At 48.6% G+C, this 255,022-nt stretch overlaps 11 protein-coding genes, 1 long non-coding RNA gene and 3 pseudogenes across 32 annotated transcripts; 7 read left to right on the forward strand and 8 right to left on the reverse strand.

Annotated features, from left to right (window-relative positions):
• Nucleotides 1-2,196: 2,196 nt before the first annotated feature.
• On the reverse strand, nucleotides 2,197-4,547 carry FTL (ferritin light chain). The gene is made up of 4 exons (XM_053606491.1): nucleotides 4,220-4,547; nucleotides 3,914-4,060; nucleotides 3,438-3,563; nucleotides 2,197-2,497 (listed from the first exon to the last, which is right to left on the reverse strand). Exons 1-4 carry the CDS (start codon nucleotides 4,319-4,321, stop codon nucleotides 2,345-2,347), a joined length of 528 nt encoding a protein of 175 aa, XP_053462466.1. The 5' UTR covers nucleotides 4,322-4,547; the 3' UTR covers nucleotides 2,197-2,344.
• A 5,297-nt stretch (nucleotides 4,548-9,844) lies between these two features.
• BAX (BCL2 associated X, apoptosis regulator) lies at nucleotides 9,845-15,414 on the reverse strand. The gene is made up of 6 exons (XM_053606489.1): nucleotides 15,309-15,414; nucleotides 14,673-14,724; nucleotides 14,439-14,585; nucleotides 13,953-14,088; nucleotides 10,491-10,595; nucleotides 9,845-10,108 (listed from the first exon to the last, which is right to left on the reverse strand). The coding sequence occupies exons 1-6, from the start codon at nucleotides 15,340-15,342 to the stop codon at nucleotides 10,004-10,006; spliced, it is 579 nt and encodes a 192-aa protein (XP_053462464.1). The 5' UTR covers nucleotides 15,343-15,414; the 3' UTR covers nucleotides 9,845-10,003.
• A 5,119-nt stretch (nucleotides 15,415-20,533) lies between these two features.
• LOC128596773 (trans-1,2-dihydrobenzene-1,2-diol dehydrogenase) lies at nucleotides 20,534-40,649 on the reverse strand. 2 transcript variants are annotated; one of them, XM_053606485.1, is made up of 8 exons: nucleotides 40,522-40,649; nucleotides 39,990-40,128; nucleotides 37,989-38,152; nucleotides 31,821-32,073; nucleotides 27,421-27,545; nucleotides 26,495-26,645; nucleotides 26,201-26,265; nucleotides 20,534-20,579 (listed from the first exon to the last, which is right to left on the reverse strand). In XM_053606485.1, exons 3-8 carry the CDS (start codon nucleotides 37,992-37,994, stop codon nucleotides 20,541-20,543), a joined length of 639 nt encoding a protein of 212 aa, XP_053462460.1. In that variant the 5' UTR covers nucleotides 37,995-38,152; nucleotides 39,990-40,128; nucleotides 40,522-40,649; the 3' UTR covers nucleotides 20,534-20,540. The 2 variants fall into 2 exon arrangements, with proteins under 2 accessions (XP_053462460.1, XP_053462459.1); XM_053606484.1 differs by lacking the exon at nucleotides 20,534-20,579 and having other exon boundaries at nucleotides 26,137-26,265.
• Nucleotides 40,650-63,920: 23,271 nt separating this feature from the next.
• Nucleotides 63,921-98,442, reverse strand: NUCB1 (nucleobindin 1). Of its 4 annotated transcripts, none has more exons than XM_053606463.1 (13): nucleotides 98,339-98,442; nucleotides 97,786-97,934; nucleotides 92,825-92,932; nucleotides 88,953-89,085; nucleotides 80,583-80,686; nucleotides 72,822-73,007; nucleotides 72,188-72,278; nucleotides 66,974-67,032; nucleotides 66,713-66,805; nucleotides 66,548-66,640; nucleotides 66,051-66,221; nucleotides 65,499-65,595; nucleotides 63,921-65,379 (listed from the first exon to the last, which is right to left on the reverse strand). In XM_053606463.1, exons 2-13 carry the CDS (start codon nucleotides 97,921-97,923, stop codon nucleotides 65,276-65,278), a joined length of 1,377 nt encoding a protein of 458 aa, XP_053462438.1. In that variant the 5' UTR covers nucleotides 97,924-97,934; nucleotides 98,339-98,442; the 3' UTR covers nucleotides 63,921-65,275. The 4 variants fall into 4 exon arrangements, with proteins under 4 accessions (XP_053462438.1, XP_053462437.1, XP_053462435.1 ...); XM_053606462.1 differs by lacking the exon at nucleotides 98,339-98,442 and adding an exon at nucleotides 98,233-98,329; XM_053606460.1 differs by lacking the exon at nucleotides 98,339-98,442 and adding an exon at nucleotides 98,209-98,232.
• Nucleotides 98,443-98,891: 449 nt separating this feature from the next.
• TULP2 (TUB like protein 2) lies at nucleotides 98,892-110,592 on the forward strand. Its single transcript, XM_053606495.1, has 13 exons — nucleotides 98,892-99,130; nucleotides 99,385-99,417; nucleotides 99,856-99,907; nucleotides 100,358-100,484; nucleotides 102,088-102,225; nucleotides 102,463-102,579; nucleotides 105,106-105,221; nucleotides 106,291-106,602; nucleotides 107,765-107,877; nucleotides 108,953-109,067; nucleotides 109,142-109,240; nucleotides 109,738-109,909; nucleotides 110,459-110,592. The coding sequence occupies exons 2-13, from the start codon at nucleotides 99,386-99,388 to the stop codon at nucleotides 110,590-110,592; spliced, it is 1,527 nt and encodes a 508-aa protein (XP_053462470.1). The 5' UTR covers nucleotides 98,892-99,130; nucleotide 99,385.
• Nucleotides 110,593-113,411: 2,819 nt separating this feature from the next.
• Nucleotides 113,412-117,060, reverse strand: PPP1R15A (protein phosphatase 1 regulatory subunit 15A). Its single transcript, XM_053606442.1, has 3 exons — nucleotides 116,809-117,060; nucleotides 114,226-116,079; nucleotides 113,412-113,828 (listed from the first exon to the last, which is right to left on the reverse strand). The coding sequence occupies exons 2-3, from the start codon at nucleotides 116,068-116,070 to the stop codon at nucleotides 113,541-113,543; spliced, it is 2,133 nt and encodes a 710-aa protein (XP_053462417.1). The 5' UTR covers nucleotides 116,071-116,079; nucleotides 116,809-117,060; the 3' UTR covers nucleotides 113,412-113,540.
• Nucleotides 117,061-118,964: 1,904 nt separating this feature from the next.
• Nucleotides 118,965-152,337, forward strand: PLEKHA4 (pleckstrin homology domain containing A4). Of its 6 annotated transcripts, none has more exons than XM_053606436.1 (20): nucleotides 118,965-119,445; nucleotides 119,896-119,985; nucleotides 121,885-121,992; nucleotides 123,468-123,540; nucleotides 123,654-123,754; nucleotides 124,400-124,509; nucleotides 126,242-126,457; nucleotides 126,739-127,018; nucleotides 127,491-127,565; nucleotides 131,601-131,648; nucleotides 131,777-131,857; nucleotides 132,029-132,178; nucleotides 133,241-133,339; nucleotides 140,340-140,480; nucleotides 143,487-143,586; nucleotides 143,660-143,736; nucleotides 149,660-149,821; nucleotides 150,697-150,755; nucleotides 151,446-151,561; nucleotides 151,905-152,337. In XM_053606436.1, the coding sequence occupies exons 2-20, from the start codon at nucleotides 119,902-119,904 to the stop codon at nucleotides 152,162-152,164; spliced, it is 2,340 nt and encodes a 779-aa protein (XP_053462411.1). In that variant the 5' UTR covers nucleotides 118,965-119,445; nucleotides 119,896-119,901; the 3' UTR covers nucleotides 152,165-152,337. The 6 variants fall into 6 exon arrangements, with proteins under 6 accessions (XP_053462411.1, XP_053462410.1, XP_053462413.1 ...); XM_053606435.1 differs by having other exon boundaries at nucleotides 118,965-119,398; XM_053606438.1 differs by lacking the exon at nucleotides 133,241-133,339 and having other exon boundaries at nucleotides 118,965-119,398.
• LOC128596772 (small nuclear ribonucleoprotein-associated protein B-like) lies at nucleotides 133,353-134,652 on the reverse strand (annotated as a pseudogene).
• A 122-nt stretch (nucleotides 152,338-152,459) lies between the features above and the next one.
• Nucleotides 152,460-177,866, forward strand: HSD17B14 (hydroxysteroid 17-beta dehydrogenase 14). Its single transcript, XM_053606482.1, has 9 exons — nucleotides 152,460-152,825; nucleotides 153,813-153,851; nucleotides 153,971-154,053; nucleotides 156,931-156,997; nucleotides 160,322-160,413; nucleotides 176,713-176,817; nucleotides 177,140-177,207; nucleotides 177,323-177,419; nucleotides 177,521-177,866. Exons 1-9 carry the CDS (start codon nucleotides 152,678-152,680, stop codon nucleotides 177,692-177,694), a joined length of 873 nt encoding a protein of 290 aa, XP_053462457.1. The 5' UTR covers nucleotides 152,460-152,677; the 3' UTR covers nucleotides 177,695-177,866.
• Nucleotides 152,836-153,799, forward strand: LOC128596780 (40S ribosomal protein S13-like; annotated as a pseudogene). Its single transcript, XR_008383139.1, has one exon. The product of XR_008383139.1 is annotated as a 40S ribosomal protein S13-like (transcript).
• A 54-nt stretch (nucleotides 177,867-177,920) lies between the features above and the next one.
• On the forward strand, nucleotides 177,921-199,983 carry BCAT2 (branched chain amino acid transaminase 2). Of its 7 annotated transcripts, XM_053606477.1 has the most exons (12): nucleotides 177,921-178,053; nucleotides 178,175-178,211; nucleotides 185,197-185,271; nucleotides 185,487-185,690; nucleotides 195,095-195,205; nucleotides 195,289-195,408; nucleotides 195,502-195,665; nucleotides 198,119-198,261; nucleotides 198,409-198,494; nucleotides 198,694-198,834; nucleotides 198,908-198,982; nucleotides 199,557-199,983. In XM_053606477.1, the coding sequence occupies exons 4-12, from the start codon at nucleotides 185,508-185,510 to the stop codon at nucleotides 199,593-199,595; spliced, it is 1,062 nt and encodes a 353-aa protein (XP_053462452.1). In that variant the 5' UTR covers nucleotides 177,921-178,053; nucleotides 178,175-178,211; nucleotides 185,197-185,271; nucleotides 185,487-185,507; the 3' UTR covers nucleotides 199,596-199,983. The 7 variants fall into 7 exon arrangements, with proteins under 7 accessions (XP_053462452.1, XP_053462450.1, XP_053462447.1 ...); XM_053606475.1 differs by having other exon boundaries at nucleotides 185,197-185,690; XM_053606472.1 differs by lacking the exons at nucleotides 177,921-178,053; nucleotides 178,175-178,211 and adding an exon at nucleotides 179,820-179,869.
• LOC128596783 (uncharacterized) lies at nucleotides 177,952-185,189 on the reverse strand. Of its 2 annotated transcripts, none has more exons than XR_008383141.1 (4): nucleotides 184,813-185,189; nucleotides 183,081-183,150; nucleotides 179,537-180,500; nucleotides 177,952-178,079 (listed from the first exon to the last, which is right to left on the reverse strand). It is a non-coding gene; the product is annotated as an uncharacterized LOC128596783 (long non-coding RNA). The 2 variants fall into 2 exon arrangements; XR_008383140.1 differs by lacking the exon at nucleotides 177,952-178,079 and adding an exon at nucleotides 178,136-178,328.
• A 5,385-nt stretch (nucleotides 199,984-205,368) lies between the features above and the next one.
• On the forward strand, nucleotides 205,369-205,967 carry LOC128596565 (nicotinamide riboside kinase 2-like; annotated as a pseudogene).
• Nucleotides 205,968-243,465: 37,498 nt separating this feature from the next.
• FGF21 (fibroblast growth factor 21) lies at nucleotides 243,466-245,546 on the reverse strand. Its single transcript, XM_053606486.1, has 3 exons — nucleotides 244,660-245,546; nucleotides 244,439-244,542; nucleotides 243,466-243,854 (listed from the first exon to the last, which is right to left on the reverse strand). Exons 1-3 carry the CDS (start codon nucleotides 244,898-244,900, stop codon nucleotides 243,564-243,566), a joined length of 636 nt encoding a protein of 211 aa, XP_053462461.1. The 5' UTR covers nucleotides 244,901-245,546; the 3' UTR covers nucleotides 243,466-243,563.
• A 191-nt stretch (nucleotides 245,547-245,737) lies between these two features.
• FUT1 (fucosyltransferase 1 (H blood group)) lies at nucleotides 245,738-253,220 on the forward strand. Of its 4 annotated transcripts, none has more exons than XM_053606468.1 (3): nucleotides 245,739-246,997; nucleotides 247,598-247,694; nucleotides 248,046-249,149. In XM_053606468.1, exon 3 carries the CDS (start codon nucleotides 248,048-248,050, stop codon nucleotides 249,125-249,127), a length of 1,080 nt encoding a protein of 359 aa, XP_053462443.1. In that variant the 5' UTR covers nucleotides 245,739-246,997; nucleotides 247,598-247,694; nucleotides 248,046-248,047; the 3' UTR covers nucleotides 249,128-249,149. The 4 variants fall into 4 exon arrangements, with proteins under 4 accessions (XP_053462444.1, XP_053462443.1, XP_053462441.1 ...); XM_053606466.1 differs by lacking the exon at nucleotides 245,739-246,997 and adding an exon at nucleotides 247,006-247,297 and having other exon boundaries at nucleotides 247,416-247,694; nucleotides 248,046-253,220; XM_053606469.1 differs by lacking the exon at nucleotides 247,598-247,694 and having other exon boundaries at nucleotides 245,738-246,997.
• Nucleotides 253,221-255,022: the final 1,802 nt, after the last annotated feature.

The raw sequence follows: 255,022 nt of genomic DNA on the forward strand, positions 1-255,022 counted from the left end.
CTCCCAAGCTCAAACAATCCTCCTGCCTTGGCCTCCCAGAGTTAGGATTACAAGGATGAGCCACCCCACCTGGCCATACATGTAGCTACTTAAATGCAGTTTACAGTGGCCACATGTGATTTCCCAGCTACTTATTGAACATCATAGATGGACAGCATTGGTTTAAGGTGTGTTTCCAGGATGCTGTGGCCTCTGTCATTGATCTCTGAATGGCTTTATTATTTTTTATTTATTTTTTGAGACAGAGTGTCACTATGTGGCGCTGGGTAGAGTGCTGTGATACCACAGCTCACAGCAACCTCCAACTCTTGGGCTTAAGTGATTCTCTTGCCTCAGCCTCCCAAGTAGCTGGGACTATAGGCAACTGCCACAACGCCCAGCTATTTTTTGGTTGTAGTTGTCATTGGCAGGCCCAGGCTGGATTCAAACCCGCCAGTTCAGGTGTATGTGGCTGGCGCCTTAGCCACAGGGACCAAGTCTGAATGGCTCTATTTTCAGGAAAAATCTTTTTCCTTTAAGTTTGAATCGTTACTGGGCCACAGGTGCATCTCTGAACCAATTCCCTCCTCTGCGGATAAAAGAGCTCTTGATTGTTTGGCCGTGAAGGCATGATACAAAATGTGATGAGAGAAGGGCACAATGCTGAGCAGGCAAAAATAATAGACACCCAGCAGCCACTTCAAAGATTCCTCTTCTAAGCTGGGTGCCGTGGCACACTCCTGTAATCCTAGCACTCTGGGAGGCCAAGGCCTATAAATTGCCTGAGCTCACAGGTTGGAGACCAGCCGGAGTAAGAGAAAGACCTCATCTCTAAAAAATAGCAGGGTGAGCAAGAACAAGAACCCATCTGTAAAAAAATGGGTGGGCGTTGTGGTGGGTGCCTATAGTCCTAGCTACTTGGGGGGCTGAGTCAGGAAAATCGCTCAAGCCCAAGAGTTGGAGGTTGCTGTGAGCTATAATGCGATAGCACTCTGCCGGGGGTGGACAAAGTGAGACTGTCTCTAAGAAACAATTCCTCGGGCGGCGTCTGTGGCTCAGCGCCAGCCCCATATACCGAGGGTGGTGGGTTCAAACCCAGCCCCTGCCAAACTGCAAAAAAATAGCCGGGCATTGTGGCGGGCGCCTGTAGTCCCAGCTGCTCTGGAGGCTGAGGCAAGAGAATCACGTTACGCCCAAGAGCTGGAGGTTGATGTGAGCCATGTGACGCCAAGGCACTCTACCGAGGGCAGTAAAGTGAGACTCCCTAACAAAAAAAATTCCTCTACCATACAAGGAAGGGGGAGGGTCAGAGTTGACATAGCAGTTTTGTACCTTGGACTCAGCAGCTGCCTTGTTCTAAGGCCTCTTTAAACTTCAGTTCCCACTTGGAAAACTTGATTCTAAATTTCACATCCTGTTTCTGCACTAAGCCCCAAGCCCCTAGTTCAGCACTTCTCAGTCGTCATGTGCTCCTGGCTACTTATATCTATGTGGTAATTCCAACCTGTGCCCTGCATTGGGATTACCACGTGGGCCATGATCTCTAGCGGGTTGGACCTGGGCGTGAAACCTGTTTGCCATCCGAATTGCACAGCATCAGTTTCAATTTGTCAATACCAAGCGGCTAATAGTTTTACTGGTCTCCCAGAATTGAAGCAGGGACTGCTTTCAGAGTTGGCACACAACCTGGCCCCATAATCACTCAGACTATTTCTGGCTATTGAAACCTAACAGTGTATTTCCAGCCACCAATCCGTGGTCTTATCTTCTGGAAGGGGCAGTTAACAGCCAGGCAAGCAGAGCACCCTCCAATTCACACTCTAGAGGGGAAGAGCTTGCCTTAGAACATGTAAGAAAATGGGAGATTTGGGGGGAGGGGGGTGTGGCGCTGGCCCCATATACAGAGGGTGGTGGGTTCAAACACAGCTCTGGCCAAACTGCAACAAAAAATAACAGAGCGTTGTGGCGGACACTTTTAGTCCCAGCTACTCAGGAGGCTGAGACAAGAGAATCGCCTAAGCCCATGAGTTGGGAAGTTACTGTGAGCTGTGTGATGCCATGGCACTCTACCGAGGGCAATAAAGTGAGACTTTCCCTACAAAAAGAAAATGGGAGCTGGGGCCCACTCTTTCTCTGCCATCCCAGCTCAGCTAGAATCCTTGTGAAAATAGATCGCAATTATTGTTTCACACCACATACACAATCACTGATTAGGTGCACAAAGCTTTATTTCCATTTGGTCCAAGGCTTGGGAAAAGCCTGTAAGGTGTTTAAAAAGCTGCCTTGTGGCTGGAGGAGGCGGCTCTGGCAGAAGCCCTGATGGTTTGAAAAGGGCTCCTCAGAGGTCACTGGTCTCCACAGGCTCTTAGTCGTGCTTGAGAGTGAGCCTTTCGAAGAGATACTCGCCCAGCCCAGCCTGGGGGCCAGCCAGACTGTGGAGGTTGGTCAGGTGGTCGCCCATCTTCTTGAGGAGTTTCACTTCCTCATCTAGGAAGTGACTCTCCAGGAAGTCACAGAGCTGTAAAAAAATTGAAATCCAAATCTTGGAGTGGTGCCTGTACCTCAGTAGGTAGGGCGCCAGCCACACACAATGGTTTGAATCCGGCCTGGGCCAGCTAAAGCACAAAAAAAAATAGCCAGGCATTGTGGCAGGCACCTGTAGTCCCAGCTACTTGGTGGGCTAAGGCAAAAGAATCGTTTAAGGGGCAGCGCCTGTGGCTCAGTGGGTAGGGCACCGGAGTGGTGGGTTTAAACCCAGCCCCAGCCAAACTACAACAAAAAAATAGCTGGGCGTTGTGGCAGGCGCCTGTAGTCCCAGCTACTCAGGAGGCTGAGACAAGAGAATCGCCTAAGCCCAAGAGTTGTGGAGGTTGCTGTTAGCTGTGTGATGCCGCGGAACTAACTGTACCAAGGACGATAAAGTGAAACTAGGTCTCTTAAAAAAAAAAAAAAAAAAAAAGGGCGGTGCCTGTGGCTCAGTGAGTAGGGCGCCGGCCCCATATGCCGAGGGTGGCGGGTTCGGACCCAGCCCCGGCCAAACTGCAACAAAAAAATAGCCGGGCGTTGTGGCGGGCGCCTGTAGTCCCAGCTGCTCGGGAGGCTGAGGCAAGAGAATCGCGTAAGCCCAAGAGTTAGAGGTTGCTGTGAGCCGTGTAACGCCACGGCACTCTACCCGAGGGCCGTACAGTGAGACTCTGTCTCTACAAAAAAAAAAAAAGAATCGCTTAAGCCCTAACGTTTGAGGTTACTGTGAGCTGTGATGTCACAGCACTCTGAGGGCAACATAGTTAGACTGTCTCAAAAAAAAAAAAAAAAAATCCAAATCTTGGAAAAGAGGGAGGCAAAAGCTGCCACTTACTACAGGACAGATGTGGAAGGAGATTGAGAAGGAAATGTGCCAAGAACGAACCGAGGGTGCTAAGTATGGATGATTAGCCACGGAAGTTGTGGGTACTCACATGAGGGTCTGTGCGGGCAGAACCCAGGGCATGAAGATCCAAAAGAGCCTGGTTCAGGCTCTTCTCCAGGGCTAAGGCGGCTTCCATTGCGTCCAGGGTTGTACCCCATTCATCTTGAGATGGCTTCTATACATTAGATAGAAAGCTCAGAGCACACATCCTGCAAAGGGCTAAAACTACATTTCCCAGCAGCAGTCGTGACTCAGGAGCCTAGCCTTTAAACACCAGTGTGTGAAGTCGTGTTTACTACTGTCCTCCACTCCCATTCCCCATCTCCTACAACTACACGTCCCAGAAAAACAGTTTGGACATTTGCAACCAAGGGGCACTACACGCAACTCCATTTCTAGCCATAATAACCCGTCACAGGAACAACTCAATCTCCCAGAAGCCTACTCGACATCTAAGCAGTTTAGGTTAGCCTAGCGCGCACGAACTGATGTGAGATGTAGTACGCTACTCTCACACTATTTTACCTGCACGTCCAGGAAGAGAGCGCGGCCGCCACGCTGGTTTTGCATCTTCAAGAGACGCTCAGAGCCCTCGCGCTTCTCCTCCGCCAACTCGCGGAAGAAGTGGCCCACGCCTTTGAGAGCCACATCGTCGCGGTCAAAATAGTAGCCCTGCGGGAATAGATGGAGGGAACAATGGTTAGCGCGAGGCGAGGCCAGGCATACAGGCTCCGCCCGGATTGCCCGACCAAACAAAGAATGCTGGCGCGTGCGCAGAGGCTGGGAGATACTGTAGGGGAAACCTGGCCCGCGGGCGTCCGGGGAACTCACCAGAGAGAGGTAGGTGTAGGAGGCCCGCAGATGCAAGTTGACCAGGCGGTTGACGGCAGCCTCCACATCGGTGGAATAATTCTGACGAATCTGGGAGCTCATGGTTGATCGGTAATAAGGAACTAACCACAAAAAAACGGTGTTAGCTGGCTCAAGAGGCAGGAGATGGCAGTGAAGAAGGTCCCAGAGATTGCAAGTGGAAAAGAATGAGACTGGAAAATTGCCGAAGGCTGGAAAAAAGGGAGTCCCCGGGTCTGTTCCGTTCAAACACTGCTGAAGCAAGACACAGATCCAAGGGACCACCTCACGCGCCGCGAGAGGCTGGAACACGGGCGGTTTCTTTTATAGCAAACCGGATGCGTGGAGGCGGGACGCGCAAGGCGAGCAGCTGGCCAATTAGAGGTGGGGGGGAGGACGGGCCCCGGACCAATCCACTGCAGACTGGAGCCTCAACCCCCACCCCGAGGTGGAGAAGTCACGCGCCTGTTGCTCGAGGCTGTTGAGAAATGAGGAACGGGGGCGGGGGGCCTTTGGACGGATTTTAGAATGTGGAAGGATTGATTCTTAGTGTCGGGGACGCGGGGGTCTCTCTAGGAGGCTAGAAATTTATAAGAGTATTGAGACCTTGTGAGGTAATGCCCTGGGGACCTGGGGGTGTCTCAAGAAAGTAAATCAAATTACAGGGTTGTAGATTCTGAGGAAACGGATTTTCTGGAGCCTTGGGTATGAGGCGAGTTTGGAGAGGGCTACCAGTCGCCTGGGATTTGTTCTCCGAGATAAGGTGTCTCTGGATCTTTAAGTTTGAAGAGCTGTGAGATGGTATTGAAAGCACAGGGAGTGAGAATAAGATGGAGTTGGGCTATGGTCAAGGCGGTACAGCTGGTTTAGGTCCTGCCTCACCTTCACCCCATATCCCTTTTTTGTTTTTGTTTTAGAGACAGAGTCTCACTTTGTCAATCTCGGTAGAGTGCTTGGCGTCACAGCTCACAGCAACCTCCAACGCCTGAGGCGATTCTTTTACCTCAGCCTCCCGAGGAGCCCGCCACAATGCCTGGCTATTTTTGTGTTGTTGTTGTTGTGGAGACAGAGTCTCACTTTATCGCCCTCGGTAGAGTGCGGTGGCGTCACACAGCTCACAGCAACCTCCAACTCCTAGGCTTAGGCGATGCTCTTGCCTCAGCCTCCCAAGTAGCAGGGACTACAGGCGCCCCCAACAACACCTGGCTACTTTTTGGTTGTAGTTGTTGTTTGGCGGGCCGGGCTGGATTCGAACCCACCAGCTCTGGTGTATGTGGCTGGTGCCTTAGCCACTCGAGCTACAGGCCCCAAACCAGGAGATTAATTTTTAAATTGGAATGTTGTAATTGGTCGCTGAATTAAGCTGATTATTATTTAAAATAAGAGTTAATTGGGCGGCACCTGTGGCTCAAAGTGGTAGGGTGCCGATCCCATATGCCGAAGGTGGCAGGTTCAAACTCAGCCCCGGCCAAAACCCACAAAAAAAAAAAAAAATAAGAGTTAATTCAGGGCGGCGCCTGCGGCTCAGTGAGCAGGGCGCCGGCCCCATATGCAGAGGGTGGTGGGTTCAAACCCAGCCCCAGCCGGGCGTTGTGGCAGGCGCCTGTAGTCCCAGCTGCTGGGGAGGCTGAGGCAGGAGAATCGCCTAAGCCCAGGAGTTGCAGGTTGCTGTGAGCTGTGTGATGCCACAGCACTCTACTGAGGGTAATAAAGTGAAACTCTGTCTCTACAAAAAAAAAAAAAGAGTTAATTCAGTCTTTGCTTTGAGCTTTTATGTATAAAACAAAACAGTCTTAAAGAGGCTATTCTCACTGTTCTGCAGAATAACCTGTCTTCTGACCCCTAAGGTTTGGTCACTATTCCTGTCTCTGAATATTGGCTGATGGTAAACAGGCGGCCAGAACCTCTTTGTCCAGTTTTTCTAGAACCAGGGTAGACTCTTTGGGCAACTGGAGCAGTGGGCTTTACACAGAGATGGGGTTTAATGATAGAGAATCCATTTTTTTTTTTTTTAATTCCTTCCCGGGGAAATCTTTAGGACCTTGAGATCATCTGAAGATGGAAAGGATAGTTTTTCTGGAGCCTTGGAGTTCATGGGGTGGGGATTGTTTGGGAGCATTTTAAGAGGTAAGCCTTGTGGGACCTTGGATAGCTCTTTGAAGTCTCCAAAGATTGGGAGATACCTTGGATCTTTGTGAGGGGCCCAATATTTTTGGATGGGGAAGCGATGAGGAAGAATGAAATGAGCAGTGTTTTTCAGCCTTATCACAGCACACTTAAGCCTATAGGTAAACTTCTGCAGCACACTTAAATTATGTTGATCAAAAAAAGAGTAAAAGAAAATAATACACTTCTTGTGCTTTGAACTTCTTTCAAAAATAATTATCTTTGGGGCAGTGCCTATGGCTGAAGGAGTAAGGCGCCGGCCCCATATACTGGAGGTGGCGGGTTCAAACCCAACCAAAAAAACAACAAAAACTGAAATCAAACAAACAACAAAAAAAAAAAATTTAAAACAAAATGAAAATAATTATCTTTTAAAAATTTCACTGCCCACTAAGATCCTCTCATGGCACACTGGTTGAAAATCACTAATCTAGGGCAGCGCCTGTGGCTCAAAGGAGTAGGGCGCCGGCCCCATATGCTGGAGGTGGCAGATTCAAACCCAGCCCCAGCCAAAAACTGCAAAAAAAAAAAAAAAAAAAAGTGAAAATACCCTATGTCTAATAAACTATGAAAACATAAAAAAAAGAAAATCACTAATCTAGGGCGGTGCCTGTGACTCAGTGAGTAGTGCATTGGCCCCATATACCAAGGGTGGCAGGTTCAAACCCAGCCCAGGCCAAACTGCAACAAAAAATAGCTGGGCATTGTGGTGGGTGCCTGTAGTCCCAGCTACTTAGGAGGCTGAGGCAAGAGAATTGCCTAAGCCCAAGAGCTGGACACTACAACACTCTACCAAGGGCGACAAAATAAGATTCTGTCTCTAAAAAAAATAAAAAGAAAATCACTAATCTAGAGCTTAGAGTTCTCTGGGGGCTGTTTAGGTTTAGGAGGCAAATCCAGAGATTCAGAGAACCTCCCAGTCCCAAAAAGAAAGAGACTCTGGGAATTCTCCTTGCCTTCAAGCTCACAAAGTGAAGTCCTGGGTGGTGGGGAAACAAAGACTGTTTGTTTGTTTGATTTCTGGGGAACATAAGATTTTTGTAGAGACAGAGTCTCACTTTATAGCCCTTGGTAGAGTGCCATGGCATCACACAGCTCCCAGCAACCTCCAACTCCTGGTCTTAAGCGATTCTCTTGCCTCAGCCTCCCGAGTAGCTGGGACTACAGGCGCCCGCCACAATGCCCAGCTATTTTTTGGTTGCAGTTCAGCCAGCGCCGGGTTTGAACCCGCCACCCTCGGTATATGAGACTAGCACCTTACCGACTGAGCCACAGGCGCCGCGCAACATGCATTTTTTTTTTTGTTTTTTGAGACAGAGCCTCAAGCTGTCACCCTGGGTAGAGTGCCGTAGCATCACAGCTCACAGCAACCTCCAACTCCTGGGCTCAAGCGATTCTCCTGCCTCCGCCTCCCAAGTAGCTGGGACTACAGGCATCTGCCACAACGCCCGGCTGTTTTTTAGTTGCAGCAATCATTGTTGTTTGGCAGTCCGGGCTGGATTCCAACCCGCCAGCTCAGGTGTATGTGGCTGGCACCTTAGCTGCTTGAGCCACGGGCACCAAGCCGGAATTAACTTCTTTAGTAGGTTTGGTCTCCGGGATTTAAAGAATGAACCCACGAACCACAGATCAGTGGTAAGACAGGATTTATTATACATTTTATTATTATTGTTGTTTGGCGGGCTTGGGCTAGATTCGAACCTGCCATCTCAGGTGGATGTGGCTGGTGCCTTAGCTGCTTCAGCCACAGGCGCCAAGCCCAGCATGCATTTTTAAAGCGGGCCAGGTCCATGTTGATGTCTGGCTCAATATGTCAAGACGGAGCTGGCTCAAATCAGGACCCTGCCCTCAAGGAGCACCCCAATCATGGCAAGGAAGGAAGACTTGACAATGACAAGACCCTTCCTCTAAGGGCCCTAAAGGAAGCAGCTCACTTAAATGGGGGAGGGAGCTGAAGCCACTGGGGTGTCAGGCAAGAGATGAAGATCTGCTGCCCAGGCAGCCCAGGTCAGTTGGTCCCGGAACAAGGAAATCTGCAGCCAGGGACCAGGCTGTTATTTGGGGTCCTTGATGAAAGTCCCAGCCAGCTCCAAGGCAGCAGTTGTGCTGAGTCACGATGAGCTCAGCACAGGAAGGGGCTTGGAGAGGGAGGGGGTGGGGTGGCTGGCTGACCTCATCCCTCTGGGCACTGGAACCCTCTGACTCCTTTTGGTGAGACCTTTAGAACAAGGCCTAAGACCCAAGTCAGGCTGCTCCAGCAAGATGCTACCGGCTGTGCTTTGTCTCTGGGTTTTACTATCTCTTGAGTTCCTGTTTTCTCTGAGATCCTGCCTGTGGCCATATTGTCCCCTTTGTGGGTGCTGGATCAGACTCCCCACGTTGCCTTTCTGCTCCTGTATCTGTCTTATGACTTTGTGCCTCTGGGGAGTCAATGGGGGAGGGGAGGCTGCCTGGGGCACCCAGTTGATTGTGGGGTCATGGTTACTCATTCACCAAATTTTATATCTCAGCCTGAAGACCTTTAGCCTCAGAGAGGCCCCACTGTGAGAGAGGGGACTAGGAAGGGCACACAGGTGGCAGGAGAGTTGGGACTGAGATAAAGATGACTGAAGAAGGAAACCTGGGGGATAACCAAGAGGGAGATACCTTGAGAGGAGACAAGAGACTCAGAACTGGGGACAAGGATAAGGATACTCTGTGACCTTCCAGTTGTCATTTTCTGTGCTCTCCTTGTCTTTTGACTCGTCTAAATTCACTGGGCCTTTCCCTGGGATCAGCATTTTTCCCAGGCCTGCTCCCCCTAACCCCCACCCCCAGTCCTGGGCCATTCCACTGGCCCCTCTTCCCCTGAGCCTCCTGACCTCCAATAACATCCCCACATGGCTCCAAAGGCCTCTCCCCCTTTCCTCCATTCTCCAGCCCGGTAAACATCTTGTTTCCTGGGAGTGTAGCTTCTAGCTCGGGTCCCCTCAGCCTGGCAGGCCTGCTCTCCATGTTCTTTCCCACCAGACTCCCACCCACCTTATGCTCAGACTGTGCCCAGTGCTGCCCCCACCTGCCCACAGAAGTGACAGCTAGTTGGCATCTGTGCCCAGTAGGCGCCTAGAGGCAGGGCTAGGGCTAACTCATCACTAAGCCCACACTCAGCTCTGGACTGGACACTGCCATTAAAAAGTTATCTCAGGGCGGCGCCTGTGGCTCAAGGAGTAGGGCGCTGGTCCCATATACCGGAGGTGGCAGGTTCAAACCCAGCCCCAGCCAAAAACCAAAAAAAAAAAAAAAAAGTGTAGCAGGAGGAGACAGAGGTTCAGCATTGCAGGAGTAGACAGAATTTCAAGTCTGTACACAGCCATGTCTGGGCAAGCGGACAATGGCTTGGTGTGGGTGGGGAAGCCAGGCCAGGTCCGGGGTGGCTCAGTGACTGAAGACTCTGAAGTGCGGCCCGAAGGAGGTTTATTACCCCCCTCTCAAGACCACTCTTCCCCACCCCCCCAATAATTACAAAAGTAAGAAAAATGCCCATGTCCCTCAATCCCCACCCCTCCCAGAAAAATGCCATAATTTATGCAGAAAAAACAGTCCAAGGTAGTGGGGTGGGCCTCAGCCCATCTTCTTCCAGATGGTGAGCGAGGCAGTAAGCACTCCAGCCACAAAGATGGTCACTGTCTGCCACGTAGGGGTTCCAAAGTAGGAAAGGAGGCCGTCCTAGGGACAGGGACATTAGTTACTTCAGGAATTTGGCCAGGGGTCAACACTTGAGGGATCAGGGAGGCACAAGGCAGGAGTTGGGGCAAGGGCCTAAGATTAATTGGTAGTAAAGAGTTGGGGTAAATAGGGTTATCAATGAACTTGAGGGATTCCAGAGGAAGTTGAGGCACCCAGGGAGGGTAGAATGCACTAATCAAGTCAGGGATCACAGGAAGGTTAGAGGTCATCAGGTATCACATGAACCTGGTTGATCAGACAAGGAAACACAGACCGCACCTGATCATCTGAAAATGGGGAGGGGGCACCACTGTGATGCAAGAAAGCCCAGGGTCCCAGAGGAGTGGCAGGGATAGGGTGGGGATGGGTTTTGGGGTCTCACCCAACCACCCTGGTCTTGGATCCAGCCCAGCAGTCGCTCTCGGAGGAAGTCCAACGTCCAGCCCATGATAGTTCTGATCAGCTCAGGGACCTTCGTGCACAGGGCCTACGGGAGTGGGGTAGGCATCAGAGACAGCCTGTACCCATTGCCTGGTGATAGTGGCTTCAAGCCTTTTCTCTCAGTTCTTTGCCTCAACTTCCAGTTTCTTTTCCATCCAGTCAAGAGTCAGCAGCAAAAACTGTAAACTAGATCACATCACTGTCAATTGCCCCGCTCAGGAGCCTTCTGTGGCTCCCAGTGCCCCCAGGAGAAAGACCTAGAGGCACAGCACAGCCCACAGGCCCCTGCCTGAAGGCTCTGACCTGACCTCATTCTACCTCTCCAGGCCTCCTTAACCTTCTTCCATTTTTTTATTTCCACCACACCCTTCCCTGCCTCAGAACCTTTGTACACATCAATCATTCTGCCTAAATAGGTCTCAACCAAGCAAATTCTCACCTCACAAAGCTCAGATCAAATGTCATCTCCCTGACCTGGGCAATCTCCCCTGCCCAGACCTACGAACTGCTTTCCCAATGGTCCCCACAGCGCCCCCTTCCCAGCCATATCTAGGTGCTTCCTGTGTAGCCCTACCATAACCCTGACTGCCACCCACCTCACCTCTGATATTCGAGCCCTTCCTAGGTCAATCTTGAAAAAACATCAAGAAATAGCCTTCTTCACCTATGCTGCCACCACCAAGATCCAGGCCTGTCACTTTTTTTTTTTTGCAGTTTATGGCTGAGGCTGGGCTTGAACCTGCCACCTTTGGCATATGGAGCTGGTGCCTTACTCCTTTGAGCCACAGGCACCGCCCCAGGCCTGTCACCTTTTATCAAGTCTATTACGGACACCACCTCACCAGTGCCTCTGCCTTTTCCCTGTGCCCCATAATCCCTTTTTCACCCACAAAGGCCAGGATCAATTGGATACCCCTCCCCCAATACTGTATCATGAGGATCTTCATAAAGAAAAGTCAAAAGAATTTCAGTTAAGGGGTGGTGCCTGTGGCTTAAAGGAATAGGGTGCCAGCCCTATATGCTTGAGATGGTGGGTTCAAACCCAGCCTTGGCCAAAAACCGCAAAAAAAAAAAAAAGTTTCAGTTAATACCCTTGTAGCCCACAACCTGAATTCTACAATTATCATTTTGCTATACAAACAGTCCCCAACTTCTGATAGTTTGACTTAATGAGTTTTTGAGTTTACATCAATTTAGCAGAATATTAAATGCATTTATAACTTATGGTATTTTCGATGATGGGTAAGTCAACTTCTGGTGCCAAGTTAGGAACATTTATAGTATATAGTTTATAGTATAAACTTACTAGAATAATCGCTTAAACAAATTTATAAACCAGGTCATCTCAGTCCCTTATTTAAAACCAGCCAATTGGGCCGGACAAGTGGTTCATGCCTATAATCCCAGCACTTTGGGAGGCCGACATGGGTGGCTCACCTGAGCTCAGCAATTCTGAGACCAGCATGAGCAACAGTGAGAGAGACCCTGTCTCTACTAAAATACAGGAAAAAAAAAAAAAAAAAAAACCCACTAGCTGGGTTTGTAACAGAAACCTGGAGTCCTAGCTACTTGAGAGGCTGAAGCAAGCGGATCTCTTGAGCCCAGGAATTTGATGTTGCTGTGAGCTATGCTGTTATAGCACTCTACTCAGGCTGAGGCAAGCGGATCTCTTGAGCCCAGGAATTTGAGATTGCTGTGAGCTATGCTGCCACAGCTATGTGTCAAAAAAAAAAATAAAACCCCCTCCCCAGCCAATCTTTACTGTCTCACTCAAGTAAAGCTAAAGACTTAACAGTGGCCCCTAAGACCCCTTACAATCTGCCCCTGCCCACCTCTGCCCCGTTTCCCAGCCCCCACTTCTCACTCTCAACCCACCAAGCTCCTCAGTCCTACCTCAGGACACGCTGTTTCCTCCCTGAGATGCCTCTCCCCCAATATTATATAGCACTGCATCCTTTTTCCTTTTTGAGACCAAGTCTCACTCTGTTGCCCTGGGTAGAGTACCATAGCAGCATAGCTCACAGCAACCTCAAATTCTTGGGCTGGAGCGATCTTCTTGCCTTAGTCTCCTGAGTGCCCACCACAATGCTGGCTAATTTTCTATTTTTATTTATTTATTTATTTATTTTTTTGTAGAGACAGAGTCTCACATACCACCCTCAGGTAGAGTGCCGTGGCATCACACAGCTCACAGCAACCTCTAACTCTTGGGCTTACACGATTCTCTTGCCTCAGCCTCCCGAGCAGCTGGGACTACAGGCGCCTGCCACAACGCCCGGCTATTTTTTTGTTGCAATTTGGCCGGGGCTGGGTTTGAACCCGCCACCCTCGGCATATGGGGCCGGCGCCCTACTCACTGAGCCACAGGCGCCGCCTAATTTTCTATTTTTAGTAGCAGCTCAGGCTGGTCTGGAACTCCTGAGCTCAAGCAATCCGCCCACCTCAGCCTCCCAGTGCTAAGATTATGGGAGTGAACCACTGCGTCCAGCAAACTGCATCCTTCTTGTCCTTATAGTTTTCCCTTTAAAGTTACCTGCTATGGGTGGCACCTGTGGCTCAGTGAGTAGGGCGCTAGCACCATATACCGAGGATGGTGGGTTCGAACCCAGCCCCAGCCAAACTGCAACAAAAAAATAGCTAGGCGTTGTGGCAGGTGCCTGTAGTCCCAGATACATGGAAGGCTGAGGCAAGAGAATAATTGCCTAAGCCCAAGAGCTGGAGGTTACCGTGAGCTGTGATGCCACAGCACTCTACCAAGGGCGACAAAGTGAGACTCTATCTCAAAAAAAAAAAAAAAAAAAGGGCAGTGACTATGGTTCGGTGGGTAGGGTGCCGTCTCCATATACCAAGGGTGGTGGGTTCAAAACCCAGCCCAGGCCAAACTGAAGCAAAAAAATAGCTGGGCATTGTTGTGGGCGCCTGTAGTCCCAGCTACTCGGGAGACTGAGGCAGGAAAATCACCTAAGCCCAGGAGTTGGAGATTGCTGTAAGGTGTGTGATGCCACGGCACCCTACCGAGGGTGAGAAAGTGAGATTCTGTCTCTACCAAATAAATAAATAAATAAATAAATAAATAAATAAAGTCATCTGCTCTTAGATGCCCTTTCTGACTCCTGTGCTCCAGGAAACATAGGCCTGTTTCACTTGGAGGCAGCACTTTTTCAATGTGAGCTCTACAAGAGCAGGGACCTAGCCTGCTTGGTTCAGTGCTGCATACCCTTGGCACATAGTTGGCACAATAAATATTTGTTGAATGAATAAATGAAGGAACAGACATCCAGTTCACAGCTGTCTCTTCAGTCCCTCTGTGGTCACTGGGCCACTGCAGGACTTGATCCCATGATTCCCAGGTTCTCACAAGTCTGGAGGACCATCCCTGGGCTCACTGCTTGCAGCCGCCCACCTTGAGCACCAGTTTGCTGGCAAAGTAGAAGAGGGCCACAACCCGGCCCCAGTTGAAGTTGCCATCAGAAAACATCTCAGCTGCCACTCGGAAAAAAACCTCACGGGGGGAGTCTGTGTCCACAGCAGCAATCATCCTGCAGGAAAGAGGAGAACCAATGCTGGGGAGGGAGAATCAGGCAGAGGGTGGACATTCTGGCATCTACCTCAAACATAAGGAAACTGAGGTCAAGCCAGGCTGCAATGAAAAGCAATGTGGGATAAAATGGGATAAAATGAAATTGAGTACTTCTAAGGAGGAAAGAAAATGACTCCTTGAAGGAGGGTTTCAAGATCCTGGGGAAGGGGAAGGCTGGGAGTCCAGAATGGTTAAGCTAAGATGTGGGACTCAGACTCCTAGCTCCTAGGGGAGGAGATCAGTGTGCGGCTGGGATGCCTGTGTCTAAAGGAGACCAGTGTCTGGACTTCCGGGTGTGGGGGGGCGCACCTCTGCAGCTCCATGTTACTGTCCAGTTCATCCCCGATGCGTTTGAGACACTCGCTTAGCTTCTTGGTGGAGGCATCCTGGGGCGTCGGCTCCAGGGCCAGCTCAGGTGTCTCCCCCCCCATTCGCCCTGCTCGATCCTGGATGAAACTAGAATGGGAATGGAGTGGGGGTGCAGAATCAGAATGGGGTGTCACTCCTCAAATCCATTCCACAATAATCAGACCTCAAACTCACCCCTGAAGCAAAAGGGCCCCTGTCTTCATGATCTGTTCAGAGCTGGTGGGCCCTAGAGGAGAAAGGAAGGGAAGAGGTACCTGGACTATAGGGTTCTAGGGGGTCAGGAGACTGTAGAAGCTCATGGTCCCTGAGGGAGGACAGAGCTGGGGGCTCTGGACTCCTGGGTCCCTGGTAGATAAAGTGACTGTAGACCCAAGCAAATGAGTCCCTGATGGGAAAAAGGCCAGGAGCCTGGGTCTCTATCCTATATTCTTCGGGGAGGTAGGTTGGGGAACACTTAATGCATCAGAGACCCCTGGCCTGAGGGGGCAGAGACGAGACCCGCCCTTCCCACCAGGGCCAGAGGCAGGAAGTGGTGCAGGCGACAAGCCCGGGCCTGCCCGGGGGCTTGGATCCTGAGATCTTCAGGTTCTCGGGGGTCCGAGAGTGCCAGGTAGGCAAGGATCGGGGCACGGAGGCCAGAGAGCCAGGAACCTCCGAGGAAGGAGGGAGCTGGAGGCTGGCAGCGCCTGACCCGGGAGTTTCTGCCCCGGAGAGCTTGGAGATCGCACAGCCCCAGGCCGGCAGGACGGATCCTGGGACCGGCCGGCGAGGGGGCTCGCCCGCCTCCCGCCCGCCTGCCTCCTGCCTCACCCCCGCCTCTGGGCTGCTCCCCGGACCCGTCCATCACCGCCGCTCCCGCCGCCGCCTCTCGCCGGCTCCGCGCGGGCGGCCGCAGCGCGCCCCCGGTCACGTGAGCGCCCCCTGAACGTGCGTCCCTCACGTGGCCGCCCCGCAAAATGGCGGCCGCGGACTACTGCCCCGCAAGGCCACCGGGTCACGTGACAGGGGCTCTCTCCCTCTCCAGGGACTGTTGGCCTCCGTCCCAAGACTGCCAGATCAGCGCCTCCCTCTAAGTGCCCCCCATCCCACCACCGTTTAATCACAGTTATATCCTTCATTCATTCGTTCATTCATTCTTGCCCAATTTCAGAAGTTTGGGGAAGGAGTTCAGCCCTTCCTAGCGCAGAAGGAATAGCAACTGCAAAGGCTCAGAGCCCCAAGATACTGTACAGTACGTTTTAGATGACTAAGCCTGAGAGTGTTTATGTGTCTCAGTCAAAATAGAACGTATGTGAAGTTCAAAAAGTGGCAGAAACTAATCTGTGGTTATAGAACGGCAGGATATGGACAGAGTGAGGTTCCTGGGATACTCCAAATATGCCATATCTTAATCTGAGTGGTGGTTGTATGGTTATACACAATTTTTTTTTTTTTTTATAGAGACAGAGTCTCACTTTATGGCCCTCGGTAGAGTGCCTTGGCGTCACACAGCTCACAGCAACCTCCAACTCTTGGGCTTCAGCAATTCTCTTGCCTCAGCCTCCCGAGCAGCTGGGACTACAGGCACCCGCCACAACGCCCGGCTATTTTTTTGTTGCAGTTTGGCCGGGGCTGGGTTTGAACCCGCCACCCTCTGCATATGGGGCCGGCGCCCTACTCACTGAGCCACAGGTGCCGCCCTATACACAATTTTTTAATTCATTGAGTTGTCTACATAAGATTTGTGCAACTTTATGTAAATTATTCTATCTCACGTTACAAAGGAAATAATAGTAAGTAGCTAGGGTCAGATGATAAAGGATTTGAGCACATCAGAGAAGGGGTTTGATCTACAATCCTGAGAATAGCTGTAATTTTTGAGCAGGCAAAGGGTGGAGTCAGACCTGGGTGTCTCCTCAGTTAAAGGAGCTTTCATTTGCTGGTGGGGTGACTCACTGCCTGTAATCCCAGCATTCTGGGAGGCTGAGACAGGAAGATCCCTTGAGCTCTGAAGTTCAAAACTATCCTGAGCAGGGTGGCACCTGTGGCTCAGTGAGTAGGGGGCCGGCCTCATATACCCAGGGTGACACGGGTTCCACCTGCCCCGGCCAAACTGCAATAAAAAAATAGACAGGCATTGTGGCCGGCGCCTGTAGTCCCAGCTACTAAGGCGGCTCAGGCAAGAGAATGGCCTAAGCCCAAGAGCTGGAGGTTTCTGTGAGCTGTGACGCCACTGCATTCTACCGAGGGTGACAAAGTGAGACTGTCTCTAAAACAAACAAACAAACAAACAAAAACATCCTGAGCAAGAGCGAAACCCCATCTCAACTAAAAATAGAAAAAAAACAGCTGACATTGTGGCCCATCTAGTCCTAAGTACTTAGGAGACTGAAGCAGGAGGACCGCTTGAACCTAGGAATTTGAGGTTGGGGCACTCTAGCCTGGGCAACAACAGAGTCAGACTCTGTCTTAAAAAAAGAAAGAAAGAAAAGAAAAGAAAAAAGAAAAAGAGCTCTCATGGTGTTACCCGAATTCTTTCTTCAGTAGGTCCTTGGTCTTGGGGATTCAAAGAATGAATCCACGGACCACAGATCAGCAATAAGGTAGGATTTTATTTTTTTATTTATTTATTTTTTTATTTTTGTAGAGACAGAGTCTCACTTTATGGTCCTCGGTAGAGTGCCGTGGCCTCACACAGCTCACAGCAACCTCCAACTCCTGGGCTTAAGCTATTCTCTTGCCTCAGCCTCCAGAGTTGCTGGGACTACAGGCGCCCGCCACAACACCCGGCTATTTTTAGATTGCAGTTTTATTAGACAAAAAGGAATATAGAAGAAGTAAAAAGCACCACAGCTTCTAGCAAAGGGGAATACACAAGTTGGAATTCTCTCATATGGGTCCTTTGTCTAGGAGTATATTCACATTTTGGCCAGGAGTTCGTAGGTGGAAAAACACCTTTTCAAAGTTAATGAATATATTAACAAATGAATGAATGCAGCCTCTCCACTGGGGCAAGGTTAGTAGGTCTTTGCTGTTTTTGTCTCAGGGAAGGGATTAGGGTGGGTGCTTCCTTAGTCTAGGTGGAACCATTGAGCCTGTTTCAGGCTCCTTTGTTCAAGATCTAACTAGAGCCCAGAGGATGTGGCCTGGAAAGGGCAACCTGTTTGTGCTAGAGAATGGGGGGCCCTATCCAGCCCTGAATGGGGAAACCCTGTATCAATAGCCCCTAGGATTTATAACACTTCTCTTATAGCTGTAATTAATTAACTAATCCCCAGCAATGTTTTAATTTGATGTTAGTCTTTTCTTTTTGAGACAGTGCCTCAAGCTGTCACCCTGGGTAGAGTGCCGTAGCATCACAGCTCACAGTAACCTCCCATCTCCTGGGCTCAAGCGATTCTCCTGCCTCCGCCTCCCAAGTAGCTGGGACTACAGGCGCCCGCCACAATGTCCGGCTATTTTTTGGTTGCAGCTGTATTGTTGTCTGGTGGGGAGGGCTGGATTTGAACCCACCAGCTCAGGTGTATGTGGCTGGCACCTTAGCTGCTTAAGCCACAGGTGCCGAGTCTTTTTTTTGGAGACAGAGTCTCACTGTGTCACCCTTGGTAGAGTGCTGTGGCTCTCAGCAACCTCAAACTCTTGGGCTTAAGCTATTCTCTTGCCTCAGCCTCCCAGGCAACTGGGACTACAGGTGCCCACCACAACGCCCAGCTATTTTTGTTATTGTTGTAATTGTTGTTTAGCAGGCCCAGGCCAGGTTCCAACCCACCAGCCTGGGTACACGTGGCTGGCGCCCTAACCACTAAGCTACGGGAGCCAAGTCGGATGTTGGTCTTTTTTATCTACCTAAAATTTCCACAAGGGTTGAAATTGTGCTAATTTATCCGCAGTTCTTTTAGAAACTACAGCACTACCTGATTCATGGTTTCTGTTAAAATGTATTATTTAAGAAATGGGCGCGGTAGCTCATGTCTATAATCCCAGCATGTTAGAAACCAAGGCCAGAGAATCATTCAAGACCAAGAGTTTGAGACCAGCCTAAGCAACATAGCAAGATCTATCTCTACAAAAAAATTATTTATTTTTATTTTTTTTGAGACAGAGCCTTAAGCTGTTGCCCTGGGTAGTAGTGTCGTGGCATCACAGCTCACAGCAACCTCTAACTCCTGGGCTCAAGCGATTCTCCTTCCTCTGCCTTCCAAGGAGCTGGGACTACCGGCGCCCACCACAATGCCCAGCTGTTTTTTGGTTGCAGCCATCATTGTTGTTTGGCAGGCCGGGCTGGATTCGAACCTGCCAGCTCAGATGTATGTGGCTGGTGCCTTAGCTGCTTGAGCCACAGGCTCCAAGACTATTTTATTTTTTAGAGACAGAGTCTCACTTTGTTGCCCTCAGTAGAGTACCGTGGCGTCACAGCTCACAGCAACCTCCAACTCCTGGGCCCAGGCGATTCTCTTGCCTCAGCCTCCTGAGTAGCTGGGACCACAGGCGCCTGCCACAACACCCGGCTATTTTTTGTTGCAGTTTGGCTGGGGCCGAGTTCAAACCCACCACCCTCGGTATATGGGGCCAGCAGCCTACTCACTGAGCCACAGGCGCCACCTTACAAAAAAATTTAAAAATTACCCAGGCATGGTGGTGCGCCTGCAGTTCCAGCTACTTGGGAATGTAAGGTGAGAGTATCTTTTGAGCCCAGGAGTTTGAGGCTACAGTGAGCTATGATTGTGCCATTGCACTCCAGCTAGGGCAACAGAGTGAGAGCCTGTCTCAAAAAAAAAAAAAAAAAGAAAAAAGACATGTTTGAGTGTTAGGGAACATATAGAAGAAAGGCTCAGAGAAGACTTCTAGAAGGAGATAGTTGGCCAGCCGAGGTGGCTCACACCTGTAATCCTAGCACTCTGTCTGGGAGACTGAGGTGGGTGGATTGCCTGAGCTCATAGGTTTGGGACTAGCTGAGCAAGATCAAGACCCCGTCTCTAAAAATAGCCAGGTATTGGGGTGGGTGCCTATAATCCCAGGTCCTTGGGAGGCTGAGGCAAGACAACAGCTTGACCCCAACAGTTGGAGGTTGCTGTGAGCTGTGATGCCACAGCATGAAAGAGGATAGATAGGGTGGCACCTATGGCTCAAAGGAGTAGGGTGCCAGCCCCATATACCAGAGGTGGTGGGTTCAAACCCAGTGCTGGCCAAAATAAAGAAGATAGATAGGGGGCGGCGCCTGTGGCTCAGTCGGTAAGGCGCCGGCCCCATATACCAAGGGTGGTGGGTTCAAACCCGGCCCCGGCTGAACTGCAACCAAAAAATAGCTGGGCGTTGTGGTGGGCGCCTGTAGTCCCAGCTACTCGGGAGGCTGAGGCAAGAGAATCACTTGAGCCCAGGAGTTGGAGGTTGCTGTGAGCTGTGTGAGGCCACGGCACTCTACCGAGGGCCATAAAGTAAGACTCTGTCTCTACAAAAAAAAAAAAAAAGAAGAAGATAGATAGTAGAATGCACAAATCTTCCTTCTCTCCCTGCCCTTGCCATGGCCTGATGAAGTATGGCATGAAGAGGCCCCCCTCCTTGTTTCCACTCACCCTCTGTGTACTATACCCCACTATGAGAAGGGGTATCTGTGTCTTCAACCTGAGTCCCAGGATAAAAGATAGTAGAATTAGATCTGAACCCAATTCCAAATGAGCCCATAGGGGAGAAATTAATGTTTATTGTTAGGAGCCACTGAGATTTCTTGGGCTGTATGTTATGCAGCATTGCCCTAGAAAAACCTGATAGTTACAGCTCAGTGTCCAGATAGTGTGAGAGAAGAAGGTAGATGTATGGCAAACAGATCTTAGAGTGCCTTAATGTGACACTGAAGACAACCAGGAACATGGCATTTCAAGATCATAGATGTCACGGACCATCAGCCTAACACCACCAGAAACATAGTCTGATAAAGTCAGGTTTATTGACCCAGTGCAACGATGGAGGTCTCATACCGACCAGAAAGGAAAAGGCAAGAAAAGAGGATAAGGTAGAGTTTAGGTGACAACTAAATAATAGGCTCAAAGCGAAGCTCTGTCAATATCAGGTCTGGACCATGAAGTGGAACCAAGGTCTTGTATCCTTGGGAAAAAGAAGAATGTAGATTGGAATGTAGTGTCCAGAAACCTTTTATTTATTTATTTATTTATTTATTTATTTATTTTGAGACAGAGCCTCAAGCCATCGCCCTGGGTAGAGTACTGTGGCATCACAGTTCACAGCAACCTCTAACTCCTGGGCTCAAGCGATTCTCCTGCCTCTGCCTCTCAAGTAGCTGAGACTACAGGCGCCTGCACAACGCCCGGCTGTTTGTTTTTTTTTTTTTTGATTGCAGCCATCATTGTTGTTTGGCGGGCCCAGGCTGGGTTCGAACCCGCGAGCACAGGTGTATGTGGCTGGCACCTTAGTCGCTTAAGCCACAGGCGTGGAGCCAATGTCCAGAAACCTTTTATCTGAAGCTGACAATGGGGTGGAAATCAAGGCTCCTACTCTGTATCAAGTGACTTAGAACCTTCAAGCAAGAGTTGGATGTTTTCATTTTTCCTGATATAATTTCCAAGAGTTTATGATTTCAGAGAACAAAAGTTTTTCAATGAGTAAGAAAGCATGTCCTTGAAAGAAATGGCATTTCCTGTTAACTTCGCGGCTGGCTTTATCTGCCTCTGTTATTCCAGCCCAATCAGTTAGCCTGCCCCCAGTTACAGAGAAGGGAAAAAGGGGGCTTTTAATGCAGCTACAGACCTTTAAGTAGAGCCCTTTGGTTAGCTGGGTGTTGTGGCGGGCACCTGTAATCCCAGCTACTTGGGAGGCTGAGGCAAGAGAATTGCCTAAGCCCAAGAGCTGGAGGTTGCTGTGAGCTGTGATGCCATAGCACTCTACCCAGGGCTATAGCTTGAGGCTCTGTCTCAAAAAAAAAAAATAGAGCCCTTTGTTGGGGGGTGTGTGTGTGTGGCTTTTTAGCTAATTCATAAACTAGGCATGTTGGTGTCCCTGTCTGTAGCCCTAGCCACTCAGGAGACTGAGACAGGAGTATCCTTTGAGCCTAGGAGTTAATAAATGCCCTGAGCTACAATCTCACCATTGCACTCTAGCCCCAGCAACAGGGCCAGACCTTGTCTTAAACAAAATAAAACAAAACTGGCTTGGCACCTGTGGCTCAAGTAGCTAAGGCACCAGCCGCATACACCTGAGCTGGCATGTTCGAATACAGTCTGGGCCCACCAAACAACAATGATGGCTGCAACCAAAAAATAGCCGGGCGTTGTGGTGAGAGCCTGTAGTCCCAGCTACTAGGGGAGGCTGAGGCAAGAAAATCACTTTAGCCCAAGAGTTTGAGGTTGCTGTGACGCCACAGCACTCTACTGAGGGTGACAAAGTGAGACTCTGTCTCAAAAAAAAGAAAGACAAAAAAGAAAAACCAGGCGGTGCCTGTGGCTCAGTGGGTAGGGCGCCGGCCCCATATGCCGAGGGTGGTGGTTTCAAACCCGGCCCTGGCCAAAACTGCAACAAAAAAAATAGCCAGGCGTTGTGGCCATTGTCTGTAGTCCCAGCTGCTCGGGAGGCTGAGGCAAGAGAATCGCCTAAGCCCAGGAGTTGGAGGTTACTGTGAGCTGTGTGATGCCACAGCACTCTACTGAGGGCGATGAAGTGAGACTCTGTCTCTACAAAAAAAGAAAAAAGAAAAAGAAAAACTAGCTGGACATTGATGCAGGTGCCTATAGTTCTAGCTACTTGGGAGGCTGAAGCAAGAGAAGTTCGAGGCTGTAGTGAACTATGATTGTGCCACTGCACTCTAGCCTGGAAAACAGAGTGAGACTCTGTCTCAAAAGGGAAAAAAAAGAAAGAAGATAAAAATATGTAGACTGAGTAAAACAGATGGCCCTCCCTAATGTGGGCAGCTTCATTCACTCAGCCAAAGGCTTGAATAAAACTGAAAGGCTGGGTGGCACCTGTGGCTCAGTGAGTAGGGCGCCAGCCCCATATACTTAGGGTGGTGGGTTCAAACCCCGCCCTAGTTCATTGCAACAAAAAAATAGCCGGGCCTTATGGCGGGCGCCTGTAGTCCCAGCTACTCGGGAGGCTGAGGCAAGAGAATCGCTTAAGCCCAAGAGTTTGGGGTTGGTGTGAGCTGTGACACCACAGCACTCTACCGAGGGCAACATAGTGAGACTATGTCTCAAAAATGAAAAAAAAAAATAATAAGATTTCAAGGTGAGGAACAGGAGAACTAGGGAACAGGGAGAGGGGAGAAGGGTGGGGTCTGGGAGGTTACAGTGTGTGGCACACCCTTTGGGGGTGGGACACAATTATAATAGAGACTTTACCATAGTAAAGTAATGCAAATAGGGTAACCTAATTCTTTGTACCCTCAATGAATCTAAAATAATAAATAAAAAAATAATAATTCATATATTGAAACCTAACCCCCAAGGTATTAAGTGGTGGGACTTTGGGGAGGTGATTAGATCAGATAAGTGTAAGGTGTACAGCCCTTATGAATGGGATTTGTGCATGTATTCTTTTTTTTTTCTTTTTTTGAGACAGAGTCTCACTTTGTCACCCTCAGTACAATATTGTGGCGTCATAGCTCACAGTGACCTCAAACTCTTGGGTTCAAGAGATCCTCTTGCCTCAGCCTCCCTAGCAGTTGGGACTACAGGCACCTACCACAATGCCTGGCTATTTTTAGAGATGGTGGGTCTCACTCTAGTTCAGGCTGGTCTCGAACTCCTGAGCTCTGGCAATCTACCCACCTTGGCCTCCCAAAGTACTAGGATTACAGGCGAGAGCCACTGTGCCCTTATCTTTTTTTTTTTTTTTTGTAGAGACAGAGTCTCACTTTATGGCCCTTGGTAGAGTGCCGTGGCCTCACACAGCTCACAGCAACCTCCAACTCCTGGGCTTAAGTGATTCTCTTGCCTCAGCCTCCCGAGTAGCTGGGACTACAGGCGCCCACCACAACGCCCGGCTATTTTTTGGTTGCAGTTCAGCCGGGGCCGGGTTTGAACCCGCCACCCTCCGTATATGGGGCCGGCGCCTTACTGACTGAGCCACGGCACTCTACCCGAGGGCGGTACAGTGAGACTCTGTCTCTACAAAAAAAAAAAGGATTGAGAGACCCCTTTGCTTTTTCTGCCAGATGCAGATGCAAAAGCAAGGGGCCATCTTTGAAGCACAGAGTGTGCATTCAGGAGACACTGAATTTGCTGACACTTTGATCGTGAACTTACTTTCCAGCCTCTAGTACTGTCAACAATAAATGTATACTATAATATTTATGAATATCTAGTCTAAGGTATTTTGTTATAATGGCTTAAATGGGCCAAGACCACATCTCATTTAATGTTCCCCAGAGGGTAGTATTTATTTATTTATTTAGAGACAGTCTCATTCTGTCACTGGCTAGAGTGCCATAACAGAAGCACTAGCACAAAGAAGCTTCCAACTCCTGTGCTCAAGTAATCCTCCTGCCTCAGTCTCCTGAGTAGCACCCACTACCATGTCCAGCTAATTTTTCTATCTATCTATCTATAGGTATATATTTTATTAAATCATAGCTGTGTACATTGATATGATCATGGGCCATCATACACTAGTTTCATAGACCGTTTGACACATTTTTATCTTTTTTTTTTTTGAGACAGAGTTTCACTTTATGGCTCTCGGTAGAGTGCCATGGCATCACACAGCTCACAGCAACCTCCAACTCGTGGGCTTATGCGATTCTCTTGCCTCAGCCTCCCGAGCAGCTGGGACTACAGGCGCCCGCCACAACGCCAGGCTATTTTTTTGTTGTAGTTCGGCCGGGGCCGGGTTTGAACCCGCCACCCTCGGTATATGGGGCCAGCGCCTTACCGACTGAGCCACAGGTGCTGCCCAACACATTTTTATCTCAATGGTTAACATAGCCTTCCTAGCATTTTCTTAATTATTGTGCTAAGACATTTACATTCCACATTTACTAAGTTTCGCATATACCGTTGTAAGATGGGGCAGCACCTGTGGCTCAAAGGAGTAGGGCGGTGGCCCCATATGCCAGAGGTGGTGGTTTCAAACCCAGTCCTGGCCAGAAACTGAAAAAAACAAAAAAAAAAAAGATAATTTTTCTATTTTTAATAGAGATGGGGGTTTCACCCTTGCTCAGGCTGGTCTCAAACTCCTCAGCTCAAGAGATCTTCCAGCCTCAGCCTCCCAGAGTTTGGGATTACAAGTATGAGCTGCTGTACCTGGCCTCACCATAGGGTAGTGACTACTTGCCTCTCCCCTTCTCTAATGATCAAAGACCGAAAGAGGCTTGGGGAGAGTGTAGCCCAGGACACTGCCCACACACCAGTCTCTTCCAAAGATCACACGCGCCATCTAGCTCTAGTTCCCAGACCTGCACTTAATCTGTGCCTGCAATCTTTAATGAAACTAATGCCAAGAAAAATAAAAGAAATGGAGAAAGACAGAGCCTTGGCCTGATAACCAGCCTTGCCCTCAAGACTTTAGTTACCATGCATTCCATTTCTGTCTAGACTACTTTGAGTTGCATTTCTGACACTTTCTGAAGGAAAAGCCTAACTGATATAACTGAATTTGAGGAGAGGCAGTTATACGTGGGCAAAGCAATAAGAACAAAACTGGGTGGCCTTCAGGAACCCAGAAAGACCAAGATTTCTAAGAACAGAAATCAGGCTTTTTTGCAAAAATCACTCCACAACAATGAGGGTCAAATCCAGAAAAGCCATGACAGGGGAACCATGGATCTGCTCATATGTCTGCTCCAGGAACTTATGGGAAATGTAGTCCTGACAGTGCCTCCCCACATCACATCTCCCATCTTTCCAACTTCTTTTTGAAATTTTCTTTTCCTTTTTTACTCTTATATTTTAAAATTGAGATGGAGTCTTGCTATGTTGCCTAGGCTGGCCTCCAACTCCTAGGCTCAGGAAATCCTCCTGCCTCAGCCTCCCAAGTAGCTGGGCTATAGGCGCATGACATAGTACCAGAGTCAAATTATTTTCTAGTGACCCTCTGATGGTGAGCCCTCCAGCTCCTGCCAGACTACCACTGTGAAGATCTAAGGTATCTATAGGCATGGCGCCTGTAGCTCAGTGGCTAGGGGGCCAGCCACATACACTGGAGCTGGTGGGTATGAACCCAGCCCAGGCCTGCCAAACAACAATGACAACTACAACAAAAGTAGTCAGGGATTGTGGTGGGCGCCTGTACTCCCAGCTACTTGGGTGGCTGAGGCAAGAGAATCGCTTAAGCCCAAGAGTTCGAGATGGCTATGAGCTGTGGCACCACTGCACTCTAACCAGAGCGACATAGTGAGACTCTGTCTCAAAAAAAAAAAAAAAAAAGGTATCTAGGGCGGTGCCTGTGGCTCAGTCGGTAGGGCGCCAGCCCCATATACCGAGGGTGGTGGGTTCAAACCCGGCCCCAGCCAAACTTCAGCCAAAAAATAGCCGGGTGTTGTGGCGGGCGCCTGTGGTCCCAGCTACTCGGGAGGCTGAGGCAAGAGAATCGCTTAAGCCCAGGAGTTGGAGGTTGCTGTGAGCTGTGTGAGGCCACGGCACTCTACTGAGGGCCATAAAGTGAGACTCTGTCTCTACAAAAAAAAAAAAAAAGGTATCTATAGAAACCATTTCTTTATTTATTCAGGAAATACATCAGTATTTGTCTTGGAGGAAGGTGACTCCAAGGGCCTTCCTCACCTCTTCAAGGATGTCAGCCAAGAGCTCACTTTCTGCCAGAGGAATCACAGGACTTTCCTTCAGGCCTGAGGGGAGAGTGCAATTAGGGACCCCTTCCTACCCACATAACAGAGGCCAAAAACCTACAATTCCCAGAATCCTATGTGGCACACTAATTCATGGGGGGGAGGTACATGTTCCCAGGGGATCCTGGGAGATGTAGTTCTAAACAGCTGGTTAACGGTATGAACAGAAGACCAAAGTCCCCCTAGGCCTGCCTCCCCCCCAAACCCTCCATGTCCTCCACATTCTTACCCTTGCACAGACAATCCCGGACATGCTTGGCCTCATAACTCATGCCTATCCCATTTGTAAAATTGCACTCTTTCGGGCCTGGGGGCAGTGGGAACTCCTTATGTTGCCCTTGCACCACCAGCTCTGTTGGGCACCAGCAGGGATCAAGGATCTGGGGAGAGAGAAGAATTGTCTCTGCTGTCCCCACTCTGAACGTGATGTTCAGTGCTTCCCTTTGGCGTTGTTCCTGCCTGTCCCAGGGAGGTTTGGGCCCTCCCTGACACCTGGTCCCTAGGGGGTTCTACATTAGCAATACCATTGTCTGTCTGTCTTCCCAGGAGCAAACCTCTCTTCTGATGCTAAGGACAAGGTGCTGTTTAGGCCTAGTGAAGAGGGTTATCTTTGTGTCTTTGTGAATCCTGTTTTGTTCAGATAATCCAGCACCTTCTTCTTCACTAGGAGACCTTCTTTAGCCCTACAGCCTTGGGAAACCTAAATTGTTCTCATCCCCAAGTCTAGGGCAAAATGGAAAGTCCCTGAATCCTCATGGTAAATGAAGCCTGAATGAGGCCCAAATCATCTGCACTCTGGCTGCTAAGAACAGTACTTTTTTCTAACAACAGTGTCCCAGAAAGCCCAGTTAAGCTGACCTTTCACCTCCAGATCCCAGCCTGGAAGCAATTCCAAAGATCACAACTGCCCACTAAGCATGGTTTATGATAACTGGCTTCTCCTCAGGCATAAGGATTCTGGACAGATCAATAGGTTCACCCTTGGGAAGGAGCCCAGAGGGCTAAACCCCATTTCAAGATTTGTTTGGGAGGATGAAATCTTCAGAATGGTGTGAAAAATGGCTGGTTCAGTTCATACATAGCTCTAATGGTCACAACTGACCCCTCCATTGCCAAGGGGCGCAATTACCAGCCGCTGGGCCTGTTGCATCTCACCTGGGCCATGCCCTTGGTACTGATCACAAGGGCGGTGTTGGAGAGCTGGGCAGTGATGCTGCAGGTGAAGCTACCATGGACCCCTCCTGGGTATTGCAGCAGCACAGAGACAGTGTCGTCCACACCTGGTGGGAAGTCATGGTTCAGGGTAGCACGGTGTTTCTGGGGTGAGACTGCAAAGGCCTCAATCCTACCTGTGGGACCTGGGTGAGAACCCTTCCTCTTAAATAGCAATGAGAAAAAACGAAGTGCTACAACATGGATGAACCTAGAAAATACCACGCTAAGTGAGAAATCCAGACTCAAAAAGCCATATATTGTCCATGTATGATTCCATTTCTTTCTTTCTTTTTTTTTTTTTTTTTGTTTTTTTAGAGGCAGAGTCTCACTTTGTCGCCTTCGGTAGAGTGCCATGGCGTCATGTCTCATGGCAACCTTGAACTCGAAGGCTTAGGCGATTCTCTTGCCTCAGCCTCCTGAGTAGCTGGGACTCCAGGTGCCCACCAGAATGCCTGGCTATTTTTTTTATTGCAGTTTGGCTGGGTTGGGTTCAAACCTGCCACCCTTGGTTTATGTGGCCAGAGCCCTACCCACTGAGCCTCAGGCGCCCCCCATATGATTCCATTTCAATGAAATGTCCCAAACTGGCAAATCCATAGAGTCAGAAAGACTAGTTAGTGGTTGCTTAGGGTTGGGTGAGGGAGGAGGAGAGAACTGCTGAGTTATAGTTAAAGGTGTGTTATTTTGTTTTTTAATAAAGAAAAAAAAAATGTTCTCGGGAGGCTGAGGCAAGAGAATCACCTAAGCCCGAGAGCTGGAGGTTGCTGTGAGCTGTGATGTCACAGTACTCTACTGAGGGCAAGGAAGTGAGACTCTGTCTCTAAAAAAAAAAAAAAAAGAAAAAGAAATGTTCTAAACTAGCTCAGTTCCTGTAGCTCAGTGGCTAGGGCACCAGCCACATACACTGGAGCTGTCGGGTTCGAATCCAGCCCAGGGCCTGCCAAACAACAATGACAACTGCAACCAAAAAATAGCAGGTGTTGTAGCAGATGCCTGGAATCCTAACTACTTGGGAGGCTGAGGCAAGAGAATCGCTTAACCCCAAGAGTTGGAGGTTGTTGTGAGCTGTGACACTATGGCACTCTACCCAGGGCAACATAGACTCTGTCTCAAAAAAAAAAAAAGTTCTAAACTTAAATCTTAAAAAAAAAAAATCATTCTAAAATTCTAAAATCAATAGTGGGGCCAGGCGTGGTGGCTCATGCTTGTAATCCTAGCTCTCTGGGAGGCCGAGGCGGGTGGATTGCTTGAGCCCAAGAGTTTGAGGTTGCTGTAAGCTGACACCCTGGCATTCTACTGAGGGTAACAAAGTGAGACACTATCTCAAAAAAATTATATATGATAAAGTGAGACTGTCTCTAAAAAATATATATATACATAATACATAATTTATGTATATAGACATAAATGTATACATATACATATATATAAATAAAATCTATTGTGAAGCTGGACGCAGTGGCTTACACCCATAATCCTTGCACTTTGGGAGGCTGAGGTGGGGATCGCTTGACAGGATTTTGAGACCAGCCTGAGCAGGAGTAAGACTCCATCTCTACTACCCTGTTTTCCCGAAAATAAGACATCCTCCGAAAATAAGACCTACTTACAGGAAAGATAAGACATCCCCTGAAAATAAGACCTAGTGCATCTTTGGGAGCACACCCTAAAATAAGACACTGTCTTATTTTTGGGGAAACAGGGTACAAATAAAAAAACTAGGCTCACTATAGCTCCGTGAGTGGGGCACCAGCCATGTACACCCAGGCTGGCGGGTTCGAGCCCAGCCCGGGCCTGCTAAACAACAATGACAACTGTAACAAAAAAATAGTCAGGTGTTGTGGCAGGCACTTGCAGTCCCAGCTACTTGAGAGGCTGAGACAAGAGAATCATTTATGCCCAGGAGTTTGAGGTTGGTGTGAGCTGTGACACCACGCACTCTACCAAAGGTGACATAGTGAGACTCTGTCTCAAAAAAAGAAAAAAGAAAAACTAGCCAGGTGTGGTGGCAGTGCCTGTAGTACCATGTGAGGAGGCAAAAGTATCACTTGACCCCAAGAGTTTGAAGTTGCTGTGAGTGATGATGATGCCACAGACTCTACCCAGGGCGATAGAGTAAGACTGTCTCAAAAAAGTAAAATAAAATAAAATAAAATAAAATAAAGTAAAATAAAATAAATTGTGGTGACTAATGTATACTAAAAGCCATCACATTAATTATACACTGTATTTATTTATTTATACCCTTTACCTTTTTTTTTTTTGAGACAGAGTCTAACTATGTCATACTCGGTTGAGTGCCGTGGTGTTACAGTTCACAGCAACCTCCAACTGTTGGGCTTAAGCGACTCTCTTGACTCAGCCTCCCAAGTAGCTGGGACTACAAGCACCTGCCACAATGCCCGGCTATTTTTTTGTTGTAGTTGTCATTGTTTGGCAGGCCCAAACCCATCAGCCCCAGTGTACTTATATGTGTCCGGCACCCTAGCTGCTGAGCTGGAGATGCCCTAGCCTCCTTTACTTTTCTTTAAAAATCTGCTATGGACTTTAATGAATGAATTGTATGGTATGTGAATTATATCTCAGAAAAACTCAAAATAAATGAATCAGAAGGCCAGGCACAGTGGCTCAGGCCTGTAATCCCAGCTCTTGGGAGGCCAAGATGGGTGGATTGCCTGAATTCACAGGTTCGAGACTAGCCTGAGCAAGAGCGAGACCCTGTCTCAAAAAAAGATAGCTGGGGGTGGCGCCTGTGGCTCAAGGAGTAGGGAGACGGTCCCATATGCCAGAGGTGGTGGGTTCAAACCCAGCCCTGGCCAAAAAAAAAAAAAAAAAAAAAAAAGATAGCTGGGCATTGTGGAGGGTGCCTGTAGTCCCAGCTACTCGGGAGGCTGAAGCAAGAGAATCACTTGCTTCAAAAGCCCAAAAACCTAAGCCCAAGAGTTTGAGATTGCTGTGAGCTGTAACGCTATGGCACTCTACCGAGGGTGACATAGTGAGCCTCTGTCTCAAAAAACAAACAAACAAAAAAAAACGAATCAACAAATACATGCTATGGAAAGGCTACCTCATCTTTCTGAGTCTCAGTTTCTTCCTCTGTACAACCTTGTTTCATGGGTACATAAATGAATTGATCACCATCTGGGGTAGTTTTTTTTTTTTTTTTAATTGAGACAGAGCCTCACTTTGTTACCCTTGGTAGAGTGCAATGGTTTCATAACTCATAGCAACCTCAAACTCTTGGACTCAAGCAATTCTCTTGCCTCAGCCTCCTTACTAGCTGGGCCTATAGGCTCCCACCACAAGGCCTGGCTATTTTTTTTTGTTTGTTTTTTTAGCAGGCCCAGGCCAGGTTCGAACCTACCAGCCCTGGAGCATGTGGCTGGTGCCCTAACCACTGAGCTATGGGCACCCAGCCAGGGGGGTAGTTTGTTATGCAGCAAGGGATCACTGAGACAACTTCAAAAATAATAATTATGGTCGGGCACGGTGTCGCATCCATGGTAATCCCAGCACTTGGGAGGCTGAGGTGGGTAGATTGAGCTCACAAGTTTGAGACTAGCCTGAGTCAGAGCGAGCCCTCATCTCTAAAAATAGCTGGGCATGTGGCTGGCAGCTGCAGTCCCAGCTACTTGGGAGGCTGAGGCAAGAGAATCACATAAGCCCAGGAGTTTGAGGTTGCTGTGAGCAATGACACCATGGCACTCTACCAAGGGTGACAAAGTGAGACTCTGTCTCAAAAATAATAATAATAGACTTGGCGCCTATGGCTCAAACGGCTAAGGTGCCAGCCACATACACCAGAGCTGATGGGTTTGAATCCAGCCTGGGCCCTTCAAACAATAATGACGGCTGCAACTGAAAAATAGCCAGGCGTTGTGGTGGGCACCTGTAGTCCCAGCTACTTGGGAGGCAGAGGCAGGAGACTTGCTTGAGCCCAGAAGTTGGAGGTTGCTGTGAGCTGTGATGCCACGGCACTTTACCTAGTGTGACAGCTTGAGGCTCTGGTCTCAAAATAAATAAATAAATAATCATTTATATTTATTAACTGCTTTCCATTTGCCTCAAAATTACTTCATTAACTCCCATGACAACCCTATAATTGACATTTACCAATAATATAATTAGGCCTCAAAGCTTTTGAGCCTCTTGGCCTAAGATCACACAGCAAAGTCCCAGTACAGAGCCTGCCTGCACTCTTTTCTGATCCTCTTTGACTTTATGGGAAATTCCTCTAGTTGTCTCATCTGATTATTGTGGGCTAGAAGACCTATTCCCAACTCATTGTTCTCAGGGAGCAATAGTCACTCCTATTGCCATCAACCAGTCCATAGAGGTACCTGTTTCATGGCGCCTTCCCATGGCTGAAATCTTCTCTGGCTTCTGTCCACCAAAGACCATGGAGATAAACTGGAGGCAGTAGATCCCAATGTCCAGCAGGCCTCGACCAGCCTGGGCCCAGTCTACAGGCCAGGGTACGTGAGTGAGGTCCTTCCCAAATTCTGCCCGAGCCACCCGGAGGTCTCCCAGAGTTCCCTGGGCCAAAACAGACCTCAGAGCCTCTGAGGCAGGAAAAAAGCATGTCCAGATGGCCTGTAGACCACAAGGGAAAAAAGGCAGGACACATAAGTGAAGGAAAGGAATTAGGGTCCAGGAATTAACCAACCAGTTCTTCTCCCTTCTAGGGTCTACAGACCCCCCCTCAAAAAAATATACATATATATATATTTTATATATATGTATATATTTTTTTTCAACAAAAGAGTCTCACTTTTTTTCCGAGGCTGGAGCTATGGTCCCAGTCTTGAGAGGGTACCCACAGCTCTCCCGTCTGCAAACACATCCTGTCAGTCCCCAAGTTGTGTCCTTCCCATCCCTGACTGTCCTGGACCTTGTACTTTCTCATCTAAACCATTTCCCCAATCTTCCCGCTTTATGGGTGGAACTGTGTCTATACCCTCCACCTGGCAATTAGTAAGCTGAAACCTTAACTCCCTGGTATCTCCAAAAGTGACTGTATTTGCTTTGTTTATTTCAGATTAATATGAGGGTACAAACAATTAGGTTACAACGTTTGCATTTGTTAGGTAAAGTCCCTTTTGCAGTCCCATCCTGCACTAAGGAGGTGTGCCATATACCATTACATTGTACCAATTAGGTGGGAGGACACCAATCCTCCTCTTTCCTCCCTTTGTCTTCCCACCTCCCAAGGTGACTGTATTTGGAGACATGCTATTTACAGAGATAATAATGTTAAAACGAGGTCATTAGGTCAGGCTCTAATCTTTTTTTTTTTCAATTTAATTTATTTTTTATATTTCTTCTTTATTTTATTTATTTATTTATTTATTTTTTGAGACAGAGCCTCAAGCTGTCACCCTGGGTAGAGTGCCATAGCATCACAGCTCACAGCAACCTCCAACTCCTGGGCTCAAGCGAGTCTCCTGCCTCTGCCTCCCAAGTAGCTGGGACTACAGGCGCCTGCCACACGCTCGGCTATTTTTTGGTTGCAGCCATGGTTGTTTGGCGGGTCCGGGCTGGATTCGAACTCGCCAATTCAGGTGTATGTGGCTGGCGCCTTAGCAGCTTGAGCCACAGGTGCTAGCCCTTTTTTTTTTTTTTTTAGAGACAGAGTCTCTCTTTGTCGCCCTTAGTAGAATGCTGTGGCATCACGGCTTACAGCAACCTCTAGCTCTTGGGCTTAGGGGATTCTCTTGCCTTAGACTCCTGAGTAGCTGGGACTACAGGCGTCCAGCTATATTTTTGTTGCAGTTTGGCGGGGGCTGGGTTCGAACCTGCCAGCCTGGGTATATGGGGCTGTCGCCCTACTCGCTGAGCTACAGGCGCCACCCAGGCTCTAATCTTTATAAGAGGAAATTAAGACAAAGACACCCAACAGGGAAGACCAGATGAAGAGATAGGGAGAAGATGGCTATCTGCAAGTCAAGGAGAGAAGCCTCTGAAGAAATCAATCCTACTGATAACTTGATCTCAGACTTCTGGCCTTCTGTATTGCAAGAAAATGTATTTCTGTTGCTTAAGCCACCCAGTCTGTAGCACTTTGTTATGTCAGCTCTAGCCAACTAATTCACCCAGTCTTCCACATTGCCCCAAAGGGGTCTTTGCTTCTCTTAGCTCTGACCCTATCTCACCCCATGCTCAATACCCTTTTATGGGGCCAGGTGTAGTAGCTCATGCACTTTGGGAGGCTAAGGCAGGAGGATCACTTGAGCCCAGGAGTTCAAGACCAGCCTGGGCAACATATCAACACCCCTCCTGTACATAAAATAAGAAAAATAAGCTGGGCATAGTGGTATGCACCACAACCTAAGCTAGTCAGGAGACTGAGGCAGGAAGATCGCTCCAGCCCTTCAAGACCCTGTCTCAATAAAAAAGGCCAGTCCCAGTGGCTTGCAGCTGTAATCCAAGCACTCTGGGAGGCCGAGGCCAGAGGATCCCTTGAGCTCAGGAGTTTGAGACCAGCCTGAAGAAAATTGAGACCCTACCTTTGCTAACAATAGAAAAACTAGCCAGGCACTGCAGCAGGTGCCTCTAGACCCAACTACTCAGGTGGCTGAGGCAAGGGGATTGCTTGAGCACAACAGTTTGAGGTTGTAAGCTATGATGCCACAACTCTGGCACAGAGTGAGATTCAATCTCAACTAAAAAAAGGAAAAAAAAGGCTTGGCACAGTGGCTCCCACCTGTAATCCTAGCACTCTGGGAGGCAGGAGGGCAGAGGCGGGAAGATTGAGCTCAGGAGATGGAGACTAGCTTGAACAAGAGTGAGAACTCATCTCTACTAAAAATAGAAAAATTAGCCAGGGCAGGTGAGGTGACCCACCCCTGTAATCCTAGCACTCTTTGAGGCTGAAGTGGGTAAATTGCCTGAGGTCAGGAGTTTGAGACCAGCTTGACCAAGAGCAAGACTCTGTCTCTACTAAAAATAGATAAATTAGCCGGGTGTTGTGGTGGGTGCCTGTAGTCCCAGCTTCTCAGGAGACTGAGGCAAGAGGATCACTTGAGCCCAAGAGTTTGAGGTGGCTGTGAGTGATGATGCCACAGTATTCTACCCAGGGCGACCAAATGAGGTTCTGCCCCCACCCCAAGAAAAAAAAAAGAAGAAAAGAAAAAAGGGCTGTGCCTGTGGCTCAAGAAGTAGGGCACCAGCCCCATATACCCGGGGTGGTGGGTTCAAGCCTGGCCCCGGCCAAAACTGCAAAAAAAAAAGAAAAAAAGAAAAAGAAAAAAATAATTAGCCAGGGATTGTGGTGGGCACCTATAGTCCCAGCTACTTGGGAGGTTGAGACAGGAGGGTTGCTTAAGCCCAGGAATTTGAGGTTGTTGTGAGCTAGGCTGACACCACTGTAGTCTAGCGTGGGGCAACAGAGTGAGACTCTGTCTCAAAAAAAAAAAAAAAGGAAGAATCTTCTATGTCTCTCTATTGCTCAATATGAGCTCCCACGTATTGGGTATGTATTATGTACTATGTGCATGCTTTGCATAATAAACCCACCCACCCTTCCAGGTGGCTATCGTTGTATCCATTTTACTGATAAGAAAACTGAGGCTCAGGTGAGTCAAATTACTTATCAAAGGTCCTACAGCTAGAAAGTAGAGCAGTGATTTTCAACTGGTATGCCATGACACACTGGTGTGCTGTGAGAAGATCTTAGGTGTGCTGCAAAAACATTTAAAGATTATTGGCTTGGCGCCTGTAGCACAGTGGTTACTGTGCCAGCCACATGCACTGAAGGTTGTGGGTTCAAACCGAGGCCAGGCCAGCTAAACAACGATGACAACTGCAACAAAAAAATAGCCACAGCGCCTGTGGCTCAGTTAGTAGGGTGCTGGCCCCATATACCGAGGGTGGTGGGTTGGAACCCAGACCCAGCCGGGCGTTGTGGTGGGCGCCTGTAGTCCCAGCTACCCGGGAGGCTAAGGCAAGAGAATTGCCTAAGCCCAAGAGCTGGAGGTTGCTGTGAGCTGTGATGCCAAAGCACTCTACTGAGAGCAACAAAGTAAGACTCTGTCTCTGAAAAAAAATTTAAAAAAATATAGGGGCGGTGCCTGTGGCTCAAAGGAGTAGGGCACCAGCCCCATATACCGGAGGTGGTGGGTTCAAACCCGGCCCCAGCCAAAAACTGCAAAAAAAAAAAATCTAGATAGCCAGGTGTTGTGGCCGGTGCCTATAGTCCCAGCTACTTGGGAGGCTGAGGCAAGAGAATCGCTTAAGCCCAAGAGTCTGAGGTTGCTGTGAGCTGTGGCACTATGGCACTCTACCAAGGGGGAGGTGGTGAGACAGCTCAAAAAAAAGTTTTTTTTTTTTTAGAGAGAGTCTCACTAGCCGGGCGTTGTGGCGGGCACCTGTAGTCCCAGCTACTCGGGAGGCTGAGGCAGGAGAATCGCCTAAGCCCAGGAGTTGGAGGTTGCTGTGAGCTGTGTGACACGACGGCACTCTACCGAGGGCAATAAAGTGAAACTCTGACTCTACAAAAAAAAAAAAAAAAAAAAGAGTCTGTCTCAAAAAACCCCAAAAAATTAGAGAGAGTCTCACTTTATCGCTGGGATTATAGGCGCCCAGCTGGGTTTTTCCATTTTGTTTTTAGGAGTCAGGGTCTCACTCTCACTCAGGCAAGTCTCGAACTCCTGAGACTTGCCAGTGAGCCACAAGTGCTGCCCTATCATCATCATCATCATCATTATTATTATTATTATTTGAGACAGAGTCTCAAACTGTCACCCTGGGTAGAGTGCTGTGGCATCACAATGACAACTGCAATAATAAACAAAAAGCTGGCACGGTGGCTCACGCCTGTAATTCTAGCCCTGTGGGAGGCTGAGGAGGGAGAATTGCTTGAGCTCAGGAGTTCAATACTTGTCTGAGTGAGAGTGAGACCCTGACTCCTAAAAACAAAATGGAAAAACCCAGCAGGATGCCCGCAGCCCGAGTCTGAGGTTGCAATGAGCTATGACGCCATTGCACTCTGCTCAGGGAATAGGGTGGGAATCTGTCTCAACAACAACAACAACAACAAAAATATTATTAATTAAATTATTTTTGAAAAAAGTTCAAAGCACAGTAAGTATATTTTTTTACTCTTTTTTTATCAACATAATTTAAGCATGTCATTGAAGTTTAACTATAGGTTCAAGTGTGACATGAGATAAAAAAAAGTCTCAAATTACTGAAGGAAAGAATTGGCATCTAGAATTCTCTGACTCCAAAGCCCGATATCTTGACCTATTCAAGGTCAAGTTCATACTAAACACTTGAAATCCGCCCATTCTTGTTTTCTTTAAAACTTAACTCTGCTTTTCCCCTCTCACTCTATTTTCTTGTCCTTTAAAGCTCAGGTCAGCCCCTACTTGCCAGAAACCTCCTTGACCATCACCCACAATGGTTGGGCCACTGAATTCCAGAACAGACAGGGACCATGCCCACTACAGTCCACATAAGTGGGCATTGGGATCTTGAGCTCCCTCAAAACTGAGCCTGTGTCTCATATGTCATACGTTCCCAGTTCCTAGTATATAATCAATCAGGCACACATGAGGTGATAATAAAAATGAGGAAGTGATAAACTCTCAGAATTTTGACACTGACAAGGCACAGTGAGAACCAGAAGGCACAGGGTGACAACATTAAGTCTTGACTATCCACTTGTTGGGCAGATAGAACTTTGCAGACTGGGAGGCTCAGCAATCTTGGACATATAATAGCTAGATAGGACAAAAGGAAGTACATGGTAGCCATTGCTATTACTGGCAGAATCTACAGCAAGTTATTTAAGAACTATAGTACGTAGCCGGGCGTTGTGGCGGGCGCCTGTAGTCCCAGCTACTCTGGAGGCTGAGGCAAGAGAATCGCCTAAGCCCAGGAGTTGGAGGTTGCTGTGAGCTGTGTGAGGCCACAGCACTCTACTGAGGGCCATAAAGTGAAACTCTGTCTCTACAAAAAAAAAAAAAAAAAGAACTATAGTACACCCTAGCATGGAAATAGCTTCTAGGTGCCATTTGCTGGCCATCTTAACTGCTGGTACTGTCCATTTTCACTTGGTGGCTATTTTAGTTGGTGGCAATAGCCTTGACCCCAGAGGTAGGGGTCTGATAAGGGCAAAAGAAAGGCTGCTTAAGCTATTTGATGTTGAGAGTGATTGGGAGTTCCATGAATCTTCTGACCTCTCTCCCTGGAAAGCCACCCAAACTATGCCCAGTGCCACTTTCACTATTAGCATCTTTTTCTTAAAGGTTTACAAAGGATCCAAGAACTCAAGCAAATCTTGCCATGTTTGCTAAGGGCCAAAAGCAATGGCTCCTCTATAATAGATGTTGCCAGCAGATTCAAGTACATGCTGGCAAATGCACTGACCACTGGTTTATTTTTCTGCCCTGTTGAATGTTGACAAACATTTTTTTTGTGTTCCTTACAAAATGTCCACCAGCAACTATGTTTAGTCATGGCAAGCCAGGCCATGTTGGATGTTGGAAAGGTGCCTCCACCCTCACCTCCATAAGGAAGAGGCCTCAGGATCGGGCCTCGGCAACCATCTCATGCACTTCTGCGGCGGTCATGCCCATGGGCTTCTCACACAGGACAGCCTTGCCTGCTGCCAGGGACAGCAGCACCACCACCTTGTGCTGGGGGTGCTGGGTGCCAATGTAGGCCACCTCTAAGGTGGGAAGAAGGACATCAAAGGTCAGCAGCCACGCCCACCTCAGCCGGCTGGGACCTGCCCACAACTGAGAAGCCCCCCGCCCCAATTTAGAGGTCTTGCCCCCAACATCCTGGTGTCCCATTATACCAGAGTCTCTGTTAGGAAGCAGCTATAGCCTATAACCATTCTCTACCATCTCTCTATTTTCTTTTTTTTTTTTTCGTAGAGACAGAGTCTCACTGTACCGCCCTTGGTAGAGTGCCATGGCGTCACACAGCTCACAGCAACCTCTAACTCTTGGGCTTACGTGATTCTCTTGCCTCAGCCTCCCGAGTAGCTGGGACTACAGGCCCCCGCCACAACGCCCGGCTATTTTTTGGTTGCAGTTTGCCGGGGCCAGGTTTGAACCCACCACCCTCGGCATGTGGGGCCGGCGCCCTACTCACTGAGCCACAGGCGCCGCCCCACTTCTCTATTTTCTTCTGATTATTTCCAGTCCTCTGAAGTGATTATAAGCACCGAATCCTCACAAAACCCAGAGGTAGATTCTAGTATTTTGTTTTGCAAATGAAGAAACTGAGAATGGCTAGCAGAAGACAAAAATGAGGACTCAGTTGTCCACGGCAGTCCTGCCTCTGAGTCCAGGCCACTGGAGAACGCAGACACCCCAGACACAGGATGTATTAAAACCCTTACCAGACTCACTGGCAATCACTAGAAATGCAAGCCTCAGTAGGGTGCTGTGGCTCATGCCTGTAATCCCAGCACTCCAGGAGGACAAGGCCGGAGGATCACAGCTCAGGAGTTCAAGACCAGCGTGAGCAAGATCAAGACTCCCATCTTTACTAAAAATAGAAGTATTAGGCCATAGGTGGCACCTGTAGCTCAAGGAGTACGGTGCTGGCCCCATATACCTGGGGTGGCGGGTTTGAGCCCGGCCTCAGCCAAAACTGAAAAAAAAAAAAAAAAAAAAAGGCGGCACCTGTGCCTCAGTGGGTAGGGCAACCGCCCCATATACCAAGGGTGGCCAGTTTGAACCTGGCCCGGGCCAAACAGCAACAAAAAACAGCCAGGTGTTGTGGTGAGCACCTGTAGTCCCAGCTACTTGGGAGGCTGAGGCAAGAGAATCGCCTAAGCCCAGAAGGTTGCTGTGACCTGTGATGCCACAGCACTCTACCCAGGGCGATAGCTTGAGACTGTGAAAAAAAAAAAAAAAAAAAGAAAGAAAGAAAGAAAGAAAGAGAAAGAAAGAAAAGAAAGAAAGAAAGAAAGAAAGAAAGAAAGAAAGAAAGAAAGAAAGAAAGAAAGAAAGAAAGAAAGAAAGAAAGAAAGAAAGAAAAGAAAGAAAGAGAAAATAAATAAATAAATATTAGGCCAGGCAAGGTGGCTCACATCTGTAATCCCAGCACTCTGGGAGGACAAGGGGTGGGGGTCGCTGCAGTTCATGAGTTCTAGACCAATCTGAGCAAGAGCCAGACCCTGTCTCCTCTAAAAATAGAAAAACTAGCTGGGAGATCTGGTGGACACTTGTAGTTCCAGCTGCTCAGGAGAGTGAGGCATAAGGATCGCTTGTGCCCAGGAATTTGAAGTTGCTATAAACTAGGCTGATGCCACGGCACTCGAACCTGGGCGACAGAGTAATTCTGTCTCAAACACACACACACACATACACACTCACACACTAGACAGCCTGTCCAGATCAAGCCTATTGCTACTGCTGCGCCCAAGATCTTTCCAGAAGCCCAAAGGGATTGGCTTTTCCCGCGGAGCCTTGCATCTCTCATGGGGCAGTCAGGGGGCAGCGCCAGGGTTTGGGGACCCAGCACCCCAACCGCCCTCGCCACTCACCCACGTTCGGGTCTTTGGCCAGCTCCTCATAGGAGCCGTAAGCCTTGGGGTTGTGGTGTTTACGTGCAAACTCCTTCGCTCGGCTGAGATCGCCGGCCGCCACCGCCACCGCCTGGAGGGTCGCCCGGGTCAGACTTAAGGGGCTGGGGAAGGCATGGAAGAAAGGTGGATGGGAGGAAGTCTCGGGAGAGAGGTTGGAGGTAAGGAGAGATTACATCCACCAGAAGGGCAGAAGGGGAGCTGTGGTCTTGAGGGGAAGAGGTGGCAGGGACTGGAGACTGGGCATGACAGATCTGGGGAAAGCGATTATTATTAAATCCCCTAATACCCTAACACCTAAATTATTTCTCTTCACAGTAGCTCTGATCAAGACACTTCCGAACCTCAAGGAACTCAGATTTAGGGGGTAGAGGTAGAGAAGGAGTGAGTACGGAAACAGACGTTTCACCTCCACCGCTTTGGGGACCCAGACGTCCGGGACCCGAAAATCCCTCATCTCTCACACCCAGGATCCCCGGCCAACGCCCCTTGCCCACCTCCTGCAGACTGCAAAGGGAGAGCGGACCTAATGCTCGGAGCGAAGCAGCATTCGCAGCACAGCCGTGAAGTCGCTGGAGAATAGGCCGACTGACACGATACCCCAGCGGAGCGCCATCGTCGCAACCAAGAGCCTCAAAAGCTTCGGGGTCTATGGGTGCAAATAAAAGACCTGACGCCCCGCCCACTGTTCCCATATTCCACGCCCATCACTTCTATACTTCTTCTCCATTGGCCGCCAGTCCCTAAGGAACGGATGAGGTCATTCAGTTCCAGCACCCCCATTGGAAGAGGGCACCTTTAAGCTCCTAGCGCTATACCCGGACCACAGTTTTCCAAGGTGGCTTCTGCAGACTTGTATCTGCGAGACCTAAGTTGCAGGGCTGGAGGGCGAGGGCGAGGGCCAGGAAGTTGTTTATTGGCAACTCTAAGAATAAAGTGAAGCCTGGGCAGCGCCTGTGGCTCAACGGAGTAGGGCGCCAGCCCCATATGCCGGAGGTGGTGGGTTCAAACCCAACTGGCTCACGGCTGTAATCCTCCCACTCTGGGAGGCTGAGGCAGGTGGATTGCTTGAGGTCGCGAGTTTATGACCAGTCTGAGCAAGCAAGACCCCCGTCTGTCTCTACTAAAAATAGAAAAACTGGGGTGGCGCCTGTGGTTCTGTGAGTAGGGCGCCGGCCCCATATACCAAGGATGGTGGGTTCAAACCTGGGCCTGGCCAAAATGCAACTAACTAACTAAATAAATAAATAAAAGAAAAACTGGACTCTGTCTCAAAAAAAATAATAAATGAATAAATAAAAATAATAATAATAATAAAATAGAAAAACTGAGGCAAGAGGATCACTTGAGCCCAAGAGTTGGAAATTGCTGTGAGCTATGACGCCATTGGCACTCTACCCAGCGCAACAGCTTGAGACTTTTATCTCAAAAACAGTCAAAAGAAAAAAGAAAAGTTAGCTATAATGCCCTGCCCTTTGGGCTTTGTTGTCACCTTGCCCTCTTCTCACCTTATCACACACCTTTAGAAGTTAGAATTTGTCCGGGCTCTGCGCCTGTGGCTCAAGTGGCTAGGGCGCCAGCCACATACACCTGAGCTGGTGGGTTCAAATCCAGCCCAGGCCCGCCAAACAACAATGATGGCTGCAACCAAAAAAAAAAAAAAAATAGCTGGGAGTTATGGCGGGCGCCTATAGTCCCAGCTGCTTGGGAGGCGGAGGCAGGAGAATCGTTTGAGCCCAGGAGTTGGAGGTTGCTGTGAGCTGTGATGTCACAGCACTCTACCCAGGGCAACAGCTTGAGGCTCTGTCTCAAAAAAAAAAAAAAAAGAAGTTAGAAGTTGTTGGGGGAGAGTGAGAAAAGGATATTAATAGCAAGACAATGATAATAATTATTATTGTTATTATTATTATTTTTTTTTAGAGACAGAGTCTCATTTGTTGCCCTCGGTAGAATGTCGTGGCATCACAGCTCACAGGCATCACAGCTCACAGCAACCTTCAGCTCTTGGGCTTAGGTGATTCTCTTGCCTCAGCCACCCGAGTAGCTGGGACTACAGGCGCCCGCCACAACGCCCAGCTATTTTTTTGTTGCAGTTTGGCCAGGGCTGGGTTTGAACCCGCCACCCTCGGTATATAGGGCCAGCGCCCTACTCACTGAGCCACAGGCGCCGCCAGACAATGATAATTATTAATGTTTATAGAATAGACAAGACCCTGGCTCCACTCCCCTCCCTTTCTCCCTCCCTCCCTTCCTTCCTTTCTTCCCTCCTTCCTTCCCTCTCTCCCTCTTCAGTTTTTGGCCAGGGCCAGGTTTGAACCTGCCACCTCTGGCATATGGGGCTGGCACCCTACTCCTTTGAGCCCCAGGTGCTCTTTCTTTCTCTCTCTCCTTCTTTCCTTCCCTTCCTTTCTTCCTTTTCTTCTTTCCTTTTCTTTTCTTCCTCTATGTTGCCGGTTACAGTGCAGTGGCATCACAGCTCACAGCAACCTCAAACTCTTGGGCTTAAGTGATTCTCTTCTCAGCCTCCAGGCGTCTGCCACAACACCCGGCTATTTTTTGGTTGTAGTTGTCATTGTTGTTTGGCAGGCCGCCTGGGTTCGAACCTGCCAACTTTGATGTATGTGGCTGGTGCCCTAGCCACTGAGCTACAGGTGCCAAGCCTCTTTCCTTTTTCTTTCACAGAGTCTGGCTGTGTCACCCTGGGTAGAGTGCCATACCTCACAGCAACCTCAAACTCCAGGGCTCAACCTCCCAAGTAGCTGGGAGTACAGGCACCCGCCACTGCACCTGACTAGTATTTCTATTTTTAGTAGAGATGGGGGATCTCACTCTTGCTCAGGCTGATCTTGAACTCCTGAGCTCCAGCAATCCACTCGCCTCAGCCTCTCAGAGTGCTAGGATTGCAGGCTTGAGCCACCACGCCCAGCCCTCATGCTTAGTTTCTCACTGCAAACCTGGGAACTCTCTATTGCCTCCAGCTCACAGAGGGGGAAACTGAGACTTCCCAGAAACTTTGTCACTTTTTTGAGGTCTCACACTCCATTTCAAATTCTTCCTGACACCCTCTTGACTTTATTGCTTTGGGGAAGGGGTTGCCTTCTGTAAACCAAAAGGAGATCGTAAGCCCTCCAGCCAACTGAATGGCCCTCCTCTTGGTCAAGGGAACCCCTGAAAAACCTTAAAGCTTGAGTTGCTGGTGTGGGGATAAGGGAGATCTATAACCTGTAAGCCAACCCCAACCAGATATCCTGCTTTGGGGGCTAAACCAATGTAGCTGTCCATATATTGATTATGACTTGAGATGTAGTTCCTGCCCCCCAGAATGTTTATAAAGTAACACAACCACAGTGAGAACACTTGATCAAGGCTTTGTGGGCCATAATTGTACATATTTGGTTCAGAATAAACCTCTTTAAATTATTTTACAGAGTTTGAGTTCTTTTCTGTTGATACTTATCTGGGCCTCACTTTTCTTTTCCTTTTGTTTTTTAACTTTATTTATACTTCAGATTAATATGAATACAATCATTAGGTTATGTAATTTACACAAAAAGTCAGAGTTGTAGCAGTGTCCTGTACCCAGGGAGTGTGCCATGTATCCATGCATTGTACCTATTGGGTAGGAAGCTACTGCCCCCTTCCTGCCTTCTTGAATTTAACTGAGATTTTCTCTATCATGGGTCTGTAATTAGTAATTTCCTAGTTTCAAATTATTATTGAGTATATGTGATACTTATTTTTCCAGCTTGTGATACTTTACTTAGGAGAATGTTCTTCAAATCTATCTAGGTCACAAAGGATACAAAAATTCCATTTTTAATGGCCAAATAGTATTCCATGGAGTACATATACCACAGCTTATTAATCCATTCATGTGTTGATGGGCACTTGCGTTGTTTCCACATCTTTGTGATTGTGAATGGAGCAGCTATGAATATTCTAGTGCAAATGTCTCTGTGATAAAATATCTTTTCTCACAGAGAAAGACATTAGTTCTTAGTTCTTTGAGGAATCTATGTACTTTTTTTTTTTGCAGTTTTGGCCGGGCTTGAACCCGCCACCCCCAGTATATGGGGCCGGTGCCCTACTCCTTGAACCACAGGCACCACCCAACGTACTTCTTTTCATAGAGGCCGTGCTGGCTTGCAGTCCCACCAAAAGTGCATGAGTGTTCCCTTCTCTCTAAACCCACATGGGCAGCTATCGCTTTAGTATCTTGTGATGTAGACCATTCTCTCTGGGGTTAGATGATACCGCAAAGTGATTTTGATTTGCAATTTCTCTGATCATTAGGGACGATGAGCATTTTTTCATTCCTTTACTGGCCTTTCTTCTGTCCATATGAGAAAAGTTTCTGTTCATGCCTCTTGCCCCAGTTTTTAATATCTTCCCCCCATTCTGAAGGTTGTCTTTTTATTTATTTTTTATTTTTAGAGACAGAGTCTCACTTTATTGCCCACGGTAGTGTGCCGTGGCATCACACAGCTCACAGCAACCTCCAGCTTTTTGGGCTTAGGTGATTCTTCTCTTGCCTCAGCCTCCCGAGTAGCCGGGACTATAGACGACTACCACAACGCCTGGCTATTTTTGTTGTTGTTGTTGCAGTTTGGCAAGGGCTGGGTTTGAACCCACCACCCTTGGTATATGGGGCCGGTGTCCTACTCACTGAGCCACAGGCGCGGCCCCTGGTTGTCTTTTTAATTTGTGGACTATATCCTCAGCTGTGCAAAAACTTTTAAGTTGATCAGGTCCCATTTATTTATTTTTGTTGTTGCTACAATTGCCAGTGGGTCATCATCTTTATAAATTCTTTCCCTAGGTTGATAAGATTAAGAGTTCTGCCTGTAGTCCCAGCTACTCGGGAGGCTGAGGCAAGAGAATCGCTTAAGCCCAGGAATTGGAGGTTGCTGTGAGCTGTGTGAGGCCACGGCACTCTACCGAGGGCCATAAAGTGAGACTCTGTCTCTACAAAAAAAAACACACACACACACAAAAAAGAGTTCTTTCCACCCTATCCTCTAGGAGTTCTTTTCACATTATCTTCTGTCAGGGACCACCCTCAACATGCAGTGGGTTTATTTCCTAGTGGCCTGGGGGTGAGAGGAGACCGGAAAATTATTAATAGGAGTTATAGAATATTAATATAGAGAAATAATAGACACAGACAAAGAGATAGTTTTTTTTTTTTTTTGGCCAGGGCTGGGTTCGAATCCTCGTCATATGGGACCGGCGCTCCACCCCTTTGAGCCACAGGTGCCACCTTCTTAAGAACAACAGTTTTCTTTCTTTCTTTTTTTCTTTTTTTTCTTTGTGGTTTTTGGCCGGGGCTGGGTTTGAACCCATCACCTCCGGCATATGGGACCAGCGCCCTACTCCTTGAGCCACAGGCACCGCCCCAAAGAGGTAGTTTTAAGAACAGCGGGGCTCGGGAAGTGGCACACACTTCCTCATGAGGCTTCCAGTATGCTGTGCTGAGTATCAGGCTAGCTCTGTATTTAGTTCATACATCAGTGTTATGGTAATAAATCTCGTGAAAGCAAGGCAAACAATCCCGTCATGGTTCTTGCTGCACTCATATTCCTATTAACTAGATTAAGTCTACAGCTGATAATGCTAATTGCATGGATTTGTTTGTTACTTTTTAACTGCTTCAAAGTATTATGGTCTTAATGTAAACAAAGTCTTGATAAAGGCGCCTGTGGCTCAGTCCGTAGGGCGCCGGCCCCATATGCCGAGGGTGGCGGGTTCAAACCTGGCCCCGGCCAAACTGCAATCAAAAATTAGCCGGGCGTTGTGGCAGGCGCCTGTAGTCCCAGCTACTCGGGAGGCTGAGGCAAGAGAATCGCTTAAGCCCAGGAGTTGGAGGTTGCTGTGAGCTGTGTGATGCCACGGCACTCTACCGAGGGCCATAAAGTAAGACTCTGTCTCTACAAAAAAAAGAAGCCATTCAGAGGCCAACTCAAGGACCAAATCCTACCTGACCCACAGTCGCACACCACAGATGTGATGTTTTATTACTTTGACAACTTTGTGTCCAAACAGACTCCTCTGGCCCAATCAAGGTGACAGAAGAAAAGAGATCTTTCTTCTCCTTATCTGGTCTGGAGCAAGACTTCCTGAGTTGGACAAAGTTTAAATAATTTACATTCTTGGCTGGGCGCCTGTGGCTCAATCGGCTAAGGTGCCAGCCATATACACCTGAGCTAGAGGGTTCGAATCCAGCCTGGGTCCGCCAAACAATGATGGCTGCAACCAAAAAATAGCCAGGCATTGTGGCGGGCACCTATAGTCCCAGCTACTTGGGAGGCAGAGGCAGGAGAGTCGCTTGAGCCCAGGAGTTGGAGGTTGCTGTGAGCTATGATACCATAGCACTCTACTCAGGGTGACAGCTTGAGACCTCTGTCTCAAAAAAAAAAAAAAGAATTTACATTCTTAACTCCCAAAAACCACTCCCAGGGCACAGCCTTGACCTGGCAGAAAGCAGCTTCGAGGCCTCCAGCCAGCTGCTGCTCTGAAGCTGCGAGGGGAGGGGAGATATACAAACACCAGGCTGCAGAAATATTAAAGTGACTTTGTGTTCAAAGCCAGAAAAATGGGTCTGAACGGATTCCCCACAACTGTCTCCCATTGTCTAGACCTTGTTCCCTATTCCTAATGATATTTCTAATCTATGAACAATTAGTAATTGAATATTGGTTTCAAACTTATAAAATCATTTTTACTAGTAATGTAAGCACATCAAGATATGACTCCTCTCTTAAGTAATCCCACATGCACTCTTCAATCTTCTAGGGTTTTTATAGTTTCATGTCTTAGATTTAGATCTTTTATCCATCATGAGTTAATTTTTGTAAGTGGTAAGAGGTGTGGGTCAAGTTTAATTCTTTTCCATGAATGGGCCTCACTTTTCTATTCTGGAAACTGAGGTCACGATAGCATCCACCTACCTGGGTTATTACGAAGATTAACTGAACTCTGTGATCTACCAGGTAAAATGCAGTTCCCAGCTGGCCAGCCAACTTCACCCACAGTAGAATATTAGTCAGTTTCTCTTACCTCCTAGACCAGTAACTTTTTTTTTTTTTAATATTTTATTAACTGTCTGATGGTATTTTTTTTTTTTTTTTAATTTTGGCCGGGGCTAGGTTTGAACCCGCCACCTCTGGCATATGGGACCGGCACCCTACTCCTTGAGCCACAGGTGCCGCCCCTAACTTTTTTTTTTTTTTTTTTTTTTTTGAGACACAGTCTCACTTTGTCTCCCTTGGTAGAGTTCTGTGGCATCATAACTCATAGCAACCTCAAACTCTTGGGCTGAAGTGATTCCCCTTGCCTCAGCCTCCCCCTTAGCTAGGACTACAGGCACCTGCCACAATGCCTGGCTATTTTTTTTTTTTTTAATTGGTTTTTGCTTTTTTTTTTTTTTTTTTGTAGAGACAGAGTCTCACTGTACCGCCCTCGGTAGAGTGCCGTGGCTTCACACAGCTCACAGCAACCTCTAACTATTGGGCTTACGCAATTCTCTTGCCTCAGCCTCCCAGGCAGCTGGGACTACAGGCGCCCGCCACAACGCCCGGCTATTTTTTTGTTGCAGTTTGGCCGGGGCTGGGTTTGAACCCACCACCCTCGGTATATGGGGCCGGCGCCCTACTCACATGCCTGGCTATTTTTAGAGACAGAGTCTCACTCTGGCTCAGGCTAGTCTCAAATTCATGAGCTCAGGCGATCCACTTGCCTCAGCCTCCCAGAGTGCTAGGATTACATGCATGAGCCACTGTGCCTGGCTTTGAAACAGAGGCTTACTCTGTCACCCTAGGTAGAGTGCCATGGCATCATCATAGCTCACAGCAACCTCAAACTCCTGGGCTCAAGTGACCCTCCTGCCTCAGCCTCCCACCACAACACTTGGATATTTTTTTTGCTTTTTGTATAGATGAGGTCTCACTTTGTTGTCCAAGCCGGTCTCAAACTTCTGGGCTCAAGTGATCCTCCCCACTTGGCCTCCCAAAGTGTCAGGAATAATACTGTGAGCCATAACACCGGCTCATAGAAGCTTTACCTGTAAAAGCTCAAGCTGGAATGTCTTTTAACCTTCCATTGGATAAACAGACTGGTATACAGAAACAATGAAATACTATTCGGCAATAATAAGGAATGAACTATTGATACAAGCAACACCTTGGATGGATAGCAAAAAAACTGTGCTTGGCCCAGCAAGGTGGGAGAATTGTTTGAGCTCAGGACCAGCCTAAACAGCAGAGAGACCTCCATCTTTACAAAAAATAGAAAAATTGGGATGGGGGAGGTGGCTCAAGTCTGTAATCTTAGAACTCAGGGAGGCTGGGGCAGGTGGATTGCTTGAGCTTAGAAGTTGGAGAACAGCCTGAGCAAGAGTGAGACCCTGTCTCTACCAAAAATAGAAAAAACCTAGGATAGCATTGTAGCAGGTGCCAATACTCCCAGCTACTCAGGAGTCTGAGGCAAGAGAATTGCTTAAGCTCTAGAGTTTGAGGTTCCTGTGAGCTATGACACCATGGCACTCTACCCAAGGTGACAGAGTGAGACTCCATCTCAAAAAAAAAAAAGAAAGAAAAGAAAAGAAATTATGCAGGCATGGTGGCAGGCACCTGTAGTCCTAGCTACTCAGGAAGCTGAGGCGGGAGTATTGCTTGAACCTAGGAGTTTGAGGTAACTGTGAGCTATGATCATAACTCAATACTCAACACCAGGGGGACAGAGTGAGACTCTGTCTCAAAAAAAGAAACCAGGCCAGCCCAGGACAGGGAATAGAATTTAGAGATGGGTTTGATTATTACAGAGAACCCCCATGGGAGTTTTTGTGTGGTGGTGAGAGCAGTTCTGCTTCCTGATGTGTTGATAAATACTCAAATCTTCACATTTGAAAAACCTTTATACAACTACAAACCGAAACTCTCAAAAGTGCATATAAATCCATGTAAAGGCTGGTGAAGCCTAAATGAGTGAGGTCTGTACTTGATTAAACAGTACTGCAACAACATCACTTCCTGGCTTTTGACCATGTGCTCTGGTTACATAAGATTATTTCATTATTGGTGGGAGCAATAGGTACCTGGGAACGGTCTGGTCTGTGCTGTTTTTGAAACTTCTTGTGAGTCTTAAACTATTTGAGAATAAAAAGTAACTATTAAAAATCAATGGCCTAGGGCGGCGCCTGTGGCTCAGTCAGTAGGGCGCCGGCCCCATATATCGAGGGTGGCGGGTTCGAACCCGGCCCCAGGCCAAACTGCAACCAAAAAAATAGCCGGGCGTTGTGGCGGGTGCCTGTAGTCCCAGCTACTCGGGAGGCTGAGGCAAGAGAATCGCTTAAGCCCGGGAGTTGGAGGTTGCTGTGAGCTGTGTGAGGCCACGGGGCACTCTACCGAGGGCCATAAAGTGAGACTCTGTCTCTACAAAAAAAAAAATCGATGGCCTAGAGTTCATGTACCTAGAAAAATGACTTTCCTATTGCAATATCCAGTAAAATGCTATTTCTATCCTGGGTAGAAGATAAATACCCTTGAGAAACTCACATCTGTGCAGGAGAAACCATGAGGAAGAGCATTTATTGTTGTGATCAGTGCAATAGCTTAAAATTGGGAAGTATTTTGACCATCGGTAAAATAAACTGTGGCAATTCGGAACAACAGGATATCCCATAGCAATGAAAATGGGTGAACTAAGAGCACACTCTGTTGATGTGGAATCTCAACAATGTAAACTTCACTGAAAAAAAATCAGATGCCATCACAGGAAATCACAGTCCATTCCAAGAAACTTTAGAAACTTGCAAAAGAGGGATATGTGTTTGGGTTTGTTTTTTTTTTTTGAAACAGAGTCTCACTATGTTGCCCTGTGTAGAGTGCTGTAGTATCACAGCTCACAGCAACCTCAAACTCTGGGCTTAAGAGATTCTCTTGGGTGGCGCCTGTGGCTCAGCGGGTAGGGCGCCGGACCCATATACCGAGGGTGGCGGGTTCAAACCCGGCCCCGGCCAAACTGCAACAACAACAACAAAAAAAAGAGCAGGGCATTGTGGCGGGCGCCTGTGGTCCCAGCTACTTGGGAGACTGAGGCAGGAGAATCGCCTGGGCCCTGGAGTTGGAGGTTGCTGTGAGCTGTGTGACGTTATGGCACTCTACCAAGGGCGATAAGGTGAGACTCTGTCTCTACAAAAAAAAAAAAAAAGAGATTCTCTTGCCTCAGCCTCTCGAGTAACTGGCACTATAGGCGCCCACCACAATGTCTGGCTATTTTTTGGTTGTACTTGTCCTTGTTTGGCAGGCCCAGGCTGGATGCGAACCAGCCAGCTCTGCTGTTGTGGCTGGCACCCTAGCTGCTGAACTACAGGAGCCTAGCCAGATATGGGCTGTTTCTGGGTGCATTCCTGCTTCATAAAGAACTGGAAGCACTGACAGAAGGAAAAACCCCAAACCGAGGAGAGTAGGGATTTTTGGTCTTGTTTTGTTTTGAAGACAGTCTGGCTGTGTTGCCCAGGCTAGTGCACCATGACATCAGCCTAGCTCACAGCAACCTCTAACTCCTGGGCTCAAGTGAGCTTCCTGCCTCAGCCTCCCGAGTAGCTGGGACTGCAGGCATGCAGAACCACATCTGGCTAGTTTTTCTATTTTTAGTAGAGATGGGGTCTTGCTCTTGATCAGGCTGGTCCCAACTCCAAGCTCAAGGGATCTGCCTACCTTGGCCTCCCAGACTGCTATGATTATAAGTGTGAGACACTGCGCCCAGCCAATACTGATTTTCTTTTCATTATTTTTTACGTGTGTAAAGATGGGGTCTCGCTATATTGTGCAGGCTGGTCTCCAACTTTTTGCATTTTGGCTGCCCAAAGTGCTGGGATGACAAGCATGAGCCACTGCACTTGGCCAACACCTTGATTTTAACCAAAGAAGACCTCTAGAACCATAAGAGAATAAAAATAAATCAGCGTTTGGAACCATTAACCTTAAGATATTTGGCTACACGGTGGCGCCTGTGGCTCAAAGGAGTGGGGCGCCGGCCCCATATGCCAGAGGTGGTGGATTCAAACCCAGCCCTGGCCAAAAACTGCAAAAAAAAAAGAGAGAGAGAGATTAAAAGCCCCAAAATGATCCTGGCCAAAAAGTTGAGCAGAAGCCTAAACACTTGTAAAAAAAAAAAAAAAAGATATTTGGCTATAGCAGCACACAGCAGGCTAATACACTGCTCTAGACCATCGTGTCAGCTGCCATAATGACGCAGACACCAGGCAGTGCGGGGGTCAGAAGGGTGCCCCTAGCACAGCCCTCCCCCAGAGGCTCAGGGAAGTTCTGGGCAGATTAGATGACCATGGAGCTGCATCTTAAAAGGTTTCTTTTTTTTTTTTTTTTTTTTTTTTTTGTGGTTTTTGGCCGGGGCTGGGTTTGAACCTGCCACCTCCAGCATATGGGACCGGTGCCCTACTCCTTGAGCCACAGGCACCACCCTCTTAAAAGGTTTCAATGGTGTTTTTTTTGGCAGAGAAGGAGAGCTGGCCTTCCAAGCAGTGGAAGCATATACTACAAAGCAGACTACATTTAGAAGAGGCTAGAGCCCAGGGAGTGGGGATGGGGAAGAGGATTACACATGAGAAGTAAACAGAGCCAGGTCAACTGGGCCATTTGTTTAGGGCCAATGAGTTGGTGAGCCATAGGGCACAGAGGAGGTGAGAAAAGGGTCATATGCAAGTATTAGAAAAATACCTGTGAAATTAAAGGTCACACAGAAGCTGTCAACCATGCCAGGGGTAGGTGGCAGTGTGCCAGGAATATTGTATAGAGTTTATTCATTAATTCATTTGTCTACCAGAATTCTTTGACTGTAAATTCAGTGCCAAAAGGAACATTGTGGGATGATCAAGGGCAAAAAAGGAAGCTTTGGATCCAGTCTGCCTGGGTTCAAATCCCAGCTCTGCCCCTTCTCTCTATGGGGACGTAAGCTGGTGCCTCCCTTGTGTCATTGGCTCATGTGTAAAATTGTGGGTTGTTGTGAGGATAAAATGAATTGTTATATATAACAGTTCCTGTGCTCGGGATGGCACCTGGCACATGCCAAACACTGGGGAAGTGTCAGCCACTGTGCATTAGTGTGTATCAGTTTTCTGTCACTCCTGTAAGAAACTCCCACAGCCAGTAGCAGGTAGGAGTGGTGGTGATACTCTGGGAATTCTGGTTGCCATGGGGGAGGAGGGGAGACATTGAGAAGATAATGAGAGCTGGGAGGCTGGGGCAGGAAAGGAGGAGGAGTGAGCTGGGACTAGGCCTGGGGCAGAGAGTCAGGGAGGAGGAGGAGGAGGTCTGAGTTGTGACTGGGAAGAGGAATGGCTAGGAGGGGCAGTGAAAATCCAGTTTGGAATCCCAAAAGGCTGGAGCATCTGGGTCTTGGGACTGACCACCAGGAGAGCAAGCAGTTGGGGAGCCAGAGGAAAGACAAGTCCAAGGGGGGAGGCGAGGCCTTTAGTGCCCTGAGGTCCAGATAGAGCTGAACTGTTTTAGCGCATGAGGAGGTGATGGGGCCCTAGCAGGGGAGGCTGCTTGGAATGTAGCTCTGGGGAGCCCTGGGTGAGAAGGGGCTCAGCCCAGGGCTCTGACAGTGAGGAAGGCCCAGAGGGGGGGGGGGTGGGGGTTGGGGAGAGAAGGGCATAGAGCTTTCTAGCAGATGAAGTGTCAGAGGAGGGAGGTGAGAGGTCAGTGACCCAGAGAAGCATAAAGACAGTATGACCTCCCCTGGCTACTGTAGCAAATGACCACACACTTACTGGCTTAAAACAACACACTTGTATTCTCTTACAGTTCTGGAGGTCAGAAGCCCACAGTGGGTCTCCTGGGGGCTAAAATCAAAATCTCTGCAGATCTGGTGGGGGAGGAGTTTGCGTCCTTGCCTTCTCTGGCTTCTAAAGGGCACCTGTTTTCTTGGCTGTGGCCCCATCTCACTCCGACCTTCTGTTGTCATGTCACCTTCTTTTACTCTTCTCCCCTTGCCTCCCTCTCCTAGAGACCCTTGTGCTTACATAGGGCCCAACTGGACATTGCAGGTTTATCTTAATCATAGCTGCAAAGTCCCCTTTGCCACCTAAGGTCGCATATCCACAGGTTCTACAGATTAGAATGTAGAAGTCTTTGGAAAGTCATTTTTCTGTCAACCACAGACGGGGGGTCTTTAAAATGTAGGTTTTATTATTAGTCACGCATGGTGAGACCAACAGATCAGGAGAAAATTACCACTGAAAAGACAGTTTGGTGCTTACAGTTACAAGGGGGGGCAGGGACCAGAGGGAGAGACCGGGAGGACACTGCGGGCAGACCCTTGCCACTGTTTCCACCACCAGAGTGCACTGGGACAGGGTCAGCAGGTGATGACTGGCTCACTCAGGTCATTACAGCAGTCCCTGGGAGTGCAGGCTGTCCTGAGGTGTCTGGTACCTGGCCTTGAGGTGATTAGGGGACATTGGAAAAGCCTCTGATAAGGGAGGTATTTGGGAGTGTGGGCTCAAATTGATTGGTTCTCATGTAACGGCTTGCTAGCCCTGGGACAGGCAGTCTCTGCAGTGTCTGCCAAGTCCCAGATGTCAAAACATTGGAAACATACTGCTAATTCAGAGGGAGACAGAGACCCAGAATAGGGGTGAAGGCAGAGTCTGAACCCCTGGGACATGTGAGGCTCTGGGTCCCCAATTCCTGGTTTCTGTCTCTTCTCTTCTCTTCTCTGAGACTCCCCAGTCCTCTCTCAGTGCACCCCAAGCTGCTTTCTGGTTCCCTTGGAAAATGGTGGGAATTGAGCCTTGGTGACCCAATCTGGAAAATGGGCATAAAATTGGAGCAGCAACATTATGGGTTTCTTCTTCTTCTTTTTTTTTTGGCCAGAGCTGGGTTTGAACCCACCACCTCCGGCATATGGGACCGGCGCCCTACTCCTTGAGCCACAGGCACTGCCCATTCTTTTTTTTTTTTTTTTTGAGACAGAGCCTCAAGCTGTCGCCCTGGGTAGCGACAGCTACCAGCAGCTCACAGCTCACAGCAACCTCCAACTCCTGGGCTCAAGTGATTCTCCTGCCTCAGCCTCCCAAGTAGCTGGGACTACAAACGCCCACCACAATGCCTGTCTAGTTTTTGGTTGCAGTCGTCATTGTTGTTTGGCGGACCTGGGCTGGATTAGAACCCGCCAGCGCAGCTGTTTGTGGCTGGTGTCTTATCCGCTTTAGCCACAGGCACCGAGCCGACCACATGTGTTTTGTTGTTTTGTTTTTGTTTTATTGTTTTTGTGACTGAGTCTCACTCAGTTGCCCTGGGGTAGCCTCATAGCTCACAGCCACCTGAAATTCTTGGGCTCAAGCCATCCTCTTGCCTCAGCCTCCCAAGTAGTTGATACTACAGGTACCTGCCACAGCACCTGGCTAGATTTTCTGTTTTTAGTAGTCTCTCTTTGCTCAGGATGATTTCCAGTTACTGAGCTCAGACAATCCACCCACCTCAGCCTCGTAGAATGCTAGGATCACAGCTGTAAACCACCCCACCCGGCCTTTTAAAAAAAAATCTGTTCTAGGGCGGTGCCTGTGGCTCAGTTGGTAAGGCCCCGGCCCCATATACCGAGGGTGGTGGGTTCAAACCCGGCCCCGGCCAAACTGCAACCAAAAAAATAGCCGGGCATTGTGTCAGGCGCCTATAGTCCCAGCTACTCGGGAGGCTGAGGCAAGAGAATTGCCTAAGCCCAGAAGTTGGAGGTTGCTGTGAGCTGTGTGAGGCCACGGCACTCTACTGAGGGCCATAAAGTAAGATTCTATCTCTACAAAAAAAAGAAAAATAATAATAATAAAAAAAAAATAAATCTGTTCTGCCCCTTTCTGCTTCATAATGAATGTTCTGGGCTCTTCTAGCATGACTTATTTCTCTTCTATTTATATTTATAAAATCCCAGTATTTGGCAACAAATCTGCTTTTCAGAGATGTCTCAGCCAGACAAGGGGAAGAGAATGTTCCCTCTTCCCCACAAAGGTGCAGAGAACAGCAGAATATACCCGTCCCAAACCTGACTCTGAATTCAGTCTCAGAGATTGCCAAAAGGAAGCCTGAAAGTCCTATAGCTGTGTGACCTTGGACAAGTTACTTAAGGACCATGCCTCAGTTTTCTCTTATTTAAAAATGGGACAAATAGGACCAGGCACAGTGGCTCACGCCTGTAATCCCGGCACTTGGAAGGCCAAGGAAAGTGGATTGCCTCAGCTCAGGAATTCGAGACCAACCTGAGCAAGAGCGAGATCCCATTTTAAAAAAATAGCCAGGCAAGGGCAGCGCCTGTGGCTCAAAGGAGTAGGGTGCCAGCCCCATATGCCAGAGGTGGCAGGTTCAAACTCAGCCCCAGCCAAAAACTGCAAAAAAAGAAAGAAAAAGAAAAAATGGCTGGGCGTTGTGGTGGGCACCTTAAGTACCAGCTACTAGAGAGGCTGATGCAAGAGAATCACTTGAGCCCAAGAGTTTGAGGTTGCTGTGAGCTCTACGGAGGGTGACAAAGTCAGACTATGTTTCAGAAAACATTAGAATACAATTTAAAATCGGACTAATAAAGCCAGGCGTGGTGGCTCATGCTTGTAATCCTAGTATTCTGGGAGGCTGAGGCGGGTCGATTGCAGAGGTCAGGAGTTTAAGACCAGCCTGAGCAAGAGTGAGACCTCCATCTCTGCTAAAAATGGAAGAAACTTGCCAGGCCTTTTGGACGGCGCCTGTAATCTCAGCTATTCAGGAGAATGAGGCAAGAGGATTGTTCAACCTCAAGAGTTTGGGGTTGCTGTGAGCTATCACATGAGGACACTCTGCCCAGCGTGACAGAGTGATCCTCTATCTCAAAAAAAAAAAAAAAAAAGAAGAAGAAAGAAAGAAAGGAAAGGAAAGGAAAAGAAAAATTAGCCAGGCATGGTGGCAGGCATCTGTAGTCCCAGCTACTCAGGAGGCTGAGGCAGGAGGATCGCTTGAACCCAGAAGTTTGAGGTTTCTGTGAGCTATGATGCAGAAATAGTATTAAAAATTGCCTGGAAAAAAAAGAATTGCCTGGGGGCTGAGCGCGGTGGCTGATACCTATAATCCCAGCACTTGGGAGACCAACGCAGGTAGATTGCCTGAGCTCACAAGTTCGAGACCAGCCTGAGCTTGAGCCAGCCTTCTACTCTAAAAATAACCAGGTGTTGTGGTGGGTACCTGTAGTCCCTGTGGTGGGTACCTGTAATCAGATTTGTATCTTCCAGAAATGTCATCAAGCCACACACAGTAAAGATGGTTCCAGTCCAAGACCTGATTCTATCCTGAACCCCTGCATCACTCTCCCTCCAAAGAAACCCTAACTGCCTGCTCCTATAATCACCCAACTCAGCAGGAAGCAGTTAGATGGAGTCTTCGTCCCTTTTCCCTAACAGCAGTTAGAGTTTCTACTCGGAGAGGGAGAGTTGATACAGGACAAGTGGCATCCCAGTCAGCTCGTGGAGCTGGGTGGTGCAGACCTGTTGCCTCTGCCTTGGTGATTTGGTGCAGTGGCAGCAAACAGAGGAACCAGCTGGCTGGAGGGTGGGCAGGGGGTCCCCATTTCCTAGGCCTGGGAATAAAAGGGATTGTAGCCACTCCTTGTGACTCAGACATGTTGTTCCAGACATGTCTCAGACAGGCTAAATGTAACTACCAAGCCCTGCTAAATGTAGCTACCGAGGGCCCCATGCCACTATATATACCCCTAGACAGAGAGTCTACAGACAGACAGAGAGGGAGAGAGAGCACTTTTCTCTTTCTGACAAGAGCTCTGGCACTTCTGTATTCCTTTTTGCAAATAAATCCTGTCTTACCACTGATCTGCAGTCCGTGGATTCATTCTTCGAATCACCGAGACCAAGAACCTACTGAAGAGCAAAATTCCAGTATCACTATGACGCCATGTAGTCTAGCAAGGGTAACAAAATGAGACTCTATCTCAAATAAATAAATAAATAAATAAATAAAAGAAAAACTAGCCATGCATGGTGGTAAGCCCCTATTGTCCCAGCTACTCAGGAGGCTAAGGCAGGAGGATGGCTTGAACTCAGGAGTTTCCAGGTTACTGTGAGCTATGATCACAACTCAATACTCAACTCCAGGGTGACAGAGTGAGACTCTTGTCTCAAAAAAGGAAACCAGACCAGCCCAGGACAAGGATTCGAATTAGGGATGGGTTTGATTATTACAGAGAACCCCCCGTGGGAGTTTTTGTACAGTGGTGAGAGCAGTTCTGCTTCCTGATGTGTTGATAAATACTCAAATCTTCACGTTTGAAAAACCTTTATACAACTATAAACCGAAACTCTCAAAAGTGCATATAAATCCATGTAAAAGCTGGTGAAGCCTGAATGAGTGAGGTCTGTACTTGATTAAACAGTACTGCAACAACATCACTTCCTGGCTTTTGACCATGTGCTCTGGTTACATAAGATTATTTGGTTATTGGTGAGAGCAGGTGTGGGTACCTGGGAACAGTCTGTGCTATTTTTGAAACTTCTTGTGAGTCTTTTTTTTTTTTGTAGAGACAGTCTTACTTTACCGCCCTGGGTAGAGTGCCATGATGTCACAGGACTCATAGCAACCTCCAGCTCTTGGGCTTCCGCAATTCTCCTGCCTCAGCCTCCTGAGCAGCTGGGACTACAGGCACCTGCCACAACGCCTGGCTATTTTTTTGTTGCAGTTTTTTTGTTGCATTTCGGCTGGGGCTGGGTTTGAACCCGCCACCCTTGGTATATGGGGCCGGCGCCCTACTCACTGAGCCACAGGCGCCACCCTTCTTGTGAGTCTTAAACTATTTGAGAATAAAAAGTAACTATTAAAACTGTGGCTCCTGGAGTAGGCACCGGCCCCATATACCAGGGGTAGTGGGTTCAAGCCCAGCCCCAGCCAAAACTGCAAAAAAAAAAAAAAAAAAAACTCGATGGCCTGGCATTTATGTACCTAGAAAAATGACTTTCCTATTGCAATATCCAGTAAAATGCTATTTCTATCCTGGGTAGAAAATATATATCCTTGAGAAACTCTCACATCTATGTAGGAGAAACCATGAGGAAGAGCATTTATTGTTGTGATCAGTGCAATAGCTTAAAATTGGGAAGTATTTTGACCATCGGTAAAATAAACTGTGGCAATTCGGAACAACAGGATATCCCATAGCAATGAAAATGGGTGAACTGGGTGGCGCCCGTGGCTCAAGGAGTAGGGCGCCGGTCCCATATGCCAGAGGTGATAGGTTCAAACCCAGCCCCGGCCAAAAAAATCACACACAAAAAAAGAAAATGGGTGAACTAAGAGCACACTGTGTTGATGTGGAATCTTTTTTTTTTTTTTGTAGAGATAGAGTCTCACTGTACCACCCTCAGGTAGAGTGCCGTGGCGTCACACCGCTCACAGCAACCTCTAACTCTTGGGGTTACGCGATTCTCCTGCCTCAGCCTCCCGAGCAGCTGGGACTACAGGCGCCCACCACAACGCCCGGCTATGATATGGAATTTTTTTTTTTTTTTTTTTTTTGTAGAGACAGAGTCTCACTTTATGGCCCTCAGTAGAGTGCCATGGCATCACACAGCTCACAGCAACCTCCAACTCCTGGGCTTAAGGCGATTCTCTTGCCTCAGCCTCCTGAGCAGCTGGGACTACAGGCGCCCGCCACAACGCCCGGCTATTTTTTGGTTGCAGTTTGGCCGGGGCCGGGTTTGAACCCACCACCCTCGGTATATGGGGCTGGCGCCTTACCGACTGAGCCATAGCGCCGCCCCTATGATATGGAATCTTAACAACGTAAACTTCACTGAAAAAAATCAGATGCCAGGCGGCACCTGTGGCTCAAAGGAGTAGGACGCCGGCCTCATATGCCAGAGGTGGTGGGTTCAAACCCAGCCCCGGCCAAAAAACTGCAAAAAAAAAAAAAATCATATGCCACCACAGGGCATCACAGTGCCAAAAAGAACATTGCAGGATGATCAAGCACAAAATAGGAAGCTTTGGATCCAGTCTGCCTGGTTCAAATCCCAGCTCTGCCACTTACTCTGTGGGGCCGTGAACAGGTGTCACCCTTGTGTCATTGGCTCATGTGTAAAATCATGGCTATGATGGCAATTACCCTTAGGGGTTGTTGTGAGGATAAAATGAATTGTTATTTATAACAGGTCCTGTGCTCGGGATGGTACCTGGCACATGCCAGGCACCGGGGAAGTGTTAGCCACTGTGCATTAATGTGTATCAGTTTTCTGTCACTCCTGTAAGAAACTCCCACAGCCAGTAGCAGGTAGGGGTGGTGGTGATACTCTGGGAATTCTGGTTGCCATGGGGGAGGAGGGAAGACATTGAGAAGATAATGATCTTGAAGAGAATGACACAGACAATGTCTGGGTAAAAGTAGAAATTGAGAGCTGAGACTGGGGCAGGAAAGAAGGAGGGGTGAGCTGGGATTGATACAGGACAAGTGGCATCCCAGCCAGCTTGTGAAACTGGGGGACACGGACTAGCTGCATCCACCTTGGTGATATTGCTGTGGTGGCAGCAAGCAGCAGAACCAGCAGGTTGAAGGGTGGGCAGGGGGCCCCATTTCTCAGGCCTGGTAATAAAAGGGATTGTAGCCATTCATTTGAGTTCCAGACATGACCCAGACATGTGCCAGACAGGATGTCCCTGACATGCTAAATGTAACTACTAAGCCCCACTAAATGTAACTACAGAGGGCCAGACATGTCCCAGACAGTTGTTCCAGACATGATCTGATGACCCAGACACGTTAAATGAAACACCAAGCCCTGCTAAATGTAACTATTGAGGGCAGGGCGCCTGAGACTATAGATACCCCTAGACAAAGAGCCTAGAGATAGAGAGAGAGAGCTTTTCTCTCTTGACTTGGGTTTTCTCTCTCTGCCAGGAGCTCTGGTGCTTCTGTATTCTTTTCTGTAAATAAATCCTGTCTTACCACTGATCTGTGGTCCACAGATTCATGCTTCGATTCACTGATTCACCGAGACCAAGAACCTACTGAAAAGCGAAATTTTGGTATCAGGATCAGCCCTGGGGCAGAGAGAGTCAGGGAGGAGGAGGAGGTCTAAGTTGTGACTGGGAAGAGGAGTGGCTAGGAGGGGCAGTGAAAATCCAGTTTGGAATCTCAAAAGGCTGGAGCATCTGGGTCTTGGGAGAGCAAGCAGTTGGGGAGCCAGAGGAAAGACAAGTCCAAGGGGGGAGGCGAGGCCTTTAGTGCCCTAAGGTCCTGCCAGAGCTGAACTGGTTTTAGCTCATGAGGAGGTGATGGGGCCCTAGCAGGGGAGGCTGCTTGGAATGTGGCTCTGGGGAGCCCTGGGTGAGAAGGGGCTCAGCCCAGGGCTCTGACAGTGAGGAAGGCCCAGAGAGGGGGTGGGGTGGGGATTGGGGACAGAAGGGCATAGAGCTTTCTAGCAGATGAAGTGTCATAGGAGGGAGGTGGGAGGTCAGTGACCCAGTGAAGCATAAAGAGTGTATGACTTCCCCTGGCTGCTATACCAAATGACTACACACTTACTGGCTTAAAACCACACACTTGGGCTGGGCATGGTTGCTCATGCCTATAATATCAGCACTCTGGGAGGCAGAGGTAGCTGGATTGTCTTGTACTCATTTGCTACCTGGAAGAAAAACTCGGACCCCACTTTAGGTATAAATCAGATGGTGATTTATTATACTTGCACAGGTGGGTCGCCGCCCCAAAGGGCAAATGGCCCCAAAGTGAGGAGCAGGTTGACTTTTATATCATTTTTGTGCCGTGCTGGCAGGCAAGCTGGCAAGCACAGAAGCAGAACGAGGCCGGTTAGTTAGCTCAGAGGGTAGCTCGGGGCGGGGTTACAGTCAGGGGGGCTGGTTGGCTCAGGGGGTTACATCATGGCAGCTGGCATGGGGACAAACTCGGCTTGGGAAATTTTGCTTGAGTAAGCTTTCCACCATTATTTAGCCATTGCTAGGGGGTTGGGGGTAAGTTCTACCATTGTTTTACCTGTAGCTAGGAGTTTTTTGGAAACTCAGGGAACTTCCTTGTTCTGAAACCTGTTCTCAGAATTAACCCAAGGGGGGGTATGAGACGTGTAGGGACTCAGGCTGAGATAGTTAGAGGCCTTTAAGGGTCTTTCTGCTGGGTATCATAATTGCTTTAGCTCTGAGTTCACGACCAGCCTGAGCTAGAGCAAGACCCCATTTCTAAAAAATAGCTGGGCGTTGTGGCGTGTGCCTGTAGTCCCAGCTACTCTGAAGACGGAGGCAAGTGAATCGCTGGACCCCAGGAGTTTGAGGTTGCTGTGAGCTATGATGCCAAAGCACTCTACCCAGGGTGACAAAGTAAGACTCTCTCTCAAAAAACAAACAAACAGGGTGGCATCTGTGGCTCAAAGGGGTGGGGTGCCAGCCCCATATGCTGGAGGTGGGTTCAAACCCAGCCCTGGCCAAAAACTGCAAAACAAACAAAACAAAAACAACACACTTGTATTTTTTTTGTTGTTGTTGTTGTTGCAGTTTTTGGCTGGGGCCGGGTTTGAACTGGCCACCTCCGGCACATAGGGCCACTGCCCCACCCCTTTGAGCCACAGGAGCTGCCCCCCACACTTGTATTTTCTTATACCTCTGGAGAGCAGAAGCCCAAAATGGGTCTCATGGGGGCTAAAATCAAAATGTCAGAGGCCGGGTATGCTGGCTCAAGTCTGTAATCCTGGCACTCTGGAGGCCGACGCGAGTGCATTGCTGGAGCTCAGGATTTCAAGAGCAGCCTGAGCCACAGGGAGAACCTGTCTCTACTAAAAAAAATACCCAGGTGTTGTGGCAGGTGCCTGTAGTCCCAGCTACTCGGGAGGCTGAGGCAAGAGAGTTGCTTGAGCCCAGGAGTTTGAGGTTGCTGTGAGCTATGATGCCAAAGCACTCTACTCAGCGTGACAAAGTGAGACTCTCTCAAAAACGAACAAACGAATGAATAAGCCAGGTGTTGTGGCCGGCACCTGTAGTCCCAGCTACTTGTGATCTGAGACAAGAGGATCTCTTGAACCCAAGAGTCTGAAGTCACTGTGAGCTATTATGATGCCATGACGCTCAACCCCAGGCAACAAAGTTTGACTCTGTCTCAAAAAAAAATAAAAATTCTGTTGATTTATGACTGGAATGAAAGGTCAGGCAGGGTGGGTAGGGGTCACCCCCTTTCTTGCCAGGAAGTGGGGCTACTCTTCTGCATGAGGGGCTGTGAACTTGACAAATACAGTACCACCACCCCTCATCCCTGCTTCTCTGGGAACTTGGAGTCTGTCAGAGGAAACAGAGTAAGCAAGTGAACATACTTACAAATGAAAAATAGCAGATTGTGGAAAGAACTCCAGGGGGCAAGAATGGGTCCCGTTAGACATGGAGATCAAGGACAGGTTCACAGAGATGCTCATTGTATAAATGTGTCCAAATAATAACAGTAATGGCAGCTACCGCTTGCTGACTTCAAACTTTAGGACAGGGACCAGGCCATACCCTTGGTGGAGTGGCATGGCATCACAGCTCACAGCAACCTCCAGCTCTTGGGCTTAGGAAATTCTCTTGCCTCAGCCTCCCGAGTAGCTGGAACTACAGGCACCCGCCACAACGCCTGGCTATTTTTTTGTTGCAGTGTGGCCGGGGCCGGGTTTGAACCTTCCACCCTCGGTATATGGAGCCAGCACCCTACTCACCGAGCAACAGGCGCCGCCCTGTTTTTGGTTTTTTTAAATGTCTGTTGTATCCCTTTCTGCTTCATGATGAATGTTCTGGACTTTTTTTTTTTTTTTTTGTGGTTTTTGGCCAGGGCTGGGTTTGAACCCACTACCTCCAGCATATGGGACCTTGAGCCACAGGCGCCACCCGAATGTTCTGGACTCTTATAGCATGACTTATTTCTCTTCAACTTGTATTAATAAAATCCCAGTATTTGGCATCAAATCTGCTTTTCAGAGATGTCTTAGCCAGACAAGGGGAAGAGAATGTTCACTCTTCCCCACAATGGTGCAGAGAAAAGCAGAATACTTGTCCCAAACCTGTCCCTGAATTCAGTCTCAGAGATTACCAAAAGGAAGCCTTAAAATGCTATAGCTGTATGACCTTGGACAAGTCACTTAAGTAAGCCGTGCCTCAGTTTCCTCTTCTTTAAAATGGGACAAATACGGCCAGGCATGTTGGCTCACGCCTGTAGTCCCAGAACTTGGCAGGCCAAAGCAGGTGGATTGCCTGAGCTCACAAATTCAAAACCAACCTGAGCAAGAGCGAGATCCTGTCTTTAAAAAATAGCCCGGTGTTGTGGCCGGTACCTGTAGTCCCAGCTACTTGGGAGGCTGAGGCAAGAGAATCGCTCGAGCCCAAGAATTTGAGGTTGCTGTGAGCTGTGACACCACAGCACTCTACTGAGGGCAACATAGTGAGACTCTCTCAAAAAATAAAAAAAAAATTAAAAAATAAGCATGAAAAATTAAAAAAGTTGCCTGGGCCACAGGAAGCGCTAAAATAGGTTTAACATTATTATTATTTGTAGTAGACAATCACGTATCAATCTGGCAGGCATATTTAAATTGGCATCCTTGTTTCATGAGGGTTACCATAATTGCCTCTTTTCTTTTTTTTTTGTAGAGACAGAGTCTCACTTTATGGCCCTTGGTAGAGTGCTGTGGCATCACACAGCTCACAGCAACCTCCAGCTCCTGGGCTTAAGCGATTCTCTTGCCTCAGCCTCCCAAGTAGCTGGGACTACAGGCGCCCGCCACAGCACCTGGCTATTTTTTTGTTGTTGTTGCAATTTGGCCGGGGCTGGGTTTGAACCCGCCACCCTTGGCATATGGGGCCGGCGCCCTACTCACTGAGCCACAGGCGCCGCCTGCCTGTTTTCTTTAAGTCAAAAGATTTTTGGGTCCTGGGTGGTCCTGGTGGCTCAAAGGATAGGGTGCTGGATTTGAACCTGCCAGCTCTGCTCTATGTGGCTGGCGCCCTAGCTGCTTGAGCTATAGGCGCCAAGCTAAGATGGAGGTTTAAGGACAGACTTTCTCCACTTATGACAATGCTTCGGGCAGGATGTGGCCTCTCCCTTTGCAGGGTGCTAGTGCAGACATATGACTCCTGTGGCAGCTGCAGCCACTTTGGGACCATGAGGCAGCATATGGCCACCATGCCTCCCTGATATCCCTGAAGACATCCTGTCTTAGAACTTCTTGTTTTGGGTGATAACACATTATTTTTATTGTTTAAGCCCAGGTTAGGGTTTTCTGTCCTTGTGGCTAAAGCGCTCTTGAGTTAAGGCAGTGCACTTGTCAGAGCAGACAGAAGCAACCAGGACTGAACCCCTCAGAGGTGATACTTGAATTGAACCTTAAAAGATGAAGACTTTAGCAGGTGACATGGAGATGGGGTTTCAGAGGGAACAGACATGACAATGGAGGCAAGTATTTTTTCCAGACAGTATATTTGGTTGGAACCAGAGCACAGAGAATGACACGGAACAACGTGATATGAGGCCAGAAAGGTGGTGGGGCCACCTTTCAGGGCCTCCTACATGAGGCTGAGGGCCAGGACCTGGTCCTGGGGCAGCGGGGTCAGCTCTGGGACCCTTCTGTGAGGGGAAGGGACTAGGGGCTGAGAAGCAGGGGAGGAGCTGGTGATGAGGTGGCTGGAAGCCAAGGCCTCAGGAAAATTCAGGCTCCCAAGGAGCTGACCAGCTATGCTGATGATGCCCTGGCCCTCAGCATCCAGCTGTGGAGAAGACAATATCTTTGAGGCATCACTGGTCTTGCAAAAGGTATGAGAAGGTCTCGAGGGATCACCCCAAAGCCCCATAAATCAACAGAAGCTGGGCCCCGTGCAGCAGGCAGGATTCCAGCCACTGTGAGGACATAGAAAGCAGGAGCGGCCACAACCTGGGCAGCTGCGGCCAACCTATCCAGGAAGGCAGGGACAGATTCTCTTGGGGGGGACGAAGGTGCTTCCCTAAATTAAATGGATCCAGACACAAGAGAAGGCAAGCCCTTTGGAGGGGGACAGAGGAATTGACCATACACTTGGAGGCTGTGAAAGCTGAGATAAGCAGATATGGGGCCTGGCAGCAAGCTACCCTATCCCCCTGCCAATAGGAGGCCACAAATTTTGCTGGCCCCAGGGAAGGCTGATTGTGACCATCATTCAGCTCCCATCATCTGCCTTGATAGGAATCTGGAGGGCTGGGATCTCTGAAGGGTCACAGGTGCTGGGGCACCTCAGGGGGCTGCTGTTCAAGAATCTTCTTTTCTGAAGCCTCCACATCCTTCTGGTCACCAGCTGGAGCTGGGACAGGTGCATCATCTGGAAATGGAGGGAGGGAATGGTGGCCCTAGAAATTGAGCCCCCTACTCCTCCCTCAGATCCAGGGGTCTGGGCCCCCAGACCATCCTCTCATCCTCTCTGGGCTTAGGAGCCAGTACCTGTGTCTGGGTGGAACTTGAGCTGTCCCTCAGGGTTGGAGGCCGGGGCATTCTGGCCCTGCTGCTGCTGCTTCCTCTGCTCCATGTGCAGAACAGCCTGTGGGAGATGCAGGGATGGCACAGACAAGAGGGTGTGACACTGGAGTTCAAGATGCTCAGGCCTCAGTCCCTAAACTGAGACTCCAGAGCAATCTGCTAAGGGGTCAAGGGCCAATCCCTTCTCTATGGGCCTCAGTTTCTCCTCTAATTGAGGTGGGAGGGAGACCCACTTCTCTCTTCCATCATGGTTTGGGTCCTGTTCGAGGACAGAGAAGCCCTCACTGGATCCCCAATGAGTCACCCCTTCTCCCTGGTCCCACTTACAGCCCTTATCCAACATGGCAGCCACAGAGCTGCCAGGCATGGGAATTGTCTGCCCTTGAAGATGGTGGCAATCACCTAAGGTTCTACCAGTGATTAACATGGCAGCCACAGCCTTCCCAGCCTCTGGACACCCATGTAGACGAGGACAAGAGCCACCAGAGGCTTAGAGGATGGGACCAGCTCCCCTACCTGCTGCAGTTCTCTCTTCTGGGCCTCCAGGCGACCCTGGGACCGCCCAAGAGCCTCTGTCTCCTGGCTGAGGCGCTGCGCCTTGGCATTCAGCTCTGCCTCTCGGATGGCCAGCTCCTCCTCAAAACGCCTTAGTTCTTCCTCAGTGTAGGCAGGGTGCATCTCCACTGTCTGCAGGGGCAGGGGCCGGGGCTGTCAGTGGGGTCACTCAGCCTTGGCCCACCCTCTCATGTTGCAGAAGGCTCTGCTACTAGAGGAGTTTACAGAAGGCGGGGAGGCCAGGGCCATGTGTGCGGGTGATGAGACATGAGGGGGAGGTGGGGAAGGGGATAAAGACCTAGAAACAGGGGAGAACAGAGACCTAGAGAGCAGGGGACAGAGACCCAGGGGAAGCCAGAGGCCCAGAGAGAGAGAGAGAGAAGTGACCAGAGACTCTGAAACAAGATTAGGGCTGGGAGAGAGAGATTCAGAAACCAGAGTAACCCCCCTGACCTCACCTCCCAGCCTTCACCAGTATCCCCAAACTCCTTCCTCTGGGTGGATGTGAGGAACTCCTCCAGGGTCACAAGGCGGTCCTGGTTGGTGTCCACCTGGGGAGCCAGATAAGGGTAAGTGACGGAGCTGGGCCCCCCTCTCCCACTGGCCTGGGAGTCCCCCCTCACATTCTTCATCACGTGCTCCCGCATGCGCAGACGCTCCTCCTCCATCTCCCGCATGTCATCATCCTCGTTCTTTGGGTCATATACCTTCTCCAGCTGCAGGCAGGCAGAGGAAGGAAGCACTGAGTGGTCAGGACCATCTCATTCCCAGGTTATCCCCATAGATGCACAACTGGGGGGATTGAAAGAAACTGAGAGGATCCCTGTGGGGACACGTGAAGAATCCGGTGTCCCTCCTATGTTAAAGGCTTCCAGGATGCTCACCTCCTTGGTGAAGAGGGCCTCTAGTTCCTGCTCATCCAGGACACCATCGCTGTTGATATCTGAGGAAGGAAACAGGGCATTCAAGGGACTGAGGGCAGGGTGAGTGAGGTCCCTGATAAAAGGACTGTGGGCTGATGTGGGGCCTGATAGGGGGCGAGTGACTACGGGTGTCCAGCAGTGGCACCCAGCCATTCTCTGGTTATCAGGGTCCTGAGAATGGAACAGATAAAGGTTAGGTATCAATGGGCCCATTGTCTCTAGCAGCCTGTGTTGGTCCAGGGGTTTCAGGGACTCTGCCTCCCAAAGAACTAGGCCAGCCCCAACTCCAGTTACCAGGGGGAACCTTTCCTGCCCATTCAGCTCTCACAGCTGCAGAGCTTCCAGCTCTGTGGGCCATATGCAATGTCCTCACCTCCATGTTTCCTCCCTCTGCTCATTCAGATCAGCACCAACCTTGTCTCTACCAAGGAGGCCAAGAACCCTGATCTTGTTAACCCAATGGTTAATTTTCAGCCTGCATCTTAGTTGACTTTGTGCCCTTGGCTTCCAGAACATTCTGTATTCTGTCTTCTCTGGCTGCTCCTTGGTCTCCTCTGCCAGCTCTGCCTCTTCCTAACCTCTACATGCTGGTGCACCCCAGGGCTCAGTCCTGGGGGCCTTTTCTTGTCCTAACTTTTGTATCTGTGCTATCTAATATGGTAGCTACTAGCCACATGGCTGTTTACATTTAACTTGATTAAGCATAAATAAGATTTAAAATTCTTTTTTTTTTTTTTTTGTAGAGACAGAGTCTCACTTTATGGCCCTCGGTAGAGTGCCATGGCATCACACAGCTCACAGCAACCTCCAACTCCTGGGCTTAAGCGATTCTCTTGCCTCAGCCTCCCGAGTAGCTGGGACTACAGGCGCCCGCCACAATGCCCGGCTATTTTTTTTTTTTTTTTTGGTTGCAGTTCAGCCGGGCCGGGTTTGAACCCGCCACCCTCAGTATATGGGGCCGGTGCCTTACCGACTGAGCCACAGGCGCCGCCCAAGATTTAAAATCCAGTTTATCAGTCCCATATGTGGCTAGTGGCTGCCATATTGGACAACACAAATATGGGACATCTTTCATCACTGCAGAGATTTTGTTGGCCAGCACTTTTCTAGATGGGCTCCTCTGGTTTCTCAGCCTCCACATCTGAATATACAACTGTCTACTCTCCATCTCCTCACAGATGTCTAACAGTCATCTCTAATTTAACATGATCAGACCCAGCTCCTGCATCTTCCCTGCCAAACATGATCCTCTCGTCTTAGAGGAAGGTAACTCCATCCTTCCACTTGCTGGGGACAAATGCCTTGGAGTGACACTTGACCTTCTCATTCCCTTAGAACCCTTGTCCAATCTAACCTTCAGGATGATTCCAGAATCCAACCACTTCTCTGTATTTCCTGTGGTCAAGCCACCAACATCTTTCGCCTTTTCAGCAGGCTCCTGGAGGTGGCCCTTGCCCTACAGTCTGCCCTGAACACAGCACCCAGATGGATTCTGCCAACCCTTAAGACAGACAGTGTCAGACCTCTGCTCAAAGTCCTTTGTGGTGTTCTATCACAGACGGAATAAAACCCCTATTCCTTATACTAGCTATAGGGCCCCAAGTGGCTGCTGCTACCTGCCCAGCCATCTCTGCTACCTTTCTTTCCCTAGTGCACTCTGCTCTAGCAACCCCAGAATCCTCCCTCTCCCAAGTCCTTCCCTAAGTGTGCTTACTGTTTTCTCCATCTAGAACATTATTCTCCCAAATATCTGCTAGGCTCAGCCCCTCACCTCACTGAGGTCTCTGCCCAAATGTCTTTTCTTTCCAGAGCTGTGCTATCCAATGAAGCAGCAACTAGCCACATGGGGCAACTGAGGCCAAAATTAATGTCAAGTATAATGAAAAATTCAGTTCCCCAACATTACTCCAAGTGAAACAAGACAATCACAAAGAAGACAAATATATGATTTCACTTATATGAAGTCCCTAGAGTAATCAAAATCAGAGAGATAGGAAATAGAATGGAGGTTGCCAAAGGCTAGGGGGAGGGAAAAATAGAGACTTGTTTAATGGATCAGTGTTTCAGTTGTGCAAGATAAAAAGAGTTCTGGAGATTGGTTGCACAACAGTGTAAATATACTTAACACTACTGGATTGTAAATTTAAAAATGATTAAAGGTGGACTTGGTGGTGTGCACCTATAATCCCAGCTACTTGGAAGGAGGATCCCTTGAGCCCAGGAGCTCAAGACCAGCCTGGACAACGTAACAAGACCATGTCACACACATGTGCATGCACGCACTACTGGATCTACAATAAAGTAGTGATAAGTATATTTACAAGCTTAAGATGGTAAGTTTTATGTTCTGTGTAGCTGAGCATAACTAAAAACTCTTTTAAAATAAAAAACTTCATTTATCTAGGCTGGGTGCGGTGGCTCACGCCTATAATCCTAACACTCTGGGAGGCTGAGGTGGGAGGACTGCTTGAGCTCAAGAGTTTGAGACCAACTTAAGCAAGAGCCACACAGCTCTACTAAAAAAAAAAAAAAAAAAATAGGTAAAATAGCTGAGCATTGTGGTGGATGCCTATAGTCCCAGCTACTCAGGAGGCTGAGGCAAGAGGATTGCTTGAGCTCAGGAATATGAAGTTGCTGTGAGCTATGAGGCCATGGCACTCTAGCCTGGGCAACAGAGTAAAACTGTCAAAAAACCCAAAACCAACCAAACAAAAAAAACACACACACACAGTGGCGCCTGTGGTTCAGTGGGTAGGGCGTCGGCACCATATACAGAGGGTGGTGGGTTCAAACCCGGCCCCAGCTGAATTGCAACAACAACAACAACAACAACAAAAATTAAAAAATAAAAAACATACACACACACACCATTTAATTTACCAAAAAAAAAAAAAAAAAAAAATAGTCGGGCTTTTTGGTGGGCGCCTGTAGTCCCAGCTCCTTGGGAGGCTGAGGCAAGAGGAACACTTGAGCCCAAGAGTTTGAGGTTGTAGTGAGCTGTGATGCCACAGCACTCTACCAAGGGTGACATAATGTCTCAAAAAAGAAAAAAATTTAGGGTGGCGCCTGTGGCTCAGAATGCCATATGCTGGAAGTGGCGGGTTCAAGCCCAGCCCCGGCCAAAAACTACAAAAAAAAAAAAAAAAAGAAAAGAAAAAAATTTAGTTCCTCAGCCATATAAACCACATTTTAGGAGCTCAACAGCTGCATGGGGCTTGTGGCTACTGGACAGGATAGCACAGACATAGAACATTTCCATCCCTGTAGAATGTTCTGTTTGATCAGTTTTGGTTTAGGAAAACCTTTCCCGATCATGCTACCTAAATTGCTGCTCTGGACCCTCAATCCAGTGTCTTCTTTTCCATGGTACATATCACTACCTGAGACTCTACTATAGAATCTTCTTCATTGATCCTAAGATGTATGTTTTTTTCTCTTCTGTATTTTAATCATTCCTGAAATTGACATGCATCTTATCATCAATAGTGTGTCAAATTAATTTAGCAATTTATGTAAAATACTAGTATATCTCCCATTCAATGGTCTCCTAAGAGTCGCTAAAACACAGTATGACAATTTTTTTTTTTTTTTTGAGACAAGAGTCTCACTTTGTTATCCTTGGTAGAGTGCCCTGGTGTCAAGCTCACAGCAACCTCAAACTCTTGGGCTTAAGCAATTCTCTTGCCTCATCCTCCCATGTACCCAAGTAGCTGGGACTACAGGTGCCTACCACAACACCTGGATATTTTGAGAGACGGGGTCTCGTTCTTGCACTTACAATTATTTTTTTTTTTGCAGTTTGGTCAGGGCTAGGTTTGAACCCGCCACCCTCGGTATATGGGGCCAGCGTCCTACTCACTGAGCCACAGGTGCCACCCGGGGTCTCACTCTTGCTTAGGCTGATCTTGAACTCAGGAGCTCAGGCAAGCTACCCATCTCAGCCCCCCAGAGTGCTGGGATTACAGGCGTGTGCCTGGCCTAAAACATAGTATGATCTGTTTGCTTCAGCTGTGGCTCTGAGGGGAGTTGCTCTGTTTTGTCCATAGTTATATCCACAGGGTCTTGACAAAGTGGTCCTCAACTACCAAGTATAGAACATAAATGTCTTTTTTTTTGTAGAGACAGAGTCTCACTTTATGGCCCTTGGTAGAGTGCCGTGGCCTCACACAGCTCACAGCAACCTCCAACTCCTGGGCTTAAGCGATTCTCTTGCTTCAGCCTCCCGAATAGCTGGGACTACAGGCGCCCGCCACAACGCCCGGCTATTTTTTGGTTGCAGTTTGGCCGGGGCCGGGTTTGAACCCCCCACCCTCAGTATATGGGGCCGGCACCCCACCGACTGAGCCACAGGCGCCGCCCAGAACATAAATGTCTTAACACACTAATTAAGTAAATGAGGTGAAAGCTATATTAATTATTTTGATGTAACCATTCCAAATGGTATAAAAAAAAAATCAATACGGGGCGGTGCCTGTGGCTCAAGGAGTAGGGCGCTGGTTCCATATGCCAGAGGTGGCGGGTTCAAACCCAGCCCCGGCCAAAAACCACAAAAAAAAAAAAAATCAATACATTGTACCCCACAAAAGCATAAATATATTCATGTTCTATGTGTATATGACTTAATAAAAGGAAAAAAAAATAAAGTAGTCCTCAGAGGGAGCTTAGTAAACATTTGCAGAATGAATCAATCCGGATTTGCTGAGCTCTGCTGATAGGTTGCAGCTTCTGGGTCAGGGTCCTCAGCATACCCTAGGTGGCCTGGCAACCCCAGATCACACTCCCAGGCAGGAAGGGATTAATTAAAGGGGATGTGTCTCTGATCCCACACACAGAGGGGCATTCCAGGCATCTAGAGGCCTGGTTACTAGAGAGTGACCCGCCCTTAGCTAGTGGTTCCCAGAAGTTCTAGGCTGCTTAGGAGGGGAACCCAGGCCTACCCAAGCCTGGTTTGCTGTTAGTGGACACCAGCTGGTCTGTAGAACTGACAGAACCCATTCTTCCATGAAGACTTCAAGTTTAGCAATAGGGAGGGGCAGGGCCTTCTGGTCAAACAGGGAAGATGAGCTCAGGTCTCTTGGGCTTAACTAAGCCCTACAAAGGTGGGCACACTCTTCTTAGCATTCAGGCCCCAGAAAGGTCACAGCCTTAGGGTGGAAGACTCCCTCTCCCCCTTACCATGCAGTATGAAGAAGGTCTTGGGGTTAAACCTGTTGGGGTCCAATCCATCTAGCTCCTCCCACACCTCCTTCAACTGGGCTTGGCTGCCCTGTGGAAAGGAGAGTCCAGAACTTATGAGCAAGAAGTCTAGATGCCACGGAATAAAGCCAGAGAACACTTTACCCTCAACAAACAAATATCACCCCCAAAGGAAACTAAGAAAACTATAAATCCCAGCAGCCCCTGAGGCACTGTGGTATAATAACAAGGACATAGGGACTTTTTGCCCCAGGGGCTCCTGGGAGTTAAAGTTCTTTTTTTTTGAGAGTCTCACTATGTCACCATCAGTAGAGTGATGTGGTATCATAGCTCACAGCAACCTCAAACTCTTGGGCTCAAGCGTTCTCTTGTCTCAGCCTCCCAAGTATAGCAGGGACTATAGTTACCTGCCACAACGCCTGGCTATGTTTAGAGACAGGGTCTTGATCTTGCTCAAACTGGTCTCAAACCCATGAGCTTAGGCAATCCACCTGCCTCAGCCTCCTAGAGTGCTAGGATTACAGGCATGAGCCACTGTGCCCTCTTCAACCACTTTCTTGTGTTGCTGGACATACATGGTAGGGAGTGGGTGGGCACAAATGGGGGTCCTTACAGGCACATTGACTTTGGGGTGCTCTCGGTGCCGGCGCTGTTGCTCTTCCAGCTTCCTCTCTGCCTCCTTTCGCTGCTCTTCTCCCAGCGACTCCAGGTAACGGCGTCTCTCGTGCTCCTTGAGCATCTCATAGCGTTTGAACTCTTCGTGATGGGCTGCATCGTACTGGGCAAGGTCACGGGTGGCCTAGGGAAAGACAGGCGGTCTCTATGCTCAGCCCCTAATTTTAATATCTAATTTTTTTTTTTTTTTTGAGACAGAGTCTCACTATGTCACCCTCAGTATAGTGCTGTGGTGTCATAGCTAACAGCAGCCTCAAACTCTTGGGCTCAAGCAATTCTCTTGCCTCAGCCTCCCAAGTAGCTGGAACTACAGGCGCCCGCCACAATACCCCACTATTTTTTTGTTGTAGTTGTCATTGTTGTTTGGCATGTTCGGGCCTGGTTCAAACCCTCCAGCCTGGGTGTACGTGGCATGCCCCAGCTACTGAGCTACAGGTGCTGAACCAAATTTTAGTACCTAAATGGCTGGCCTTTAGCCCTGCAGTTGGCAAGGGGAATCCTCAGCCTCATTCTATCCTAAGTCTCATGTCCTGGTTTCATTTTCTTGGTCCCTGAGATGGCTCTTGCCCCATAACACACCTTCTTTTCTTTGTTTGTTCAAAAGGACTTATGATGGTTACACAACAGCAGCTTTGACCCACCTCTTCCAAGTCCTCCACAATCCAAGATCTTGGAATAAGTAAATAAGGAACCACAGATGAGATGAACTTAACATGGAAAGCAGTAGAGCTAGATAGTCGAGAACATGCTGTTTCTAAATATTCTACCCAGGTTTCAAACCCAGGCTCTGCCGCGTGCTCAGATCTCATTAGCTGTGTGATCCTGGCCAAGTTACCCAGCCTCTCTGTGTCTCCGTTTCTACCTCCATAAAATGGAGCTAACAAAACAGTACTGGAGGCTTGGCGCCCGTAGTATGGTGGTTATGGTGTCGGCCACATACACCGAGGCTGGCGGGTTCTAACCCTGCCCGGGCCAGCTAAACAATAATGACAACTGCAACAAAAAAATAGCTGGGTACTGTGGCAGGCACCTGTAGTCCTAGCTACTTGGGAGGCTGAGGCGAGAGAATCGCTCAAGTCCAAGAGTTTGAGGTTGCTGTGAGCTATGACACCACGGCACTCTACCGAGAATGGCATAGTGAGACTATCTCAATCCCCCTACCCCCCGGTACTGTATTGAATAGTGCCCCTTCCCCCCCAAATTCACATCCACCCAGAATCTTAGAATGTGGTCTTATTTGGAAACAGGGTATCTTCAGATATAATTAATTTTGGGGTTTTTTTTTGAGAAAGAGTCTCACTTTGCTGTTCTTGGTAGAGTGCTGTAGCATCATAACTCACAGTAACCTCCAACTGTTGGGCTCAAGCAATCCTCTTATCTCAGCCTCCCAAGTGGCTGGAACTATAGGCACCCACCACAATGCCCAGCTATTTTTTAAAGACAGGGTTTCACTCTTGCTCAGGCTGATTTCAAACTCCTGACATACAGCAATTCATCCGTCTCAAACTCACAGACTGCTAGGATTGCAGGCATGAGCTACTGTGCCTGGCCAGATGTAATTAGTTAAGGTGATGGTACTACTGGATTAGGGTTGGGATCGAAATCTAGTGACAGAATCTCTATAAGACAGCTACTGAGAAGACACAGGCAAATGGGGAAAACACCATGTGATGACAGAGGCAAGGATTGTAGTGCTACATCTACAGGTCAAGCTATACCAAGGCCTGCTGGCTATCATCAGAAGTCAGGGGAAAGTCAGGGAACAGAGAGACCTTCCCTATGAGCCTACAGAAGAAAGTCACCCTGCTTACACTTTGATTTTGCACTTTGGCCTCCAGAACTATGAAATGATAAATTTCTGGGTTTTGTGTTGTTTTTTTTTTTTTTTTTTTGAGACAAACGCTCACTCAGCAACCTCAAACTCTTGGACTCAGGCAATCCCCTTATCTCAGCGTCCCGAGTAGCTGAGACTACAGGTGCCCATCACAACGCCTGGCCAGTTTTTCTATTTTTAGTAGAGATGGTCTTGCTTTTGCTCAAGCTGGTCTCGAACTCGTGAAGTCAAGCAACCCACCCGCCTCGGCCTCCCAGAGTCCTAGGATTGTAGGAGTGAGCCAACACCTTAGGCCAAATTTCTGTTGTTTTCAGCCAAGTCTGTGTTGAACTGTTACAAGCAGCCACAAGAAACTAACGCACCCAGTGAGACTCTTGTTAACTTCTAATTTCTTTCTTTCTTTTTTTGACAAGTTTTGGCCGGGGCCAGGTTTAAACCCACCACCTCCCGTATATGGGGCCGGCACCCTACTCCTTTGAGCTACAGGCGCCACCCTCTTGTAAATTTCTAATGTGCAGAGCTATAGGGCAGTAAATTTGTGCTGTTTAAGCCACAGTTTGTGAGAATGAGCAAGAAAGGAACACAGCGACCATGTGGGAAACACACCCAGGAGTGGACCCTCAACCTGCGTAACTGCACCCCAGAGGACAGTCATCAGCTTCTGAAGACATTTCTGATGGGTGCAATGTGAAAGGTCTATGGGGATCTGGGGGATGGAGGCCAGAGAGCATCCAAACGTTGTGCAATGCATAAGATGGCCCCCAAAGAATCATGTAGCCCTAGCTAAGCGTTTTTAAACAGTGCCAAGTTGAGGCATCCTGCTATAAAGGACAGAAGCAGAGGCAGGGGTGCCTATGAGACAGGATGGGGGCTGGAAATAAATGGACAGTTTATGGAATGTTCTAGAACAGGGGTCCTCAAACTGTGGCCCGCTGAGGACATTTACTCGGCCCGCCAGGTGTTTTTATTGCTGCTGCCTGTCCTGCTTAGCAGCCAACTCATCTGGGGCCTGCAGTGCACATGTGTGGAATGTGAGCCAAACTCTCCGACTCCCCTGCATTTATATTCTGATTGCTATTCAGCTGTGTATGATGTTGTATGTTGTGTGCTGTGTAAGCCCTGGTTCACACTGTTGCAATCTCTGAGCAGTGCGAGTTCAGCCATATGCTTGTATGGCTGAACTTGCATTAGATTCGGAAGAAAAAAGGCATATGTGCCTTTTTTTTCCTGCAGTGGAATCTGATCGCATGGGTCTTCTCACCCATGCGATCAGATTCCTGTGCGAGTTCACAGATGGCAGTGCGGCTTGCACAGGGTAGTGTGAACTGGAAAGGTGGTGGAGGAACCGGCTCTGTAATCATGCCGGTTCCCACACCGCACCAGTGTGAGCCTGAGGTAAAAGCGGAGTTCCACCAATATAGGCACTGGCAAGGCTGAAATGATGTGGACTGGCAAGGCTGCATTGATGGACACTGATCAGACTGCATTGATGGGCAGTGCAGTCTACATTTCTCTGTGTGGGCAAAGTTATTGCTGGTACATTGTTTTTGTAGCGCTGTATATATATATTAGTATTTTATTAATAGCAATTTGGAATCCCTAGGAAACAATGATATCAAGAAAGATAAAAATTGAGTTGCAGTGTAGGATATTCAAAAAATAGTGGACTTATGATTACTTTTTCATGCAGTACAAGGAAAGAGCTGTGTGTTTGTCTTTTTTTTTTTTTGTAGAGGCAGAGTCTCACTTTGTGGCCCTCGGTAGAGTGCCGTGGCATCACACAGCTCACAGCAACCTCCAACTCCTGGGCTTAAGCGATTCTCTTGCCTCAGCCTCCCGAGTAGCTGGGACTACAGGCGCCCGCCACAACGCCCGGCTATTTTTTGGTTGCAGTTTGTCCGGGGCCGGGTTTGAACCCGCCACCCTCGGTATATGGGGCTGGCGCCCTACCGACTGAGCCACAGGCGCCGCCCAAGAGCTGTGTGTTTGATATGCCAGAATATAGTGTCTGTGTTCAAAGAATACAATTTGCGTCGACACTATCAAACTCAACATAAAGATAAATATGATTGTTTGGTCGGAGAAGCAAGAAAAGATAAAATATTAAAACTGAAAAATACATTGACAACTCAGCAAAACCCTTTTGTGAAGCAGAAGCAGCTAAATATTTCATCACTGCGAGCAATTTTTCAAGTTGCCAAGCCAATAGCGTGCACTGGCAGACCATTTGTGGAGGGAGAATTTGTTAAAGAATGCCTTCTGGGTGGCGCCTGTAGCTCAGTGAGTAGGGTGCCGGCCCCATATACCGAGGGTGGCGGGTTCAAACCCAGCCCCGGCTGAACTGCAACCAAAAAATAGCCGGGCGTTGTGGCGGGCGCCTGTAGTCCCAGCTGCTCGGGAGGCTGAGGCAGGAGAATCGAGGAAGCCCAAGAGCTAGAGGTTGCTGTGAGTCCTGTGATGTCATGGTACTCTACCAAGGGCGGTAAAGTGAGACTCTGTCTCTACAAAAAAAAAAAAAAAAAGAATGCCTTCTTTCTGTTGCCAAAGAAATGTGTCCAGATAAGGTCAATTTATTTAGTACAGTGAGTCTTTCAGGACCTACAATTACACAAAGGATTGAAGAAATGGGAGACAATTTGCATCAGCATTTGCAAAACTCGGCAAAAAAACTTTCCTATTTTTCCTTGGCACTCGACGAAAGTATTGATGTTTGTGATTCTGCACAACTTCTAATTTTTATTTGTGGGACGAATGACTATTTTGAAGTCACAGAAGAACTTGCTGCACTGCAAAGCATCAAAGGAACAACTACAGGACAGGTTGTCTATGAAAAGGTTTGCCAAATTGTGAATGGTTTGGAGCTGGACTGGGCTAAACTAGCCAGTGTGACAACAGATGCTGCTCCTGGCATGGTGGGGTCTATGAAAGGAGTAATTGCTCGCATTAACCAAGAGATGGACAAACATAACCATTCTCATCCAATAGCCATACACTGCCTCATCCACCAACAAGCGTTGTGTAGTAAATCACTGAAGTGGGACTCTGTTGTGAAAATTGTGGTATCTTGTGTTAACTTCATTAGAGGTAATTCACTAAACCACAATTTCAGGAATTTCTGTCTGAGCTAAATGTTGCCTATGAAGATGTTCTATACCATACACAAGTCCGTTGGCTGTGTTGAGGGAGAGTTTTGAAACATTTCTATGACTTACTTCCAAAGATTACAGCTTTTCTGCTTTCAAAAAACAAAGAAGTACCAGAGTTCAATGATGCAGAATGGAAATGGCATCTTGCCTTTCTGTCAGATGTAACAGAGCTACTCAATAGTTTCAATGTACAACTTCAAGGAAAGGGGAAGCTCATCTGTGATATGCAATCACATGTGAAAGCACTTGAAGTAAAATTAGGCCTCCTCATCAAACAAGTGAAGGAGGAAAATTTCTGCCGTCTCCCCACAACTCAAAATCTGTTAGTGGAAAAACCATTGGTATCATTCCCCAAAAAAACATGTGTGGATTCACTGGAAAAGTTGCAAAAGAAGTTCCAGTTTAGATTTAAAGAGCTTCATCTCTATGAACAGGACATACAGCTTTTCCATAACCCATTTTCTATTGACATTGAAAATGTGGATACAGGGGCGGTGCCTGTGGCTCAGTGGGGAGGGCGCCGGCCCCATATGCCGAGGGTGGCGGGTTCGAGCCCAGCCCCGGCCAAACTGAAACCAAAAAATAGCTGGGCATTGTGGCGGGCGCCTGTAGTCCCAGCTGCTTGGGAGGCTGAGGCAAGAGAATCGCGTAAGCCCAAGAGTTAGAGGTTGCTGTGAGCCATGTGACGCCACGGCACTCTACTCGAGGGCGGTACAGTGAGACTCTGTCTCTACAAAAAAAAAAAAAAAAGAAAACGTGGATACAATTTACCAAATGGAACTGGCTGAACTGCAGAATTGTGACTCTCTGAAAGATGCATTCAAGTCAAGCAGCTTTCCTAATTTCCATGCATCTCTCCCCTCTGACACATACCCTAATCTCTAGACCATGCGCTCAAAATGGCAACCATCCTTGGCAGCACTTATGTCTGTGAACAGACTTTTTCCAGAATAAAACATCTGAAATCTCCAACCAGATCTAGACTAACTGATGCACACTTGCATCACTTGTTACGACTAGCAGTGACAAATATGGAACCAGACATTGACCATCTCATTAGCCAAAAGCAGGCCCATAGTTCCCATTGAAATACTGGTAAGTTTGTTGATTTAACTTTACTTGTTCTTCGTTTTAAATATTGTATTTGTTCCCATTTTGTTTTTCTACTTCAAAATAAGTTATGTGCAGTGTGCATAGGAATTTGTTCATAGTTTTTTTTTTTTTTTTTTTTTTTGTAGAGACAGAGTCTCACTGTACCGCCCTCGGGTAGAGTGCCGTGGCGTCACACGGCTCACAGCAACCTCTTAACTCCTGGGCTTACGCGACTCTCTTGCCTCAGCCTCCCGAGCAGCTGGGACTACAGGCGCCCGTCACAACGCCCGGCTATTTTTTGGTTGCAGTTTGGCCGAGGCTGGGCTTGAACCCGCCACCCTCGGCATATGGGGCTGGCGCCCTACTCACTGAGCCACAGGCGCCGCCCCATAGTTTTTTTTTTTTTTAAACTATAGTCTGGCCCTCCAACAGTCTGAGGGACAGTGAACTTTACCCCTGTTTAAAAAGTTTGAGGACCTCTGTTCTAGAAATAGGCAGCAAAAAGCATTTGTCACGGACTGAGGGGTTGTGCTCAAAGAAATGGCTGCTGTGCTATTATCCTCAGAGCCACTAGATGGAGCTCCAGTGGAAGTAGAAAAGCGGGTCCAGGTGGGCTGGAGAGCATCAAAGGGCAGGTCAAACTTAAGGGCACTGTATTAGCTCTACTGTCACCGTAAAAAATTTTCACAAATTAATGGCTTAAAGCGACACAAATTTATCATCCTACAGTAGTTTTATTAGCTTGAAATCAAAGTGCTGGCAGGAACGTGTTCCCTCCTACTGGAGACTAAAGGGAGAATCCCTTTCTTTACCTTCTCTAGCTTCTAGAGCTGAATTCTGTGGCTCATGGTCCCTTCCCCCATCTTCAGAGCCAGCATCATGGCATCTGGCTTCAGCTGTCACACTGCTTTCTGTTTCTATCATCAAATGTCCCTCTGCGTCCCTCTTACAAGAATCCTTGGGGCGCGCCTGTAGGGTAGGGCGCCAGCCATACACACAAAGGCTGGAAGGTTCAAACCTGGCCCAGGCCAGCTAAACAACAATGACAACTGCAACAAAAAAAGTAGCAGGGCATTGTGGTGGGCGCCTGTAGTCCCAGCTACTTGGGAGGCTGAGGCAAGAAAATTGCTTGAGCTCAAGAATTCGAGGTTGCTGTGAGCTGTGACTCTACAGCACTCTACCAACAGTGACACAGTGAGACTCTGTCTCAAAAAAAAAAAAAAAGAACCCTTGGGGTTATACTTAGGGCCCACCTAGGATCACCTACCTGGCTCAAGATCCTTAATTTTATTATGCCTTGTCATGTCAGGGAACATATTCACAGGTTCCAGGATTAAGGTGTGGCTACCTTTGGGAGGCCATTATTCAGCTCACCAAGGGGACACAGAGGGGACGACCCCTAAATCATGTGGGAATGATAAAGCCAAGGAGGTCCTCAAGCCAGGTCTGAGTCAAAGCTCATCCTGCCTACACCTCCTGCTTTCCTATAAGGAATCCTGGGAGGGCCCTCTGCTGGCCTCAGAGAACACTACCCAGTGGGGTGAGCCCTTCACATCCAGGCCTCCATTCCCGTCTCCCCTCTGCAAAGCTTCCCTCAAACCTCTGCCTATCTGCCCCCTCCCGTTACCGTCTGGATCAGCAGCTCCAGGTCTCGGGCCTCAAATGTGTGCTGATTCTGAGGGTCCAGGTGTTCAAACTGTTTCAGGAGATTCAGGTGATCCACTTGTACATCTGGATAGGAAGAGCCAACAACACAACTTACATTATGTTCTCTTTCAAAATCCCTATCTTGGGCCAGATGTGCTCTAAAGAAGGCACAAAGGGCACTGGGGAAGCCCAGAGGGCATCCTGACTGAACCTGGGGCATATCAGAGAGGTCTCCAGGAGGAAGTGATCCCACAACTGAGCCTGATGCTTAACATAATAATAATAACCACAATAATAGGCTCGGTGCCCATAGCTCAGTGGTAACGGCACCAGCCACACACACCAGGGCTAGTGGGTTCGAACCCACCGAGGGCCTGCTAAACAACAATGACAACTACAACAACAACAAACAAAAAATAGCCAGGTGTTGTGGCAGGTGCCTGTAGTCCCAGCTACTTGGGAGGCTGAGGCAAGAGAATCCCTTAAGCCCAAGAGTTTCAGGTTGCTGTGAGCTGTGACGCCATGACACTCTACCGAGGGCGACATAGTAAGACTCTGTCTCAAAAAAAAGAAAGAAAGAAAAATCACAATAACAATTAACATGTACAGAGCACTTTTTTTTTTTTTTAGAGACAGAGTCTCACTTTACCGCCCTCAGTAAAGTGCCATGATGCCACAGGACTCACAGCAACCTCCAGTGCTTGGGCTTACGCGATTCTCTTGCCTCAGCCTCCACAGCAGCTGGGACTACAGGTGCCCGCCACAACGCCCGGCTATTTTTTTGTTGCAGTTCGGCTGGGGCTTGGTTTGAACCTGCCACCCTTGGTATATGGGGCCGGCACCCTACTCACTGAGCCACAGGCGCCACCCAGCACTTTTTTTTAGGGCAGACCCTGCTCTAAACTCTTTAACTACATTAATCCATTTGCTTTTTACAGAAATCAGACAACATGGATGCTATGATCATCCCGTTTTATGGATGTGAAATCTGAGGCCCATGACTTGATTCAGTCATCATCTAGGAAGTAGCACAGCAAGGATGAGAACCAGCCTTAGACTCTAGAACACATGACACTCACCCACTACTCCTGGGGTTGAAATGTGTGCCCCCAAGTTCATATGATGAAGTCCTATCCCCAGGACCTCAGAATGTGACCTTATTTGGTGACAGGGGTCCTTACAGAGGTGATCAAATTAAAATGAGGTCATGACCATGAGTCTTAATCCAACTTGACTAGTGTCCCTGTAAAAAGGGGAAATTTTTTTTTTTACTTTTTTTTTGGAGACAAAGTCTCCAGCTATTGCTCTGGGTAGAGTGCCATGGCATCATAGCTCACAGCAACCCCCAACTCTGGGGCTCAAGCAGTCCTCTTCCCTAAGTTTTTCTATTTTTAGTAGAGATGGGGTCTCGCTTTTGCTCAGCCTAGTCTCCAACTCATGAACTCAAGCAATCCACCCACCTTAGCCTCCCTGAGTGCTAGGATTACAGGTGTGAGCCACGGAGCCCAGCCTAAAGAAGGGAAATTTGGACACAAATACACAGAGAGAAGACGGCCATCTACAAGAGAGGCCTAGATCACAGCCTTCCCTCATGGCCCCTGGAAGGAACCTGCCCTGTTGACACCATGACTTGGGACTCAGGCCTCCAGAACTGTGAGACTCTACATTTCTGCCACCCAACCTGTGGTACTTTGAGCCACCCAGCCTGTGGTACTTTGCAATGGAAGCCCTAGCAAAGTAAAGTGATCTCTCTTGGATGGGAATTTCCAAGAAGTCAGGAAGGGGTAGGGTTTCCAGGCGGAAAAGCAGAGAACACCCAGAGTGACTCAGACCTTTCCCAGCCCTCCAGTGGCCCTTTGTCAGGTGGAGAGAAAGACACACAGGCAGTAGGAAATAGGTGACCCTTGTGACAGTGGGCCTGGCTGAGCACAGGGGAGGGGCAGGTGTTTGGGAGATAGGCACAGATAGAATCTCAAATTCATTATTCATTCAGGGGGCGAGTGCTGAGCCCCTGCTCTAGGCTGACCCTATGCCCGGCAGTATGGATGCAGCTTGAACCAGACAGTGACAGATATTGCCCCCTGGAGCACCCAGTCTAGAAAGATAGAGTACAGGTGGTGCCTGTGGCTCAAGCGGCTAAGGCGCCAGCCACATACACCTGAGTTGGCGGGTTCAAATGCAGCCTGGGCCCACCAAACAACAATGACGGCTGCAACCAAAAAATAGCTGGGCATTGTGGTGGGCGCCTGTAGTCCCAGCTACTTGGGAGGCGGAGGCAGGAGACTCGCCTGAGACCAGGAGTTTGAGGTTGCTGTGAGCTGTGATGCCACAGCACTGTATGCAGGGCGACAGCTTGAGGCTCTGTCCCAAAAAAAAAAAAAAAAAGAAAGAAAGAAAGAGTACAGGCGACCAAGGGATGAACAAAGGACCACAAGGGACACAAACAAATAGTGTCTCCTTCATGTACGACAGCCAGGACCAACCTCTCTGAGAAGGCAACCTCTGAGCTGAGACATAAGCTTGGTTAGCCGTGCAAAGAGAAAGAACCTCACTCTCTGGCAGAGGGGAACAAATGGACAAAGGTCACAGGATATGAACAACGTGCTCCAGTCCTGCAATCTCTAAAAATGCTGATGCAAGAGGGTTGGGCCCAGCTGGGCATGGTGGCTCATGCCTATAATTCTAGCACCCTGGGAGGCCAAGGTGGGTAGATTACTTGAGCTCAAGAGTTAAAGACCAGCCTGAGCAAGAGCAAGACCCCATCTCTAAAAAAATAGCCAGGTGTTGTGGCAGGCACCTGCAGTACCAGCTACTTAGGAGGCTGAGGCAAGAAGATCATTTGAGCCCAGGAGTTGGAGGTTGCTGTGAGCTATGATGCCACAGCACTCTACCAAGGGCAACATAGTTAGACACTGTCTCCAAAAAAAAAAGGCAGCTCAGTGTGTAAGGGTGCCAGCCATATACACTGGGGCTGGTGGGTTTAAACCTGGCAGGAGCCTGAAAGACAATGACATTGGGCGGCGCCTGTGGCTCAGGCATCAGCCCCATATACCGAGGGTGGAGGGTTCAAACTTAGCCAGGGCCAAACTGCAACAACAACAAAAAATAGCTAGGTGTTGTGGCAGGTGCCTGTAGTCCCAGCTACTTGGGAGGCTGAGACAAGAGAATCGGCTAGGCCCAAGAGCGGGAGGTTGCTGTGAGCTGTGATGCACTAGCATTCTACTATGGGTGACAAAGTGAGACTCTGTCTCTAAAAAAAAACCAACAATGACAACTGCAACAAAACAAAATAGCCAGGCACCTGTAGCCTGTAGTCCCAGCTACTTGGGAGGCTGAGGCAAGTCTCACTTAAACCCAAGAGTCTGAGTGTGAGCTGTGACACCGCGGCACCCTACCCCAGGGGACAGCTTGAGACTCTGTCTTGGGCCAGTGGCACACAGGGGAAAGAGGGTGTGGTGAGGCTGGTCCAACTGCCAAGCAGCAGTGAGGAGAATGAACTTGAGCCCAAAGGTGCTAGGGAGCCCCAGAAAGGCTTTGAGTGGAGGGACAGGGCTTGAACTTGATGTTGTGGTGGTTGAATAATGGTCCCCACAAAGACACACATGTTCTAATCCCTGGAACATGTGAATTTGTAACCTTACATGGCAAAAGATGTGATCAAATTAAGGATCCAGAAATGGGGAGATGATCCTGGATTACAGGGGCCCCCTAAATATCACCACAAGGGTCCTTATAAGAAGGCGGCAAAAGGAAATTTGGCTGTTGTAGAAGAAGGCACTATAATGACGGGAGAAAATAGCCTGCTGATGGCTTTGAATGGAGGAAGGGGCCCCCAAGCCAAGGACAGGACAGGTTCTCCCCAGTCTCCAGTGGAGCATGGCTCAGATCACACCTTGATTTTTACCCAGTGAAACAAATTTTGGACTTTTTTCTTTCTTGAGACAGAGCCTCACTCTGATGCCCTGGGTAGAGTGTTGTAGTGTCATAGCTCACAGCAACCTCAAACTTCTGGGCTTCAAGAGATCCTCTTGCCTCAGCCTCCTGAGTAGCTGGGAGCTTAGGCGCCCACTACTACACCTGGCTAGTTTTTCTACTTTTAGTAGAGACAAGGTCTCACTTTGCTTAGGCTGGTCTCAAACTCCTGAGCTCAAGCAATCCAGCTGCCTCAGCCTCCCAGAATCTGAGGATTATAGGCATGAGCCATCAGGCCTGGCCCAGATTTCGGACTTCTGGCCTCCAGAGCTATAAGACTATAAATGTGTATTGTTTTAAGTCACCAAGTGCAAAGATCTGAGGTGTATTGGGGGGGTTGCTCCAAGATTCATATGCTGAAGATTCAGCCCCAGTGTGATGGTATTAGGAGGTGGGCCTTTGCAGGGTGATTAGATCATGAGGGTGGAGGCCTTATGACATTATCACCTCTTATAAAAGATTTGTTTTACCCCTCCCCCATATGAGGGGACATAGAAGGTACCACCTGTGAGGAATGGGCCCTCACCAGACACCAGATCTGCCAGCACCTTGATCTTAGACTTCTTCCCCTCCCGCACTGTGAGAAATAAATTTCTACTGTTTCTTTTTTTTAATTTCTGCTGTTTCTAAATTACCCAATCTGTGGTATTTTGTTATAGCAGCCCAAATGGACCAAGATGCCTCACTGTACTCTGCTACCGGGCACAGGAAACTAACAGACATCAGCTGGTTCCCAAAGGCAGGGGTAAGGGAATTAGACCAAAGGGAGAGAGGCAGAGGTCAGGGGAGCCCAGGCAGGGACAATGGCAGCTGGACCTGGGTGGCAGTCGAAGAGAGAAATGGTCAGATTCTGGATGCATTTTGACAACAACTGATGTGCAACAACCACAAAAACTGGTACAGAAAAACAGCTAATACACATGAGAGATTTTTCTTCTTAGTGAGGAGAAAACATCTAATTTACCAGAGATTGAGAATGTAATCACTGCAACAGTGTATGGCAGAACACTGGGGAAATTTTGAGACCACCTTATAAACCCAGCACCCAGTACACAGTCAGATTTCACATACGTCTGGTCAGTGGGTAAATGGAGTCAGAAAGACGGGAAAACAAAGTCCAGCTGAACTGTTCTCCCCGGCCCATTCATTGGTACTCAGCCTCATGGGGTGTGAAGAGATTAAAGGAGAAGAGAGGCAGGTGAATCTTAAGAAATGAGGTGAATCGGCTGGGCGCCTGTGGCTCAAGTGGCTAGGGTGCCAGCCACATACACCGGAGCTAGTGGGCTTGAATCCAGCCTCGGCCCGTAAAAAAACAATGACAACTACAACCAAAAAATAGCCGGGCGTTGTGGCAGGTGCCTGTAGTCCCAGCTAGTTGGGAGGCTGAGGCAAGAGAATTGCTTAAGCCCAAGAGTTTGAGGTTGCTGTAAGCTGTGATGCCACAGCACTCTACCCAGGGCGACAGCTCGAGACTCTATCTCAAAAAAAAAAAAAAAAAAAGAGGCAAATCTTTTTTGTTTGTTTGTTTGTTTTTTTTTGGCCGGGGCTAGGTTTGAACCCGCCACCTCCGGCATATGGGACCGGTGCCCTACTCCTTGAGCCACAGGCGCCGCCCGGAGGGCTGAGGATTTTTTTTTTTTTTTGTAGAGACAGAGTCTCACTTTATGGCCCTCAGTAGAGTGCCGTGGCCTCACACAGCTCACAGCAACCTCCAACTCCTGGGCTTAAGCGATTCTCCTGCCTCAGCCTCCCGAGCAGCTGGGACTATAGGCGCCCGCCACAATGCCCGGCTATTTTTTTTGGTTGCAGCTTGTCCGGGGCCGGGTTTGAACCCGCCACCCTGGGTATATGGGGCCGGCGCCTTACCGACTGAGCCACAGGCGCCGCCCAAAAGAGGCAAATCTTAAAGGAATGAATCTTAGCACTGGGATGAGATCTGTCCCAGCAGATACTAGACCATACCACAAAGCTACTACAATGATTAAAGTAATATGTTAGCTACCTGTTTGTAGCTAACAGGTACAAACAACTAAGGTGTCCATCAACTGATGAATGGATAAACCAATGGACACATCCACTCAATGGAACATTATTCAGCCATAACAAGGAAGGAAGCACACAGTGCCAACATGCTAAGACTACATATGCAGGGTTTCATTTATATGAAATATCCAGGCAAAGTAACTCAATTAATGCTTGTCAGAGAAGGGGGAAGGGAATATAGGTAGTCAGGGTTGCAGTTTTCTTTTGGTGGTAATGAAAATTGACTTTGATAATATTTACATGTACCTTGAACATCTAAAAGTCACTGAATTGTATTCTTTAAATGGACAAATTGCAGGGGAAGTGAATTACATTTCAACACACTTCAGCAAACCATTTATAGGAACAAGATAGAGCCTGAGAAATAGAAATAGGATGGGATCTTAGAATCTAAACCTGCCCAATCTCTCTTTTTCCTACCACATTTTCAAAAAACCTCTTCTGTTCCCCTTAAGCTTATAATTAGACTATAAATATAGTCTCAGATATAAATGCTAAAAAATTAGAATCATTCTAATGGGGGAAAACAGAAATTGGCTAGGCAAGGAAAAATATAGTGTACCCTGATAAACTTCCTGATTTTGATCATTGTGCTGTGGTTATGCAAGAGTATGTCATTGTTCTCAGGAAAATCACACTGGAAAATATAGGGGAGAGGGGACATGGTGTCTGTGATGACTTCCCAGATGTGAATGACACAGTAAATGAAGCAATGTGAACAATCAGAGAATCTGGGTAAAGGGTATTTGGAGTTCAAATTACTCTTGCAACTTTAAAGTTCTATCAAAATTTAAAGTTCTGGCGGTGCCTATAGCCACATACACTGAGGCTGGCAGGTTCAAATCCAGCCAGGGCCAGCTAAAACAATGACAAGTGCAACAACAACAACAACAAAAATGGCCCGGTGTTTTTGGGAGGCTGAGGTAAGAGAATCGCTTAAGCCCAAGAGTCCCAAGTAGTTGGGACTATAGCCACCCACCACAATGCCTGGCTAGTTTTTTGTTATTATTGTCATTGTTGTTTTAGCAGACTCTGACCAGGTTTGAACCCACCAGCCCTAGTGCATGTGGCCAGCGCCCTAACCACGGAGCTATGGGCGCCAAGCCCATGACCATGATCTTTAAAAATAAAAAATGAAGGGCAGCCCTGTGGCTCAGTGAGTAGGGCGCCGGCCCCATATACTGAGGGTGGTGGGTTCAAACTCAGCCCTAGCCAAACTGCAACAAAAAAATAGCCTGGCGTTGTGGTGGACGCCTGTAGTCCCAGCTGCTCGGGAGGCTGAGGCAGGAGACTCACGTAAGCCCAAGAGCTGGAGGTTGCTGTGAGTCCTGTGATGTCATGGCACTCTACTGAAGGTGGTAAAGTGAGACTCTGTCTCTACAAAAAAAAAAAAAAAAGGCCAGGTGGCTCTTATGGCTCAATGAATAGTGCGCCGGCCCCATATAAAGAGGGTGTCACTCACATTCGAATCTGGCCCCGGCCAAACTGCAACAACAACAAAAAAAGAAAATGAAAAGGCCAGCTTGGCACCTGTAGCTCAGTAGCTAGAGTGCTAGCCACATACACCAGAGGTAGCAGGTTCGAACCCGGCCCGGGCCTGCCAAACAACGATGACAACTACAACAAGAAAATAGCCGAGCATTGTGGCAGGTGCCTGTAGTCCCAGCTACAGGGAGTAGCTGAGGCAAGAGAATCGCTTAAGTCCAAGAGTTGGAGGTTGCTGTGAGCTGTGACATCATGACACTCTAACTAGGGCGACATACTGAAACTCTGTCTCACAAAAAAGAAAAAAAATAAATAAAAAGGCCAGGTGTCGGAGGTTGCTGTGAGCTGTGTGAGGCCACGGCACTCTACCGAGGGCCATAAAGTGAGACTCTGTCTCTACAAAAAAAAAAAAAAAGGCCAGGCGTGGTGGCTCACGTCTATAATCCTAGCACTCTAAGAGGCTGAGGCGGGTGGATTGCCTGAGCTTAGGAGTTCGAGACCAGCCTGAGCAAGAGCAAGATCCCTTCTCTAAAAATAACCAGACGCTGTGAAGGGTGCCTGTAGTCCCAGCTATTTGGGAGGCTGAGGCAAGAGGAGTGCTTGAGACCAAGAGTTTGTGGTTGCTGTGAGCTATAATGTCACAGTACCCTACTAAGGGCAACAAAGTAAGACTCTGTCTCAAAGAAAAAAAAAAAAGGAAACAATACAAACAGAGTCAGAGTCATGTTAGTCCTCAACTGTGCTAGGAAGAAAACTCCATGGGTACTGTACAATGGGGAGAGTGAGGCCCCAGCACAAAACCATGGGAAGGTCAGCCGCCACTCCCCCACCATATCCTGCCCCTGCTTACTGGGCTCCTGCTCGGCATCTATCTTGGCCTTGAGCAGCATCCTCAGCCGTGACACCTCCTGTCGCTTGAGCTCATCCAGTTTGGTGCGGACATGGTGGCTGACGAAGTCCAGCTCTCGGCTCAACTTCCCGCTCTGCCAAAAGAGACACACACTAGCCAGAATGGGTGCTGGGAGGGGTGCTAGGCAGCTTCATCTTGTGTTCTGTATTCTCTAGTGTTTTCTATGAATGTTCTGATGCCCTGGCTTTTCACTTCTTCCCTGCCTACCACCCCACTGGTTCCATTGAACCCCCAGGAAGGACACTGTCTCAGACCCCTAGGTGGCATCTGAGGCCTGCCCACTTCAGCAACCCCATCTCCTAGCACTCACCAAATCACACTTGTTCTCCGCAATGCTAACTGGGCATGAGCTCCCAAGTGTAGGAGGCTGTTTCCTACATCAGGGCCTTTGCACGTACTGTTCTCACACCTGGGATGTTCTCCAGCCTCCTCTTTCAAGCCTAACCAGATCCTCACTGACCCTCAAAACTCAAAGCAGATGGCACCCCCTTAGGAAGAATCCCAAGACCACCTTCACCTCAACTGTCTCTCTCACACACACATAGTGCTAATATGGTGCCTGCTCTGAGCTACCTCTATCATCACTTTGGATTATGCCTGTTCCTCAATCAGAGCTGACCCTTCCTCTCTCCTGATCATAGTCCCTCATGGCTCCCCAGTGTCCCTAAGAGAGTCCCTCAGCTCAGCATATAAGGCAAGGCCAAGGGTGAAACTTGGCACCCACCCACCATTCGACCCCAGTGTCCCTCTCTTTATATCAGTCAAAGGAACTGACGGCCAACAGCTAAATGTACTAGAATGCTTCTCTGAAATGTTCCCTCTACTTCAACTTTGATGCCATGGACACCCCCACTCATGATTCAAACCTCACTCAAGGTACCCTTTCCACAGAAGCCCTCTCTGACTTGTCAGTCTAACCTGGTCCCTTTCTGGGGCCTTCGAGCACCCTCTACTACCTCTGTTATTGCTCAGGTGCTTTGCCGGCAGTCACTCAAGATTCACATCCTTCTCTGCAGCCTATGGGGGGTGCAGCCTGTGCAGAAGCTACAGGGCAAGGTGACCAAAGTGACAGTCATAATATCAACAACCAGCCAAGCACCTACTAAGTCCATCCTCTAATCTTGCCCACAACCTCATTTTTTTTTTTTTTTTTTGTAGAGACAGAGTCTTACTTTATGGCCCTCGGTAGAGTGCCGTGGCGTCACACATCTCACAGCAACCTCCAATTCCTGGGCTTAGGTGATTCTCCTGCCTCAGCCTCCCGAGCAGCTGGGACTACAGGCGCCCGCCACAATGCCCGGCTATTTTTTGGTTGCAGTTTGGCCGGGGCTGGGTTTGAACCCACCACCCTCGGTATATGGGGCCGGCGCCCTGCTCACTGAGCCACAGGCGCCACCCCCACAACCTCATTTTATAGAAGAAACAACTGAAGCCCAGGAAGAGAAGCCACCTGCCCAAGGTCCTCAGACCCCATGGGAGGCAGTTTCCAGTCTGATGACCAAGTTGGGGTCAGGTTTCCCCAAAGCGGAGTCCTGGGGCCTAGGTCCAAATCCCAACCCTGGCACCACTTCGCAGAGACCCAACACACCCTTTTCCTGCTCTGGACCTTAAAACAGACTGTTATTACTGCCACCAACAACTGACATTTATTGCAACCTTATGCTGGGCTGGGCCAAGCATGTGAAGTATGGACTGTCTCTGACCCACAACCACCCCCCACAACAGGAAGACTGTTATGTTAGCCTGTCCATTTGCAGAGAGGGAAACCAAGGCACAGGGAAGTGCAGCTACTTGCCCAGAACAGCATTAAGATACAGCTGAGATTGGAACCTGGCACTGACCCACTCCACAACCTGCCTCTCTAATTTGCCTCTCTGCTTCTTCTTGTTTTTTTTTTTTTTTTCCAGACAGAGTCTCACACTGTCATCTGGGTAGAGTGCCATGGAGTCTTAGCTCACAGCAATCTCAAACTCTTGGGCACAGGTGATCCTCTTGCCTCAGCCTCCTGAGTAACTGAAACTACAGGCACCCACCACAATGCCTAGCATTGTTTTTTTAGAGACAGGGTCTTGCTCTGGCTCTGGCTAGTCTCAAACTCCTGAGCTCAGGCAATCCACCCACCTTGGCTTCCCAGAGTGCTAGGATTACAGGTATGAGCCACCGAGCCCGCTGCCTCTCTGCTTCTGATATCAGTTCCCAGGGATGTGATGTTGGGCAAGCTGAGTGGCCTCCTGGCCCTCAGTTTCCCCATCTGAGCAATGGGTGGGGCTGGATTCAGTGGATCTGCCTATCCAGCATCAGGGGCTAGGAGGACAGGAACTGACAGGAGCTACAGGAACGTCAGGTCCTCCAGGAGGACTGGGGCCTCCTGCTGACTAGGCCCAGAACCCAGGGACTCTCCTACGCTGAGATGCTTAGAGAACCTGGGGCTGGCACATCAAAGAGCTCCTTCAGGTGGGACATTCCAATACACACTTCAATGAGGTTGGGGACTCCCTACATTTCTGAGTGGAGGCTGGATGAGGGGAAAGGTGGGGTACTGGGGTTCTGGGTTCAGCTGCGCCAGAGTGAGTCCTATACCCATAGGAAGGACACACACAGGAAGGACATAGGGCCTCAATGTCCTCCTCTGTGAAAGGGGGACAACCAGCCAGGTGCAGTGGCTCACACACATATGTAATCCTAGCACTCTGGGAGGCTGAGGTGGGTGGACTGCTTGAGTTCAGGAGTTTGAGACCAGCCTGAGCAAGAGCGAGAGCCCATCTCTAAAACAAAACTAGCCAGGTATTGTGGCAGGTACCTGTAGTCCCAGCTACTCAGGAAGCCGACACAAGAGGATCACTTGAGCCCAAGAGTTTGAGGTTGCTGTGAGTTATGCCACAGCACCCTACAGAGGGCAACAAAATGAGACTTTGTCTCAAAAAAAAAAAAAAAAAAAAGAAAAAGAAAGGGGGACAACCATGGCACCTCTAGAGACCTAGCTTGAGAGTTAACAGTCATGCCAGTGATACCAGTGCCTGCCATATTTTGAACTCTTTCTCATAGAAGGAACTGCACTAAGGACTCCCTTGTATCAGCCATCACAGAACAGTAAGGGCTGCTGCCATATACTGCGAAACCCTTTATATGTCCTCCCTCTGATAATCCAAACCTGAGCCCCATAAAGCAGATTATGACATTTATTTTACATATGGGGAAACTGAGGCCCAGCCTGGCAAGGTCCCATGGGTGGTAAGTGGCAGAGCTGAGAATGGAAATTGGCTGCCTCACTTGGTGTCTCACTACAGTCTGTGGTCCCCAAATCCTTTCCCAGATACGTGACCCGAAGAAGTAACATCTCTGTGAGTCTCATTTTGGTTTATTTATTTATTTTATTTTTTTTTTTTCTGAGACAGAGTCTTACTCCGTCACCCTGGGTACAGTGCCAAGGTATCATCATAGCTCATAGCAACCTCAAACTCATGGATTCAAGTGATCCCCTTGCCTCTGCCTCCTGAGTAGCTAGGACTATAGGTGCCTACCACAACACCTGGCTAGTCTTTCTATTTTTAATAGAGATGGAGGTCTCATTCTTGCTCAAGCTGATCTCGAACTCTAATGCTCAGGTGATCCACCCATCTCACCTCCCAAAGTGCTAGAATTATAGGGATGAGCCACTGCACCCAGCCTCCCTGAGTCTCACTTTGGTGACTGGGAACATGGGTAGGGCTGGAGCCACATCACAGCCCCACCCACATCCAGCAGACCTGGTACTTTCCCAAACCCTGTCCTTTACCCATTCACATAACTTCCCCCTGTTGCCCAGTCCTCACCTTGATGTCTTCCGCATTGGCAGACTGCAGCTTCTCCCGAAAGTGTCCATCTGTCTCCAGCACATTGATGACCTCCTGGAGGTACCGGTGGTAGTATAGGCCTGTATCCTAGGGCAACAAGGAGTGTGTACATAGCAGCCCCAGCCTCCTTTCCTACCTTCAGCTTCTTCTCACAGGCAGGACAAAAGCCCTGCTCCCCTGGGTATCTGCTGAGGGATCCAGGCACCCTCTCCTGGAGCAGGCGGCCTGCTTCACAGGACAAAGGTGCAAGAGCCAGGAGATTGCAGTTCAAAATTCATCTATAATGCAACCCCAGGCAAACTGTCAGTGCAGTTGTCACCTCTTCCCACATCTGTAACCAAGTGAAATTAAAATCATACAGATAAATACCCAGCCCAACATCAGCCACAGTGTGAATACAACTTCCACATAGCTTCATTCATTCACTCATTCAACAAACATTTACTGGCTTCTATCATATGCAGGTCACTATTCAAAGGGACACAGTAAGGAAAGACCCGGCCTTCTGGTCCTACCCTGTTGCCACTTATGGCTGGGTGGCACTTTGCTCTCCCTGTGACTTGTTCTGTTTATAAAATGGGCACAAAGTGGGGGCAAGACACGATTGTAAGAGGGTCTTTACCTAACAAATGCAATCAGTGTAACCTGGTTTCTTGTACCCTCAATGAATCCCCCACAATAAATTAAAAAAAAATGGGCACAAAGTATATGCAATAAACTGCCTGGCACAATGGTAAGGCTACAGATGATTCTCAACTTACTACAGCTATTATTACATACACTGAAAAGTACACAGTCAGTGCTTAATAAATGGTAGCAGCCTTATCATTACTATTACTTGTCCTGCATCACCCAGCTATGCCCTTATGGGTGTATTAGTTGCCTATTGTTGCTGTAACAAAGTATCACGAACTTAATAGTGGGCAGCGCCTATGGCTCAGTGGGTAGGGTGCTACCCCATATACTGAGGGTGGCGGGTTCGAACCTGGCCCTGGCCAAACTGCAACAAAACATAGCTGGGTGTTGTGGTGGGCGCCTGTGGTCCCAGCTACTCAGGAGGTTGAGGCAGGAGTTGGAGGTTGCTGTGAGGTGTGTGAAGCCACGGCACCCTACCTAGGATGATAAAGGGAGACTAAACAAAACAAACAAAAAAACAACAATAAATGTAACAGCAACACGAATTTATCCTTTCAGAATTCTAGAGGTCAGAAATCCAAAATGGCAGCCAGACACAGTGGCACATGCCTGTAAACTAGCACTCTAAAAGGCCAGGTGGGTGGGTTGCTTGAGCTCAGGAGTTGGAAACTAGCTTGAGCAAGATCGAGACCTCTCTTTACTAAAACCAGAAAAACCAGCCATGTGGTGGCAAGCACTTGTAGTCCCAGCTACTCGGGAGGCTGAGGCAGGAAGATCTCTTGGGCCCAAAGTTTGAGGTTGTAGTGAGCTATGACACCTCAGCACTCTAGCCAGGAGCAATAGAGTGAGAGTCTGTCTCAAAGAAAGAAAAAAGGAAGTCCCAAATGGGTCTGCAAGCTGTGCTCTTTCTGGAGGCTCCAGGGAGAAACTGTTTTCTGACCTTTTAGGCTTCTAGACACAACCTGCATTCCTTAGCTGTGGCCCTGCTTCACTTTGACCTTTGTTTCTTTTGTCACATCTATCTCCTTCTCTGACTGATCATTCTGCTTCCCTCTAATAAAGACCCTGTGATTATACTGGGATCACCTGGAAAACCCAGGGTCACCTCCCCATCTCAAGATCTTTAGGGGAGGCGCCTGTGGCTCAGTGGGTAGGGCACCGGCCCCATATACCGAGGTTGGTGGGTTCAAACCTGGCCCCGGCCAAACTGCAACAAAAAAAAAATAGCCAGGTGTTGTGGTGGGCGCAGGAGGCTGAGGCAAGAGAATCGCCTAAGCCCAAGAGTTGAAGGTTGCTGTGAGCTGTGTGACGCCACGGCACTCTACTGAGGGCGATAAAGTGAGGGTCAGTCTCTACAAAAAAAAAAAAAGATCTTTAATCACAGCTGCAAAATTCCTTTTGCCATCTAAGGTAGTATTTCCACAGATGGGGATTAGAGTGTGGACACATTTTGGAACATTATCTAGCCAAGCATTGCTGACTAGAATCCTAAATCTGCCACTTACTGGCCATGTGACTTTGGTAGGAACATCAAGATGCCCAGTTAATTTAGATTTCAGAAAAATGACAAATAACTTTTTTTTTTTTTGGAGACAGTGTCTCACTTTGTTGCCTTTGGTAGAGTGCTGTGGCGTCATAGCTCACAGCAACCTTGAACTCTTGGGCTTAAGTGATTCTTTTTTTTTTTTAAGAGACAAATTCTCACTTTGTGGCTTTCAGTAAAGTGCCATGGTGTCACAGCTCACAGCAACCTCCAGCTCATGGGCTTAGGCGATTCTCTTGCCTCAGCCTCCCCAGTAGCTGGGACTACAGGTGCCCGCCACAACGCATGGCTATTTTTTGTTGCAGTTTGGCTGGGGCCAGGTTCGAACTCACTACCCTTGGTTTATGGGGCTGGCACCCTACTCACTGAGCCACAGGTACTGCCCGGTTTAAGTGTTTCTCTTGCCTCAGTCTCCCAAGTAGCTGTGACTGCAGGCACCCATCACAACACCCGGCTATTTTTAGAGATGTGGTCTTGCTTTGGCTCTGGCTCAGGCTGCTCTCGAACTCCCAAGCTTCAACAATACACCCTCCTCAGCCTCCCAACAAATAACTTTTAATATATGTGGCACGGGGGGCACTTATACTAATAATTATCTGTTATTTAATATTCAGATTTAACTGGATATCTTAAATTTTTATTTGTTAACAGTCCTAGATTTGGGGTGACTTGCTAAAAAAAAAATTGTCTGTGCCTCAGTTTACCCATCTGGAAATAAGGTTAATGAGTCCTCACTGCAAAGGGCTGTTGTGAGAATTAAGTGAATTAACATTTTAGAATATTTGACACAGTGTCATACCTGGTACTTAGCAGGGGCTGTGAATGTTGTTATGATTGTTGTTGTTATTGATGTTTATAATCTGTGCTTCTTATTAGCTTTAGAATAAAGAATGCATTCTCAGGCTGGGCACAGTGGCTTATACCTATAATCCTAATACTCAAGGAGGCTGAGGTGGGTGGATTGCCTGAGCTCACAAGTTCCAGACCAGCCTAGAGTGATATCTCATCTCTAAAAACAGCTGGGCGTTGTGGCAGGTGCCTATAGTCCCAGCTACTTGGGAGGCTGTAGCAAGAGAATCACTTGAGCCCACGAGTTTGAGTTTGCTGTAAGCTATGACGCCACTGTACTCTACTGGGGGCAACCAAGTGAGACTCTGTCTCAAAAAAGAAAAAAAAAAAAGAATGCATTCTCCACCAAGATCTGCAGGATCTCAGGTGATCTTTTGCCCATCTGCCCCTCACTCTCTCTGCTCCAGCCACATTGGCTTCTGTGAAGTCCCTTGAAACACTCTACTGTCATAGCTGGGTGTTGTGGTGGGCGCCTGTGGTCCCAGCTACTTAGGAGGCTGAGGCAAGAGAATTGCCTAAGCCCAAGAGCTGGAGGTTGCTGTGAGTGGTGATGCCACAGCACTCTACCAAGGGCAACAAGGTGAGACTGTCTCTAAAAAAATAAATAAATAAAAAATAAACAAAACAACAACAACCTACTATCTCCAACCACAGCCTTTGCCCAGGCTGACTATCACCTCTGGTGTTCACTCTCTAGAGCTCTGCCCTTTGTCTTCATCTCTCAGCCAAGCACCCAGCAAGCTGGGCTAGTTCACAAGGGCATCGGACTTATGTGTGGCTATGTCTCAGCAACTAGCAACTGTGCCTGGTTCATAGAAAATGCTCAAAAGTGTGGAATGAATGAAGGGGAAGAGGATTCAATGGTGCCCATCTCTGCAACAATTTCACAGAGCAGAGGCCTAACTTTTTGGGTGGGGACCAGGAGCATGGAACGATCTGTCCCAGAAGGTAATGGCCAGCCCATCCCTACTAGGAGATATGGGAAGAAGGCACAAATCAGGGCACTGGCTTTGAGGCTGTCTTAAGTTCCAAATCCTCTAAGACCAAAGGTTTCAGAGAGTTCCATAAACATTTTGGAATTAATAAACAGTTTCCATGCCCTCCATGAAGTAAGAATACCCTCAGTTAACTAACATCTATGAGTCATGTTACTACTGGGCAGGGTATTTTTTTTTTTCAGACTCCTTCTTGGTGGGGGTTGGGAGGGTGGGGGGAGGAAGGATGGAGAGTGCTCAGTGCCCATAGCACAGTGGTTATGGTGCCAGCCACATACACCCAGGCTGGTGGGCCCAAATCTGGCCCAGGCCAGCTAAACAACAATGACAGCTGCAACAACAACAGCAAAACAACAACAACAATAAAAAAAAAAAAACTAGCCGGGTATTGTAGCGGGTGCCTGTAGTCCCAGTTACTTGGGAGGCTGAGGCAAGAAAATCACTTAAGATAAGAATCACCTAAGCCCAAGAGCTGGAGGTTGCTGTGAGCTGTGTGACGCCATGGTACTCTACTGTGGGTAACAAAGTGAAACTCTATCTCTTAAAAAAAAAAAAAAAAGAAAAGAAAATCGCTTAAGCCCAAGAATTTGAGGTTGCTGCTAGCTGTGACACCACCACTCTACCCAGGGGGCAACAGCTTGAGACTCTGTCTCAAAAAAACAAAAAACAAAAAACAAAAAAACAAAAAAAAAACCCGACAGAGACTACAGGTGGGGAGTGATACAAATTTTCCACTCCTCAAAGTCATGGATCCCCAATTTTTCACTCTCAGTACTGCAAAGAAAGGCAGGCAAATGACAAGCCACAACCGTAGGGCCAGGAAGTCACTGGAGCATCCTCCCAAGGGCCACAGAGGTCCGCAGGAATTGTAGTACCACTCTGAACATCTGGCTGGAGAGCAAGGCAGGGCCACTCACGGGGCTCTCGGTCGCGGGGTTCTCTTCCCTGTTGGGTGCCCCCCGCTCCAGGGGAACGGCCAGCACAGAGTGCAGCAGAGACAGCAGCAGCAGCAGGAGAGGTGACAGGAGGGCTTCACGAGGTCCAGAGGGAGGCATGGCGGCGTGGTCTGTGAGGGGCGGAGAAGTGAATAAAGGTAAAGTCTGTCCCAACCCTCTTTCTCCCCTGGACTCATAAGTCTGGACCCCCAGCTCCGACCCCACTTGCAAGAACCAAAGCACCAGGCATTTCGTTACCCGGGACTAAAGATCCCAGGACTCCAGCCTTCTCTTCCTCCAACACAGGAGTCGGAGCCAGGAATACTGGCTTCTAACACCCTAGTCCCTCAGACTCAGCAATCCAGGACCTCATCCCCCACCTCCCTCAGACCCGAGAGTCCAGACCCCTGTATCTTCTTTTTACAGGACCTAGAAGCGCAGGCATCCCAGCTCATCCTCTTCCTGAACCCAGTCTTCCAGCCCCCTGACCCCCATCCTTTCCAGGACTCAACGGTCTGGAACCCGGGCCCCTCACCTCTACTTCCCCGCAGAGGGCGTTTATTCCGGCAAGGACCTCCGGTGCGTTTCTGGTGATTTCCCCCTTAGATCACGCCCACTTTCCCACAGCGGGCCCGCCCCAGGTTTTGATTGGTCCACGCTAGCTCTGGGTCCTTTCGTCAGCGCATAACCGCCCCGCCCCTTACTGAAGTCGCTCGCTTTTTCTGGAAAGCCCAGCCTCTCAACGCCGCATTTCCTGCTTTTTAGGCAAAAGTGGGCGGAGACTTTCAAGGAGTTGTAGTTCTGCGAGGGAACGTGAGTCAACTTCCGCAGGCAGCGTGGCTCCTTCGTCCCGTGGGAGTTGTAGTTTTTCCATTTGTTTTCTCCTGAGTGCCTGCAAGTTACAGCTCAGTAACAATTGGCAAAACCCACCTCATAAGTTTCTTATAAGCGAGATGTGTAGAGAGAGACTGCGAGGCGGCCTCTCTCGGGTCCCTTTAAGGAACACCCACGTGTCACTCCAATTCAGAATCCCCGGAGCAGGGTTGCCTGGCTGCAGCCGGCCAGAAGTCATTGCTTTGTTGGAAGTGGAGCTTGGGGGCCAGGAGGGAGGGGACTAGGGCAGGTCCCATTAGGAATCCCCCTCCCTCCAAGCCCTCTTTTTTTCCCCCTATTTGCTAGAGACCCAGAGATTAGGTCCCAGTTTTCAAAGGAGGGGTAAAGTATGGTTGGAGATTGGCCAGAGAGGCAAGGCCCAGAGGCGTCAATGTGAGCAGCCTCTCCAGGGCACAAGGCACAGAGAAAAAGGAGTCTCCAGGATCTCAAGCAGGTGGGCGCTGGGATTGGGTATTTGGGGCCACAGTTTTGAGTTCTGTTGCCAGAGAGTTAGGTATCTGGGAGACGGAGAACTGAGCTTCTGGGCCTGGTAATGAGGAAAACTGGAAACAGGCTATTGAGCCCCAACAGGAGTGGATGTTGGGATTTAGGTTAACCTGGGTCCAGAAGAAAATGTAAAGCTTAGGGTCAGGTGAGTCCATTGGGATGTTGGTTCTGGATCCTGACTCCTGGTTTTTGCTTCTCCAGAATGTCTCAGGAGAATGACAGATGGAAGACAGAGTGAGTGGGGAAACAGATGCACAGGGGTGGGGCGTGGAGGTGGAAGGGGGTACTTAAACTTGATTATGCCCCCAGGCACTCAGCTCTGGTCTCATAACCCTGTTTGCAGGTTCAGCACCATCAACTTTGTGGAAAGGATAGGGGACCTGAACTCCTGTGTCCTAAGGAGAGGGGGCTAGGGTTAACACTGAATGAGGAGGGTCTGGGGGCCCCAACTCCCGAGTCCTGAGACAGGAGAGCCCTGTCATCTCTGATTCCTGGCTTCTGGATGGTCTGGTGCTGAAAGAGCTGCACAATAGATGGGGCAGGCTCGGGTTCTGCATTTTCTATCACTTCTCATGAGCTCAGAACCCAAGTTGGACAGGGGAAAGGAGGGTGAAAGGAGGGATTCTTGGGCAACCAGTGCTGGCTGTCACCATATGCCTGCATCTCTCTCAGGATCTTGGTGGATGAGCTTGCTGCCATGAGGCTGCAGAAGCTGGATCAGCAGGTACTATGCGTGGGAATCTTGCCCCACCCCCCACCCCCCTTCTATCTTCTAGACCTCCCCCAGAAGCCCCATCCCTGGGCCTTGCTCTGGGATTCCCAGTCCCTCCTGGCATTTTCTGGACCTCAAGTTCTTCAGTCAGGAAATGAGAAAATAACACATCAGGATTTAAAGAAGCAAATAAACGCTGGTGATGAGACTCCAGAATTTCTAAAGAACAAGAGTTGTAGAGAGCAGGACTCTTAGGTCCTGGGGAAGGAGGGAGTTGGATGCAGAGACTCTTGGATCTGAGGGAGGAGGAGCTGACAGACTGGGGGCCTAAACACCCAGGACCCAGTGGAGAAATGGGTTCATGAACTCCCACCTATGCAGGGTTTTGCTCCACGCCCCACCTCACTCGTGTCTTCCCTTCTGGGTCTTGGTTCCTACACCCCACTTCTCCGGCTCCCACAGAGGCGGCTGTTTGAGAAGAAGCAACGACGGAAGCGCCAAGAACCTCTCATGGTTCAGGCCAATCCTGATGCTTCCCTGAGGCTCCGGCGACTGCAGCGGCCGGAGAAGTGCCTTCTGGGTGACAGCGGTCAGCAAAGGCTCCCAGGGCCCTTCGGGGTCGTGGGTCTGGAGCGCGGTCTGTGGGAGCGGGAGGATGAGGCCTAGTGGAGTCAGAGGGTTGGAACGTAGTGAAGCCCTGGGGCGGGGACTTGGTAGTAGATGGGGCTGACCCTGGTCGAACCCTTGAAGAGTTTGAGGGTGGGGGCCGTGGACCTGTGCGGGTTCAGGGGCGGGGCTGGTGAGAGTGCTGAATTTGGAGACCGGGGAGGCGGGGCCGGAGAAAATCTGTGATCAGACTTGGCGGAGCTCGGAGGTGGAACCTGGGAGATCTGGAGTCCGCCCAGATGTTGCGGAGGCAGGGTCTAGGGGGTCCGGGGGCCAGGCCAGAGAGAGCCGGGGCGGGGCTTGAGTGATGGAGAAGAGGATGGCTCGGGATTGTTAAAATCCCACAACAGGGCTGTGCGCGGTGGCTCACGCCTGTAATCCTGGCACTCAGGGAGGCTGATTTGGCCTACTGCCTGAGCTCCTGGGTTAGAGACCAGCCTGAGCAAGAGTAACACCCGGTCTCTAAAAGTAGCCAGTCGTTGTGGCGGGCACCTGTAGGCCCAGCTACTTGGGAAGCTGAGGCAAGAGAATCACTTGAGCCTAAGACTTTGAGGTTGCTGTGAGCTATGACGCCAGAGCACTCTACCGACGGCGACAAACCGAGATTCTGTCTCAAAAAAATTTTTTTAATAATAAAATTAAATACATTTTAAAAATAAAGGCTTGGCGATCATAGCACAGTGGTTATGAAGCCAATCACATATACAGACGGTGGTGGGTTTGAACCTGGCCCGGGCCAAGTTAAACAAAAAATAGCTGGGCGTTGTGGTGGGCGCCTGTAGTCCCAGCTACTTGGGAGGCTGAGGCAAGAGAATCGCTTAAGCCCAAGAGTTGGAGGTTGCTGTGAGCTGTGATGCTACGGTACTCTACCAAGGATGGCTTCAGACTCTGTCTCAAAAAAGAAAAAAAAAAATCAATCGGGCAGCGCCTGTGGCTCAGTGGGTAAGGGTGGCAGATTCGAACCCAGTCGTGCCAAACAGCAACAAAAAAACTAGCCTGGCATTGTGGCCAGCGCCTGTAGTCCCAACTACTCCGGAGGCTGAGGCAAGAAAATTGCTTAAGCCCAGGAGCTGGAGGTTGCTGTGAGCTGTAACGCCACAGCACTCTACCCAGCGTGATAAAGTGAGACTCCTAAAAAAAAAAAAAAAAAAGAAGAAGAAAAAGAAAAAATTCGACTTGTCTGGTGGTGTGCTCTTTGAGAGACTCCTTTAAAAAATATTCCACGACAATTTAACGGGAGAAGGTCCTGGATCCGTGGCACACACCTGGAATCGCAGGTACTCTGGAGGCTGAAGTGGGACGATCATTTCAGCCTAGGAGTTGGAGACCAGCTGAGCAATATAGTGAGAGAAAAAAAAAAAAACAACCTTGGTGGCAGAGCTTTAGAATGGGAATTGGATTTGGGGTGAGTCTTGGGGGTGTGGGTCAGTGAATTAAGGATGACATCTGGGAATGCAGTGAGAGGGAGGATCTCCTTCATGGAGGACCAGAATTTGTTTTAATGGGATTCACACACCTTCTCCCAGGCCTTGGGAACCCTTTCCTCCAGAAGAACGTGCCAGAGGCACATCTGCGTTGTGGTGCCCACAGTGTCCTGGGTACCGTGAGCTGTGGTGGAGATGGCTGCGGTGAGCACGGCCGCCTGATGTTGCCGACAGAAGCAGGTATCTTGAGTCCTTGGAGTGCTTATATCCCAGAACTGCTCCCACCAGAACCCAGGAATTTGGGACCTCAATCTTTGCTTTCCAAAGGACTTAAGAGTCCTCCTTCCTCACAGGAGAGATTTCAGGTCTTGAGCTGCCCCCTGCTGCAACACTCTAGGATCTGAGTCTCCTCCCTCTTTCCTTCTCCAGTGTTTAGGACTCCTGTTCTCCAGTCCCTCTCCTTATCCTGGCTTGTAGACAGTTCTGATTCGGAGTTGGAGGAAGTCTGGGTGGAGGATGTTTTCATCTCTCCTCCACCTGAAAAAGAGCCTCGGGGAACTCGACGCAGGGGTTGGTCTGCCAACCAAGGACCTGGTGATTTTGGGGGAATTCAGGGTGAAAGCTGGTCCCCTTGTCCATGCCACAAACCTTCCCCTTTTAATGGTAATAACTTTATTTAATTATAATTCACATATATAATTTACTCATTTAAAGTTTACAATGCCATGGGTCTTAACCTTTGCAGATACCAAAATCCTCAGATGCTCAAACCCATGATGTAAAATAGCATAGCGTTTGCTTATAACCTATTCACCTACTCCCATATACTTTCAATCATCGCTTGCCAGGTGCAGTGGCTTGGTTCTGTAGTCCCAGTGACTCAGGCAGGAGGAGGCTGAGGCAGAGAGGATCACTTGAACCCAGAATTTGAAGTTTGAAGTGAGCTGTGATCAGGCCACTCCACTCCAGCCTGGGCCACATAGTGAGACCCCCTTCTCTAAAAATATAAACCATTTCTAGATTCCTTATGATACCTAATGCAATGTAAATGGTTGTTATACTCAATTTTTTTCTTATTCCAACAATCAATAATGCAATGTTTTTTTAAATCTGTATTATTTTATATAGTCTTTTTTTATTTTTTATTGAGATAGAGTCTCACATCGCTTCTTGGCCTTTTGGCTAAAATCAAGTGTGGAGATAGAGTCTCATTTTGTCACCCTCAGTAGAGGGCCATGGCATCATTGCTAACAGTAACTTCAAACTCTTGGGCTCAAGTGATTCTCTTGCCTCAGCCTCCCAAGTAGCTGGGACTACTATTTTTTTAGTACCAGGACTACTGGTACCTGCTATTTTTTTCTTTTTGTTTTTTTTTTTTTAGCAGGTCTGGCCAGGTTTGAACCCACCAGCCCCAGAGCATGTGGTCAGTGCCCTAACCACTGAGCTACGGGTGCCCAGCCTGTCTTATTATTTTTTAAATGATTCTCTCCCAAATATTTTTGGTCAGTGGATGGTTGATCAGGCCTGTATTAATAGAATTGTGTGACTATCACCACAATTTTAGAACATTTTTGCCTCCCCCAAAAGAAACCCTGAATCATTTAGCTGTTGCCTCCTTTCTATTCTCCCTGCCCCTATACCCTGGCAACCACTAATCTAAGTTATGTCTTTCTAGATTCACCTATTCTGGACTTTTCCTATGAATGGACTCATACAATATTTGGTCTTTTGAGTTTGGCTTCTTTCACTTAGCAAATTTTTTTGGTTTTGTTTTGTTTTGTTTTTGCAGTTTTTGGCTGGGGCTGGGTTCAAACCCACCTCTGGCATATGGGGTCGGTGCCCCACTCCTTTGAGTCAGAGGCGCTGCCCAACTTAGCAAGTTTTTTTTTGTGTGTGTGTGTGTGTGTGTGTGTGTGTAAAACAGAATCTCAAGCTGTTGCCCTGGGTAGAGTGCTATGGCATTATCATAGCTCACAGCAACCTCCAACTCTTAGACTCAAGTGATCCTCTTGCCTCAGTTTTTTCTTTTTTTTAGTAGAGAACAGGTTTTTGCTCAGGCTGATCTCAAACTCATGAGCTCAAGCAATCCACTGCCTCAGCCTCCCAGAGTGTTAGGATTACAGGTGTGAGCCACCACACCTGTCACTTAGCAAGTTTTTTTTTTTTTTTTTTTTTTCAGTTTTGGCTGGGGCCAGGCTCAAACTTGCCACCCCCGGTATATGGGGCCGGCGCCCTACTCCTTGAGCCACAGGCGCTGCCCTACTTAGCAAGTTTTTAAAGGTTCATCCATGAATTACCAGTACTTTATTCCTTTTTATTCTCTTTAAAATTCCATTATGGTAAAAATTTTTTTTATTCTCATGACCTGGCTAATGATTTCAATGACAGAATTCTTTTTTTTGTGTGTGTGTGTGTGTGTGTGTGTGTGTGTGTGGTTTTTTGGCCGGGGCTGGGTTTGAACCCGCCACCTCTGACATATGGGACTGGCGCCCTACTCCCTGAGCCACAGGCGCTGCCCTTCTTTTTTTTTTTTTTTTAATTAATTTATTTTTTTTTTGTAGAGACAGAGTCTCACTGTACCGCCCTTGGGTAGAGTGCCATGACGTCACACGGCTCACAGCAACCTCTAACTCTTGGGCTTACGCCATTCTCTTGCCTCAGCCTCCCGAGCAGCTGGGACAGGCACCCACCACAATGCCCGGCTATTTTTTGGTTGCAGTTTGGCTGGGGCTGGGTTTGAATCCGCCACCCTCGGCATATGGGGCTGGCGCCCTACTCACTGAGCCACAGGCGCCACCCAGTGACAGAATTCTTAATCACTCCAAATTCCACCTCCCCCTTCTTAGTTCCCTAGTCTCTTCTTTGCTGTCTATGAGACAAAGAAAAAGGCAAACTAACCCCTCCCTGTTTTTAGGCCCAAGGAAGTCAGAAACTCCTCACCCCTTGTAGACTCCCATGCATTTGGGGAGAAGGAGGATCTGGCAGGTGAGGGCACTGAGTAACGATTTGGGACTGAGTTCTAGCCTTCCCTAGCTAGCACTGATAACTTTGTCAATTTTGTCCCAAACCCCTGTGACCCAGGTGTCTTGAGCTCTGTTCCGGTCTTCTTCTACTACTCAGGGGCCAGTGTGGAGGAGGAGAATAAATCCCAGGATGTTGCAGATGAATGTGAGGTGCCCTACCTGGAACCAAACCCTGGAATGGATGGTGACCTGGGACCTGGAAACTCCCATCAGGTGGAAGGAGGCACACCTAGTCAGAATGTAGGAAGAATAGGGCCAGCCTAGGACCTCGGGGGTTGGGGTGGGTGGAGTGGGACTAAAATTCTGCAGCCCAGACAGAGATTGTCTTTTCGTGGTGTACAGAACCACCTGCAAGCCTGTTGTGATTGGGCTAGCAGAAGCTCTGTGTGAGTGTAATTTATCAAATAGGGATTTGAATTGATGTGGGCATGACCATTAAAATGTAGCTCATAACTGGGCATGGTGGCTCATGCCTGTAGTCCTCATTGTTTGGGAGACCGAGACAGGAGGATTGCTTGAGCTCAGGAGTTATAGACTGGCTTAAACTGAGTGAGACCCTATCTCTACTAAAAATAGTAATATTAGCTGGGTGTCATGGTGGGCACCTGTAGTCCCAGCTACTCAGGAGGCTGAGGCCAGAGGTTCACTTGAACCCAGAAGGCTGAGGTTGCTGTGAGCTAGGCTGATGCCACAGCACTCTAGCCCAGGCAACAGAGTGAGACTCTGTGTCAATAAATAAATAAAATTAAAATATAGCCGATGATCTTAGGGGGAGCAGAGCATTGACAGGGAAGAGCCAATAAGCACTCACATTGGTGGTCATGAAAGTAGATAGTTTCACCTCGGGTAGATCTGGGCTGTCTTGTATTACCTAGACTAAATCAACACTGCTTGGACGAATGGGCAGCGTTCTCAAAGGAATTCTCCAATCAGTAGGTGGAGTGGGTGTGGCTGCAGAGGAAAAGTGAATAGAACTTGCCAATCAACAGACGATGGGGTGGATTTCTCCCTAGTCAGGAATCTCAGCCCACCTGCACTCTGGGTGGAATAAAACCACTTTATCACAAAACGAAACAAAACAGACGATGACTTGTCTGGCTGGGCTAACTGAGATGTTTGAACAATAAGCTGAAAATATGGGCGGGGGAGGGTGTAACCATGCACTGCATGGCCACTTAGTAGTTGGTAAGGCTGGGGCTGTAACCTCAACTTTGTTTTTTTTTAATTTTTAATCTGGTTTTATGTGAATGTCCCTCAACTTTGAATTTGGTGCATGGGTTAGGTGGAAGACCTGGAAGAGAAGAAAGAGGAGTTGGAGTTTACGGAGATGAATGCCCTAGCAACAACCAACCAGGAGACGTCCAAGGCCCTGGAGGGCTTTGTTGATATTGGTAGCAGCAATGTGGACAGCTTGACTTACCTGGCACCCAGTTTCCCATGCTTACAGCGAAGCGAGGACATGGAGGCATATGTGTTGCAGCCAGTGATCCGAGGCATCACGTTGCAGTGCCGCATTAGTCGTGACAAGCATGGATTAGAAAAAACCATGTTCCCCTCCTACTATCTCTACATGGAGGCAGGCAATGGCCGGAAGGTGCGGTCCAATCCATTTGGGCCCCCCGCTCCACAACCTTATAGAACTAGGATCTGTCAACTGCAATGTCAAGTTCAGCCCTTACCAGAACTAGAATCCTTTCCTTACAGAGCCCAGTAGCACTAGCCTTACCCATCCCATAACCAAGCCCTGTGCACTCTAGTTGGGCCTGTCTTTCTCAAAGTCAGGCCATACCCTCTCAGGGTCCAAAAGCCCACCTACTACATCTCCTGGAGGTGGATTGCTGGTCCTTTCTTTGTGGACCAAAAGAAAGACCAAGCTAGCCTTATTGAGCCTTCTTTGCTATTAGGCTCCAGGGAATCCTGGGATAAGCCCTGCCCCCAGGAATCAAGCCTCTTCCCTTTATGGATTTTCCATTCCATAGCCCAGCCACTTTCCTCTCAGTGTGGCCTCCTCTCCTCAGGGTACTTTCTCCCTGAGAACGAGACTTTTTCCCTACACAGAGCCAGGCCCACTTTTCTCAGATGAAACACCTACCAAAGTTTTAGCCAGGCGAGGTGGCTCATACCTGTAATCCTAGCACTCTGGGAGGCTAAGATGCGCGGATTGCTTGAACTCATAAGTTTGAGACCAGCCTAAGCAAGAGCAAGACCTTATCTCTACCCAAAATAGAAAAAATTACCTGAGCATTTTGGCGGGTGTCAGTAGTCCCAGCTACTTGGGAAGCTGAGGCAGGACGATTACTTGAGCTCAAGGGAGTTTGAGGTTGCTGTGAGTTATGATGATGTCATGGCACTCAATCCTAGGGCAACAGAGTAAGACTCTGTCTCAAAAAAAAAAAAAAAAAAGAGAAAGAAAGAAAGATCTACCAAAATCTTGCTGTAATGTTGCAAGTGAAGCTCTTCCCCATTCTCCAACTCCAGGCTGTGCTCATTAGTCAGGCTTGCTCCTGTGTGGACCAAACTCCAGCCCCAACCCATTGGCAGAAAGAATGCAGGGGAGATATTAAGATGGGAAGCTCTGCTTGAGAATAGCCAATAGCTTCCTTCAGTTAGAACCACATCTCCCAGCAACCCTTGGGATGCTTGTTGTGCCCTCACCTGCTTTTTGGTTATGGGACATTGCGTTTTCTTATCTTTAGACTCCTAACTGGAGCCAGATGCCAGAAATCCATTCTGATGTGCTGTCCTCCCATCCACAGCACTTCCTACTGGCTGGGCGAAAGAGAAAAAGGAGCAAAACCTCGAATTACGTCATCTCCGTGGACCCCACAGACCTATCTCGGGATGGGTACAACTTTGTGGGCAAAGTCAGGTGATGTGTGGTGAGAAACAGGTAGCAAGGAGCATGTAGGCGGGGCAGACAGAGACAAGTGGACTACATTTCCCAGCAAGCCGCAGAGCATAAGTCCCACCTTCTCTGGGGCCTGATGGGTTTTATAGTTCATCAGGTTGTATGCCCAGGTGGTTGAGAGTAGAAGCCCTGAAAGCTTTGGTACACAGGCTGGCATTTAAGACATTTGTCTTCTTGGCCAGGACAGAGTGGCTCACACCTGTTATCTTAGCATTTTAGGAGACCAAGGCAGAAGGATCACTTGAGCTCAAGAGTTCAAGACCAGGCTCCGCGCCTGTGCCTCAAGCAGCTAAGGCGCCAGCCACATACACCTGAGCTGGCGGGTTCAAATCCAGGCCAGGCCCACCAAACAACAATGACGGCTGCAACCAAAAAATAGCTAGGCCTTGTGGCGGGTGCCTGTAGTCCCAGCTGCTTGGGAGGTGGAGGCAGGAGAATCACTTAAGCCCAGGAGTTGGAGGTTGCTGTGAGCTGGGATGCCATAGCACTCTACCCAGGGTGACAGCTTGAGGCTCTGTCTCAAAAAAAAGGAGTTCAAGACCAGCCTGAGCAAGAGTGAGACCCCATCTCAACCAAAAACAGAAAAAATTAGCTGGGTGTTGTGGTGCACACCTGTAGTCCCAGCTACTCAGGAGGCTGAGCCAGGATTGTGTAACTTTGAGAGTTGCTGTGAACTAGGCTTATGCCACGGCACTCATGTCTGGGCAAGAGGCTAGAAGACATTTGACTTCTTGAGAAGCATGGAGCTGAGACTTCTAAGTTCTTGTGGGAGAAAAGGGGCCTGGGATTGTTGAGTTCTTGCGCTCTAGACAGAAGAGGGTCCCTGAAAGGCTGATGTAAGTGGCTAACATACACAGCTCACTAAAGAAATGGCAGGGTGGGCAGGAGGGTGTTCCAGGCCATAGATACAGGGAATATGATTCTTACCATGAGAATTGATGAGAACAGTCAATGAGATGACTTGGGAAAGCACTTAATGTACAGCCAAAGAGTAACACTTATTATCATTATTCTATCCACTCCCCTCCTGGAGCAGATCCAATGTCTTGGGCACCAAGTTCACCATCTTTAACAACGGGGTGAATCCCTCCAGAAAGAATTTCTTCCAGGATACTGCACAGATCAGACAGGAGCTGGGAGTTGTGTGTTATGTGAGTGTCCTAGGGATGAGAGGGCAGGATAGTGGGAAGAAGGAGCAAGGCCAACTGGAATATAATACTCTCAGGAGACCAACGTTTTCGGATTGCGGGGCCCTCGGAAAATGACTGTGATTATCCCAGCAGTAGACAGCCAAAACCAGAGAATCATTTTCCAGCCACTAAATGTGAGTCCTCAAGGTCAGAAAACTCTGGGTCAATGAAGGAGGAGGGGCTGGGGCCTGTCCTCCTAGGTCCCAGGGGAGAAGGGGACCTGTGAGTTAAGGTCTTGTGTGAAGCTTAGAGGGCTCTGTCAGACTTCTGTGACACAAGGAGTAAGGACTAGAGACTCACAAATTCTGTGTCCCAAAGATGAAAAGCTGGTTGGTGGCTGGGCGCAGTGGCTCACTCCTGTAATCCTAGCACTCTGGGAGGCCCAGGCAGGCCAACAGCTTGAGCTCAGGAGTTGGAGATCAGCCTAAGCAAGAGTGAGACCCCGTCTTTACTAAAAAGGAAAAACTGAGGCAAGAGGATCACTTGAGCCCAAGAGTTTGAGGTTGCTGTCAGCTGCGACGTCAGATCACTCTATTGAGGGCAAAAAAATGAGACTCTGTCTCCAAAAAGAAGAGAGAAAAGAAAGGGTGGTTGGTGGTATGTTAACCACGCCCCCACTTTCATCTCCTAGGAACAGGAGTCGCTAATGAGTCGCTTCCAACGGGGCTCCACGCAGGGGTTAGTCCTACTGCAAAACAAAACTCCTTTGTGGTGCGAGGAGAGCAGTGCCTACGTGCTCAATTTTAGTGGTCGAGTCACTCGGGCCTCAGTGAAGAACTTCCAGATCGTGCATCCGGAAGACCGTGAGCTCCTGGGAACCGGTTCGCTAGGGCTGGGGGAGTGAACGGAGGAGAATTACGTCTCCTTTCAGACACTTGAGCGTTTTTCTAGGCAGGGTATACGCTACGCTGTCGCAAAGCTTATTGGGAATTGTAGTTTCCACTGCCCTCAGAGGGTTTCTGAGCTTTGTGATTACCACACCACCACACGGTCTCTTAGAAATCTCTGTATTACTCTGGGAGGCTGAGGCGGGTAGATTGCCTGAGGTCACGAGTTTGAGACCAGCCTGAGCCAGAGAGAGACACCTCCTCTCTAAAGAATAGCCTGGCGTAGTAGTGGGCGCCTGTAGTCCCAGCTACTTGGGAGGCTGAGGCAAGAGAATCGCTTAAGCCCAAGAGTTTGAGGTTGCTGTGAGCTGTGACACCATAGCACTCTACCAAGGGTGACAAAGTGAGACTCTGTCTCAAAGAAAAAAAAAAAAGAAAAGAAATTAAAGAAATTGCAGTATTGGAAGCACAGAAGAAGGGAGATGAGGGAGTCTAATAAGGCTTAGTACCTGTCTTACCCTTCAGCGAGGTACCTGCTGCTCCAGTTCGGCCGTGTGGCCCCAGACACTTTCACCATGGACTTCTGCTACCCGCTTTGTCCACTCCAAGCCTTTGCCATCTGCTTATCCAGTTTAGATGGGAAGCTGGCCTGTGAGTAACTCAATGAAATACTGTCCCCTCATCAGCTTCTGTGCCTGCTCATTTGGAGAAAGGGTCCCAAGGTACATCTTGTTGCACTACCTTAATAGCCAACAGTTATTAGACACTGCCTGGGTGTGCAGTTTAGTGCCCTGGAGAGTGGGCATCATCTATTCTTACCAGGTTCACAGGTGATCATGGGAGACGGGCCTTGAAAAACAAAGAAGGCAAAATGCTCAAAAAAGTACATTGAGCCATAAATCTGTTGGATCAGAGGAGAGCAACTCTAAAAAAGTGACTTTCATCCTACACCTGAAGAATAAGGAGGAACCTGCTAATAAGAGTCATGGGAGCCAGGTGCGGTGGCTCACGCCTATGATCCTACCACTTTGGGAGGCTGAGGCGGGAGGCTTGAGCTCAGGAGTTGGACACCAGCCTGAGCAAGAGCGAGACCCTGTCTCTACTAAAAAGAAAAAAATAGAAAACTAGTTCTAAAATAGAAAAACTAGCCAGGTGTTGTGGCAGGCACCTGTAGTCCCAGCTACTTGGGAGGCTGAGGCAAAAGGATTGCTCAAACCCAAGAGTTTGATGTTGCTGTGATCCATGGTGAGGCTACTGCACTGCACTCTACCCAGGGCCACAGGGTGAGACTTTCTCAAAAAAAAAAAAAAAAAAAAAGTCATGGGGTGGGGATGGGACAAAAAGAAAAGAGGAGTCATGGGTGGAAGGAAACACTAGGCAGTATGCAAAACTTATACAAAGGTCTTAAAGGTGGAGGCTTGGTGATTTTGGGGAAATAGGATAGTTTGGTTGGAGCTGGGGCACCTCTCCTGGAGAAGGGCAGGGCATGAGGTTGGCCCACACTTGTTTGAACTGGACAGATTCCTGGACAGTTTGAACTGGACATTATTCCTTATGGGATAATTTACATCTTACTACCCATAACTTGGATGGGTGATTGAGTGTGCATGGTTGATTGTGAGCATAATTACACTGGTAGCTTACACTTACGTAGTATTTATTTGATGAACATTCTTTTAAAAATTTTAACTCCTTTGGAGCCAATCCAATAAGTTCTGTACAGTTGTTAGCCACAATTGTCAATGAATGCAAGGCTTATAAATGTGAAATTGGGCAACAGAATGTAAAGGCCCATAGAGGATTGAGCCTTTTTATTTTGAGAGTCAGTCTGTCACCCTGGGTAGAGTGCTATCGCATTATAGCTCACAGCAACCTCAAACTCCTAAGTTCAAGCAATCCTCTTGTCTTTACCTCCCAAGGAGCTGTGACCACCACAACTGGGTAGTTTTTTTCTTTCTTCTTTCTACTTTTATTTATTTATTTATTTTTTTGTAGAGACAGTCTCACTTTATGGCCTTCGGTAGAGTGCCGTGGCCTCACACAGCTCACAGCAACCTCCAACTCCTGAGCTTAAGCGATTCTCTTGCCTCAGCCTCCCGAGTAGCTGGGACTACAGGCGCCCGCCACAACGCCCAGCTATTTTTTTGTTGTAGTTCGGCCGGGGCCGGGTTTGAACCCGCCACCCTCGGTATATGGGGCCAGCGCCTTACCGACTGAGCCACAGGCGCCGCCCTCTTCTTTCTACTTTTAGTAGACACTGGGTCTTGCTCTTGGTCAGGCTAGTCTCAAACCGCCGAGCTCAAGTGATCCACCCACCTAAACCTTTCAAAGTGCCAGGATTATAGGCATGAGCCACTGTGTCCCACTAGGATTAAGCCTTAATATTCTATGGAGGCTCGGCTCCTGTAGCTCAGCAGCTAGGGCACCAGCCACATACACCGGGGCTGGTGGGTTCAAACCTGGCCTGGGCCTAGCAAACAATGACTACAACAAAAAAATAGCCAAGTGTTGTGGCAGGCGCCTGTAGTTCCAGCTACTTGGGAGGCTGAGGCAAGAGAATCACTTAAGCCCAAGAGTTTTTTTTTTTTTTGAGACAGTCTCATCTGGGTAGAGTGCCAGGGCATCACAGCTCACAGCAACCTCAAACTCTTGGGCTTAGTGATTCTCTTGCTTCAGCCTCCCAAGTAGCTGGGACTACAGGCACCTGCCACAACGCCTGGCTATTTTTTTTTGTTGCAGTTGTCATTGTTGTTTAACTGGCCCGGGCTGGGTTCGAACCTACCAGCCTCTGTGTATGTGGCTGGTGCCCTACCCACTGAGGTATGGGCAATGCCCAAAGCCCAAGAGTTTGAGATTGCTATGAGCTGTGACACCAGGCACTCTACCTAGGGCCACATAGTGAGACTGTCTTAAAAAAGAAAAAAAGAAACTCAACTGGAGTGTAACCCTGACTTTTTCAAGATTTAAGGACTGAAGGCTCCAGCCTCCTTGGGGAGATAATTGTTCCAAGTTTAATAAAATTTAGACAGATGGGGCGGCGCCTGTGACTCAAAGGAGTAGGACACTCCTGGAGGTGGCGGGTTCAAACCCAGCCCTGGCCAAAAACTGCAAAAAAAAAGCCAGACATTTGGGCGGTGCCTGTGGCTCAAGGAGTAGGGTGCTGGTCCCATATGCTGGAGGTGGTGGGTTTAAACCCAGCCCCGGCCAAAAATCACAAAAAAAAAAAAAAAAAAAATTTAGACAGATGACAAAGAAACTACAAAACTCATCAGTCCTTAAGTTCATACAAAGTCTCAGGACAAGAGATGGCAATGAGATGGATGATGGGAAATGTAGTTTATCGTCTGTTGAGTCACTTGCCTTTACACTCTCTCCCCCCACCTTCCTCCAGGACTCATAAGTATACTATTAATTCTGACACACATGGAGACATTGCTCACTAGAAATCAAAAAGCTTTATTTCTTATATAAATCCACATTTAAAAAAATAAATAGTTAATAAATAACATGCAAAACAATTGGTCTTAGCTATGCCTGCCACTGAGGTCCAGGCTAGGAGCAGTAGCAACACAAGAAAGGGAGGGAAAAGGTGTGGCCACAGCATGGCTCAAGGGCATGGCCTGGATGGGGTTTCAGAAGAGACAAAGGATGGCAAGGTCTGGGTAGGGGCAAGGATGGGGTCCAGAGCAGGAAGTGGGTTCCCAAGGCGTGTCCAGGCTCTGGCCCGGGCAGCAGGTGTGAGGCAAGGGCCTAGCTCCTTCTGGGCCTGGGTGATGCGGCGCTGGAAGCGACTTCGATCCCGGGCAAACTGCTCCCAGGGGCCCCGGCGGGCAGCCTGGGCTGGCCCTGCCCAGACAGCCAGGAAATGGACAGTGACCTTCTCAGAGAAGCGCACCTGGGGTCAGACAGGCACAGTTTGAAGTCATAAGGATGCAGACATAAGATGCACACTACCATAGAAATCCCAATGGAAACAAAAATTAGTTACACAAAAATGCCTGCTATCTGGTTAGTCACCGGCCTGTCAACAGTCACAGGATTTTCTAACTGACTCATTGAAGGTACAGGCGGGGCTGAGCCACAGCTGCTCCCTCCTCCCACAGGGGCCTCTTACGAAGGATTGCGTGACAGAAGACACAGCCCTGCCCTCCCAACAGAGTTCACATGCAACCCTCTGCAACCCAATGGGACCCAGGAGACCTGACCTCCAACCCTTCCTCCCTAGACCCAGGAGCTCTAGTTCCCAGCCCCCTCCTCTCTAAGACTCAAGAATCTGGGCCCTCTGCACCTACCTTTCTGCCCCTTAGGGGTGTCTCAGGGTCAGGATCCCAGGTTGGGGGTTCTGAGAACTTAAGCCGCCTTTGCAGCCGGAGTGGTAGCTTAGGAGGAGCCCAGGGAGGTGGCGGCTTCTCTCCAGGTAAATAGATGGCCACTCGGAAGGGGGAGGGCTCAGCTTCTCCCCAATTTTTGGCAGCTTTCTCTTCCTCTGTCTCCTCTTCAGGTCGACATACCCAGCCCCTGAGGAGGGCACTGTGGGACTGAAGGGAAGGATGTGGGTCTGAGTCACCTTCTCCCCCAGCTACTTTTGAATCATATCTTTTATCCTCATTCCTCTCATTTTCATCTTCATCCTCCGTGTCGTCTCTTGGCCAACAGACCCAGGCCTTCAAAAAAGCACCTGTACTGCTTGTGGAAGGAGCATCAGCTTCTCCCTTTTCCTCAGCTGATTCAGAATCACTGTCCTCATCTTCTTCCTCTGTGTCCTCTCCTGGCCGATATACCCAGGTCTTCAAGAAGGCACTTGCATGGGAAACAGAAGAGGAAGCCTCAGCTTCTAAATCGTTGTCTTCTTCTTCCTCCTCCTCCGAATCCTCTCCAGTCTGATGTGCCCAGAACTTCAAGAAGGCACCTGTGCTGCTTGTGGAAGAAGGAGCATCAGCTTCTCCCTCTTCCTCAGCTGATTCAGAATCACTGTCCTCATCTTCTTCCTCTGTGTCCTCTCCTGGCCGATATACCCAGGTTTTCACAAAGGCACTTGTAGGGGAAATGGAAGAGGAAGCCTCAGCTTCTCCTAGATCATTGTCTTCTTCCTTATTTTCCTCGTCCTCTGTGTCCTCTCCAGTCTGATATGCCCAGGCCACCAAAGAGACACTTGGTGGGGAAACAGAAGGACATTCAGCTCCTCTCTCTTTCTCAGCTGCCCCCACATTATCCTCACCTTCGTCTTCTCTGTACTTTCCATGGTGATATTCCCAGGACTTGAGCAGGGATCTCTGGGGTGGGACCGAGGAGTGTGGCTCTGGGTCACTTGCTGCTTTGAGTGCCTTTTCATCCTTCTCCTCACACTCTTTTCCCAAACAATATTCTGAGGCCTTAGGATTAGAGCTTGAAGGTGAGGAGGATATGGACGTCTTCCCGGCTTTTTTACTTTCTGTTCTTCTTCTTTCCTCCGTGGCTTGATCCTCTTCCTCCCCTGGGCAGTACACCCAAGTGCTGAGCTTGGGTTCTGGACACAAGAGGGAGGTTCTGGGAGCTTCATTTTTCACAGCTTCTCCATCTTCTTTCCCCTCCACCACTGGAAAACACTCCCAGTGTGAGGAGGGATAAGAGAATTTGGACACTCCCTCATCTACAGCAACTCCCTCTTCTTCAGTTTTCTCCTTCCCAGGGTTCTTATCAGAACCTTGCAGGGTTCTTATCAGAAGGTTGGGGGACAGAGTAGAAGGCTGGCCATCTGGAAATTCACTTCCCTGCTCTTTAGAGGCACTGGTTGCTTCCTCCTCACTATCCTCTTCATTGTCATCATCTGAAAGTCCCCAGGCTGCAAGAAGGGAGTAGCTGGTTTTCAGGTTGGCTGCTTCTTCAACCTCTTCACAGGCTCCACTGTCTTTGCCCTCCCCTTGAGAATGCTTGCCCCAGAGGGCATGGTAGGTTGCAGGGGGAGCCCTAGCTTCTCCCCCCAGGCCAGCTTCTGTCTGACCTACTTCTATTACTCCTTCCACCAGCCATGGCTCTGGAGGTCCTGGGCCCCTCAAGCGGCTCCAGGCCCGGCTAAGGAAGCCCATAAGTGGGGACAGGAGGAAGATGTGGCTATCCCTCCAAGGGGTGGCCTGCTGGGGCACTTGGCCTGGGGCCATCTATCTGGGCTAAAAAAAGATGAGGGGACAAAAGGAAATAAAGTTTAGGAGTCATTTAGAGTATAGAATGTGGGCATGACCATGAGTCATAGCAACCAAAATAGTAACAAATAGTAACACAAACACGCAAGTAGCAACGTGAGAATCCCTGCCCTAAATTCCTTTATGATCCCAGCCACTCCCATCTCTGTCCCTTGGCTCCCTTCTTTCTCTCTCTCTTAATACCCAGCAGTCTGGGCCTCCCATTCTCTCCGTTCTCAGATCCAGAGTCCCCAGCCTCCAGCCTCCTCTGTCCTCAGACCCAGAAGTTCCAGTCCCCAAAACCAAGAATAGAAGTTTTTTGTTTCCCTTGGGGACAAAGTTCCTAGTTCTTTCATCCTCCCGAGGATTAACAGATCAGGCCCCCATCACCTTCCAGCCCTTAAGACTCAAACATTCTGGAACACTGCCTCCCCCCCGCCCCCCCAGATGATACCATCATTGCAGAACCCAAATGTGTGGCTCCCAGAGCCTTCTTACTTCAGGCTCAGGACTCCCCGCTCCCAACCCTTTCTTCCTAAACCCAGCCCCTAGCCCACTCCTCCAGACCCCAGTGGCCGGGCGCCATCAACCCCTCCCCAGACCCAGCAGTTCAGGTTCTCAGGAAACAGGAGTTCTGGTCCCCGTCCTATAATATTGACCAAGAAACTGGCTCCTCGTAGCCCCTGGCTCCCCGCGGACCCATATGCTCTTATTTACCGGCTGGGGGTAGCGCGTCACCCCGGGGGCAGGAGCGCTGGCTCGGGCTGCCAGATGCAATCACAGGTCCTGACGGCTCGGGAGGCCAGCGCGTTCATCTCGCCCTCAGGCGTCGGGCTCCGGGCGACTCAAAGTATCGCCGACTGCCTCAAACTCAACCGCAACAAAAAGGCGCGGGGCCGTGCAGCGTCTCTCAGGTAAACAACAAGTAATCAAAGACCAGATGCAATTGACGCAGATGGCACCCGCAAGCCTTTTATATTCTGCGGCAGTCGACGCGCTGATGTCAGTAGGAGAGGCGGGGTTTTGAAACGGCAACGCGAGGTCTGGAAGCGAAAGTAAACCGGAACTTCTCGCGGAGATTCCGGGCTTTGTGACGTCACGCCGGCAAGTCCGAGCGTGGTCACGCCCCAAATCTAGAGAGTTGTCAATCAAACGCTCCTCCTCTTAAACCCGAGAGCCAATTCTCTTGTTCTGCTCTGGTCAAATGCCTTCAAGCCCTAATTTAGCCAGATGACTGCCCAGCCTGGTCCTCCCATCTTCGCTTCCGGTCCATTTCCTCCCCGGGTGGGAGGGTATCAATATTCCCATTTCACAGATGAAGAAACAGGTTTGGAAATGAAGCCACCTGCCCAAGATAGTCACAGCAGAATCCCGATTCACTGCAAATTAGAAGCACTACGCAGGCAGGCACTTTGTTTGGCTCACTGCCTTTTTTCAACGATATATATAGTGAAGGGCTACTAAACCAAAAGTTCATATTCTTTTCTTTTCACAGGCACAAGTCTCCACTACCGGGTTTCACCAGTTTCAGACTTAATGCAAAAACACTGCTTATGCAAACTGAAATTCTGCCTGGGTGGCACTCTTAATGGGAGTGGTGGCGGAGTGGGAGTTCTGCTGTGAGGTCCAGGCCCTTGGACACTGTTCGAGCTCCCCAGCTCCCTTACCTACTGCATAATCTTGTTTCTCAAAATACATCCAGGAACCATGTCTCTTTCCTGAGGGGATTATCCTCAGTCTAGAACAGAATTCTCAACTGGATCTGTTGAGGTGGACATTTGTTTGTTTGTTTTTTGAGTCAGAGTCTCACTATGTCGCCCTTGGTAGAGTGCAAGGGCGTCACTGTTCACAGCAACCTCAAATTATTGGGCTCAAGCGATTCTCTGTGTCAGCCTTCTGAGTAGCTGGGACTACTGGTGCCTGCCACAACACCCAGCTATTTTTTGTTGTTGTCGTCGTCGTAGTTGTCATTGCTGTTTGGCAGGCCAGAGCCGGGTTCAAACCCGCCAGCCACACTGTGTGGCTGGCGCCCTCGCCACTGAACTACAGGCGCCAAGCCTGAGGTGGAGATTTCTTTTTTTTTTTTTTTTTGTAGAGACAGAGTCTCACTGTACCGCCCTCGGGTAGAGTGCCGTGGCATCACAGGACTCACAGCAACCTCTAACTCTTGGGCTTACGCGATTCTCTTGCCTCAGCCTCCCGAGCAGCTGGGACTACAGGTGCCCGCCACAACGCCCGGCTATTTTTTTGTTGCAGTTTGGCCGGGGCTGGGTTTGAACCCGCCACCCTCGGCATATGGGGCCGGTGCCCTACTCACTGAGCCACAGGCACCGCCCCCTGAGGTGGAGATTTCAAACTTGCCACTTGACTCTGCCCTTGCCAGAATCCAGGAATCTAGGACCACCCCCTTCTTTCTGGGAGAGCTGGACAAACAATCTCCAGCCCCATTAAATCAAAGCCATACTTGCAAGTCTTTCCACTACTTACAACTCAGATGTCCTGACTCCTAGCTCGCTTCTTAGGCACCCAAGAGTCTGGTCTCTAACTCAGTCCTTCCAGGGCTTTGGCAGTCTGAGCCTTCATTTCTTGCAAGACCCGCGGCCCTCTTGGCCTCGGCCCTGACCACAACAAACCCATGGGGGCACTGGAGTCCAGGCCTTAACTCCTACTCTCCCAATAGTGAGAAGTCCTATCCTCAATTCTTAGAGGATCCGGGAGTTGGGGTGATGGGGGCCCAGCCCCTCCCCTTAGCTGTGGGGGCAGCAAAGCCAGGGGTCAGGCTGTGGTGGGGAGGCCAAAAGGGGCGGGGACAGCCCGGATTGGGAGGGGAGACAGCAGCGTGGGCGGCTGGCAGAGGGAGGGAAAGCCCAGCATAGAGGAAAGAGAAACTGGGAGAGGAAGGAAGAGAGAAAGAAAGAAAATCCAAAAGAGAGGGGAGGAAACGGCAGACGTGGAGGGCCAGAGAGAGAGAAAGAGGAAGAGATTGAATGTGAGGGAGAGAGACAGGGCAAGACAGGGAAAGAATGAGATAGAGACTTAGGGAGGACTCTGAGAGTCCTAGAGAAAAAGAAAGAATTGGACAGAAACAAAGACTGGGAGAGACAGTGACGGAGGGAGAGTATGAGTGAAGGAGAGACTGGAAGACAGAGATTGAAGAGAGGGAGACAGAATGTGAGGCTGGGAGAAAGACAGTCTAAAAGAAAGATAGGGAGAGTGTGAGCATTAGAAACAAGAAAGAGACAAACAGAGAGGGTTCAGTGACCTGGTAAGAAGAGACGGAGAAGTATGAGAGACAGCACCTAAGGAGGTAGGAGACTATCCTCTTGCCCCCTGTCCTTGGAACCCAAGAGCTGGGTAAGTTCCCTGACTGGGTTGGGAGGGACAGCCTGGGTGCACATTCCTCAGGCTTGGCTTGGGGAGTTGGCATGGATGGTTTGGGGGTTCGTGTGGGAGGGCAGGAGACACGTAGCCTGGGGCAGCCAGAAGGAGCCAGGGAATGGGGGTATCTCTAAACACAAAGAGGGTCAAATTCCTAGGCAGAGTACAGTAGCCAGGAATAAAGAAGCCCCTATTCTGTAGCCTGTGCTACAAATAGCTGCCTCCTCCCGCAGCTGCCAGGGCCGCCTACCTCTCTTGGCATCGCTCTTGGTATGCGGTCCTGGGGCCATGGCCTTCCCAGCCCTCCAGCCCCCAAACAACAGGCTCTTTCTCCTCAGCCTCCTCCGACCACTGAGCCTCTGACCCCATCTTTGTCCCGAGCTGGGTCAGCTACAGAGACACAGCCCTTTTCTTTCTCCCCCCAAGCCCTCAATGGAGGAGAGCAGACCTCGGAGCAGCCTCAGCCTGGCCAGCAGTGCCTCCACCATCTCCTCACTCAGCAGCCTGAGCACCAAGGTTCGGGCTTCCCGGTGGGAATGGGGAGGAAGGCAGGGCTCTGGGCCACCCATCCCTTGTTTCTTAGCCCTGGGTTCCGGGCCACCCCAGGGGTTCTGATTGTTAAGAATAAAGATCTTGGGCGGTGCCTGTGGCTCAGTAGGTGGGGCGCTGGCCCCATATACCGAGGGTGGAGGGTTCAAACCCGGCCCCGGCCAAACTGCAACCAAAAAATAGCCGGGCGTTGTGGCAGGCGCCTGTAGTCCCAGCTACTCGGGAGGCTGAGGCAAGAGAATCGCTTAAGCCCAGGAGTTGGAGGTTCCTGTGAGCTGTGTGATGCCACGGCACTCTACCGAGGGCCATAAAGTGAGACTCTGTCTCTACAAAGAAAAAAAGGAATAAAGATCTTGGTTGGGTGCAGTGGCTCATGCATGTGATCCTAACACTTTGGAGAAGGTGAGGTAGGAGGATTACTTGAGGCCGGAAGTTCAAGACCAACCTGGGCAATATTGAGACCCCTATCTTTACTAAAAATAGAAAAACAACCTACCTGAGTGTAGTGGCTCATGCCTCTAGTCCCGGCTACTCAAGAGCCTGAGGCAGGAGGATCGCTTGAGCCCAGGAGTTTGAGGTTACTGTGAGCTATGATGATGCCACTGCACTCTAGCCTGGGGAACAGAATGAGATCCTGTCTCAAACAAAGAAAAAACACAGGGCGGCGCCTGTGGCTCAATCGGTAAGGCACCGGCCCCATATATCGAGGGTGGCAGGTTCAAACCTGGCCCCGGCCAAACTGCAGCCAAAAAAATAGCTGGGCGTTGTGGTGGGCGGCTGTAGTCCCAGCTACTCGGGAGGCTGAGGCAAGAGAATCGCTTAAGCCCAGGAGTTGGAGGTTACCGTGAGCTGTGTGAGGCCACGGCACTCTACCGAGGGCCATAAAGTGAGACTCTGTCTCTACAAAAAAAAAAAAAAAAACACAAGAAGGAGGATCCTGAGCAACAGCATCTGCTAGACCTAGTAAGGTCTCAAATTGCCCACCAGCCACAGCTAGGAATTCAGAGGCACTCCCAGCTCGGTCACCACCCCTTGTATTTTCCTAATTCTAAGCCAGAGTAGCAACCTCCCCTGACCCTGGTTGCTAAGATAAGGCCACTCCCCAGCCATGAGGCCCCTCGTGTTCTCAGAAGCAGTGGCTGCTCTTGACCAGGGCTGAGACTTCCTGCCCCATCTCTATCCATCCAGTCTACTCACTAATGAATCCCACAAGGAAAGACCCTTCTGACAATAAGGCCCCATGGAGCTCCCAGATAATGTGTCCCAAATTAGCACTCTAGCCAAGAGCTTAAGGATGACACTCATTTCCTTGTTCTGCCTTTCCCTTACACAGTTTCCCGAGTTCAGAGCCCAGAGATTCAATCCCAGCCTTGGTTAGTATCACCTCCAAGAAAGGGTGTCCTGTGACAATGTGGCTATGGATAGTTGGGATGTCTATGTGTGTCAGGAGAGGCAGCTTCATCTGGGCAGGGGGGAGGGATTTGAAGACCCCTCTCCTTGGGCTTGGTTGCTAAAAGATGGCACTGCAATGGCATTGAGGCATCCTTTGATTCACCAGGGACTCAGCATGGAAGTTTCTCCTGAGGATGGGGACTGCCCAGCTGATATTCTTGGCTCAGATCTCAAAGGTGCTACTACACCTCCGGTTCTGGTAGCCAAGAGGGAGTGGCTCGTGATTCTTAAACTCTTTCCCAACAGCCTCTGAACACTTTCCTCTGCCCATGAAAAAAAGAATCTCTCAATTCTGCACCATGAACACCCCCAATTCTGATCTCTAAACTCAGCCAACTCCTTGGCCTCACTCCCTCCCAATCCCATCCCTAGGCCCTCCTCCCCCATTTACCTGTGTCTCCTTTCTTTCTTCAGAAGCCCACGAGGGCAGTAAACAAGGTCCATGCCTTTGGAAAGAGGGGCAATGCACTCAGAAGGGACCCCAACCTCCCTGTGCACATCCGAGGCTGGCTTCATAAGCAGGTGGAGTCTGTGGGTCTGGCTATTCACTGTTTCTCTTCTTCCGAGTCCCTAGATTTGTTTCTTTTTGCTATCACTCCCCTTCTACTTATTTTGCCATTGTTTCATTCATTCATCTATTCAATGACTACTTCCTGAACACTTACAATGTTCCAGGCTACAGGGCATACATCATGCAAATAAGATAAACAAGTATCTATATTACATTCAAGAATAGGGTAGGGCAGAGATGGATGAGAAATTAATAAGTAAATAAATGAACTTAATCATTTCAGATCATAGGAAGTTCTGTGAAGGAATAGCACATGGGAATGTGCTGGAGAGTAGCTGAGGAATGAAAGCTAGGTTTGACTCTTGGTCAGGGAAGTCCTCTCTGAGTTGACAATTGAGCTGAGAACTTAATGGCAAGGAGTAGCCCCCCATGCTAGATCTGGAGGCACAGCACACCCAAAATAAAAGGTCCTGCAGCAGGTAGAGCTTGGTGTTTAGAGTGAGGCAAAGCAGTGGCAGGGCAGGTTGCAGTTGTCATTGTTGGTTAGCTGTCCTGGGCCGGGTTCGAACCTGCCACCTTTGGTGTATGTGGCTGGTGCTGTAACCACTGTGCTATGGGCACCAAACCAATCTAACATAATTTTAAAAGATCATGCTTGGGGCAGCACCTGTGGCTCAGTGAGTAGGGCGCCAGTTCCATATACAGAGGGTGGCAAGTGTGAACTCAGCCCCAGCCAAACTGCAACAAAAAATAGCGAGGCAATGGGGTGGGCGCCTGTAGTCCCAGCTACTTGGGAGGCTGAGGCAAGAGAATCGCCTAAGCCCAAGAGCTGGAGGTTGCTGTGAGCTGTGATAGCACAGTACTCTACTGAGGGCAACAAGGTGAGATTCTCTCTCTAAAAATAAAATAAAATAAGATAAAATAAAATAAAATAAAAGATAATGTCTTCTGGTTTCCACATGAATGGATTGAGAAGAGGGGCAGGAGATTAGAGATGATGAAGTGGTCAAGGCAGAGGTGATGGGGAGACATGGGATTCAGGGTTGGCTCAGTGCCACCTTCCTGGCCTCTCTGTATCTCACACTCCAGTAATTGGATGAAGTCTCTGGATATAAAGCCCTTGCCCATATTGGGTACATTATCTCATCCAAACCTCTCTAACGCTTTTCAACCCCCAATTGACAGATGAGAAAACACAAAGTTCCTAGTGGGGAAATGACTTGTTTAAGGACATAGTTTGAGAGGGGTGTAGCTAGGAGTAGAACTCAGGTCCAGCTGTGTCCAGAATCCACATCAGCTTAGCCACTACACGCTGGCTTCCAGTCCACTGCATCAAACATGGTCTATCCTTCTCCTCCCTCGGTCCCCCCAGCTAGGTGTCTGTCTCCAGTCTATATCTCTGTTTCTCTCTCTCCAGATCTCATCTTCTCTCTGGGTCTCTATCCCCACCGTCACTGTCTTCATCTTCCCTCCTCTTTCTCCACAGGACAGCTCCGGGCTTCGGCTCTGGAAACGCCGCTGGTTTGTCCTCTCTGGCCATTGCCTCTTCTATTACAAGGGTCAGTATCTCAGATGGCATGGGGTAGGAGGCCCCCATTCCCACACACCCTTCCCTCTGGCCTCTTGGCCTCCTGATCGCTATGTGATCCTGACTTCAGCCCCCTCTTTGCAGACAGCCGCGAGGAGAGTGTCCTGGGCAGTGTCCTGCTCCCCAGCTACAATATTAAGCCAGATGGGCCAGGAGCCCCCCGAGGACGGCGCTTCACCTTCACTGTGAGTCCATCCATTCCCCCATGGGTATTAGGTGATAAAAACTGGGGGGAGGGGATAGACATCTGTGGAGGAAACTTTTTTTTTTGTAGAGACAGAGTCTCACTTTGTCACCTTAGGTAGAGTGACATGGCATCACACTGCTCACAGCAACCTCCATCTCCTAGGCTTAAGCGATTCTCTTGCCTCAGCCTCCCAAGTAGCTGGGACCACAGGTGCCTGCCACAACGCTCGGCTGGAAACTTTTTTTTTTTTTTTTTTTGAGACAGAGCCTCAAGCTATTGCCCTGGGTAGAGTGCCGTGGCATCATAGATCACAGCAACCTCAAACTCCTGGGCTCAAGCGAGTCTCCTGTCTCCGCCTTCCAGGTAGCTGGGACTACAGGCGCCCACCACAATGCCCGGCTATTTTTTGGTTGCAGCCGTCATTGTTGTTTGGCGGGCCCGGGCTGGATTCGAACCCGCCAGCTCAGGTGTATGTGGCTGGCGCCTTAGCCGCTTGAGCCACAGGCGCCGAGCCAAGTGGAGGAAACTTTTTAAGTTCCAGGATTAAAGTTTTCATTACTGGGGATAAAAGGTCTTCATCAGGGTCAATGACACCCTTTTTAGAAGGACTGGTGCCCCGGTCCTAATCCCTCTTTTCCCACAGGCAGAACACCCAGGTATGAGGACCTATGTTTTGGCTGCTGACACGTTGGAGGACCTGCGGGGCTGGCTCCGTGCTCTGGGCCGGGCATCCCGCGCGGAGGGGGACGATTGGTGAGTAAAGGTCCAGGCCCCTGACACTGTACCTTCATCCCGAGTCAGTTTAGTTATCCCAAACTTCTCTCCTTGAATGTCTTATCGCTAGTCTAGTTAAGGTGACTTGGTCTGCCAGACTCCATCTGCAGAGAACTTTGGCTCTTCCAATCAGCAGTCTTTCTCACTTAAGCTCCGCCCACCACCTCAGCTGACCTCCAATGAGGAACTCTGGTAGACATCCTTAGTTCTGCCCCTTGACCTATCAATGTTCTACACTCTCTGATTGGCTGCCTCTGAAGGCTCCATCCCAAGCAACGTCAGGTAAAAGAAAATGTCAAGATTTTTTTTTTTTTTTTTTTGAGATAGAGTCTCACTTTGGCACCCTCTGTAGAGTGCTCTGGCGTCAGCTCACAGCAATCTCTAACTGTTGGGCACAAGTGATTCTCTTGCCTCAGCCTCCCTAGTAGCTGGGACTATAGGCCCACCATAACGCCTGGTAATTTTCTTTTAGAAATGGGGGTCGGGCGGCGCCTGTGGCTCAGTCGGTAAGGCGCCGGCCCCATATACTGAGGGTGGTGGGTTCAAACCCAGCCCCGGCCAAACTGCAATCAAAAAATAGCTGGGTGTTGTGGCGGGCGCCTGTAGTCCCAGCTACTCGGGAGGCTGAGGCAAGAGAATCGCTGAAGCCCAGGAGTTGGAGGTTGCTATGAGCTGTGTGAGGCCACAGCACTCTACAGAGGGCCATAAAGTGAGTCTCTGTCTCTACAAAAAAAAAAAAAAGAAATGGGGGTCTCGGGCGGCGCCTGTGGCTCAGTCGGTAAGGCGCCGGCCCCATATACCGAGGGTGGCGGGTTCAAACCTGGCCTCGGCTGAACTGCAACCAAAAAATAGCTGGGCGTTGTGGCGGGCGCCTGTAGTCCCAGCTACTCGGGAGGCTGAGGCAAGAGAATCGCTGAAGCCCAGGAGTTGGAGGTTGCTGTGTGCTGTGTGATGCCACGGCATTCTACCGAGGGCTATAAAGTGAGACTCTGTCTCTACAAAAAAAAAAAAAGAAATGGGGGTCTCGCTCTAGCTCAGGCTGGTCTCCAACTCGTGAGCTCAGGCGATACGCCCACCTTGGCCTCCCAAAGTGCTGGAATTACAGGACAATGTCAGTTTTTTCTTTTCTTTTCTTTTCTTTTTTTTTGAGACAGAGTCTTACTTTGTCACCCTTGGTAGAGTGCTGTGGCGTCACAGCTCACAGCAACCTCAAACTCTTGGGCTTAAGCGATTCTCTTGCCTCAGCCTCCCAAGTAGTTAGGACTACAGGCACCCGTCACAAAGCCCGGCTATTTTTTGGTTGTAGTTGTCATTGTTTGGCAGGCCCGGGCTGGGTTTGAACCTGCCAGCCTCAGTGTATGTAGCTGGCACCATAACCACTGTACTATGGGTGCCAAGCCTTAAAAAAATGTTAGTTGGTCTCAAGCTCTGTCCTGGCCTGCCCCAATTCTCAGGCTGGAGACTGGACTCCCTGGCTCAAACAATCTTATAGCCTGAGGCATTAGGTCCAGCAAACAAGACGGACCATGTGATTTAACAAAGATCACTTTTACATTCAGAGCCTCAGTTTCCCCTTCTGCAAAACGGGGACAATGATTTATAGTGCACAACCTTCCTTTTTTGTGTGGGTCCCTGTGTTGTCACCTGTGAAGAGAATAGGGTTATTATGAGTTTCAAAGGAATGATGAGATTTTCTGTGCCCACTCACTAGTGGGCAACCCAGGTCACCCACACATCCCCAGCCTGGGGAGGGACCTGGTGGTCCTGGTGGTCCTCCAGAGGTGAGCAGAGGGGAAGAGTGTTACATCTCAGAATCACCAGAGCTGGCTCGATTCTCCAGAGTTCGCGGTAGATCCAGGCTTCTCACTCCCAGCCCCACAGCTGACCTCCAGTCTGGACTTCGGGTTCAGAGGGCCAGGAGCCCAGAGTGAGTGGGACTGAGTTGGTGGGGGTTTGCTGGCACTATCTGCCTGAATGTGTGTGGGTTTCTGGGGTCCCTGTGGGGTTATGGCCTATTGGGGAGAAGTTCTAAGGAGGAGTTACCACCAAAAGAAAATTATTCAGAATCTGAACAGTAGAGGATTCTACTCCAGAGGGAAAGTAAGACAGTTAAGTAAGATCTGTCCTGGGGGCTGACTTGAGATGGGTGTCGAGGTGGATGGAGGGGGCTCTAGTTGAGTCAGTTTTCCGATTCTCTTCTTCCCACAGCCTGTTCACACGTCTCTCATGCTCACCCTCCCCTCTGAGCCTCCCCAGACCCCATTCTGCTCCTGCCCGGCGACCCCCTCCCTCCTCAGGAGACACAGCACAGCCTGCCCGACCTCATACCCCTCTTAGTCGCATTGATGTCCGGCCTCCTCTGGATTCAGCCCCTCAACGCCAGACCCTCTCCCGACCTCCCACACCCCGCCGAGGACCTTCCTGTGAGGCTGGGGGAGGAAGACCTCCCAGGAGCCCCCAGCCCTGGAGTCAGGAGCCCAGAACACAGGTGAGCAAAAAAGGTAAGGGGGAGGAGACTACATCCCCATTGATCCGAGACCTTTCCTCCAAAAGCATCATGGGAACTGTAGTCCAGACTACTTACCAAGCCAGGAATGAGTGGTAAAGTGGTTTGCATCTGCCTTGTGTCCCCAAGTTTATCTCCCCAAGTTGGCCACCTGCTATTTCTCTGAGGATCATGGGATCATAGCCCAGAATATCCATAACTAACACAAATGTGGGAGTGAGAGAAGGTTGTAACTTCCTTCAGCCCTGGGGCTGTTTAGCCACACTAGTGCATTTATAATCATCCTCAATATCCCCATAGCTGCATAAGAGCAGGTAGTTGAGGAGATTGGGGGACCCAGTTCTGAACCTCAAAATATCTCCTAAAGCACTTCAATTTGGGACATGCCCACTCTAATATTTGTTACTAAGCCTATGCCAATTTCTACACATCTCTATTTCAATGTTCCTCCCAGACACCCTCTGGCTCCTCCACTTATCTCCAGCTGCCCCCACGGCCTCCTGGGACACGGGCCTCCATGGTTTTATTGGTAGGTATTCTGGGAAACCCCAAATCTACCAGGGCCCCCTTTCTTGCTTTCTTTGGTATGAGGAATGTCGTCTCCTGGCCTACAGTGCCTAGGGGACACTAGATATTTCAAGGCCCCTAAGTGTGTGCTTATTTAGTTTCCTGTGGCTGCTCTAACAAAGTACCATAAACTGGATGGCTTAAAGCAACAGATACTAATTTTTTCGTGGTTCTGGAGACCAGAGGTCTGAAGTCAAGGTATCAATAGGGCCTTATTCTGCATAAAGACTCATGAGAGCATCTTTCCAGCTCTCTCTCTCCAGGTTCTTGTGGTTGCCTGAAATCCCTGGCATTCCTTGGCTTGCAGCTACATCACCCCAATCTCTGCCTCTGTAATCACACGGCCATTTTATTTGTGTTTGTTGGTGTCTGTCTCCTCAAATAAGGATACCGGGATGATTTCATTGTAACTTAACTAATACCCTATTTCCAACTGATGTCCCATTTTCAGGTACCAGGAGTGGGAACTTCGATGTATCTTTTTGGAGGACACCAATTAACTCTCAGTAGTACTCAAGGGTTTTCAGGTTGTAAGAGTGGGGCCTTTTCTAGCAGGAAAGCCTGAGAGGCCCTGAGGCTTCTTCTAGGCCTTTTAGGAACTCCTTGAGGTTAGGGAGGGATAGATAGGAAGGACTCCCCGCATTTTTTTTTTTTTTTTTTTTGAGACAGAGCCTTGAGCTATTACCCTGGGTAGAGTGCCATGGTGTTACAGCTCACAGCAACTTTCAACTCCTGGGCTTAAGCAATTCTCTAACCTCAGCCTCCGAAGTAGCTGGGACTACAGGCGCCCGCCACAGCGCCCCACTATTTTTTGGTTGTAGTTGTCATTGTTTGGCGGGCCCTGCCGGATTTCAACCTGCCAGCTTTGGTGTATGAGGCTGGCGCCTTAGCTGCTTGAGCTACAGGCACCATCAGGGACTCCCTTTCTTTAAAAGTAGGGTCTATAGGGTGGCGCCTGTGGCTCAAGGGGTAGGGCGCCAGTCCCATGCCCCGGCCAAAAAAAAAAAAAGTAGGGTCTATAAGGATAGGGCGTGGTGGCTCATGCTTGTAATCCTAGCACTCTGGGAGGCTAGGCTCAGGGATTGCCTGAGCTCACGAGTTCCAGACCAGCCTGAGCCAGATCGAGACCTAGTCTCTAAAAAAAAAAATAGCCAGGCATTGTGGTGGGCGCCTATAGTCCCAGCTACTTGGGAGGCTAAGGCAAGAAAATCGCTTAAGCCCAAGAGTTTGAGGTTGCTGTGAGCTGTGGTGCCACAGTACTTTAATGAGAGCAACAAAGTGATACTCTGTCTCAAAAATTAAATTAAATTAAATTAAAAAGTAGGGTCTATGGAGACTACAGTCAAAACAGTGTGTTTTGGCTGGGCTCAGTGGCTCATGCCTGTAATCCTAGCACTCTTTGAGGCTGAGGCGGGAGGATTCCTTGAGCTCAGGAGTTCAAGACTAGTCTGAGCAAGATTGAGACCCTGTTTCTATTAAAAACAATCAAACAACAACAAAATAAAAAACAGTGTTTTTGTGGAGTGTCCACTCTGTAACAAGGGGTTTTGTGGGTTGAACCCTTAGTCTTTCCCTATATTTACATCTCAGAATCTGGTAGCTAGCAAGGTGTTGACTGCATCTCAGAATCTGGTAGCTAGCAAGGAGCTTCTGAAGACACAGTACATGATAGAACTCTGTGCATACATTTCTTGCATGTCTGAGGCAGCCCCACTAGACCCCTCTTTGCCCTAATTTTACGGATAGAATCATTCCTACTGGCATTGTATGCAATGAGCTGAACATTTAGTGATCACCCTGCAATTGATGACAGCTCTTGTTAGGGACCAGGTCCAGTGTAGTCCCCTAGCTATGTGGCCTTTAGAAAGCTTTTTTTTAAATTTTAGAGACAGTCTCACTCTGTCACGTGGGGTAGAGTGGTATGGTTTCATCACAGCTCATGGTGACCTCAAACTCTTGGGCTCAAGACACCCACTACAATGCCCAGCTAATTTTTCTATTTTTAGGAGAGATGAGGTCTTTTTTGTTTTTCTTTGAGCCAAAGTCTCAGTTTGTTGCCCTCAGTCAAGTGTCATGGTGTCATTGCTCACAGCAACCTCAAACTCTTGGGCTTAAGTGATCCTCATGCCTCAGCCTCCTGAGTAGCTAGGACTAAAGGTGCCCACCACAACACTCAGCTATTTTTTCGTTTTTTTTTGAGATGGCATCTCGCTCTTGCTCAGGCTGATCTTGAACTCCTACAACTGGGACTTGGCCTCCCAGAGTGTTAGGATTACAGGTATGAGCCACCATACCCAGCCTTAGAGTCAGGGGCTTGTTCTTGTTCAGGCTGATCTTGAATTCAAGCAATCCACCCACCTCAGCCTCCCAGAAGGATTTCCTTCTTTTTAAAGGCTGGACAGGCATGGCACTTGTAGCTCAGTGGCAAGGATGCCAGCCACATACACCAGGGCTGGCAGGTTCGAACCCAGCCCGGGCCTGCTAAACAACAATGACAACTACAACAACAACAACAACAACAACAAAAATAGCTGGGCTATGGCAGGTACCTGTAGTCCCAGCTACTTGGGAGGCTGAGGCAGGAGAATCGCCTAAGCCCAAGAACTGGAGGTTGCTGTGAGCCGTGCTGCTACAGCACTCTACCAAGGTTGACAGAGTGAGACTCTGTCTCTACAAAAAAAAAAAAAAAAAGGACACTTAGTTTGTTTTCCCCTTTTGGCTACCGTGAATAATGCTGTAATGAACATAGATATATGAATTCTCTTTGAGTTCCTGTTTTGAATTCTTTTGGATAGATAACTTTCTGATAGTTTATATAGCTATTTGAATGTTTCTTACTTTGTTATTATATTTCTAGTTATTTATGGTATGGAGAAATGTCATTAAGTTTTGTAGATTTATATTATATCCAGTATCCTTGCTGAATTCCCTTATGCCTTCTAATCACTCATTGCTTCTGTTGGTCCTTAGGGTAGAGAAACATATCTATAAATAATGATGGTTTTATCTTTCTCTTTCCTTTACTCACACCTCTGTTTCCCTTTTCTTCTCTTACAGCATTGGCCATGATCTCTAATACTGCATTAAAGTGTAGCAGCAAGAGTGGGAATCCCTGTTATTTTTAGTCATGAAGAAAATATCTAGGCTGGGCTCCTGTAGCTCAGTGGTTAGGGCACCTGCCACATGTTCTGGGGCTGGTGGTTTGAATCTGGCCTGGGCCTGCTAAACCAAAAAAAAAAAAAAAAGCTTGGGGTCAAGTGGCTAAGGTGCCAGCCACATACACCTGAGCTGGCGAGTTCAAATCCAGCCTGGGCCCGCCAAACAACAATGACGGCTGCAACCAAAAAATAGCCAGGTGGGGCGGCACCTGTGGCTCAAGGAGTAGGGCACCAGTCCCATATGCCGGAGGTGGCGGGTTTAAACCCAGCCCCGGCCAAAAACCACAAAAAAAAAAAAAAATAGCTGGGTGTTGTGGTGGGCCCCTGTGGTCCCAGCTCTTGGGAGGTGGAGGCAGGAGAATCACTCAAGCCCAGGAATTGGAGGTTGCTGTGAGCTGTGATGCGTAATGCCACAGCACTCTACCTAGGGTGACAGCTTGAGGCTCTGTCTCAAAAAAGAAAAAACAAAACGCATTATGGCAGGTGCCTGTGGTCCCAGCTACTGGGGAGGCTGAGGCAAGAGAATTGCTTGAGCCCAGTGTCTGAGGTTGCTGTGAGCTATGACATGACGGCACTCTGTGGAGGGTGACAAAAAAAAAAAAAAAAAAGGAAAATATCTAAAGTTTCTTCATTATGTGTAATATTTGCTATGGCTGTTTGGTAACAGAGCCCATTCAATGTTTCTGAAGCCAAGAATCTAGCAACTGGTCTACTGAGGTTTGCCAAAGCTTAGAAAAAGCTAACAGAATGGTGCCTATCAGTAGAAACAAGGCTTGGCTCAGCCCCGATTTATAACAGGGGATGGGGACACACAGGTTCATATTGTCTTTTCTCCTCAGCCAGGTCCCCCCCTGGAGTCAACCTTCCACCAAAGCTTGGAGACAGATGTAAGTTCTCACTGATCCCACCCCTGATGAGTTCACAGAGTTGGGGATAAAATGTGCTAGAATCATTCTCTAGGGCAGGAAAAGAGCTGGATCTGGTCCATAAATAGCTGTTACTCTAATTTCTCTAGACCCTGTTGACCAAGTTGTGTGGGCAGGACCGGCTCTTGAGGAGGCTGCAGGAGGAGATAGACCAGAGGCAGGAAGAGAAGGTACCCCATGGCAGGGAAGGGGCACCTGGCTTTTTTGCCTGCCCTTAGCCCTGCCTGACTGTGGAAGGCAGGATGCCAACTGGATGTCAAGGATATGGGAGGACACCTTTTGTCTCTCCCTGGGGCTTGCATGTGCCTCCCAAAGTCTAACCACCTTCCCTCTTGGTGCAGGAACAGCTAGAAGCAGCCCTGGAGTTGACCCGGCAACAGCTGGGCCAAGCAACCAAGGAGGCTGGAGCTCCAGGAAGGGCCTGGGGTCGCCAACGGCTCCTGCAGGACCGACTGGTCAGTGTGAGGGCCACCCTTTGTCAGCTGACTCAGGTGAGCACTGGGAAGAGGGCAAACCCTTCTAGGAGGTGCCAGGACTATATAGGACATTATGAAGGAGATGTGCCCTGGAGGACTCATAGGAAGGCAGTTCTTGAGAGTTCTGTCCACTCCAAATTTTTTTTTTTTTTGGTTTTTGGCCGGGGCTGGGTTTGAACCCGCCACCTCCGGCATATGGGACTGGCGCCCTACTCCTTGAGCCACAGGCGCCACCATGTCCACTCCAAATTTTAAACCAGTAACTTTATCCATCCTAGTGGGTAAGGGGCAAGCAGTCGAGAAATAACATAACTTAATTTATAAGTTTAAGTGAGTGGTCTTGATAACAGGCCTTCTGACTTTGAATCCTGCTTGTAGTAGCTGTGTGGCCTTAGAAAAGTTGATTAACCTCTCTGGGCCTTGGGTGCCTCCTGTGTAAGCTTGAGATAATGATATTTACTTGGTAGGGTCATTGTGAGGATTACATTAACATATATGTAAACGAACGAATGAATGATTATTTACCAGTTAAGGTACCTGGAACTTGGTAAGCAATATTTAAGTATCAGCTATAACCAGTATCATCTGGAAAAGGGAAACAATAATAGAAACTACCTCACAAGAATTAAATGAGTGCTGAAAACAGCGCTTAGCACATGGGAAGTGCCCAGTGTGTGTTAGCTGCTATAGTTACCATTACTGATGGTAATCATAGTAGTAACACTATGGACAAGAAGATTCTGCTGCCCGGGAGTGTGTAGGTGTTGTGGTCTTGACTGTCCCCAAAAGTTGTAGATTTGTAGACTTTGCTGCTTTAAGGGAGTGCAGAAGTAACCCATGGGATCCAGGGAATACTGTTGTCTCCCCCAGCAGCATTGGAATTGCAGGAATTGCAGGTTCCTTGTAGACTTTGGGTTCACAGTAGTCCAAGAAAAGAGGCCCGTGGGAATTGTAGTTCATATACCCCCAGGGTGCCACGGATCATGCCTTCCTTCCTCCTCGCTGAGAAAAGATGGGATGGGGAAAGATCCTGGGCAAGAGAGCTAAACTTGTGTCTCCCTCTTTCTGGGACCTGAGGAGCGAGAGCGGGTTTGGGACACGTACAGAGGCCTAGAACAGGAGCTGGGCACCTTAAGAGAGACCCTCGAGTACTTGCTGCACCTCGGGTCTCCTCAGGTATGTGTCTGCTGGAGATCCCAAGCCCCATCCTCCGCTTCTTCCAAGTTCTACCTGGAAAAGCGCTCAGAAGTTAAGCCCCACCCACAGAACGAGCCCTTCCTATTACATCCCAAGCTCCTCTCCCTCCGTCCTTCCATTCTAAACCCCTTATCACATAGTTAAGACCCTGCTCTTTATTTTAAGAACTTCTTTCAGATTCAGAGCCACTCTCTTCTCTAAATCCCTCCTTTCCTTGAAGCCCTACTCCTACCAGCAAAACTCCACACCCATTCCTGTCTGCATACTGCAAGTTAATTTTTTTTATATTCTCTTACGAGTTTATTATAAACCGGTTTCATAGGCCACCAGGAAATAAAAGGACCATGTACAGCCTTACAGGAAACAGGCAGGGAGCTGAGGAGGGCCAAGATGAGTCTAGGGCCTTGGTGGGCGCATTGGGGAAGGGGCTCTCTCATCCCTGGGGGAGGAGGCCGCATCCCTGGAGGTGGCATGCCCATTGGAACTCCTTGTCCAGGGGGAATCCCCATTGGGGGGATTCCCCATCATGCTTGGAGAGGGTGCCTTCAGCCCATAGGTGGGGGAGGACCCCTACGGCCAGGTGGGTACTGGGTTGGGGCCCCTGCAATACTAGCTGTGGCAGCAGCTGCAGCAGGGGCCACAGTACCTCTTCCTGTGGGGTCATCACCTGTGGGGATGGCCCACCAACCCCATGGCCTGGCCCAGCAAGTTCTGCAGGAGCCTGGGGCATGGAATTCCTGGGCCAGCGGCCCTGCTAATCCCTGGACTCCCAGCAGCTCCAGCAAGTGGCACTCGGGCAATACCAGTATCTTTAGGAGGCAGTCCCTCCACTGTCATTGAAACCAGGTTCTCCCCTCATAGCAGCACCAGGCCAAGGACTCATTTCACTTCCCTCTTCTTGTTTGGAGTTCTTAGGCTTGATTTTTCTGAACCTCATCACAGTCACAAAGGATCAAATTCATATGCTTGTCGAAAGCCTTGAAGGTGCCGATGAAGATCCGGCCATCTTGCAGGATGCACCTCATCCTGTAGTCAGGATGCTGCAGCATCTTGCTGCTCTTGCCCACGGTCATGGTGGCAGTTCTGATGGCTTTGATTCCCGCCGGATTACCCATGGAGAGGCCTAGCAGCCGAATTGCCGCCGAGGCTACCGGAAGTGCAAGTTCATTTCTTGTGAGCTGGATCATGACTTTTGTTGTTAAAAATTGATCCTCCAGGGCGGCGCCTGTGGCTCAGGGAGTAGGGCGCCGGCCCCATATGCCGAGGGTGGCGGGTTCAAACCCAGCCCCGGCCAAACTGCAACAAAAAAAATAGCCGGGCGTTGTGGCGGGCGCCTGTAGTCCCAGCTACTCAGGAGGCTGAGGCAAGAGAATCGCATAAGCCCAAGAGTTAGAGGTTGCTGTGAGCCGTGTAACGCCACGGCACTCTACCGAGGGCGGTACAGTGAGACTCTGTCTCTACAAAAAAAAAAAAAAAAAATTGTTAAAAAAAAAATTGATCCTCCAGGCCGGGCACAGTGGCTCACACCTGCAATCCCAGCATTCTGGGAGGCTGAGGCGGGTGGATTTCTTGAGCTTGGAGTCGGAGACCAGTCTGAGCAAATGCGAGACCTGGTCTCTAAAAACAGCAAGGCATTGTGGCAGGCGCCTATAGTTGTAGCTACTAGGGAGGCTGACACGAGAGAATCACCTGAGCCCAAGAGTTTGAGGTTGTTGTGAGCTTTGATGGCCCAGCACTGAACTCCAGGGCAACTAAATAAGACTCTGTCTCAAAAAACAAAAAAACAAAAAAGAAAAGAAAAGAAATTGATCCTCTGGCACGGTGGCTCCCATCTATAATACTACAGCTCTGGGAAGCCCAGGCTGGTGAATCACCTGAGCTCAGGCCCTCAGGATCAGCCTGAGCAAAGTGAGACCCTGTCTCCACCAAAAATAGAAAACAACAAAAACACAAAATACCTCAATGAATCCCCCATTCTCTAAAAAAAAAACTAGCCAGGTGTTGTGGCGGGGACGTACTCTCAGCTATTCAGGAGGCTAAAACAGGAGGATCCCTAGAGCCCTAGAGTTTGAGGTTTCTGTGAGCCACGGCACTCAACCCCAAGGCAACTGAGTGAGACTCTGTCTTAAAAAATAAATAAATGGGGGCTGGGTGTGGTGGCTCAAGCCTGTACTCCTACCCCTCTGGGAGGCTGAGAGGTGTGGAATGCCTGAGCTCAGGAGTTCGAGACCAGTCTGAGCAAGAGCGAGACCCCATCTCTAAAAATAGCTGGACGCTGTGGCCGGTGCTTGTAGTCCCAACTACTTGGGAGGCTGAGGAAAGAGATTTGCTTAAGCCCAAAAGTTTGAAGTTGTTGTAAGCTGTGAGGCCACGGCTGTCTACCAAGGGCAACAGAGTGAGACTTTGCCTCAAAATAAATAAACAAAATATAATAAATTGATCCTCTGGAGTTTCCAGGTGTAAACTGAATTCCTTACTTCAAGCTCTACTAATAAAATAGGAACTTCATTGCTTAGACTCAAACTTGTTTTTTCCTTGTAAGTCTAACCATTGAATTTTGTTGTTGTTTTTGATTTTAGCTGTTGAGTTCTGAATTATATATATATATATTTGTGTGTGTGTGTGTGGTTTTTGGCCGGGGCTGGGTTTGAACCCGCCACCTCCGGCATATGGGACTGGCACCCCACATCTTGAGCCACAGGTGCCACCCTATATATATATATATTTTTTTGAGACAGAGTCTTACTTTGTCACCCTCGGTAGAGTGCTGTGGTGGTCTTAGCTCACAGTAACCTCCAACTCTTGGGCTCAAGTGATCCCCTTGCCTCAGCTTCCCAAGTAGCTGGGACTGTGGGTGCCCACCAAAAAGCCTGGCTTTTTTTTTTTTTTTTTGTAGAGACAGAGTCTCACTGTACCGCCCTCGGGTAGAGTGCCGTGGTGTCACACGGCTCACAGCAACCTCTAACTCTTGGGCTTATGCGATTCTCTTGCCTCAGCCTCTCGAGCAGCTGGGACTACAGGCGCCTGCCACAACGCCTGGCTATTTTTTTGTTGTTGTTGCAGTTTGGCCGGGGCTGGGTTTGAACCCGCCACCCTAGGCATATGGGGCCGGCGCCCTACTCACTGAGCCACAGGCGCCGCCCTAAGCCTGGCTTTTTTTTTTTTTTTTTTTTATTGTTGGGGATTCATTGAGGGTACAATAAGCCAGGTTACACTGATTGCAATTGTTAGGTAAAGTCCCTCTTGCAATCATGTAGCCTGGCTTTTTTTTTTAGAGAGGGGGTTTTGATTTTACTCAGGCTGGTCTCAAATTCATGAGCTCAGGTGATTCACCTGTCTTGGCCTCCCAGAGTACTTACTAGGATTACAGGTGTGGGCCACTGGGCCCGGCCTGAAATAATGTATCTTTAGTTAAAAACATTGACAAGCCTGGAAGGTGCAATGGCTCACACCTGTAATCCCAGCACTTTGGGCGGCTGATGCAGGACGATTGCTTGAGACTGGGAATTTCACACCAGCCTGTGCAACATAGTGAGACTCTTTATCTGCCAAAAGTTTTTTTGTTTGTTTGTTTGTTTGTTTTTGAGACAGTGTCTCACTTTGTCACCCTTGGTAGAGTGCCATGGTGTCATAGTTCACAGCAACCTCAAACTCTTGGGCTCAAGTGATTCTCTTGCCTCAGCCTCCTAAGTAGCTGGGACTACAGGCACCCACCACAATGCCTAGCTATTTTTTTTAAGAGATGAGATCTCACTTTGGCTCAGGTTGGTCTTGAACTCCTGAGCTCAGGCAATCCACCCGCCTCAGCCTCCCAGAATGCTAGGATTACAGGGGTGAGCCACTGTGCCCAGCCCTGCCAAAAGTTTAAAAATAGCTGGGCATGAATACATTACTCAGAAATAAAAACAAATCAGGAGGATCACGTTACCAGACTTCAGGCTATGCTGTAAAACTATAGTGATCAGAACAGCATGGTACTGGCACAAAAACAGAGAGGTAGGCTGGGCACGGTGGCTCACGCCTGTAATCCTAGCACCCTGAGAGGCTGAGGCGGGTGGATTGCCCTGAGCTCAGAGGTTTGAGACCTACCTGAGCCAGAGTGAGACCCTGTCTCTACCCAAAAAGCTGGGCATTGTGGTGGGTGCCTGTGTCCCAGCTACTTGGGAAGCTAAGGCAAGAGAATTGCTTAATCCTAAGAGTTGGAGGTTGCTATGAGCTATGACTCCACAGAACTCTACCAAGGTCCACAAAGTGAGACTCTTGTTTCAATAAAAAACAAACAAACAAAACCAGGAGGTAGATTTATGGAACAGAATAGAGATCCAAGAGATGAACCCAGCACTTACTGTCATTTGATCTTTCATAAGCCTATTAACAACATTCAGTGGGGGAAAGACCTCCTATTTAACAAATGGCGCTGGGTGAACTGGCTGGCGACCTGTAGAAGATTGAAACTGGGCCCCCACCTTTCACCATTAACAAAAATTGATTCTCTAGCCAGGCGTTGTGGTGGGTGCCTATAGTCCCAGCTACTTGGGAGGCTGAGGCAAGAGAATCGCTTAAGCCCAAGAGTTGGAGGTTGCTGTGAGCTATGACATCATAGCACTCTACCCAGGGTGACAGCTTGAGACTCTGTCTTAGAAGAAAAAAAAACACACAAAAAAACAAAAAACAAAACCGATTCTTACTGGATAAAAGATTTAAACTTAAGACATGAAACTATAAAAATACTAGAAGAGAGTGTAGGGGAAACGCATGAAGAAATCAGCCTGGGAAGGCAGCGCCTGTGGCTCAAATGAGTGGGGCACTGCCCCATATACCAGAGGTGGCGGGTTCAAACCCAGCCCCGACCCAAAAAAAACTGCAAAAAAGAAAAAAAAAATCAGCCTGGGAGAATATTTTATGAGGTGGCCCTCCTGGGCAATTGAAGCAACACCAAAAATCCATTACTGGGATCTGATCAAACTAAAAAGCTTTTGCACAGCTAAGAGCACAGAAGTAAAGCAAGCAGACAACCTTCAGAATGAGAGAAGATTTTTGCAGGTTGTGCTTCTGACAAAGGTCTGATAATTAGAATCCGCAGAGAACTCAAACTAATCAATCAGAAAAGAACAAATAACCCCATTTCTATGTGGGCAAGAGACTTGAACAGAAACTACTCTGAAGAAGACAGACACATGGCCTATAAACACATGAAAAAATGCTCATCATGGCTCAGCACCTGTGGCTCAAGTGGCTAAGGCACCAGCTACATACACCTGAGCTGGCAGGTTTGAATCCAGCCCGGGCCCGCCAAACAACATAGACGGCTGCAACCAAAAAAATAGCCGGGTGTTGTGGCGGGCATCTGTAGTCCCAGCTACTTGGGAGGCAGAGACAGGAGAATCGCTTGAGCCCGGGAGTTTGAAGTTACTGTGAACTGTGATGTCACGGTACTCTACCCAGGGTGACAGCTTGAGGTCCTGTCTCAAAAAACAAACAAACAAAATCAAAACCACTTTGAGATATCATCTAACTCCAGTAAGATTAGCCCACATAACAAAATCCCAAAATTATAGATATTGGTGTGGATGTGGAGAGAAGGGAACACTTCTACACTGTTGGTGGGAATGTGAGCTAATACGGCCCGTTTGGAAAAAAGTTTGGAGAACACTCAAGGAACTAAAAGTGGACCTACCATTTGATCCTGCAATTCCTCTACTAGGTATCTATCCAGATGATCAAAAATCATTTTACAACAAAGACATTTGCACCAGAATGTTTATTACAGCCCAATTCATAATTGCCAAGTCATGGAAACAGCCCAAGTGCCCATCAACCCTTGAATGGATTAACAAATTGTGGTACACATACACCATGGAATACTATGCAGCCATAAAAAGATGGAGACTTCACATCTTTTATGTTTACCTGGATGGAGCTGGAACATATTTTTCTTAGTAAAATATCTCAAGAATGGAAAAAAAAAGTATCCAATGTACTCAATACTACTATGAAATCAATATATAATTACCTACATATTCATACAAATGGTAAAACATAACAGTAGTCCAGAAAGTGGAAGGAAAGAGGAGAGAAAGGGGGGGAGGCGGGAGGAGGGAGGACATTTGGGCGGACCTCACCTAATGATGCAATGGTACATTTCAAAACTATTAAGAAAAGACTGTAATTGGGATGGATGTGTTAATCAGTTCAATGTAAGCATTTCACATTGTATATCAAATCAGTACACTGAACCCCATAAATGCATCTATGTACACAGTTATGATTTAATAAAAAATAAAAATAAAAAAAAAACAGCTGGGCATGGGTATGTGCACCTTTAGTCCCAGCTACTTGGGAAGCTGAGGTGGGAGGTTGCTTGAGCCCAGGAGTTCAATGCTATAGTGAGCTGTGTTCAGTCCACTGCATTCCAGCCTGGTGACACCCTGTCTCAAAACAAACAAACAAACACTACAGTTAATAAGATGGCAACATAGTACTGCCATAAGGTTAGACAAATAGACCAAAGGACTATTATAGAGTACAGTATTCAGAAACAGCATCACATGTATTTATATGGTGACCTAGTTATGACAGAGGTAACACCGCAGGGCCATACAGAAAAGTCAGTCTATTCAATTCAGTTAGATAGCCATATGGAAAAGAAATAAATCCTGATGCCATAAGTATAGCCCAGCTGATTTCAGACCCTTTCTGTGTCTCCCTTGCATTTTCCTACCTTTTTTTTTTTTTTTTTGAGACAGTCTCACTCTGTCGCCCTGGATACAGAGCTGTGGCATCGGAGCTCATAGCAACCTCAAACTCCTGGGCTTAAGAGATCTTCCTGCCTCAGCCTTCGAGTAGCTGAGACTACAGGCACTTCCCACAATGTGTGGCTAGTTTTTTTTTTTCTATTTTTAGTAGAGATAGTGTCTCACTCTTGCTCAGACAGGACATTTTCCCACCTTTGAGTAACAAATTCCTTTCCTTCCCTTAGGACAGAGCATCTGCTCAGCAGCAGCTGTGGATGGTAGAAGACACACTGGCAGGTCTGGGTGGTCCCCAGAAACCACCCACCCACACTGAGCCTGATCCCCCATCTCCTGTGCTCCAAGGCAAGGAGTCCTCAGAGAAGGAGGTAAAACGCACACATCTGTCTCCTAACCCCCAGCTTCGTGTCCCATCTGTCCCTGGACCAACGCATCCCACCTTCCTCTTTCCTTCTCTCTTGATCAGTTAAGCAATCTCAGGCAAGTATCCTAACCTCTGGAAGCCCTTGCCTCCTTGTCTATTATATTGCCATCATGATCCAGTGAGAAGCTAGATTCTAACAGCTTCTAAGAGTCTCTTGTGTGTATCTCTTCCTGGCTCTGCTTTCAGTGATATTATGCTGGTAGCGTGATAGGAAATCAGCCATGGTAGGAATATTTACACCATAGACATTGGCAAACTACAAATTGCGGTACACTTTTCCTCCAGAGAGGTATTTGTTAAACATTTGCCAGATACCACTAATCATAACTCCCAGGAGGAGAGGTGATAACTAGAAAGTTTTGACACAGAGTAGGCCCTCAGGAGGAGTCAGGAACCACTAGTTGCATCTGGGTTGGAGCCTCTGCTTACTTTGACCTTCATACCTTGTATTCAAAGACCTGGGTTTAGATCCCAGCTGTGCTGTCTTTGTGACATCACACTGAGCCCATTTTGAGCCTCAGTTTTGCCATATGTAAAATAGGAATAGTAATAATGTAATATAATAATAATGATAGGTTTATTGTGGGATTCAACGAGATAATGCAAGTAAAGTGCTTAGCATAGTGCCAAATGGATAATCATTAAACCTCCCACTCATAATGCCTTGCTTCATGCCAGGCATTGTTCTAAGTGTCATACCTGTAAGGACTCAATTCGTAGACCAAAATTAAAACATGGCTCAGAGAGGTAAAGCAACTTGCCTATGGTCACACAGCTGTAAAATAAATGGCAGGGCCGGGTGCAGTGGCTCATGCCTGTAATTCCACCACTCTGAGAGGCCAAGGCGGGTGGATCTCTTGAGCTCACAAGTTTGAGACCAGCCTGAGCAAGTGCAAGACCCCATCTCTAAAAAATACTGGGCTATTGTGGTGGGTGCCTATAGTCCCAGCTACTTGGGAGGCTGAAGCAAGGGTGTCACTTGAGCCCAAGAGTCTGAGGTTGCTATGAACTGTAACACTAAGGTACTCTACTGGGGCAAGAAAGTAAGATTCTGTCTTTTTTTTTTTTTTTTTTGTAGAGACAGAGTCTCACTTTATGGCCCTCGGTAGAGTGCCGTGGCCTCACACAGCTCACAGCAACCTCCAACTCCAGGGCCTAAGCGATTCTCTTGCCTCAGCCTCCCGAATAGCTGGGACCACAGGCACCCGCCACAACGCCCGGCTATTTTTTGGTTGCAGTTTGGCCAGGGCCGGGCCTGAACCCATCACCCTCGGTATATGGGGCCGGCGCCCTACCGACTGAGCCACAGGCGCCGCCCATAAGATTCTGTCTTAAAAAAAAAATAAATGAAATGAAATGAATAAAATAAGATAGGCTCAGCACCCATTGCTCAGTGGTTAGGGCGCTGGCCACATACACCGAAGCAGGCGGGTTCAAACCTGGCTGGGCCTGCTAAACAACAATGACGACTGCAACCAAAAAATAGCCGGTGTTGTGGCAGACGCCTGTAGTCCCAGCTACTTGGGAGGCTGAGGCAAGAGAATTGCTTAAGCCCAAGAGTTGGAGGTTGCTGTGGGCTGTGACAGCACAGCACTCTACCAAGGGCAACATGGTAAGACTGTATCTAAAAATAAAAATAAAAATAAAATAAAATAAGGGTGGCGCCTGTGGCTCAGTCGGTAGGGCACCGGCCCCATATACCAAGGGTGGCGGGTTCAAACCCGGTACCAGCCAAACTGCAACCAAAAAAAGTAGCCGGGCGTTGTGGTGGGCGCCTGTAGTCCCAGCTACTCGGGAGGCTGAAGCAAGAGAATCGCTTAAGCCCAGGAGTTGGAGGTTGCTGTGAGCTGTGTGAGGCCACGGCACTCTACTGAGGGCCATAAAGTGAGACTCTGTCTCTACAAAATAAATAAATAAATAAAATAAAATAAAATAGAAGGCAGACCTGGGATTTGAAATTAAGATATCAGGTAGGTGTGGTGGTTCACACCTGTAATCCTAACACTCTGGGAGGCTGAGGAGGGCGGATCACTCGAGCTCAGAAATTTGAGACCAGCCTAAGCAAGAGCGAGACCCCATCTTTTACTAAAAATAGATAAATTAGCCCAGGATTGTGGTGGGCTATAGTCCCAGCTATACAAGAGGCTGAGGCAGGGCCGTGCCTGGGCTCAGTGAGTAGGGCACCGGCCCCATATGCCGAGGGTGGCGGGTTCAAACCCAGCCCCGGCCAAACTGCAACAACAAAAGAATAGCCGGGCGTTGTGGCGGGCGCCTGTAGTCCCAGCTGCTCGGGAGGCTGAGGCAAGAGAATCGCGTAAGCCCAAGAGTTAGAGGTTGCTGTGAGCCGTGTGATGTCATGGCACTCTACCTGAGGGCAGTACAGTGAGACTCTGTCTCTCCAAAAAAAAAAAACAAGAGGCTGAGGCAGGAGGATGGCTTGAGCTCAGGAGTTTGAGTTTTTTTTTTTTTTTTGAGACAGAGCCTCAAGCTGTTGCCCTGTGTAGAGTGCTATGACATCACAGCTCACAGCAACCTCCAACTCCTGGGCTTAAGCAATTCTCTTGCCTCAGCCTCCCAGGTACCTGGGACTACAGGCACCCGCTACAACGCCCAGCTATTTTTTGGTTGTAGTTGTCATTGTTATTTGACAGGCCTGGGCTGGATTCGAACCCGCCACCTCTGGTGTATGTGACTAGCACCTTAGTTGCTTGAGCTACAGGCGCTGAGCTGAGTTTGAGGTTTCTATGAGCTAGGCTGATGCTATGGCAATCCTCGTTTATAATCTTAATCTTAGTCATACTGTGTCTCAATTGCTAAGTCAGTCCTTCCCTTCCACCTCCCTCCTTCTATTTCCCTTTCCCTTTCTTTCTTTTTTGTTAAGCAGGCCCAGGAATTGAAAAAGGGTAACAATGATAATGATGATAATTACTTACCTTTTCTGATCCTCCAGAGCCTGCTTGAGTCCTTGGAACTGAGTTCCTTTCGGTCCCCTGAGGCTGACTGGGGGCGGCCCCCCGGGGGTGACAAAGACCTGGCGAGCCCTCCCTCAGGTAAGCATCCTGGGCAGATGGGATGTTCTCTGAGTTCCCCCCATCCTCATCAAGTCCCATTCTGTCCTTCCAGGTCTTGGGTCTCCGAGGATCTCCCGGGCTTCCACTCCTGAGGGTCACCATCTTTCTTCCCCACAGCTGGGAAACAAGGTAAGCCATAGGTCCATCTTATAACCCTTTGATCTTACTATCATGGACTCCTCACCTCTGGAGAAGCTAGTAGGAGAGGAAAGTTCTAAGCCTGCCCCCAGAGCAGAGAGCACTATTTGTTAAAGCACTGGGATTGAATTTTGTCTTTGTTACTTCTAAGCTGTGCGACTTTGGACCAGTTATTAAACCTTTCTGTTCTTTCACTTTTTCATCTGTAAAATGGGGATAATAGCAGTACCTACCACCTAGAGGGGACATGAGGATTCAAACTAGATGCATACCTATAAAGGGCTGCAAATAGTACCTGGATATATTAAGTACTTCATTCATTTGTTCACTTAATCGATTCACTCATTCAACAGATATTTATGAACTATCATCTTTGCTGTCCAATGAGGTTGTACAAACCAAAATAAATATGTGGCTATTTACATTTAAATTAAATAAAATTAAAAATTCAAGGACAGGCGCTGTGGCTCATGACTGTAATCTCAGCACTCTAGGAGGCCAAAGTGGGTGGATCACTTGAGCTCAGGAGTTCAAGACCAGTCTGAGCAAGAGTGAAATCCTATCTCTAAAAAAATAACTACTCAGGGCGGCGCCTGTGGCTCAGTGAGTAGGGTGCCGGCCCCATATGCCGAGGGTGGCGGGTTCGGACCCAGCCCCAGCCAAACTGCAACAGAAAATAGCGGGGCGTTGTGGCGCGCGCCTGTAGTCCCAGCTGCTCGGGAGGCTGAGGCAAGAGAATCGCTTAAGCCCAAGAGTTAGAGGTTGCTGTGAGCCGTGTGACGCCACGGCACTCTACCCGAGGGCGGTACAGTGAGACTCTGTCTCTACAAAAAAAAAAATAATAACTACTCAGTCATTCTGGCAAGTGCCTGTAGAGTTTGAGGTTGTGAGCTGTGAGTTATGATGCCATGGCACTCTGTTACCCAAGGCAACAAAGTGAGACTGCCTCAAACAAACAAACAAACAAAAATGGACTCACATGCTCAGTAGCCACATGTGGCCAGTTTCTATCATGTTGGACAGAACATAGGGAGAGCATTTCCATCGTTGTGGAAGGTTCTAATGCACAGTGCCATTTATGCACTGAGGACCAGATAGTGAACAAGAGGGGAAGAAAATCCTTCTTATCTCATGAACTTGATATTCTAGTGGGAGGAAACTTAATAAACAATCAACTTGATTTATCATACATCATTTGCTCCAAGTGCTAAAGACATAAAAACAGCAGGGTTGGGGGTTTGGAAACTTTTGGAAAGGGGTACGATTCTAAACAGTTTGATCTGGAGAGGGTTCATGGAAAAGTGAAGTACTAGAAGCAAGTACTTGAAGGAGGTGAGGGAGTGCACCTTGATGTGATGGAACTGGAAGACTGTTTTACAGGAATACAGAACAACCTTCGCAAAGGTTCAAAAGCAGATGTGGCAGGGGCGGCGCCTGTGGCTCAGTAAGTAGGGCGCAGGCCACATATGCCGAGGGTGGCGGGTTCAAACCCAGCCCCCGCCAAACTGCAACAAAAAAATAGCCGGGCGTTGTGGCGGGCGCCTGTAGTCCCAGCTGCTTGGGAGGCTGAGGCAAGAGGATCGCGTAAGCCCAAGAGTTAGAGGTTGCTGTGAGCTGTGTGACGTCATGGCACTCTACCCGAGGGCGGTAACAGTGAGACTCTGTTTCTACAAAAAAAAACAAAAACAGGTGTTGCCTGGGGCCATTGGAGGAGCAGTTAGAAACCCAGTATGGCTGGAGTGACAGGAAGAGGGATGGAGATGAAGACAGAGAGGGAATAGGAGCAGATCGTGTTTGACCTTGAGGTCCATGGGTGAGGGCTTTGCTCAGTGAACCAGGAGCCAAGGAAGGCTCTGAGCAGGAGATGAGCTGCTGTGAGAGGAACTGGCGCCCTCTGGCGGCCTTATAGGGAACAGACTGTGGGAGGTGGGGCGAGGGCAAAGACAGCGGAGCCACGTGAGGACCAGGATGGTCCAGCTGGGATAGACCATTTAGTTGTTTGCAGTACATTAGAATTGGAGTCGACTTCTGGATATAGTGTACCAGTCTTCCAACTTCATCTCAACCCCCTGGGGCCAGATGTAATTTACAATGCAAAATTTTGTAGATCCTAGAGCAGTAAGGTGATGCAGGGTATTATATAAAACCTCCAGCAGGGTCTGTGTATTATATAAAACCTCCAGCAGGGTCTGGTGCAGCATATCTAATCAAACACATTATGATTTCTCCAATAAAACATATGAATAATTCATACACAATGGGATAAAGGCTATAAATACCATACCAATTTAAATGTCAGCTTTACATAGCAATGAGCTACTACATGAACAAGGCAGTGTGGAATAAAAATAGATTATACGTATATAAGGACATTTTTTGTTTGTTTGTTTGTTTTCTGTTGCCCCAAGCCAGAGTGCCATCAGCAACCTCAAACTCCTGGGCTCCAGCAATCCTCCTGCCCCAGCCTCTTGAGTGGCTGAGACTACAGGCACTCATCACTACACATGGCTAATTTTTCTATAGTTAGTAGAGATCTTGATCAGGCTGGTCTCAAACTCCTGAGCTCAAGGGATCCTCCCACCTCAGCCCCTCAGAGTGCTAGGATTACAAGCACCTAGCCAAGGGACCAGCTGTTTTAAAGGCTAGTTGAGGGTGGTGCCTGTGGCTCATAGAGTAGGGTGCCAGCCCCGTATACCAAGGGTGGCAGGTTCAAACCCGGCCCCGGGCAAACTGCAACAAAAAGTAGCTGGGTGTTGTGGCGGGCGCCTGTAGTCCCAGCTACTTGGGAGGCTGAGGCAAGAGGATTGCCTAAACCCAAGAGCTGGAGGTTGCTGTGAGCTGTGACGCCACAGCACTGTACCAAGGGTGACAAAGTGAAACTCTGTCTCTAAATAAATAAATAATAAAGGCTAGTTGAACTGAGTCAGGATGAATGAAAAAAAGGTTTGCAGAAAATGATGTTCCCAGACAGAAGGAATAAGTTATGTATGCAAAGGTATGGAGATGGTAAGGGAAGAAGCCATTATTTTGTATCTGAAACAGCTGAATGTATTACTTGCTTAAGACTATTTCTCTATGACAATCTTCCTAAGCAAACTGGAGAACTAATCTCAAGAGTGTGGAGCTGAGAAGTTGGGGAACTTCTGGGAGTAGGGCTGTTTAGGAATTGGTTGACCTTAAGCTGTGGAAGTTCTGTGGCTATTGTTTATTGGCTGGCTTTCAGAAGCATGTGCCATCACCCATTGGCTATTTTTAGAAGCATGTGGTCATTATCCATTGGCTGGATTTGAGAAGACCTTGGGAATTACCTGTTGATGAACATATTTAACACCATTTCTTTTTCTTTTTCTTTTTTTTTGAGACAGAGTCTCATGCTATCACCCTGGGTAGAGTGCCGTGGCATCATAGCTCACAGCAACCTCCAACTTGGGCTCAAGTGATCCTCTTGCCTCAGTTTTTCTACTTTTAGTAGAGATGGGGTCTTGCTTTTGCTCAGGCTGGTCTCGAACTCATGAGCTCAAGCAATCCACACACCTCAGCCTCCCAGAGTGCTAGGATTACAGGCGTGAGCCACTTAACACCATTTCTGGTGCTTGCTTCTTTTCATGGATACAAAACCCACCAGTCAATCTCTTCTTGGAAGGAGACAAACTTTTTTTTTTTTTTGGCCAGGGCTGGGTTTGAACCCACCACGTCCGGCGTATGGGGCCAGCGCCCTAGCCCTCTGAGCCACAGGCACCGCCCCGGAAGGAGACAAACTTTTATTCTCAGTAGTGTGGACACGGATTACTGGGGCTTCCTGAGTATCACTGATCTTTCGAATTCCTCCCTCAGTCTACATGGCTCTGAGAGCTGACAGTGTAGCTGCTCAGAGACCCCAGGCAGGGGTCTAGTAGTAAGTTTCAAGGATTTCGAGGCCTCTGAAGGGGAAAGATAAGACCATGAGGTGGCACTAGCACACAGGAGCTTTATTTGGGGGACACTGATAGGTTTGCCTATGGGGAAAATACTTCCCAGTGTGAGACATCCCCCTTCCAAAGGTTACTGTGTGAGGGGTACTGGGCAGGAGGGGAGGAGGGCCAAGGAACTCCTAGAAGACAGAAGTCTTGGAGAGGGGTGGGCCATCCAGCAGCATGGGGGTGGGGGGCGTGTCTCTGGCTCAGAGAGCTCCAAAGAGCAGCAGAGGGCTGGGGTTTATCTTATTTCCAGCTTGCAGATGTTGGGCACAGTTTCACCATGTGTACAAAGCAGGCAGTGTAAATGGCTAAAAATATTTGCTTATTTGGAGGCTAGGCAGGTGGCTCACACCTAGCACTCTGGGAGGCTGAGGTGAGAAGATAGCTTGAGATCAGGAGTTTGAGACCAGCCTGAACCAAGCAAGACTTCTGTCTCTACTAAAAATACGGAAATTAGCCAGAAAAACTATAGGTGGGTACTTGTAGTCCCAGCTACTTGAGAGGCTGAGGCAAGAGGATTGCTTGAGCCCAAGAGTTTGAGGTTGCACTGAGCTAGGCTGAGGCCATGGCACTCTACCTTGGCAACCGAGTGAAACTCTGTCTCAAAAAAACCCCAAAAAACAATTTCTTCGCCGGGCGCGGTGGCTCACGCCTGTAATCCCAGCACTGTGGGAGGCTGAGGAGGGAGAATCGCTTGAGCTCAGGAGTTCGTGACTCGCCTGAGCGACAGTGAGACCCCGACTCGTGAAAAAAATGGAAAAACCCAGCCGGGCGCCGCGGCGAGCGCCTGTAATCCCAGCGGCTTCCGGAGGCTGAGGCAGCGGGGTGCCCGCAGCCCGAGTCTGAGGTTGTGGTGAGCTACCACGCCCACTGCACTCTGCTCAGGGGCATAGGGTGGGACCCTGTCTCAACAAAAAAAAAAAAAAAAAAAAGTGAAGAAATAAAAAATAAGCAACGAAATAAAATAAAAAAGCCAAAAAAAAATAAAAATAAAAACAATTTCTTCGTTGATTCATCTCTGCCCTCTCACATTTTAAGTCCTGGAGGTTAGAAGTCAGCAGTCAAGGTGTCATCAGGCCATACTCCTCTGCAGGTGAGGGGGAGGGATCTGTTCCAGGACTCTCTCAAGCGCTGGTAGCTGCTTGGCTTGTGGCAACAGAACGCTCATCATCACATGGTATTCTCTTCACGTGTGTCTTCTCTCTGGTTTTGGGCAGAGATACAGTGAGGGCAGGAGAGAGCTCATGAAGTAAGGGTGCTATGCTGACCCAAACTAGTCCTCTTCTCTTAACAATCTGGTCAGCTAGTGAGTCCCATTCCTCCTTTTTTTGTTGTCAAGGCCAGTTCAGGGTTGGTCATCAGCAACTTAGAGTCCTGAATAGTTAGAGTGTGAAGAAGCTTGATACATCCAGGAAAGCATGAGTGTGTCCCTCCAGCTGGTGGAGTGAGGTTGGAGAGGGAGGGGGCAGGCCACACAGGGCTTCAGAGGCCTTGGTCCTCAGTGTGTCGGAGGGCCATGGGGCACCATGAGCATAGCAGTGACAGCATCAGCTGTGGGCATGGAAAGATACTGTGGTGAATTTACTGGAACAAGCAAGACTGCAGGTCCAGAAGTTTAGCAAAAAGAGACAAAGAGAGGGGGTGGCGCCTGTGGCTCAGTGAGTAGGGCGCCGGCCCCATATGCCAAGGGTGGCGGGTTCAAACCCAGCCCCGGCCAAACTGCAACAAAAAAATAGCCGGGCGTTGTGGCGGGCGCCTGTAGTCCCAGCTGCTCGGGAGGCTGAGGCAAGAGAATCGCATAAGCCCAAGAGTTAGAGGTTGCTGTGAGCCGTGTGACGCCACGGCACTCTACCCGAGGGCAGTACAGTGACACTCTGTCTCTACAAAAAAAAAAAAAAAAGAGAGAGAGATAAAGAGGCCCCAAAGTTAAGGGCTTGGGGTGCCTCTCTCCTCCCTAGGCCCCCATGGCCCGGCCCCGGATGAGTGCTCAGGAGCAGTTGGAGCGGATGCGCAGAAACCAGGAATGTGGACGGCCTCTCCCCCGCCCTGCCTCCCCCCAGCTCCTCACCCTGGGGAGAACCCTGTCCCCAGCCAGACACCAACCTGAAATGGAGCAAAGGGTAAGGGGACAGTTTTGGGTGGGGGTGGGCGGTGATAGTGGGTTGTCTCAGTTTCCCTGTCTGTAAAATGAAAACACTCCCTATGTCCTTACCCCAAACTGGGTTTCCAGATACATCTCAACTTGTACTTGCACTAAAGTCAGCTTTCTGGGCTCTTTAGCGGCAGGTGGACGAGAGGGAGGGTGAGAGAAGAACAGACTCAGGGATCACAGACCTGGACTGGAAGCTCAATTTTCCTTCTCAGTTGCTATGTGTTGTCACAGGCCAGAGAGAGAGAAAAAAAAATGAGCAAGTAAGAAAACTGATTTTATTAATTTCTCAAAATATGGATACCATCCCAGATCTGCACCTCAGACTGTCTCAGATATCTCAGGATGGTTTCACCTTAGATTTATAGGAAAGAATTAGAGAAGTCACAGGTGTGTGGGGAGAAAAGGAGGGTGAGGGGTTTTTTTTAACTGGAGTTGTTTTCCAAGAGCACAGGTAAAAGGCTGGGTGTGGTGGCTCACGCCTGTAATCCTAGCACTCTGGGAGGTCGAGGCGGGTGGATTGCTTGAGCTCATAAGTCGGAGATCGGAGATCAGCCTGAGTCAGAGCAAGACCTGATGTCTAAAAATAGCCGGGCGTTGTGGCCAGCACCTGTAGTCCCAGGTACTTGGGAGGCTGAGGCAAGAGACTCTCTTAAGCCCAAGAGTTTGAGGTTGCTGTCAGCTAGGATGCCAGGACACTCTACAAAGGGCAACAAAGTGACACTCTGTCTCAAAAAAAAAAAAAAAGCACAAGTAAAGTGAAACACTGTCAGTGTCTCTGGGCAACTTCATTCTCCTCCACTTTACCCTCAGATGAGGAGTCCTAACGTACCAATTCCTTTCCAGCCTGTCCTAGGGCACTCGGGAGCCCAGAAGTGGCTCAGAAGCTCTGGGTCCTGGAGTAGGTAAGGAACTGGAGGGCAAGTCGAGGGAGCAGGAAAATCGATTGGCAAAAGGGGGAAGGATTGTTATTATGAAAGTGTCCTGAGTCCTGAACTACAAGTCACAAAACTTCTAGAGATGGTAGAGTTCTTAGAACAGCTGAAACAAAATCCGAAAGCCGTAGATCTGGTCAGACACGGCGGCTCACACCGTGTAATCCTAGCACTCTGGGAGACCAAGGCAGGAGGATCCTTTGAGCTCAGGAGTTCCAGACTAGCTTGAGCAAGAGCAAGTTCTTGTCTCTACTAAAAATAGAAAAACTACCCCAGCATGTGGCAGACGCCTGCAGTCCCAGCTATTCAGGAGGCTGAGGCAAGAGCATCACTTGAGCCTGAGTATGAGGTTACCCTGAGCTATGACTCTTCCAAGGCACTGTACTCAGGGTGACAGGGTGAGACTCTGTCCCCCGCCCTCTTTAAAAAGTCCTAGATCCCCACTTGGAACTTTAGTCCCCATAATTTTGCTTGGTCGACAGCAAACGCTGCCCTTCATCAGAAAATCGGGTAGAATTGACGCGCGACCGAACTCCAAATCCTACAGGGCGCGGGGAGGGCGCGGGCGCGCAGTGTTTAAAGTCCTTTAAGGTTACGCGCTGGGAAGGACGCGCGCGGCGCGGCTGTATATTTCTTTCCCCCATCTTCTCTTTTTGCTAGTCCGAGGAATACCATCCCTTACTTGCCGACATCTGGAGGCCACCGGGAGCGGGTCCTCAGCCTCTCGCAAGCCCTGGCCACTGAGGCGTCGCAGTGGCACAGAATGATGACGAGAGGTGAGGGGCTGGGAGTCTCCTAGCTCTGGGAGAGGAGGGGTCTGTGGGCCGCTAGGAAGTTTTCGTCTTAGTGAGGAAAAGAGCTAGGCAGGGCTTGGGAACTCTAGGTCCCAGCAAGGGGGACCGTGGTCCTGGATACTAGGGAGGAGGGTCGGAGGAGGAGGTTGAGGGGGCGGACATCGGACTCTCAGCAAGGAATGGACTCAGGGGTCCAGACTTCTGGGTCTAAGGAAGGAGAAAGTTGGGGGACTACACTCCCGGGTCCGAGAGAGGAAAGGCCTGGGAGTCTGGAGTCCTGAGTGCCGAAGTTTTATCATCCTCATTCTGAACTTATCCTCTCCAGGTGGAAATCTTGACTCACAGAGAGACCCTGTCCCTCCTGCGCCGCCGCCTCCGACGGATCTTACAACCCAGGAGACCCCTCCAAGATCTCCTCGGGTGGCTAATTCCAGTACTTCAGGGTTCTCCCGTGGAGGTAGTGGACAAGGCGGAGGCCACGCCCCCTGGGAGTCCGCGTGGGATTCCGGGACGGTCTCCGGAGCCCTGACCCAAGATGAGGGGGCGTGGCCTCTGCGAGTCACTCTGCTACAGTCCAGCTTCTAACCCGCCCAAGCGCAACAGCCAATCGGTGCGGGAGAGCATGGCCTGGAGAAACCTTAAGGGCATCTGGGGGCGTGGTGTATCCCATTACGTGTCCTCGGAGGGGACTGGTTTCTAGGTTCCAAGATGGTTTTCCCAATACTGTCCAAATTTGGATTAAAACTTTGAAGTCTTTAGTTAATAGTTTTATTTCTCTTTATTTGGGGTTGTCACACTGCGGTCTCTGAGGGTCAGAGCTGGGGTTGTGGACCATGGGCCTGCAATTTGTATGTCTTCAGGAGGAGGTAGCTTGAGGCCAGGATTCTGGGTCTGCGAGAGGAGGGTCTGGGGACCCGGACCCCTGTGCCAGGAGATGGGGATCCAGACCTCTGGATCTGAGGGAGGAGGGGTTGGGGGCCTGGATCCCTGGATCTGAGGGAGAAAGAGCTCGGGGCAAACTTCAGGTCCCTGGCTTTCCTGGCAACGCCCCCCAGGGCCGGGCTTCCACGATCCAGCCCTTATTTATGGTTTGATCCTATGGCCTCACCTGACTTTGGAGGTGGAGAGGGGCCCAGAGTGAGTGACAGGCACTCTAAAATGGCTACAGGAATGCGCTATTCGGGGAAGGTGGTGATTGTGACTGGAGGTGGACGCGGCATTGGAGCTGGGATTGTGCGTGCTTTCGGTGAGTAGGGGTCTGCTCGGAATTTTGGAATTTAAGAGAGGAAGGATGGGGGTAGGAGCTAATGGGTGCGGACTCAGGTACAGGAGGCTGGATCTTTATCTCTAAAATCCAATTTTTGGGTTCGGAGACTAGTTCTCTTTTTGCTGCTTGGCTGCCGCCATCATGGGTCGCATGCATGCTCCCGGGAAGGGCCTGTCTCAGTCGGCTTTGCCCTATCGCCGCAGCGTTCCCACTTGGCTGAAGTTAACGTCTGATGACGTGAAGGAGCAGATTTACAAACTGGCTAAGAAGGGGCTGACTCCCTCACAGATCGGTGTGATCCTGAGACTCACATGGCATTGCTCAAGTACGTTTTGTGACAAGCGATAAAATCTTGAGAATCCTTAAGTCTAAAAGACTTGCTCCTGATCTTCCTGAAGATCTCTACCATTTAATTAAAAAAGCAGTCGCTGTTCGAAAGTATCCTGAGAGGAATAGAAAGGGTAAGGATGCTAAATTCGGTCTGATTCTGATAGCCGAATTCATCGATTCGGTATTACAAGACCAAACGAGTTCTTCCTCCCAAATGGAAATATGAGTCATCCACAGCCTCTGCCCTGGTTGCATAAATTTGTCTATGAACCCAAAACAATAAAATAATTCTTTAACTTAAAAAATAAATAAATAAATAAAATAAAATCTAATTTTTGCAATGCTATGGTGAGGGAGGGAGGATATGCAGTGATAGCCAAAGGCCTGGCAAGGTCTCCAGGGGGAGTTTACTCCCTTTCTCTAGGTTTGTTATTGAAACTGCAAAACAGGTGGTTTGGCTACCTGGAGTAGCCAAAGAGAATTTGTGTCAAGGCTTCTGCCCTTTGTCCCAGGGGATCTATCATGAGACTATGGTCACGAGGGGGAGAAGTCCCACTCCAGGTGGCCACAAGGGGGCAGGAGAGGCCTTCACCGAGGTCTAGGTGGAGCGGTAACGCGTTCTCTCTCTGTTCTCAGTGGACAGCGAGGCCCAAGTAGTAATCTGCGACAAAGATGGTGAGTGAGGGTCCCTCAGTCCTTACTCCAGCTTCGACCCTCAAACCCAGGGGTCCAGGCCCCCAGCCCCTCCTCCTCCAGATCCAGCAATTCAGGCCCCAGCTCTTTTCTCCTGGCAGAGTCTGGGGGCCGGGCCCTGGAGCAGGAGCTTCCTGGAACTGTCTTTATCCTCTGTGATGTGACCCAGGAAGAAGATGTGAGGGTGAGAGAATTTTCTGCCTCTACTCCCCATCTCCAGTAATTACCCTTCTCTTCCTCCCCACCATTCTCCTCTGGGCATTTGCACATACTGTTCCCTTTACTTTCTTCTTCTCCTGGCTAAGCTGTACCTGCCATAAAGGTTTCAGCCCATTGTCACCCACCCACACATGTGCGTGCGCACGCGCACACACACACAGCTTTCCTTGATTCTCACGACCAGGTCATGTCTCCTTGGTTTGTTCTCCTTTATCACTTACACGTTCAAAGGCTCTTATCACACCTGTCAGGTAGATGGAAATGAATAAATCCCTCAAAGTGGTCCTCCTGTGACATTTTATCTTTATGTTCCTGGATTTCTGTCCCTTTTTTTTTTTTTATTAAATCATATTTGTGTACATTAATGCAATCATGGGATACAATGTGCTGGTTTTATATACAATTTGAAATGTTTTCATCAAACTGGTTAACATAGCCTTCATGGCATTTTCTTAGCTATTGTGTTAAGACATTTATATTCTACACCTAGTAAATTTCACATGTACCCTTGTAAGATGCACCATAGGTGTGGTCCCACCAATTACTCTCCCCTCCACCCATCCTTCCCCCCTCTCCTCCCCTCCCTCTCCCCTTTCACCTTCTTCTTGGGCTATAATTGGGTTATAGCTTTCATAAGAAAGCTATAAATTGGTTTCACAGTAAGACTGAGTACATTGGATACTTTTTTCCCCATTCTTGAGATACTTTGCTAAGAAGAATATGTTCCAGCTCCATCCATGTAAACATGAAAGAGGTAAAGTCTCCATCTTTCTTTAAGACTGCATAATATTCCATGGTGTACACATACCACAATTTATTGATCCATTCATGGGTCGATGTGCACTTGGACGTCTTCCATGACTTAGCAATTATGAATTGGGCTGCAATAAACATTCCAGTACAAATATCTTTGTTATAATGTGATTTTTGGTCTTCTGGGTATATACCTAATAGAGGAATTGTAGGATCGAATGGCAGGTCTATTTTTATATCTCTAAGTGTTCTCCAAACATCTTTCTAAAAGGAACGTAATAGTTTGCATTCCCACCAGCAGTATAGAAGTGTTCCCTTTTCTCCACATCCACACCAACATCTCTGGTTTTGGGATTTTGTGATGTGGGTTAATCTTACTGGAGTTAGATGATATCTCAAAGTAGTTTTTTTTTTTTTTTGTAGAGACAGAGTCTCACTTTATGGCCCTCGGTAGAGTGCCATGGCATCACACAGCTCACAGCAACCTCCAAATCCTGGGCTTAAGCGATTCTCTTGCCTCAGCCTCCCGAGTAGCTGGGACTACAGGCGCCCGCCACAGTGCCCAGCTATTTTTTTGGTTGCAGTTCAGCCGGGCCGGGTTTGAACCCACCAGCCTCGGTATATGGGGCCAGCGCCTTACCGACTGAGCCACAGGCGCCACCTCAAAGTAATTTTGATTTGCATTTCTCTGATGATTAAGGATGATGAGCATTTTTTTTTTTTTTTTTTGTAGAGACAGAGTCTCATTGTACCGCCCTCGGGTAGAGAGCCATGACACATGACATCACACAGCTCACAGAAACCAATGATGAGCATTTTTTCATGTGTGTGTAGGCTGTGTGCCTGTCTTCTTCAGAGAAGTTTCTCTTCAAGTCCCTTGCCCACCTTGACATGGTGGGATCACTTGTTTTTTTCTTGCTAATACGTTTGAGTTCACTGTGGATTCTTGTTATTAAACCTTTGTCGGAGACATAAGCTGCAAATATCTTCTGCCATTCTGAGGGCTGTCTGCTTGCTTTACTTACTGTGTTCTTGGCTGTGCAGAAGTTTTTAGTTTGATCAGGTCCCAGTAGTGTATTTTTGATGTTGTTTCAATTGCCCAGGGGATCCTTCTCATAAAATATTTGCCCAGTCCAATTTCTTCAAGAGTTTTCCCTGCACTTTCTTCAAGTATTTTTATGGTTTCATGTCTTAAGTTTAAATCTTTAATCCAGTGAGAGTTAATGGTGAGAAGTGTGGGTCCAGTTTCAGTCTTCTACAGGTCACCAGCCAGTTCGCCCAGCACCATTTGTTAAATAGGGAATCTTTTCCCCACTGAATGTTTTTAATCGGCTTGTCAAAGATCAAGTAATGGTAAGTAGCTAGGTTCATCTCTTGGTTCTCTATTCTGTTCCAGATATCTACTTCTCTGTTTTTCTGCCAGTACCATGCTGTTTTGATCACTATCGATTTGTAGTACAGTCTCAGGTCTGGTAGCGTAATTCCTCCTGCTTTGTTTTTATTTCTGAGTAATGTCTTGGCTATTCAAGGTTTTTTCTGATTCCATATAAAATGAAGTATTATTTTTTCGAGATCTTTAAAGTATGACAGTGGAGCTTTAATAAGGATTGCATTAAAATTGTGTATTGCTTTGGGTAGTATGGACATTTTAACAATGTTGTTTCTTCCCACCCATGAGCATGGTATGTTTTTCCATTTTTTAACATCTTCAGCTATTTCTTTTCTTAGAGTCTCATAGTTCTCTTTATAGAGACATTTCATGTCCTTCTGTCCCTTCTATTTAGTCAATATCTGTTATCTGCCCCCATGGGTTTCTGCCCCTCCATGTGGATCCCTGCTCACCCCACTCCCTGGAATGACAACTGCAGTGTGGCAATGACCAGCTCTCTGCTCTCAGGCAGCTCTGCCTTCCTGTCTACTCCTCTCCTGTTGTGCCTGGTCCTCCTGGGGTGTCCCCCTGCTTCCTCCAGCTCCTGTCCCTTCAGCTCTGAGTGCAGCTTCCCCCTCCCTGCCTTGCCTTTGGGAGCCCTGGCTTCCGCAAGGATTGGTACTGCACCACTGCTCATTCCCACCTTTCTTTCCTCCTCAGACCCTGATTTCTGAGACCATCTGCCACTTCGGCCGCCTAGACTGTGTAGTCAACAATGCAGGCTACCGTGAGTTGTGAGGCCTCAGGGCCACTCCCCATTGGTGTCAACCTACCTCCTGGCCCCACCTGTTCCTCCTGCACCCAATTTCCCCTTTCTCCACCCCGACTCCCCTATTCTGCCACATTTCTCTTCCGTAGGACAATATACCTATGGAAGCCACAAGGCCTGGGCTTAAATCCTATCCTTCCCGTGTGTCCCCAGGCTTGTGCCTTCACCTGTCCATGCCTCCTATGTCTCTCAAATGGGAATGGTGGTCACCATCTAGGGCCCACAGCCTCTGCTCAGTGTGTGCATTTATGAAGCAAGACTGATGGCCCTTCTCTTTGCCAGTGATGGTAAAGATGGACTCACTGGGCCTGATCATAGGACTTGGTGTGATGGCTTCTCAGAGAAATTGCCATCAGTTTACTGACCACCCTTCATGGTCATTAAGAATGCCTTAATATTGGCTCGGTGCCTGTGCTCAGTGGCTGGGGCACCAGCCACATACACCAGAGCTGGCAGGTTCGAATCCAGCCCGGGTCTGCCAAACAACAATGACAACTACAAGCAAAAAATAGCCGGGTGTTGTGGTGGGTGCCTGTAGTCTCAGCTACTTGGGAGGCTGAGGCAAGAGAATCACTTAAGCCCAAGAGTTTGAGGTTGCTGTGAGCTGTGACACCACAGCACTCTACCCAAGGAGACACAGTTAGACTGTGTCTCAAAAAAAAAAGAAGAAAAGAATGCCTTAATAAGGCATACACAATGACAAGTAAGGTCATGGTGGGGGTGGGGAAAGGGGAGAGCAGAGAGAGAAAGAAGGAGGGAGGGGTGAGGAAAAGAAGAGCAGAGAGAGGGAAGGAGGGGTGGGTGGGGCCTTGGTGTGTGCCACACCTTCTGGGGGCAACACGATTGCATGAGGGACTTTACCTAAAAAATGCAATTAGTGTAACCTGGCTTATTGTACCCTCAATGAATCCCCAACAATTAAAAAAAGAAAAAGAGGGCGGCGCCTGTGGCTCAAGGAGTAGGGCGCCGGTCCCATATGCCGGAGGTGGCAGGTTCAAACCCAGCCCCGGCCAAAAACAAAAAAAAAGAATTTTGTTTGGGTGAGTGAAATTGGGAGCAGAACTGATTTTTTATTTTTCATGTATTCTACTATGATATTGTTTTAATAATAAACTTATAAATTATTTAAAATTCTTTAGGATTAACCATCCAAATAGATTTTGCATTAATTTTTAGTGTATTTTTCCGCAGATATTTGTGTTTGTTTAGCCATTTATTCATGTAAATGTAAGTCAGAAATTTTGAATTTGGTTCCTTGGTCTTTGCTGATTAAATGTTTATTTATATTCATTCTGCTTAATCTAGTCTAAATAAAACATGTAAAAATACCAAGGGGAAAAAAAAAGGCATACCTAAGAATGCAACATAAGAATGCCTCATGTGGGCGGTGCCTGTGGCTCAGTCGGTAAGGCGCCGGCCCCATATACCAAGGGTGGCAGGTTCAAACCCGGCCCCGGCCAAACTGCAACAAAAAAATAGCCGGGCGTTGCGGCGGGCGCCTGTAGTCCCAGCTGCTTGGGAGGCTGAGGCAGGAGAATCGCTTAAGCCCAGGAGTTGGAGGTTGCTGTGAGCTGTGTGAGGCCACGGCACTCTACCGAGGGCCATAAAGTGAAACTCTGTCTCTACAAAAAAAAAAAAAAAAAAAGAATGCCTCATGTTGGTAAACTGAGGCTCAGAGAGTGAGTTGATTGGACTGAGGTCACACTGCAAGGCCATAGCAGAGAGAAGCCTCTGGTGTTAGCTGAGCTCCCCTGTCTGGGCTGCACTTTCCTCCTTATATTGTTGTCAGGATTTAAAGAAACAGCAGATAGATGCTAGTGCAGCCTTTCTCTCTGCATCCTCTGTCCACTCAAACAGATGTGTCTTGGCACCTGCTATAATGTGTCCCGCATTCCTTTGTAGGGAGTGAGGGCTTAGTAGTAAACAAAATAGAGAAAATATTCCTGGCCTCTACCGCTCTGGAATGGGATTCATATTCTGGAGTAAGGAAATAGACAAGAAAAGACAAATCCCTTCCATCCTCTTTATTTGTGGACTCCATTTTGCAAATTGGCCTATTTGCTAAAAATGTATGAGTAAGCCCAGAATTGGTACTGGTGGTGCTTTCCTGGTTATTCACGGGCATGAGCAGAGTGGCAGAAATTTGAGTCACCAGCAGCACGTGTTCCCCAGGCCTCTTGTCCTAGCTCTCAGACAGAGATGCCCTATGGCATGGCTGTGGCAGGGAGGTGCAGCAAGGTCCAGCTCTTCTGGGGCTACCTGGCCTAGTTTAAATCCCAGCTCCCACCATTAGTTGGGAGAGGGGGTACTCGAGTAAGCTGGTGAACACTCTGAACCTTGTTGTCTTGTTTGTAAAATAAAGAACCGAGAATCTACTAGTAGAAATTGTTTTCAAGGCTGGGTGTGGTGGCTCCTGCCTGTAATCCTAGCACTCTGGGGGGCCGTGGCGGGCGGATTGCCTGAGCTCAGGAGCTCAAGACCAGCCTGAGTAAGAGTGAGACCCCGTCTCTAAAAATAGCTAGCCAAGTGAAGGCATAGCAAATGATGAGGCTGCTCTGGACAGAAGGTCTGGGAAGCTTCTTTGAAGACGTTGTACAGATCCCTGAAGGAAGTGAGGCAGTAAGTCCCCGATATCCAGGGAGGAATATATACGGAACTGGCTTTTCCTGGCTTTGTTTTCCATCTCTCTGTACCTCCATCCACTAGTCTGCTAATGCCTATCTTTCCATCTCCTTGTCTTCCGAATGTTGTTCCTGTCCCTCTACCCCATCACTCCACCGAGTGTCCCAAAAGATGCCCATGAAGTTGCAAAATGTAGGGAAAATGGGAAATTGTAGCTAAATGTACCTTTATTCACAAAATATTCAATACAAAATTTTATAAGATATTTACAAAATACTCTGTATGTGTTGGCCACCACTTTGTGAAATTTTGTAATGATATTTTGTATTTATTTAATGAACATGCTTATGGTACTGTCTGGTACAAATATTGACTTGTGAAATGTATACCATTAAGGATGAGGTATTGTCCTCATGGCTGAAGATGAAGAAAGTGAGGCACAGAAAGGAAAAATGACTTGCCCAATGTCACAAAGCCAGGAAGTGGCAGGGCTGAGCATCGGAACTGGGCTTTCTCATTAAACACCATGCAACCTCCCACCCCTACCTGCCCCCCACTCTTGCCAGCCAGTACCACTAGCCCCCCCCCCATCACTATTTCCCCGCCCTGTTCTGTCCTGTCTACTCCTTCATTCCTCCTCTCTCCTCATCCCCACCTCAGACCCGCCTCCGCAGTGGCCTGAGGAGACCTCGATCCAGGGCTTCCGACAGCTGCTGGAGCTGAACCTGCTGGGGACATATACCTTGACTAAGGTGAGGGCTGGGCACTCAGCTGCCAGGCTCAAGCAGGCCCCCAACAATTGGATTGAGTTGGTTTTTTTTTTTGTTTAGGTTTTTGGTTTGGGGAAGGAGGTTTAAGACAGAGTCTCATTCAGTTACCCTGGGTAGAGTGCCATGGTGTCATGGCTCATAGCAACCTCAAACTTCTGGGCTCAGGCAATCTCTGGCCTCAGCCTTCTGAGTAGCTGGGACTACGGGCATGGCTATAATGCTCAGCTCGTTTTTCTATTTTTAGTGGAGACAGGGTCTCGCTCTTGGTCAGACTGTTCTTCAAACATATGAGATCAGGAAATCGACCCACCTTTCAGAGTAGCTGTGTCCTAATTGTCATCTCAGTTCAAATGTCACCTCCTCAGTGATCAAAAGGAGAGAAACAAGAAAGAAAAAAAGTCCTTTGGTGGCACCTGTGACTCAGTGAGTAGGGCGCTGGCCCCATACACCGAGGGTGTCGGGTTTGAATCCTACCCTGGCCAAACTGCAACAAAAAAGGAGCTGGGTGGGCGGCGCCTGTGGCTCAGTGAGTAGGGCGCCGGCCCCATATGCCGAGGGTGGTGGGTTCAAACCCAGCCCCGGCCAAACTGCAACAAAAAAATAGCCGGGCGTTGTGGCGGGCGCCTGTAGTCCCAGCTGCTCGGGAGGCTGAGGCAAGAGAATCGCGTAAGCCCAAGAGTTAGAGGTTGCTGTGAGCCGTGTGACGCCACGGCACTCTACCCAAGGGCGGTACAGTGAGACTCTGTCTCTACAAAAAAAAAAAAAAAAAAAGGAGCTGGGAGTTGTAGTGGGCGCCTGTAGTCCCAGCTACTTGGGAGGCTGAGGCAAGAGAATCGCCTAAGCCCAAAAGCTGGAGGTTGCTTTGAGCTGTGATGCCATGGCACTCTACTGAGGGTGACAAACTGAGACTCTGTCTCTAAAAAAAAAAAAAAGAAAGAAAGAAAAGAAAAAAAGTCCTTTTTTATCTGAGAAAGGTAATCCTCTTTAAATGATCAGGCCCAGAAAAGCATTCAAAATGTCACAGCAGGCACATCTCATATCCACTTGAGCTAAATAATTACCTCTGGAAGCCACTTGCTATGTGGGCTCTAGACTAACTGCTGGCCCAGTAGCCATACAATGCCACCTACCCTATAGTTCCACAATGGATGGCCAATAGCTAACTGATGTTTTTTCTGTAAACCCGTGAGAAGTCCTGACATTTGTACTCATTCCCTCTTCCAATTGTCCTTTCCCTGAGGCAAATTGGGAGTCTCAAGCTTCAGTCCTCAGCCTTAAGGTGAACTCTCCCTATAAAAAACAAACAAAAAGACAATTATCAACTCCTTAGACAAGTCTTCCTGCTCTTCCTTGTTTATGTGGCACCTACACACACACACATACACGCACACACATTCTCTATGATAACATAGCACTTTTAAGCGACAATATTTATATAGCAATAGTGACTGCTAAGTACCTGGCACAGAGTGATAAAGAAAACACAGAAGTCCCTGCTGCTGGGGATCTGGCAGTCCATCATAGAGATTGGCAGTGAGGAAAGGACGTGTATGTGTAAAATATGGTATCAGGGAATGATAAACGCCATGCAAACAGTGAAGGAGAGTTAAGGGAGTAAAGAGTGATGGTGTAATTTGATTATATATGTATTTATTTTGAGACAGAGTCTCACTTGGTCATGCTTGGTAGAGCACCATGGCACCTTAGCTCACAGCAACCTCCAACTCTTGGTTTCAAGTGATCCTCTTGCCTCAGCCTCCCAAGTAGCTGGGACTACAGGCACTCACCACAATGCCCAGCTACTTTTTAGAGCTGGGGTCTCTTTTGGCTCAGGCTGGTCTTGAACCTGTGAGCTCAGGCAATCCACCCCCCCTCGGCCTCCCGAGTGCTGGGATTATAGGCATGAACCACCGGCTGTGTGTTGCCATTTAAGAAAACTTTTTTGGAGCAGTGCCTGTGGCTCAGTGGGTAGGGCGCTGGCCCTTATACCAAGGGTGGTGGGTTCGAACCCTGTCTCGGCCAAACTGCAACAAAAAAAAATAGCTGGGCGTTTTGGTGGGCGCCTGTAGTCCCAGCTACTTGGGAGGCTGAGGCAAGACAATCGCCTAAGCCCAGGAGTTGGAGGTTGCTGTGAGTTGTAATGCCACGGCACTCTACCGAGGGTGATAAAGTGAGACAGAGTCTCAAGCTGTCATCCTGAGTAGAGTGCTGTGGCATCATAGCTCACAGCAACCTTGAACTCTTCGGCTCAAGAGGTCTTCTGGCAAATGTCTACATACAATAACTAAGAAAATGCCATGAAGGCTATGTTGAACAGTTTGATGAGAATATTTCAGATTGTATATGAAACCAGCACATTGTACCCCTTGATTGCACTAATGTACACAGCTATGATTTAACAATAAAATAAATAAATAAAATTAAAAAATAAACAAAAAAAGAGGTCTTGTGGCCTCAGAGTTTCTATTTTTAGTAGAGACAGGGTCTTCCTTTTGCTCATGTTGGTCTCGAACTCAGTGAGCTCAAGCAATCCACTAGCCTCAGCCTCCCAGAGTGCTGGGATTACAGGCATAATTTGAATCAAGCACCTTCGGGGTGTGTGGGGAAGAGCCATGCAGCCGAGGAATGGCCAGTGCAAAGGCCCTGGGGTGGAACAGTGCTTGGCGCACAGGAGGAATAGTGAGAAGGCAAGTTGCAGCTGAATGAGTGAGGGGGAGCAGGCTGAAGAGGAGAGCAGAGAGAAGGCAGTAGGGGTCCAAGTTGTGCTGGACCTTGTGGGCAGCGGAGAGAACTTTGCTTTGACCTCAATGGGTTCTGAGCAGAACCAGACGTACCGTGCGTGGGAACTGGCGCCCTCTTGCGGCGTTATGGGGAACAGACTGAGGAACGAGGGCTGTGGCGGGAAGCCCTAGTGAGAAGGGTCTATTCGCCAGGGTGGTCTTGGCCGATCATATCAGGTCGGTGGCCGTGGACTTGATGAGAATTGGCCAGATTTTGGATCCATTCAGAAGCTAGAGTTGTTGGGATTTCCTTATAGAGCAGAAGTGCGGATGGACTCGAGAAAGAAAGGAGTGGAGGGTTTAGGTTTATTTGTTCCCCCATCCCCAGCACCTGGAAGGGCAAAGCTCCCATCCTCTGCAGAAGGAGGGCAGGTGTAGGTGGAGGGGGAGATGTCTGGCTGCTCACTTTGAGGTTCCTTCCAGAGATCCCAGATCCTGGTGAAATGGCCCTGGGCACTTGGGCAATCCCTTGCTCAACTGGTGAACCCTGGCCTCTGTCCTCAACTTCTGTTGTTCATCTACAATTGATCCAACACTTAAACACATAAGACACACCTACACAAACAGCTATTTATTTTTTCATTAGTTGGCAACATTTAAAAAGGAATTTGGTGGCTAGGTGCAGTGACCCATGCCTGTAATCCCAGCACTTTAGGAGGCTAAGGCAGAAGGATTTATGAGACTCTGTCTCTACCAAAAATAGAAAAGTTAGCAGGGGAGGTGGCATGCACCTGTAGTCCCAGGTAATTTAGAGGCTGAGGTGGGAGGATTGCTCAAGGCCAGGAATTGGAGATTAGCCTGAGCAACAAGGTAAGACCTCTGCCTCTAAAAAACAATAGGGAAATTAGCTGGGTCTGGTGGGTCTGGCCTGTAAGTCCCAGCTAATTGGGAGGCTGAGGCAGGAGGATTGCTCGAGCCCAGGAATTAAAGGTTGCAATGAGCTATAATGAGGCTACTGCACCTCAGCCAGGGTGATGGGGGAGATCCTGTCTCAAAAGGAAAAGGAAGGAAGGAAATTAATTTTGCATAAACAACCAGATTACTGCAAATTATTGGTTTCTCTTGCAAAGTTGACAGAGTTGGTATACAGGACCCATGGGGCAAGGAGATTGCTGAATGCAGTCCAGCTCTCTACTGTACCTCAGTCCCCACCTCTCCCCATTGAGCTGGTCCACCCTGTGACCTGACAGTGACCGGTATAGAAGCCTCACATGGGAGTTAAGGGACCTAGATCTGGGGCTTGCTTGCCTAAGTCTTCTGCCAACTCCTACCTGCAACATTGTACAAGTCACTCAACCTCTCTGTGCCTCCATTTTCACATTTGGAAAATGAGATAATAATAGTATCTAATTTGAAGAGTTCTGAGGATTGAATGAAATTAAATTAAATACCCACAAAGCCCTCAGAGCATGCCTGGCAGAGTTAACCCTCTGCAGTTATTATTTATTACGAACCTTGCCACATTTAGTTTCTTGTGGCCAAGCTTTGCCTCCCAGTTTGAGATCCCTGGGATATGTGGGGGGCAAATGGGTCCTGGGGAAAGGGGAAGGAAAAAGATGACACCTGAATGTCACCTTTTCCCTAATTGGGAAGAAAGTGAAGTAAGGCACAGGGTGTGTACTCACCAAGAAGGGCATTTAAAGGCCCTGGGAAGGCACCACTGGTTATATCTTAAGAACATCTCGTGGCTTGGTGTTGGTAACTCAGTGAGTAGGGCGCTGGCCACATACACCAAAGCTGGCGGGTTCGAGCTCAGCCTGGGCCTGCTAAACAACAATGAAAACTACAACAAAAAAATAGTGGGTGGGGCGGCGCCTGTGGCTCAGTGAGTAGAGCGCTGGCCCCATATGCCGAGGGTGGCGGGTTCAAACCCAGCCCTGGCCAAACTGCAACAAAAAAATAGCCGGGCATTGTGGCGGGAGCCTGTAGTCCCAGCTGCTCGGGAGGCTGAGGCAAGAGAATCACATAAGCCCAAGAGCTGGAGGTTGGTATGAGCCGTGTGACACCACGGCACTCTACCGAGGGCAGTAAAGTGAGACTCTGTCTCTACAAAAAAAAAAAAAAATAGCAGGTGTTGTGGTGGGCACCTGTGGTTCCAGCTACTTAGGAGGCTGAGGCAAGAGAATCACTTAAGCCCAAGAATTTGAGGTTGTATAAGCTGTGATGTCACAGCACTCTACCAAGGGTGACATAGTGAGACTCTGTCTCAAAAAAAAAGAACATCTGTGAGAAGCCCGTTCCTATTTCCAGCTTCTGCAATTATAAACACTTTCTTAAACTTTTTTTTTTTTATTAAATCATAGCTGTGTACATCAATGCAATTATGGAGTACAATGTGCTGGTTTTATATACACTTTGAAATACTTTCGTCAAAATGGTTAACATTGCCTTTACCTTACTTTCTTAATTATTATGTTAAGACATTTATGTTTTACACTTGGTAGATTTAACATGTATCCTTGCAAAATGCACCATAGGTGTGGTCCCACCACTTACCCCCCCTCCACTTATCCTCCCCTCTCCCTCTCCTCTCCTTAAACTTGTTTTGTTTTTGCAGTTTTTGGCTGGGGCTGGGTTTGAACCCACCACCTCCGGCATATGGTGCCGATGCCCTACTCCTTTGAGCCACAGGCGCCACCATGATGGTTTGTTTTTTGAGACAGAGTCTAACTTTGTCATCCCATAGAGTGCTGTGGCATCACAGCTCACAGCAACCTCCAAATCTTGGGCTTAAGTGATTCTCTTGCCTCAGCCTCCCAAGTAGCTGGGACTACAGGTGCCCCCCACAACGCCCAGCTACTTTCTTTTTTTTGTAGTTGTCATTGTTGTTTAGCAGACCCTGGGCCAGGTTCGAACCCGTGAGCCTTGGTGTATGTGGCTGGGGCCCTAACCACTGAGCTATAGGCATTGAGTCGGTTTGTTTTTTGAGACAAGTGCTGTGGCATTATAGCTCACAACAACCTCAATTCTGAGGCTCAAGGCTCAAGCGATTCTCCTGTATCTGCCTCCCAAATAGTCACTGGGACTACAGTGCCCACAACAATGTCTGCCTAGTTTTTCTATTTTTCGTAGAGATGAAGTCACTCTTTGCTCAGGCTGGTCTCAAACTCCTCAGGTCAAGGGATCCACCTGCCTCCCCACCTTCCCAGAGTGTCAAGATTATAGGTGAGGGGCGGCGCCTGTGGCTCAGCGAGTAGGGCGCCGGCCCCACATGCCGAGGGTGGCGGGTTCAAACCCAGCCCCGGTCAAACTGCAACAACAACAAAAAAAAAAAAAACAGCCGGGCGTTGTGGCGGGCGCCTGTAGTCCCAGCTACTAGGGAGGCTGAGGCAAGAGAATCGCGGAAGCCCAGGAGTTAGAGGTTGCTGTGAGCCGTGTGACGCCACGGCACTCTACCAGAGGGCGGTACAGTGAGACTCTGTCTCTACAAAAAAAAAAAAAAAAAAAAGATTATAGGTGAGAACCACCATGCCTGACCTTTCCTTCTTTCTTTTTTTTTTTTTTGAGACACAGGTTCACTGTGTTGTACTAGGCTAGAGGGCCTTGGCATTAGTCTTGCTCACAGAAACCTGCAACTCCTGGGCTCAAGCAATCCTCCTACCTCAGCCTCCCTCTACCTCCTGTCCCAATACCTGGCTAATTTTTCTATTTTTAGTAGAGACAGGGTCTTGCTCAAGCTGGTCTTGAGCTCCTGAGCTCAAGGGATCCTCCCTCCTCAGCTTCTCAGAGTGCTAGGATTATAGGCGTAGCCCCCGCACCTGGCTGTTAAATTCGTTCTACCCATTGCTTCTTGCTACCCCCCCCCACAGACCTCATATAATTTTGTCAGTAAGAGTTTCATTGCTAGGGCGGCGCCTGTGGCTCAGTGAGTAGGGCACCGGCCCCATATGCCGAGGGTGGTGGGTTCAAACCCAGCCCTGGCCAAACTGCAACCAAAAAATAGCCAGGTGTTGTGGCGGGCGCCTGTAGCTACTCGGGAGGCTGAGGCAAGAGAATCGTGTAAGCCCAAGAGTTTAGAGGTTGCTGTGAGCCGTGTGACGCCACGGCACTCTACCGAGGGCCGTACAGTGAGACTCTGTCTCTACAAAAAAAAAAAAAAAGAATTTCATAGCTAGATGTGGTGGCTCCTACTCCCTGGGCAACAGTGTGAAACCCCATCTCAAAACCAAACCAAAACAAACAAAAAAATTCACACATACCAACATACCACCACCAGAGGGTTTGAATGGAACATTTGTTTTTTATTTTTGAGATTTTATTTTGGACATGATTTAAGATTTACAAAATATTGCCAGAATAATACAGAGAAGTCCTGTATACTCACATTCTCCATTGTTAACACATCACCACGTTGGCTTTCCCTCTTTCTTTTCTTTTTTTTATTATTATTAAATGAGATCATGGGGCACCATACACTAGTTTTACAGACCATTTGACATATTTTCATCACACTGGTTAACATAGCCTTCCTGGCATTTTTTTAGTTATTGTGTTAAGACATTTATATTCTACATTTACTAAGTTTCACATGTACCCTTGTAAGATGATCCCGCCAATCACGCTCCCTCTGCCCATCCTCTGCCTCCCTCCCCTCCCTCTCCCTCTTCCCCATATTCTTAGGTTATAACTGGGTTATAGCTTTCATATGAAAGCCATAAATTAAAAAAAAAAAAAAAAAGCAAGCCATAAATTAGTTTCATAGTAGGGCTGAGTACATTGGATACTTTTTCTTCCATTCTTGAGATACTTTACTAAGAAGAATATGTTCCAGGGCGGCGCCTGTGGCTCAATGGGTAGGGCGCCGGTCCCATATGCCGGAGGTGGCGGGTTCAAGCCCAGCCCCGGCCAAAAAAAAAAAAAAAAAAAAGAAGAATATGTTCCAGCTCCATCCATGTAAACATGAAAGAGGTAAAGTCTCCATCTTTCTTTAAGGCTGCATAATATTTTTTCTTTGAAACAGTCTCACTCTCTTGCTCTGGGTTGAGTGCCCTGGTTTCATCATAGCTCATAGCAGCAACCTCAAACTCTTGGGCTCAAGTGATCCTCCTGCTTCAGCCTCCCAATTAGCCGGGACAACGGGCACCTGATACAATGCCCTCTGTTTTTTTTTTTGTTGTTTGTTTTTTTTGTAGAGACAGAGTGAGGCCCTCTAGCCTAGTAGAATACAGTGAAACTGTGTCTCAAAAAAAGAAAGAAGGAAAGGCCAGGCATGGTGGTTCTCACCTATAATCTTGACACTCTGGGAAGGTGAGGCAGGTGGATCCCTTGAACTCAGGAGTTTGAGATCAGCCTGAGCAAAGAGAGACCTCATTCTGTCACCCTTGGTAGAGTGCCATGGCGTCACACAGCGCCCTACCCACTGAGCCACAGGCACCGCCCTGTATTTTTTTATTTTTAGTAGAGACAGGGTGTCGCTCTGGCTCAGGCTGGTCTTGAACTCCTGAGCTAAAGTGATCCTCCTTCCTCAGCCTCCCAGATTACTAGATTTACAGGGTTAAGCCACCACACCTGCCAGCTTTCTTTCTGTCTTTGCCTCTGAATTATTTGAAAGTAATTTGTAGGCATGATGTATCTTTTTTTTTTTTTTGAGACAGAGTCTCACTTTGTCACCCTTGGAGAGTGCCATGGCATCATAACTCAGAGCAACCTCAAACTCCTGAGCTTAAGTGATTCTCTTGTCTCAGCCTCCCAAGTAGCTGGGACTATAGGCGCCCGCCACAATGCCTGGCTATTTTTTTTAGAGATGAGGTCTTGCTCTGGCTCAGGCTGATCTCGAATCTGTGAGCTCAGGAAATCCACCCCCCTCGGCCTCCCAAGTGTTGGGATTACAGGCGTGAGCCACTGCGCCCATGATGTCCCTTTACCCCTAAGTAAAGGAGCATCATCTGAGTCTCTACAGCTTGTAAAGTATAAGGGCTGTCTACTTGGAGCATATTTTCTGACAAGAAGAACATTCTCTTACACAATCACAGTCTCTTATGTAATCCTCAAGATCAGATTAACATCTATACTATGGTTTTGGCTAATCTGTAATTCAGATCATTAGGATTCTCAGCCTGATCACATGTCAGCTCCTCCTAGTAGCAAGTCCCCCAGATAAGGACTCGAGCACAGGGTGTGTAGGACACATCCCAGGAGGCACCTCTCACCAGGAGGGGCATTGTCAAGGATGTGTCAGGCATAGGAGATATAATGATTTATTTTATGGTTTAAAAAGTCTTAGGATGGGCGGTGCCTGTGGCTCAGTTGGTAAGGCGCCGGCCCCATATACCGAGGGTGGCAGGTTCAAACCCGGCCCCAGTTGAACTGCAACCAAAAAATAGCCGGGCGTTGTGGCAGGCACCTGTAGTCCCAGCTACTTGGAGGCTGAGGCAAGAGAATCACGTAAGCCCAAGAGTTAGAGGTTGCTGTGAGCTGTGTGACGCCACGGCACTCTACCGAGGGCGGTACACAGTGAGACTCTGTCTCTACAAAAAAAAAAAAAAAAATAGAAAAACTGGGCGGCGCCTGTGGCTCAGTGAGTAGGGCGCCGGCCCCGTATGCCAAGGGTGGTGGGTTCAAACCCAGCCCCGGCCAAACTGCAACAACAACAAAAAAAATGGCCGGGTGTTGTGGTGGGCGCCTGTAGTCCCAGCTGTTGGGAGGCTGAGGCAAGAGAATTGCGTAAGCCCAAGAGTTAGAGGTTGCTATGAGCCGTGTGATGCCACAGCACTCTACCAGAGGGCAGTACAGTGAGACTCTGTCTCTACAAAAAAAAAAAATAGAAAAACTGAGACAAGAGGATCACTTGAGTCCATGAACTTGAGGTTGCTGTGAGCTATAATGCCATGGCACTCTAGTCAAGGGTGCCAGAGTGAGACTCTGTATAAAAAAAAAAAAAAAAAAAAAAAATACCAGGGGTGGAGGGTTTCAAACAAGGTCCTGGCCAAAAACTGAAAAAAAAAAAAAAATTAAGGCGGCGCCTGTGACTCAGTGAGTAGGGCACAGGCCCCATATACCGAGGTGGCTGGTTCAAACCGGGCCCTGGTCAAACTGCAACCAAAAATAGCTAGTGTGGTGAGCGCCTATAGTCCCAGCTACTTGGGAGGCTGAGGCAAGAGATTCGCCTAGGTCCAGGAGTTGGAGGTTGCTGTGAGCTGTGATGCCACAGCACGCTACCAATGGCGATAAAGTGAAACTGTCTCTACAAAAAGAAAAGTTGATTCTGGACTCTTGAATCTGGCTTTTTGGCCTTCGTGGTGGAGATTGTGATTGAAGCCTATGACTTCTTATGCTAGAGAAAACAAGAAAGGGATTAGGGCTATTTATATAGTCAAGGAAATGATATCTTGCGGGCAGCAGGGTCCAGAGAGAATTGAGGAGGATGGGGAGTACAGGTTGTAGACTCTCAGAGCTGGATTGGTTCTTAGAGACCTTTCCATTCATTCATTAAATGCTAACTCAAGTTCTAGGTGCTGAGGCTACAGAGGGGACACATGGTCTCTGACCTTGTGGAGCTCCCAGTCCTGGGGCTCTCTAGGTGTTACTATGTAGACTGTTGAGTTCCTAGAGTGTTTTGCATTAGGAAGGAGATGGGTGTTGCTCTGGGACAGGGTGACTGCAAGGCTGCAGGTTCTGGGATTTGGGCCAGGCTTCCTGGAAAAAGTGAAAGAGGAGCTGCATTCACCAGGGGAGGGGTGGGGAGGGGTAGAGAAGGCGATGCGGGAGGGGGTGCAAAGGCCTGGTGCTGCTAAGGGGCTGGGTGGAGTGAGAGAAGGGAGTGGGGCAGGGAAAGGCTGGAGGGGGGAACAGATTAGGCAGGGTCTTGAAAGTCCCGCTGAGTCATCTGGTCTTTTTTTTTTTTTTTTTTGAGACAGTCTTACTCTGCCACCTTCAGTAACGTGTGTAGCATCATAGCTCACAGCAATCTCAAACTCCTGTGCTCAAGAGATTCTCTTGCCTCAGCCTCCCAAGTAGTTAGGACTACAGGTGCCCACCATAACACCTGGCTAATTTTTCTATTTTTAGTAGAGACAAGGTCTTGCTCTTGCACAGGCTGGTCTGGAACTCCTGAACTCAAGTGATCCACCCACCTGGGTCTCCCAGAGTGCTGAGATTATAGACTTGAGCCACCACACCTGGCCAAGGCATCTGGTCTTTATCTTAAAAGCAGTAGAGAGCCATGAAAGGTATCTGATCAAGGAAGTGATGCCATCTCACTGATATTAACTTTCCTTGTGTGAGGGACAAATCAGAAGGTCAAATGTGAGGGCAGGAAAAATATTATTAGATGATTGCAATTGTTTGAAGGAGAAGTTCTTCTCTGATCTCACCTCCCACCACACTGGCCACCTTGCTGCCACACACAGCAGGCTCACTGTCCCTTGGGGCCTTTGCACTCTGTTCCCTCTACCTGGCAAGTTCTTTTCCCAAATTTACCACAGCACACACCCTTAATTCAGGTCTTTGTTGAGCCTTCCCAAGCCCTCCCTGAACATGCTGTTTAAAACTGCAACCATGGGGCGGCACCTGTGGCTCAGTCGGTAGGGCGCCAGCCCCATATGCCGAGGATAACGGGTTCAAACCCGGCCCCGGCCAAACTGCAACCAAAAACTAGCTGGGCGTTGTGGCGGGCGCCTGTAGTCCCAGCTACTTGGGAGGCTGAGGCAAGAGAATTGCTTAAGCTCAGGAGTTGGAGGTTGCTGTGAGCTGTGTGAGGCCACGGCACTCTACCGAGGACCATAAAGTGAGACTCTGTCTCTACAAAAAAAAAAAAAACTGCAACCATGGGTGGCACCCGTAGCTCAGTGGGTAGCGTGCTGACCACATGCACCGAAGCAGGAGGGTTCGAACTCAGCCCAGGCCAGCTAAACAACAGTGATAACTGCAACAACAACAAAAAATAAATAGCCGGACGTTGTGGTGCACACCTGTAGTTTTAGCTACTTGAGCTGAGGCAAGAGAATCGCTTAAGCCCAAGAGTTTAAGGTTGTTGTGAGCTATGACACCATGGTACTCTACCCAGGGTGACAGCTTTGGATTTTGTCTCTAAATAAATAAATAAAACTGCAGCCGCTCCAACACTCCAAGCCCCTCATCCTCTGTGTTGTGTCACGCTCCTCATCCCTTACCTGTTTGTGCATAGCTGCCAGAACCTCGGTTCCATGAGGGCTGGAATCTCTCTGTCTTGTTTTCTTAAGGATCCCAAGCATTTACCACAGCACCTGGCACACAGTAGGTGCTCAGTAAATGTTTGCTGATTGACTGAATGAGGCAGGAAGAATTGTATAGATTTGGATCTTAGGAGGTACAGCTGCCAGGACTTGCTGCTAGAGTGGTTGAGGAACTGAGGGAGGCCAAGGCTCTAGAAAACTCCCAGGTCTCTGACTTGAGCTCCCCAGGTGGGAGCCAGTACCAGGTCAGAAGCCTGGAGGGGGAAGCAGGGCTAGGCTTTAGGGGGTCAGGAGGTGAGCTCTGTATGGAAACATGAAATGGAGATGTCTGGGTCCTCAGGAACTCCAGAGAGGGGGATCCTAGATAGATTTAGAGGATGGTGGTGAAAAACCAACAAATTTGGGAGTTGCCTCGGCAGAGCCTGGAGAGTGAGAAGCAGGAACCCTGATGTTTAGGGAACATAGGATCAGGCCCCAGTGAGGCTGGAAGACATTGGGAGAGCTGGCTGTGCAAATTGCATCTGAAGGGAGGGACTGAGGGTGGGGGAGGGGAGTCAGACTAGTACCAGCCCTTCCTGCGGGACCTTGATGTGGCCAGCGCAGGTGGTCAGCGACCTTGGGGCAATGGGGAAGGACACTGGCCCAGGAATGTGTACCATGTGCAAGGGCTCGGGTGTGTGGGACAAATATTTACTCAGCTCCAGCTTTGTGCCTGCCACTGAGTGAGGGTGGCAGGAACCAGGTCTCTGTGGGAGGCTCCCACTGGCAGCAGGGTGGGTGCAGGGAAGGTGGGGAAAAGCTGCAGGGACAGAGGGAAGCTGATGTGAGCTGGGGAGAGGGTGAGGACTGTTCCCTGAGCATACAACCAGAGGACATCCTCCTAACCCCTACATACATTTCTCATGCTCTAATTATCTCAGAGTTATTGGAAATTCCTATTTATTTGTGGATTTGGCCTCAGACTGCCTGGCTCTGTCGGGCATCACATGATCCTCTGTGGGTATCATCAGTCCCTTTGTTCCTCAAGTCTCCCCACTTGTAAAATGGGTCTACCAGTTGTACCTCTTTATAGGGCTGTTAGGAAGATTAAATGAGTTAATCCATGTGAAAAGCTGAGAACAGGACTGGACATGTACCAGGTCTTCAATACATTCAAGAGATTTTTGAGGCTGGGCATGGTGGCTCTTGCCTTTAATGCCTGTACTCTGGGAGGTAGAGGCTGGAGGATCCCCTGAGCTCAGAAGTTGGAGACCAGCCTGAGCAAAAGCAAACTCCACCATCTCTACTAAAAAAAAAACAGAAAACTAGCAGGGTGTCATGGCAGGTGCCTGTAGTTTCAGCTACTCAAGAGGCTGAGGCAGGAGGATCTGTTGAGCCCAAGAATTTGAGGTTGCTGTGAGCTATGATGTCACCACAACACTCTACCCAGAGTGATGGGATGTGAATCTGTCTCAAAAAAAAGGCTCAGTATCTATAGCACAGTGGTTACAGCGCCAGCAATGTACACCGAGATTGGTAGGTTCAAACCTAGTCCAGGCCAGCTAAAACAACAATGACAACTGCAACAAAAAATAACTGGGCATTGTGGCAGGTGCCTGTAGTCCCAGCTACTTGGGAGGCTGAGGCAAGAGAATCACTTAAACCCAAGAGGTGGAGGTTGCTGTGAGCTGTGATGCAATGACACTCTACTGAGGGGGACATAGTGAGACTCTGTTTCAAAAAAAAAAAAAAAAAAGATTCCAGGCAGTGGGAACAATAAGCACAAAGGTCCTGAGGTTGAAACACACAGGGTGTGTTTGAAGATACAGCACAGCAAAGGGTGGAGGCCATTTTTGAGGGAGTGGAGGTTTGAAAGCGTTGGTGGGTGAAGCAGAGAGGGAAGGAACACATTTAGATTCCCACTCTGAGAGCCTCCTGGGGTGCCAGCTAGAGTTCATTAATATTAAGTGGCAGGAACAGGCCTTGCCCCACCAGCTCAGCTGCCAGAGGCAAGCAAGAGGAAGAACTTGAGTTTATCTAAGGTCATGTGTAGTGAAAGAAGATACACAGAGAGAGGGAGAGCGAGAATGTTTAGAGACCTCCAGGTAGCCAGGGAGTTCCAGGGGAGAAGTTGGTAGAAAATTTGGTGTATTCTTTTTTTTCTTTTTTTTTGAGACAGAGCCTCAAGCTGTCCCTGTGGGTAGAGTGCTGTGGCATCACAGCTAACAGCAACCTCCAACTCCTGAGCTCAAGTGATTCTCCTGCCTCAGCCTCCCAAGTAGCTGGGACTACAGGCGCCCACCACAATGCCTGGCTATTTTTTGGTTGCAGCCATCATTGTTGTTTGGCGGGCCCCGGGCTGGATGTGAACCCGCCAGCTCAGGTGTATGTGGCTGGTGCCTTAGCTGCTTGAGCCACAGGCGCGGAGCCTGAAAATTTGGTGTATTTCATGAAGGCCTCCCACATCACATTCTGATCACAGACGTCTATAAAACTCAGGCCTGGTGTGGCAGCACATATGGTCCCAGCTACTTAAGAGGCTAAAGCAGGGGGAGGAGGAAAAGCAGAAAGAGGGATGGAGGGAGGGGGTGGGGCCTTGGTGTGTGTCACACTTTATGGGGGCAAGACATGATTGTAAGAGGGACTTTGCCTAACAATTGCAATCAGTGTAACCTGGCTTATTGTACCCTCAATGAATCCCCAACAATAAAAAAAAAAAAAAAAAAAGAGGCTAAAGCAGCAGGATCATTTGAGCCCTGGAGTTTGAAGCTGCAGTGAGCCATGACAACACCATTGCACTCTAGCATGGGCAACAGAGTGAGACTCTGTCTCAAAACAACAACAAAACCCTCAGAGATGTGGTACCTGTGGCTCAAGGAGTAGGGTGCCAGCCCCATATACCAGAGGTGGTGGTTTCGAATCCAGCCTGGGCCCGCCAAACAACAATGCCGGCTGCAACCAAAAAATAGCCGGGCATTGTGGCAGGTGCCTGTAGTCCCAGCTACTTGGGAGGCTGAGGCAGGAGAATCGCTTGAGCCCAGGAGTTGGAGGTTGCTGTGAGCTGTGATGCCACAGCTCTCTACCCAGGGCTACAGCTTGAGGCTCTGTCTCAAAAAAAAAAAAAAAAAAAGCAAGCAAACCAACCAACAAACAAAAGAAGCCCTCAGAGAAACTATCTTCTCCATGGATTAAAGAACGTCCTCCCATTTTTTGCAAAATACACAGCCTTCTGGATCTATCTTCCATTTTCTTTTTTTTTGAGACAGAGTCTCACTATGTTACCCTGGGTAGAGTGCCATGGCATCACAGCTCATAGCAACCTCCAACTCTTGGGCTTAGGTGATTTCTTGCCTCAGTCTCCCAAGTAGCTGGGACTACAGGTGCCTGCCACAACACCTGGCTATATTTTATTGTGGTTGTCGTTGTTTAGCTGGCATGGGCCTGGTTCGAACCCACCAGCCTTGGTGTATGTGGTTGGTGCCTTAACCACCACGCCACAGGCTCTGAGCCCATATTCCATTTTCCTGTCTTGATATAGACAGTTTGAGTAACATATAAACACCCTGAGAAGGCTGGGCGTGGTGGCTTATGTGTGTAATCCCAGCACTCTGTGAGGCCGAGGTGAGCCAATCACCTGAGCTCACAGGTCCAGTACCAGCCTGAGCAAGAGTAAGACCCCATCTCTAAAAATCACCAGGTGTTGTGGCAGGCACTTGTAGTCCCAGCTACTTGGGAGGCTAAGACAAGAGAATCGCTTGAGCCCAGGAGTCTGAGGTTGCTGTAGCTATAACGCCTCAACACTCTACGGGGCCGCAAAGTTACACTCTGTCTCAAAATAAATAAATAAATAAATAAATGCCCAGAGAGAAATACAGACAAAGATAGTTAGAAACTGAGTAGAAGAGACACAAAGAGAAACCCCTTCAGACAAGAAAAAGCTTCAAGGGTGGCGCCTGTGGCTCAGTGAGTAGGGCGCTGGTGGCAGGTTTGAACCCAGCCCCAGCCAAATTGCAACAAAAAAATAGCCGGCGTTGTGGCGGGTGCCTGTAGTCCCAGCTACTCGGGAGGCTGAGACAAGAGAATCGCCTAAGCCCAAGAGCTAGAGGTTGCTGTGAGCTGTGATGCCATGGCACTTTACCGAGGGGGACAAAGTGAGTGTCTCTAAAAAAAAAAAAAAAAGAAAGTGCTTCAAGTCCTGAGATCAGAGACCCTAGGGCAAACCAGAGAAGGTGCTAGATGCTGTCCCTATGGACCACTGAGATCAACTAGAAACCTGCCAGGAAGATGGCCATTGTCCTAGACATCAGGATGCGGGCAGCTGCAGTTTTTTTGTGGGCTAGGGTGGCTTATTCTGCTTCCTGTCTCCCTAGCTTGCCCTTCCCCACCTGCGGAAGAGTCGAGGGAACATCATCAACATTTCCAGCCTGGTAGGGGCAATTGGCCAGTACCAAGCAGTTCCCTATGTGGCCACCAAGGTATGTCAGCCCCTGCCCCTTTCTTCCTCACGCCCCCTGGACCTTGCCTTTGAGGCCAGACAATTTAAGAGCAGAACCCAGCAAGACCTTAGCTAGGAGAATCCTATATCCAACTCCCTTATTCAGCCCAAGCCATAACCTGTGACTAGTTGTCATGCCCCAGGTTTCTCCCAGGAAACAAGCAGGGCCTGGGTGCATCTAAGGAGGGTATTGCTTATCCATTTAGATGCTATGACTTGATGCTGCCTGTCGGGGGGGAGAGGACAGGAGGGGCTCCATCGCTGGAGGACTGAATTTTTTGCCCTGGCCTTGTTTTCTGCAGGGGGCAGTAACAGCCATGACCAAAGCCTTGGCCCTGGATGAGAGTCAGTACGGTGTCCGAGTCAACTGGTGAGCAGCTCCAAGTAGGCCAAAAGAGCCTCCTGGGGGATCTGGAAAGGCTGGGAGTGAGCCCAAGAGGCAGTATTTGAGCCAGACTTCTCTGATCTCCTCTCCCATCCCCCAGTATCTCTCCAGGAAACATCTGGACCCCACTATGGGAACAGCTGGCAGCCTTAACACCTGATCCCAGCGCTACAGTCCAAGAGGGCACCTTGGCCCAGGTAGGAGTGGGGATCAGTGCCCACTTGAAGAAAGTGGCCTGGGGATGTGTGGTCATCAAGCGAGCTCCTCCTGACCTCCATTCTCTCCCTTCTCTCCCCAGCCCCTGGGCCGCATGGGTCAGCCTGCTGAGGTGGGGGCTGCAGCAGTGTTTCTGGCCTCTGGAGCCACCTTCTGCACAGGCATCGAGCTGCTTGTGACAGGGGGTGCAGAACTGGGCTATGGACGCAAGGCGGGTCATGTCACCCCCGTGGATGCCCCTGCTACCCCTTCCTGATTTCCCACATTTCCACTTTCCCCTCTCTGTGTAGGACACTTCCCCCCCCCCATATTCCAGCCTATACCATCTGCCTCCCAGGTGCAGCCCCCAGCCCCTTAGACTTGAAGCCCACTTTCGAAAGGTTCCAGATCACCCTGTAGTTTCCTATTAAAGAAATTTGCAGCTAGCAGGATGAGGACATCAGTTATATTTATTTCCTGCCCTTTGTAGGAGTCCTTCTGACCCGCCCCCACCCCACCCCCCTCACCCCCGTGTTGCTTCCACCCTAAGGCATTACAGCAGCTTCCACATAGCCCGCAGGTGCCTGACGTTGCTAATTCCTGTCGCCAGTTTGTCACCAGGGGCTCCAGGGAAAGGTAGAGAGTTTGGCTTCACCTGAGCGCTAATTAAAAGCCCATAGGAGAGAGTAAATTAAGCGCAAATTAGTAGATAATGGCAGAGAATCCAAAGGGCCTCCTCTTTATTCTTGGCCCTTAGGGAAAAGGAGTTTTGACACTGCCTGTGGAGCAGAAAGGTAGGTGGTTTTAAAAGTCCGGAAGGAGGAGGTAGTGGGAGGTCGAGACATCTGGGTCAGAAAGAGTGGCTGAGGCTGAGACTTCTGAGTGCGGGGGAGGACACGTGGGGTCCCTGGCTGAAGAGGAGTAGACTCGGCATTCCCTAGATGGGGCGTAGGGTCCAGCCTGCGTTTACACCCCCAAGTGAGGGTGGAGCTGCAGAGGTGCAGCGGATTGGCCACGGCAGGGGCGTGTGCGGCAACCGCTGATTGGCCACGGCGGAGGCGGGGGCGGTTGGGGCGGTGCCGCCCCTACAGCCTGGGGCTGGTGGTGGGGGAGGAGAAGTACCCAGGCGAGAAGAAAACAAGGGCAACACCCTGAGGGGGAGGGTTCGTGATGTGGCTGCCAGAGCCTGTGGCTGTTAGGGGTGGGGTGGGGCTCAGTGACCCGGGGACAGAATTTGGATGCAGAATTTGGGCGTGTCCCAGAATAGAATTATGGAACCACAGTGATCGAGGGACCGGAGTCTGGTATCGCAGGACCCAGGATGCAGGACTTCGGGACACATAGTGACCGAGTAGCACAATATAGGGGGTACTGGGCGGCGCCTGTGGCTCAGTTGGTGGGGCGCCGGCCCCATATACCGAGGATGACGGGTTCAAGCCCGGCCCCGGCCAAACTGCAACCAAAAAATAGCCGGGCGTTGTGGCGGGCGCCTGTAGTCCCAGCTACTTGGGAGGCTGAGGGAAGAGAATCGCTTAAGCCCAGGAGTTGGAGGTTGCTGTGAGCTGTGTGAGGCCACGGCACTCTACCGAGGGCCATAAAATGAGACTCTGTCTCTACAAAAAAAAAAAAAAAAATATATATATATATATATATATATATATATGGGGTACTGAATTGCTAGGGGCCAGAGGGATCCTGAGGAACTGTCATTGGCTAACTGCCTCTGTGGAGGGGAGTAACCATGAAACCGTGTTATAGAGGCTGCTCTCTGAGGCTCATTGATGAACTGAGAATGGAAAATACCGGGGCTTCTCATATATAAGGGACTGGAAGCAGCCATGGGGAATCGTGTGCATTTTTTTAATATCTTAAGAGAGTTTAAACGAATCCACATACATCCTTTTGTTGATGATAAAAACTATATTCACAAAGAAAAGTATCCAGACTGCAAAGCTAAGCTCGCCTTCATCCCTACCTGCCACCTTGTTTAGAAGCACATCATTTTCCAGTGCGTTTACGTGATGTGTGCGCCACTGACATTTACCATGTGCTCTTACTTTTCACAAAGGGATCATAATAAACCGAGCTCTTTCTGCTCCTTGCCTTTCCCTTCTCTTACCTTGGGCTGCTTATTCTTGGCCAGAGTTCGGCGACAGTCTGTGAAAACCGCTGTAGGCACGCTCCTGTGGGGTATCAGTGTGGCAGGAACAGAGCTTGGAGGGGACCGTTTAAAGTCCTATCCCTTCTAGCGCTCGCGCTCACAGCCGAGGCCAGCTCCCCTCGGGAGCCATATAGCCGGGGAGGCCTTGCGGGCCTGGGGTGCCAGGCAGGCGGCCCTCTCCCGGGAGGGGGTGTGAGCGGGGCGGGGCCGGAACGTCTTTCTCCCCGGCCGCGCCCCGGGCGTGCACTGTTACCCGCCACACGGATCATGGCCGCAGCCGCACCAACGCAGGTTGGTTCGCAGCCCCTCTCCGGGGGACTGGGGGACCCTGGGGGGAGATGCACTTCCGGGAAGCCCACTCGCGCGCAGCCTGTCCGGCTCGGCGCTTATCTTCCGGCCCTGGGGTTCCGCTTCGGGGGGCAGAGGAGGATGGGACCCCTTGGAAAGGAGCTCTAGGCGTTAACGGGGGAAGTAGGTGGACGCTCATGGGGTGGGGGCACGTAATTGGCCGGGAGGTACAAAGTGGGAAACATGAAGAGGGAGCCTGTAATGAGAGAGCATAGGGACTGGAGTGGGTAGTGAATTAGACAGACGATGTTGCCCTGGGAGGATTAGGGAGGGAACAGCCTGCGGGGGCTCTGGGATAAGGGGCCTAGGACCTGCAGGGATGGGGTTAGGATGAGGGCTCAGGAGTTCAAACTCAAATCTCCGCTGGGAATTGGATCCAAGGTTCTGTTTTCTTGGAACTAAAGGTAGATAAAGGCTAGGTGGGGTGACGTGTCTCCAAAACCACTTATCTGAAGTGTGCACCTGGATTGGAAATTGAGGCAACTTCTTTTTGTCAAAATGACAAAAAGTTCCTCCAGGCAAGAGATGATCCGTTCTTACTGATGTGATATCAAACAGCAGAGTTTTCAAAAGTCTGTAATTTAGAAAACAGTGTATCTTGGTGAAGAAGGAAACAGTCCAAGGAAGGGGTAATTACAACCCATGACAGCTGCCGCATAACCTTGGGAGAAGTGTTTCCTGTTAACTTTGCCTGACTTTATCTGGGTCTCTTATCTTAGCTGATGAATACCAGGGCAGATTTTTACTTTGGGTTTTAGTGAATGACAGGAATAGACCTGGGATATGACAGGGGCAATCTGGGTTTTGATAGTGACATTCTTGGTCTGTGGTGGGACAGTCCTGAGCTGTGACAGGTACAGTTGGGACTGTGATGGGGAGAATCCCGATATGGCACAGTTCTGGTGTAATAGGATAGCCCTGAACTCATAACTGGACAGTCCTTGGCTCTGATGAAGACAGTTTTATCCTGTAATGGAGATACTCTAGGGCTGAGTCCTGAGCTATGATGGATATAGTCCAGCACTTTGATGTGGGGACAGTGCTGGGCCATGGCAGCAGTATTGCAGGGACAGGCCTAGGCAGTGACATGGGGATACTTCTGGGTTCTGAAAGGGACAGCCCTGAGATTTGACAGGGACTATCCTAGGCTATAGTAGGGGAAGTGCTGGGTTTTGGAGGGGAGCATTCCTGAACTGTGTTGGGACAGCACTTGGGTCTGGTGGGAATGTTCTTGGGAATTGACAGGAACAATCTGGGTTGTGATGTGCAGAGGGCTTGAGCTGTCATAGAACAGTTCTGGTCTGTGATGGGAGAATTCTGGGCTATGAGGGGCAGTTCTAGATGTGATGAGATCAGGCCCTAACAAAGACATTTTGGGCTTTGACTCAGTTTGGGGCTGTGACAGAACAGTTCTGGGATTTTTTTTTTTTATTTTTATTTTTGTAGAGACTGAGTTTCACTTTATGGCCCTTGGTAGAGTGCCATGGCATCATACAGCTCACAGCAACCTCCAACTCCTGGGCTTAAGCGATTCTCTTGCCTCAGCCTCCCAAGTAGCTGGGACTACAGGCGCCCACCACAACGCCCGGCTATTTTTTGGTTGCAGTTCAGCCGGGGCTGGATTTGAACCCGCCACCCTCGGTATATGGGGCCGCCGCCTTACCGACTGAGCCACAGGCGCCGCCCAGGATTTTTTTTTTTTTTTTTGCAGTTTTTGGCCAGGGCTGGGTTTGAACCTGCCACCTTCGGCATATGGGGCCCGGTGCCCTACTCCTCTGAGCCACAGGTGCCGCCCCAGTTCTGGGATTTAATGAGACAGCTTGAGCTGTGATAGGGACAGTCCTTGGCTGAGACAAGCATAGCATTATCCTATGATGGGGTCTCTCCTGAGCTGTGATGTGGGGACAATCTTGGAGTGCTGGGTTTTGATGGTGATACTCATGGGTGGTGTGGGACATAGTGGAGAGTCCATGATGTTGGAGAACCCTGCACTGTACACCCCCCAGCCATTCCTCATTTCTTAATGCAGCCTCAATCCCTTTACATGTTTTGTTCCAATGGGCCATCTGCCATCTGCGGGTTCTCCTTTGGGCCAGATTCCAATGGCTTGGGGTGTGGGATTGAGGGGGGCCTTCCTTGAGCTGAGGTGAGACCATTTCCACTAAAGAATTGCCCCAGGGGATGAAAGCAGCTTCTCCCATAGTCACAGGGTCTCCATGGCCAGTGAGGATTTATACCATCTCAGGCATTGGTATGAGGCCTTCTCTCTGCCTTGTGGTGTGTGCTGTGTCTTTCTGCTTTTCCTTTCTCTGTTTCTAAGCATTCCTGAGATAGTTTCTCTCCAGGTATTGGCACCTGTTTGTCCTAGTTTTTCTTCACTTCTCTGGGTTGCCCTTCTAATCTAGGCTCTGTCATCTGAAGTCTGGTCTTTATCGACCTCCTTTTTCCTCCTTCTCTGTCTCTTAGCTTCTCCTTATCCTGCATTCAGTATTTTTTAATTGATTTCTCCAGGGATTATTCTTTGCTTGAGTGCATCTCTGTTTCTTGTCTCAATCGCTTTCTCTTTATGATCACATCTATTTTGGCATCTCTTGGCCTCAGTTTCTATTCTTTCCTGTTTACATTCCCCATTTCTGTGTTTCTTTTCCTCTTCCCTCTTTTTATTTATTTATTTATTTTTGAGACAGAGTCTCACACTGTTGCGCTGGGTAGAGTGCTGTGGCGTCATAGCTCACAACAACCTCCAACTCTTGGGATCAAGAGATCCTCTTGCCTCAGTTTTTCTATTTTTAGTAGAAATGGGGTCTTGCTTTTGCTCAGGCTGGTCTCGAACTCGTGAGCTCAAGCAATCCACCAACCTCTGCCTCCCATAGTGCCTCTTCCCTCACTTATCTTTTATTTGTCTTCATCTTGGCTCCCTCTAAGGGCTGCTCTCCTGCCACAGGCTGGCTGTCCCTACTCTGTGTCCATCCTCTCTCCATACTGTGTGTGTCCTGTCCCCTCCCTGGCAGAAGTGTGGCCATACAGCTATGTGGGCTACATGTCGCCACCTAGAGGCTCTGCAGGGCCCCACACTCTGATCAACCCGGAAGCCCTAGAACCCACACAGGCTGACCACACTGGAGCCAGCCGTCCCTGTTTCCCCAAGACTCACCTGCTGATCCGTGACTGTTGTCATTCATATCCATTCTCACTTATGGATGCCAGCTCATCTAGCTGTTTCCCTGCAGGGTTGGGGACAGAGGCATTGTGAGGTCAAAGGTCACTAGGGAGGAGCCACCCTAAGGCCACTTGGGAAACCTGTCAGGGACAGCCAGGAGAGACATGTGCATCTCAGCTTTGTCCAGTGATGACTGGGGTGGTGCCTAAGTTCTCCATGTGGCTGCTCCTCAGCCCCTGGTACCTGAAGGGAGTGGAGTCACTGCCAAAGTGGAGCCCAAGGTATGGGCACAAAAGAATAAGCACTAGGCTGGGCACAGTGGCTCACACCTGGAATCGCCATACTCTGGGAGGCCGAGGCAGATGGAGTGTCGGACTCAGGAGTTCCAGACCAGCCTGAGCAAGAGTAAGACCTCATCTCTAAAAATACCAAGTGTTGTGGCAGGTGCCTATAGTTCCACCTACTTGGCCTAAGAGTTTGAGGTTGCTGTGAACCATGACCCTGCAGCACTCTACCAAGGGCAAAAAAGTGAGACTCTGTTTAAAAAAAAAATAAATAAGCACTAGACTCCTGGGCCTGAGGGAGGAGGGGTTGGAGGCCTGGACTTCTGGGTCCTGCAGTCCCCTAATTCTGGGCCACAGACCAGTATGGGTCTGTGGTGTGTTAGGAATCCAGCCAATAGCAGGTGGGTGAGCAAGCAAAGCCTCATTTGCATTTATAGCTGCTCCCGTTTGCTCCCATCACTACCTGAGCTCTCCCTCCTATCACATCTGTAGTGGCATTAGATTCTCATAGGAGCTTGAGCCCTACTGTAAACCATGCATGTGAAGGACCTAGTTGTGTACTCCTTATGAGAATCTCATGCACCCCACCCACATCTGTGGAAAAATTGTCTTCTGTGAAACTGGTCTTTGGGCTTGGCGCCCGTAGCTCAGTGGTTAGGCAGGTGGGTTCAAACCCGGCCCAGGCCTGCTAACCAAAAATGACAACTGCAACAAAAAAATAGCCAGGCGTTGTGGTGGGCACCTGTAGTCCCAGCTACTCGGGAGGCTGAGGCAAGAGAATCGCTTAAGCCTAAGAGTTGGAGGTTGCTGTGAGCTGTGACACCACTCTACCGAACGCAACATATAGAGACTATCTCAAAAAAAAAAAGGCTCAGCATCTGTAGCACAGTGGTTACAGCACCGGCCACATATATGTAGGCTGGCGGGTTCGAACCCAACCCAGGCCAGCTAAAACAACAATGACAACTACAACAAAAAATAGCCAGGCATTGTGGCGGGCGTCTGTAGTCCAAGCTACTTGGGAGGCTGAGGTAAGAGAATCGCTTAAGCCCAAGAGTTTGAGGTTGCTGTGAGCTGTGATGCCACCGCACTCTACCATAAGAGTGACATAGTGAGACTCTGTCTCAAAAAAAAAAAAAAGAAAGAAACCGGTCTTTGATGCCAAAATGGTTGGGGACCACTGCACTGGGTCTGTGGCTCCTGGATCTCTGGCTCAAGTGGGGAGGAGGCTGAAGCGGGGGCTACTGGACCCCTGGGTCCAAGGGAGGAGGGCCCGGGTGTTCCAAGAACCCTGGGTCTGAGGGAGAAGGAGCTGGGGAGTCCCAGAACTCTGGGTCTGAGGGAGGAAGGCCTGGGGGCCTAGAAGCTGAGTCCTTGGGAAAATGTGTCCCTTACTTTTCTAAGATTTTTCAGGGGTTGGGTCCTGGGAGGTCTTCACTTACCTGTGCACCTTTCCTGTCGTCTTCTCATCTGAGCTTATCTCAGGGCTGGGGCCAAAGTTCCCTCGGGTAGGAGGTGCTTGCATTTGACTTTGCCCAGCATGGGGTGGGGGAGACCTGCTGACTCAGCTCTTTGTAAGGACAGCCCTCAGCCCTCCTGGCGTAGGAGGAGCACATGGCCTGCTTCAGGAATTCCCTCCAGTACAGGGTGATGAGACAGGAGAGGGACTTGGCCAGGGCTACATGCCTGGTCTAGAATGCACTGGGATGAGATAGAGTAGGCCAGAGGGACCTCCTAAGTGCAGGAGGTAGGAGACCAGGTGCCAGGGACCCTACTCTTTCTCACTGCTGCCCTCATCACCTTTCTTGCTTCTCTCCTCACCCCAGATATGGGCCCGGAAACTTCTCCCTTTCCCTTGGCGTCTGTGTGCTTCCAGGAGATATGCTTCCTCCAATTTCAAGGTGAAAGGAGGGGACGGTATGTTTGCATCTGAGGGAGGAGGGGGGCCTGCAGATTGGATATCTCCAAAAGGTCCACAGCCCAGAGCTGAAGGTGGGTAGCAGTGGGGAGGCCTCATAGCCTGCCCCACAGGTAAAGGGAAAGACATGAAACTACATATCAGTTTGGGAGGCTGTGGCCAAATTCCTAGATGCCCAGGTTCCCTGTCTTTTCTCAGGCTGCTGACCTGCAGCTGGAAATGACGCAGAAGCCTATTAAGAAGCCGGATGCCAGGGACCCCCTGGTGTTTGGGAAGACATTCACCGACCACATGCTGATGGTGGAATGGAGCGAGAAGAAAGGCTGGGGCCAGCCCCGAATCCAGCCCTTCCAGAACCTCACACTGCACCCAGCCTCTTCCAGCCTCCACTATTCCTTGCAGGTGGCATGGTGGCCAATCTATGTCCTCTATCCCTGTCCGCATCTCTTCCTCCTTGCTGTGTCTCTTGCCAGGTGCACCTCCCTGTGTTTGTTTTTTGCATGTTTCTTTCTGTACATTCCTCATCTCTTTTCTGAGGCTTCCTATGCCCCAGGCCTCATGCTGGTGATGCTGGACCTCTGAGATGGGCAAATCTACTTCTTCACTTTGGTTGTAACTTGGTGTTATTTGTGCTCTGGTAAAGTCCAGAGAGGCCCCTCAAGTTTTTTTAAAACTTGAAAGAAAGCGGGGGCCTCTCCTAGGAAAGAGGGGAACTTAGGATGTTGGAGAAAGAGGCGACAGCCTACAGAAAGTCCCCAGTGGGAAAAGTGCCTGGCACATTTGGGAGGAACTGTGTGGTAGGAGTGTGGTGGAGGAGACTGAAGATGTAATCAGTGCCACAGAGGATCCGAGGGGCTGGGGTCTTGTACAAGGGCACTGGGAGCGATGCAAGGCTCTGAGTAGGGGAGGGCCAAGGTGGGGATCGACAGGAGCAGACAGGGCAGAGCGATTCAGGGACACAAGAGACTGAACAGGTGAGGGAAAACAAGAGAGGGGCTGAGGATGAGACCCAGAAGTCTAGCCAGTGACCACTTAGACTGTTTCTAGGTCTGTCCCCAAATGGGGACCCAGAAGATGGAGCAGGTTTATAGTACCTGGTGAACATGAGAGGCCTGTGACATCCCTAGCAGAGAGATCCATGAGGCAATTGGCTTATGACTTAAAGCTACAGCTGAAGCCAAAGTCTGCCTGAGGAAACTGCAATTGAGACAAGATTTGGATGAGTGTTTTACAGATCAGTCAGTCTGGTTTGCATTTTGGGTAATATTTTTTTTGTGTGTGTTTGAGACAGAGTCTCACTATGTCACCCTTGGTAGAGTGCCGTAGTGTCACAGCTCACAGCAACCTCCAACTCTTGGGTGTAAGCGATTCTCTTGCCTCAGCCTCCCATGTAGCTGGGCCTACAGGCACCTGCCACAACACCCAGCTATTTTTTGTTGTTGTTGTCATTGTTGTTTAGTTGTCCTGGGCCAGGTTCGAACCCACCAGCCTGTGTATGTGGCTGGCGCCCTACCCACTGAGCTACGGGTGCTGCCCTTGATCATCTCTTGTAATTGCAGAAGTCAAATATGATTTGAGTATTACAATTTTAATTTTGAAACAGAGCCTCACTCTTGCCCACACTAGAGTGCCGTGGTATTGTCATAGCTCATAGCAACCTCAAACTCCTGGGCTCAAGCAATCCTCCTGGCTTAGTCTCCCTCCCAAGAAGAGTAGTTGTAGTTGTCTTTGTTGTTCGCCAGCTTCCGTGTATGTTGCAGGCAACCTACCCACTGAATTATGGGCGCCGCCCTTGAGACAGTTTCTCATTCTGTCGTCCTGGGTAGAATGCCCTGGTGTCATAGCTCACAGCAATCTCTAACTCCTGGGCTTAAGTGAGCCTCTTGCCTCAGCCTCTTGAGAAGCTGGGACTACAGGTGCCTGCCACGACACCCGACTACTTTTTCTATTTTCAGTAGAGACAGGGTCAGCTCTTGTTCAGCCTGATCTCAAACTCATGAGATCAAGTGATCCACCTGCCTCAGCTTCCCAGAGTACTAGGATTATAGGTGTGAGCCACTGCTCCCAGCCTATCCACCTATATTTTTAAAATTTTATTTAGTGTGTTTTTAAATTGAAAACACCTTTTAAATAAATTGGACATAGGGCTGGGCGCAGTGGCTTACACCTGTAATCATAGCACTCTGGGAGGCGGAGGCAGGTGGATTGCTTGAGCTCCTAAGTTTGAGACCAGCCTGAGCAAGAGCAAGACCCCATCTCTAAAAATAGCCATGTGTTTGGCTCAGTGCCTGTAGCTCAAGCGGCTAGGGCACCGGCCACATACACCAGAGCTGGCAGGTTTGAATCCAGCCCGGGCCCGCCAAACAACAATGACAATTGCAACCAAAAAATGGCCAGGGCTCGGCACCTATGGCTCAAGCGGCTAAGGTACCAGCCACATACACCTGAGCTAGCGGGTTCGAATCCAGGCCCAGCCCACCAAACAACAGGGACGGCTACAACCAAAAAATAGCCAGGCGTTGGGGCAGGCCCCTGTAGTCCCAGCTACCTTGGAGGCAGAGGCAGGAGAATCGCTTGAGCCCAGGAGTTGGAGGTTGCTGTGAGCTGTGATGCCACGGCATTCTACCCAGGGTGACAGCTTGAGGCTCTGTCTTAAAAAAAAAAAAAAAAAAAAATATATATATATATATGTATGTATATGTGTATATATATATATATATATATAGGGCCGGGCGTTGTGGTGGGCATCTGTAGTCCCAGCTACTAGGGAGGCTTAGGCAGGAGAATCGCTTGAGCCCAAGAGTTTGAGGTTGCTGTGAGCTGTGACAACACAGCACTCTACCCCGGGTGATAGCTTGAGACTCTGTCTTAGAAAAATAAATAAATAAAAATAGTCAGGTGTGGTGGCAGGTTCCTGTAGTCCCAGCTACTCGGGAGGCTGAGGCAAGAGAGTCACTTGAGCCCAAGAGTTGGAGGTTGCTGTGAGCTATGATGCCATGGCTCTCTACTGGGGGCGACAAAGTGAGACTCTGTCTCGAAAATAAATAAATAAATAAACAAGTAAATAAAACAATAAATTGGACATATATTTACACAGTTCAAAATTCTGTGTGTACAGAAGGAACTATCCCGGGGCGGCACCTGTGGCTCAGTTGGTAAGGCGCTGGCCCCATATACCGAGGGTGGCGGGTTCAAACCCGGCCCCAGCTGAACTGCAACCAAAAAGTAGCCAGGCGTTGTGGCAGGCGCCTGTAGTCCCAGCTGCTCGGGAGGCTGAGGCAAGAGAATCGCTTAAGCCCAGGAGTTGGAGGTTGCTGTGAGCTGTGTGATGCCATGGCACTCTACTGAGGGCCATAAAGTGAGACTCTGTCTCTACAAAAAAAAAAAAAAAAAAGGAACTATCCCTCCCCATACCCCACCACCTACTTGCATCCCCAGAAGCAGCCCTGTCACAGTTCCCATGTCCTTCCAGTGCTCTGCTTTCTGGACATCAGCACTGATGTGTATGATCCTTTCACCTCATTCTTTCTTCACAAAGGGTAGCGTGCTCTGCACTGACTCTCCTCGTGCTCTCTTCCTTCAAAGTATTTTGTATATTCTTCTGTAGCAGCCCTTACAGAGCTTTTCCATCTTTTATTTTGCATCTTATTGTTATCCTAACAATACACCTCATGAGGCAATCTCCCATTGTTGAACACTTAGGTTGTTCCTAGTTGTGTGCTACTATGAACAATCCTGCACTAAAGAATCTTGCACACTCATACTTTCTTTAGGTCCAAATGTATCTCTCTGCCCAACTTCTGGCACTGCTGGGTCAAAGAGTATGTAAGGTTGTAATTTTGGTAGGTATTGCCACATTGACCTCCATAGAATCGTGTCAGTTTCCACACCCACCAGCAGAGCCTGTTCCCTGATCCCTGGGACAACTCTTATCAAAGTTTTAGATCTTTTCCAGTCTCTTAAGTGGTTTTAAATGTATCTCAAAGTAATTTGAATTTGCATTTTCTCACTATCAATGAATAGAGTTAAACATGTCCTCACAAGCTTAAGAGCTATTTATGTTTCTTTTTTCTTTTCTTTTCTCTCTCTTTTTATTTTTTTGAGACAGATTCTCTTTTTTTTTTAGAGGCAGAGTCTCTTTGTTGCCCTCGACCTCTAGCTCTTGCACTTCCAGTGGTTCTCAACCTTCCTAACGCTGCGGCCCTTTAATACAATTCCTGTGGGTCTCGACCCACAGGTTGAGAACTGCTGGCTTAGGCAATTCTCTTACCTCAGCCTCCCAAGTAGCTGGGACTATAGACGCCCACCCCAACGCCTGGCTATTTTTTTGTTGCAGATTGGCTAGGACCGAGTTTGAACCCGCCACCCTTGGTATATGGGGTTGGCGCCCTACTCACTGAGCCACTGGTGCCGCCTTTGAGACAGATTCTCACTCTGTCACCCTGGGTGGAGTGCCATGGCATCATAGCTGCCAGCAACTTAAAACTCTTAGGCTTAAGCAATCCTCTTGCTTCAGCCTCCTCCGAGTATGTAGGACTATAGGTGCCCGCACAACACCTGGCTAGTTTTTCTATTTTTAGTAGAGATGGGATCTGACTCTTGCTCAGGATGGTGTTGAATTCCTGAGCTCAAGCAATCCACCTGCCTCAGCCTCCCAGAGTGCTAGGATTATAGGACTAAGCCACTATGCCTGGCCTTCATGGAAGTTTTTAACTGATAAAGCAGGCTGCTGGGGGAGTCAGGTGTATTATTATTATTCCACTTTTATGTTTGGATTTTCCCATAAAATCATAAAAAACAACTTAAAAAAAATCTTTTAAAAATATATAAATCAACCCCTGTTGTTCTCTGGAGAAAGCCTGAATCCTGGCCTTGGCCTTGGTGGCCCTACCAGTCTGGCCTCTCCCTGCCAGACTCCTGTGCTAGCTCCCTGCCACCATGGCCTCCTGCTTGCAGGGTTTGTGCCAGCTAGGTCCTCTGCTTGGAAATTCTCCTCCTTCATCTTGTGCCTTCCTCCTTATCTCTTGGGGCTCAGCTTAAATGTCCTCCCTCCAGGCTCAGTGCCCACAGGACAGTGGTTACAGCACCACCCACATACACTGAGGCTCTCAGTTTGAACCAGGCCTGAACCAGCTGAATAACAATGACAACTGCAACAAAAAATAGCTGGGCGTTGTGGCCAGCGCCTGTAGTCCCAGCTACTTGGGAGACTGAGGCAAGAGAATTGCTTAAGCCCAAGAGTTAGAGGTTGCTGTAAACTGTGATGCCACAGCACTCTACCAAGGGAGACATATAGAGACTTTCTTTCCAAAAAAAGAATGTCCAGCTCTGAACCTGTGGCTCAAGTGGCTAAGGTGCCAGCCACATACACCTGAGCTGGCGGGTTCGAATCCAGCTCAGGCCCACCAAACAACAATGACGGCTGCAACCAAAAAACAGCCAGGAGTTGTGGTGGGCGCCTGTAGTCCCAGCTACTTAGGAGGTGGAGGTAAGAGAATCGCTTAAGCCCAGGAGTTGGAGGTTGCTGTGAGCTATGGTGCCACAGCACTTTACCCAAGGTGACAGCTTGAGGCTCTGTCTCAAAAAAAAAAATGTCCTCCATCCATGGTGTAGCCCTCACCCAACACAGGCAAGATACCCTGATCATGGTCCCCACACATCCATGTCTACTCATTCAGTGTTTACTCCATACCAGAGGAGCTGAGGTCAGAAACCAGGTCCCAGACATTTGCCAGAGACCATCCCCACTGGAGTCCTCTGCACCCAGGGCAGTGCTTGGCACATAGTGAATGAATGAATAAATGTATGAACGAAGAATGGAAAACAAGCAAATATAGTGAAAATCTTTTTTTTTTTTTAGACAGAGCCTCAAGCTGTCGCCGTGGGTAGAGTGCTGTGGCATCACAGCTCACAGCAACCTCCAACTCTTGGGCTCAAGCAATTCTCCTGCCTCTACCTCCCAAGTGCCCACCACAATGCCCAGCTATGTTTTGGTTGTAGCCATCATTGTTGTTTGGTGGGCCCGGGCTGGATGCAAACCCATCAGCTCAGGTGTATGTGGCTGGCGCCTTAGCCGCTTGAGCCACAGGCGAGCCAGCCAAAATATTTCTAGAAGAAAAACTCCATAAGAATAATAAGGGGCAATAAAGGAGTGAGGGCTGGGGGGAGAGGGGAGTAACTTTATTGGACAGTAAAACAGATTATAAACCTACAACATTTAAAAGAATGACACTGGGGTAGTGCCTGTGACTCAGTGAGTAGGGCGCTGGCCCCATACACCGAGGGTGGCAGGTTTGAACCGGCCCTGGCCAAACTGGAAGAGAAAAATAGCTGGGTGTTGTGGCTGGGGGCCTGTAGTCCCAGCTACTCGGGAGGCTGGAGGTTGCTCTGAACTGTGATACCATGGCACTCCTACCGAGGGTGACAAAGTGAGACTCTGTTTCTAAAAAAAAGAATGACACTGGTATATGACTGAACAATGAAGTAGATAGCCAAATATTCATCTAGGAAAAAAAATTAAATTGGATCCTTCGTACCAGAAAAAAATTCCAAGTAGCTTAGAAGTTTAAATGAAGGACGGCGCCTGTGGCTCAGTCGGTAAGGCCCTGGCCCCATATACCGAGGGTGGTGGGTTCAAACCCGGCCCCGGCCAAACTGCAACCAAAAAATAGCCAGGCGTTGTGGCGGGTGCCTGTAGTCCCAGCTACTCGGGAGGCTGAGGCAAGAGAATCGCTTAAGCCCAGGAGTTGGAGGTTGCTGTGAGCTGTGTGAGGCCATGGCACTCTACTGAGAGCCATAAAGTGAGACTCTGTCTCTACAAAAAAAAAAAAGTTTAAATGAAAAAAGAAGAAAAAAAATATATATCATAAAAGCTATAGAAGAAAACAGAAGATGACCTTTATTATTTTTATTTTTATGTTTTTTATTTTATTGTATTTTTTAGAGACAGAGTCTCACTTTGTTACCCTTGATAGAGTGCTGTGTGTCACAGCTCACAGCATCCTCTAGCTCTTGGGCTTAGGCGATTCTCTTGCCTCAGCCTCCCGAGTAGCTGGGACTATAGGTGCCTGCCACAATGCCTGGCTATTTTTTTGTTGCAGTTTGGCCAGACACTGGCCTATTTTTATTTTTTTGAGACAGAGTCTCACTATGTCGCCTTCAGTAAAGCGCTGTGGCGTCATAGCTCATAGCAGCCTCAAATTCTTGGGCTTAAGCGATTCTCTTGCCTCAGCCTCCCAAGTAGTTGGGATTACAGGCGCCCGCCACAACACCCAGCTGTTTTGTGGTTGTACTTGTTATTTGGCAGGCCGGGGCTAGGTTCAAACCCGCCAGCTCTGGTGTATGTGGCTGGCACCCTAGCTGCTGAGCTATAGGTGCCACTCCAGAAGATAACTTTTATATCTTGGACTGGGATGGTGTTTCTAAATGTGAGGAATCAAGGCCGGGCACAGTGGCTCACGCCTATAATCCCAGCATTCTGGGAGGCTGAAGCAAGTGGATTACTTGAGCTCAAGAGTTCAAGACCAGCCTGACTAGGAGCAAGACCCCATCTCTAAAAAATAGTCCAGTGTTATGGCAGGCAACTACACTCCCAGCTACTCAGGAGGCTGAAGCAAGAGGATCACTTGAACCCAAGAATTTAAGGTCACTATGAGATATGATGCCACAGTACTGTACCCAGAGTGACAGAGTAAGATTGTCTCAAAAAATAATAACAATAAATATGACAAATCATGGAAGCCAAAATAATAATGAATAATGAGTGATACAAATTTCATGCATAAAAGTAAAGCACACTGAGGGAAATATTTCAACCCATATCACAAATGGTTTGTCTCATATACAAAGTCCTCTTACAGAAGGCCAAAGTAGCTGGATTGCTTGAGCTCAGGAGTTCCAGACCAGCCTGAGCAAGAGCCAGACTCTGTCTCTAAAAATTGCCAGGTATTAGGTGGGTCCCACCTATTTAGATACTGAGGCAAGAGAATCACTTGAGTTTGAGGTTGCTGTGAGCTATGATGCCACAGCACTTTACCAAGGGTGACAAAGTGAGACTGTCTCAAAAAAAAAAAAATTCAGGCTCGGCGCTTGTGGCTCAAGTGGCTAAGGCGCCAGCCACATACAGCTGAGCTGGCAGGTTCAAATCCATCCGGGGCCTGCCAAAACAACAATTATGGCTGCAACCAAAAAATACCAGGGCGTTGTGGTGGGCGCCTGTAGTCCCAGCTACTTGGGAGGTTGAGGCAGGAGAATTGCTTGAGCCCAAGAGTTGGAGGTTGCTGTGAGTTGTGATGCCACAGCACTCTACCCAGGGCGACAGTTTGAGGCCCTGTCTCAAAAAAAAAAAAAAAATTCAAAGTGCTCTTACACATCATTTTTTAAATACCTAATAGAAAAATCCTAAAAAAAAGAAAGAAAAGAAAAATCCTGGGCGGCGCCTATGGCTCAAAGGAGTAGGGCACAGGCCCCATAGGCCAGAGGTGGCGGGTTCAAACCCAGCCCTCAAAAAAACTGCAAAGGAAAAAATAAAAAAGAAAAATCCTCAGAAAAGCCAGCCTAGCAATAGGACAGTTCGTAGAAAAAGAAACACAAGGCCAGAGGGGTGACTCGCACCTGTAATCCCAGCACTTTGGGAGACTGAGATGGGTGGATTGCTGGAGCTCAGTAGTTGGAATCCAGCCTGAGCAAGAGGGAGACCTCTACTAAAAATAGAAAAGGTGTGTTTGATTTCTCACAAGGATAATAAAGAATTAAAGCAGAAAAAAAAATAAAATAAAAAAATAAAAATAGAAAAGCTAGAGGGTGGCGCCTGTGGCTCAGTGAGTAGGGCGCCGGCCCCATATGCCGAGGGTGGCGGGTTCAAACCCAGCCCCGGCCAAACTGCAACAAAAAAATAGCCGGGCGTTGTGGCAGGTGCCTGTAGTCGCAGCTGCTCGGGAGGCTGAGGCAAGAGAATCGCGTAAGCTCAAGAGTTAGAGGTTGCTGTGAGCCGTATGAAGTCATGGCATTCTACCCGAGGGCGGTACAGTGAGACTCTGTCTCTACAAAAAAAAAAATAGAAAAGCTAGCCAGGCTTTGTGATGGGCACCTGTAGTCCCAGTTACATGGGAGGCTAAGGCAGGAGGATCTTTTGAGCCCAAGAGTTTGAGGTTGCTATGATCTACGATGCCATGGCACTCCACCCAGGATGACAGAGTGAGACAATGTGTCTAAAAAAAAAAAAAAAGCTCATGAATTATCATCCTAAAAAATATTGACAGTAAAATGGAAAGAGTTGCTGGAGCAGTGGCTCACGTCTATAATCCCAGCACTCTCAGAGGCCGAGGCGGGTGGATTGCCTGAGGTCACTGGTTCCAGACCAGCCTGTGCAAGTTCGAGACCCTGTCTCTCAAAAATAGCCAGGTATTGTGGTGGGCATCTATAGTCCCAGCTATGTGGGTGGCTGAGGCAAGAGAATCGCTTCAGCCCAGGAGTTTGAGGTTGCTGTGAGCTCTGCCACCACAGTACTCTACTGAGGATGGCAAAGTGAGACTGTGTCTAAAAAAAAAAAACAGGAAAAGGTTTAAGCAGGGCTCTCTGAATCTCTGTGTTCCACTTGCTCTCCTTTCTGTCCTTTGCCATCTGAGTCAGTCTCTTCTTGTCTTTGTCTTTGTCTCTCCATCTCTGAGACTCAGGGTGCCCATCTCTCCTCAGTCTCTGTCTCCATCTCTCTGCATCTGTCTCGATCTTGGTGTCTCTTGCTGTCTCTTCATAGTAGTCTGGGGAGGTCTCTGAGCCCTGAGCCTCCTGTTCACCTGTCCCCACAGCTCTTTGAGGGCTTGAAGGCATTCAAAGGCGGGGACCAACGGGTGCGTCTCTTCCGTCCCTGGCTCAACATGGACCGGATGCTGCGCTCGGCCCTGCGCCTCTGCCTGCCAGTGAGAGCCAGTCGCCCTGGGGAAGAGGGCACGGGGGGTGGGGCATGGGTAATGGGCCCCTGACTCACCTGGAACCCTGCCAGGGTTTCGACAAGGGCGAGCTACTCGAGTGCATCCGACGGCTCATCAAAGTGGACAAGGACTGGGTTCCTGACAGCACAGGCACCAGCCTCTATGTGCGGCCCGTGCTCATTGGGAACGAGGTGAGCCTGGCTCCTGGGATGAGCTTGGGGTTTGATTCTGAAGGGGAAGACTTAGGGCCTGGATTCCTGATGCTGCCCCTCTACCCATCACAGCCTTCTCTGGGTGTCAGCCACTCCACGCAAGCCCTCCTCTACGTCATCCTCTGCCCTGTTGGCTCCTACTTCCCTGGAGACTCTGTGACCCCTGTCTCTCTCCTGGCTGACCCAGCGTTCATCCGGGCCTGGGTGGGTGGAGTAGGCAACTACAAGCTAGGGGGGTAAGTAGCACCACCACCTCAGAACATCTGGTACACTGGGCATCAGAGACATAGGGTCTTCTGCCTGTGCTTTTGAGTACATCTCTGGGTGCCATTTGTCCACCTGGCATGTCTCCCATGGGCACATGGGGTGTGACATCATTGGAGTACCCTGTTCAAGACTAAGTGCTGTATTCCTGTGGGGTTATTTTCCAGATGGACAAATGGGCTCAGAGTTAGGAAAGGATTGAATGGAGGTCAGTGGGGAAACCTGAATTGGTCCTTGGAAGCCTCCAAGCATGAAATTTATACTTAGTCATTGGTCTCTCCTCCTGGGGATGTTGGGAGCCTCAATATCCAGGTCTGCATGTTCTCTGGTGGAGTTAGCTCAGGGGGTCATGAAAGGTTTCACGGAGGTGACACTTCAGCTGCATCTGATGTGTAGGAAAGAAGCTGGTTTCCTGGGTATAAACGACAGTAAACAATTTCTTTCTTTCTTTTTTTTAATAGTTTATCCCTTTGTACTCAGGTTTCATTTATTTATTTATTTATTTTTTATTTTTTGGTTTTTGGCTGGGGCTAGGTTTGAACCCGCCACCTCCGGCATATGGGACTGGCGCCCTACTCCTTGAGCCACAGGCACCACCCTTCTTTTTTTTAGAGACAGAATCTCACTTTGTCGCCCTCGGTAGAGTGCTATGGTGTCACAGCTCACAGCAATCTCCAGTTCCTGGGCATAAGTGATTCTCTTGCCTCAGCCTCCCCAGTAGCTGGGACGGCAGGCGCTCGCCACAATGCCCAGTTATTTTTTTGTTGCAGTTTGGCCGGAGCTGGGTTTGAACCTGCCATGCTTGGTATATGGGGCCAGCACCCTACCCACTGAGCCACAGGTGCTACCCGACAGTAAACAATTTCTAACCTTGGGGGAACCACATGTTGGGAGATAGAGACAGGAGGTGTGCTGGGAAGAAAAATATAAGTCTGTTTTTTGTTTTTTTTTCAAAAGACTTTACAAGTCCTCATACACCTATGCCAGGCTTGGAACTCCAGGCAGGGACTAAGATCTCGTCCCATATACCTAGTCCAGGTTTGGAGCACCAGGCAGAGACTAAGATCTTGTCTTCCATGGCTTCCAGGGAGCCACGGAAGGCGTGTTAGTTGATGAGAGGTGGAGTCATGTCTGGATAAGGGACAGGGTGATAAAATAAGGTAACACATCCTTGGTAGTAAAGTGGTTAGTAAAAAAAACAAAACAAAACAACAAGAAAAAAAAAAAAAGAAGCCAGACTTGGTGTCTAACGCCTGTATCCTGGCACTCTGGAAGAGGCAGGAGGACCATTTGAGCTCAGGAGTTCAAGACCAGCCTGAGCAAGAGCAAGACTCCTGTCTCTAATAAAAATAGAAAATAATCAGCTGGGCATAGTGTCAGGTTCCTGTAGTCCCAGCTACTTGGGACTAAGGCAAGATGATCACTTGGGCCCAGGAGTTTGAGGTTGCTGTGAGCCATGACACTACAGCACTCTAGCCTAGGTGACGGAGTGAAACTGTCTCAAAAATACAAAACAAAACAAAAAAGAAAGAAAGAGGGCGGTACCTGTGAATTCAGTGGGTAGGGTGCCAGCCCCATATACTGAGGGTGGCAGGTTCAAACCCAGCTCTGGCCAAACTGCAACAAAGAAATAGCCAGGCATTGTGGTGGGCGCCTGTAGTCCCAGCTACTTGGGAGGCTGAGGCAAGAGAATCGCTTAAGCCCAGGAGTTGGAGGTTGCTGTGAGCTGTGTGACGCCATGGCACTCTACCGAGGGCGATAAAGTAAAACTCTGTTTCTACAAAAAAAGAAAAAAGAAGGTGATTTGAGGGAGGACCCAGCACCCAGTCTGGAGGTCTGGAATAACCTCTCAGAAGAGGTGATGTCAGAGATGGTTTTGAAGGACAGTTGGTCATGATACAAAGGGTGATGAAGATGATCCTGACACGGTGGTGCCCATAGCTCACTGGGTAGGGCACTGGCCATATACACGGAGGCTGTTGGGTTCAAACCCAGCTCCAGCCAGCTAAACAACAATGACAACTGCAACAACTAAAAAGACTGCTGGTCATTGTGGTGGGCGCCTGTAGTCCAAGCTACTCGGGAGGCTGAGGCAAGAGAATCACTTAAGCCCAAGAGTTGGAGGTTCCTGTGAGTTGTGACATCATGGCACCCTATTGAGGGTGACATAGTAAGACTCTGTCTCAAAAAAAAAAATAAAAGGGAAAAAGGAAGATTACCCTGACAGAGGAAACAGTGGTGCTCTTGTGATCTGGAGAAGGGGAAGAGGCAGGGAAAGGGGGGCACCTGCTCAGGGTCTTGACCCCAAACTAATGGGCAGAGATTCTGTGCTAGGGGCAGCCCTGGTGTGGAAAGACTTTTCTAGGGCCCCTGTTGGGGAAGAACAGGGTTCCCTGCCCTGTTCAACCAGGTTGTCATCCACCAGGAATTACGGGCCCACTGTGTTGGTGCAAGAGGAGGCAAAAAAGAAGGGCTGTGAACAGGTCTTGTGGCTGTATGGGCCTGACCATCAGCTCACGGAGGTGGGCACCATGAACATCTTCATCTACTGGACCCACAAGGATGGGGGTGAGCCCACCCATGACCCAACCCGAACCCTGGTTGAAGTGGGTGGTACCATAATTCCTGGCAGTTTGCTGGCCCCAGGGATTCTGGAGGTTGTGGCTCCAAAGAGGAAGGGGGCACGAGTAACCCCTATCCCCTAACCTGACCTAGTACTGGAGCTTGTCACACCCCCGCTGGATGGTGTCATCCTGCCTGGAGTAGTCAGACAGAGTCTGCTGGACCTGGCTCAGACCTGGGTGAGAGCATGGTGGCTTCTGGTGATGGGGCGCCTGTGAAAGCAGGCCAGGGAATCAGGGGGTTATGCTGGGGCGGGGGGAAGGTCGGGGGCTCACTGGCTTCCCATGGGCCTCCTCCTCATCTGTAGGGAGGGAGAGGCAGGGGTCTACAGCAAGGCAGTCCTCTGGGACATGTGTATCTCTTCCACGTGCCTGGCAGGGTGAGTTCCGGGTAGCAGAGCGCTCTATCACCATGAAGGAGTTGCTGCAGGCGCTGGAAGAGGGCAGGGTACGCGAAGTCTTTGGCTCAGGCACCGCGTGTCAAGTCTGCCCTGTGCACCAAATCCTGTACCAAGGCCAGGTGAGGCCCAGCTGCCAGGGGGGTGAGAGAAGATGGGGATGGGGCCCGGGCCTCACTGCACCTTCTTCTCCAGAAACTGCACATTCCCACCATGGAAAATGGCCCAGAGCTTATCCTCCGCTTCCAGAAGGAGCTGAAGGCGATCCAGGTGAGGTGCAGGGAGCAGCAAAATGGGCTGATTGCTTGTTCCCCAGAGAAGTTCATGTCCCATGAGCCTGTGGCTTGAGAGCCATCCACGCCATAATAATCCCAGGGATAGTGGCCCCTTCTATCTAGGCTCCGTCGGGGTTGGCTTTCCACAAACTTCTGGGACCCTCGCCAGGCCTCTGGCCACATAAGGCTGCCCTGGGCGATCCCTTAGGCCTGAGAAATCTTCCTCCAGTGAGTCCTGGCCCAAGCCCGTTTCCTCCCAAGAGCATTCCCACTCTTCTGAGCTAAGGGATCTTCCAGAGAGCCTCTGGGCTCCTCTCCCAACGCTCCGGACCTAGAACTACACTTCCCCCAACTTCTCCGAGCCTCACACTAACTTACCCCACTGAGCCTCTGGGCCGCCTCTGTCTTGGTGCCATCTCCCTGGGGATGTGGGCAGGCCTCCGGGAAGTGGACCACATTTCCCATGAGGCCGTGGGGCGCAACTCCGTAGACGCTCAGGCTGGGACGCCCCGGGGCCTGCTGGGAGATGCAGTGCAGCCTTCCCCTCACGAGCCGCCTTGCTCCTATAGTATGGAACGAGCGCCCACGAGTGGATGCTTCCGGTGTGACAGTGCGGGCCGAGCACAACCGCCATTAAGACCCGCCGACCTGTAGCATCTAGTTACGCCGGCTCTCGCCTCCCTACCAAAGACTCACCTAAAGTGCAATAAGAAGTAAAAGACCGGGGGACTGGGGGACCGGACGCCTGGGTTTCTCGCGCCCCCTCGTGGTCGCTACACTCCCAAAGCCATAAGCGAGACCCAAGGGTCTTGGCCACCAGCCCGGTGTCTCGGGCCTTGGGGAGCAGGGCCCCTATTTGTCCGCGTCGTGGGACTAAGGATGCAATTTGGCAACGACTTCGCATCTCTCCGTTCTAAGGCTGGACCCCAGGTGCTGCCGTTGTGGTTTCTTTCTCCTCTTTGCTGCAATTTTGAAATAAAATGCCAAAGAACAAGATGTTACCCGTGTTTTCCAGTGCTGCAACTCTGGGACCCTGGGGTCTTAAAAGAGTAATTCTGGTTTTCAGCCCATTTTATTTTCGAAGATCCAGTAATCCGAGCCCTCAGGGGGTTTCTCCAACCTGGAAGAGCTTTCTTGCAAACTAAGTTCAGCAACTCTCATCCCCACCTCACTAACTCGCCCCTCTCTACTTTCCCATCTTGTCCAGACTCCTCAGCATTTTTTTTTTATTTTTATTTTTTGAGACAGAGCCTCAAGCTGTCGCCCTGGGTAGAGTGCTGTGGCATCCAAGTTCACAGCAACCTCCAACTCATGGGCTTAAGCGATTCTCTTGTCTCAGCCTCCCGAGTAGCTGGGACTACAGGGGCCGGCCACAACACCCAGCTATTTTTTGGTGTAGTTGTCATTGTTTGGCAGGCTGCGGCTGGATTTGAACTCACCAGCTCTGGTGTATGTGGCTGGCCCCTTAGCCACTTGAGCTACAGATGCCCAGCCGACTCCTAAGCATTTTGTCTCTTTTTCTCAAACCCCACCAGACCCCAATCCTTGTTCCTCCTGCCCCTCTAACTCTGCTTTGTCTCTTCTTTGTCCCCTTGGCCCTAGTTTCAGGTCTTGTCTTCTCCCTGCATCTCTGCCCCAGCCTCCAATCTGACCCCTACCTGATCACAGGGGGGTCTTTCTACACCCAGAGATTCCCCTGTCCTTGTGCTCACAGCCCTGGCAGGGCTCCCCAAGGCCTCAGCCACTGCTGCAGATGGTGGGTCCTGGGGGTGTGCAGTGTGGCACCATCCTCTCAACTGTTGGAGGGACTGAACATCAAGATATTTATAAAATGGTTCCTGTCGGTGGGTGCAGTAGCTCACGCCTGTAATCCTAGCACTCTGGGAGGCCAAGGCAGGTGGATTGCTTGAGCTCAGGAATTCAAGACCAGCCTGAGCAAGAGAGAGACCTTGTTTCTACTAAAAATAGAAAAACTAGCCAGGCATGTCGTGGGTGACTGTAGAACCAGCTACTGGGGAGGCTGAGGCAGGAGGATGGCTTGAGCCCAAGAGTTTGAGGTTGCTGTGGGCTATGCCTCCAGAGCACTCTAACCTGGGGCAACCGATTGAGACTCTGTCTCCAAAAACAAAAACAGAAAGTCCCTGTTTTGCCTCTGTGTGGAACTATGTCTGTGTTGGTCTATGTGTCCTAATCTTGGTCCCCCCTATCCACACACACAGACACACAGTAATAATTGCTATGTGGAGGTGTAGATAGAGCCAGGCATTAGGACAAGGCATGTCCAGTTGCAGATCTGGACTCAAACCTGCTTCTGCCACCCGTTTGCAGTGTGAACTTGGGGGTGTCGCTTCATTTCTGTGATCCACTTTGTTGGGTGGAGGTCCAGTAGGACTATTTGGCAGATGTAGTCTGTGGCCCATCCAGCAGCCAGCAGCCTTGGGGCTGAAATTCCAATTTTGTAGAGCAGCAACTAACCCATTGCCACATCCAATATTCTTCCTTTTTTGTCAATGATTGCTCAAGGGAAAGTTATGGGCTAAGGGGACCCAAGGGGAAGTTTGCTGAAGGCCTGTGGGAAGCTTTCCTTGAGAAAGGAATCTAAAAAGGCTACCTCTCTTCCTCTCCTTCCTTTGGCTTTTGATTATCTGGAAGAGGAGGAGTGATGCTTAGAGCTGCCACAGTCATTTTGTGTCCATGAAGACTGCTGCTGCCCTCACCTTGCAAGTGGCAGTGCACCATGAGACCCTTGTTATTTTTGGTTTGTTTGGTGACTTGCAGCCAAAAATGTCTTTGCTCCATTGTATTTCTTTGTGGCTAGAGCTGATTCTGCCCAGGAAGAATCCCTGACTCCAAAAGTAGCCAATTGAGTTGTTGGCTGGAGACTGGGCTGCAAATGAACACCTAGGCCAGAAAATTTTTTTTTTTTTTTTTTTTTAGAGACAGAGTCTTACTTTGTCACCCTCAGTAGAGTGCTATGGCATCACAGCTCACAGCAACCTCTAGCTCTTGGGCTTAGGCGATTCTCTTGCCTTGGCCTCCCGAGTAGCTGGGACTATTGGTGCCCACACAACACCCGGCTATTTTGTTGTTGTTGTTGCAATTTGGCTGGGGCTGGGTTTGAACCTGCCACCCTTGGTATATGGGGCCGGTGCCCTACCCACTGAGCACAGGTGCCACCCCTAGACACTTTTTTTTTTTGGTGGTTTTTTTTGTCCGGGGTTGGGTTTGAACCCACCACCTCAGGCATATGGGACCGGCGCCCTACCCCTTTGAGCCACAGGCACCGCCCCCACCAGACACTTTTTAAAATTATTTTTTATAGAGACAGAGTTTCACTCTGTTGCCCAGGCTCGCTGTAGGGTCAAACTCCTGGACTCAAGTCGTCATAAGCATAATGGGTTTTTCTGGTTGTTGTTGTTTCTTTCTTTTTTTTCTTTTTTTTTCTTTTTTCTTTTTATTTTTTATTTATTTTTATTTATTTTTTTTTTTGTAGAGACAGAGTTTCACTTTATGGCCCTCGGTAGAGTGCCGTGGCGTCACACAGCTCACAGCAACCTCCAACTCCTGGGCTTAAGCGATTCTCTTGCCTCAGCCTCCCAAGTAGCTGGGACTACAGGCGCCTGCCACAACGCCCGGCTATTTTTTTTTTTTTGTAGAGACAGAGTGTCACTTTATGCCCTTCGGGTAGAGTGCCATGGCATCACACAGCTCACAGCAACTTCCAACTCCTAGGCTTAAGCGATTCTCTTGCCTCAGCCTCCCGAGTAGCTGGGACGACAGGAGCCCGCCACCATGCCCAGCTATTTTTGGTTGCAGTTCAGCCCGGGCCGGGTTTGAACCCGCCACCCTCGGTATGTGGGGCCGGCGCCCTACTCACTGAGCCACAGGCGCCGCCCAGAATTAGGTTAATTTTTTAAATACAGAAATGTTTAGGGCGGCGCCTGTGGCTCAGTCGGTAAGGCGCCGGCCCCATATACCGAGGGTGGCAGGTTCAAACCTGGACCCGGCCAAACTGCAACCAAAAAATAGCTGGGCGTTGTGGCGGGCGCCTGTCGTCCCAGCTACTCGGGAGGCTGAGGCAAGAGAATGGCCTAAGCCCAGGAGTTGGAGGTTGCTGTGAGCTGTGTGAGGTGAGCTGTGTGAGGCCACGGCACTCTACCGAGGGCCATACAGTGAGACCCTGTCTCTACAAAAAAAAAAAAAAAAGAAACACTGATTTGTGGCCAAAAGGCTCACACCGTGTAATCTCAGCTTTTGGGGAGGCAGAGGTGGGAGGATCGCTTTACGTCAGGAGTTGGAAAAAAGCCTGAGCCTGAGCTGGAGACCCCGTCTCTACTAAAAATAGAAAAATTAGCCGCTCCTCGTGGCGGGGGTGCTGTAGGCTGAGGCAGGAGAATCGCTGAAGCCCGGGAGTCTGAAGTTGCTGTGAGCTAGGCTGACACCACACACGACAGCCTGGGGCAACAGAGTGAGACTCTGCCTCAAAAAATAAATAAATAGGCTCAGCACTTGTTGCTCAAGCGGCTAAGGGACCAGCCACAGACAGCTGAGCTGGCAGGTTCAAATCCAACCCAGGCCCACCAAACAACAATGAGGCTGCAACCAAAACATAGCCAGGTGTTGTGGGGGGCACTCTGTCTCAATAAATAAATAAATAAATAAATAAATAAATAAAATAGTGCAGCGCCCCTAGCCCAGTGGGTAGGGCGCCGGCCCCATACACCAGGACTGGCGGGTTCAAACCTGGCCTGGGCCAGCTACAACAACAATGACAACTGCAACAAAAAAATAGCTGGGTGTTGTGGTGGGCGCCTGTAGTCCCAGCTAGTTGGGAGACTGAGACAAGAGAATCGCTTGGGCCCAAGAGTTTGAGGTGGCTATGAGCTGTGACACCAGCTCTGTCGGGAGAGCAGCAAATAGCAGAAGGGACACAGCTGGGGCAGTTCAGAAGGAAGTACAGTCCAGGAGGCCCACATTTGCTTTTTTCCTGCCTCCTCCTTGTGAGGCAGCCAAGAATAGGCCCTCAGGAGCAGTGGCAGTGTGTAACCAGATGTTCTGCCCCTTGAAGGAAACTAGGTCTTGTTTGAATTTGCAGTGTTAGTTCAGAAATTATTTATTTATACAAAGTTTTAACTTAACTCAGTCAAGGGGGGAAATGTAGCTCTAGTTCCTTCCAAAGCACAGAATAAGGAAATGAGACCATTTAAATTGTGAGCCTTGGCTTGGTGCTTATAGCTCAGCAGCTAGGGCACCAACCATATACACCAGAGTTGGCAGGTTCCAATCCAGCCTGGGCCTGCCAAACAACAATGAGAACTACAACCAAAAAATAGCTGGGTGTTGTGGCGGGTGCCTGTCGTTCCAGCTACTTGGGAGGCTGAGGCAAGAGAATTGCTTGAGCCTAAGAGTTTGAGTTTGCTGTGAGCTATGATGCCACGGCACTCTACCCAGGGCAACAGCTTGAGAGTCTGTCTCAAAAAATAATAACAATAAATAAATAGTGAGCCTTGGCCGGGCCTAGTAGCTCTTGTCTATAATCCCTAATCTCAGAACCTGGAGATGCCAAGATGGGTGATCACTTGAGGACAGGAGTTCAAGACCAGCCTGGACAACATAGTGAGGCCACATCATGACCAAAACATTAAAAAATAAATAAAAATAAACAGTGAGAGGTGGCACCTGTAGCTCAGTGGGTAGGGCGCCGGCCACATACACCCAGGCTGATGGGTTCAAACCTGGCCCAGGGCAGCTAAACAACAATGAAAACTACAACAGCAACAAAAAATAGCTGGGCATTGTGGTAGGCATCTATGGTCCCAGCTATTTGGGAGATTGAGGCAAGAGAATCATTTAAGCCCAAAGAGTTTGAGGTTGCTGTGAGCTATGACACCATGGCACTCTACCAAGGGCGACAAAGTGAGACTCCATCTCTATAAATAAATAAGCAAGTAAGTAAGTAAATAGTGAGTCTGAGTGCTGATATTCTTTTTTTTCCTTTTTTTTTTTTCAGACAGTCACCAACTGTCACCCTGGGGAGAGTGCCATGGTGTTACAGCTCACACCCACCTCAAACTCTTGGGTTGAAGTGATTCTCTTGCTTCAGCCTCCCTAGTAGCTGGGACTCCAGGTGCCCATCACAATGCCCGGCTATTTCTTTTTTTCTTTCTTTTTTTTTTTTTTTTTGCAGTTGTCATGTTTTAGCTGGTCTGGGCCGGGTTTGAACCTGCCAGCCTCGGTGTATGTGGCTAGTGCCCTACCCCCTGAGCTATAGGTGCTGCCTGAGTGCTGATATTCATGTCATTAAAAAGGTTTGGAGACCTGCTAGGGACACCTGGAAGCTGCTCACCCAGTGCTGTCCCTATGGCCTCTTCATTCAGGGACATGAAACTCACTGTGGGAATTGGAGGTGTGACCAGTGGTGGCAAGATCACGCTAACCAACAGCCTGCTCAACTGCTGCCCAACTGCGGTGTGATCCACCAGAATGGCTTCTTCAAGCCCCAAGACCAAATAGCGGTTGAGGAAGTCAGCTTCAGACAGTGGGACAGTAAAGACAACAGTGGTCCCTGTCCTGACCACCCTTAGGTACCCCCCACCACTGCTTTTCTGGGGCCCTGGCCCTTCTCCAACCCCACCCTGCCTGTCCCACTGCTGGAGTCGCTGGACACAGAGGCCATGCTGAACACCGATCAGGCCTCCGAAGTTTACCTGCACCCACAGAGTCAGCATCCGGCCAGACCCTCAGACACCTACATCCTCTTCTTGGTTGGCTTCCTACTCTACTGCTACAAGTGTGTTGGCCCCAGCCCTAGACCACGAAGGCCTCAGGTGTGTGGGTCCTGGGCTATGTCTGGACACACCTCTGTGTTGACTAATGGGACACAAAGGTCTGGGGAGCAGTGGCCCCTGAGGGACACGTACAGCTGCCAGTACTTCCTGAGTGTCCCATATGAAGACTGTAAGTGGCAGAGAAGTACCTAGAGCTACACAATCCCCCAGTTCTCCCAGACTCTTTGACAGCCACATGTGGCCCAAGTACTAGAAGTACAGGTGAGAGATAGAAGCAGACGTTGTGGAAGTGGTCTGCCTAGACGCCACGAAGTCCTGAGGGGAGATTTTCCCCCAAAGTCCTGGAAGCTGCTCCCAAGCCTTGCCAGCAGGCCACTCACCTTTCCAGGCCACAGGGACCTGGATGAGGTTTTGGTCACAGAACAGCCAGGCCTGTGGAGTCCTCATCTGGAACCCAGTTCCAGGGTGCCCTTATGACCTTATTATGGCTTGAGTATTAAACTGAGCCCTCTTTTTGTAACCTCCAGGGTTCAGCATTTTCTCTTTGAGATCCTGTCCCTCTCCTTGGCTCATTGGTGGCCTCTGGGGTTGAAACCTCTAGACAGGCTGGGCGTGGTGGCTCACGCCTGTAATCCTAGCACCCTGGGAGGTCGAGGCCCTGAGCTCAGAGGTTTGAAACCAGCCTGAGTCAGAGTGAGACCCCGTTTCTACCAAAAAAACAAAAAAAAAAAACGTGGCGTTGTGGTGGGCGCCTGTAGTCCCAGCTACTTGGGAGGCTGAGGCAAGAGAATCACTTAAGCCCAAGAGTTGGAGATTGCTGTGAGCTATGATGCCATGGCCACTCTACTGAGGGCCACAAAGTGAGACTCTGTCTCAATAAAAATAAATTAATTAAATAAATAAATTAAAAAAAACTTCAAACTGTGACAATTGAAAGCCAATTGAAAGCAAAATTAAAAAAGAAACCTCTAGATAGTTAATAGTTTCCACTTGATATGCCCAGTGGGCTTCTTGGGGGCAGATGTCCCAGGAGCCTCAGTTTCCCCAAGGGAGAAATTTCCTGGAAACTTTCAGGAAGTTCCTGAGGTTACTCTGACTCTTCCCTGAGTTTGTCCCATTCCAGCCAGTTATTGTTCCCTATGGCTGACCCCAAATGTCCACAAAGCTCACACTTCCTGTCCAGGAGCCAAGCCTGACCCCTCTCCCATGAAACTCACATCTTCTGGAACCCTCCCAGCAACCTCAGGGAGACATTTTATTATTTATGCCCAATTCATAGAGGAGTAAATTGAGGCTCAGCATAGCTTGGTGAAGCTGGCTTTTGTTTTTTACTTTTTATTTTTGCAGTTTTGGGCCGGGGCTGGGTTTGAACCCGCCACCTCTGGCATATGGGGCCGGCACCCTACTCCTTTGAGCCACAGGCGCAGCCCTGAAGCTGGCATTTGAACACCAGTTTTCCCTAAATGCCATTCTTTTTGCCAAGGATAGCCTGAGGGGAATAGGTCACCCTTTGACCTGAGGGTGACATCTCACGGCCAGCTTCGGAATTGCAGTCATTGGTACTCAGTCCAATAACCGCACAAAAACACTTGCATTCCAGCCGGATTTGGACAAAGCCAGTGACTGTTTAGAAATTACAGGGGTTGACCATGTGTGGTGGATCACACCCATAATCCTAGCACTCTGGGCAGCTGAGGCAGATGGATTTCTTGAGCTCAGGAGTTCAAGACCAGCCTGAGCAACAGCAAGACCCCATCTCTACTAAAAACAGAAAAACTGGTGGCGCCTGTGGCTCAGTAAGTAGGGCGCCGGCCCCATATGTCGAGGGTGGTGGGTTCAAACCCAGCCCCGGCAAAAACTGCAACAAAAAAATAGCTGGGCGTTGTGATGGGCGCCTGTGGTCCCAGCTACTTGGGAAGCTGAGGCAAGAGAAGCGTCTAAGCCCAAGAGCTAAAGGTTGCTGTGAGCTTGTGACACTAAGGCACTCTACCGAGGCCAATAAAATGATCCAGCCCTAAACCCCACCCCTCCAAAAAACAAACGAAAAAAGAAACAGAAAAACTTTGGCTCGGTGCCAGTAGCTCAATGAGTAGGGCACTGCCACATACGCTAAGGCTGGTGGATTCGAGCCCGGCCTGGCCCGCTAAACAATGACAATTGCAACAGCCAGGCATTGTGGCAGGGGCCTGTAGTCCCAGCTACTTGGGAGGCTGAGGCAAGAGGATTGCTCAAGCCCCAGAGTTTGAGGTTGCTATGAGCTATGATGCCATGGCACTCAACGACAGAGTGAGACTCTGTCTCAAAAAAACAGAACAAAACAATACAAATTACAGCAGGGGGTGGAGGTAGGGGCAGGGGAAGAAAAAGGAAGTTACCAGTAGCCATATGGCTCAGCAATTCCACTCTGAGGAATATACCCAGCATTGAAAGCAGGTGTATTCACAGATGTTCCTAGCTGCATGAATCACAATAGCCAAAAGGTGGAAACAACCCAAATGTCCATCAAGGGGTGAATGGACAAGCACACTATGGGCTGCCTATATGATGGAGTATGATTCAGCTTCAAAAAGAAATGAAGTTCTGGCTCGGCGTCCATAGCACAGTGGTTATGGGGCCAGCCACATACACAGAGGCTGGCAGATTTGAACCCAGCCCAGGCCAGCTAAAACAATGACAACTGCAACAAAAAATAGCTGGGTGTTGTGGCGGCACCTGTAGTCCCAGCTATTTGGGAGGCTGGGGCAAGAGAATCACTTAAGCCCAAGAGTTGGAAGTTGCTGTGAGCTGTGATGCTACGCACTCTACCTAGGGCAACATGGTGACACTCTGTCTTGAAAAAAAAAAAAAGAAAGAAAAGAAATGAAGTTCTGATCCATGCTGCAATGTGGATGAACCTTGAGGATTACCTTTTCATTAAGGGAAAGAAGCTAGTCACAAAAGGACACTATTGTGTGATTCCACATATAGGAAATGTCTAGAACAGACAAATCAAGACAGAAAGTGGATTTGCGGTTGCCAGGAGCTGGAGGAAGGGGTGAGGAATGACTGCCAGTGGGGATGGGTTTTATTTATTTATTTATTTATTTATTTTTAGCAGCAGAGTCTCACTTTGTTGCCCTTGGTAGAGTGCTGTGGTGTCACAGCTCACAGCAACCTCCAGCTCTTGGGCTTAGGTGATTCTCTTGCCTCAGCTTCCTGAGTAGCTGGGACTACAGGCACCCGCCACAATGCCCAGCTATTTTTTTTGTTGTTGTAGTTTGGCGGGGGCTGGGTTCAAACCTACCACCCTCAGTATATGGGGCCAGCGCCCTACTCACTGAGCCACAGGCACCACCCGATCGGTTTTATTTTTTAGTGCTGCAAACATTCTGTTATAAAGGAGAGGCAATGATGGCTGGGTATGGTGGCTCATGCCTGTAGTTCTAGCAATCTGGGAGGCTGAGGCAGGTGGATTGCCCTGAGCTCACCAGTTTGAGACCAGCCTGAGCCAGAAGGGGACCCTGTGTATAAAAATAGCTGGGCCTTGTGGCAAGTACCTGTAGTTCCAGCTACTTGGGAGGCTGAGGCAAGTGAATCACTTCAGCTCAAGAGTTAGAGATTGCTGTGAGCTATGGCACCCCTGCATTCTACTAAGGGTGACAAAGTGAGACTGTCTCAAAAAAACAAAAAAAAAGAGGCAGTAGTTGCATGACATTGTGAATGTGCTAAATGCTATTGAATTGTTCACTTTAAGAAGAAAAAGAAGAGGGCGGCACCTGTGGCTCAAAGGGGTAGGGCGCTGGCCCCATATGCCGGAGGTGGCAGAAGTGGCAGGTTCAAGCCTGGCCTTGGCCAAAAACTGCAAAAAAAAAAAAAGAAGAAGAAATTTCAAGAGAAGAGAATAGGCAAAGGACTTACTGGCCAAAAAGCACATAAGATTCTCAACATCATTAGTTATTAGTAAAATGCAAATTGGTGAGAATGTGGAAAATTTGGGGCCCTTGTAGACTATTGGTGGGAGTGTAAATTGATGCAGCCATGGTGGAAAGCAGTTTGACAGTTCCCTCAAAAATTAAACATAGAGGGGGGTGCCTGTGGCTCAGTGAGTAGGGTGCCAACCCCATATACCAAGGGTGGTGGGTTCAAACCCAGCCCCGGCCGAACTGCAACAAAAAATAGCCCGGCGTTGTGGCAGGCACCTGTAGTCCCAGCTACTCGGGAGGTTGAGGCAAAAGAATCACCTAAGTCCAGGAGTTGGAGGTTGCTGTGAGCTGTGATGTCACAGCACTCCACTGAGGGCGATAAAATAAGACTCTGTCTCTACAAAAAAAAAAACTTAAACATAGAATTATCACATGATCTAGCAATTCCACTTCTAAGTATGTACCCAAAGGAATTAAAAATAGGTTTTCAAACAAAAATTTTTGTGTGAAAGTACATAGCAGCATTATTTATAACAGCCAAAATGTGGAAACAATTCACTTGTCCATCAGCAGATGAATGGACAAATAAATGTGGTCTATCCACACAATGGGATATTATTCAGCTTTGGAAAGGAATGAAGTTTTAATACATTCTGGATGAACATTGAAAACATTATGCTAAGTCAAGGATGCCTCTGGCCACATGTTACATGGTCCTATTTATATGAAATCTCCAGAATAAGTAAATTTATAAAGATAAATTAGGATTTAGTGTGTGGGGAGAAGCTATGATTGGAAAGTAGATGAAGGGATTTTGATCTTCTATTTTTTTCTCTTTTCTTTCTAAGGTGTTCTACTGTTTAACCTGGGTGGTAACGACTCTGGAGTTTGCTTCAAAATTCTTTCTTTTTTTTTTTTTTTTTTTTTTGTAGAGACAGAGTCTCACTTTATAGCCCTCGGTAGAGTGCCGTGGCATCACACAGCTCACAGCAACCTCCAACTCCTGGGCTTAAGCGATTCTCTTGCCTCAGCCTCCCGAGTAGCTGGGACCACAGGCGCCTGCCACAACGCCCAGCTATTTTTTGGTTGCAGTTTGGCCGGGGCTGGGTTTGAACCAGCCACCCTCGGTATATGGGGCCGGCGCCCTACCGACTGAGCCACAGGCGCCGCCCAAAATTATTTCTTAAATTGTAGATGGTAGGCTAAAAAGTGCCCCCCTAAGCAATGCAAATCAGTGGGTGGCAGGTGGGGAGGAGGGGGCGGTGACTTCTTAATGCATATGGGCTTTTCTTTGGGGACAATTCTAGAACTAGATGGGGTGATGGTTGCATAGCCACTGTGAATGTGCTAATTGTCACTGAATTGTACTCTGCAATGTTAAAATGGTAAATTTTATGTCATATAAATTACTACACACAGAAAAAGAAATACTGGATTATAAAATACGAAGAATGCTAGAAACTGGTAATAGCTACTGTATCCATAGGCTTGGACCTGGGTTTCCCTGGGTCCTGCAGCCAGTCTTTTTCCGCAGTAGCCTAGGTTCAGAGCCTTTTCCAAGAGATAGGATTGAGAGCGGGCCGTGAGAGTGGCCAATTGTATGATCAAAAGTCTGTGACGTTCCTAGTCGCTAGGCGAAGGCCTCAGGATGTCCCCCCACCCCACCTCCTGGAGGTGACCTCAGGTTTCCATCACCTACTAATCGCTCCTCACCTGCCTGTCACACAGAGCGGGATCCACATCCAAATCCAGGTGGCCAAGAAATGTTTTCTCCAAGAATGTAATTAAGCAAAGAAAATAGTGCATCATTTAAACTTAATATACATCCCTCCCTGAACCTTCTCCAGGTGGTAAGATTCAGGGGTTGATTAAGAAGGTGGATGTTGGGCGGCGCCTGTGGCTCAGTTGGTAAGGCGCCGGCCCCATATACTGAGGGGGCGGGTTCAAACCCGGCCCTGGCTGAACTGCAACCAAAAAATAGCCGGGCGTTGTGGCGGGCACCTGTAGTCCCAGCTACTCGGGAGGCTGAGGCAAGAGAGTCGCTTAAGCCCAGGAGTTGGAGGTTGCTGTGAGCTGTGTGAGGCCACGGCACTCTACCAAGGGCCATAAAGTGAGACCCTGCCTCTACAAAAAAAAAGAAAAAAAAAAGAAAGTGGATGTTGAGGCGGCGCCTGTGGCTCAGTGAGCAGGGCGCTGGCCCCATATGCCGAGGGTGGCGGGTTCAAACCCAGCCTCGGCCAAACTGCAACAAAAAATAGCTGGGCGTTGTGGCGGGCGCCTGTAGTCCCAGCTACTTGGGAGGCTGAGGCAGGAGAATCACTTAAGCCCAGGAGTTGGAGGTTCCTGTGAGCTGTGTGAGGCCACGGCACTCTACCGAGGGCAATAAAGTGAAACTCTGTCTCTACAAAAAAAAAAAAAAGAAGAAGATGGATGTTGGCCAGGCGTGGTGGCTCACACATATAATTCCAGCACTTTGTGGGGCCAGAGGGGAGGATGGGTGGAGGCCAGGAGATTAAGACCCCCATCTCTACCAAAAGAAAGAAAAAAGAAAGAAAGAAAGAAAGAAAAATTAGGTGACACAGGCCTGTAGTCCCAGCTATCTGGGAGGCTGAGGCGGGTGGATTGCCTGAGCTCAGGAGTTCGAGACCAGCCTGAGCTAGAATGAGACCTCATCTCTAAAAATACCTGGTACCTGGGTGTGGCTCAGCGCCTATAGCTCAGTGAGTAGGGCACCAGCCACATACACCAAAGCTGGCAGGTTTGAGCCTGGCTGGGACCTGCTAAACAACAATGACAACTGCAACCAAAAAATAGGCAGGCGTTGTGGCGGGCGCCTGTAGTCCCAGCTTCTCAGAAGGCTGAGGCAAGAGAATCGCTTAAGCCCAAGAGTCTGAGGTTGCTGTGAGCTGTGATAGCACAGCACTCAACCGAGGGTGACATAGTGAGACTCTGTCTCAAAAAAATAAAATAAAAATAAAAATAGCTGGGTGTTGTGGTTGGAGCCTATAGTCCCAGCTACTCCAGAGGCTGAGGCAAGAGGATCACTTAAGGCCCCGCCCCCATCAGCTTATATTTGATTAACTACAGGCAATTCTTTTTTTTTTTTGAGACAAAGTCTCACTTTCTTGCTCCCCGTAGAGTGCTTTGGTGTCATAGCTCACAGCAACCTGAAACTCGTGGGCTCCAGTGATTCTCTTGCCTCAGCCTCCCAAGTAGCTGGGACTACAGGTGCCCGCCACAATGCCTGGGCAATCTACCCATCTTGGCCTCTCAGAGTGCTAGGATTACAGGTGTGAGCCACCACACCCCACCTAGGCAATTCTTATCTTTCTGATGAGTTCCTTGAGTTCTTTGTAGTCATAATCAAGAAGAGACTTTGTTTACAAATTTATCATGGCAAACACATTTAAAACTCTTTCAAATAACCGTTTATAACTTTATGACATTTTAAATTATATTTACTAAATTTAATAGGTAACTTAACTGTCATGTCAGGAAAGTCTACAAGGTAAAACTATACAGCAAAACAAAGTCAAGATTATAATAAATTAGGATTTAGTGTGTGGGGAGTTGTGATTAGAGAGGAAATGAAGGGATATTGACTTTCTATATTTTTTCTTTTCTTTCTAAAATATTCCACTGTTTAACCTGGGTGGTAACGATTCTGGAGTTTGCCTCAAAATTATTTCTTAAATTGTAGATGGTAGGTTAGAAAATGCCCCCCTAAACAATATCTGAATCCTAATCCCTGGAATTAGAGAATGTTACCTGTTTGGGATGTGAGTTAATTAGGGCTCTGGAGACCAGAGATTGTCCTGGGTTATCCTGGTTCTAAATGTAACCACATGTATCCATATGAGAGGGGCAGAGGGAGATTTAACATACACAAAAGAGAGGTGATATGGATGTGGACATGGACCAGAGGCAGATTTGGAGATGTTGGCCTTGAAGGTTGGGGTGATGTGACCTCAAGTCAAGGAAGGCTGGCAGCCACCCTAGATGGGGAGAGGCAAGGAACAGATGTGCCCCTGCAGCATCCAGAGGGAGCATAGCCCTGCTGACAACCTCATTTTGACTCAGTGATACTGATTTTGGACTTCTGATCTCCAGAACTGATAGAATACAAATTTCTGTTGTTTTAAGCTACCAAATATATGATACTGTAACTCTAGGAGACTCATGTGCCACATATTTATTATGTATTATGTATTTAAGTACTATGTCAGAGTAAGCAGCTTAGAATTTTTTCTTTTTTCAAGACAGAGACTCACTCTGTTGCCCTGGGTAGAATGCCATGGCATCATCATAGCTCACAACAACCTCAAACTCTTGGGCTTGAGCAATCCTCTTGCCTCAGTCTCCCGAGTAGCTGGGACTATAGGCATGTGCCACTATGCCCAGCTAGTTCTTTTTTTTTCTTTCTATTTTTAGTAGAGACAGGGTCTTGCTGTTGCTCAGGCTGGTCTTGAACTCCTGAACTCAAAAAATCCACCTGCCTTGGCCTCCCATAGTGCTAGGATTACAGACATGAGCCACCTCACCTGGCATAGCAGCTTAGAAACTAACACTTTTTCTTTTACTTTCATTGACAAAATGAATGGTGAAAGTTCTCGTGATAAGGCAAGTGGATTTCAAACTCATTTGAATTTTTTTTCCACCTTGAGTATTTCAGAATAGCAAGGCTCCAATTTTGAGCCCTGTCTTGCATAATTAAAGCAGTCACCCTCTAGCTTGAGTGCCATGAAAGGCAAAATGAACTGCGATCGGCAGACTATCTGGTATCCTGAATCACCTGTCTAAGGGATGCATTTCAACTCTTCGAAGTTGAGGTGTACCTTACAATCCATGCAGTTTTATAATTCTATGAGGTCTTATCAGTTTTCATGGTCCATGCATGTGTGTGTGTGGAAATTAATAGCACCAGCTTCAAAGCTTGCAGAGTGGGGATCAGCAGCTTGGAAGAAAACCCAGAGACACACCGAAGAACATTTTAATCCCCTAGGAAGTAGGGCTAGGGGCAGAATGCAGGCGGATGGGGAATCAGATGCGTGTAGCAGTAAACCCAACCCTAACCCTAATCCTATACACTTTGGAGAGAATCTAGTAAGAAGTTGGCATTGGGAGGTGGGCTGGGCTAATGGTTTAATAAGGGTCTTCTCAAACCCTGGCATTTGAGCTGGGCCATAATGGAAAGGTCAATTCCCCAGAGAGGGGCTGGCATGGTAGCTTACATTGGTAATCCCAGGACTTGGGAGGCCCAGGCCGGTGTATTGTGTGAGCTCACAGGCTCCAGACCAGCCTGAGCCAGAGTGAGACCCTGTTTCTTTTTTTTTTTGTTTGTTTTTTTTTTGAGACCCTGTTTCTAAAAAATAGCCAGATGTGGCAGGCGCCTGTAGTCTCAGCCACTTGGGAGGGTGAGGCAAGAGAATTGCTTGAACCCAAGAGTTTGAGGTTGCTATGAGCTAAGACACCATGGCACTGTACCAAGGGTGACCAAGTGAGACAGTCTCAAAAAAGAAAAAAATTCCCAAGGGAATGGCCACGGTAGGGAAGGTCAGGTGACCACCAAGAATTTGTCTTCCCCTTCCATAACACTGATCCAGGAAAAACCATATTTCTCAGGCTGGGCTCACTGGCTTAAGTATGTAATCCTAGCACTCTGGGAGGCTGAGGTGGGAGGATTGCTTGAGCTCACAAGTTCAAGACCAGCCTGAGCAAGAGTGAGACTTCCCATTTCTACAAACAGAAAAAGTAGCCAGGGCTCAGCACACATAGCACAGCGATTATGGTGCCAGCCACATACACCGAAGCTGGCAGGTTCAAACCTGGCCCGGGCCAGCTAAACAACAATGATGACAGCTGTAACATAAAAACAGCCAGGTGTTGTAGCAGGGTGCCTGTAGTCCCAGCTACTTGGGAGGCTGAGGTAAGAGAATTGCTTAAGCCCAAGAGGTTGAGGTTGCCGTGAGCTATGATGCCACAGCACTCTACTGAGGGTGACATAGTGAGACTCTGTCTTGAAAAAAAAAAGATGCTTGGCACCTGTGGCTCAAGCAGCTAAGGTGCCAGCCACATACACCTGAGCTGGCGGGTTCGAATCCAGCCTGGGCCTGCCAAACAACAATGATGGCTGCAACCCAAAAATAGACGGGTGTTGTGGCAGGCGCCTGTAATCCCAGCTACTTGGGAGGCGGAGGCAGGAGAATCGCTTGAGCCCAGGAGTTTGAGGTTGCTGTGAGCTGTGATGCCATAGCACTCTACCCAGGGTGACAGCTTGAGGCTCTGTCTCAAAAAAAAAAAAAAAGAAAGAAAGAAAAAAATGTAGCCAGGTGTTGTGGCAGGTGCCTGTAGTCCAAGCTACTTGGGGGTGGGGGGGAGGCTTAGGCAAAGAATTGCTTAAACCCAAGAGTGTGAGGTTGCTGTGAACTATGATGCCATAGCACTCTACCAAGGGTGACAAAGTGAGATTCTGGAAGGAAAGAAAGAAAGAAAGAAGGAAAGAAAGGAAAGAAAAGAAAGAAAAAAAAGAAAGAAGACACTCCCATTACTGAAGAAATTCCAAGGGATTTAGGAGCTCTGTGTCAGGAACCAGGCTCAAAAAACAAATATAATATTCGCATAAAAAATGTACCTAGCACCCCTATCACTCAGGAAACTTATAAGAGTTTTAGAAGCTCTGTAGAAGGAACTTGGTGCAGAAACCAAATATGTTCGTCATTATGTTACAGTGCCCATAGAGACTTCATCTCCCAGCACCCCTTGCTGTATTTGGGGTCATGTGATTGGTTCTGGCCAAAGAGAACACAGGCAGAAGACCCCGTAAATGAGCACTCCTAGGCCTGGCTGGTAAAAGTCTCATGATGTGCTCTACCTTCTCCACCTGCTGACAGCATGTGGATACCAGTGACCAGATATCAGTTACCTATTCCTGCATAACAAACCACTTCCAAATTTCCCACAGCTTAAGAAATAAACATTTATTATCTCACACAGTTTCTAAGGGTGAGGAATCCAAAATGGCTTGGGTGGGCTGGGAGGTTCTGGCTCAGGGTTTCTCATGAGGTTTCAGTCAAGCTATTGCCCAGGGCTGTGGTAATGTGGAAGCCATCAGGTGCTGGAGAAGTCACTTCTGAGCTCGCACACATGGTTGTTCAGAGGCCTCGGCTCCTTGCTGGTTGTTGTGTCTCTGTAGATTGCTTGGGGCATCCTCATAACTTAGCAGCTAACTTTTCCCAGAGCAAATGATGAGAGAGAGAGAGGGACCAGGATGGAAACCACAGTCTTTTTTTTTTTTTTTTGGCTGGGGCTGGGTTTGAACCCGCCACCTCCAGCATATGGGACCGGCGCCCTACCCGCTGAGCCACAGGCGCCGCCCGGAAACCACAGTCTTTATAACCTGGTCTTGGAAATGATATCCCACCACGGCTACCCTATGCTATCAGTTACACAGGTCAACCAATCCTAGGACAACGTGGGAGAGGATGGAACAGAGTGTGAATACCAGGAGGTGGGGATTGTTGGGGTTCATCTTGGAGCTTGGTTACCACACTCACGGAGACCTTGGGAAGCACGTGTTAAGACAGCAGACCTGTAACCAGCCTTGGTCCCTGCCCTCTGCCTTTCTCCTGATAAGACATTACATGAATGAGAAATAAAAATCAATGATATAAACTGCTTCTATTTTAGGGTTTATCTGCCCCAGAGGTTAACATTGCTACAACTAACCCAGAGATCAATTAGCAATAGGACAGTACGTGGAAGTTTAAACTGAACACGTAGTTAATTGTGACTTTACTGTGTGCATATATAACTTTGATAAAAAAATAAATATGAAAAAGGGGAATAAAGAAAACTCAGTCAACTTACGGAAAGGAAGGAATGGAAAAAATAATACACTGAATAAACTCCAAGTGGATCAAAGATTTCAAAGTAAAATAGGAAATCATAAAGGAATGAGAAGTAAACAATGGAAAAATCCCTTTATAACTGTGTGTGACGATGACTCAAAATCCAGAGGCCGTAAAAGAAAACTCGAAAACTCTAACACATTTAAACACACGAAACAGATACAAACATTTTTCCCCTTCCCTGTCCTCTTTGTCCTGAACAATGTAGTCTTTTTTTTTTTTTTTTTGTAGAGACAGAGTCTCACTTTATCATCCTCGGTAGAGTGCCGTGGTGTCACAGCTCACAGAAACCTCCAGCTCTTGGGCTTAGGCAATTCTCTTGCCTCAGCCTCCCAAGTAGCTGGGACTACAGGCACCAGCCACAATGCCCGGCTATTTTTTGTTGCAGTTTGGCCAGGGCCGGGTTTGAACCCGCCACCCTCAGTGTATGGGGCTGGCGCCTTACCCACTGAGTCACAGGCGCCGCCCCTGAACAATGTAGACTTAAGGCACTGGGGCGATCAGGCAAGACCAGCTTGGGGTATTAGGGGGAAAGTGTCCCATAGTGGGTGTCAGGACCTTAGTGGGGTGAAGAGGATATTCACTCATAGGAGCAGCTGTGGGACATACAAGGCATCCAGACCCAGCAGGTGGCTTCAGGTAGGAGGAGTCAGAGCCCAGGCTGGGACAGAGGGGATGTGGGAGGCCAGGAGACAGGAGATGGGAGAGGGACAATGTATAGATGGATGATCCAATAAGGAAATTAAGGAAAATGGAAGTCATATTTCTCACTGTCAGAGAAGGGGAAGTATAAATATGGGAAGGGAGAAAACAAGAGTGTTAATGTATCATCATGAATTCATGGTTCTCAATATGCCTAAGTAAATATGGAAATATATAAATGTATACATACCTAACGTGTGTGTATGCATATGCACCTAATATTGTAGAGTTTGTAATGCTCAAGTCACATTTGCCTTCTGCAATTACAAGAGGGGCTCAGCATGACTTGTGTTCATCCTTTGTTATTGGTATATATCAAGTGTTACAATTTTAATACAGTTTTCTCCTTTCTTAAAATGTGTAGACATTGGGCGGCGCCTGTGGCTCAGTGAGTAAGGCGCCGGCCCCATATACCGAGGGTGGCGGGTTCAAACCTGGCCTCGGCTGAACTGCAACCAAAAAATAGCCGGGCATTGTGGCGGGCGCCTGTAGTCCCAGCTGCTCAGGAGACTGAGGCAAGAGAATTACATAAGCCCAAGAGCTGGAGGTTGCTGTGAGCTGTGTGAGGCCATGGCACTCTACCGAGGGCAGTAAAGTGAGCTGTCTCTACAAAAAAAAAAAAAAAATGTATAGACGTTTTTGGTACCCTCTATATACATGTAATAATACCTACTACATAATAGACACATTATATAAAATGGTATATAGTATACAATCCAATATTTTATATATATATAACATACAATGTGCTATATAATATGCAATGTGGCATATACATGGTATACAATGTGCTATATAGTATACAATGATATATATATGTATATATATATAACATATAATGTGATATGTAACATAAAATGTGTTGGCTTAGCACCTGTAGCCCACTGGTTAGGGCACCAGCCACAGGCACGGGGGCTGGCAGGCTTGAACCTGGCCCAGGCCATATAAATAACAGTGACAACAACAACAACAAAAATAGCCAGCCATTGTGCTGGGTGCCTGTAGTCCCAGCTGCTTGGGGGGCTGAGACAAGAGAATCGCCTAAGCCCAAGAGCTGGAGGTTGCTGTGAGATGTGACGCCACCACACTCTACCAAGGGCGACAAAATAAAACTCTGTCTCTAAAAAAAAAAGAGAGAGGGAGAGAAAAGACAAGAAAAACTAAGGCTTAAAGCAAAATGAAATAAAAATAACAAGAATATTACATATAGGGCTCAGCGCCTGTAGCTCTAGTGGCTAAGGCACCAGCCACATATACTAGAGGGGGTAGGTTCAAATCCAGCCCGGGCCTGCCAAATAACAATGACAACTACAACCAAAAAATAGCCAGGTGTTGTGGCGGGAGCCTGTGATCCCAGCTACTTGGGAGGCTGAGGCAAGAGAATCGCTTAAGCCCAGGAGTTGGAGGTTGCTGTGAGCTGTGATGCCATGGCACTCTACCAAGGGCGACAGCTTGAGGCTCTGTCTCAAACACACACTCACAGAATTGTCCATGTGAGCAGCAAAAGTTCAAATGCAAAAGCAGTGAGCACCATTAGTGTTCAGATGTTGGCTTCCCATTCTGTCCTTGGAGAAATAGCTGATTCTAGAGCTGGGTTAGAGAAAGCAAAAAATAAGCCTGGACCATTTTGCTGTCCCAGAAGTCAAGGAGTGACTTGAGTATGAATAATGGGGGATGTCAAAAGGATCCTGTCACTGGCTTGAAGTGGCTTTCACTGGGAAAATGGGGGACTAACTGTACAGGACCTCCCAAAAAGTCAGTGAAAAGAACACTAAGTTTGGGCAGCAAAAATAGAACATGATGTAATTCATTATAACTCATGGAATAAAATAGGAAATCATGAGTCCACATAGATACAAACAAACCCATCAATAAGTCAAAGGGCCTGGCATAGTGGTTTGTGTGCAGCCCCAGCTACTGAGAAGGTAGGAGGTACATTTGAGCCCAGGAATTTGAGACTAGCCTGGGCAACACAGTGAGATACCGTCTCTAAAAAATAAACTAATAGCCTACTTCAAATGCAGATGGTTACTTAAGAGAAAAAGGAGAGAAGGAAAAAAAATATAAATTGATTAATGAAAAAAATAACTTCGGGCGGCGCCTGTGGCTCAAAGGAGTAGGGCGCTGGCCCCATATACCAGAGGTGGCGGGTTCAAACCCAGCCCTGGCCAAAAACTGTAAAAAAAAAAAAACTTCAAGGTTTTATGTGGAGTGGGACATTAGTATCGTTTCAAATTCTCTCCCCATCAAATTCATATTACTTACAAAAGGCAAAAGAGTAACTTGCCAGTGGAGGAGACAGGCCAATGTCACTTGCATCACGTGACTAAAACAAATATCATCAGTAAAATCAGAGAAATGGACATCACAAATGCCCTGACCGACAATGAGAAAAACACAGCATTGCATCAATCGTTTTGCTGCCAAAGAATCTAATCATGAAGGAAACATCAGACAAATACACACCGAAGGACAGAGTACTGGGTAACTGGCCTGTAATCTTCAAAAGTGTTCAGGTCAGGAAAGATTAAGGAACTGTCCTTGCCTGACTTTTATTTAGCTATTTATTTATTTTTCCTTTCCTGGCATTCTGAAAGACCTGACAATTGCAACAATGCATGATTCTGAACTGTATCCTTATGCCATAAAGAGCAATTTTGGAATGGTTGACAAAACATGAATGAAGTCTGGCAATTCCAGGGTAATCATGGGTCAAGATTACTATCCTGGTTTTGATGTCTGTACTGGGTTTTGCAGGAGACCGTCCATCTGTGTAGCGAGTACTCACTCAGGTGTGTGAGTGTACTTACAGGGTAGTGTACTTACAGGGTATCAAGTGGGCACCTAATTCTCAAATGGTTCTAGAAAACACAAGTTGCTTGTATTATATTTCCAAATTTTATTTTATTTTATGGAGACAGAGTCTCATTGTACTGCCCTCGGTAGAGTGCCGTGGCGTCACACAGCTCACAGCAACCTCTAACTCTTGGGCTTACGCGATTCTCTTGCCTCAGCCTCCCGAGCAGCTGGGACTACAGGTGCCCGCCACAACGCCCGGCTATTTTTTTTTGTTGTTGTTGCAGTTTGGCCGGGGCTGGGTTTGAACCCGCCACCCTCGGCATATGGGGCCGGCGCCCTACTCACTGAGCCACAGGCGCCGCCCATATTTCCAAGTTTTAAATTGTTGGCCAGGAGAGGTGGCTCATACCTATAATCCTAGCACTCTGGGAGGCCAAGACACGAGGTTACCTTGAGCTCAGGACCAGATGAGCCTGAGCAAAGCAAAACTCTGTCTCTACTAAAAATAGAAAAATTAGCCAGGCATGGTGGCAGGCACCCATAGTCCCAGCCACTCAGGAGGCTGAGGCAGGAGGATGCTTGAACCCAGAAGTCTGAGGTTGCTGTGAGCTAGGCGGAAGCCATGGTACTCTAGCCTGGGTGACAGAGTGAGTCTCTATCTCAAAAAATATAAAAAATAAATAAATAAAACAAAATAAAAGTTTGTAATTTTAAATTTCCTATTAAGTTCCCCTCATCTTTTTTTATTTATTTTTTTGAGACAGAATCTCGCTATGTTGCTCTCAGTAGAGTGCTATGGCATCATAGCTGACAGCAACCCCCAATTCCTGGGCTCAAGAGATTCTCTTTTCTCAGCCTCCTGAGTAGCTGGGACTGGACTATAGGTGCCCGCCATAATGCCTGGCTAGTTTTTTTTTTTTTTTTTAAGATGAGGTCTCGCTAAGGCTGAGGCTGTTCTCAAACTCCTGACCTCCAGCAATCCACCTGTCTTGGCCTCCCAGAATGCTAGGATTACAGGCGTGAGCCAGTGTGCCTGGCCCCCTTCCTTAATTTTTTATGTTCTTGTGAGGAACGAAGTAAATCATGTTTAATTTTATTTGACTTTATGATATTGATATCAATAAGGAAATATTAAATGTGTAACACTTAACATGTTGTACTAGTGTTGTAATTTTCCAAGTAAAAGTGTCCCTAAAGGCCATTTCCTATTTGATTTTTCCCAGTAAATGAGACAAGCAATTCCAAAATCTTTCACAAACATTTAGCCATCTAAACTGGAAAGATCAATCATTCTGCCCATACAAACTAGCTCTCTATTAGTAGGTTAGGGTGTGCTACTCTTAGGATTTCAGGGTATCTGCAAACTGAAATCTCGGCGTTCTTGGTATGAAAAATCTGACATCAGATGCCTAGGTAAGAAAAGTGCTGTTCAGCCAGTAAACCCAAAACAAATGGATAATGCTGGCCATATTTTGACTTTCTAACATTTCCTTGGAAATCTGCAAGAACCTTCTCTTCCTGTCCTCCTGCTTTTCTTTTTTTTTAATCTTTTTTTTTTTTTTTTTTTGTAGAGACAGAGTCTCACTGTACCGCCCTCGGGTAGAGTGCCGTGGCCTCACACGGCTCACAGCAACCTCTAACTCTTGGGCTTACGTGATTCTCTTGCCTCAGCCTCCCGAGCAGCTGGGACTACAGGCACCCGCCACAACGCCCGGCTATTTTTTGGTTGCAGTTCAGCCGGGGCCTGGTTTGAACCCGCCACCCTCGGCATATGGGGTCGGCGCCCTACTCACTGAGCCACAGGCGCCGCCCTCCTCCTGCTTTTCTATTTTTAGTAGAGACAATGGGGTCTTGTGACGATGTGAGCCACTGTACCCAGCCTATAAACAATCATAGAATGTGGGAATATAACTACCATGTGCTCTCCTGAAAGGTATTGCTAGAGGTGCATGGAGATATTGCATCAAAAGAATAGAGGAATTAGGCTGGACAGGGTGGCTCAGGTCTATAATCCTAGCACTCTATGAGGCTGAGGCAGGTGGATTGCCTGAGCTCAGGAGTTTGAGACCAGCCTGAGCAAAGTGAGAACCTGTCTCCACCAAAAGTAGAACTAGCCAATCATTGGGGCAGGTGTCTGTAGTCCCAGCTACTCGGGAGGCTGAAACAAGAGGATTTCTTGAGCCCAGGAGTTTAAAGTTGCTGTGAGCTATGACACCATCACACTCTACCAAGGGTCACAAAGTGAGATTCTGTCTCTAAAACATAAAAATAAAAAATAAAAGTTTGGCCAAAACAAAGAGATAAAATAATGTCTCTGGGCCAGACCAGGTGGCTTACACCTGTAATCCCAGCACTTTGGGAGGCTGAGATGGGCAGATTGCTTGAGCTCAGGTGTTCAAGACCAGCCTGAGCAAGAGCAAGACCCCCGTCTCTAAAAATAGGTGGGCATTGTGGCAGGTGCCTGTTGTCCCAGCTACTTGGGAGGCTGAGACCAGAGAATCACTTGAGCCCAAGAGTTTGAAGTTGCTGTGGGTTTTGATGCCATGGCACTCTACGAAGGACAACATAGCAAAACTCTGTCTCAAAAAACAAACAAACAACAATAACAACAACAACAAAAAAAAAAAACAGCAGTCTACCTGGGGCGACAGCTTGAGGCTCTGTCTCAAAAAAAAAAAAAAGTCTGTGACTTTCAAAGTTTTAAAAAAGTTATTATTTAAAGAAAACACATTTTACATGGCAAATGAAACACCTTGAGCAATTTCAAAAAACAAATGACAAATGCACGGAAATATTTGCGGCTCATATTGATAGGGATAATTCTCATTTATAAAGAACTACAGAAATCATTATAAGAAAGACTAACAATCCAACACAAATACAGGCAAAGGCTAAATAAATATAGTTCTCTTAGAAGGAAATTCAAATGTCTTGTAAATCTGTGAAAAGATATACAACCTTAATACAAAGTAAGGCTACACTTCATCCCTTTCCCCCTACATCAAATAGGCAAAAATCCCAATGTCTGATAATATAATCAGGGAAAAGGAAGTTATGGATTGAAGGTAATAAAGGTATGACTTATGAGAGAGTTTGGCAACATCGATAACACTGCAAATGTATTTATCCTTTGGTCCAACCATGCTATTTTGAGCAATTTACCTTATCGTTTATCTACATGCATATTGAATGAAGTATTTACAAGGTTATTCACTGTACCATTTCTTTTTTTTGTAGAGACAGAGTCTCACTTTATCACCCTCGGTAAAGTGCCGTGGCGTCACACGGCTCACAGCAACCTCCAACTCCTGGGCTGAAGCGATTCTCTTGCCTCAGCCTCCCGAGTAGCTGGGACTACAGGCGCCCGCCACAACGCCCAGCTATTTTTTGGTTTGCAGTTCGGCCAGGGCCGGGTTTGAACCCGCCACCCTCAGTATATGAGGCCGGCGCCTTACCGACTGAGCCACAGGTGCCGCCCACTGTACCATTTCTTAATAGGGCAGGAGATTGGAAACAATCCAAACATCCGTCCAAAGAAAACCAATATGTTAAATTATGATGCATGCAACCTGTGGGATACTATCCAACTTTGTAAAAGAATGACATCCTCTCTAGGTATTTAAGGAAAGAGCTTTCTTTCTTTCTTTCTTTTTTTTTTTTGAGACAGAGCCTCAGCTGTCACCCTGGGTAGAGTACTATGACATCACAGCTCACAGCAACCTCAAATTCCTGGGCTCAAGCAATTCTTCTGCCTCGGCCTCCCAAGTGCCTGGGACCACAGGCGCCAGCCACAACACTCGGCTAATTTTTGGTTGCAGCCTTCATTGTTGTTTGGCCGGCCTGGGCTGGATTCAAACCCCGCCAGCTCAGGTGTATGTGGCTAGCGCCTTAGCCACTTGAGCCACAGGCACGGAGCCAGAGCTTTCATTTTTTAAGTGAAAAAAATACCAACAAGGGCAAAACTTATTTTTTTTTTTTATATTTGGGGTAAATTTTGAGAGGAAAGTAGCAAAAATGACTATTCCCTCCTTGTAGCCATTTCGAAATCGGAACTCTTCTCTATTAAGGCACTATCTGTTAACTTCCCTATTCTATTTTTTTTTTTAGACAGAGTCTCACTTTGTCACCCTGGATAGAGTGCCATGCTGTCACAGCTCCAACTCTTCGGCTTAGGCAATTCTCTTGCCTCAGCCTCTTGAGTAGCTGGGACTACAGGCGCCCGCCACAACATCCGGCTATTTTTTGTTGCAATTGTCACTGCTGTTTTAGCTGGCGTTACCCAACTTCCCTATTCTTTTGATGCAATATCCACATTCACCTCTAGTAATACCTTTAGGGAAACCTCATGGGTGTTATATTCCCACATTCTGTGATGATCAAAAATATTGTTTATAGGCCGGTGCTGTGGTTCATACCTCTAATCCTAGCTCTCTGGGAGGCCGAGACAGGTAGATCTACTGAGTTCAGGAATTAGAAACCAGGCTGAGCGAAGTGAGACCCCATCTCTACTAAAAATAAAAACTAGCCAGATGTGGTGGTAGGGCCTGTAGTCCCAGCTACTCAGGAGGCTGAGACAAGAGGATTGCTTGAGCCCAAGAATTTCAGTTTGCTGTGAGTTATGATGCCACCGTACTCAACTCATTAGGGACTGAGGGAGACTCTGTCTAAATAAATAAATAAATAAATAAATATAAGTTCATCCTGGGTGTATAATAAAGAGAAAATTTCCTACATATTTCCCACAGAAGGTCTGAGAAAAACAGGTGCCAACAAAGCTTATATCTATAACTATTAAAATGCCAGGACTCTCAGAACAAGTTTTTGAAGCTATATTATAAAGGCAAGACACTTAGAGCAGACAGGAGTGGGAAATAAATCAGGATCATCAAAATCAATTTCCCAATTTATCTTGTCATGGCAAAAGTCTAACATGGGTCTTGCCCTGGATCTGAGGCTTGACAAGAACTGACTTGGAAGAGGCTTGTCTTAGTCAATTCCATCTGCTCTGACAAAAGTGCCATGGACTGGGTGGCTTTAAGTACAGACCATTCTTTCTCACAGTTCTGGAGGGTGAGGAGTCCAAGATTAAGGCACTGTCAGATTCAGTGTCTGGTGAGGACCTGTTTCCTGGTTCATAGATGGCATCTTCTCACTGTGTCTGCACTTGGTGGAAGAGGCAGTGGAGCTCTCTGGGGTCTACTTTACATGGGCAATGATCCCATTCATGAGGTCTCCACCCTCATAGCCCCAGAGTTGCCTCCCAGAGTCCCACCTCATGGTATCACCACATCAAGTGTTAGGATTTCCACATATGAATTTGGGGAGGGACCACATTCATAATGGGACCTCAGAGCTCACTTTCTAGGACTGAATCTTCAACCATCAAACTGAGCCCATAGCTCAGTGAGTAGGGCGCCAGCCACATACACCGAAGGTGGCAGATTTGAGCTCGGCCCTGGCCTGCTAAAAACCAACAATGACAACTGCAACCAAAAAATAGCTGGGCACTGTGGCGGGTGCCTGTAGTCCCAGCTACTTGGGAGGCTGAGGCAAGAGAATCGCTTAAGCCCAAGAGTTTGAGGTTGTTGTGAGCTGTGACACCATGGCACTCTACCGAGGGTGACACAGTCAGACTCTGTCTCAAAAAAAAAAAAAAAGAAAGAAAAGAAAAGAAAAGCTAATAGGATCATTGAATCAAAATTTTGACCAAAATAGAGACATTGAAGAAACACATATTTATCTATGACACTGGCTTTTTTTTTTTTTTTTTTTTTGTGGTTTTTGGCCGGGGCTAGGTTTGAACCCGCCACCTCCAGCATATGGGACCGGCGCCCTACTCCTTGAGCCACAGGCGCCGCCCCACTGGCTTTTTTTTTTTGAGACAAAGTCTCACTCTGTCACCCTGAGTTGAGTGCCATAGAATCATAGCTCACAGCAACCTCAAACTCTTGGGTTCCTGCAATCCTCTTGTCTTAGCCTCTGGAGTAGCTGGGACTACAGATGCCACCACAATGATCAGAGCTAGTTTTTCTATGTTTAGTAGAGACACAGTTTCACTCTTGCTCAAGCTGGTTTCCAGTTCCTGAGCTCAAGTAATCCACTGGCCTCAGCCTCCCACAGTGGTAGGATTATAGGCGAGAGCCATCATGGCCGGCCATGACACTAGCATTTTTGTTACCAGTTTATTGGAAGGAGACTGGTCAACTTGAGAATCACTGTACTCCTGATTGTGTTTCCTTGAAGATTTTGTTTTTTTTTTTTGTAGAGACAGAGTCTCACTTTATGGCCCTCGGTAGAGTGCCGTGGCCTCACACAGCTCACAGCAACCTCCAACTCCTGGACTTAAGCGATTCTCTTGCCTCAGCCTCCCGAGTAGCTGGGACTACAGGCGCCCGCCACAACGCCCGGCTATTTTTTGGTTGCAGTTTGGCCGGGGCCGGGTTTGAACCTGCCACCCTCGGTATATGAGGCCGGCACCTTACCCACTGAGCCACAGGTGCCGCCCCTCCTTGAAGATATTTTAAAGCATTTGTGAGAATGCTTTGAAGCATGTTTGAAATTATGTCACTGTTTTTCTTCTCTTTGAAGCATTTAAGGAAACCTGCAATGCCAGACTTGTGAAGAGTTCATTGACTATGTTTGCAATCCATGTTCAAACGTTTGGGGAAAATTAAAAATTGTGAAACTGATGGCTTGCTATTTTTACCTGTGGAAGTACTCAGTGAATGTTTAGAGGAAAGGTAATTATTTAAAAATTCATTGATCATTAACAAAAAAACAAATAGTTGTGAATTTTCCTGTCCACATACAAAAGCTTCTCAGACATTGTAAAGAGCTCACCACAATCTTTTCCAGAAATGGGGCTGGAAAAACTGCGTGGGGTGAGGGGAGAAGAGTGTGGAATTGTAGTTTAATGGGTAGAGAGTTTCAGTTTCGTAAGATGAAAAAGTTCTGGAGATTGGTTTCAAAACAATGTGAATATACTTAACACTAAGAAACTGTATACTTAGAAATGATCAAGATGGTAAAGTTTATGTTATATGTATTTGTAATTAAAAAAAGAAAAAAAAACTTGGCTCAGCATCGTAGCACAGTGGTTACTGTGCCGGCCACGTACACTGAGGGTGGCAGGTTCAAACCCAGCCCGGGCCAGCTAAACAACAATGACAACTGCAACAACAAAAAAACAATAGCTGGGCATTGTAGTGGGCGTTGTGGTGGGCACCTGTGGTCCCGGCTACTTGGGAGGCTGAGGCAAGACAGTCACTTAAGCACAAGAGTTTGAAGTTTCTGTGAACTGTGATGCCCGGTCTCTCTACCGAGGGCAACATAATGAGACTCTGTCTCAAAAAAAAAAAAAAAAAAACTTGGGCAGGGTGTTAATCCTAACCCTGGATTGAGGTGAGGTGAGCACTCTGGGAGGCCCAAGTGGAAGGATTTCTTGAGCTCAGGGGTTGAGGGCAGCCTGAGCAAGAGTGAGACCTTATCTTTGCTAAAAATAGAAAAAACTAGATGGACATTGTGGTGGGTATGTGTAGTCCCAGCTACTCAGGAGGCTGAGGCAAGGAGATTGCTCAAACCCAAGAGTCTGAGGTTGCTGTGAGCTATGACACCGTGGTACTTTACCCAGGGCAACAGAGTGAGACTCTGTCTCAAGAAAAGAAAGAAAGGAAAGGGCAGCGCCTGTGGCTCAGTGCGTAAGGCGCCGGCCCCATATACCGAGGGTGACGGGTTCAAACCCGGCCCCGGCCAAACTGCAACCAAAAAATAGCCGGGCGTTGTGGCAGGCGCCTGTAGTCCCAGCTACTCGGGAGGCTGAGGCAAGAGAATCGCTTAAGCCCAGGAGTTGGAGGTTGCTGTGAGCTGTGTGAGGCCACGGCACTCTACCGAGGGCCATAAAGTGAGACTCTGTCTCTAAAAAAAAAAAAAAAAAGGAAAAGAAAGGAAAGAAAAGGCTCGGCACCTGTGGCTCAAGTGGCTAAGGTGCCAGCCACATACACCTGAGCTGGCGGGTTCGATTCTAGCCCGGGCCCGCAAAACAACAACGGCTGCAACCAAAGAATAGCTGGGCGTTGTGGCAGGTGCCTGTGGTCCCAGCTACTTGGGAGGCGGAGGCAGGAGAATCGCTTGAGCTCAGGAGTTGGAGGTTGCTGTGAGCTGTGATGCTACAACACTCTACCCAGGGCAACAGCTTGAGGCTCTGTCTCAAAAAAAAAAAAGAAGAGAGAAAAGAAAAACAAAAATTAGCTGGGCGTTATGGCAGAAACCTGTAGTCTCAGCTACTCAGGATGCTGAGGTAGGAGGATCACTTGAGCCCAGGAGTCTGAGGTTTCTGTGAGCTATGACACCATCAGGGTACTCTAGCCTGGGCTAGACTGAGACTCTGTCTGAAAAAAACAATAGGCCTGGTGTGGTGGCTCATGCCTGTAATCCTAGCACTATGGGATGTTCAGGCCGGTGGATTGCTTGAGCTCCCAGGTTCCAGACCAGCCTGAGCAAAAAGTGAGACCCTGTCTCTAGTAAAAATAGAAAAACTTAAGCAAGAGGATCGCATAAGCCCAAGAGTTGGAGGTTGCTGTGAGCTATGATGCCATAGCACTCTACCTCAGGTGACAGCTTAAGAGTCTGTCTGAAAAAAAAATAGCAACAACAACAACAACTCACTGTAATCATTCTTCTCTGGCAATTCTACAATCTACAGTTATTTTGAAATGGATTGAGGTGAGGCTTCATAGCCCAGTTGCTCATATTTACTGCCATATGTTATGGGCCTGGTTTCCTCATGTTTTGTATTCTATGACATGGGATTATTAACTCATTCAAGAACAATTTTTGTGGCAAGACCCTTAGTCTCTAGGCCTTCGAGACCTGTCAATGGATTATGCATGACCTAATTAAATATTAAACAATAAATATGTTTTAAAAAGGAACAACTTCTAGAAACCTGAGCTGAGCAAAGTTTCTTTGCTTCAACCAGAAGCCCTAGGAGGTGCCTCAGCCACACAGTTGGATTCAAACCCCGAGTCCACAGAAGGTGGGTCTGGTGATTACACATTATTCAATGGAGAATCATTTTTTCTTTGTACAATACAGAGGCCGAACAGGAACAACAAGATCTTGATTCCTTTGTGTGTGTGTGTGTGTGTATGTGTAGGTACGTGTTTTTTTTCCCCCACTGTGGTAAGAAGCACATAACCTAACATTTCCCATATGAACCATTTTTAAGTGCCTGGATTGGTACAAACTACATGTCTCCATTAATCGAAACAGATGTTCCTCTGTCCTCCTTGGCCTTGACATTTTTGTTTGTTCGTTTTTTTTTTTGTTTTTTTTTTGCAGTTTTTGGCCGGGGCTGGATTTGAACCCGCCACCTCCGGCATATGGGGTCGGTGCCCTACTCCTTTGAGCCACAGGTGCCGCCCAGCCTTGACATTTTTGAAGAGTCCAGTTATTTGCAGAAGGTCCTCAATTTGATGGATCCTGATGATTAGCTTCTGGCTAGGTATCCAGGTTTTCTGAATCTTCTCAAATCCCTCTCTTTTTTCCTCTCCATCCCCACAGCAACCAGGATAGCAAAACCAAAAGCTCCCACATAACATCTTCCACAAAACCAGCTGACAAAGTCTCCCCACCAGCCCAGGAATGTAAGTGGGTAGTTTCAAATCACTGACAGCCAAGAGAAGAGAAGCTACATGGGAGAAAAGGGAACTCACAAAAGAACGGTGGAAATGGGAACTTTCCCCCAAGTTATCACACCTACAGGAAGGGCCCCCCTCAGAGCAAAGGATTTGAGAACATCCAGGGAGTCTTGGGGGCCCCCCATTAGCAGGTGAATTGGGGGGCTGTGGACAGGTGGAAAGATGCTGAGATGCTCTAGGTCCCCAGGGATCTTGGAAATGCTCACTCTATGCAATCTCCGTTCTGTAAGGGCAAATCTCCACCTGGTGAAAATTAATAGAGGCAAAGCCCAAATTGATTTTGGCAGGAACTCTGGGGGTAAAGGAGAGAGAATTTTCCAGGAATAGGGTGGGGAGGAAACAGAGCTCAGTCTTGCTCCTAAGTATTGTAGAGGCAGTTGTGCTGAGAGGTTGTATTTTTAATATATTCCTGTGCAGAGACAGCAAGGGGTGAACCCTAGGGACTGTAAGGCTTGGCAAGCCATCCTGGCCTGCCCCAAACCCAACCATGGAGCTTCTTCCTCAAGGAACAGCTGTCTTAAATACAAGTAAGAGGAGTGTGGCAAACTATGTATAGAGGGAGGTGTGCAGTGGCTTGGCATCCCCTCAAACCCATGAGTAGGACCTTATTTGGAAATAAGGGGTTTTGTTGTTGTTGTTTGTTTTTTTGTGTGTGTGTGACAGTCTCACTTTGTCGCCCTTGGTACAATGCTGTGGTGTCACAGCTCACAGCAACCTCCAGTTCTTGAGCTTAGGCCATTCTCTTGCCTCGGCCTCCCAAGTAGCTGGGACCACAAGCGCCCACCACGCCCGGCTATTTTTATTTTTGTTGCAGTTTGGCCAGAGCCACGTTTAAACCTGCCACCCTTGGTATATGGGGCTGGCGCTCTACCTACTGAGCCATAGGCGCTGCCTCAATAAGGTTTTTTTTTTTTTTAATACAGAGTCTCCCCCTGTTGTCACATCATCATAGCTCAAAGCAAATGTAAACTACTGGGCTCAAGTAATCCTCCTGTGTCAGCCTCCTAAGCACCTGGGACTACAGGTGCCCGCCACCATATCCAGCTAGTTCTTCTATTTTTAGTAGAGACGGGGTCTCTCTTGCTCAGGCTGGTCTCCAACTCCTGAGCTCTAGGGATTCTTTACCAGAGTGTTGGAATTACAGGCATGAGCCACCACGCCCAATTTTATCGTTACTTTTTAAACTGGGCCTACTTCACTAATTAGTGCTAGGTTCCCTTGAAGCCAAGCCTTTATTGTAGATATCAGTATGATCTGGGGCTACTCAAAAATAATTCTCTGCCTTCTGTTCATCAGAGTACTTTTGCCACTGTTTGGAGAAAATCATTGAAAAAAAGAATAAGATAATTAAATTAGATTTTCTAAAAGAATGTAATTTTAACAGATAGAATTTAGACATATCTAAGTGGTTATATACCCGATTGCAACAATCATCCAGTACTACCATGCCTGGCTAATTTGTGGCCAGTGCCTGTAGTCTCAGCTACTCAGGAGGCTGAGGCAAGAGGATTGCTCAAGGGCGGCGCCTGTGACTCAGTTGGTAAGGTGCCGGCACCATATACCGAGGGTGACGGGTTCAAACCCAGCCCCGGCCAAACTGCAACCAAAAAATAGCCGGGCGTTGTGGCGGGCGCCTGTAGTTCCAGCTGCTTGGGAGGCTGAGGCAAGAGAATCGCTTAAGCCCAGGAGTTGGAGGTTGCTGTGAGCTGTGTGAGGCCACGGCACTCTACCGAGGACCATAAAGTGAGGCTTTTCTGTCTCTACGAAAAAAAAAAAAAAGAGGATTGCTCAAGCCTAAGAGTTTGAGGTTGCTGTCAGCTATGACGACGCCATGGCATTCTAGCCTGGGCGACAGAGTGAGACTTTTTCTCAAAGAAAAAAAAAAAAGGATAGATTACCTACATAAGTATGGTGGGAAAAACCCAGTACAGTTGTGAGAGGTATATTATTCATTTAACTTGTAGCCTTTGTTTCTCTCTGCATCCATGGCTTTAGAGTCTCTCAATTAAGATATTCTCGTTAATGAATCTCCTACTTTAGGAGTTGTTCTCATTGATGAATCTCCAATACCACATTTAAAGACCCTTCTGTTTCCAGGATGACTAATTGCCTGTGACCTAGGGAAGATGGACTTACAGAATCCCCCAAAATTAGTATTTCAAAAATAGGAAATAAAAAATGCTTAACTTTTTCTTACCATAATAAATAATGGGGAAGTGACAAAAGAATTCAAAGATTCTATTTCAAAGATTCTTTTGAATGTCTCAAGCTATTTTTCTGTGTCTGTTTATTATCTTTGGCTGGGTGATATTTTCTTAAAAATATTAAATCAACAAAGCTAACAGTAATATATAAAATCTTTGTGACTCCGCCAAACTTCTGCCACCAGCAGGAGATTTCCATGTTTTGAAATGTCTAATCAATCAGTTTCCAATCTGCGATGTGTTCTCTATAACCCATTTTCTTTTCCTCCTAGGCACATGACTAGTCTACCTTTTTCATCCTCCATTGATGCTAATTGTGGCCTCATGACTAAATTTTAACTATAGAATGCAGGAAGAAATGTGTCCCTTCTCTAAGACTGTCTCATTAAAAAATCAAAAAGCAAAACAAACAAACAAACAAATAAACAAAACAAAACAAAACCTCCCCACAATTCTACTTGTGTCTTTCTCCCTCTTGTGACTGACTGGAGAGGACTGAGAGAAGGGAACAAGAAAGAAAATGCTGTGGTCCATGGATGGTGAATGCTAGGCCATCTGGAAAGGAAACTCTACACTGGACTGTGAAGTTAGAGAAAAGTAAACCTCAATTGTTTGGATGCATTACACATTTGGGGGTTTGTTTGTAATGTCGTAAGCACTTAGGGAATGGTACAGGTGGAAGATAGGAAATCCAGTTTTGATGTCTGCTGTCCAGATCCTGCACCTTGTTGTGAGCCAGTGACCCTGAAGAGTGACAGGAGCCCATATCCTGCTTAGAACTGTGTCCAGAAACAATTAAAGTTGTTTTATTTTTAAAAAATCTTTTATCATGTACTTTGTTTACACTTATTGGTAATGAACTTTGTAAATCAGGGGTCTGAATGAATTCACTTGTCAACTTTTTTTTGAATGACTGTTGAAATTTTTGATGTTTTTATGTATTAATAAGAAAAGGGCTGCCATCTGAAAAAAAAAAAAGGATAAAGAAAAAAAAGAAAGAAATGATGTTAGGTATAGAAATTGTTTTGAATTCCATATGATTCTTTTGTCTTCCATGATTTCCATTTTCTTTTTTGAAGTCACTAGTCTTGCCTATTTTAGGTCATTTATGTCTATACCCATATCTATGACTTTATCTCCACTCCTTTCTTACTCTGATCTTATCTCCATTCCTTTCTTTTTTCTTTTCTTTTTTTTTTTTTTTGAGACAGAGTCTTACTCTGTCATCCAGGCTAGAGTGCTATGATGTCATAGCTCACAGCAAAATCAAACTCGTGGGCTCAAGCAATCCTCCTGCCTCAGCTTCCTCAGTAGCTGGGACTATAGGCACCTACCATGACACCTGGCTATTGTAGAGATGGAGTTTCACTCTTGCTCAGGCTAGTTTCAAACTGCTGAGCTCAACAATCCACCCATCTCAGCCTCCCAGAGTGCTGGAATTATAGGTATGAGCCACCATCCCTGGCCTTCTCCATTCCTTTCTAACTCTTTTTCCTTCTTTAAAAATGAAGCCATACTGGCTGAGTGCAATAGCTCACATCTGTAATCCTAGCACTCTGGAAGGCCAAGGTAGTGGATCACTTGAGCTCAGTTCAAGACCACCCTGAGCAATAGTGAGACCGTGTCTCTACTAAAAATAGAAAAACTGGCTCAGTTGGGTGCGCCTGTGGCTCAGTGAGTAGGGCACCAGCCCCATATACCAAGGATGGCGGGTTCAAACCCAGCCCCAGCCAAACTGCAACAAAAAAATAGCCAGGCATTGTGGCAGGCACCTGTAGTCCCAGCTACTTGGGAGGCTGAGGCAAGAGAATAGCTTAAGCCCAAGTGTTTGAGATTGCTGTGAACTGTGATACCACAGCACTCTACCCAGGGCGACATAGTGAGACTCTGTCTCAAAAAAATGAAAAAGGAAGAAAGAAAAAGAAAATAGCCAGGTGTTGGCTATTTGGAAGGCTGAGGCAAGAGAATCGCTTAACCCCAAGAGTTTGAGGTTGCTGTGAGCTGTGACATCATGGCACTCTACTGAGGGCAATATAGTGAGACTCTGTCTCAAAATAAATAAATAAATTAATTAATTAATTAATTACTCAATACTAATTTGAAACTAGTAGATGAACAACCACAGACCCATATGAGAGAAAAACAAGAGATTGACAGTTTTCACTTTCTGTCTGTTGAAGCCCAGCTGTCAAGTGGCCCTGTGGAGAGGTCCATTCAGAGAGGAGCTAAAGCTTCTGGTCTACATCCATGGCATAGCTTTGAGCCACCATCCAATACCAACTTGTTGGCCATATGAGTAAGTGAGCCATTTTGGAAGTGGATTCTCCAGTCCAGTCAAACTGCCCCCAACTAAAGCTTCAGGTTGCAGAGATGAGCCATTCTTGCTGATTGATTCATGAGAAATAGAAATGACTATTGTGGTATTAGGGTATTAAATTTTAAGGTAATGTATTATGTGGTAATATATAACTTAATTACCTCTTCTTTCTGTAATGGTTTTATTTTACATTAATGCTTTACTTAAGTTCCAACAGGTATTGGATCTCCTGTCTTAACAGATTTTCCCTAACAATTTTCTTTTTATTTATTTATTTTTTTCCCTAACAATTTTCTTTTTCTTTTTCTCTCTTCCTTTCTTTTTTTCTTTTGAGACAGAGTCTCACTTTTTTGCCCTTGGTAGAGTGTCATGGCCTCATAGCTCATAGCAACCTCACACTCTTGGGCTCAAGCAATTCTCTTGCCTTAGCCTCCCAAGTAGCTGGGACTACAGGCACCTGCCACAATGCCTGGCTAGGCTATTTTTAGAGATAGGGTCTTGCTCTGGCTCAGGCTGGTCTGGAACCTGTGAGCTCAGGCAATCTACCTGCCTCAGCCTCCCAGAGTGTTAGGATTACAGGCGTGAGCCACCGCATCTGGCTTACCTAACCATTTTCTTACAAATGAGTTCACTTACTTTATAAAGTTTTTGGAATATATGATATGATTGCTCTAAATTCTTATCCTCGTTTTCTTTTCTCTTCTTCTTCTTCTTTTTTTTTTTTTTTGGAGCCAGAGTCTTACTCTGTCAACCTGGGTAGAGTGTCATGGCATCAGCCGAGATCACAGAAACCTCTAACTCGTGATCTCAAGAGGTCCTCTTGCCTCAGCCTAGCTGGGACTTTAGACACCCACAACAGTGCCTGGCTAATTTTTCTTTTCTTTTTCTTTCTTTCTTTCTTTCTTTCTTTCTTTTTTTTTTTTTTTTGTTGTTTGTTTTTGAGACAGAGTTTCACTCTGTCACATTGGGTAGAGCGTCATGGCATCGTAGCTCATAGCAACCTCAAACTTTTGAGATTGAGCAAGCCTCTTGCCTCAGCCTCCTGAGTAGCTAGGACTACAAGTGCCTGCCACACATCTGGCTAGTTTTTCTATTTTTAGAAGAGATGGGGTCTCACTCTTAGTCTCCCATCATGCTAGGATTACAGACATAAGCCACCATGCCAGGCCTCTTATCTTCTTTTTGATAACTTTCTTTTCTGATGAAAGATTCTTATTTGCCATTTTTCTTTCCTGTGTCTTTTCTCCTATTTTTTTCCTTTTAATCATATTTTTTGGCCAGGCTCTGTGGCTCATGATTATAATCCTAGCATTCTGGGAAGCTAAGGCCAGAGGATGCCTTGAGCTCAGGAGTTCAGAGACCAGCCTGAGCAAGAGTATGACCCTCTCTCTACTAAAAATAGAAAAACTAGCTGGGCATGGTGGTGCATGCCTGTAGTCTGAGCTACTCAGGAGGCTGAGGCAGGAAAATCACTTGAATCCAGGAGTTTGAGGCTTCTGTGAATTAAGATGAGGCTACAGCATTCTGGCCTGGGCAACAGAGTGAAACTATGTCTCAAAAAACGAATTACATATTTTGAACCTCATGTTGAATCCTTTTATACTAATAATTATATACTGAGTCATTGGCTGTGGGTCTCTGCTATGTCTTGAGCTGTTAGTCTGACATTGAGATGAATTTTTAAACATTATTAAAAATGTGTGGGGCTGGGTGGCACCTGTGGCTCAAGGAGTAGGGCGCTGGTCCCATATGCTGGGGGTGGTGGGTTCAAACCCACCCCCGGCCAAAAACCACAAAAAAAAAAAAAAATGTGTGGGGCAGCACCTTTGGCTCAGTGGGTAGGGTGCCAGCCCCATATACCGATGGTGGTGGGTTTGAACCCGGCCCTGGCTGAATTGCAACAAAAAATAGCCAGGTGTTGTGGCAGACACCTGTAGTCCCAGCTACTCGGGAGGCTGAGGCAAGAGAATCACCTAAGCCCAAGAGCTGGAGGTTGCCGTGAGCTGTGACACCACAGCACTCTACCAAGGGTGACAAAGTGAGACTCTGTCTCTAAAAAAAAAATGCGTGGGTCCCCATGACATCCTACTATACCCAAGTTTACCAGGATGTCTGGGTTGGAATGGGCTTGATGGGCTTCATTCTTTATAAAATCAGGAGTGCTGATAAAAGAAGTAAAAGTTTGAAAGCTCCAGTGCCTGCTCATAGTCATCACTATCCAGCTTTCCTTGCAGTCAGTCCACAGAGATGCCTGGAAGTCTAAGCAAACTGTATTAGGTGGCAACATGAACATCCCTGGACAGTCAAATAACTGCCATTTATTTAGTGGCATGAATGAATGGCATGAATGAGATGCATCACCAGAGAAAAAGAAACCAATTATATTTGAGCAAGATGAGTTCTTCCTGGAACTGCTCTTTGCATGACCTAGCGTTGTGTGTGAGTGACATATTTTAGCTTTTCTTTTTCCCCTGACGATAGAGATTAGCATCTTTCACGTTGCTCACAATACAGAATCTCAATCTTCCTTTGCTTCATTCATGGATTGCTTTCTACGCATATGATTTTTGGATGTGTCATTTAGCCCTATCTTTTCCATATCTTCATGGAGACAGACCTAGTCCAGGGAAGCTCATGACATCTACAAACATACATCAAAGAGGAATGGTTGGGTTTGTCCAACAGGATGTGTTTTGCCATCCGCTATAGACTTAATGTATCCCCTTTGAATTCACATATTAAAACCTGACCCCTCCGTGCTGTGATGGTACTTGGTAGTGGGACTTTGGGGAGATAATGAGTTCCTGAGGGTGGAGTCCTCATGAATGGAATTAGTGCCCTTCTTAGACCTTCTGAAGTCTCTTCTGCTATGTGAGGGCATAGTCAGAAGATAGCTGTAAATGAATAGGAAGTTCACAGACTAAGCCTGCTGGTGCCTTGCACTTGGACTTTGCAGGCTTCTGAATGACAAGAAATCAATTTCTGTTATTTATAAGCCACCCATTCTCTGGTGTTCTGTTTTAGCATTCTGAGTGAACTAAGATAATACCTTTCCTGGGCATTTTCTTTTTTTTTTTGTACAGACAGAGTCTCACTGTACCATCCTCGGGTAGAGTGCTATCACATCACACGGTTCACAGCAACCTCCAGCTCTTGGGCTTACGCGATTCTCTTGCCTCAGCCTCCCAAGCAGCTGGGACTACAGGTGCCCACCACAACACCCGGCTATTTTTTTGTTGCAGTTTGGCCAGGGCTGGGTTTGAACCCGCCACCCTCGGCTTATGGAGCCGGTGCCCTACTTACTGAGCCACAGGCACCACCCTTTGCTGGGCATTTTCCTGCATCTCGATTTAAACTCTTCTGAATTGGCATTCCCTGTCATATGGGATTTAAAGTGCTGCCTGATTTTGTCAAAGATGGAATTTCTCTTTCTGGCTTTTGGGATTCAAGTCATTCCCCAGAAGAAGTAGCTGCATGATCCTCATTCCTTGCATATTTATTTTTACCTTTAAAAACGATTTTTTAAAAGAATGTGGCCTGGTGACCAGGTGTGGTGGCTGTCGCCTACAATCCTAGCACTCTGGGAGGCAGAGGCAGGTGAACTGCCTGAGCCCAGGAGTTCAGAGACCAGCCTGAGAAAAAGAAAAACCCTGTCACTACTAAAAATAGAAAAACTAGCTAGGCCTCATGGCAGGCACCTGTAGTTCCAGCTATTTGGGAGGGTGAGGCAGGAGAAGTGCTTGAGCCCAGAAGTTAGAGGTTGCTGTAAGCTAGGCTGATACCATGGAACTCCAGCTGGGTGACAGAGCAATACTCTCTCTCCATAGAAAAGAAAGAAAAAAGGCCAGTTTCTTTCTTTTTTTTTTTTTTTTTTTTTAAAGACAGCGTTTCACTTTGTTGCCCTCAGTAGAGTGCTATGGCGTCACAGCTCACAGTAACCTCTTGGACTTAGGCGATTCTCTTGTCTCAGCCTCCCAAGAAGCTAGGACTACAGTTGCCTGCCACAATGCCTGGCTATTTTTTTGTTGCAGTTCGGCTGGGGCTGGGTTCAAACCTGCCATCTTCGGTATATGGGGCTGGCGCCCTACTCATGAGGCATAGGCACTGCCCAAAAGGCCAGTTTCTAATCAGGTACATGGTTCTCCTCAGCATTTCTGCAGGCTGGGTGGTTCTTGAGGTTTAGTGCCTCCTCCTACCCACTATTCCTCTTTTGCCTCTCTGAAGGCACCTGGCCACATGACCTTTCCAATTTACTTTGCTTTATCCTACCTGGTTTCTGGGGCCCTTCTCCCACATCCATGATGGACACAAAGAGAACTGCTCAGACCCTCCACCTGTACTCTTGCCAGATAAACCCTGGCTACTCCATGTTAGGAAGTTTGCTGCTCTGACACTGGGGCTGTTAGACAGGGAGAGGACAGTAACTAGACCCAACTAGACCTGAATGGTGGTGATGACTTGAAACCCAAAATCCTGTGGGAATCAGTGGGAATTTTTTTTTTTTTTTTTTTTTTGCATGTGGGAGGGTATCAAATGATTGGGAGAGAGTCTGATATTTGCTGGAAAATAGCATGAAGCCACTGCTCCCTGCACTGGGTTGAGTTGTGTTCCCCTTAAGATAAGTTAAGGTCTCAACACCAGGAACCTGTGAATGTGACTTTATTTGGAAAAAGGCTCTATGCAGATGTAATCAAGTTGAAGAGAGGTCACATTGGCTAAAGATAAGCCCTACTCCAATGACTGGTGTCCTTATAAGGGGGAAATTTTGCATATGCAGACAGACACAGAGACAAGGCCATATGAAGACGAAAGCTGAGGTTGGAGAGGTGCATGTACAGTCAAGGAGCACTGAGGATGGCCAGGAACACCACAGGCATAGAAGACATCTCCCCTAGCTCCTTCAGAGAATCCATAGCTACATTACACCTTGATTTTGGACTCCTAGCTCCAGATTTGTGACAGAACAAGTTTATGTTGCTTTAAGCCACACTGTTTGTGTTCTTTGTCATGGGAGCTCAAGGAAACTACCATTCCCCTGTTCTACTCTCCCACCAGTGAATGGCAACCACTAATCTTATTTCTGTCTCTGAATTCACCTCTTCTAAAGATTTTTTTTTAGACAGAGTCTTACTATGTCACTCTCGGTAGAGTGCTATGGCATCACAGCTCACAGCAACCTCAAACTCTTGGGCTTAAGTGATTCTCTTGCCTCAGCCTCCCAAGTAGCTGGGACCACAGGTGCCCACCACAATGCTTGGCTATTTTTTTTATTGCAGTTGTCATTGTTGTTTAGCTGGCCCAGGCCAGGTTTGAACCCATCAGCCTTAGTGCATGTGGCTGGCACCATAACCAGTGTGCTATGGGTGCCGAGCCCAGATTTTTAAAAACTTTATTCAAATTAATATGAGGGCACAATATTTAGGTCACATTGTTCTCACTTCCAGGGCAAAGTTCCATTTGTAGAAGAGCCCCTCACCCAGGGAGCGTGTTATACACCCTAACAATGTATGCAATAGGTAAGATCCTGCCTCATGCCCTCCCTCCCTCTGCCATATGTCCTCCCCCTTCCTGCTTCCCTCTACCCCCGAACTGGACTATAATAGTGTTTTATTGTTCTTAGGAACATGTAATTGTTTATATATTGATTTCATATTAATATGGAGTACATTGGATATTCATCTTTCCATTCTTGTGATACTTTACTAAGAAGAATGTATTTCAACTCCATCCAGGTAAATGTAAAAGTTGTAAAGTCTTGGTCAGCACCTGTGGCTCAAAGGAGTAGGGCACTGGCCCCATATGCTGGAGGTGGCGGGTTCAAACCCAGCCCTGGCCAAAAAATGCAAAATAAACAAAAAAAAGATATAAAGTCTCCATCCTTTTTTTTTTTTTTTTTTGAGACAGAGCCTCAAGCTGTCGCCCTGGGTAGCGTGCCGTGGCATCACAGCTCACAGCAACCTCTAACTCCTGGGCTTAAGCGATTCTCTTGCCTCAGCCTCCCAAGTAGCTGGGACTACAGGCACCTGCCACAGTGCTTGGCTATTTTTTGGTTGCAGCCATCATTGTTGTTTGGCAGGCCTGGGCTGGATTCGAACCCACCAGCTCAAGTGTATGTGGCTGGCGCCCTAGCCACTTGAGCCACAGGCACCGAGCCAGTTTCTATCCTTTTTAATGGCTGTATAATATTCCACGGTATAGCTATACTACTGTTAGTTGATCCATCCATAGGTTGCTTCCATGGCTTGGCTATTATGAATTGAGGGAGTTTTTTTTTTTTTTTTTTTTGAGACAGTCTTACTTTGTAGCCTTTGGTAGAGTGTCATGGTATCACAGCTCATAGCAACCTTAAACTCTTGGGCTCAAGTGATCCCCTTGCCTCAGCCTTCCGAGTAGCTGGGACTACAGGCGTCCACCATAACTCATGGTTATTTTTAGAGATGAGGTCTGGCTCTGGCTCAAGCTGGTCCAGAACCTGTGAGCTCAGGCAATCCACCTGCCTTGGCTTCCCAGAGTGCTAGGATTACAGCTAGGTCCTCTTACTCAGAATATTTTATTCAATAGCCCCAGGGTCCAGAATGTGTTTCTCAAACACATTCCTAGGTGATACTGATGATATCAAGGCCACACTTTGAGAACCATCACCCTCTAGCATAAAAAGAGGTTCTAGGATGTCAGCTACACCCAACCTCTGTAGACCATTTGGGGTCCAAACTTCAGTCAACCAAGGAGCAAACTAGAGCCACTTCCAGCCCCTGCAGCTAACACTTGAGTCTGGAATCTTTACCAATAAATTCAGCTCAACTGAACATTAAATTGCTTCCAATTTGGTCCCTGTGTTCTCCACAACTAGCTGCCAGGATCCCTGCTCAGACTAACTCCCCAATTTTGGTCAATATGAATGGGCAATTTCTTTCTTTCTTGTTTTTTTTTTTTAGAGACAGAGTCTCACTTTATCACCCTCAGTAGAGTGCTGTGGCGTCACAGCTCACAGCAACCTCCAACTCCTGGGCTTAAGTGATTTTCTTGCCTCAGCCTCCCAAGTAGCTGGGACTACAGGTGCCCACCACAATGCCTGGCTATTTTTTGTTGCAGTTGTCATTGTTATTTAGCTGGTCCAGGCTGGGTTCGAACCCACCAACTTCAGTGTATGTGGCTGGCGCCATAACTTCTGTGCTACAGGTGCCAAGCCTAATTTTTTTTTTTTTTTTTTTTTTTGCAGTTTTTGGCTGGGGCTGCGTTTGAACCCGCCACTTCTGGTATATGAGGCTGGCACCCTACTCCTTTGAGCCACAGGTGCTGCCCCTAATTATTATTTTTTAATGAAGACAGAGTCTCACTCTGTCACCTGGGTTAGAGCACTGTAGTATCAGCCTAGCTCACAGCAACCTCAAACTCCTGCCTTAGCTTCTTGAGTAGCTAGGACTAACTATAGGCACCTACCATAACACTCAGCTAATTTTTCTATCTTTAGTAGAGACGGGGAGTCGCTCTTGCTTAGGCTGGTCTCCAGGTCATGAGCTCAAGCAGCCCTCCACCCTTGGCCTCCCAGAGTGCTAGAATTATAGGTGTGAGCTCCTTTGCCTGGCCTTCAGTGTCGTTTATTTATTTATTTATTTATTGAAACAGAATTTCACTGTCACCTTGGATAGAGTGCCACGGCATCACAGCAACCTCAAACTTTTGGGCTCAAGCGATCCTCTTGCCTCAGCCTCCAGAGTAGCTGAGACTACAGTGCCTGCCACGATGCCTGGCTGGTTTTTCTGTTTTTAGAAGAGATGGGGTCTTTCTCTTGCTCTGGCTGGACTCAAACTCCTGAGCTCAGGCCATCCACTGGCCTTGGCCTCCCAGAGTGCTAGGATTATGGATATGAGGCACAACACCTGGCCTGCAGTGTCATTTTTTAAGTCTCCTGTTCTTGAGGTACCTCTGAGAAATAGTTCCACAGTGCTATCAGGAGGTTGGGGGTAGAAGTGGATAATAATTCCTGCCTGTGGAAGAGCAGGGATAGTCTTGGAGCCCCTGGGGACACCTCAGCAGAGCAGAAAACAAGCCCAGTGGGAAGCTAGAGCCTGAGGGTAATTGGAGGGCTGGGAGGACATGGGGAGACAGATCCCATTTGCTCCCTCAAACACTCACACACACTCACTCTGATCCTCCTCTCTAAGACTCTTTATTATCTCAAGTAAGAAAAATAAAAAAATAAATAAGATAAATAACCCAATAAATAAGGAGGAGACTCAATCACAAACAGCCTCAGCTTCAGGAAGCATAGCTGGGGCTTCGGCCCTGCGAAGGCCCCACCATACTCAGAGGGTCCGAGGAGCCCACATCGGGGGGCTCCAGGGCCGAGATCCCTGGCAGCTCTGGGGGTGCTGCAGGAGGGCCTGGCAGCGGCAGGAAGCGGGCTGGGCCCCGAGGGCCTGGGCCCCAGTATGGGGAATTGGCAGGAGGCAGGTGCAGTGGGAGGCCATAGGTCTCAGACCAGTAAACGTTGTATCCATCCTCAAGAAGCAGCTCCCGGAAACTGCAGGCCTTGGGGTCAAAGTAGAGCTAGGGAACAAAGAACAAGGATCAGAGACCCTCGACTTCTCCATGCTGTCCTGCCTTAGACCCTTAGGGCTGGGCTCCCAGCCCCTCCTGCATGAAACAAAATACTGAAAAGCAGGTTTCATCCTTCACCCAAGGGCAGTTCTGCAGTGCCACCTCCCTGTCCTGACTTCACAGAGCAGCACATTCCAGAGCAGGGACCAGTCAGTGCTCTCTAAGGCCAGGCCGGGGGTCTGGCTACCACCCAAGGTCCTGATCACTTTACTGGGCATGGCTTTGGTGAGTGTCCCTGTGGCCAGCATGTGGTCAGGAGCAGAGGTTACAGAGTCACGAGACTTGGGCTCTCAGGCCACTCTGCCATCCACACATTGTATGACTGGAGGTCAGTGGTGTCCCTGCCTAGGCCTCAGTTTCCTCATTTCACAAGCATCGATAACAACAGAGCCAATCTCTGGAGGTGCAGCAAGGATGGGCACGCAGAGAGCGTGGAACCCACTCTGGCTCCAGCGAATGTGCAAGACATGGAGTCCTGGATTGTCAAGATGATACCAGGACATGTGGTGGGCAAAGAGCGTCAGGAAGCTCACCGATCCATACAGACCCCCATCTGGCCTCTGGCACAGGAACCTGGATGTCTTGACTCCCAAGATTTGAATGACTCCTGGCTTTAAGGCTTTCAGCTCCAAGAGACCTAAGGGGAGAAAGTGGTAAATCCCTAGGAGGACCTTCTTTTTCCATTTGTCCCAGACCCAGGGACCATGGCCCCCAGCTCTCCCGCTTCAGGACCAGGCCTTGCCCCTACACTCACTTTCAGGGCTCCGTTGTGCAGCCCCCACCACTGTGCCATCTGCCCTGATCTCCAGGTGGGCTTCTGTCTCCTGGGCATCATCTGTGTAGAGGTACCGCTGCCGGACTTGGCCACCAAACTGGAGTAGGGGGCTGGAGTCAGGGATAGGGTGTGCCTGGCAGGCTCCCAACAGAAGTACAGCCAGCAGGGGAAACCATGGTCCTGGGTGCTCGAACCCAGTCCTGGCCTTGTCCCAGCCCATCTATGGTTCAGTCCTCAGGCGAGCTCAGGGGTGTGAGGCTGGAGAAGTTGAAGGGTGTAGAGTTCCTTCCAGATTCTGGCTGTCCCAGAGAGCAGATTCACAGACTGCTGCTCAGGTAGCTTGAATGCCTGGGTCCTCTTGCTCGTGGATCCCCAGCTGGCAGGACACCCAGGCCTCTTGGGAGAGATGCAGAAGCTCCAGAATTTATACCCAGACAGGCCCGCCCCGTCACCCTCCCAATGCCTGACTCATGATATTTGACCCACTTGGCGGGAGCCAGAATTCCACCGTGGCCAGGGCAGCCTGGACGCATGATGCAATCTGGGGGTCCTTCAAGTTGGGGGCCTGGACTCTTGGGTCTAAGGGATGAGGGAGATGAGAGCCTGATTAACTGGGACCCAGGCAAAAGGGGCCTGGGTGGAGATCCCCGGGTCTCAGGGAAGATGTTGGGTCTCAAAATGCCAGGGCTGAGGGAGGAGGGGCTGGGGGCCTGGACTCCTGGGTCTGAAGGAGAGGCTGGGGGCCTGAATCCCTGGGTCTGAGGGAGGAGGGGCTGGGACCCTGGACCCTGTCTGAGGGAAGAGGGGTTGGGGGCCCAAAACCCTAGGTGTTAGGGATGAGGGAATCAAGGGCCTGGACCCTTGGGTGTGAAGGAGGAGGGCCTAGGGACCTGGATCCTGTGCCTGAGGGAGGGGGGGCTGGGGGCCGAAACCCAGGGTGTGAGGGATGAGGGGGTCTGGGGCCTGGACCCCTGGGTCTGAGGGAGAATATTGGCGGGGGGGGGGTGTCCTGGAACCTGTGTGTCTGAGGGAAGAGGGGCTGAGGGCCAGGATGCCTATGTCTGAAGTGGGAGTCAGGGACCAGGACCCCTGGGTCTGAGGGAGGAGGGGCTGGGAGCCTGGACAATTATCTGCTTGGTTGGCTAATGCAGATTGTGGGACAGAAGTGGAATTTCTGTGACCAATCTAAGTGTTTAGGTGTGGGGGTGGGGAGGGCAGTAGTCTGCCACAGGGGTTCTTTGATTTTCTGGAAAGCAGCAATTGCTGCATGAACAAAGTGTCCTTAGCAGGGAGACAAGTGTCCTGTCTTGGAAGCCTCCCACCTGGCAGTGAGCCAATCTCAACCTCACCAACCCTTACTCAGATGCTCAGACCCCAAGCATCCCAACCTCCTCCTCCTCCCTGATGCAATCCTGGTGTTTCTTTCACCAGAGAAACTATCTCAGGCCCAGACAGGTGCTCCCAAAATAGACTGGGGGGAGGGGTGGGTGAAATTCTCTCACTGCAGTTGGCAGCCCAGCCAGGCTCCGGGAGGAGGGGAGTGAGACCCAGAGGGAAGTGGGGTTGGTTAATTTGTTGGCACCCCACTAGACCTGCAGGGCTGAGGAAGGAGGGGTTGGGGGCCTGGACCCCTGGATCTGAGGAGGAAGGAGGCCTGGACCCCTGGGTCTGAGGAGGAGGGGCAGGGTGCTGTGAGTTCTCAATCTAGAGAAATGATGATCAAATCTCTGGAAAATCAGTTGAAATTCCTGAGTCTTTCCAGGACTTAACTGAATGGAAGGGACAGACTGCTCAGGTGGGCCTGGAGGGGGCCTCTGAATTAGGCTTTTGTTCTCGGCACTGCCTACCCCAGCCTCTGCGGGAGGCAGGCAGGGTAGACAAACTCTCTGGTTTTCAGCGTTCAACCCTAGAATATCCACGAAGCATGGCCTGGGGGCCCAGGGCCTAGATTTGAGCGTGGACGGTGTGGGGATGGGAGATCGGAGTCGCCGGCGGGCGCGAGGCATCTCCAGGCTGGGGTTTTCGCGCTGCTGCCGGACAGCAGGAGGAGACTCCCCATCCACTCCTGAGCAGCCAGGTTCTCCATCCTCCCGGGAGGACGCTTGCAGAGGGCTAGGGAATCTAACGTCTCAGCTCTCGGCGGGAGCAGGTGCGGGGCCTCCCACCTGCTGGGGCGGGGTCTGCGCACCCAGGAGCCGCCGGCCGCGGCTTAGCCCCACCCGGAGCGGGAGAGGGCCATGGAGCCGGACTCCACGCGCGAGGATGCAGCGGCCGCTGCTGTGAGGCCAGTAGGCTGCCCCAGGAGAAGCCGACGGCGGTAAGGAGGAGGCTGGAGCTCGGTCCCCACCTGAGGATGAGGCAGGGGGTCACCACCCTAGCCCTGGGCGCTCGGCTTGGCGCCAGGTACGCGGCTGGGCTCCGCCCCGCTGTACCTGCCCAGCCCCGGAGGGCGGGGGCCGCCAAATTTCGCCCCTCCCCGCACCCTGGGAGCCAGTCCGGGGAGGCGGCGCGGAAGGGAGGGCTGCGGGCCAGACGAGCTGCGTGAGGGGTTCCGGGGACTGCCGGATGTGGGCTGCTTTTGGGGACGGCGCCCTCTGGCCACCTCCAAGGAGCTCAGGTGAGTGGGAGCTGCAGATGGCTGAGACCCGGCAACTCCCTGGAGGTGCACCTTGCCCTCATCCCACGAAGGCCCCAGGAGTCTCCGCCGCTTCCCAGCTTTTTTTTTTTTTTTGCAGTTTTGGCCGGGGCCGGGCTTGAACCCGCTACCCCCGGCATATGGGGCCGGCGCCCTAATCCTTGAGCCACAGGCGCCGCCCCCGCCTCCCAGCTTTTGCTGCTCCAGGCACCATCATCCCTTATCAGTCGGGCCAGCCTTCCTCACATGTTCTACTCAAACGGGCACTTCCTATGTTCTCAGGGGTCTGCCTTTCACAGAGGTCCTGCTGAGAACCGGGTGGGTGGAATAGAGTTCTATTTTATTGCACCTTACATATTGGGAGAGGAGATTCCCAGAGGTGAGGGGAAGGTGCTGGAACTTGGGCACTGGCTATTTTCGAAACCACCACTGCTCACCTCTTTCATCCCCGTCACCATCCCCTGAGATTCCAAACCTCCATCCTCAAACCTGGGATTCAGGCTCCCAGCCTTCTCTATCTCAGCCCCAGGGGCCCAAACCTGTGGGCTTATTCCTGCGGGGCTGAGGGGGAAGGGGTTGGGGACTGGGACCCCGGGACTGAGGGTGGAAGGGCAGGGGTCTGGACCCTGGATCTGAGGGAGGAACTGAGTTGTTCTGGGCCCCAGGGCTCTCCTCCCTGACATCTTCTCAGGCTCTGAGTATAGGCTAACTTCCCTTTCCTCCCTTGCAGCCATGTGGCTGGCCAGACACCGGCAGCTCTGTCTGGCCTTCCTGCTAGTCTGTGTCCTCTCAGCAATTTCGTTCCTCCATTTCTATCAAGACATCTTTCGACATGTCCTAGACCTGTCCATTCTGTGTCCAGACCGCCACCTGATGACAGCTCCAGTGGCCATCTTCTGCTTGCAAGGTACACCACTGGACCCTGACACCTCCACTTCCTGTCCCCAGCAACCTGCTTCCCTTTCAGGAACCTGGACTATCTACCCAGACGGCCGGTTTGGTAACCAGATGGGGCAGTATGCCACCCTGCTTGCCCTAGCCCAGCTCAATGGCCGCCCAGCCTTCATCCTGCCGGCCATGCATGCCACCCTGGCTCCTGTGTTCCGTATCACCCTGCCTGTGCTATCACCAGAAGTGGACAGCCACACACCTTGGCAGGAGCTGCAGCTGCATGACTGGATGTCAGAGGAGTATGCCCACTTGAGTGATCCCTTCCTGAAGCTTTCTGGCTTCCCCTGCTCTTGGACTTTCTTCCACCATCTCCGAGAACAGATCCGCAGGGAGTTCACCCTGCACGACCACCTTCGGGAAAAGGCTCAGAGTTTACTGAGTCAGCTCCATCTGGGCCTCACTGGGGACCGGCCGAGAACCTTCGTGGGTGTCCACGTGCGCCGTGGGGACTATCTGCAGGTTATGCCCCAGCGCTGGAGGGGTGTGGTGGGTGACCAAGCCTACCTCCAGCAGGCCATGGACTGGTTCAGGGCACGGTATGAAGCCCCTATTTTTGTGGTCACTAGCAATGGCATGGAGTGGTGCCGGGAAAACATTGACACCTCCCGGGGTGATGTGTTCTTTGCTGGCAATGGGCAGGAAGGTGCACCAGGGCAGGACTTTGCATTGCTCACACAATGCAACCACACCATCATGACCATAGGCACCTTTGGCTTCTGGGCTGCCTACCTGGCAGGTGGAGATACTGTCTATCTGGCCAACTTCACCCTGCCAGACTCTGAGTTCCTGAAGATTTTTAAACCTGAGGCTGCCTTCCTGCCTGAATGGGTGGGCATTAATGCAGACTTGTCTCAACTGTAGACATTTGCAGGACCTTGAGAACCGGAAAAACATCCTAGAATAGCCTGAGCATTCCAGAGCCTCCAGAGGCCCAGCACCTTCTGGAGAAGTTTGTAGTGGTCTTGGGGCAGGTGGGTACCCATTTCCAGAGTGATTATCTAGTTGGGCAGACTAGGAGAGAAGGGGAAGCTTTCTGGAACTGCCTGAACATCCTAGATGCAGCAGAATATCTTTGCCTGATAGCTGACAATACCTGGAGAAGCTCTTGGCAGTTCTAGAAGCTACAGTGCCTACCTGCTCTTCCCAGCCCATATTTAGAATACTTCTAGATGGCAGCCCTCAGGAACAAGGAATCCTTCCTCCAGTGTCTTATCATCCTAATCTTTCTAGAAGAGGTGTTATTTCCTCCCTGGGTCCTCAGAAGCCTGAAGGAACTCATGGTGGGTATAGAGCAAGTACTAACCATCTCTTCTGTGTCACTGGAGTGATTTTAGGGGGAGATTTGTTTTAGAGAGGGCTAGATCTAACACCTGTGAAGAACCCTGCAGGACCCTATCAGAGGGGATGGGGTTCTGGAATTCCGGAAAACTTATGTAAAGAATCTAATGAATGTACAACCAGAAGCTCAACACCCCACCATTGCCAGGAAGATTGAGAGAAGACTCTTTAGCTGGCCAACATCTTGCTATGCTCATAGGCTCTGGAATAGCTGGGGTAGTTGGTGAGCAGAGTGGAACTCTAACTCCTCAGCCCCTAAGAATGTCTCAAGGACTTTTTTGGGAGGGGGAGGGAGGTAGTGGACAGGCAAGGATGTGGAAGTGGAGAGAGTGGTAGCTGCAGAAATGCTGCAGCTTCTGCAGCAGAACTTTTCAGAGATCCACAATTTTTTTTTTTTAAGCTGAAAAACTTCCTTTATTTTATTTTATTTTTTTTTAGAGACTGAGTCTCACTCTGTCACCTTCGGAAGAGTGCTGTGGCATCACAGCTCACAGCAACCTTAAACTCTTGGGCCCAAGCAATTCTCCTGCCTCAGCCTCCTAAGTAGCTGGGACTATAGGGGCTTGCCACAACACCCAGCTGTTTTTTTTTGTTGTTGTTGTTGCAGTTTGGCCTGGGCCAGGTTCGAACCCGCCACCCTCAGTATATGGGGCCGGCGCCCTACTCACTGAACCACAGGCACCACCCTAAGCTCAAAAACTTCCAAAGACAGAAACTACATATGTTAAATCCAAGTTCAGGTTGCCTCTCAGAATTAAGGAAACTGATCCTATGCAGGTGGGCTGCTGGGAGTCTGGGATCTGTTTCTTGGGAAGTCTGCAGGCATAAACATACCTTCATGGGCTTGCATAAAGCCGGGAGGCATTATGCTCCTTGCCAGCCATTGTCTGCTTCCAAACTCACAGAATCACTAAATGTGGCTTTGGCAGATCTGGGATAAGAGGATGCAGCCTCAAACCCAGGCAGGAGGACTGGGTCTGGCCAAGCAGGACAGAATTCTTTTTTTTTTTTTTTTTGTATAGACAGAGTTTCACTTTATCGCCCTTAGTAGAGTGCCATGGCATCACATTGTTCACAGCAACCTCCAGCTCTTGGGCTTAGGCGGTTCCCTTGCCTCAGCCTCCCGAGTACGAGTAGCTGGAACTACAGGCACCCGCCACAACGCCCTGCTATTTTTTTTGTTGCAGTTTGGTCGGGGGCGGGTTTGAACCTGCTACCCTGGGTATATGGGCCAGTGCCCTACCCACTGAGCCACAGGCACCGCCCAGGACAGAATTCTTGATGCAGATTGCAGGAACCCCTTGCTATCTGTGAAGGGTGAAGGAAGATACCTTTAATACAATCAAGTCTGATCATATCCCCCATCCACGCATCAAAGAACCCAAGTCTCTATTTTTTTGGAACGTTTCAAATGTACTTTATTTCTTCAATAATGCTATATTTTAATGAGTACACAGTGCTTTTACTTGACATCGATTATAAGTTGGTTCTGAAACAATTCAGTATTACACCAGCTGGGATGATTACTGATCTCTCCTCATTCCTTTGGGGTGACTCTGCCAACAGGGGACAGATTCCATTCTATTCCGATTTCTGTCACTGCATATGTCCATACAGCAATGCAGAAAGTTGCTCCACGAGCTAATACAGCACTACCATATTTATTATGAAAATCAGGTGTTCATTTCTGGTGGCCCTTGCCATTGTTTGCTGAATGTTTCGAACTTGGAGACTACTTAGTGCGTTCTTGGCCATCATGAAATTGAAAATGGAACTGCAGCATCTTCAGGTGCTGCTTTGGTGCAAATGGACTTCAGGTCCCAAGTCTCTATTCTTCTCAGGGAGTTTCAGGGCACTGTTCCCAACTCACCCACCACAGGTAGGAGAGTGGGAGGTGTGAATTAAAAGTCCACATCATCAACCCATCTCTGCAGCTTTTTTGGAGGTGTGTGCATGTGTGTGCGTATGTAAGAGGGAAAGCTGGGCAGCTTCCAAGGACTTTCATTATTTGTAATATCTTAGGGTGTTGTCCTTTCTCAGATCTGGCAGTCCCTTGTTGCTAGACTTGTGTGAGCTGTGGTCCCTGTTCTGGTTCCATTTCAACCACACAGAAAAGGAGACCCTCCAAGATCCAAATGTCTGAGCCCCTCTGGGACCCTCAGTATTAGCCCTCAGCCTTTTCTTCTTACAGGGGTCTCCGGGTCCAGATCCATAACCTGGGGAGAGAAGGTGGAGACGGGGGTGACTGACTAGTGTAAACCTTGAGCTACATTTCCCACAAAGCTAAGGGATTGGTGGCGCTAATCTGCTACGAAGAAAGAGCCCATTGGCCTTCTGGGAATCGTAGTCCTGGGGTTAAAACATCTGCTTCCCGCGTCTCTGGCTCCACGCCAGTTTCCAAAGGTCCGGGAGTCTTCTAGCCGAAAGCCTCGATCCTGGGGCCATGGGAAGGATGGAAGTTAAACGCCGGAAGCCGAGTGCCTGGCTCTGGTAGCCGGAGCACACAGGTGATTGTGCCCCTTCAGTAGGTACTGGGAAAGTTCTAGTGAATCTAGTCTGAAAAGGTGGCAACCTCTGTGACGTTTGAGGATGATGGGCGGAGCCTCCCTTTGTTGCAGTCCAATCCCACTCAGATTTGAGCTTCTGGGCGGGGCCAAGGAAAACCCCAGCGACTATCTCAGGAAATTAGGACCCTCACGCGGGAAGCTCTGGAAGAGGGAGGCTACTGGAGCTTTCTTGTAGCAAGGGGACCTTCCATGACTCAGACCACAGTGGAAAACTCTACTCCACGCAACCAACCCCAGTCTCGCCCCAAACAAAATCTGTAATTTTAGCCGTGGGAAAAATATTAGAGGACCCCAGCTTCCTCTTTAAAAGCTCTCGGAACCTGGACTGGGCTCCTCAACGAACCATAGTTGTGTGAGGGCGCCACATTAAGTTAGGGGTCAAGGTCCGGGAACAGTTGTTTAGGGTGCATGGCTATTCAGGGTGCACGGGCGCTCCTGTTTCCTAAGAAGGGTGTGCCCTGCAAATTGAGAGCCCATTAGTCTTGGGGAAGGGTATACAAGGGTGGCATGAAATCTGGCAAAAGTGTAGGGTCCCTAGATTTGGGGATTCCGGGTGTGTTTGGGTTTTGAGAGAGTTCTGAGTTTGATGATATCCCAATTGGCTCTGTATGGAATAGTTTATTTGGTTTGGACAATTGAGTTTTCAGTTTGAAGTGCAACAGGTTTTAGGAGCTGGGCTGGGGTGGGGGCGACGGGAATTCCTCTGTTTATATACTTAAGGTTTGAAGTTGGGAATCACATCAGTTTGGGGAACTGGCAATCCCATAGTTTGGAAAGGGGTGTGTGGGGTGCAGAGTTTCAGGTCCTAATTTGGGGACTGGCCAGTGCCTCTTTTTTAATGGTTTGCTTATTTCTCAGTTGGAATGCAACGAGGACTCCGAATTGGGAGTTACCTGGAGTGGGGATTCAGTTTTATACTTTGGAGGCATTTGATGAAGGATATATTTGGAGATTTCCTGAAGATCCTCATTAGTCATTTTGGGACCTGGTGGGTGGGGGGGTCTAGTGGGGCTGTCTGAGATGAGCTTTGGCTTCTCTTTGTTTAGAGTTCACCTGCTCTTGGTTTAGAGTGAGAGGACCCTTCCTGGTGGTCTTCAAGGACTGCGGCTCTGGTTGCAATGAGGCCAAATTTTGCCCTCCTGTTGGCAGCTCTGGCTGGCTGCCTGCTCTCTGCTGGGGCCTGTGTCATATGTAGCCCCTCCGTCCAGGAAGCCCTAAAGTCCTTGGAAAGAGATTACCTGCCTGGCCACCTGGATGTCCGTCTTCGCAAATCAGTGATGAACAAGTTGGTGAAGTCACTAACCGCTTTCAAGGATTTGCCATTAAATGAGGCATCTTTTATGGGGGTCATTGGTGAGGGCAAGGCAGAGAGCACACTCTTGGGTCCTGGGAAATGAGAGGGCTGGAGCCAGGGGGAGGAAGGGGCTGGGAACAAGGTCTCCTGGGTTCAGCAAAGGAGAAGTCTGCGATCCAGATTCTGGGGTTCCCTAGAGCTAGTAAATAATGTTTTCCTTACCCCTTATCTGACAATTTTATGTACAACTCTCAGAAGGCAATGGGTGACTAATCCTTAACCCAGCCTACCCTTGCCCAGTGGCCTCATGTGTATTGTGGTTTCTTTTTCTTTCTTTTTTTATTCTTTTTTTTTTTTTGAGACAAGAGTCTCACTTTGTTGCCCTTAGTAGAGTGCTGTGGCATCATAGCTCACAGCAACCTTAAACTCTTGAGCTCCAGCAATTCTCTTGCCTCAGCCTCCCGAGTAGCTGGGACTACAGGCATCCACCACAACACCTGGCTATTTTTTAAAGACAGGGTCTCGCTCTTGCTCAGGCTGGTCTTGAACTCATGAACTCAGGCAATCCACCAGCCTCAGCCTCCCAGAGTGCTAGGATTACAGGCGTGAGCCACCTTGCCCAGCCCTTGTATTGTAGTTTCTAAGGCTAGGTGAGCCCATGAGACAATAATGCTGGGATCTGGGGTTCTATGTCCCCCCCACCCCACCCCACAGATGAGACCACATTGGAAAAGGCATCCTGGAGTTTGCTGAAAGATCTGAAACGCATCACAGACAGTGATGTAAGCGGTAAATAGACCAAGGTCATCGGGAGCTTCAGAATCTCAGGGAAGCCATCGCTGGTGATGTGTGGTCTCTTGGTCAGAGGCTAGGCTCTCTAGAGCCAGACTGCCTAGGTTCAGATTCCAGCTCTGCCACTTCCTAGTTGTGTGGCCTTGAGTAAGGAACTTGGAAGCTTCCTAGGCTCTAAAACGTTCTAAAAGGGAGGGAGGGCATGCAGTAGCTTAATTCTTCAGTTGTGCAGATTAAATGTGCATTGCTTAGCCTAGTGGCTGGCATTATGTTAAGTGGTTAATTATGGTGCCCTTCCCTGAGAAGGCCAGACCCTGGAAAGTCAGGCTCTGCAGACAAAGGCAAACATCAGCACCTCACACCTGGGATTGGGGATGGGGCATCGCTGCACCATTCTGTTTTTTTCCCAGATGACCACTTCGTGAGGGAGCTACTCTGGATGTTAAAGCTGCAAAAGGAAACGTTTACCAACTATGTGGCTCAGTTCCAAAAAGAGGGTGAGGGAAGATTGGGAGTCAGGGTACCCAGCCTCCTCCTTCCACAACCCAACAGTCCCTATCTTCACCCCTTTATTTACCTCACTGAGCCCAGTTCCCCAACTTCCTGCTCCCTCAGATCCAAGTCTTTCACCCTGAAACCCAAGAGCCCAAACTCCTGCTCTTCCTTCAACTCTCTTTCCATTTTCTTTAATTTAGAAATCTGACTGCCATTTCTGTCTTTCTCCTTTTTCCCTTCTGAGGCAGCTTTTTGTCCCAACAAATGTGG

Source organism: Nycticebus coucang, chromosome 10 (assembly GCF_027406575.1).
Source record: "Nycticebus coucang isolate mNycCou1 chromosome 10, mNycCou1.pri, whole genome shotgun sequence".
NCBI lineage: Eukaryota > Metazoa > Chordata > Mammalia > Primates > Lorisidae > Nycticebus > Nycticebus coucang.

What these genes read in the sequence shown, in the direction of transcription:
- FTL (XM_053606491.1), bottom strand. Translation starts at nt 4,321, where the DNA reads ATGAGCTCCCAGATTCGTCAGAATTATTCCACCGATGTGGAGGCTGCC. An exon ending in CTCTCTTCCTGGACGTGCAG is followed by an intron (nt 3,564 to 3,913) that starts GTAAAATAGTGT and finishes TCTAATGTATAG; the next exon opens with AAGCCATCTCAAGATGAATG. An exon ending in CTGCCCGCACAGACCCTCAT is followed by an intron (nt 2,498 to 3,437) that starts GTGAGTACCCAC and finishes ATTTTTTTACAG; the next exon opens with CTCTGTGACTTCCTGGAGAG.
- BAX (XM_053606489.1), bottom strand. Translation starts at nt 15,342, where the DNA reads ATGGACGGGTCCGGGGAGCAGCCCAGAGGCGGGG. An exon ending in CCAGCAAACTGGTGCTCAAG is followed by an intron (nt 10,596 to 13,952) that starts GTGGGCGGCTGC and finishes CCACTCCCGTAG; the next exon opens with GCCCTGTGCACGAAGGTCCC. An exon ending in TCCAAGACCAGGGTGGTTGG is followed by an intron (nt 10,109 to 10,490) that starts GTGAGACCCCAA and finishes CCCTGTCCCTAG; the next exon opens with GACGGCCTCCTTTCCTACTT.
- LOC128596773 (XM_053606484.1), bottom strand. An exon ending in GGGAAGGCGCCATGAAACAG is followed by an intron (nt 27,546 to 31,820) that starts GTACCTCTATGG and finishes ACTTCCCACCAG; the next exon opens with GTGTGGACGACACTGTCTCT. An exon ending in CCGGGATTGTCTGTGCAAGG is followed by an intron (nt 26,266 to 26,494) that starts GTAAGAATGTGG and finishes CTCTCCCCTCAG; the next exon opens with GCCTGAAGGAAAGTCCTGTG.
- NUCB1 (XM_053606462.1), bottom strand. An exon ending in ACCCCGCGACCGAGAGCCCC is followed by an intron (nt 92,933 to 97,785) that starts GTGAGTGGCCCT and finishes TTGTTGCCCTAG; the next exon opens with GATACAGGCCTATACTACCA. An exon ending in ACCCCAAAGTCAATGTGCCT is followed by an intron (nt 72,279 to 72,821) that starts GTAAGGACCCCC and finishes TCCTTTCCACAG; the next exon opens with GGCAGCCAAGCCCAGTTGAA.
- TULP2 (XM_053606495.1), top strand. Translation starts at nt 99,386, where the DNA reads ATGTCTCAGGAGAATGACAGATGGAAGACAGA. An exon ending in TGCAGAAGCTGGATCAGCAG is followed by an intron (nt 99,908 to 100,357) that starts GTACTATGCGTG and finishes CGGCTCCCACAG; the next exon opens with AGGCGGCTGTTTGAGAAGAA. An exon ending in GACCTGGAAACTCCCATCAG is followed by an intron (nt 105,222 to 106,290) that starts GTGGAAGGAGGC and finishes TGCATGGGTTAG; the next exon opens with GTGGAAGACCTGGAAGAGAA.
- PPP1R15A (XM_053606442.1), bottom strand. Translation starts at nt 116,070, where the DNA reads ATGGCCCCAGGCCAAGTGCCCCAGCAGGCCACCCCTTGGAGGGATAGC. An exon ending in CACCCCTAAGGGGCAGAAAG is followed by an intron (nt 113,829 to 114,225) that starts GTAGGTGCAGAG and finishes GTCTGACCCCAG; the next exon opens with GTGCGCTTCTCTGAGAAGGT.
- PLEKHA4 (XM_053606436.1), top strand. Translation starts at nt 119,902, where the DNA reads ATGGAGGAGAGCAGACCTCGGAGCAGCCTCAGCCTGGCCAGCAGTGCC. An exon ending in TGCACCTCGGGTCTCCTCAG is followed by an intron (nt 133,340 to 140,339) that starts GTATGTGTCTGC and finishes TCCTTCCCTTAG; the next exon opens with GACAGAGCATCTGCTCAGCA. An exon ending in CCCCACAGCTGGGAAACAAG is followed by an intron (nt 143,737 to 149,659) that starts GTAAGCCATAGG and finishes TCTCCTCCCTAG; the next exon opens with GCCCCCATGGCCCGGCCCCG.
- HSD17B14 (XM_053606482.1), top strand. Translation starts at nt 152,678, where the DNA reads ATGGCCTCACCTGACTTTGGAGGTGGAGAGGGGCCCAGAGTGAGTGAC. An exon ending in AGTCAACAATGCAGGCTACC is followed by an intron (nt 156,998 to 160,321) that starts GTGAGTTGTGAG and finishes TCCCCACCTCAG; the next exon opens with ACCCGCCTCCGCAGTGGCCT. An exon ending in AAGAGGGCACCTTGGCCCAG is followed by an intron (nt 177,420 to 177,520) that starts GTAGGAGTGGGG and finishes TTCTCTCCCCAG; the next exon opens with CCCCTGGGCCGCATGGGTCA.
- BCAT2 (XM_053606472.1), top strand. Translation starts at nt 179,846, where the DNA reads ATGGCCGCAGCCGCACCAACGCAG. An exon ending in GCCTCCACTATTCCTTGCAG is followed by an intron (nt 185,691 to 195,094) that starts GTGGCATGGTGG and finishes CTGTCCCCACAG; the next exon opens with CTCTTTGAGGGCTTGAAGGC. An exon ending in CTGGACCCACAAGGATGGGG is followed by an intron (nt 198,262 to 198,408) that starts GTGAGCCCACCC and finishes AACCTGACCTAG; the next exon opens with TACTGGAGCTTGTCACACCC.
- FGF21 (XM_053606486.1), bottom strand. Translation starts at nt 244,900, where the DNA reads ATGGGCTGGGACAAGGCCAGGACTGGGTTCGAGCACCCAGGACCATGG. An exon ending in TGCACAACGGAGCCCTGAAA is followed by an intron (nt 244,543 to 244,659) that starts GTGAGTGTAGGG and finishes TTCTCCCCTTAG; the next exon opens with GTCTCTTGGAGCTGAAAGCC. An exon ending in ATGGGGGTCTGTATGGATCG is followed by an intron (nt 243,855 to 244,438) that starts GTGAGCTTCCTG and finishes TTTGTTCCCTAG; the next exon opens with CTCTACTTTGACCCCAAGGC.
- FUT1 (XM_053606466.1), top strand. Translation starts at nt 247,562, where the DNA reads ATGTTCTACTCAAACGGGCACTTCCTATGTTCTCAGGGGTCTGCCTTT. An exon ending in GGGAGAGGAGATTCCCAGAG is followed by an intron (nt 247,695 to 248,045) that starts GTGAGGGGAAGG and finishes CCTCCCTTGCAG; the next exon opens with CCATGTGGCTGGCCAGACAC.